This window comes from Pleurodeles waltl, chromosome 2_1 (genome assembly GCF_031143425.1).
Source record: "Pleurodeles waltl isolate 20211129_DDA chromosome 2_1, aPleWal1.hap1.20221129, whole genome shotgun sequence".
In the NCBI taxonomy this organism is placed as follows: domain Eukaryota; kingdom Metazoa; phylum Chordata; class Amphibia; order Caudata; family Salamandridae; genus Pleurodeles; species Pleurodeles waltl.
In genome coordinates, this window is record NC_090438.1 from 91530252 (window position 1) to 91818609 (window position 288358).

A 288358-nucleotide genomic window follows, 5' to 3' on the forward strand; every position below is an offset into this window, starting at 1 on the left:
GTCTTATTGTCCTTCGTTTGGGGGGGGGTGTAGGAAAGTACCATCTTGACTGGCATGTTACCTCCATATTTCACTGTATGTATGTTGTTTTAGTCCTTGTGTCACTGGGACCCTGCCAGGTAGGGCCCCAGTGCTCATAGTATGTGCCTTGTATGTGTTCCCTGTGTGGTGACTAACTGTCTCACTGAGGCTCTGCTAACCAGAACCTCAGTGGTTATGCTCTCTCTGCTTTCCAAATTTGTCACTACAGGCTAGTGACTACATTTACCAATTCACATTGGCATACTGGCACACCCATATAATTCCCTTGTATAGGGTACTGAGGTACCTAGGGTATTGGGGTTCCAGGAGATCCCTATGGGCTGCAGCATTTCTTTTGTCACCCATAGGGAGCTCTGACAATTCTTACACAGGCCTGCCACTGCAGCCTGCATGAAATAACGTCCACGTTATTTCACAGCCATTTACCCCTGCACATAAGTAACTAAGAAATTCACCTATATGTCTAACCTTCACCTGGTGAAGGTTGGGTGCAAAGTTACTTAGTGTGTGGGCACCCTGGCACTAGCCAAGGTGCCCCCACATCGTTCAGGGCAAATTCCCCGGACTTTGTGAGTGCGGGGACACCATTACACGTGTGCACTATACATAGGTTACTACCTATGTATAGCGTCACAATGGTAACTCCGAACATGGCCATGTAACATGTCTAAGATCATGGAATTGACAATTCAATGATCCCCGGGTCTCTAGCACAGAACCCGGGTACTGCCAAACTGCCTTTCCGGGGTCTCCACTGCAGCTGCTGCCAAACCCTCAGACAGGTTTCTGCCCTCCTGGGGTACAGGCAGCCCTGGCCCAGGAAGGCAGAACAAAGGATTTCCTCTGAGAGAGGGTGTTACACCCTCTCCCTTTGGAAATAGGTGTGAAGGGCTGGGGAGGAGTAGCCTCCCCCAGCCTCTGGAAATGCTTTGATGGGCACAGATGGTGCCCATCTCTGCATAAGCCAGTCTACACTGGTTCAGGGATCCCCCAGCCCTGCTCTGGCCTGAAACTGGACAAAGGAAAGGGGAGTGACCACTCCCCTGACCAGAACCTCCCAGGAGAGGTACCCAGAGCTCCTCCAGTGTGTCCCAGACCTCTGCCATCTTGGAAACAGAGGTGTTGGGGACACACTGGACTGCTCTGAGTGGCCAGTGCCAGCAGGTGACGTCAGAGGCTCCTTCTGATAGGCTCTTACCTCTCTTGGTAGCCAATCCTCCTAACTTGGTAGCCAAACCTCCTTTTCTGGCTATTTAGGGTCTCTGCTTTGGGGAATTCTTCAGATAACGAATGCAAGAGCTCACCAGAGTTCCTCTGCATCTCCCTCTTCACCTTCTACCAAAGGATCGACCACTGACTGCTCCAGGACGCCCGCAAAACTGCAACAAAGTAGCAAGACGACTACCAGCAACATTGTACCGCCTAATCCTGCCGGCTTTCTCTACTGTTTCCAGGTGGTGCATGCTCTGGGGGTAGCCTGCCTTCACCCTGCACCAGAAGCTCTGAAGAAATCTCCTGTGGGTTGACGGAATCTTCCCCCTGCTAACGCAGGCACCAAAAGACTGCATCACTGGTCCTCTGGGTCCCCTCTCATCCTGACGAGCGTGGTCCCTGGAACACAGCAACTCTGTCTAAGTGACTCCCACAGTCCAGTGACTCTTCAGTCCAAGTTTGGTGCAGGTAAGTCCTTGCCTCCCCACGCTAGACTGCAAAGCTGTGTACCATGTGATTTGCAGTTGCTCCGGCTCCTGTGCACTCTTCCAAGATTTCCTTCATGCACAGCCTAGCCTGGGTCCCCAGCACTCCGTCCTGTAGTGCCCAACCTTCTGAGTTGTCCTCCGACGTCGTGGGACCCGTTTTGTAACTTTGTGTGGACTCCGGTTCACTCTTCTTCTAAGTGCCTGTTGGGGTACTTCTGCAGATGTTGCTTGCTTCTGTGAGGGCTCTCTGAGTTGCTGAGCGCCCCCTCTGTCTCCTCCTCCAAAAAGCGACATCCTGGTCCTTCCTGGTCTTCAGCAGCACCCAAAAACCTGTACCGCAACCCTTGCAGCTAGCAAGGCTTGTTTGTGGTATTTCTGCATGGGAACACCTCTGCAAGCTTCATCGCAACATGGGACATCTGTCTTCCAAAGGAGAAGTTCCTAGTCCTTCTCTTTCTTGAGGAACTCCAAGCTTCTTCCATCTGGAAGCAGCTTCTTTGCACCTTCATCTGGGGTTTCCTGGGCTCCTGCCCCCCTGGGCACTGTTGCGACTATTGGACTTGGTCCCCTTGCCTTGCAGGTCCTCAGGTCCGGAAATCCGTTGTCAGTGCACTGCTGGTGTTTGTTCTTTCTGCATAATCCCCCTATCACGACTATTGTGCTCTCTGGGGGTAGTAGATGTACTTTACTCCTACTTTTCAGGGTCTTGGGGTGGGGTATTTTGGTAACCCTCACTGTTTTCTTACAGTCCCAGCGACCCTCTACAAGCTCACATAGGTCTGGGGTCCAATCGTGATTCGCATACCACTTTTGGAGTATATGGTTTGTGTTGCCCCTATACCTGTGCTTGCCTATTGCAACCTATTGTAATTCTACACTGTTTGCATTACTTTTCTGACTCTTACTTACCTATTTTTGGTTTGTGTACTTATAACTTGTGTATATTACTCACCTTCTTACTGAGGGTACTCACTGAGATACTTTTGGCATATTGTCATAAAAATAAAGTACCTTTATTTTGAGTAACTCTGTGTATTGTGTTTTCTTATGATATTGTGCATATGATATAAGTGGTATAGTAGGAGCTTTGCATGTCTCCTAGTTCAGCCTAAACTGCTTTGCCATAGCTACCTTCTATCAGCCTAAGCTGCTAGAAACACCTCTTCTACACTAATAATGGATAACTGGACCTGGCACAAGGTGTAAGTACCTTTGGTACCCACTACAAGCCAGGCCAGCCTCCTACAATTGAATTTTCTCCTGGCAGAACACTTGTTTATTTGTGACACGTTGAAGATGCGTCGCCAGCTGAAAAAATGTGTCTGTTCCGAGACGCAGCGAGACTTCGGTGCGAGGCCCTGCATCCTTTCTGAGAAGCTCGTCGATGAGGGCTTGCGATTGCGAAGTCCGACGTCGAGGATGCGTCGTACAGTTGGAGAGATGAGTGGGTTCTGAGGAGATGTGAGGCTGCGATGTGGAGTCCGGCATTGTTGTTAAGGCTGCCATCGATGAAGAATGCAAAGGCCTGAGCCAAGGATGCATCGTGCAGTGGCAGTTCTGATGAGTCAACAGGCTGTGATGCAATATAGATCTTTACAACAGAACCGATCCGCACTGCAGCAGTAATGATTGGTTCTTCTCAGGGTTGCACCACGCTGCAGTGGAGATGGGTCGGTTTCACAGATCCACAGGGGCTGGCAGTGCACATTAGGCCCAATTCCAAGGATACAGGACTGGGTTGGCACCAATAGGCAAGGTAGACTCACAAGTGGAAGAGTCCAGATGATGGGTTCAAGGTTGTTGGCGCCTTCTGTCCCTGAGACTCTATTCAGGAGGCCAGGTACTATCCCTTGGGGTGACTTTGGGGTCCAGAATTCAAAAGATGCAAGTCCAGGCAAGAGGGCAGTAGATCAGTACAGCAGGGCAGCAGCCTTTCAGACCAGCAGTCCAGTAGAGTGGCAGTCCTTTCAGCAGCACATCAGTCCTTCTTCCTGGCAGTGTATCCACAGGTCCAGAATGGTACTGAAGATGTGGTGTCTGAGGTCCAATATTTACACCTGGTGCCTTTATTCTGGAAGACAGGAGAACCTTCTAGACGATTCCCTTTGTAACCCCCAAGAATCCTGCCTTCCTTGTCCTTGCTCCACACTAACTACAGGGGGTATACAGTCCTTTGTGTGGAGACAGACACAGCTTATTCAAGTGTAAGTAGGCTGTGCCCAACTCGACCCTCCCATCCTGTCAGTGATGGCCCATCCAGGCACATCTAGGCTCTCTATTGTGTGTGGCTGTCTAGGAGCAACACAAAGCCCAGCTGTCAGCTACACCCAGTCATGTACCCCAGAGACAGGTTACAGGCACTAAATGGCTATGGCAAGAGAATGCCAACTTTCTAAAAATAGCATTTTAAAAATTACATGTCCCCCTTTTTAAATATATTGCACCCTTCCCTATATGCTGTACAGGGCCTACCCTAGGGGTCACATTATTAAAAAGGAAGGCTTAGAAAGTTTAAAACTGTACATGCAGGCTGCAATGGCAAACCTGAGACATGTTTAAAGTGGTACTTAAGTGGGTGGAACAATCAGTGCTCCAGGCCCACTAGTAACAATCAATTTACAGGCCCTGTGTACATGTAGTACCACTTTACTAGGGACTTAAATATGCCAATTGGGGGTAAGCCAGTGTTACCATGTTTTGAGGAATGAGCATAATGCACTTCAGTACTGGTCAGCAGTAGTAAAGTGCTCAGAGTCCTAGGCCCAGCAGAGGCGAGATAAGCAAAAATGGAAGCGGATGGCAAAAACGTTAGGGGACGCCCACCCTAAAGGCTGACAGGCCGAACAGGAGACATATGTAGATTGCACAAAAGTCAAAACTTTACTTAAAATATGAATGAAAAACTCAAGAGTAAATATCCCGTGTCAGTGTCATTCCAATTTCCACAAGCACATTCTTCTTTGATTAGGGCCCTGCGAGGTGACACAAAAATGTCATATTCCTGCTGGGACATTCCTAGAAACTTATGTTAGTGGCAAGCATTATAGAATATTTTAGTTTCAGCCTTGGATTCAAATAGTCAACAGAGCAGAAGTTCCACACTGTAGCGTAACCACTGTGGCATACCCCCCCCCCCCCCCCACCCCCACGCAAGGAAGGGAATGAGCCCCCGGCATCTGTTTGAATTATAGAATACAGAAATAATCAGGGTTCAATTGGCCCCTCAGGCCTTGTGCCCCGGTGCCACTGCACCTGCTGCACCAGTTCTAGCTACACCCCTGCCCACATTCCAAAACAACAGATTTCCGAGACCTGCCAAACACCGCACATTAGACAGAATGAGCCCCGGTGCCACAGCACCTGCTGCACCAGTTCTAGCTACACCCCTGTCCACATTCCGACAGATTCCGAGAAAAGCCAAACACCGCGCATTAGACAAAATGAGGACCGACGTTTTGTTCAGTTAGGGGCGCTTCGTCAGACCCCGATGCATAAAAAGCGGCGCGGATGCGGGCGCTCGCCAAAGGAGGCGGCTCATCAGACGTACTGTACATGATGAATAGCCGCGGAGTGAGTCACGCGCTCCGCAGGGGGGCACGTAATGGTGTGATCATTACCAGCACAAACTCACAGCCAAGCAGAAACGTCAAGGGCACAGCGGGGGGCGGGGACACGAGCGCCTAAAAAAAAATACTTCAGGAATACTGCCGGAGGAACATCAAATGCCTGCCGCCGAAGTGCTCGCTGGGCGTTAGTCAAGAATTATGCGGTAATGACATGCAAAAGGCAACCGCGATATCCGACCGTAAAAAACTGCAAAGGTGGCATATTTGTATGACGAAAAGTGTTCGTAATTACCACTATGTCTCCAGAGACAGAATGTTGTGCTGATAATGAGCAATGAAGACGGACTAACAAGGAGGAACATAGAAAACAAATTACCTTTCTGTGGGGAGAAAATGTGCAGAAAAAAGTATACATTTCAGTGACAACCATCAATGGCCCTACCCAGGCAAAATGGGTCCTCGATTGCTGCATATTTTTGAAACCTGCCTGTCTTCAAATGCTAAACAGCAGATTTACAATTCATTTGGCAAAGCATCTTTACAGTGATTAGAAACGGCGGAGGTGCAGGCATAAGGAGCTATGTAAACCCATTATTATTAGTATTAATTTTCTCTTTATGGTTTAATTGCAATGGTCGTTGCTCTGGTAATTTAACAGAGTTTCCTTATGGTCTCTTCGAAGCACTTAAAGGTTGCGGCCTCAGCCCTGCCGCCTTCAGGCCTGTATTGTCATATGTCGGGTAAAAATCTAGGAAGGATTATGTGGAATCCAGAAGTTTCTCTCAATTTGTCTTTTCATTTGCTGGAGGGTTAGGATGAGAGTATCGCAGCAGTGTATCTTTAGGATTTTAGGTCCCCTGGCAAGAAATATTTTGGGGGCCTTAATTTTGGAACAACTATGAATTTTATTACCAATTGTAGGGTATTCAAGCCTTAAATTGCCTAACAATATTGAAATATATGTTAAAGGCTAAGGCACAAAAATACACAGAAGAGAGCTAGAGAGAGATTTAGCGTTGCCGGGAGAGGGGCGGCTTTTTTTGGCCATCTTAGTGTTTATCCATATCTATTTATTGTGAGTTTTGTGAACAAATAAAGCAATATCTCGTATTTTTACACATTTATTTAACCAATAAATGTGCACACATATTTTGATGCTTGTGAGGTTTTAGCACATTACACAACAAAAAGTAGTAAAGCAATGAATACACCCACATAAAGAATTTAGGGCCATATTTATACTTTTTGACGCAAAAGTGCGCCGGCGCAGTTTTGCGTCAAAAATATTACCGCCGGCTAGCGCCATTTTGGTGCGCCGTGTGGGCGTCAAATTTATACTTTGACGCACGGCGGCGCAAACCACAGGTGGGAGTCATTATTTTTGACGCACAGCGTCAAGTCGTAAAGCAAAACGACGTTAACGCGGCGGAAATGACTGTGGGTCGATTTACGACCCCGCAAACCGGATATGCACCGTTTCTCAATCAATCAATCAATGCATTTATAGAGCGCGCTACTCACCCGAGAGGGTCTCAAGGCGCTGTGGGGGAGGGGGGGTTACTGCTGCTCGAAAAGCCTTGTCTTGAGGCGCTTCCTGAAGGTGAGATGGTCCTGGGTAGTTCTTAGGTGTGCGGGGAGGGAGTTCCATGCTTTGGCTGCCAGGTAGGTGAAGGATTTTCCTCCTGCGGTGGTTCTGCGGATACGTGGGACGGTGGTGAGGGCGAGGCTGGCTGAGCGAAGCTGACGGGTGGGCATGTAGAACGAGAGGCGGCTGTTGAGGTATTCGGGGCCCATGTTGTGGAGAGCTTTGTGTGCGTGGGTGAGGAGCCTGAAGGTGATCCTCTTGTTGACGGGGAGCCACTGCAGGTGTTTCAGGTGGGCGGATATGTGGCTGTGGCGGGGGATGTCGAGGATGAGGCGTGCAGAGGCGTTCTGTATGCGTTGAAGAAGTTTCTGTAGTTTTGCAGTGGTCCCTGCGTATAGGGTGTTTCCGTAGTCCAGACGGCTTGTGACGAGGGCATGGGTAACTGTCTTTCTCGTTTCGGCGGGGATCCATCGGAAGATTTTGCGTGTGGCCAGCGGTGTGGGTGGGGGTGTTCACCAGTTGCTTGAGTCCGAGGTTGGCGAGATTGTCGAGCAGGGTGGCGGTGTTGTTGTCGTTGTTTTTCTCTAGGTGGAAGTTCAGGTCCCCGAGGAGGATGACGCAATAGCGTCAAAAAACCCCGCGAACACTGCTATTTCACCAGAGGAGAACCAAAATGGATCCCAGATGCCACTACAGACCCCATGAAGATGACAACAGACCAGGAACCAGCCAGGAGGACCCACACAAGAACCAGGACACTTATAAGAAGAAAAGAAAGTGTCGCTTCAGTGCAGAGGAGCAGGAAATTCTGGTTAAAGCGGTGACGGAACATCAGCACCAACTGTTTGTCACATCAAAGTTGCCAATCAGTAGGAGAGAGGCTATATGGCAACAAATTGTTGACAAGATTAACAGTGTGGCTGAAGTACGCAGAACAGTCATCGATTGCAAGAAACGCTAGCATGACTGCAAGTGCAGGACCAAGGAAAAGATGGCCAGGAACAGGAAGGCAGCACTGCAGACTGGAGGTGGGAGTCCAGCACATCAGGAGGCCCTCGACCACATGGAGGAGATGGTTGCAGCCATCATCCCTGAGGAGATCGTCACAGGGATCCAAGGACAGGACAGCGCAGACTACCAGGAGACAACGCACATGCAGGGTAAGTTGCATGGGGAATTAAAATGCACTAATGTCAACTACAACCGGGGGGGTATACCGACTACAAAATGCATGGAAGTCATCATATACATGGAGTGGCATGGGTAAAGGGGGATGGCATGGGGGCGTGGCCTGCACAAACAGAAGCTGGGGCACACCATTACACTACACCAACAACAGTCCCATGGGGACATGCTGCCATGCCAACGATGGAGCAAAGGGAAATCCACGTCAGGAGGGAAGGCCACAACGTCAAACTGACATCCCGGCACACGTCAGCCACCATACCCCCTACATTAACTAGGGCCCTATTAACAACCTCTAGCCATACCAACAACTGGAATGTAACTGTGACAACAGTTGCCACTACCACTTCCGCTCTGTGTGCAGCTCAAGTAGCCAATGGCAGTAACCTCCCCATGTATCATACACACCTAAATTAGGGGGATGAGGATGACAACATCAACAATCTCCTGAAACAAGACAAAGGCCCCACTACTATCAAATGTCAATGCCCATTGTTGTTGCAAACATCAGCCAATGTAAACAACAATAGGAGCTACACAGCACTAAGGACATACCCATGCTGCATATGTCAGGGTCCATCCTGTGCCTGGGTCACAATGTAACATCCCAAATGTCACACTGCTCAGACAACAGCATTGGGGGGGGGCACATGTAACTGGTCACTGAAATACACCTGCACAGTCAGAGGAGGAAATAGGACACTGCTACGACAATCAGGGCAATCCAATGTACCACACATTCCCCAACATCAGCAGTACACATTACCAATGCCAACATCCATATTGTGTCATAACATTGCTATGCATAGGATATGCCACATGTCAAATACATTTAAGTGGATGTGAAAGATCAGAGATTGGGGCTGGTCCAGATCGTTAAGTGTGCTGCCAGTGCCATCAGAGCACCCACAGCCAGTGAAAGGTCTCACCATGAGAATGGATGTAGACGGAGGCTTGAGTAGGACAAGAAGGTGGCAATTCTCTAATTGGCCAAAACCAACACCTAGAAGAGATGATGCCGACAAGTCTAATAACTCAATCACATACATGTGACATGCAGGTGGGCCATAGGCCTGGGAGAATGCCAATCTGAAGGACTGGAGCTATGAACACGAAACAAGATCACAATGTGAATTTATCACAAGGCAGGCATGTCACATCACTCATGCCACAACACAGACACACTAATTGTACCCTGTTTCATTGCAGAGGAAGATGGATCTCCTGTGGATATGCCTGTCCCAGATTACCCTGATGACATAGATGACGAGCCGATAAACATTCCCCAGGAGACTATCCAAAACGTCCTTAAAACCCTCCAGACCCCACCTTCAGTCACAAGGAGGAGCACAGAACAAGCAGCCATCACAGAGGACCCACCCACCACCCCAATTGTAAGACCTGCCAGCTCCAATACTGCTGAGGACTCAGACGACACTGGCACCAGCTTTGAGAGAACTGTAGTTGGAGTACAGCGGGAGCTGGCCAAGGAGGTGCAGGTGGGGATGCAAACTATGGTAGCCAGCCTTGAGGGGGTGCGTTCGTGCATGATGTCATCTGCAGATCAGGCAGCAGCTATGCAAGCCCTAACATTTATCTTGCAGGAACAGCAAAAAACCCAGAAGAAAATCAGCACAGCTGTAATACAGTTGACCCAACACCTACAACAGCAATCCTGTCAACGCGTGCACAAATGCAACATTGAACCCCTCAGGGCCGACCTGGCTGCCTACCATCGTGATGTGGCTGCTATTCTCAAAAACCAGCAGATCCTCTTTGCTGCAGTACTGCCCTTAAGACCTTCACAGGGAGCAGCGACCGGGATGTCTGACTCCACGTCTTCTTACATTGAAGTGTGTTTTGCCCCTTCACAACCATAACCAACAAGGACAGAGGAGGCAACACACACATCAGAAGAAGAAGACATGGAACAGATCACATTCACACGGAAAAGTACCCGGAAGCACTAGTCCCTGACACATGGCCAACTATTACCAAGGTCCTGCGCTTTGTAACATGCCAGTCTTGCAACAACTCTACCTAATGACTGTTCTGCTTACCACTGTATATATTGTCAGCCTGCCCAGTGATTGTCTCTCTCCTACTCATTGGCAAATCCTGTCCCTCTGCACTGTCTGAAACAGTAGAGATGAAGGTGTGCAGAAATGATTAGCCAGACCATGATATGGTGATTATTATAGGTGTTTATTTAAATTAGTTCATTAAAGTGGTGATGGTGATTATATTTAAAAGAAATTGTTGACGATTTTGCCGCCTGCGTATACCAGCGGCCGTGTTCTGTAGTTCCCCCTCATGTTGCAGGCCAGCATCCTCCTCTTCCTCCTCTTCAGGCATGTGTGGATCTGGTTCCAGGAGGGGAATGTTCCTTTTGATGCAAATGTTGTGCAATATTGCACGTTAGGATGATCCTACAGACCATCTCCGGGGAATATAGGAGGCTACCACCAGTGATGTCGAGGCACCGGAACCTTGACTTGAGGATGCCGAAGGTCCTCTCGACTATGGTGCGTGTCCTCCTATGTGCGCCGTTGTAGGCACGCTCTGCTGCAGTACTCGGGTTGCCAATAGGTGTCATTATCCATGGCTGGATGCCATACCCCTGATCAGCTGCAAGAGAAAATGAATGGGATCATGTTGATGTAGCTGGCCCTATTGAAATGACCTTTCATGGCAGTAGTTGTCTTGTGTTGTCTGTGACTCTTTTGTGTTATAATGTCGCATCCTAGGCTTGTAGGATGTACCATCTGCATTGTGTTGTTTCCTTGGCTGAATGAGTGTTTGTCTGCTGACCGTTTGTCAGCAGTATGTTTTGGGATTTGCAGTACAGTGTGCCCTCCCTAGCATTGTGACTTGTGATACAGGTGTCCCTGTGTCTTCACTGGGGGTGAGATGATAGTGCCATACACAGGTTAAAATTGACAGTGTTGTTAACACGTTCATATCAATGTACCCTGGACATCCCATACCTTTAGACTTATGCAATGGATTAATGTAAATATAATTGGGACACTTACAATTTGCAAGGTGACATTTAGGCAACCCACTCCACACGTTGTGATCATTGACGTCTTAACATTAGACTGTACACTAATTTCAGATGTGTGACAGGTTCACTGCAGACCTATGAAACATGGCTAGCGATGTCACAACCTCAGTGTGTTCCTGTTCACATGTTGCTGTTGTGGTGTATGTGTTGTGTGTCCTAGAGGGTTGCTGTGCAGTGTATATATAAGTAGTTTTTTGTACTTACCAACAAGTAGTCCATTGCCATACCGTCCATCCTGGAAGTGTTCATTGATGGTGCAGTGACGGAAGATAAAGGAGTCATGGACACTCCCAGGATCGATGTTGGTGATCAATCCCTGGTGATCGACAATGGCCTGCACATTGATGGAATGTGTGTGTTTCCTGTTGCGGTAGAGGTGTTTGTAGGAGGCTGGACTGGCTTGTAGTGAGTACCAAGGGGTACTTACACCTTGCACCAGGCCCAGTTATCCCTTATTAGTGTATAGGGTGTCTAGCAGCTTAGGCTGATAGATAATGGTAGCTTAGCAGAGCAGCTTAGGCTGAACTAGGAGACGAGTGAAGCTCCTACAGTACCACTAGTGTCATATGCACAATATCATAAGAAAACACAATACACAGATATATTAAAAATAAAGGTACTTTATTTTTATGACAATATGCCAAAAGTATCTCAGTGAGTACCCTCAGTATGAGGATAGCAAATATACACAAGATATATGTACACAATACCAAAATATGCAGTAATAGTATTAGAAAACAGTGCAAACAATGTATAGTTACAATAGGATGCAATGGGGACACATAGGGATAGGGGCAACACAAATCATATACTCCAAAAGTGGAATGCGAACCACGAATGGACCCCAAACCTATGTGACCTTGTAGAGGATCGCTGGGACTATTAGAAAATAGTAAGGGTTAGAAAAATAGCCCACCCCAAGACCCTGAAAAGTGAGTGCAAAGTGCACTAAAGTTCCCCAAAGGACATAGAAGTCGTGATAGGGGAATTCTGCAGGAAAGACACAAACCAGCAATGCAACAACAATGGATTTCCAGTCGAGGGTACCTGTGGAACAAGGGGACCAAGTCCAAAAGTCACAAGCAAGTCGGAGATGGGCAGATGCCCAGGAAACGCCAGCTGTGGGTGCAAAGAAGCTGCTACTGGACAGTAGAAGCTGAAGGTTCTGCAGGAACGACAAAGGCTAGAGACTTCCCCATTTGGAAGATGGATCCCCCACGCCATGGAGAGTTGTGCAGAAGTGTTTTCCTGAAGAAAGACCGCCAACAAGCCTTGCTAGCTGCAAACCGCGCGGTTAGGGTTTTTGGATGCTGCTGTGGCCCAGGAGGGACCAGGATGTCGCCAAGTGCGTCTGGGGACAGAGGGGGCATCGAGCAAGACAAGGAGCCCTCTCAGAAGCAGGCAGCACCCGCAGAAGTGCCGGAACAGGCACTACGAAGTGGAGAGAAACGGTGCTCACCTTAAGTCGCACAAAGGAGTCCCACGTCGCCGGAGGACAACTTAGGAGGTCGTGCAATGCAGGTTAGAGTGCCGTGGACCCAGGCTGGACTGTGCACAAAGGATTTCCGCCGGAAGTGCACGGAGGCCGGAGTAGCTGCAAAAGTCGCGGTTCCCAGCAATGCAGTCTGGCGTGGGGAGGCAAGGACTTACCTCCACCAAACTTGGACTGAAGAGTCACTGGACTGTGGGAGTCACTTGGACAGAGTTGCTGGATTCAAGGGACCTCGCTCGTTGTGCTGAGAGGAGACCCAAGGGACCGGTAATGCAGCTTTTTGGTGCCTGCGGTTGCAGGGGGATGATTCCGTCGACCCACAGGAGATTTCTTCGGAGCTTCTAGTGCAGAGAGGAGGCAGACTACCCCCACAGCATGCACCACCAGGAAAACAGTCGAGAAGGCGGCAGGATCAGCGTTACAGAGTTGCAGTAGTCGTCTTTGCTACTTTGTTGTAGTTTTGCAGGCTTCCAGCGCGGTCAGCAGTCGATTCCTTGGCAGAAGGTGAAGAGAGAGATGCAGAGGAACTCGGATGAGCTCTTGCATTCGTTATCTAAGGAATCCCCAAAGACAGAGACCCTAAATAGCCAGAAAAGAGGGTTTGGCTACTTAGGAGAGAGGATAGGCTAGCAACACCTGAAGGAGCCTATCAGAAGGAGTCTCTGACGTCACCTGCTGGCACTGGCCACTCAGAGCAGTCCAGTGTGCCAGCAACACCTCTGTTTCCAAGATGGCAGAGGTCTGGAGCACACTGGAGGAGCTCTGGGCACCTCCCAGGGGAGGTGCAGGTCAGGGGAGTGGTCACTCCCCTTTCCTTTGTCCAGTTGCGTGCCAGAGCAGGGCTAAGGGGTCCCTGAACCGGTGTAGACTGGCTCATGCAGAAATGGGCACCATGTGTGCCCATGAAAGCATTTCCAGAGGCTGGGGGAGGCTACTCCTCCCCTGCCTTCACACCATTTTCCAAAGGGAGAGGGTGTAACACCCTCTCTCAGAGGAAGTCCTTTGTTCTGCCATCCTGGGCCAAGCCTGGCTGGACCCCAGGAGGGCAGAAACCTGTCTGAGGGGTTGGCAGCAGCTGCAGTGAAACCCCGGGAAAGGCAGTTTGGCAGTATCCAGGTCTGAGCTACAGACCTGTGGGATCATGGGATTGTGCCAACTATGCCAGGATGGCATAGAGGGGGCAATTCCATGATCATAGACATGTTACATGGCCATATTCGGAGTTACCATTGTGAAGCTACATATAGGTAGTGACCTATATGTAGTGCACGCATGTAATGGTGTCCCCGCACTCACAAAGTCCGGGGAATTGGCCCTGAACAATGTGGGGGCACCTTGGCTAGTGCCAGGGTGCCCACACACTAAGTAACTTAGCACCCAACCTTTACCAGGTAAAGGTTAGACATATAGGTGACTTATAAGTTACTTAAGTGCAGTGTAAAATGGCTGTGAAATAACGTGGACGTTATTTCACTCAGGCTGCAGTGGCAGGCCTGTGTAAGAATTGTCAGAGCTCCCTATGGATGGCAAAAGAAATGCTGCAGCCCATAGGGATCTCCTGGAACCCCAATACCCTGGGTACCTCAGTACCATATACTAGGGAATTATAAGGGTGTTCCAGTATGCCAATGTAAATTTGTAAAATTGGTCACTAGCCTGTTAGGGACAATTTGAAAGAAATGAGAGAGCATAACCACTGAGGTTCTGATTAGCAGTGCCTCAGTGAGACAGTTAGTCATAACACAGGTAACACATTCAGGCACTACTTATGAGCACTGGGGCCCTGGCTGGCAGGGTCCCAGTGACACACACAACTAAAACAACATATATACAGTGAAAAATGGGGGTAACATGCCAGGAAAGATGGTACTTTCCTACACAACCCCCCCCCCAAACGAAGGACAATAAGACTAGCCATGACCTGATGAGTCTTCATTGTCTAAGTGGAAATATCTGGAGAGTCCATCTGCATTGGAGTGGCTACTCCCAGGTCTATGTTCCACTGTATAGTCCATTCCCTGTAGGGATATGAACCACCTCAACAATTTAGGATGTTCACCTTTCATTTGTTTTAGCCAAAGTAGAGGTTTGTGGTCTGTCTGAACAATGAAGTGAGTGCCAAACAGGTATGGCCTCAACTTCTTCAGTGCCCAGACCACAGCAAAGGCCTCCCTCTCTATGGCAGACCAACGCTTTTCTCTAGGGGTCAACCTCCTACTAATAAAAGCAACAGGTTGATCCTGGCCCTGAGAATTAAGTTGTGATAGGACTGCCCCTACTCCTAATTCAGATGCATCAGTTTGGACATAGAATTTTTTAGAGTAACAAGGGCTTTTCAGGACAGGTGCAGAGCACATAGCCTGCTTCAGCTCCTCAAAAGCTTTCTGACAGCTAGCTCTCCATAATACCTGTTTAGGCATTTTCTTGGATGTGAGGTCATTAAGAGGGGCTGCAATGGAGCCATAGTTCTTAATGAACCTCCTGTGATACCCAGTGAGGCCTAAAAAGGCTCTCACCTGGGTCTGAGTAGTAGGGGGAACCCAATCTATAATAGTTTGGATTTTCCCCTGAAGTGGTGCAATCTGTTCCCCACCAACAAGGTGTCCCAGATAAACCACCTTCCCCTGCCCTATCTGGCACTTTGAAGCCTTGATAGTGAGGCCTGCCTTTTTCAGGGCCTCCAAAACTTTCCATAGGTGGACCAGGTGATCATCCCAGCTGGAGCTAAAGACAGCTATATCGTCCAAATATGCTGCAATAAAAGCTTCCAGCCCTTGCAGGACTGTGTTCACCAACCTTTGAAAAGTGGCAGGTGCATTTTTCAATCCAAAAGGCATTACTGTGAATTGGTAATGGCCTCCAATGGTAGAAAATGCTGTTTTTGCTTTTGCATCTTCTGATAATTTGATCTGCCAATACCCTGCAGTTAAGTCAAAAGTGCTTAGATACTTGGCAGATGCCAGTGTATCTATGAGCCCATCTGCCCTGGGTATAGGGTGAGCATCAGTTTTGGTTACCTGGATGAGACCTCTGTAGTCAACACAAAACCGCATTTCCTTCTTTCCATCTTTGGAATGAGGTTTTGGTACAAGTACCACAGGAGAAGCCCATGGACTTTCAGAGTGCTCAACCACTCCCAGTTCTAACATTTTCTGCACCTCTTGCTTTATGCAGTCTCTGACATGGTCAGGCTGCCTATAGATTTTACTTTAGACAGGCAAGCTGTCTCCAGTATCTATAGTGTGCTCACACCAAGAAGTGGTACCTGGCACAGTAGAGAAGAGTTCAGAAAACTGACCCAGGAGATTTATGCAATGGTCTTTCTGCTCAGCAGTAAGACAATCAGCCAAAACTACACCTTCCACTAGAGCATCTTGTTCTGTGGAAGAGAAGAGATCAGGGAGAGGGTCACTCTCTTCTTCCTGTCCCTCATCAGTTGCCATGAGCAGGGTGAGATCAGCCCTGTCATAGTAGGGTTTCAGGCGATTGACATGGAGCACCCTAAGGGGACTCCTGGCAGTGCCTAAGTCAACTAAGTAGGTGACTTCACCCTTTTTCTCAACAATTGTGTGGGGTCCACTCCATTTATCTTGGAGTGCTCTTGGGGCCACAGGCTCCAAGACCCACACTTTCTGCCCTGGTTGGTACTGAACCAAAACAGCCTTCTGGTCATGCCATTGCTTCTGGAGCTCTTGGCTGGCCTGAAGGTTTTTACTGGCCTTTTTCATGTACTCAGCCATCCTTGATCTGAGGCCAAGTACATAATCCACTATATCTTGCTTTGGAGCTTTTAGAGGTTGTTCCCAACCCTCCTTGACAAGTGTTAGTGGACCCCTCACAGGGTGTCCAAAGAGGAGTTCAAAGGGGCTGAAGCCCACTCCTTTCTGGGGTACCTCCCTGTAGGCAAAAAGGAGGCATGGTAAAAGGATATCCCATCTCCTGCGGAGTTTTTCAGGGAGTCCCATAATCATGCCTTTGAGAGTTTTGTTAAATCTCTCCACCAGTCCATTTGTTTGTGGATGATAGGGTGTAGTGAACTTGTAAGTCACACCACAGTCCTTCCACATGGCCTTTAAGTAAGCAGACATGAAATTGCTTCCCCTGTCTGATACTACCTCTTTTGGGAAGCCCACCCTGGAAAATATTCCCAGGAGGGCCTTTGCCACTGCAGGTGCTGTAGTGGTCCTTAGAGGAATTGCTTCAGGATATCTTGTGGCATTGTCCACTACCACCAAGATAAACCTATTGCCTGAAGCAGTAGGAGGGTCAAGGGGGCCAACTATGTCAACCCCTACCCTTTCAAAGGGAACCCCAACCACAGGCAGTGGAATAAGGGGTGCCTTTGGGGTGCCACCTGTCTTGTCAATGGCTTGACAGGTTTCACAGGACTTGCAAAATTCTTTTGTGTCCTCTGACATTCTAGGCTAATGAAACAAGGGAACAAGTCTGTCCCAAGTTTTCATTTGTCCCAAATGTCCAGCTAGGGGAATGTCGTGGGCTAGAGTTAGGAGGAACTTTCTGTACTCCTGAGGAATCACTAACCTCCTGGCAGTTCCAGGTTTAGGATCCCTTGCTTCAGTGTACACGAGGTTGTCCTCCCAGTAAACTCTGTGAGAGTCACTGACATCCCCATTAGATTGTTTGACAGCTTGCTGTCTTAGACCCTCTAGTGTGGGACAGGTTTGCTGTGCCACACTCAGCTCCTCCCTGGCAGGCCCCCCTTCACCCAAAAGCTCAGCAGTGTCTGCTTCCAGCTCCTCTGGTGTAGGTTCTGCACAGGGTGGACATTCTTCTTCCTCAGAAGTAGAATCCACTGTAGAGGGAGGGATAGTAGGTAGTGCTTTACTTCAACTAGCCCTAGCTTTAGGGAGCACTTGGTCCATTGTTCCAGGATCCAAGTCACCCTGTCCTTTTTGCTTTTTGGCCTGAGCCCTTGTCAAAGCAAAAATATGCCCTGGAATGCCCAGCATTGCTGCATGGGCCTCCAACTCCACATCTGACCAAGCTGATGTCTCCAAATCATTTCCTAGTAGACAGTCTACAGGTAAATCTGAGGCTACTACAACTTTCTTTGGACCAGTAACCCCCCCCCCTCCCCCCAGTTGAGATTTATAACAGCCATGGGGTGGCTAAGTGTGTTGTTGTGAGCATCGGTTACTTGGTACTGGTGACCAAGTAGGTGTTGTTCAGGGTGGACCAGTTTCTCTATTACCATAGTAACACTGGCACCAGTGTCCCTGTAGGCCTGAACCTCAACACCATTTATTAGGGGTAGCTGCTTGTACTTATCCATGTTAAGGGGACAAGCAACTAAGGTGGCTAAATCAATAGCCCCCTCAGAGACTAACACAGCCTCTGTGGTCTCCCTAACAAGACCAACCCCAACTAAGTTACCAAAAGTGAGCCCAGCTACTCCCTTGGATTGGCTATTAGTATGTTTGCTCCCACCACCACTGCTATTACTAGGGGCACTAGGTGTAGCAGTAGGGGTTGTAGTGGTAGGAGGCTTGGTGCTTTTCTTTGGACAACTGGGATCTGTTGTCCAATGGCCTTTTATTTTACATAAATAGCACCATGGTTTCTTTTCTTTGTTTTGATTAGAAGAGGATTTGGGCCCACCACCCCCACCAGAGTGTTTTTGTGGGCCTGATGAAGACTCATTTTTAGATTTGTCCCCACCCTTGTCAGAAGACTTACCATCCTTCTTCTTGTTGCCATCTTTGTCACCCCCTGTATGAACTTTTCTGTTCACCCTTGTTCTGACCCATTTGTCTGCCTTCTTTCCCAATTCTTGGGGAGAGGTCAGATCAGAGTCCACCAGGTACTGGTGCAACAAATCAGACACACAATTATTAAGAATATGCTCTCTCGGGATCAAGTTATACAGGCTGTCATAATCAGTAACTTTACTGCCATGTAACCACCCCTCCAAGGCCTTCACTGAATGGTCAATGAAATCAACCCAGTCTTGTGAAGACTCCTTTTTGGTCTCTCTGAACTTTATCCTGTACTGTTCAGTGGTTAAGCCATAACCATCCAGGAGTGCATTCTTAAGAATTCTGAAATCATTGGCTTCACTTTCTTTCACAGTAAGGAGCCTAACCCTACCTTTTCCACTAAATGATAGCCATAGGATAGCAGCCCACTGCCTTTGAGGGACATCCTGTACAACACAGGCCCTCTCAAGTGCAGAAAACCACTTGTTAATGTCATCCCCCTCCTTATAAGGGGGAACTATCTTGTGCAGATTCCTAGAATCATGCTCTTTTGCAGGATGACTATTGGGAATATTGCTGCTGCCACCATGGGTTTCTAAACCCAATTCCTGTCTCTCCTTCTCTACTTCTAAGGACTGTCTATGCAAATCCAGCTGTTGCTTCTTGAGCTTCAGTCTGGTTTGTTCCACTCTCAATCTATTGAGCTCCCTTTCTAACAATCTGTCATCAGGGTGGGTGGGTGGGACATGCCTTGAAACAGAAGTATGGTGAGAATGGACAGAAGGAGACCTATCCCTTACAGAAGGCACCCTAACAGCTTGGTTAACAGAAACATCACTTCTACTGTGGTGACAAGGAATACTCTTGCTATGATGTGAGACAACACTATCTCTATGGTGTGACTCTACATCAGTACCAACTATGCTAGGCTGTCTAGTAATGGGCAGGCTAGGAGGTTTCCTTCCTGAATCTTTTTCTAGGGGAGTCCCTGGATCAGATTGGGAACCATTAGCTACTTTTTCAACAGATGGGGCCCTTCTGGCCTTATCTTGTTCTTTAAGCATGTTAAGCAATAATTCCAAAGAAGGATTCTTCCCTACACTCAAACCTCTCTCTATGCAGAGACTCCTTGCTCCTTTCCAGCTAAGGTGATCATATGCAAGTTTGGACAGATCAACAGTTTGGCGTGTACCAGACATTTTAGAAAGAGTTTAAGTGACAGAAAAAGAGAGAAAACGTTTTTTCAGAACTTTTAGAAAGACAGGAAAAAAACTTTTAAAACTTTTTAAGAACTTTTTGAAAGTTTAGAAGTACTTTTCAGCACTTTAGAAAAGAAGTGAGAAAAGAAATGCAAAACCTTTTGGTTAGGTGTACATTCACTGAACTTGTTTTGTATATTTTTCTCTTATGAAAAGTACAATGACAAAAGTGGTAAGTAGTCTCAAAGCACTTATCCCACCGCCGCACAACCAATGTAGGAGGCTGGACTGGCTTGTAGTGAGTACCAAGGGGTACTTACACCTTGCACCAGGCCCAGTTATCCCTTATTAGTGTATAGGGTGTCTAGCAGCTTAGGCTGATAGATAATGGTAGCTTAGCAGAGCAGCTTAGGCTGAACTAGGAGACGAGTGAAGCTCCTACAGTACCACTAGTGTCATATGCTCAATATCATAAGAAAACACAATACACAGATATACTAAAAATAAAGGTACTTTATTTTTATGACAATATGCCAAAAGTATCTCAGTGAGTACCCTCAGTATGAGGATAGCAAATATACACAAGATATATGTACACAATACCAAAATATGCAGTAATAGTATTAGAAAACAGTGCAAACAATGTATAGTTACAATAGGATGCAATGGGGACACATAGGGATAGGGGCAACACAAACCATATACTCCAAAAGTGGAATGCGAACCACGAATGGACCCCAAACCTATGTGACCTTGTAGAGGGTCGTTGGGACTATTAGAAAATAGTAAGGGTTAGAACAATAGCCCACCCCAAGACCCTGAAAAGTGAGTGCAAAGTGCACTAAAGTTCCCCAAAGGACATAGAAGTCGTGATAGGGGAATTCTGCAGGAAAGACACAAACCAGCAATGCAACAACGATGGATTTCCAGTCGAGGGTACCTGTGGAACAAGGGGACCAAGTCCAAAAGTCACAAGCAAGTCGGAGATGGGCAGATGCCCAGGAAATGCCAGCTGTGGGTGCAAAGAAGCTGCTACTGGACAGTAGAAGCTGAAGGTTCTGCAGGAACGACAAGGGCTAGATGGATCCCCCACGCCGTGGAGAGTCGTGCAGAAGTGTTTTCCTGAAGAAAGACCGCCAACAAGCCTTGCTAGCTGCAAATCGTGCGGTTAGGGTTTTTGGATGCTGCTGTGGCCCAGGAGGGACCAGGATGTCGCCAATTGCGTCTGGGGACATGGGGGGGGGGGCAAGACAAGAGCCCTCTCAGAAGCAGGCAGCACCCGCAGAAGTGCCGGAACAGGCACTACGAAGTGGAGAGAAACGGTGCTCACCCGAAGTCGCACAAAGGAGTCCCACGTCGCCGGAGGACAACTTAGGAGGTCGTGCAATGCAGGTTAGAGTGCCGTGGACCCAGGCTGGACTGTGCACAAAGGATTTCCGACGGAAGTGCACAGAGGTCGGAGTAGCTGCAAAAGTCGCGGTTCCCACCAATGCAGTCTGGCGTGGGGAGGCAAGGACTTACCTCCACCAAACTTGGACTGAAGAGTCACTGGACTGTGGGAGTCACTTGGACAGAGTTGCTGGATTCAAGGGACCTCGCTCGTCGTGCTGAGATGAGACCCAGGGTACCGGTGATGCAGTTCTTTGATGCCTGCGGTTGCAGGGGGACGATTCCGTCGACACACGGGAGGTTTCTTCGGAGCTTCTAGTGCAGAGAGGAGGCAGACTACCCCCACAGCATGCACCACCAGGAAAACAGTCGAGAAGGCGGCAGGATCAGCGTTACAGAGTTGCAGTAGTGGTCTTTGCTACTTTGTTGCAGTTTTGCAGGCTTCCAGCGCGGTCAGCAGTCGATTCCTTGGCAGAAGGTGAAGAGAGAGATGCAGAGGAACTCGGATGAGCTCTTGCATTCGTTATCTAAGGAATCCCCAGGACAGAGACCCTAAATAGCCAGAAAAGAGGGTTTGGCTACTTAGGAGAGAGGATAGGCTAGCAACACCTGAAGGAGCCTATCAGAAGGAGTCTCTGACGTCACCTGCTGGCACTGGCCACTCAGAGCAGTCCAGTGTGCCAGCAGCACCTCTGTTTCCAAGATGGCAGAGGTCTGGAGCACACTGGAGAAGCTCTGGGCACCTCCCAGGGGAGGTGCAGGTCAGGGGAGTGGTCACTCCCCTTTCCTTTGTCTAGTTTCACGCCAGAGCAGGGCTAAGGGGTCCCTGAACCGGTGTAGACTGGCTTATGCAGAAATGGGCACCATGTGTGCCCATGAAAGCATTTCCAGAGGCTGGGGGAGGCTACTCCTCCCCTGCCTTCACACCATTTTCCAAAGGGAGAGGGTGTAACACCCTCTCTCAGAGGAAGTCCTTTGTTCTGCCATCCTGGGCCAAGCCTGGCTGGACCCCAGGAGGGCAGAAACCTGTCTGAGGGGTTGGCCGCAGCTGCAGTGAAACCCCGGGAAAGGCAGTTTGGCAGTACCCAGGTCTGAGCTACAGACCTGTGGGATCATGGGATTGTGCCAACTATGCCAGGATGGCATAGAGGGGGCAATTCCATGATCATAGACATGTTACATGGCCATATTCGGAGTTACCATTGTGAAGCTACATATAGGTAGTGACCTATATGTAGTGCACGCGTGTAATGGTGTCCCCGCACTCACAAAGTCCGGGGAATTGGCCCTGAACAATGTGGGGGCACCTTGGCTAGTGCCAGGGTGCCCACACACTAAGTAACTTAGCACCCAACCTTTACCAGGTAAAGGTTAGACATATAGGTGACTTACAAGTTACTTAAGTGCAGTGTAAAATGGCTGTGAAATAACGTGGACGTTATTTCACTCAGGCTGCAGTGGCAGGCCTGTGTAAGAATTGTCAGAGCTCCCTATGGGTGGGAAAAGAAATGCTGCAGCCCATAGGGATCTCCTGGAACCCCAATACCCTGGTGTAGGAGGCTGGACTGGCTTGTAGTGAGTACCAAGGGGTACTTGCACCTTGCACCAGGCCCAGTTATCCCTTATTAGTGTATAGGGTGTCTAGCAGCTTAGGCTGATAGATAATGGTAGCTTAGCAGAGCAGCTTAGGCTGAACTAGGAGACGTGTGAAGCTACTACAGTACCACTTAGTGTCATATGCACAATATCATAAGAAAACACAATACACAGTTATACTAAAAATAAAGGTACTTTATTTTTATGACAATATGCCAAAGTATCTTAGAGTGTACCCTCAGTGAGAGGATAGGAAATATACACAAGATATATATACACAATAGCAAAAATATGCAGTATAGTCTTAGAAAACAGTGCAAACAATGTATAGTTACAATAGGATGCAATGGGAAAACATAGGGATAGGGGCAACACAAACCATATACTCCAAAAGTGGAATGCGAACCACGAATGGACCCCAAACCTATGTGACCTTGTAGAGGGTCGCTGGGACTATTAGAAAATAGTGAGAGTTAGAAAAATAACCCTCCCCAAGACCCTGAAAAGTGAGTGCAAAGTGCACTAAAGTTCCCCTAAGGACAAAAGAGTCGTGTTAGAGGAATAATGCAGGAAAGACACAAACCAGCAATGCAACAACTGTGGATTTCCAATCTAGGGTACCTGTGGAACAAGGGGACCAAGTCCAAAAGTCACAAGCAAGTCGGAGATGGGCAGATGCCCAGGAAATGCCAGCTGCGGGTGCAAAGAAGCTTCGACTGGACAGAAGAAGCTGAGGTTTCTGCAGGAACGAAAAGGGCTAGAGACTTCCCCTTTGGTGGACGGATCCCTCTCGCCTTGGAAAGTCGTGCAGAAGTGTTTTCCCGCCGGAAGAACGCCAACAAGCCTTGCTAGACGCAAATCGTGCGTTTGGCGTTTTTGGACGCTGCCGGGGCCAAGGAGGGACCAGGAGGTCGCAAATTGGACCTGAAGAGAAAAGGGACGTTGAGCAAGACAAAGAGCTCTCACTGAAGCAGGTAGCACCCGGAGAAGTGCCAGAAACAGGCACTACGAGGATGCGTGAAATGGTGCTCGCCGAAGTTGCACAAAGGAGTCCCACGTCGCCGGAGACCAACTTAGAAAGTCGTGCAATGCAGGTTAGAGTGCCGTGGACCCAGGCTTGGCTGTGCACAAAGGATTTCCGCCGGAAGTGCACAGGGGCCGGAGTAGCTGCAAAGTCGCGGTTCCCAGCAATGCAGCCCAGCGAGGTGAGGCAAGGACTTACCTCCACCAAACTTGGGCTGAAGAGTCACTGGACTGTGGGGGTCACTTGGACAGAGTCGCTGGATTCGAGGGACCTCGCTCGTCGTGCTGAGAGGAGACCCAAGGGACCGGTGATGCAGCTTTTTGGTGCCTGCGGTTGCAGGGGGAAGATTCCGTCGACCCACAGGAGATTTCTTCGGAGCTTCTGGTGCAGAGAGGAGGCAGGCTACCCCCACAGCATGCACAAGCAGGAAAACAGTCGAGAAGGCGGCAGGATCAGCGTTACAGAGTTGCAGTAGTCGTCTTTGCTACTATGTTGCAGGTTTGCAGGCTTCCAGCGCGGTCAGCGGTCGATTCCTTATCAGAAGGTGAAGAGAGAGATGCAGAGGAACTCGGCTGAGCTCATGCATTCGTTATCTAAAGTTTCCCCAGAGACAGAGAGCCTAAATAGCCAGAAAAGAGGGTTTGGCTACCTAGGAGAGAGGATAGGCTACTAACACCTGAAGGAGCCTATCAGCAGGAGTCTCTGACGTCACCTGGTGGCACTGGCCACTCAGAGCAGTCCAGTGTGCCAGCAGCACCTCTGTTTCCAAGATGGCAGAGGTCTGGAGCACACTGGAGGAGCTCTGGACACCTCCCAGGGGAGGTGCAGGTCAGGGGAGTGGTCACTCCCCTTTCCTTTGTCCAGTTTCGCGCCAGAGCAGGGGCTAAGGGGTCCCTGAACCGGTGTAGACTGGCTTATGCAGAATTGGGCACCTCTGTGCCCAACACAGCATTTCCAGAGGCTGGGGGAGGCTACTCCTCCCCTGCCTTCACACCATTTTCCAAAGGGAGAGGGTGTCACACCCTCTCTCAGAGGAAGTTCTTTGTTCTGCCATCCTGGGCCAGGCCTGGCTGGACCCCAGGAGGGCAGATGCCTGTCTGAGGGGTTGGCAGCAGCAGCAGCTGCAGTGAAACCCCAGGAAGGGCAGTTTGGCAGTACCAGGGTCTGTGCTACAGACCACTGGGATCATGGGATTGTGCCAACTATGCCAGGATGGCATAGAGGGGGCAATTCCATGATCATAGACATGTTACATGGCCATATTCGGAGTTACCATGGTGAAGCTACATATAGGTAGTGACCTATATGTAGTGCACGCGTGTAATGGTGTCCCCGCACTCACAAAGTTCAGTGAATTGGCTCTGAACAATGTGGGGGCACCTTGGCTAGTGCCAGGGTGCCCACACACTAAGTAACTTTGCACCTAACCTTTACCAGGTAAAGGTTAGACATATAGGTGGCTTATAAGTTACTTAAGTGCAGTGTAAAATGGCTGTGAAATAACGTGGACGTTATTTCACTCAGGCTGCAGTGGCAGGCCTGTGTAAGAATTGTCAGAGCTCCCTATGGGTGGCAAAAGAAATGCTGCAGCCCATAGGGATCTCCTGGAACCCCAATACCCTGGGTACCTCAGTACCATATACTAGGGAATTATAAGGGTGTTCCAGTAAGCCAATGTAAATTGGTAAAATTGGTCACTAGCCTGTTAGTGACAATTTTAAATAAATGAGAGAGCATAACCACTGAGGTTCTGGTTAGCAGAGCCTCAGTGAGACAGTTAGGCACCACACAGGGAACACATACATGCACACCTATGAGCACTGGGGCCCTGTGTGACAGGGTCCCAGTGACACATACATATAGGCCACAACCTTATGAGCACTGGGGTCCTGACCAGCAGGGTCCCAGTGACACATAACAAACATACTGAAAACATAGTGTTTTCACCATGAGCACTGGGGCCTAGCCATCAGGATCCCAGTGAGACAGTGAAAACAGTGACAAACATCCTGACATACACTCACAAACAGGCCAAAAGTGGGGGTAACAAGGCTAGAAAGAGGCTACCTTCTCACACAACCCCCCCCCCAAACGAAGGACAATAAGGCTAACCTTGGCCAGTTGAGACTTTATTGTCTAAGTGGTGATAAGTAGAGAGTAGCTCTGCAATAGACTGGTTACTCCCTTTATCATCCACTATATGGTTACTTCCCTGTGGGGATGTAAACCACCCTGTTTGAAGTTTTTTAGCTAAGCAACAATGTGAAGATGTATTTTCAGAGTTTCTATCAGTAAGTTTTAGTTTAGAGCAGTGGGAATTGTCCACTGAACCTATTTGTAGTGATGGAAATGCCAGACAGGGATGCTGTCTCAGAAAAGCCATAGCTGGGCAAAAACTTTGTCCATCTGGCTGGAAGAGAGAACAGGGATGCTGTTTCTCTTGAGTTGGAGCAGGGCAGGGATGCTGTCCTATGAGCTCCACACTAGGGCAGGGATGCTGTCCTAAGTGTTGTGAGGTAGTGCAGGGTTTCTGCACTAAAGTTTCTCTGGGAGGGTTGGAGGGATGCTCCATGTTAACTAAAATGGTGCTGTTTTTCTCACCAATGTTAGTCATCCCACAGAGAGGTACTTCCACCTCAGGGAGTTCAGCTTTGGCAGCTGATGATTCCCTTGGAACAGGTGCCACCCCAGGAGAGGTTTCTCCCACCACAGGAATAGTATCCTGAATGGTAGGGTGGTTAGGGGATACTGTGATACCCTTTTTACCTGTTGATGGAGAGGGATCCTGAGTTTTCAGGCCTTCTCTCCTTTGCTTTTTCATTTCACTTGAAATGAGAGGGAACAATTCCTCAGGGATGCCCAGCATGGCTGCATGGGCATAAAACTCTACATCAGCCCAACCTGAGGCCTCTAGGTCATTACCTAAGAGACAGTCTACAGGTAAGCTAGGTGATACCACCACCTGCTTAGGGCCAGTAACTCCACCCCAACTAAACTGAATTATAGCTAAGGGAAGAAACTTAGTGGAGTTATGGACATCAATAATCTTATACTGTTGTCCAATGATGTGTTGTTCAGGAGGCACTAGGTTTTCAGTCACCAAAGTGAAACTGGCACCTGTGTCCCTGTAGGCCAAGGCCTCAACACCATTTATTGAAACTGTCTGCCTGTACTTATCCATTGTAAGGGGACAAGCAGCCAGTGTGGCAAGGCCAATGCCACTAGGTGTGACAGAAACTGTCTTGGGACTGATGACATCAGTTTCCACTATGGACCCATAAGTGAACCCAACTACACCCTTTGCTTGACTGTTGCCAGCAGTCCCACCACTAGTACCACTACTGCTAGGGGCACTAGAGCTTGATGTATTAGTGGTGGTAGGCTCAGGGGGTTTACCTGGACAGGACTTATCCCCTGGCCTATGGCCTCTGTTTTTACACACAAAGCACCAAGGCTTTTTAATGTGTGCAGGTTGGGAAGAAGAGGAAGAATTTGTTTTATCCCCACCCTCTGAAGAGTGTTTAAGATTTGAAGTGGGATCTTTGGTTTTACCCTTATCCCCATGCTTATCTTGAGATTTTTCACCATCTTTCTTCTTATTGCCATCTTTGTCACCCCCTGTATGAACTTTTCTGTTCACCCTTGTTCTGACCCATTTGTCTGCCTTCTTTCCCAATTCTTGGGGAGAGGTCAGATCAGAGTCTACCAGGTACTGGTGCAACAAATCAGACACACAATTATTAAGTATATGCTCTCTCAGGATTGTGTTATACAGGCTTTCATAATCAGTAACTTTACTGCCATGTAACCACCCCTCCAAGGCCTTCACTGAATGGTCAATGAAATCAACCCAGTCTTGTGAAGACTCCTTTTTGGTCTCTCTGAACTTTATCCTGTATTGTTCAGTGGTTAAGCCATAACCATCCAGGAGTGCATTCTTAAGAACTGTAAAATTATTGGCATCATTTTCTTTCACAGTAAGGAGCCTATCCCTACCTTTTCCACTAAATGATAGCCATAGGATAGCAGCCCACTGCCTTTGAGGGACATCCTGTACAACACAGGCCCTCTCAAGTGCAGCAAACCACTTGTTAATGTCATCCCCCTCCCTATAAGGGGGAACTATCTTGTGCAGATTCCTGGAATCATGCTCTTTTGCAGGATGACTATGGGGAATACTGCTGCTGCCACCATGGGTATCTAAACCCAACTTCTGTCTTTCCTTCTCTAATTCAAAAGACTGTCTATCCAAATCCAGCTGTTGCTTTTTAAGCTTCAGTCTGGTTTGTTCCACCCTCAACTTATTGAGTTCCCTCTCTAACATTCTGTCATCAGGGTTGGTGGGAGGGACATTTCTAGAAACAGAGCTATGATGGGAATGAACAGAAGGAGACCTGTCCCTTACAGAAGCCACCCTAACAGCTTGGTTTACAGAAACATTACTACCAGTATGGTGAGAATAAATGCTTTTGCTATGATGTGAGACAACACTATTTATTTGGTGTGGCTCATCATCATTACCATCTATGCTAGATTGTCTAGTAATGGGCAGGCTAGGAAGTTTCTTTCCTGAATCTTTTCCTGGGGGAGTTCCTGAATCAGATTGGGAACTATTAGGTACTTTTTCAACAGATGGGGCACCTATGGCCTTATCCTGTTCTCTAAGCATGTTAAGTAACAGTTCCAAGGAAGGATTCTTCCCTACACTCAAACCTCTCTCTATACAGAGACTCCTTGCTCTTTTCCAGCTAAGGTTGTCATATGCAAGTTTGGACAGATCAACACTTTGGCCTGTGCCAGACATTTTTTAGAGAGAGTTAAAGTGATAGAAAAAGAGAAAAAAGTTTTCAGACTTTTTGGAAAGACAGAAAAAAACTTTTTAAACTTTTAAGAACTTTTTGAAAGTTTAGAAGTACTTTTCAGCACTTAGAAAAGAGTGAAAAGAGGAAATGCAAAACTTTTTGGCTATGTGTATATACACTGACCTTGTTTTGTATATTTTTCTCTTATGAAAAGTACAATGACAAGAGTGGTAAGTAGTCTCAAGCACTTATCCCACCACTGCACAACCAATGTAGGAGGCTGGACTGGCTTGTAGTGAGTACCAAGGGGTACTTGCACCTTGCACCAGGCCCAGTTATCCCTTATTAGTGTATAGGGTGTCTAGCAGCTTAGGCTGATAGATAATGGTAGCTTAGCAGAGCAGCTTAGGCTGAACTAGGAGACGTGTGAAGCTACTACAGTACCACTTAGTGTCATATGCACAATATCATAAGAAAACACAATACACAGTTATACTAAAAATAAAGGTACTTTATTTTTTATGACAATATGCCAAAGTATCTTAGAGTGTACCCTCAGTGAGAGGATAGGAAATATACACAAGATATATATACACAATAGCAAAAATATGCAGTATAGTCTTAGAAAACAGTGCAAACAATGTATAGTTACAATAGGATGCAATGGGGAAACATAGGGATAGGGGCAACACAAACCATATACTCCAAAAGTGGAATGCGAACCACGAATGGACCCCAAACCTATGTGACCTTGTAGAGGGTCGCTGGGACTATTAGAAAATAGTGAGAGTTAGAAAAATAACCCTCCCCAAGACCCTGAAAAGTGAGTGCAAAGTGCACTAAAGTTCCCCTAAGGACAAAAGAGTCGTGTTAGAGGAATAATGCAGGAAAGACACAAACCAGCAATGCAACAACTGTGGATTTCCAATCTAGGGTACCTGTGGAACAAGGGGACCAAGTCCAAAAGTCACAAGCAAGTCGGAGATGGGCAGATGCCCAGGAAATGCCAGCTGCGGGTGCAAAGAAGCTTCGACTGGACAGAAGAAGCTGAGGTTTCTGCAGGACCGAAAAGGGCTAGAGACTTCCCCTTTGGTGGACGGATCCCTCTCGCCTTGGAGAGTCGTGCAAAAGTGTTTTCCCGCCGGAAGGACGCCAACAAGCCTTGCTAGACGCAAATCGTGCGTTTGGCGTTTTTGGACGCTGCCGGGGCCCAGGAGGGACCAGGAGGTCGCAAATTGGACCTGAAGAGAGAGGGGACGTCGAGCAAGACAAAGAGCCCTCACTGAAGCAGGTAGCACCCGGAGAAGTGCCAGAAACAGGCACTACAAGGATGCGTGAAACGGTGCTCACCGAAGTTGCACAAAGGAGTCCCACGTCGCCGGAGACCAACTTAGAAAGTCGTGCAATGCAGGTTAGAGTGCCGTGGACCCAGGCTTGGCTGTGCACAAAGGATTTCCGCCGGAAGTGCACAGGGGCCGGAGTAGCTGCAAAGTCGCGGTTCCCAGCATTGCAGCCCAGCGAGGTGAGGCAAGGACTTACCTCCACCAAACTTGGGCTGAAGAGTCACTGGACTGTGGGGGTCACTTGGACAGAGTCGCTGGATTCGAGGGACCTCGCTCGTCGTGCTGAGAGGAGACCCAAGGGACCGGTGATGCAGCTTTTTGGTGCCTGCGGTTGCAGGGGGAAGATTCCGTCGACCCACGGGAGATTTCTTCGGAGCTTCTGGTGCAGAGAGGAGGCAGGCTACCCCCACAGCATGCACAAGCAGGAAAACAGTCGAGAAGGCGGCAGGATCAGCGTTACAGAGTTGCAGTAGTCGTCTTTGCTACTATGTTGCAGGTTTGCAGGCTTCCAGCGCGGTCAGCGGTCGATTCCTTATCAGAAGGTGAAGAGAGAGATGCAGAGGAACTCGGCTGAGCTCATGCATTCGTTATCTAAAGTTTCCCCAGAGACAGAGACCCTAAATAGCCAGAAAAGAGGGTTTGGCTACCTAGGAGAGAGGATAGGCTACTAACACCTGAAGGAGCCTATCAGCAGGAGTCTCTGACGTCACCTGGTGGCACTGGCCACTCAGAGCAGTCCAGTGTGCCAGCAGCACCTCTGTTTCCAAGATGGCAGAGGTCTGGAGCACACTGGAGGAGCTCTGGACACCTCCCAGGGGAGGTGCAGGTCAGGGGAGTGGTCACTCCCCTTTCCTTTGTCCAGTTTCGCGCCAGAGCAGGGGCTAAGGGGTCCCTGAACCGGTGTAGACTGGCTTATGCAGAATTGGGCACCTCTGTGCCCAACAAAGCATTTCCTCCCCTGCCTTCACACCATTTTCCAAAGGGAGAGGGTGTCACACCCTCTCTCAGAGGAAGTTCTTTGTTCTGCCATCCTGGGCCAGGCCTGGCTGGACCCCAGAAGGGCAGATGCCTGTCTGAGGGGTTGGCAGCAGCAGCAGCTGCAGTGAAACCCCAGGAAGGGCAGTTTGGCAGTACCAGGGTCTGTGCTACAGACCACTGGGATCATGGGATTGTGCCAACTATGCCAGGATGGCATAGAGGGGGCAATTCCATGATCATAGACATGTTACATGGCCATATTCGGAGTTACCATGGTGAAGCTACATATAGGTAGTGACCTATATGTAGTGCACGCGTGTAATGGTGTCCCCGCACTCACAAAGTTCAGTGAATTGGCTCTGAACAATGTGGGGGCACCTTGGCTAGTGCCAGGGTGCCCACACACTAAGTAACTTTGCACCTAACCTTTACCAGGTAAAGGTTAGACATATAGGTGACTTATAAGTTACTTAAGTGCAGTGTAAAATGGCTGTGAAATAACGTGGACGTTATTTCACTCAGGCTGCAGTGGCAGGCCTGTGTAAGAATTGTCAGAGCTCCCTATGGGTGGCAAAAGAAATGCTGCAGCCCATAGGGATCTCCTGGAACCCCAATACCCTGGGTACCTCAGTACCATATACTAGGGAATTATAAGGGTGTTCCAGTAAGCCAATGTAAATTGGTAAAATTGGTCACTAGCCTGTTAGTGACAATTTGAAAGAAATGAGAGAGCATAACCACTGAGGTTCTGATTAGCAGAGCCTCAGTGAGACAGTTAGTCATAACACAGGTAACACATTCAGGCACTACTTATGAGCACTGGGGCCCTGGCTGGCAGGGTCCCAGTGACACATACAACTAAAACAACATATATACAGTGAAAAATGGGGGTAACATGCCAGGCAAGATGGTACTTTCCTACAGTGTTCAGTTGCAGCAGGTGGCACAAGGCATACATGTGTGCAGTCGATTGCACCAAGGACGTGTGGGAAGCCACTAATGAGGTAGAACCCCTGTTTTGTTTCCTGCTGCTTCTGCAGTGTGTTTGGGAAGCAGATGTGGTGGGTGTAAGTCCAATGATGGCATCCAGTACTTTGGGCAAAAAGGCAGAGAATGATGGTTGTGGTATTCCGGCAACCAGGGCACCAGTTGTTTGAAAAGAGCCACTTACCAGCATGTGATGTACGGCAAGCAGCTTGGTTTCTGTTGGGATGGTGCGGGGTGTCAGCAAAGTGGGTGCCAACTGCGGTTCAATTTTTTGCAGCAGCTGCTGAATGGCCTGCCAGTTCAACCTGTACCTCTGGATGATGTTGTGTTCCCTGAGGCCATGGAGGGTTGTTCTGGGGCAGAATATCCTCTCCTGCCTTCTGCGCTGCCTTTGGGGTCCCTGCTGGTGTTGTTGTAGCTGCTGTGGTTGCTGCTGGGCTCTGCGTCTGCGTGCACGCTGGATAAGAATCACCTCCATGTCTCCCTTTTGCTGCTCTGCTGTTGCTTCTGTGTGTTCTGATTAAATACAGGTGTGTTTGCCCCATTTTAACGCCTGCCCTGACACAAGCGTTAAATTTTGACGCAAATCGGGCTGTGTGTAATTTTCTGGCTCTGCCTCACGGCCGTGCGTCATTTTTGCCCAAAAGCATAAATACGACGCCCGGCCGTTTAAGTCATTTTTTGGACGGGAACGCCTACCTTGCATATGATTAACGCAAGGCGAGTTGCCGCATCCAAAAAATTACGTGCACAACGGAATTTTGTCGTCCGCGGGCTCGGGCGTCAAAGTTTAAATACGGGGCAAAGTTTGCGCTGAATATGCGTCAAAATGTTTGACGCACATTCGGCACAGACGGAGTATAAATATGCCCCTTAGCATCATAGCACACATACGTTTTGAGATATGCAGTGATTTAAGCAAATCTCATTCATCTTTCTCCCCCTCCCCTCAACTGTAGTGGCCCAAAATTAATTAATCGCAGCATGGCGGTTCACTCAAAAGAAGACCATTTTTGTATTTTCTAGTTTTTAAAAATAAATACTTGCAGTAAACGCTGTTTCCTGTATAAATCAGTAAAATCAGGGAGCCTTATTCTTTAGGTAAGAAGTTGTGGAAGTGAGGCAGAATGTCTTTCATGGTAATCTCAAAGGCATTCCTATCAGGGCGCGATCACATGGCCAGACTTCTGGAGGTTCAGCCCTAGTCTGGCCACTTGGTTCAGAAACAGTCGGAAGTACCCTGATGCTTCTTCAGAGGTCTCTTAAATTATTTTCAGAACACATTAACAGGCTTTGAAATTACCCAGTACATTGTAGCTAGTGCAGATAGATCATGATTGTAAGCTACTCATATACAAACAATTCACCAACATGACCAAAGGCCAGCAAATCTGCCACCTGAAGCCAACTAGCTCTGCCTCCGAGCTTCCCCAAAGCCTGAACCACAGCACTTTACCTTTGTGTGTGTCAAAGGTGGCACACACACAATACACCCTAAGAGACATATCATCATACATAATACACCCAGCGGCTCCATTTGTTTTCCTTGCGTGAACCAGTAGTGGAATTGGAAAAAAATACTCTAGGAAGACGTAAATTGGGGGTCAAGGTATGCCAGAGAAAAGGCATTGGAGTTACAAGAGGCGGAGCTTGAAAATCAGAGTTTGATAGTCCATGTATACATTTTTTTTTTTTAAATGGCAGCAAAGCCATATGTGACAGTAAGGCCCTCATTACAACCCTGGCGGTTGGTGTTAAAGCGGTGTTAATACTGCCAACAGGCCGGTGGTAAAAAAAATGGGATTTTGACCCTGGCGGTAGCCGTCATCAAAGACGGCCACTTTAACACACCGACCGCCAGGGTGGTAACAGCCGCTGGGATGGAGACTTCGGTCTCCAGACCAGCAGCCGTCATAATCCCACCCTCGGGATTACGACCGCCATGGTTTTCGTGCCAAACTTACCGCCACGAAAACCATGGCGGTAGGCACTATCAGTGCCAAGGATTACCTTCCCTGGCACTGATAGGGGTCTCTCCCGCCCCCCTCACCCTCCCCAGAGTCCTCTCCCACCCTCCTCTTCCCTCTCCCTCTCCTGCCCCCCGCACATATACACACCCACACGCGCACCCATATACACACATGCACACATGCATACCCACCACCACCCACGCATGCACACATACATACCCACACACCCAACACACACCAACATACCTTGTCGCACACATGCATTTACAACACACAACATACACTCACATTCAGTCATTCACGCACGCATTCCATTGCAACTCAGACCCGCATGCACGCATTCCAAAACATACACACGCACCCCCCACATACACACAACAACCCTCAGCCCCCTCTCCTGTCAGAGAACCCGACGTACCTGCTTGCAGGGTGTCCTTCAGCTGGAGACGGTCAGCGGAGCTGCTGTTGGCAGCAGCGGCCCCCAGCAAAACACCACCAGGCTGTATCATTGCTCATGATACAGTCGGCGCTGTTTTGCTGGCGTGGCGGTGCTGCTGTCAGCAGCACCACCTTACCGCCGTCCGCCACCATGATCGTCGATAGTATTCCGCCAGCATTCTGTGATGTTAACATATGACATTCAGTCAATTAATCAGCATGGTTATTTCGCATTCATGGAGTTCATATTCTTTTATGGGCTTCTGTTAAGAAATGAGCCTTGTTTCTCACTACCTCTGAGGTTCGATAGGCTGGGGAACATTTTGGTCAGTGATTCTTGCATATTGAAATGTGCCATATACACCTCATTGGAAATGCTTGCGTTGGGTTAGTATGTTTCTGTCTACTTTGTCTTCTATTGTTTGTGAATTGAAGTTTATGTTATGGTTGTGGTATGCTGAATTCTTTGTGCAGAAAGACAGGTTGGAAAGTTGAAATAATCACCCAGTTGGCTGTTTTTGGGAGTACTGTGTGAACATTTACTTTCTACTAGATATGGAAACTAGTTAGCAGTTGTTGTAAAAGTGTGTAGTACTCATCTGCATTTGTTGTATAGATATGTGCTGGTTGTGCATGTCTTAGTGTTGCTGATGTGGGGAAGAGCAATACCCCATTTCAAGAGATGCAAGTGTAGTAAACATGTGTGTATTGTTGCAAACTGGGGAAAGTGCAGTATCCTCCCACTAGAGGTTCTAGGGGGGGAGTACTCTATGGTATGCAAGGCTGGGGAAGTATAGTACCCTATTCTGGGGAATTGCTTGGGGGATAGCCGTGGTGTGCTAAGTCTTAGTACCCCATGATGTTGTGCATGATAGCCACAAGTTTTGCTTCATTGTTGTGGGTAATAGCTACACAATTAGTCTGAGACGTCATTTTCTACGAATGAAAGATTTGCTGTGTGTGTTGTACAGGAGGCAGAGTACATTTGTTTTGGATCAGACATCCTTGGAGCGTTGGGTTCCACTTTGTGGTGAGTGTGTGGTACAGTGTGTTGGCCATTAGGGGTTTTGTGCATGTTGCTTGTGGAAAATGGTGAAAATGTGAGGGTTGCTGTGTGTGTATTACCAACATAGTTTAGTAATGTGAGGTGGATGTCAGGGAACATTATGCATGGGTGTAGCTGAGATGACGGGCTTTGTGTCAGAATTTGGTCAAAGAAATTTTGAGTTAAGACATTGTATGGTTAAACTTTCTGTTTTTGTTTAGTATGCGTCTTGAATGTGTAGACTTAATGATGACGGGAAACTCCTTGTGGATGGATTTTGTGGGTTCTGTGCCCTGGCTGTTGCATGACTGAGCGTCCGTGACATCAAGTCCTTTGTCCATAAATGTTGTGTGGTGTATTGTGAGTGTTCAGACGTGGTGATAGGAGGATAGTTCAATGGTAGTCACAACCTAGTTGTTGTCTTGTTTCTTTGTTTGCCATGAGTTATTGCGAGCCTCATGGTTTGACCCGTTGCAGAGTTTCTGCGACTGCTATTTGCTGCCTTTGTGTGTCTGCATGGGTATTCAAGAGTTTAACAGGTTGTTGTTGGGTGAATGTGCTAGCTAGACGTGCTGGTGTTTGAGTGTACTTTATATGCAAGGGAATAGATGTTCTTTGCTTTGTTGATTGTAAAATAGAGATGTGTAGTATCCTATGTGCCCCATTGATGGGCTATGTCTGAGCTGCGAATAAAGTACAGCACATCAAGTGATTAGATAAAACAGTAATTAGTGGTACCACTCAGATTAACCATATGAGGAATGCCAGGCAAGCACATCTTTCTAAAACATGGACTTCAACCATTGTGTTGAGACCCGTCCCTCTTCTAGTCTGAACTTTGATGTTCTTCTTACACCTTAGAAGATAATACTCATGACATGTCCAACAGGTAGGATTTAAAAGTAGGCATGGGCAAATTTTTCATTTCTGAAAATGTGGATGCAACAAAGTGATGACCCACTTTTTTTTTAATTCACACGATTTTGCTAATTTGTGGTCTGCCGTGATGGTCTGAATTGTTCTATGGTTCGTGTGAGGTTGGAGTAAGTGAAAAGCCACAAAGTTGTGCAAAACTAGGGAATTCTACAAAACCAGCCAAGAATAAATTCACAAGAAAATGGTAAATCAGTTTTGTGCACGAAGATTGCCCGAGGCGGATTTTGCATGATTTGCATTTCACCAGAATGTTTTGCCCACCATTAGTTAGGAGGAGACAATGACCCTTATACAGACTTGCAAAAGCAGGGCCTTGACATGGCTAGCAGTGGATTCCAGTTTAAGGAAATTGATAGATTTTCATCAACACTACAGTCCACAATTTGGTTACACAAGCTCGACTTATAGAGGAGGCAACTGCAAAGCAGGGCAACTGCAAGTTTATTCATATTAATCATATTGACCATTATACAGAGTATACATTCAGTTGTGTTACCTTGTGGTGATTAACGTTGGTTGTTAACTACCCAAATAAAAGGTACTCAATTCACAATTCCATTTAATTGCATTTTATTAGTCACTGGTAAACATACCATATTCTTAAAATAAAGCACAATACAATGTGAAAGGTATGAAGCAGGCCTAGAAACACAGAATCAAACTGCAATTAATCTATTTATACACAATATAAAAATGTTGTAATTTACCAACAAATTTAATTCCTAGAACCAAGCACACATAGTTGTACAGTGCTATTAATAGTTCTAACCATATTGCTATTAAAATAAACATTCAGTGGGAACCTCCATTCCCTTTCAAAAATATTATAAAAACTGAGGTTGTGAATTAGTATAACTAATACCTAATTCGCTTCCATGGTCGTTTGCATGAGCTTTATCAAGATCATCAAAATTGAACATGCTTGTGAGACGTTCTTAGTTACTGCAAAATCGTCCCAGTTTAAATAATACTGCTTTAATGGGTTTTCCACCAAGGGTATGGAAGAGTTCAGGTTAGTCACTGTGATTTCATCATACATCAGTTTAACTGAAGTCTGTTAACTAATGATGCTTTTTTAAGTGAGAAAAATACTTCAAAATAGTAACACTATCTTGCCTATGTATATATGTATAAATGTGGTATTTCTATAGCACAAAACTACCCGAAGGCAGTGGAGCACTGTAGAAGGTCAAATATAAGTATAAAGCCAGCGAGTGATAGGAGAGGCAGCTGCTTTGCGATGGTTAATACACTGTGCTGTAATGTTCTTTAAAGCGATGCGACTTCAACTTTTTCCTAAATTGTAGCAGAATTGAGAAGTTCCTGATGGGTACAGGGATGTTGTTCCAGATCCTAGCTGCATAGATGTTTTTTCCTTTTTTAGATTTCCTAGTGTGCAGTCTGATGGGGTCTGGACTGCGGGTGTGCTGAGAACCACCAGGGATGGTGAATTTGTCTGCAAGATAAGCAGCTGGTTTTGAAGATGGTGAGCGTCAGCAAGGGGAGCCAATAGAGTTCCATCAGTGTATGGGTAAATAGATTATATTCCTATAGGGTTGGCTGAATGTTGCGGCATACAGGAAGCCCCTAAGAGGTGCAGGTGTGGAGAAGCGAGGCCATGGAGCAGGCCATTACCAACATCCAAATGTGAAAAGTACACGGACATAAACAGCAGTTCTAAAGTCATTTTCTGGAAGAAATGTTTTCCCTTTCTTTAAAAGAGAGAGCTGGTGGATTACCCCTCTAGTCCTCAGTGCTACCATAAGCACCAAAGTCCTCGCAAAGCATTCCAAAGTTATAATAAACCTGGACCTCACGCTCTTTCACTGCCGACTTCACAGTGGTGGACATTAAACAAATTGCAATCCGGGAAATAACCATACGTGATTCTATTTGAGAGAGCATAGAGAAAAATGATAATGAGGAGGTAGAGTGGAGCGTAATTTGGGATACAGCCAAGGCAGTTGTATAGGGTGACCTTATCTCCCATACAGCCCGCTTCATCCGAATGTCAGCTCGGAATAATTAACTACATGTGGAAAATTAAATACTGGTCCTTGAACTCCATAATAAACAAAGCGGGTCCCAGGAGCTTCCGGTAGCACGAGGCAAACTCAAGTAACTCCTAATGAAGGAAACAGCAATGAAATGCTATACATAAGCCAGAAATATTATGAAAAAGGAAACAAGGTGAACAGGCTACTAGCCTACAAAACATGCAAACGTAAAACGTCAAACCAGAAGTGCAATGTCAACAATCAGAGACGAGGAAGGCCTTACAAGCACTATGACACCAGACCTACTAAACACATTTCATCAATACTACTCAGCTTTATACTCCGACCAACCATTAGATGAAATGGCACAAGACAACTATTTAGAGTCTCTAGTCTTCCCCAGTATAGGCAAACGTGATTTCGCAATCATAGACTTCCAACTGGGCTGAATAGATCCCAGCTTCACACAAAGAGTGAAAGGAACATACTCAAAGAAGGGGCCCCTCCTTACAATGGATAAGAAATAGGGAAGTTCCGTCATAGGGACATGACGGCAATCGAACATCTATTTCACGATAAACCCCAAAAAAGAGCATCTCTTATATGTACTATAATAAACCTAATACAATCCGACCAAACCCCAACTTGCACATCTGCTTGGAGTTGAATCCTGTCTGGGAGATTTCAGAGGACACATGGGAGAATATATGGACCTAAAAACCTTTCATGGTGGTACCTCACCGCCACCCGTCCAAAAAGCAATACATGGCAGCTCTTATCTTTGCTGGAGGTGATGTAGGGAGAGAGGAGATTTCCTGCACATGTGGTGGTCTTGCTCAAAAGTTCTAACCTTTTGGCAAGAGGCACTTCAAAAGGTGGAGAAAGCTACGGGGCGAAACTCCCAGCTGACCCTTTTGTCATCTTGTTGGATGCAATTCCACATATCCACTGACAACCCTGAAAGGGAAACTTATAACTCACCTCTTGTTAGCACCCAGCTGGGTGCTGGCCCAATTCAGGAAACAAGCCATTGACCCCTCCTCCCCCCGCTCCATGTATGGTGGTCAAAAGTAGGGTCTATTGAACCAAATGAAAAATTACAGCATTAGTGCACGACACACCCCACAAATTTGGAAAAACATGGGAACCTTTCTGAGCCTTTCTCAAAACAGGGAGGCAATACAGAAGGGGTCCAAAGAGCAGAACAGGAGGGAAGAAGAAAGGGAAGGACACCTAAACAGGGCCAGCTTGAACTGTTTACTCAATAGATGTATGCACCAATCATTCACAACTCATTGCTATCCTTGGAGCAGCATCACTCATGGGCCATGCTTCGCTCAAGTGATGCACTTTGTAGTGCTTACCTTGTATCTTAGCAGATCAGCATGAAGTAAAAAACGAACTCATCAGGATCATTCTCTCTGAGCTGGCGTATATTCCAAAACAGTAGCAGTTGGGTCCAAGCCAAATGGCCCTTCAAATTCAAAGATGTGCTTACATATGTGAGGGGATACAATTAGACTATGTTGATTGGTAAGTAGGTCATTCGCGCTGTGAAGGAGTTTTGCAGAAGGAACGACTCTATTCAAGAAGCAGGCTACCATGCTTGAAGTGATTTGATGTAGGGGAGGATGACACGGAGAGCCTTCTTTCTCTATCGCAAAGGGTGTGAATCCAAGGTCAGACGCTGGCGTACAATGGCTATTGCAAGAAGCTTGGTGAGAAACACAAGGGGACCTGCAAAGAATGGGAGATAGCACACTTTGACCATATTGAGACACTAAAGTGATGGGTTACATACACACATGGCATTTCAACAATGGGTGCTGCAATTGCTGTTCATGCTGTAACATTACGGTCTTGTAGAACATGGAAGTGTCATTTACAATACAACAAAATAGGAGATTCTAAAAAGGTCATTTGGAGTTACAGCTGCCTACTGTAAGGATAGTGATTTCTTACTGAATATTATTGGAACAAACATCCTTGGAAATACCACTCTGCATCTTGGATTTTACTTCTTAACACTGGTGACGAGTAATAACCTGCTGGGAACAGGACTAAACCACCAACCACGTTTTGAACCCATTGCTAGAGACCTCTTGAAGCAGATAATCTCCTTGCTTTCTACAGTATCTGCAATAGCTCCATGTTTTCAATAAGCAAGTTATGAAGCACATTGCTTTATTTTGAGAAGTTTATTATTGCGCTTACCGTCAAATAGTGGCGTCTCCAGAACATGTTTTTAGTTGTGATCGTGCCTTGAAGAGCACATGGATCTTGCAGATTCGCTTGCGCCTTTGAGGAGAGTGCGAACCTTATCAGAAGTGTCTTTCAGGATCATGCTGCTACCACTGCGTGAGCAATCAGCTCATACTTCACATGATTCACATGGTCAGCGCTATTGTCATGTCACCAGGGGCGGGTCCTCTGTTGGAGCGGAGGAGCGTTGCCCCCCACGAGCAGCAGAAGCTGCAAAACCATTAACACATGAAAGGATAATAAACCATGTTTCGTTTGTTAAATAAACAGGGCCACGGGGGTAACGTGCAGTGAGACGAGTGTACTGTGCACTTTCTTCAGTGAGCATGTATGTTTGGCCGGCTGTTTCAGGCCGGCCAAACACACGTGCGCAGTAGGCTCTCTCTAGCCCAGCAACACAGTTGCCAGGCTGAGACAGCCTGCACAGGCTCCCAGTCTGCCTGGGAGCGCCCTGGCTGGGCACTCCAAGCCAATCCTGACGCTGCTCTGAGCAGCGTCAGGATTGGCCGCAGGGCAGGCTTGGAGTCTGTGACTGCCTGTGCTGCTCTGAGCAGCATCAGGATTGGTGGCGGGGCAGGCTTGGAGTCTGTGCCTGCCTGCAGTGACGGGAGCAAGAGGAGCGGTGCACCAGCCCCCGCCCCTTCTGACCAAAGCGAACCACTACTGCATGCTGCATGCAACATCTGATGTCACACGCAACATCTTATGTCACACGCAACATATTTTGTGCTAACACACAACATAACAGCACCTTGCTTTGGGGCTATCATCTTTGGGTGTGCATTGCAAAACATGACCTTGGCAATCGGTTGTTGATTATCCAGCATGTGCTTTCACTTTAACCTTGAGGTACTTTTCCATTTATCTACAATGATACATGTTTGATGCCTTCCCCTTACTATATTTTTGAACATAAGGAAAATATAAACTAATTCATGTCAAATTAGCTTACCCTGTACAAAGGAGGCAGTGGAAGTTATCTTTCACAGTGCAGTATCTTTCATGTAGAGGTGATATGCCTTTCTGGAGCTTTTGATAACAATTAGACCATTATTTACTTCCAGGAAGTTTGAAGATACCTTACTCCATCCCTAAATACTAGGTTCATCATGGTAAGTGATAATATACGTCAACCTTTCTCTTTCCTCCATATAAAGAAGATCCTATTTCACCTTGGAAACAAAGGAGGAAATTATTTGACTCTTGGTATTTAGCCACTGGGAGTGAAAAAAATGTCCATTTGTTAGGATACAAGCTGTATTTTTACACAGTTAAGAGGGTAGGGACATTTATGAAACTTTGGATGAAATGTCCAGTGGAAATGCAGAAGGTGAACCTTTTATTGCATCTGAGATATATGTCGGAATGTTAGAATAACATTTTTGTTTATTAGAACTCAAAGTAGATTTGATTAGGTAGGTACTTTAATTGTATCCCAAAAACTATCAGCAAGAACATGGGAGTTTGGTGATCTCACACATTCCTTAATCAAGGATCAATTGGTTAGGTGTACCAACAACCAAAAGGTTCAAGAAGAGTTATTGGCTAAAACCCTTGAGTTAAAGGAAGCAGGACCTATCGTTGAATGTATGGAGAATAACACATTTTGGGTAAACGAAATTAGAGATACAAGGAGCAATTTAAAATTGGAAGCTAAAGAGTAAGTATGTGAAGTTGCTTTTGAATGTACTTGTTGTTATGTGAAATTATAGCAAGACTTCAACTGATGTTAAGGATATTATGGATAACAAAAGGAAGTGTGTTATGTGCTGTAGTGAATGTAACAAAATTTCTGTTGACAGTAAGGATACAAAGGAAAACAAGGACAGAAGTATCAGATGTGGCAGTGAGCGACACTACTCAAACTTCTTGGATGTTTTGCAAGAAATTCCACTAGCAAACAAGTAGCAAAAAGGATCACTATGCAAGAGTTTGCAGGGGTGATAAAGTTCAAAGTGTTGGGGTTACTGAAGGTGAAAAAAAGTTGTTCTGTGTAAGCAGAAGTATGTCAAAGTTGACAATCATCCTATTTCCAAGCCTGAATGTGAAATTCTTGTGGATGGTAAACAAAAACCACTATTGGTGGATTGTGGTTCACCCTATACTATGAGTGGGCATAGAAGTTGGGACAAACAGTTTGGTGAAGACAATATGGCATTACTTCCTCCAGATATCAATGCTGTGGGATATGGAGGAGCTAAAAAAGAGGTGCTTAAATACACTATTCTGAAAATCAAATTTAGAGATTGAGAGACAGTAGGTAAGGCTTATGTTGCCAAACGAGGTGATAACTGATTAGCTTGCCAACAACAAGGCGATATGGGAATTATTGGTTCTGGGAAGCAGATTTTCTAGTTGACATACTGAATTGGATGAAACCATGATGCAAGAATTCTCTGATGTGTTTTAGAAAGAGTTGGGATTATTGAAGGCTTTGAGCATAAGGTTATTTTGAAGAAGAATGCCACACCATATATACACAAAATAAGGAAGGTTCCCATTCTGATTTAAGGTCCTGTCAAGGAAGAATTACAGAGAATGTTTATATTTGGAGTGATAGGGGAGACTGAGGTGGTCATTGCAACCCTGGCAGACGGTGTTAAAGCGGCGGTAAGACCGCCAACAGGCCGGCGGTAAAAAAATTGGAATTACGACCGTGGCGGAAACCGCCAACAAAGACAGCCACTTTAACACACCGACCGCCACGGCAGTACAGACAAACAGCTTGGCGGTCACCGCCAACAGACAGGCGGAAGACAATGTACCGCCCACAGTATCACAACCTACCAATCCTCCACCTTTTCCGGGGCGGATTCCCCGTGGACAAAAACACGGCGGAAACAGGACTTCGAAGGGAAAACGCTCACCTCTACATACCCCACGAGGAATCCGGACGCCATGGAACCCGAACTGCACATCCTGCCAGCCCTCATCTTCTTGCTCCTCTACTAGGAGCACAAACGCCGGCAGCGAAGAAAACGGTGAGTACTGCACCTATGACACAGGGGAGGGGGTGGGAACACAGGGACACACACAGGCAAACACCTCTGTCCTGCTAAGGACAGAGGTAGTGGATGGGAATATCCACTGGTTCTGGAGGGGGCTCTGTGCCCAGAGTGCTTCATCCTGCTCATGACGGACTCAGTAGCATCAGTGCCCTTGGCACTCATGGGCCAGCGGTGCCTGTAGCAGCGGTGCCCTGTTCAGCGGTGCTTGTAGCGGTGGTGCCCTGTTCAGCGGTGCTTGTAGCGGTGGTGCCCTGTTCAGTGGTGCATGAAGCGGCGGTGCCCTGTTCCGCGTACTTGTAGCGGCTGTGCCCTGTTCAGCGGTGCTTGTAGCGGCGGTGCCCTGTTCAGAGGTGCACGAGGCGGCGGTGCCCTGTTCAGCGGGGCTTGTGCTGGCGGTCCTCTCTGTCCCAGCGGGGCTTGTGCTGCTGGTCCTCTCTAGCCCAGCGGGACTTGTGCTGGCGGTCCTCTCTAGCCCAGCGGGGCTTGTGCTGGCGGTGGCCACCTAGGCAGCAGGGCAGGTGCTGGCGGTGGCCTCCTGGGCAACGGGGATGATGGCAGTGGCCTCCTGGACAGCAGGGATGATGGCGGTGGCCTCCGCCGTACTGTTCTTCCCAGACTTTCCGGGTTTCTTGTGGCCCTTCCCCACCTTGGAAGGTGTTGCAGCTGACTCCACACTCCCACCAGGACCCCTGGGAGCGGCTTTGGTGGCTGGAGTCTTTCCCCTCTCCCGCCAGGCACTGGCCAACTTTTGATGCTTGACAGGTGGTGGACTGTCCGTGCTGTGGCTCCGTGCCACACTGGCTGCCCTGGTGGCCGGTGCACTCCAGATTCCGGTGACTACAGGCACCACTGGTCCCGGAGATGTTGTGGCTGAGGTGCTAGGTTGGGACCTGGAGAGTCGGGCCCTAGGACACAGACGGGGTGGAGGAGGTGTGGGAAAGAGGTCAAGGTTGGACAGGAAAAGTTTTTGGGAGACACTGGGATGGGTAGCTGGAGGGGGTTTGGAAGTGGAGGAAGAGGTTGTGGTTGTAGGAGGTACTCGTTTGGTGACTTTGGGTAAAGGTGCATGCGCTGGAGGCTGTTGTGAGGTGGATGGCTGTTGGGTGGGTGTGTGCCTGCGTTTGTGTATCTTGGGAGGTGGCGTCACAGGCACACTGGGAGAGGACACAGGGGACGTGTGAATGGTAGTGGGGGTGGTGACTGCACGTGAGCGTGGGTGTGCTGGTGATGGCAGTAGTGGCTGTAGATGTAGTGCATGAAGGTGTGAGTGTAGATGAGACTGGGAGGGAGGAGGGAGACGAGGAGGAGGGGGACACAGTGGAGGCAGTGGATGTTGGTGTGTCTTCATGTGTCTGATGCTTGCGTGAGTGCCTGTGGAATGTGTGGTGCTTATGTTTGCCTGAGCTTCCCTTGTGTGCTGACGTGTGTGCATGCTGGTCTGAAGGTGTGCTTGGGATAGGCTGGGGTACAGGGGATTGGGTCTGGGTGGAGGAAGTTGGAGGGGGAAGGCTAGAGACAGGGACAATGGCTGCCATCAGTGCTGAGGCCAGAGTCTGAAAAGCTCGCTGAAGGGCCGCCTGACCAGAATGAATGACCTCCGGGAATGCATTTGTTTGTTGCAACTACCTTTCGGCACCCTGGATGTCATTCAAAATGGTAGACTGCCCAACAGTGAGGGACCTGAGGAGGTCAATGGCCTCCTCATTGAGGGCAGCAGGGGTGACTGGGGCAGGGGCTGAGGTGCCTGGGGCGAAGGTGATGCCCACCCTCCTGGGTGAGCGGGCACGGGGCAAAGGCTGAGGGGCTGCTGGGAGGGCGGTGCTGGTAGGGGGGGGTGGCAGCTGTACCTGTAGATGCGGGGGGCACAGATGTTGCCACCACCACAAGGGAGCTCCCATCAGAGGACGAGTCCGTGTCGCTGGTCTCAGCTCCTGTCCCTGCCGTGGAGCTCCCCTCGTCCTCTGTCCCACTGGTGAAGTCAGACTCCGTAGTGTCGCCCTCCAGGGCCATGTGGGATGCAGCTCCCTCGTGCTCCGGTGCCACTGCTCCTCCTCCTGATAATGCTAATGCACACAAGAACAGGGAGACCACAAAAAGGGGACGACGACAGAAGAAAGACATGTTCATTGCATGCATTACCGCTACCGTTGGCGGACACGACAGACACAGAAGCCCCCTGCACTACGCCGCGCTCTTGGGCTCCACTGTTCAATCCCTGGGAAATGTCCTACTAGGCTATGGACGACATCTGCACACAGGGATGACACAGGGGCATGACTAGGTGTACTTGCCACTCTACAGAGGTGGGGTGGGGTGCCACATGGGCTGCCTTACGGAGGGACCTTGCCGACTAAACTCGCCCTGGCCTAGGGAAACCCACAGCCCACCTCCCCCACCCAGACACCTCCACTGCGCGCAAAATCAAAAGGATGAGAGTGTACTCACCCCCTTGTTGCTGCTGTGATGCCCTCAAGCGCCCATCCAACTCCGGGTACGCCACCGCCAGGATTCTGAACATCAGGGGGGGTCATGGTGCGACGGGCACCCCTCCCACATTGGGAGGCCATCCCCAGCTGAGCCTCCGCCGTCTTCTTGCTCCAGCCGCGAATGTCCTCCCATCTTTTCCGGCAGTGGGTGCTCCATCTGTGGTAGACCCCGAGGGTTTGGACGTCCTTGGCGATGGCACGCCAAATATCTTTTTTCTGGTGGGCGCTGACCTACATGAATTGTACATGGGAAAAAGAAAAGTTATTACCAACTGCACCGTCACAGTCATTGGCCCCATCCCTACCCTTGCCATGTGGCACATGCACTCACCGTCGTTTCATGCACGCCGCAATCTCCCCCCCCTTCTTACATCCACCCCACTCCACACAGGCATAGCCCATACAGCATGCTCCCAGTGTACTTACCTGTTTGTCTGGAGGACCGTAGAGTAGCGTGTACTGGGGGAGGACCCCGTCCACGAGTTTCTTCAACTCCTCCGATGTGAAGGCAGGGGCCCTTTCCCCAGACACTCGAGCCATTGTCTCTTCCAGACCAAGGTCACAGCAGCACTTGCAGTGTAGGTATCGAGTGATTGAACAGATAGAAAATGGCGGTCACGTCCGCGGCGGTGCATACTGTCACCGCCGGCGTACATCGTCATTGGCTCCTGGGACCCATAGGGTCCAATGTTAACCAATGCAGCATTTCGAGCACCTACCGCGACGGTGTACAATGCCAGCGCAGTTACCTCACATCCCATTGTCCCACTTTAGAGGTCAGGCAGCCGCCATTTCAGGGACCCATGGCTTCATTTTTAAGTGTGTCACACATACCTAGGCCTAGACTCAACACACATACAGCCCACTTTTCGGATTAGGATTTGTGTTCTGTGTAAGCTGTGGGTACATACCACTGAGTTGTTTGACTCTGTGCTCGCTGTTGTCCTTCATAGGCACCGTCCGCTGGGACATGTGAGGAGATGGCAGCATCCTCCGGTGTAAAGACCGCTGGTGGACCTGTCGACACTGGAGGAAAGACATGTGATCATCACATACAGGCTTGACCGTGCCACAATGCAGGAACTGTGTCCCCAGCTGGAGCCAGACCTGATGTCAGCTATCCGCCATCCCACAGGAATCCCCCCTCAAGTGCAGGTGCTGTCAGTGCTCCATTTCCTTGCAAGTGGGTCATTTCAAACAACAGTGGCCATAGCATCAGGGATGTCCCAGCCTATGTTTTCAAACGTGTTGTCCACAGTGTTGTCTGCCATTCTGAAACACATGCGGAGCTACATCGTTTTCCCTCAGGTGGAGGATTTGCCTACAGTGAAAGGTGATTTCTATGCCCTGGGACATATCCCCAACATCATAGGTGCCATTGATGGGACCCATGTGGCTTTGGTCCCCCCCGCAGGAGTGAACAGGTGTACAGAAACCGGAAGAGTTATCATTCCATGAATGTGCAGATGGTGTGTTTGGCAGACCAGTACATCTCCCATGTGAATGCCAAGTTCCCTGGCTCAGTGCATTACGCCTACATCCTGCGGAATAGCAGCATCCCTTTTGTGATGGGTCAACTCCAGAGGCACCGTGTGTGGCTATTAGGTGAGCACCTGGAAGCAAGACAGTGGGAATGGTTGTCTGGGTCTGGGGTTATCCCTACAGGTTAGTGTGTGTCTAACAGTTGTCCCTCGCCATTTGCAGGTGACTCTGGTTACCCCAACCTGTCATGGCTACTGACCCCAGTGAGGAATCCCAGGACAAGGGCAGAGGAACGCTACAATGAGGCCCATGGGCGAACACAGCGGATAATCGAGCGGACCTTCGGCCTCCTGAAGGCCAGGTTCTAGTGCCTCCATATGACAGGTGGATCCCTATTCTACTCACCAAAGAAGGTGTGCCAGATCACCGTGGCCTGCTGTGTGCTTCACAACTTGGCTTTGCGACGACAGGTGCCTTTTCTGCAGGAGGATGGTCCAGATGGCGGTGTTGTTGCAGCTGTGGAGCCTGTGGACAGTGAAGATGAGGAAGCAGAAGAAGAGGACATGGACAACAGGGACTCTGTGATCCTGCAATATTTCCAGTGAGACACAGGTAAGAATACAAACCTGCCTACTACATATAGTTTAACACTACTACCTCTCTACTGTCTGTCTTTTTCACCCAGTGTATGGTCACTGAGACTGACTCCAGATTGTTTTGTGCTTCAAGGGTGTTTATTTAAGTGTAAAATATTGGGGGGGGGTTGCAAAATGGTGAGGGGTGATGGTGGAGGAATGTCCATGGCAGAGTCCAGTCTATTAGTCTCACAGGTGCATTGCCCAAATGGGCATAGGAAGTGGAGCTGGGGCAGTTTAAGGATGGAAAGGGTGCCAAAGTGGGACAGAAGGATGACATTCAGGGTGGTCTCATTTCTTGGCGGGGGTCTTGCCATCGTTCTCTGTCTTTGTCCTGGATCTCAGGGACCGTTTGCGGGGTGGTTCTCCCTCTGCAGGGAGTGGGGTGCTGGTGTGGTGGTCCTGTGGTGGTGCCTCCTGTCCACTAGCGCCGGAGGAGGTGGTGGGCAGTTCATCTTCCATGCTAGTGTCAGTGGCCCCTTGTTGTGCTACAGTGTCCCTCCTGGTGTTGAGTACTTCCTTCAGCACCCCTACGATGGTGCCCAGGGTGGAATTGATGGATCTGAGTTCCTCCCTGAAGCCCAAATACTGTTTCTCCTGCAGGAGCTGGGTCTCCTGAAACTTGGCCAGTATCGTTGCCATCGTCTCCTGGGAGTGGTGGTAGGCTCCCATGATGGAGGAGAGGGCCTCGTGGATAGTGGGCTCCCTTGGCCTGTCCTCCCCCTGTCACACAGCAGCCCTCCCAGTTCCCCTGTGTTCCTGGGCCTCCGTCCCCTGGACCGTGTGCCCACTGCCACTGCCCCCAGGTCCCTGTTGTTGTTGGGGTGGTGGGTTAGCCTGGGTTCCCTGTAGTGGTGGACACACTGCTGATTGACGTGTCCTGGGTATAGAGTTATGGGCACGCTGGGTGGGTGCTGTGCTGGTGTTTCCAGAGGGGGGAAGCTCTGTGGTGGCCTGTGACTGTGTCAGGGGAACCGACTGTCCCGAGGTCCCCGATGGGCCGGGCTGGTCATCTAGATCCAGTTGGACAGAGCTGCTGTCATCACTGTGGACCTCTTCTGTTGGTGGTGTGGACATGTGTGGACCCTCCTGTCCCGTGACGTTGGGTAGGGGTCCTGCAGGGGTATAAAAGGATGTTTATTACATCTGTGTGTGTCATGGTGTGCAATGGGTGGGTGACCGTGTACCCCAGTGCTTGCAATCCTGTGTGGGACCTTGTATGATGATGGTTTAGGGGGGTGTATGGGCATGCAGAGGGCATGCTTTGGTGATGGGTGTTCATGCTTTGGTGTTGCATGCAGGGCTTGGTGTTGGGATGTGTGGTTTGTGATAGTGGGACATCTGTGAGGAGTTGGAGTGATGGGGGTGAGGGTGGGGGTATGTGATGGCATGCAGGTAGGGTGGGGGATGTAATAGTTAAGATTTGACTTACCAGAGTCCATTCCGCCATCTACTCCTGAAAGGCCGTCAGGATGCAGAATCGCCAAGACCTGCTCCTCCCATGTTGTTAGTTGTGGGGGAGGAGGTGGGGGTCCGCCGCCAGTCCGCTGAACCACAAGGTGGTGTCTTGAGACCACAGAACGCACCTTCCCCCATAGGTCGTTCCACCTCTTCCTGATGTCATCCCGATTTCTTGGGTGCTGTGCCACTGCGTTGACCCTGTCCACTATTCTTCGCATAGCTCCATCTTCCTTGCAATGGAGGTGTGCTGCACCTGTGATCCAAATAGCTGTGGCTCTACCCGGACGATTTCCTCCACCATGACCCTGAGCTCCTCCTCCGAGAACCTGGGGTGTCTTTGCCGTGCCATGGGGTGGTGTGGGTGATGTGTGGAGTGGTGTGTGTGGTGATAGGTGTGCTGATATGTAGTGGGGTGTTGTGTGAGGTGCGTGGAAGTTATGTGGGCGATGGTGTTGTGTTGCCTGTGGATGCTAGTATTGTTGATGGTGGTGTCTCTCTCTGTAATTCTTTCTCAATTGTTGTCGTAGGGGTTTGTGAGTGATGTGGGTGTGTGTTTTATATTGTATTGGGTGTGAGGGAGTGGTGTGTGTATGTGTATTAGGTGTGTGTATTTCGATTTGTCCAAGTGGCTGTGTTTTGTATGTGTGTGTGTATTTTGAGCGCAGCGGTGTGTACCGCCAATGGAATACCGCGGTTGAAAGACCGCCGCGTGGATTCGTGGGTCGTGATAGTGTGGGCGTATTTCTGTTGGCGTGACGGTGGAGGTTTTGTTTTCGCCAGTTTATCACTGACCTTTGGTGTGGCGGACTTGTGTGGGTGTCTGAATTTTGGCGGATTCCGTGCTGTGGGTCATAATAGCTGTGGTGGATTTCCGCACCGCGGCGGTGTGTTGGCAGTCTTCTGCACGGCGGTAAGCGGCTTTTATCACCAATGTTGTAATGAGGGCCTGAGTCTTTAAGTGGTTTGTTCCAGTGGTTTTGGCTTCCAAGGATGGTAACACAAAAATAAGGATGTGTGTACATTTACGTGATCTGAATAGACATATTTGGGTAGACCACCATCCCTTACCTAATATTGCAGAGACCCCTTCCATGTTTAAACTAGTTTAACCTTTTAATGTGATAGATTTGTCTTCAGCATACCTTTCCATGTTGATCAAGGTATCTCACCTCATTCATCACAACTTTGGGTGCTTAAAGATTTATGCAGATGCCTTTTGGATGGCTTCCACAGTTGCATGTTTCCAAAGAGTAATGAAAAGACTGATGGAGAGCATCCCAAAAGTACTCTATTTCCAAGATGACATTTGGATTTGACAACATTTCAAAGTGGAACATGATGCACTTTTGAGACTACTTTTGAGATTAGAAGGATGCTGGGTTTTCATTAAAAAGGAAAACATGTGAGGCTGGTGTAACATCTTTCGCATATAAAACTCAAAATGGAGTTGGCTAAGAGCATTATGGTGGCATGGTACCAAAAATCGTGAATAGGGATGATCTTTCTTGGGGCTTACTAAATTGTGTCTCAAATTCATACAGAGATTTGCATTTCAGCCTTTGAGATTATTATTGAAGAAAGGTGTGAAGTTTGATTGGTCAGAAAATTGTGCCCAAGCTTTTCATTCAACCAAAAGGAGTAGTCATGCTTTCTAACACTGGAGCATTTTCATACGTGCAAGAGCACTATAGTGGCCACTGATGCTAGTCTTTATGGTTTGGGAGCAATGCTCTCACAAGTGGTGGATGGAGAGAAGAAGGTAGTTGCATTTGCCGCACGCTTACTCAAGGGAGCTGCTTAGTGAGTGTGAAGCTTTAACGATTGCTTGCTCCATTCATCATTTCAAGTTCTTCCTGTAGGGAATACCTTTCACTGCGGTCTGTGGTCATCGTCATTTGGCATAGATTTTCTCATGCAGAGATAGTGGATGTTTAACTCCCTGATACGTCAATGGTCAAAGGGATTTTCTGAATTTAATTTTGTGGTGGAATAATAAACTGGGAATAGGTAAGAATGCTGCGGACTGTCTTTCCCGCTTTAGTTTGAATGATGCTGTTGATTACCATCTTGCCAAAACACAATATATTGGTGTTAAAGAGGTAGATTCAGTGGGTTGGACTAAGGAGAATGCTATCAATAAGAATGAGTGGAACTGTGTAAAAGACTGATGTGAAATTAAGACTGGTAAGTAGTTATGTGGTGAAAGGTTGGCCAGACATTCATGATGTTCCTGTTTCTGTAAAGGGTTATTGTAATGTGCGCAATTGACTGTATATAGTGGACAGTGATCTTCTAAGATGAGAAAGAATAGAACCACAATTGAACTTGACTGATCCGGTGCATGAGGGACATCTAGGTAGACATTTAACAAAGGCATGGTTAGGCGAAAGGTATTGGTGGCTTGGACTAGATCCTCATGTTGAAAATTGCTGGCAATGTTCTAATAGTGACATAAATAAGGAGGCAAGGTCTTTAGCTCTTGTGGAGGTGCCATCTGAACCGTGGACCAAATTAGGTTGAGACATTTTGGGTCCCTTTGAATGTCTTCCTCAAAGTGAGGGATATGTTTTGTTTTTAGTAGACTACACTTTTAAATGGATAGTAACAAAGTGTGTACATACAGTGAATACAATAACAATAATCATATTTCTGAAAGATAAATATGCATTTGAAGGTATGTCAAAGTCAATTATTACTGATGATGTCCAGTTTGTTTATCTGGAAATGGGTGAATGTTTAAAGGATTTGAAGGATTTGTCAACTGTGCATTTGAAAACTGTGCTGTATTCACCTCCAGCCAATGGATTTGCTGAAAGAATGAACAGCATGGTGAAAGATTATGTTAAAAGATCTTTGGAATATACAATTCCTCTCAAAGATGAGTTATGTGAGACTTGATGGGCTCATCATAATGCTCCCAATAGTGTGAGATTAAAGTATTCTTTCTTAACCTTGAAAGAGAGGTTATCATATTCTAAGCTCAATCCTGCCTGGTTGAAGATTTGACGTAAAATGTTAAAATCAAAGTTATTGGATGAACATATGGTCTCTTCTAGGAGGAAGAAATACCAAGAAAAGTATAAAGTTTGGATTGATCAAAAGCATTCTGGGACACAAGTTTCCTGGAAGATGGGTGAGATATTACTTGAGAAGAAACCTGGACTGATTAAGAGAGTCAATTCTAAATTTATGGGCCCATTTGTAATAAGCCAAGTGAAAAAACATGTGCTTTACCTAGATTCTGGCTATATCTTGAGCATGTCCACATTAGTAAAAACCAGTTCAGTTAAAAATGGTATTGAAGTTCAAAAGAATTCTGTAACTGGTGAAGATAATATGTAAGCATTCAGGAAGAGAATTAAGCAGAGGCCTAGATGGTGCCAGATTTTCTAATCAATTCTTTTTTTTTCAACTTTTCGCTGCCATATCTCAGTGTGAAATTGTTGGTATCCTTGGTATTACTTTCCCCTACTTTCTCCTTATACATTCATGTTATGTAGTTTCACATTAATTTGCACTTTTTTGTTTTTGTTTATTTTCAGCTTCTATTATTAGGGGGAAAGATATGTTGCAATTGCTGTTCATGCTGTGAGATCATGTTGTTGTAGAACTTAGAAGTGGTATTTAGAATATAACTAAATATGATATTCTAAATAAGTCAGCCGGAGGTACAGCTGCTTATGGCATGGTTGGTGGTTCATTACTGGACTTTATTGCAATAAACATCCTTGGAAACACCACTCTGCATCTTAGATTAAACTTCTTAACACAATGGGAAAATAATCTATTCACTGAGGGTCCAAATGAGTGGTCTTGTGGAGATTCATTAGGCTTATGGGTTCGGGATGGTCAGTCCTCACCTCTTCTTTACAAGAGGTCCTTACCTGCAGCTCAGCCTCCAAGGTTGGAGGGATGGGACTAATGCCTTCTCTCATTGGTTGACCTTAGATCAGCCAATGAGGGAAGGCAGCAGTCCTAAGCCTTGTAGGTCCCAAGAGGGTAAAGATTGCTACCTTCCCTCACTGGCTGACCTCCCGACTTTGTCACAGAGTGGGATGGGGTCAGTGAGACTGCTGATCCCACTCCACTCTGTGATGAGGTGTCACTGATTGACACTCACCTGGCTTAAAACTGAAGTGCCCAGGATAGAGGCAATGAGTGACACTACCACTTGTCATCAAGGGAGAGGGTCTTTAAGACCTTTGCTGAGCTGAGGAGGTCATGCCCACAGGAGCTGTGACCTCTCCAGCCCGCCAAAGTTCAGCTCAGACAGCCAAGAACATGCGCAAACAGCTCATTTCTAGCTCCTGGTAGCCTTACAGGAAAATGAAGAGTGTCTGTCAGGCAGACCTTTGCTCAGTCTGACAGACAGTCTTCCTGAGGGGCAAAAACGAGGGGGCGCTGCCCCTCAGCCCCAAAGGTCAGGCCGCAGCTGGATGTCATCAAAGCCAGCAAAAGGGTCTCTGCAGGACAAAAGGTGATGCAAAAGCAATGAAACCTGTATTGTGGGATCTTTGTACATTCTCTTTTGCAGATTAATATCGGAGTTTGTTCCATCGATCAAGCTGAGTAACATAGCATCAGGTGGTATATAAAGACATATCTGTGTCCTTTCGCTGCTTCCATTATGGCATTTTAGATCACCCTGCCAGCTCATGGAAACCTATTTCATGTCCACTGTAGTACAGTGTACCTGTCCAATAGCCATGATCTTTTCAGATCCAAATACCACCCCCAAGGCAGAGGCTAAAGTGTCAGTGTCAGTAATAATATAGGCAACTGTTATGAGCTGATGTTGCTATAATGCATCCTCTCCATAGATCTCCGATTCCTGCTGCTCAGTGTGTGTGTGTGTGTGTGTGTGTGTGTGTGTGTGTGGTGGGGCATTTACCTGTCACCTAAGAGGCTTAAAAGTCACACATATGGAGACTGAAAAAACAAAGAGAAGAGAGGTTGAAGTCTTATGGAGAGAAGAGAAACTCCCTGAAAGCCGGACCCGTGTCTTTTACACCAAGCATCCTACCATCAACAGAAGAGTAAGGGTGTTTGACCGAAGTACGCAGATTGAGCATGACTGATGTGACCGGTGTAATCCATGCCAATGTTGTGTGAGTTGGCTTGTACAACGTTTCATTTGCTTTATCAAAACTTGCTGTGGGGAGTGAACTGGCAGCATGTAAAGAGATGCCGGTGGGTGAGATTGGTGACCCTTGTGGAGACGAGGCAGATGATGTGAGCACGAGACAGGTGTGCCACAGTATTATTTATTTTTAATGAGGCTAGCGCAACACGCTGTCAACTAAGGCATTAGCAAGCCTCTGAGGGGCGGGGGAGTGCATGTCCTCTTACCCTTATAGTGCAAGTGTCTAATGCGGCATTTGAATTGGCCAATAGACTGCAATTCACTGCTCCTGACAATATGAGAGCGGCGTCTGTTGGCGGTTTTCGCGGAAGCTGCAAGGCTGGCATGCGTTGTTCTTAGAATTTCACGCATGTGCTAGTGCGGCAATAGCGAGCACCCCTGCGGCTGTCCAACATTACAAGCGCATAAGATGCACTAATTGCAGGTGACTCATGGATGTAACTGCCACTGCTGTGTCAACAGGAAGCGGGAAGCAAGGGAACAGGAAATGGAGTACAACGTGCATCGAAACCTGAATAAAGGAATAAAGGGCCATATGTACGAACACTTTTTCACATAGACACAAAATGGGTAAAAACCTTTGCTACATCTGGCCCAAAGATTTTAACGTGCAGAGTGGCCGTCAGATCCCATTTTACCGCAAGTGCAAGTAGAATTAAAGGCCTAAACACGCGGTTCATGTTATCCATTGTTTGAAATACCATGAAGTGGTTACTGTGCATGGGGGCAACATGCAGTCACTACCTAGTTAAATGGACTGAAGAGCATCTTTGAACAGTACCGGTGATCACTTGAGAAACCAGTGAGGTACTGGAGAGAGACTGTGATTTTATTGCACTGGCATTGTGTTATGTGAGTTTGGGTGAGATGTAACTCACCAGTGAGGAGGATTTAGAACTCGCTGCCAGTGAATAAGCTTTAATGCTATGCCAAATTGTTTTTATTTCAATGCAATGTGGCGATTTTACACAATGCCATTCACATTTTGTGAAATGCCATTCTAAGGCTGTTGTTTGTATAGTTCTGGGAGGAGGTATATTTGCTTATTTGAGCTATGCGGTGTGTTTACATGTTGCATAGTGTGTAGTTTTGAGGGTGTGCAGGTTTTTGGATGAGTGTGGGGTGAACGAAACCCATTGTTAATTTCACAAGATGCCCTGTGTGTTGGGATGAGTGAGGGTTGAAAAAGACCTATTTTGAGGGTTGAAAGACACCCATGGTTAATTTCACAAGATGCCCTGTGTGTTGGGATGAGTGAGGGTTGAAAGAGACCTATTGTGAGGGTTAAAAGACACCATTGTTAATTTTCACAAGATACCCTGTGTGTTGGGATGAGTGAGGGTTGAAAGAGACCCATTGAGAGGGTTGAAAGACACCCATTGTTAATTTCACAAGATGCCCTGTGTGATGGGATGAATGAGGGCTAAAAGAGATCCATTGTGAGGGTTTTAAGACACCCATTGTTAATTTCGCAAGATGCCCTGTGTCTGGGGATGAGTGAGGGCTGAAAGAGACCAATTGTGAGGGTTGAAAGACACTCATTGTTAATTTTCAAAAGATGCCCTTGTGTGTTGGGATGAGTGCAGGCTGAAAGAGATCCATTGAGAGGGTTGAAAGACACCCATTGTTAATTTCACAAGATGCCCTGTGTCTTGGGATGAGTGAGGGCTGAAAGAGACCAATTGTGAGGGTTGAAAGACACTCATTGTTAATTTTCAAAAGATGCCCTTGTGTGTTGGGATGAGTGCAGGCTGAAAGAGATCCATTGAGAGGGTTGAAAGACACCCATTGTTAATTTCACAAGATGCTCTGTGTGTTGGGATGAGTGAGGGTTGAAAGAGACCCATTGCAAAGGTTGAAAGCCACCCATTGTTATTTTCACAAGATGACCTGTGTGTTGGGATGAGTGTGGAGTGAAGTGGTTATGTATCCCTGTTCTTGTTAAGTTTAAGCGGAAGAGGGTATACCGTTTAGCCTGCATGGGATATGCAGTTTAGGATGGGTGTTGCGTGTGTTGCACCCTGATGTTGCTACAGTCCTTCCTAAGGGATTAGGGAGAGGTTTTGGGGGCATGTGTGTTGAACTCTAATGTTACATTGGTCCTGCATGCAATATGCAGTATAACATGGGTGTTGTGTGTTGCACCCTGATGTAGTATGAGTCCTTCCTACCGGGTTAAGGATTAGTGGGTGCAGTACAGGGTGCATGTCCCTGGTCCTCCAATGCATTTATCTGTCCTGTTAATTAAGGAATGTAATGGCATTTTTCTTGCTTAATGATTTATATGTTTGAATATTTACAGAATACATTGATTGTTGTAATTTCCATCTTACAGCCTGTTGTATTTTCGTTTATTTCTCTGAGGTGAGGGAATGTGTTATGACCTGATGTTGCTTAAATGCATCCTCTCCATAGATCTCAGTTCCCTGCTGCTCAGCCAGTGTGTCTGCTGATGAGAGTGTCAGGTGGAGAGAGTGGGCTGAGCAGTAAGGCTGCTGCTCCTGGTGGGGAATATACCTATTTACCTGTAACCTGTGGCCTACAAGATTTGTTAACCAATCTAAATATTTAACCTACATGACAGGCTACCTGACTTCCTGCTTACAAGAGAGACATCTTTATTTACACCAGAAGCCATCTGGTTAAGATTTCACCTAAAGTGGATTGTAGCTCAATCCATAGTGGCTTTGCTGTCCTGTGAGTACCTATTCCCTGTAATGACATAAAATGACACATTTTATATTAAAACAGATTACTTCTGAATAAATCTCCTTCAGTCGGCATCCGGAAATATACATAATCTTCCTCAGGACCTGTTAACACGTACAATAATGCCACCAGTAATGGTGCAGGGCTACCAACTGAGCTGGCAAATTGATTTTGTGAGTTTGTCATTGGCAAAGCAGTAATCATCAGGTGAGGAGTTTGAAACCCGGAAGGCCGACTCAGCCTTCCAACCTTCAGAGGTCAGTAAATGAACATTATACAGCACTTACAAATAACAGAAATTTTATATTAAGTACTGCATATGAAACAAGTTGTTATGGTTTTACACTTGCATGTAAGGATGTTTTGATAAAAGATATATATTGCTACTAACAGATTTTGCAGCATTATCATTTTAAGAATTATTACACCTGTACATATTACAGAAAAACTGTAGATGCATTGCAAGCAACTTTTACCCATGTACCTATGGTGACTTTTCACTAGGTCTCAACCTCACAATAATAGATATGGCTCCTCTTGGGAGACTCATTGCCCCTGAAATCCTTTCTCAGTGCTTCATCAGGATATAGGCCCTCATTATAACACTGGCGGTAAAAACCGCCTACCCCCACGGCGACGGCAGCTAAAAGACCCTTGCCGCGGCTACCAGCCGTCTGCCGAATTATGACCGTAGCTGGAATCCCGCCAGAAGGGTGGCGGAATTCCGGCTGCGGCTCTGGCTGCGGCTCTGGCTGCGGATGGCGTTAAGGTGGCGCTGCCATCTCCTGCCAGAGGACCCCCTGAAATCAGGTAAGTCGGGTGCTTCGACAGGGGAGGAGGGTGTTGTGTGTGTGTGTGTGTGTGGGGTGTGTGTGAATGATTGTGTGTGCGTGAATGTGGGTGTGTGTTGCGTGTTGTATGTGCGTGCATGTATGGATGTGTGAGTGCGTGTATGTTGTGTTGTGTGAATGCGTGTGTGCTTGTATGTATTTCATTGAGTGTGGATGTGAATGTGAATGGATGTATGCCTTCATGGGTGAATGTGGGTATGAATGTATATGAGTGTGTATGATGGTGCGTGAAGATGCGTGTATGTTGGGGGGATGGGTCTGGAGTGGGAGAGGAGGTGGGGGGGAACAAGGGGGAAACCAGGGGAGAGGGCGGGGAAGACCCCTGTCAGTGACAGGGAAGGAATTCCCTGTCACTGATAGTGCCTACCGCCATGGTTTTCGTGGCAGTTAGGAGGACACGAAAACCATGGCAGTAGGCGGGGTCATAATCCTGCAGGCGGCCTAGTGACGGCCACCTGGACGGAGAATGAAGTCTCCAGTCCGGCAGCTGTTACCACTGTGGCGGATGGAGTGGTACATTGGCGGTTTGGCTTGAGCCAAACTGCCAATGTCACATTATGGGGAAAAGTACCGCCAGCCTGTTGGCAGTACTTTTCTCCATTTTACCGCCGTCCGCCGGGGTCATAATGACCCCCATAGTCTTTCTTAATTACTTTAAGGGCTGACAATGCGCATTATATATATCTGCAATGGTTCAGCTCCAAAGAGCCAGTGGAAAACATCTGCAAAAAGCTTGCATAGCATTACTCCTATGGCTTAGAGCAAATTTCAGTCTTTTTAGAGATTCAGAAAGAATTCCAAGTCCAATCCTTGCACACTGCAAGAAGGATAGATTTTCAAAACTACTTTTAGGTAAAAATGGACTTATGCAGAGCTTCTACCTGGTGGAAAGGTCTGCACACAGAAATATATCCCACTGATCTGGTACACATTTTCTTGCTGTTGTTTTTGTCGATAAAATGTTTCCTCATGTGATGTAACCTCTTCATTTGTACCACCCCATTTGCACCCTAGCTGCAAGGGGTGGAGGAAAGCCCACACATACGTGTTTGCAAGTCTGTCTCTCGAGAGCCACTCAAAAATATATTCACAAACTTACCATCAATCCTAACCTTGGGACTGCGAAACTTCAATCACATTGATGACATTTCCAGATTGACACCGGTGTATTAGTAAACGTGCCCAGGGCTCTAATGTAAACAAGGCAAATTGACCGATAAGACCCTGCCTAGAGAGTGAAAAGCATATATTTGGGGTCCATGGGCCTCTCTGCGCCCTGGGCCATGGTCCAAGGTTTGGAAATGTACTTTCTCTACCCTATATTTCAATGCCTGAACTTAGGTGTGCGAAAATGCTTGTCAATTGAGCCACCAGTAAAAAACATATCACGAATAACATAAACAAAACATACAATGATCTCACAATACAGAGTACATATCAAATGCTGATACAAGCAGATCATTCTATAACTGTTTATTACAGAATTACCCTTAGCAGATCAAAACAATTGTATAAACTGCAATTTTCATAACTACGTCTTGCTTAACTATGGCTGCTGCTTATGCTTTGAATAAAAGTTTGCAGGAGTTTCTTTTTCAGCTGTGCAGTTTTTACAGTCTTTTTACTCGCCTTTTAGGTACAGGAAAGAACTAACTTCTTATTTTCAAAAGGGTTGTTAAAAAGTAAGTCATAGCTGTATAAGCAATTCTTCTCCCTCTGAGCATTATACCCTGACTATGGGAAGTGGAAAGGTATCCATATGGTGCCCAATTAAAAGACAAAAATTCTGAAACCACAGGGTTTGCTTCTCTTGTGAACAATTTAGAAACCAGGGGGTGGCATATCCGTCAGCGACTCTTATCCCAGCAATGCGCAAGGCTTCATTGGTGAGGCAGGTGTGCAATTTGATCTGACTCTAGTTGTCTACCTGCCAAACATCTGCAGCACAACACTTATTTCGGCCCCAGAACAGTGGGGCATCTCTAGAGAAGGTCAGATTTAAGCGTTTGCTTCAAATCTCATGGTAGAAGATGCACCACGCCATGCGAGAGAGGCGCCTTGTTTTGGACCCGATATCTTCTAGGTAGGCATCCCATAGGCTAGCGAGTGCCCTCCGCTCCCTCTAGACTCTGAGGGATTTAATGAGGGGGAAAAAAACCTTCTTGAGAAAGAGCCACAAAGCAACAGAGGAAGAAGGTGAAACTGACAGATGATCAGAAGAAAGAGCTCTGGGAAGGAAACCAAGGATGTGATGACTAGTTAACAATGGCGGACGGAAATAGAACAGACCAATTCTCTCGCTGACAGATACAAAACTGGCAACATCGAAAAGCGGAAAAATCAAAAGTATCTTCGACGAATTTCATTGGACCTTACCTTTTCTGCCAGGAACTACTGTCAGAGTGTTGACTTTGCCAAGGTTTTGTACCAGGAGTTGTAAAAGGGAGCTGGGCGTAGGAACTGCAATTTTCTGCTATTTATTGGCCCTGTATTAAAATTAGCATTTCCCTGTGCATGCTTTAAACTGGTGCATGCCATTTGATACTGTATCAATTAGGTATCCAAGAGCAACGGCACAGTTTCTTAAGTTCTGTGGTCCACGGACCTGCAATCTTCTTTAGCCAGTAAATACAGTGCACCCAGGATGGGGCATTTGCACCCATTCCAAAAGGAGAAAATCAGCAATGACATATAATAATTTTAAACTGCACCGCTTTCATTGTGTATCTCATCTTTCTTGCACATTTCCCCTGAATACTCTTGTCACATTTTAGATGGAGGAATTTGTGTGAGAGTACAGTCATTACCACAAACCTTGGAATTCGATCCCCTTTTTAGGTCACACCTAGATAGCGCCTGCACTCTCTTTGAGACATATTGTTTACTGTTAGTGGGCTTGAGTGCTGCCCATTGCTTACCATTGGTTGGCTTTAAAGCCACTTACAATTGCTTGCTTCCTGCTGTTCAGCTCTGTTTTTGGCACTTTCCTTTTCTTGTATGTGAGCCTCCCCTAGAGCTTGGCCCAAGTACTTGTGTCCTTACATCGCTCATGATTTTCGGAGCTATTTTTAGCGTTGAGCGCACAAGTGCTCTGGCCCCAGTTGTAATCTCTCTGTGAGCTTTTAAGCACACTCATGTCATGACCATCTGTTTCGTTGGTTCGTGGGCTTTAAAATTTGCTTGATTTCCTTTGTGAAAGGCATGCATACGTCATGCCTTTTCCAGTGTTTAGCCCTCCCCGACAGCACCGGTAAACTACTGAAAACATACGAGACTCCGTGTTTTCCGCATGGCTTCTGGACTACTTTTTCTTTTTATTTCCTACGCAGCGCAATCTCGCTGGGCAGTAGTTGAATGTTTTGCATGACATCAACCCTGTTACATAGATGATTGCATAACTGCCGATACGTTTGACTGCAAGCGAACTTCTGTTTCCTTTTGTGTGCTCCTTCACGCTTATGCTCATGCTGTGGCGCTTTAAATCCGCTTGCTTATGAAAAACTGGATTACTTTTCATTTTCAATTTATGTGACAAGAAAAGTCCGGTTAGGACATTACAACGCTAATGGCTGTAAGTTGAACAAATGCGAGCCCCATTGCATTGCAGGTGCTTGTTTTCTTTTTGTTGACCCACTCTAAAGAGAGCATGTTTTGTAGCTGGCTCTGCTGTCTGCTCCCTCCGACCATCTGTGTTTGCTTCTTCCCTCTGTGTTACCCCTCTCTCCCATTGCCCTTCTGGCCTCCCACACAGCACAATATCTGACTCTCAGAGGGTAGATGCCTTTGTCCCGTCCTGCTTCTGAAAAGCCTCTGACTTTTGTTTTTGTTCCCATTTTAGATAACGCACCCTCAACCTGAAGGTATTGGAGCAATTTACACAAGGACACATTTATTTTGTTTAGGCACTGGAAGATTAATTGATTTGTCCAGAATATTGAGCTGGCGTTGAGACTCAAACCTGGTTCCCCAGCTGCAAAGTTGGCATCTTTTTTGGAGCTGCTTTATTTAGCTTTAGCAGGTCGCATGGTGCACTGAAGATGCTGTACATTCTAATCTCACTGTTATCTTTTGGCTAACGATTTGAAGTGCCATAGGCAGTCGCGGCTCATGGGTGTTAAAGTGGGCGGGGAGGCGCGTGGGTGGAGAGGTAGTGGGCTGGCGTGGGAAGGAAATATCAATAAAAATGTTAAAAAATAAAATAAACTTACCTGAACGCCGTGCTCCACCGCCGCTCCTCTGCCTCCTCAGCATGCTGCAGGCACAGGCTCCCAGCCTGCCCTGCAGCCAATCCTGACGCTGTTCAGAGCAGCATCAGGATTGGCCGGGAGCACCCAGCCAGGGTATTCCCAGGCAGACTGAGAGCTTGTGCAGGCTCTCTCCAACCCAGCAGCTGTGTTGCTGGGCTGGAGAGAGCCTACTGCGCATGTGTGTTTGGCTGGCCGGAGACGGCCGGCCACATGCACATGCGCTGTTCACTCCCTCTCACACTTGTCAACCCCGTGGCCCCGCCCCTTTACAACGAAACAATAATAAACACTGTTTATTATAGTTTACTTGTAATGGTTTTGCAGCTGCTGGCAGGGGGGCGACGCTCTTCTCTGCCCTAACGGAGGAGCCGCCCCTGGCTCTAGGCGACATGTGGCACTTTATAACATTCCTTATAAATAAATAGGCTCTTATATATGTGTTAACATGGATGGAGAAAATGCAAGCTTTTATATACTTATTTGATGCCTGCTCTTGTTTTTTCTAACATCATTACTGGCATTTATTCTAAATAATCAAAAAGCCTTTCTTTGAATAAAGCATTTCCTTAATTTCTTTTTGTATTCTCTGGGTAGCGTTGCCCGTTTGTTTGCAGCTTCACTGCAGCAAGGGTGGCCCGATTGCCTGCTCCTATAAGTGGCAGAGGAATGCCTGGAATATGGAGCCATACTCAGTGGTGCTGTCCTTGTTTGCCTACAACAACAAGTTTGGCAATTTCTGTTTACAAGTACCCTTGCAAATTGGATGCAGACTTTTTATATGACAGACATGTTATCATAATGGCTGAATGATTGCTAGGTAGTCTTTTTAAACAAATATGGTTCATGACTGTAACACAAATATATTGTTTCAGGAATGGTCCGTTAGGCACGCTCACACTTATCATTAATTAATCTGCCCTCCTGTTCACTACCCCCACCCAATTGCCAAAGCCAATAGCTCTCATCCATAGGCGAGACCTATTGGCTTGGCCAATGCTTGCTATGTTAGCGGTAATCTGCATTTCACACCCTAATGGAATTCAGGGCATTAGTCTGCCCACCACCTTTGGGGGGGTAGTAAGGGGGTCATTGGTGTTGGGGGAGGACTCAGGGGAGGAGGGCGGGGGAGACCCCAATCAGTGCCAGGGAACGAATTCCCAGGCACTGATAGTGCCCACCGTCATGGATTTCGTGGCAGTACAAAACCCCACCAAATCCATGGCGGTATGCGGGGTCCTGATACCGCCGGCGGACTAGTGACGGCCGCCGGGCTGGAGACCGAAGTCTCCAGCCCAGCGGTCCTTACTACGCTGGCGGTCGGTGTGTGAAAGTGGCAGTTTTGCATGGCAGTAACCGCCATGGTCAAAATCCCATTTTTTTTCCGCCGGCCTGTTGGCGGTATTACCGCTGCTTTCACACCGACCACCAGGGTTGTAATGAGGGCCTCAGTCTTTATTCACTCACACACGGGGAGGTTTTAGGCATGGCAAAGGTTTATTTTGCTAGGTCGAAATGGCAGTGTAAATCCTCACACACAGGTTCTGCAATAGCAGACCTGGGGCATGTGTAAGGGGCTACTTGAATGGGTGGCACGATCAGCGCTGCTGGCCTACTAGTGGCATTTAATTTACAGGCCATGGGTACACATAGTACCATTTGATTAGGGACTTGCAAGTAAATGAAGGGGCATATTTATACTCCATTTGCGTCGAATTTGCGTCATTTTTTTACACCAATGCGGCGCAAAACGAACTCCATATTTATATTTTGGCGTTAGACACGTCTAACGTCAAAATATTGGAGTTTGCACCATTTTTTAGATGCGTGAACCTACCTTGCGTCAATGAGATGCAAGGTAGGCGTTCCCATCTAAAAAATGGTGCTAACTCCATAGCCCCATATTTATCCCCCGTGCTAAAATGACGCATGGGTGGGAGGAGGGGCTAAATAATGGTGCACAGCTTGCTTTGCACCATTATTTACCGCCTGGGTCAGACCAGGCGTTACGGGACCTGTGGACCCATTTCCATGGTTAACGACCATGGAATGGGTCCACAGGTGCCCTCCTCAAGCCCCAGGAACACCCCCACCCACACCAGAGGAAGACGAGAGGATGAGGGACCACATCCCAGGTAAGTAGGGCAAGTATAGGTAAGTATTTTATTTTATTTTAATTAAAGTGCCATTGGGGGCCCAACTTGGGGCCCCTTGCATGGCACAAGGTGCAATGGGCATGCCCAGGGGACACTGGTCCCCTGTGCTGGCCATTCAGGTGGTGGGCATGACTTCTGTCTTTTCTAAGACCGGAGTCATGTGGGATGGATGGGTTTGCATCAGAAAATGATGCTAGGCTGGTTAGAGGCATTTTTATTTCCTCTAACCAGCCTAACGTCATTTTTTGGTGCAAAACCCCCTTCTCCCATACCGCCACCACCACCTGGCTAACATCATCTTTTTTTACGCTAGTCCACCCTTTGCACCGGCTTGCACCATTCCATAAATATGGTGCCCAGCTGGCGCTCAGGAATGGCACAAGCCGGTGCTAAACCATTTTTGATGCAAAACTGCATTAGTGCAGTTTTGCATCAAAATGTATAAATATACCCCTAAATGTGCCAATTGGAGGTACGTCAGTTTCACCAAATTTAAAAGAGAGAGCACACACACTTTAGCACTGGTTAGTAGTGGCAAAGTGCACAGAACCCTCAGACCAACAAAAATGAGATCAGCAAAAATGGAGGAGTAAGTTAAAAAGTTTGGGGGAAGACAACCCTACGGCTGACAGGTGTAACACATGACTTCTCAACAAATAAATGTGTCTGGTGAACCCATTTTATCTCTCTCTTGTAGTGCAGATTCCTTGGATGCCAGATGTACCGTAACCTTCCTCTTGAATTCATAAGTACTACTCAACACAGATCTCTTCCTCACCCACTAAGTGAAGGCTGACGCCAACAATGTGTTTCATCACAGAAATCTCTCTTTTTTACTGGTCTTCAAAAGACTTTAATTCACTCTTGCAGTATTTTTATCAAGCTTGGATCAAAATGATTACATTCATGAATTTTAAATGGTCCAGTATTTTGTATACAAATCAGGGACTGTATATCATTTTTACTCAAACTCACAAATTTGCGATTATTTTTCCTATTTTTCTAAATCATAATTTCTGTGAGATTACAAAATGCTTCTTAAAAGTGAAACCAGACTACTTTACATATATTAGGGAATGGTTGGGGTGCCAGTGCAATCTTGAGCAGGTTCAGTAGATTTTTGCAGAAGCAGAAGACATCTCTTGAGAATACACACATATCATAACTATGGGCTTGCCCAGGAAGGGCCATAATTGCTCAGTAAATATGTGCTTAAAACCAGCACTTAAGACCATGGGCCAGATTTAGTGTTTAGCAGAGGGATTACTCCATCACAAAGGTAAGGATTTCCCGTCCGCCGGAATATAAATCCCACTGGATATAAAGGGGTTTATATTTCGGCGGACAGAATATCCGTCACCGTTGTGACAGAGTAGCTCATCCGCCAAGATCTAAATCAGGCACCATGTGTACGTTTTGCCCTATCACATGGAAAATGTTTGGTGAATTGGACACTGTAAACAAAGACGCAGGTAGCTATTATTCAAACCTTAAGTTCCCCTCCTTGTTGAATTTACAGATGTTTAGGCATGAGATATGACTTGCCTGAAGGTACCCTCATTAACGTTTGATGTGGTCACTATGCTTTAAGAGTGGAAATAAGTTTGTATAAGGATATCTTGTGATTGTGGCTTTGAACAGTTAAAACACAGCAATGATCATCCATTCTAGACCCTAAGGGGCATATTTATGAACCCCTTGCACCTCCATTGCATCACTTTTAGTGATGCAACAGTGGCACATTCCTTGCAACCATATTGATGAGGCCAAACAAAGCTACTTTGCGTGGCTTTGAATGGCCTCATAAATATGGAGTAAGGCAAGGGAGGCATTCCATGGGTGTTGCGGTGGGGGTTCTTTGCAAAACCCATGTATTTTGACGCATCCCCAGATTTACCAACCCTGGTAGACCTGTAGATATGCCAAAAGCTTATGCCTCCCCAGGGGAGGCACAGCAAGGAGAAATATATTTATTTCTCCTTGTTTTGTCGTCTTTCTATGTGTGTTGTATTCGTCAGCACACAAAAACGAGGAAAAGGCTCCATGGATTGTTTTTGTGCAGGAAGGTGCCCCTTACTGCACAAAACCAATCCTGCGTGCAACACAGACACCCTTGCACCATGGTGCAACAGTGCCTGCAATGGCACTGGGCAGCCCAATGTGGGCCAGCGCAGGAGGAAAGGACAGGAATGCGCTGCATTCCATAAATACTGGGCATTCCTGCCCCTTCCAAGCAACGCAGTGCAGCGCAGCATGTGACTTTGTTGTAAATCTGGCCCTAAGATTTCACCAGATCCAGCAGAGATGAAAAAACCTGGAGCAGGGACACAGAAGACCAGATGAACTGAAGTCTTCCTACTAGAGTTTGATTACCCACTTTCTAATTAAACCTGGTACTAATGTGGTTGTCCAAATGTTTTGCTTTCCTCTGATTTCCTACATTCTGAAAAGTTCTTAGGTGGCTTGGTAGCTATAACACTCAAGAGGACTCAGAAACTACAGCAAATATTTCAGAGAGTGAAGATGCATGGCTTTGCCTTCTTCCATGCACTCTGGCTGTGCACAGCATGAATAAGAAACTGTGAGATGCCCACTAGATCACTGCATCGAGGGACTGATATTTCTGCGACCAACGTAAGCAAACCTAGAGCCCTGACAGTGGCTATTCTTTACTCACTGTGTCATATTCACCCTTGGGCAGAAAAGCCACTACAGCCAAGGAACTACACTGGATTTTTAATGCAATAGAGCTCTCCCTGCTAAATTAAAGGTTAAAGCATCACTACAGGTAAACATCCTTAATCCATAGAGTCATGTAAGCACACATGGCACATCAAGGTCCCATACTCAATTCTTACTAAAATACCATCTTTTTCATTTTTCTACTATTGTTTCAGTGTGAAACTGTTAGGGTTATGGTGACTTTAAACTATCATAACGTCAGGTAATGCACGAGAAAGTCAACTGTCTTGCTGTTAGGTGTTACTGAGCTGCTAAAAGGCCTGAGCAATCTGACTTGTGGAGTTCATCTGGTTTCTGTAGGTAAGGAATCCTTAGCTCACCTTTGGTAGCATGGCCCAAACAACAAGGCTTTCCTCACTGAAATTGAACATGCTTTTGTGCAAGAGCTAATAGAACAACAATCAGGTTAAGATATAAAGAAATGAAAGATCAAACCAAAGTTCTTTGAAAAGATCAAAATTGTATGAAAGAGGTCAAATCCCACACTAGGGAAAACAGGCACATTTGAGCTCCGTTTGTTTTTTAAAAATTGTTTTTATTAAATCCCAAATGTAGGCCCATAATCAAAAGTATATTTTTTGGGGAGCATGGCCCTCAGCTATGACCACACATTAAAAGTGTGCTCTATTGGTGCAGTCTTTTCCAAATGCTGGTTGTCCTACTGAATATTGACCCCCACACTATCGAAGTATAAGAAAGTATAAGAATATCGAGAAAAGAGTATTGAAAGGTAAATGCATGTATAGATTTACTATTCCTAACTCCAGATCTACATACCTTGAAAACATATATAGCATGTAGGTACATTTATGTAGAGTAAGGCATAGAAAATATATACTTACTTACCTGTCAATATTTTGGATGCAATATTCTATCCTCAATATACTGTGCTATCGCTAGTCCGGTTTTGATATTCTGGTGCACACCATGTGATTCTGTGTGAAGGAATACGTGGATTTTTTAAAGGTACATATTAAAGCATGCTCAATCAACTTTCCACAATCCAAATTTAAATGCTTTAATTTAGATAGGATTTAAGTAAAAGGGTGTAAAACTGTTCAAGCTGTGTGCCATGCAAAACTTATCAAGTTATTTAAAAAAACATAAGCTGACATCAGCTCAGAGCCATCCCTACCACATCTCTTGCCTCAGGTGGTGGATGTCCTGCCTTCATACTCACATTTGTTTTGCTGCAGGATGTCCTACATGGGACATTCTACATCAGGAAATCATCACATCAGGTAGGCATGAAAGGATAAAACTTACCTCATGTAAATTTAGAAAACTTCCTATGCTTCGTAAAGTGTGGAGTTTCCTAATTCCAACCAACTTCGTAAGTGAAGTTTAAATGTAACTCACCACTAATGTATTATAACTTTATAGAGAATTTGGACCATAGCCTTCAAGAATATTTTGGGAAATTAGTGGCCAACTATGCGTTGTAAACATTTTAAGGCTGTAGCAGTGGTGAAAACTAGATGTCCTAATTATGGCTTCCACAATATGTGATCGAAAGGGATGGATACTCAGCAAGGTAATCTAGATATTAAACCTTTTTTGAAAGATAAATATTCTGTTATAGCAGCCCTCCGTGAAATGGCAGTCTATCTTGGATCATTGTAGATTGACAGTATTGCTGGTTGGCATTTTTGCAGATCTCTGTAGCAATCAGATTAACCTAATAAAACATCATGCTCCTGCAAACAAAATATAATATCTCTAAAGTAATAGGTGTCTCACTAGGCTATATTTCCTAGCAGGCCAGTGTAGGCTGAGCAATGACAATCAAATGTAAGTTATACCTGACCTGTTTTGACTCTGCCCCAGTATAATAAGCTAATCAAAGCACTATGCCATATTGGAATCTGGGGTTCATGATTGCAAATTGCTTCTGAATGGCTGGTAAATTTAGGGAGTGACAACCACATATGTATACTCAATAGGAAAGGTCATGAAAGTTGCGGGCTTAAGAACAACACGACTGCCCAAATTGACAGATATGAACATTATGAAGCTGCATTCCATACAAGTAGCAAATCACAACACAATTAATTCTAATATAGAAATCATGGATTCAGTCAATTATGATATCAACAATATTGAACTATTAGATCCAAGTATAATTCATTCAACTGTAGCACAATCTGCTCAAGAAGTAGGTAGAAAACATGACGTTAAAACAATTTGTGTGCATCCACTTTCTGGTTGCTGAAAATTCAGCTTTTGTTTGAGCAGATTTCTGTCCCTGAGGCTGTTGTGTGTACAGGATCTGCCTCAAACTGAATTGTAGTGGAAGATGTGAGAGGATATTAGAGTTTCCATAGTTTTCTCCCCACACAAACACCCAGCACTCAGAGCCCAAGTTTAGTGTGCTGAAATCGCCCAAAGTGGACAAGGGCTGCCCCGGGAACCTTCACCTCACTGGCCGGGGTCATTCCCACCCATTAGTTGTGCCAGGCATAAATGTGGCATCTTCAGGCACCCACTTCAGAACACTCCAGAGACTGAAGTAGCTGAGAAGTGGACTGAACATGCAGTTCGCAACCTGACAGCATCCCTAAAGGACAGAACCTACTCTCTATGTTGTACCTAGAACAAAGAAATGGACTCCAAGGGTCATAAGAGTGACCTCCTGTTCAAACTACAGGGATACAACAAGCTCAGAGAGGCCCTTTCTATGGCTTTTTCTGCAGCTGCCCAGCTGATCAGTGGCAACTAGACCTTGACTAGACTGGAGGCCCAGGGGGGCTTTAGAAGTGTACTGCTGTGGATTGTGACTGACAGGACTAAAGTCATAAGTTAAAATCTTTGACAAGGTTGAACCTGGTTAGTGTATCTGAACCAGGCTCCTTCGCAGTCAGCTTCAAATTGTGCCTAGGTCCTGCTCTACCATGACCATTGACGATCAGTGGCACTTTGTGCTGCTTGCCGCTATTCCTACTTACAACTTGAGAAATTCATGTCTCCAGTTCCCCTTAATGGACTTTTGTAATTTTAGTGTCATCCTGTTATTGAACTTTTACTCTGTTTCTAATTTGCTTTGGGATTTTTATTGTTATTCCTTTCAACGTTATTACTGTTTTGATACTTCATATATACTTACACCTTGCCTCTCAGTTAAGCCTGTCTGCTCTGCGCCATTGCTACCAGGGGGGTTGAGTTCAAGTTTATTTAGAGACGATAGCGGCACACCTTGACAAAGACTGTGATCATTGCTTGAGCTGGGTACTCACTTCCCTCCACTAATAACCGCATCTTTGGCAATGCTGATGAAGTGAAATGTAAACTTGTGGCGAGAATGTGTTGGTATGATGATGTGAATGACCTCACAAGTTGTAGCTGTAGATGTAGCGGCACATATTTGATGCAGATATTCAAGTGGGTATAAGTTGTACAACTACACATTTCTGTGTGTGGAATCACAGAGGGTCTGTGCTTAATAGAGAAGTGAATTTGAATACGCTTTCCGGTTCTGCATCTGTTTTGTGAGGTTTGCTGTTACACTAATACTTGTTATTGAGGTAATATGCCTCTTCTATACGAGATTCTACATCATGATCTAATGTGGTAACAAAAAGTGTACATTCTGATAACTATATAACCTCAGAATGGTAAATTTATGACTAGATTCTCACTATGTACTAAAGGTGTCTGGCCTCCTACACACATCGAAAGGTGTATATTTATTAACTTTTTTATTTTTATGATCATTTGGCGGCCATATGTATGAAAAAATGGCCTTGCGAATCGCAAATAGCGATTTTTAAGAAATCGCTATTTCAGAGTCGCAATTGGCCCTGTAACAAAATTGTGATTCGGAATTAGCGATTTCTTAAAAATTGCTATTTGTGGTTTGCGAGGCACATTTACCGAATCTCAATTTGCATTTTCGCAAATTGCGATTTTTTTGCGATTTGGTAAAAAATCGCAAATTGCGAGAAGTTTCGAGAAAGCACACCTGGAGGAGCCTGATAACATCACAAGCAGGAAGTGAGTCATCCCAGGCAGGTTCAGGTGCCACACCCAAACCAGCATCCTGAGAGAGAGCAGCCCAGCCACACAAAGCAGCACTCTGAAGGAGCCAGCACACCTGAGCCAGGATGGACACCTCAGCCCAAGGACAGGAGAAGGGAGAAAGAAAGCGCAAGCTCAAATTCAGAGAGCAAGTGCTTGAGGTGCTGACAGAGGAGGTGGTCAGGAGCCATGACCGTCTTTTTGGCAAAATCTCACTCCAGGTGCCTGAGAGTGAAAAAAGGAGACTATGGGCAGATATCCAATCAAAAATCTGCCCAATTGGAGTGGCACAGCGCTCCGTAGAAGAAATTAAGAAGAGGTGGTATGACTTGCGGTCCCGTGCAAAGGAGAGGGTGGCAAGGAGACTGCAGGAGGCCAGAGGCACAGGAGGCGGTCCACCCACAGAGGCACCATCCACCCTATTAGAGGACCTAGTTGAGTCCGCACTCCTCCCTGAAGCTGTGACAGGGGTCGCAGAGATAGACACCTCCGGCACACCAAGTACCAGCCAAGGTAAGTGCAATATTGATTTGTAACCCCATATGTGTATGCACAAAATCCCCTTAGGAATTAGCAAGTAATGTTAAACATTGTGAGAAGTAGTCCAGTCCACATCTTAGAAGGAGCACAACAATGCATTATGGGAGTGGCAGTCCACAACCCAGAGCTAAAAGTAGCACATACAATGTATTTAAGTAGAGCAACACACAGAGGAACACAACACACACAACACAGTGTAGAGAAGTACCTGTACCTTTATTACCATTGTGTGACCGTATTTGTAACAAACATAACTTACATGCTGCATATTGTTGTTGCAGGTGGGCCAGGCCCAGCAGCCACAGCATCAGCACGCGTAGGCGAGACTGACACCCATCCGGCCTCTGATTCCAACACCAGTGGGTCTCTTACCATTGCGCATGTCCGACCCAGGCCCAGGGCACTGCCAGAGCTCAGCCAAGACTCACATGAGCAGCAGGAAGGGCCAATTTCCCCATCACCAACAGGCAGGCGCAGCCAGATGCAGGAGGTCAGGTGTCAGCAGACCACAGCACCCCGCAGGATGGCGACAAATTCCGGGGCACAGCAGCATGAGGCAGGTGAGGGTCCCTCCTTCTTTGGTGGGCTGGAAGCTGCTATGTTGCAGCAGCAGTGCCTACAAAACAAGAGGATCCTGGGATTGCAAACAAATTTGCGCCAACAAAACAGCAACATGGTGGGCCTACATCGCCAGCTTGAGTCCCTCAATTCTAACATAGAACTGCTGCATGAGGGACAGGTGCAGGCATCACAGGACACCAGAGAGCTCACAAGTGCTGTCCGTGAACTATGCCAGGAGCTGCGCCATGAGAGGGTGAGCCACCGCAGACAGGAGCGCAGATTTATGAACATGTTTGGCGGCTTCTGTCGTTCTGTGAACAGGGTGGCAAATGCAATGTCACTGATTGCCCGTCGTGCAGTGGCTGCACAAGTGGAGGCAGCACACAGCAGCAGGGATGTTGCGAACGGACTGGTACAGATCACCAATGTGATCAACAACTTAATGGGACAGAGGTCTGCCACACCGAGTGAGCTTGCACTGGGGGACACTGAGGACGGTTCCAGCCTCAGCAGTGTAGCTGTACCAGCATTGGACACCAGACGGCGCAGTGCCAGGCACAGCACTGCCACTGAGGCGGACAATAGAGGTACCAGTGAGGTAACTGGGCAACCGAGTGGTGTGCGTGGCCGCAAAAAATGACTGTAGCTGCCAGTGGACTTATGTTTTCACTATGACAAAATAGTGCATAACTCAGGTCCTTCATTGTTTCCAGTTTATCCCTTAACCTTTTTTTTTGCAATTCCTCAAACGAATATTACCTGACTTAAGGTAATAAATTTATTTCACTACAGGTACAGTTGTCAGAGGATTTGTGTCATTCATACTTACGTCTGAAATGGTTGTGTGTGATGTCAGCACGCCTTTGCCTTCCCTCTGCTGCACTGGTCCTGTCTGCTGGCTGTAGGGGTGGAATGGGATCATCATCAGATCCAGTATCACATATTTCTACAGGTATGCCCCTGGTGGTAGCTATATTGTGCAAGATAGCACAAGTAGCCACTATTCTACATGTCGTCTCTGGACTGTACTGTAGTGCCCCTCCACTTTTGTGGAGGCACCGGAAGCGACTCTTCAGCAGTCCAAATGTGCGCTCCACCACATTGCGGGTTGCCCTGGGTGCTGCATTGTGTGTCCGTTCAGCAGGTGTTGCAGGATTGAGGTAGGGCGTCATCATGTAGGTGCGCACTGCGTAGGCACTGTCTCCTGGAAGGGACAGAGGGTATGATAAGAAGTGGGCCATCGACATCAGCATGCCATCAATGCGCCATTGTATAGAGGGACAATACCTAGTAGATATCCTTCACCAAACTCCCCAGCTAGCAGTCTTGTGTGTATGCCGCTATGGCAAAAGATGTACGAATCATCCCTGGGTACCTGGCCACGAGATCAGTTATGATGTAGGAGGCATTGCATATCACCTGTATATTCATTGAATGTTGGTATTTCCGGTTGCGGTACACATACTCTGTGGCGGATGGTGGACAGATTGCCACATGTGTCCCATCTATGGCACCTAGGACGTGGTGGAACTGTGCTATCTGGTAAAATTCAATTTTTGTCTGCTGCATTTCCTGTGGGGTGTGGGGGAATCTGATGTACTGGTGTAGTTTCAGCATGGCATTGATAAATGCATTGAAAAATCTGGAGAGGGTACTCTGTGAGACTCCTCCAGCTGCTGCCATGACCCTTTGATAGCTCCCTGAGGCGAGTAGGTGGATGGAGCATAATACCTGCACATGGGTGGGTATGCTGTGAGTCAGTGTTCTGCGCTGCAGTATGGGTTGTAGCTCAGCTATCAGATCAAGTATCATGGCTGAGTTCAACCTATACCTCTCATATATTTCCTCCTCTGTCAGGTTAAAAAGTGTAATGCGAACTCTGAAAATGCGCTCCTGTCTCCTCCTCCATCTCCTCAAACCTGCCAAGATCCTCATCCTCCTCGCCATGACGTAGAGTGCAACCATTGTGGAAAAGAGTCTGAGGCATTCTGGGCCTCTTTATATAGGTTGCACCTGGGTACCACCTGGTTTCACTTAGTGGTATTTGGATGTGCAAAATGCCATTCTGCAAAAAAAATTGCAATTTGCGATTTTTTGATGCATATCTTTGCGACTTGGATTTTACGACTCGCAATTTGCACCTCGCAATTTCCTACTGGAAATACTGAATCGTAAAATGCAACTCGCAAAACCAGGTAGCAGCGAAAAAACCCGCAATTTTTGCGATTTCTTATTTTTGGTCTGCGAATGCCTTTCATGCATCGCAGACCACTTTTTTGCACTTGCAAACGGCCGAATTTTGCGATTCGCACCGTTTGTGAGTGCAAAAAAGTTTCATACATCTGGCCCTTGGTTTCTTACAGATCATTAAACAATGGCCCATGTAACAAATAAATAGATATAAGGCCTCATACCCAGTCTCCTTGTGGACCAATTCAGACACAACCAGAAGTTTGCTCTCCAATCAGGATTCGAAGTATTGTGAGATTGACTGCACATCTAATATTTCCTCCTTCACATTGTACCCAGAAAAGTCTAGTGAAATGTGAACTGGAAAAACTGCTTGAAAATCGCAAAACTCTTCGTTATATGTGGACCAGGTGGGATTTAAACTTCTGTCATGAGCACTCTGCTCCAGATCTGGTACCACCTTTTCCTGACTTGGATTCCACAGGGATATATGGTTGCGTTTCCTGAGATGTCTACCTTATTTGCAAACTTGAAGCAAGTAGAAGGAAGAGTCTGCCTGTTAGAAGGTGTTATCAGGCCTGGGAACCTGATCTGAGGAGTCTAAGTGATAAGAAGAGCCTGTGCACGGACATAGCCTTTATAGATGCTAAACAGGTCTTCCTTTTTAGTGGCGATAGCTCTGAAAAACCTGCAAGTTGTACTAACCTTAATTGAGCCACCATAACAGGTGCCTGCACCTTTCGGAGGTTTCTAATCACCATCGCCTATAGCTACATGTCTTCAAGCTGCCTGGTGCCAGCGCATTGCCCAGCAAAACCTTGCAGTTCAGTTTTGTGGTTTGAAACTGCCTTGCCACCCTGGAGCAGAACAGGAAGCTCAGCTACATTTAATCAACTTTGTTTTAAATTCACACTAATTTGCTCAACTTCTTTTGAGTCTGTCATTCAGCTGCTTTGAGCCAGAGATGTTACATTTGAATTCATGTTTTTGAGCCAGCTCACTATGAACTCAGAATCTGCTTCAGTGGGTGAGAGGGTCTGGGTTCATCTTCTGATTTGAATTCTAATTGTACTTCAAAAGGAGCATGATTAGCATAGGGATGAAAATTATTCTGTCATCTAATTTAAAGGTTCAACAATATAAAACGATGTTTATACTATACTTTACTCCGGCCAAGTTGTATATCTGGGGCAAAAGGATGGAAGATAAGTGTCCTAGACGTGGGGAGGGGCCAGCGGATACAACACATATGTTTTATAGTTGTGAGAAACTGCAGCCGGAAGTTTTTTGGGGAAATATCTGTATAACACCCATACATGATGATGTTTGGCTATGACCACCGCCACAAGGGAGACCTGAGCCAAGTTTATTTTATATTTATTTCTTTGACTCTGGCCCGCCTTCTTATTGCAACTGTATGGAAGAGTGCTGATCCCTCCACATATTAAACAATGGTTTGGGCATTTAGGCCCTCAGTACAGCCCTGGTGGTCGGTGTTAAAGCAGTGGTAATACCGCCAACAGGCCGGCGGTAAAAAAAATGGAATCATGACCACGGCGGAAATCGCCAACACAGACAGCCACTTTAACACTCAGACCGCCACGGCGATAGCAAACACCGCGGCGGTCATCGCCAACAGACAGGCGGAAGACAATGTACCACCCACCCTATCACCACCCTCCAATCCTCCAGCTTTTCCGGGGCGGTACCAACGCCATCAAAAGCACGGCAGAAACAAGACACAGAAGGGGAACCACTCACCTTTCGACACTCAATGAAGAACCAGGACGCCATGGAGCCCGAACTACAGTTCCTGCCAATGCTGGTGTATCTGCTAATACACCAGGAATATCAAAGAAGGCGGTGGTGATGACCCTGTGAGTACTGCACCTAGCACACCGGGGGGGGAGGAAAAAGAGAGTGACACACACACGCAACATGCAACACCCCCACCCACAACACCATACACACAAACACATGCATCAACAGTACATTTACACCCCATAACCCTCTGGAAGAGCGTAAGGACAAAAGGAATTGAGTGCAAATAGTGATATTTAGAAATATGCAGATAAAGTTAACGATTGTAAACAACATTATATACAAATATTTACAATATGTACAGAAGGCCATACCCTGTCCTTTTTGCACAGAGAGCACTGCAGGGGCATCAGGTCGAAAACACACAGGCACCTCAGGGGGAAGGAGAGGGGAGGGGCACCTCAGCCAGAAGATGGTACTACGCCACTACTCCTCGAGGGGGAAACATGCCCACAGCGATGTTCTGGGGAGTGCAAAAGCCACAGTCTCTCAAGTCTCTCAAGTGGGTGGTTTGCCCACTGCTTGGTCCTGGGGAGTGCAAAGAAACAGTCTCTCAAGTGTCTCAAGTGGGTGGTTTGCCCACTGCTTGGTCCTGGGGAGTGCAAAGCCACAGTCTCTCAAGTGGGTGACATGTTCCACTGGTTCTGGAGGGGGCTTAGTGCCCAGTGTGCCTCATCCTGCCAAGGAAAGTGATAGTGGATGCATATCACCACTGGTTCTGGAGGGGGCCTTGTGCCCAGTCTGCTTCATCCTGCCAAGGAAAGTGATAGTGGATGCATATCTCCACTGGTTCTGGAGAGGGCCTTGTGCCCAGTCTGCTTCATCCTGCCAAGGAAAGTGATAGTGGATGCATATCTCCACTGGTTCTGGAGGGGGCCTTGTGCCCAGTAATGCTGCACCTGGGGTGTGGCAGTTCCCATTCCCTCACCTGGGTGTCTGAGGCATGAGATGTGCAGGGAGCAGGTAGCATGATACTCCATGGAGGCAGAGCCACACTCCATCCTGTGGCGACTTAGGCTGCAAACTGTTGGTAGTGCCGGTGCTGGTAGTGGTGCTTCAAGTGGTGGGTGGAGGGTCCAGGCCGCCTCTTGCATCCCCGGACGGCTGCCCACTGGGGATGCTGCTGATGACTGATGTAGTGGCACTGGCTGGGCATGTGGCTGTGCAGATGGCGGGGCAGGTGGCAGTGCTTGCGGCGGTGTCTCCGGCAGAGATGCTCCTGGTGCAGGCCGTGGTGCAGGTGCTGGTAGTAGTGGAGGGAGACACCAGGCCGTCTCCTGCAGCCTCAGACGGCTGCCCACTGGGGATGATGCTGCTGACTGTTGTTGTGGCAGCGGCGGTGCAGGTGGTGGTGCAGGGGGCGGTGCATGTGGCAGGGCTGATGGCGGTGAAGGTGGCAGTGCCTGTGGTGGTGCCTTCCGTGGTACAGGTTGCTGGGCTGTCAGTACTTATGGTGGCCACCAGTCCCTCACCTGGAGGGTCAGAGGCCTGAAGTGCATTGCCTTGGGTTTTCTTGCCCTTCCCCACCTTGCCAGTTGCTGCTGGGACCTTGGCACTGGCAGATTTTCAGCACCAGGACAATGCGCGCTCTACGGGCGTCTAGAATGCAAAAACCAAACACTCTCAAGATAATGTAATCTATGCATTGTAATGATATGTTATTGTTAAACCTCTTGCATTGCAGAATTCAATCCAAAAGATAAATTTTTAAGGTGCTTATAAATACTGTACATTTGCAATGTATTGCTGCAGGTTTTCACAGTGAGTCAGGGTGTGGTCCCTTTCCAGGGCCTTCTAGAAGCTTTCCCTGCAGCATGCTTGGGTGTGGCTGTGGGCTGGGAGTCAGCCCAGCTCCACGTGCTCACTATTCAGAGGTCCTGGTGCAGAGCACCAACAACTTCCTGAGCTCCTGTTCCAGTGGCCTACCTTGACCTCCCAGGCCTCTGTGCTTCATTCTTCAGTGGTGATTCCTAGTCAGGGCGGTAAGGCGGAGGTTGGCCTGGGCCCCCGACTCCATATTCGTTGACGCTCTAATTCTTGGGCCTAATTTTGGATGTTAATAACATTTTGCTCCTGCAAGTGTAACTGTGCATTTAAAACTTTTCATGGCATTTGTATGCACACATTTGAATCGGCAAGATGCGCAATTCTTTTCTTGAGATTAATTTGTGTTATTCATTGTGCGCTACCACTCCTTGACAGTTTCATGGTAGCATTCGAATCGGCAAATACGCGCGATTCCCTCATGGTGTGTAATTCTTGATATTCACTGTACGCTACCATTTTCTTGGCAGTTCCATGGTGACATCCGAATCGGCAACATGCGCGATTCAACTCTTTTGTGAAATTCTTGGTATTCATTGTGCGCTACCATTTCCGAGGCATTAAATGGTGGCATTCGAATCGGCAAGAAGCGCAATTCTTTTCTTGTGTGCCTTTCATGTTATTCATTGTGCGCTACCATTTCCACTGCATTAAATGGTGGCATTCGAATGGGCAAGAAGCGCGATTCTTTTCTTGTGTGCCTTTCATGTTATTAATTTGTGCGCTACCATTTCTTGTCAGTTTCATGGTGGCATTCGAATCGGCAACAGACGCAATTCCTTCCTTGAGTGTGAATATTGATATTCATTGTACACTATCATTTCCGAGGCCATTTAATGGTGGCATTCGAATCGGCAAGACGCACAATTCTTTTTATTGAGAGCTTTTCATGTTATTCATTGTCCGCTACCATTTCTTGGCAGTTTCATGGTGGCATTCGAATCGGCAACACGCGCGATTCCTTCCTTGAGTGTGAATTTTGATATTCATTGTACGCTATAATTTTCGAGGCATTTTAAAGGTGGCATTCGAATCGGCAAGTCGCGCGATTCTTTCCTTGTGTATAAAAGATGTCAATTACTGTGCGCTACCATTCTAAGACTTTTCCTTTGTAGTATTTTTGAGTTGACAAGTTGTGTGATTTATTTCCTTGAATATACATTGTGTAATTTCATGGTGCACAATACTTTATGGTGTTTAGTACACATATAAAAACCTGCAATGCGCGCAAGTTATTTTTCCCATGCTAAAGAAAGTACTTGAATCTGAAAGTTCTATTAAACCTTTTCTTGTCTCCTTCCCAGGTATTTGGTCATCAAAAATCCTAGTCAGTTCTAGAATTATTCTAGGGTTGTTTCATGTTTTCAGAAATGACAAAGCTAAGAGTTATAGCATTGTACTAATTTCATGAGATGTAATTTTGATGTTGTGTTTTAACCTCTTGCTTCCTACAGGTCTCCTTCCCAGCTGTTCCCTTCCTAATCCCCTTTTCCCCGCTTGGACTCTCTTAGACTCTTTGATAAATCTAATCAGAGTATTGGAGCTGTCTAGTGGTGGAAGTGTTGGGAACGTGCATAGACCCAGAGGATCTGATGACTCTGACAGAATAGTGAGCCTACAAATTATTATCCTCCTGGTTTGTGTATGTTCTCAGCATGGCCACACTGGACGAGCTAGTCAAGGCTATCACCCAGCTCCAGTCAGAAGTGGTATCATCAAAAGATTTGACAAATAGCCTAGCTGAGAGAGTGAGTCAGTTACAGGATAAGGTAGAGAAGAAAGAACAAAGCCCCACAGGTGGGTCTTGGCCAGGTACTTCTTCTCAGACTTCTGGAGGTAATCCGACTAACATCTCCCTCAATATTCCTTCAGCTATTCCTTTAGCTCCCCCAGAACGTTTCTCAGGTGATCCCTTGAAAGCGCAATCTTTCCTAGTTCAAGTGGAATTACACTTCACCTGCAGACCACATACTTTTCCCGATGCCCAGTCCAAAGTGGCTTTCTTGTTGTCATATCTGTCTGGGGATGCAGCTACTTGGGCTATTCCACTTGTGCGCAAAGATAGTCCCCTGTTGTACAACTGGAGAAATTCTGTTCGTGAATTTGAGCGAGTTTTTGATCGTACCACTGTAACACTGTCAGCAGATCGTGAACTATTAGACTTACGTCAGGGGAATCAGGACTTAGTGTCATATTTAGCCAACTTTAATCGGCTTGTCGCTGAGATATCCTGGCCAGAGTAAAAACAAGTGGCCTTGTTTTACAAGGGACTCAAATAAGAGTTAAAAGATATCTTGGCGCAAATCGACCTGCAACCCACAGACTGTCAAGAATTAATAAACCTTGTCTTGAGGCTTGACCATCGTTTAACTGAGCGAAGAGGAACGCGTAAAAAGACGGAAAAATATTCTTGGCGTGTTCACGATAACAGAGACTCAAGAAATCTGAAAGAAAGAACGCCTGAACTGATGGAGATTGGAACCATCAGGAGACCTTTGACCAAAAAATGGACAATGTCTCTATTGTGGGCGAAAAGGTCATTTTGTCAAAGACTGTTCGATCAAACCAAAGAACAAACTAGGTCCTGTTCAGAAGGTTGCAGCCAATGCATCAGTCGAGTCGGAAAACTAAAACACCCAAGATGCAGAGAAGGGTTGCTCTTGGGTGTCACCGTGGACCCTTCACAATCCAGACATCTCAAATTGTGAATAAGAGTTCAGGTCAAGAAAAAGACCTACTTCAAGAAGGCTCTAGTCGAATTGGTTTGTGCATGGGGGATCCCATGTATTGAAAAGAAGACCCCAGAAATCATTCAGGCAGTTGATGGAAAACTCTTAACTGGAGGTCCAGTAACTCTTCAGACTGTCCCCTTGATAATAATTTGTGAAGGTAAAAATCAAAGAAAGAAACATAACGAGAAACTTATCCTTGACGTGATCCATGCTCCCCAGTATGGGATCATTCTTGGCTTGCCATGGTTAACTCATCATAATCCAGATTAATTGGGCAGAACGAAAAATCGTGTTCTCATCAGTGCTATGTAAAGAACAATGGGGGTCATTCCTACCCTGGCGGTCCGAGACGCCAAGAGTCTACCACATTGCCTGCAGTTCAACCCTCCAGAGCTATCATTGCTCCTGACAAGGTCCTATGTATCATAAAAACAGAAGGTTTCTTTGAAGACATCCGCAATTCGTTCACTGTTGAAAAATGGCAGACATGGGCCCAAGCAGATCAAAAAAGGTCGATCAAACAAGGTTTACCCTTTCATGACGCCCGTTTGTTCGTGCCAACTACCAAACTTCGCAAGATAGTGTTTCATTGGTTGCACGTTATACCTACGGCAGGTCACCCAGGTATTCCTAAAACTCTTGAATTAATCCAACGCTATTTTTGGTGGCCTACCTTAACAAAGGATGTAAAAATGATGGTAAACAACTGTGAAGTCTGTGCTTGCACAAAAACAAGTCATTCAAAACCGAAAGGGTTGTTACACCCACTCCCAACCCCAAGTCGTCCGTGGGAGCACATCTCTTTAGACTTTGTTACAGGTCTGCCAGTGGTTCAACAACATTCAGCCATTCTGGTGGTAGTAGATAGTCTCACAAAATATGGACATTTCATTGCCTGTAAGAAATTACCTACCTCTAGTGAACTGGCAACTATCTTATTGAATAGAGTAGTTCGTTATCATGGACTGCCAAAAGTGATCCTCTCCGATCGGGAGTCGCAATTTGCCTCCAACTTCTGGAAGAAATGGTGTAAAACACTCCAAGTGACATCTACTCTATCTACGAGTCACCATCCTCAAACAGATGGTCAAACAGAGAGACTAAATCAGACTTTGAAGCAATACCTACGTGCCTACGCTGAAAAAGCACTCCGTTCTTGGACATCAATGCTCTGGTTAGCTGAGTTAGCCTACAACAACTCTTTCCACACTTCTACTGGCGTTACACCTTTATTTGGGTTGTTTGGCTATCATCCTCACACTTTGCCCATCACAATTCCTCAAGAAAGCTCTCTCACTCCAGCTGTGTCAGAAACAATTCAACATTTGCATCAAACTCAGAAATCGATTCAACAGCATTTAGAAAAAGCCAAACAAAAATGCAAAAAGCATTATGACAAGAAACATTGTGAGGGACCGCAGTATCAACCGGGTGACAAAGTGTGGCTTTCCACAAAAAATATAGACTTTAAAAGGAAACACATGTTCAACCCTAAATTTATAGGTCTTTACACTGTTCTTCAGCAAATCAATCCTGTGACCTATAAACTACAATTACCAAAATCATTACGGATTCATCCAGTGTTCCATACTTCCCTCTTAAAAAAGGCTGTCCAAAAAATCCGCCCCCATCCAGCTCCTGTTCTAGTACATGGGGAAGAAGAATACGAAGTCAAGAAAGTGTTGGACTCGGAACTGAGAGGGTGTAACCTATGGTACTTAGGCCCATATTTATACTTTTTGATGCAAAACTGCGCCGGCGCAGTTCTGCGTCAAAAATATTACCGCCTTTTGGTGCGCCGTGCGGGCGTCATATTTATACTTTGACGCGCGGCGGCGCAAACAACAGGTGGGAGTCATTATTTTTGACGCACACCGCGGCGTCAAGTCGTAAAGGAAAACGACATTAACGCGGCGGAAATGAATGACTGTGGGTCGATTTACGACACCGCAAACCGGATATGCGCCATATTTTTTTGACGCAATAGCGTCAAAAAAACCAGCGAACACAGCCATTTCACCAGAGGAGAGCCAAAATGGATCCCAGATGCAACTACAGACCCCAGGAAGATGACAGCAGACCAGGAACCAGCCAGGATGTCCCACACAAGAACCAGGACACTGTTAAGAAGAAAAGAAAGTGTTGCTTTAGTGCAGAGGAGCAGGAAATTCTGGTTAAGGAGGTGACAGAACACCAGCACCAACTGTTTGTCACATCAAAGTTGCCAATCAGTAGGAGAGAGGCTATATGGCAACAAATTGTCGACAAGATTAACAGTGTGGCTGAAGTACGCAGAACAGTCATTGAGTGCAAGAAACGCTGGCATGACTGCAAGCGCAGGACCAAGGAAAAGATGGCCAGGAACAGGAAGGCAGCACTGCAGACTAGAGGGGGGAGTCCAGCACACCAGGAGGCCCTGGACCACATGGAGGAGATGGTCGCAGCCACCATCCCTGAGGAGATCGTCACAGGGATTCAAGGACAGGACAGCGCAGACTACCAGGAGACAACACACATACAGGGTAAGTCGCATGGGGAATTAAAATGCACTAATGTCAACTGTGAGCAAGGGGGGATACTGACCACTAAATGCATGGAAGTCATCTAATACATGGAGTAGCATGGGTAAAGGGGCACAGCAGGGGGGCATGACCCGTTCTGAGAAGACCTGGGGCACACCATTTGACAACACCAACAACAGTCCCACGGGGCTTGCTGTCATGCCAACGATGGAGCAAAGGGAAAGCACACGTCAGCCAACATACCCCCTACATTAACTAGGGCCCTATTAACAACCTCTAGCCATACTGACAACTGGAATGTAACTGCGACAACAGGTGCCACTCCCACCTCTGCTCTGTGTGAAGCTCAAGTAGCCAATGGCAGTAACCTCCCCATGGATCATACACACCTAAATTAGGAGGTGAGGATGACAACTGCAACAATCCCCAGAAACAAGACAAAGGCCCCAGTACTCTCAAATGTCAATGCCCATAGTTGTCGCAAACATCAGCCAATGTAAACATCAATAGGAGCTACACAGCACTAAGGACACACCCATGCTGCATATGTCAGGGTCCATCCTGTGCCTGGGTAACAATGCAACATCCCAAATGTCACACTGCTCATACAACAGCATTGAGGGGGGGACACATAGAACTGGTCACTGAAATACACCTGCACAGTCAGAGGAGGAAATAGGACACTGATACGATTATCAGGGCAATCCAATGTAACACACATTCCCCAACATCAGCAGGACACATTACCAATGTCAACATCCATATCAGACCATAACATTGCCATGCATAGGATATGCCACATGTCAATTACATTTAAGTGGATGTGAAAGGTCAGAGATTGGGGCAGGTCAAGATTGTTAAGTGTGCTGCCAGGGCCATCAGAACACCCACAGCCAGTGAAAGGTCTCACCATGAGAATGGATGTACACAGAGGGTCGAGTAGGAAAAGAAGGTGGCAATTCACTATTTGGCATAAACGAACACCTAGAGGCAATGAGGCTGACAAGTCTGATAACTCAATAACATACATGTGACACACAGGTGGGCCATAGGCCTGGAAGAATGCCCATCTGAAGGACTGGAGAACTGAACACAAAACAAGATCACAAAGTGAATTCATCAAAAGGCAGGCATGTCGCATCAAAATTGCCACAACACAGACACACTAATTGTACCCTGTTTCATTGCAGAGGAAGATGGATCTCCTGCCGATATGCCTGTCCCAGATTTCCCTGATGACATGGATGACGAGCCGATAAACATTCCCCTGGAGACTATCCAAAACGTCCTTGACACCCTCCATACCCGACCTTCAGTCACAAGGAGGAGCACAGAACAAGCAGCCATCGCAGAGGATCCACCCACCACCCCAATTGTAAGACCTGCCAGCTCCAATACAGCTGAGGACTCAGACGACACTGGCACCAGCTTTGAGAGAACTGTAGTTGGAGTACAGCGGGAGCTGGCCAAGGAGATGCGGGTGGGGATGAAAACTATGGCAGCCAGCCTTGAGGGGATGCGTTCGTGCATGATGTCATCTGCAGATCAGGCAGCAGCTATGCAAGCCCTAACATCCATACTGCAAGGACTACAAGAAACTGTCAAGGAATTCACCACTGCAGTAAGGGAGTTGCCACAACACCTCGCACCCCAAACCTTCCACTGCATGCATAAATACAATCATGACTCCCTCAGGGCCGACCTGGCTGCCTACCATCGTGATGTGGCTGCTATTCTCAAGAACCAGCAGACCCTCCTTGCTGCAGTACTGCCCTTAAGACCTTCACAGGGAGCAGCGAACTTCGCACTTGTATAGCGCACTACTCACTTGTTAGGGTCTCAAGGCGCTGTACACATACCACTGTGGAACCCCTCCTGGCTTTTCCCTGTGAGGTGCCCACTCCTGGGCAACCTCCAAGGTGAAGCCAGGCATCCCAGCGCTGTTGGGGCCGTTGTGGGGATTAAGCAAGCTATTGCCCAGAGTTACAGAGTGGGACCCATGAATTAGATTAGGCACCGATGCGAGAATTATCAGGTCTGAGGAAATTGAGTCCAAGACCCGCCGAGGTGGGAATTGAACCCTGGTCCCGGGCCAGATTTCTGTATCAGGGTCTGCCGCTCTAACCATTGAGCCACACTTCTCCACTCGGCCGGGATGTCTGACTCCACGTCTTCTAACACTGAGGTGTGTGTTGCCCCTTCACAACAAAAAAACAACAAGGACAAAGCAGGCAACACACACATCAGAAGAAGAAGACATGGAACAGATCACATTCACAAGGAAAATGACCCAGAAGCACTAGTCCCTGCCACATGGCCCACATTTACCAAGGTCCTGCGCATTGTAACTTGCCAGTCTTGCAACAACTTTACTCGAGCACTGTTCTGCAAACCACTGTACATCTTGTCACCCAGCCCAGTGATTGTCTCTCTCCTACTCATTACTAAATCCTGTCCCTCTGGACTGTCTGAAACATCAACCCCAGCATGTCAAAAGCATTTCCATAACCCCTTGTGTTGGATCCCAATTTAAAATGTCACTATAATGGACTCACAATCATGGACAATGTACAGATAGCACTACAGCACGTTTCAATAAATAGCACTTACACAACAAATCTGTCTCTGGGTAATGTGACATATCAACTGTGAAGTAGATAACTGAAATGTGCCTACTGTCAAATTACGTAGCTTGTCAATACAACTGTCCTGATAATATGTAGTCAGAGAAATCTGCACAGTGCCCATGATTGCATCATACTCTGCCCTTCCTGAGGGACAAATCGGATGAAGTGAGAAACCATACACCACCATGCTGTGTTGGACAGAAGAATGCTTCCTCAGGGGATAACTAAGTCATCAAATAGTGGACGCAAAATGTTGTAAACATGCAAAAATAACACAATAAACATGCCACACTAATCTAAGTAAACACTAAAAAAACTGCACAAATGAAGCTGTCTGAGTTAACATACAAATAGGTAATCATGCCGAACTGTGTCACAAATGATGTATGAGGGTCATGAAGACAAGAATACAAGATTGCCAATGAGAACTCATCTTAGAAGGGTGTGCATGATCATCACACTGCAGTCAGACCTAAAGCTGTTTCCCCAATATCAAGTCTGGAAGCACTGTTAGTGACTTTGAAAACACACTTATCAACAGAAACACATTGGGATCCATATTAACTGTGATTGGTGGTTGCAACGAAGGGTCAACACTTTGCAAGGTAGCTCTGGGCTAGCTGCCAATCGTACAGCTCAGTTGGGATTTGTTTGTAGCATAGGACACAGATGTTATAGTACCAAATTGATGTACACTGAATCCAAACCCATGATCAAGTACCATTCAACACATACTATTAAGGGGTAACCAAATATTTATTAAATGCTAATCACAGATGATGAAACTGAGGGAAAAATCTTACCTACCCTAATCTACCCTGACTACTCATTACCCACAACTGTCCCTAACTAACCTAAGCTACACTTACTTATCACATGTAACAAAACGTTCTAAACATCTACCCCCCACCCCCCTTATGAGACGGGACACATGGAGGACAACACATACTAACCTAAACACATACTATACTATCCTATACAAATATATATATATAGATATATATATTTATTTTTTTTAACACACAAGAACCCCAACATAGCCCCCCACCCACCCACACACTTAATAAGTAAAAATATAAAGAATGAGGAACCTCACCCCCGCCCACTAACACTAACTAAACTAACAGCCTATACTAACCTAACACTAAGCCCCCTAAGCCCACTAACTATAAGAACAAGGAAAGAGGAGGGAGGGGAGGGAATCATGTCCATCAAAAAAGTGTCTAGAGGTTGGCCCTCCGGAGGATCCTCTTAATGGACTTAACCCGCCGGTTAATGTGCCGCACGTCCCGGCTCAGGTGGCTCAACTTGCGCAGCACTTTGTCCATCTTATGTTCCATTCGGTTGAAGGCTGCAGGGTCAACAGATGGAGCAGTGGCAGTCTGGGTACCAGTGGAGGAGGTCTGTGTGAGTGTGGTGCCAGGCCTAGTGGGCTGTCCTGCACCAGTGGCAATGCTGGGGCCAGGAAGTCCAGCAGATGTTGGACCAACAGTGGCAGCTGTGGGTGGGGCCACCTGGCTCGTATTGGTGGTTGTGCTGGTGGTGGCTGTGGTGGGCAAAGTAGGCCCACCCTGTGGGAAGGCTCTCCATGCCCCGGAGGCCCGTTCATGGCGATATCGCCGACCCATCCTCCGGAACCCCGACTCCACCAGCAGGATGTGCTGATATTGCATGGCCCGGCGCTGAAATTCACGGACCTGGTCTGGAGTCATGTTAGCAGCTGTGAAGACAAATGCAGATATTCTACATTAGTAACTTCATTGTGTGAAATGGCACATCACGTTAATCAGACATTACATCTACTGTACTTGTAACAGCTCATATCACAATACAGAGCATTGAATGTCCCTGAGGAAGTATATGGCAGGCCAGACTACAAAGGTCACATCACACAAAGCACATCCATAACCTACAAGATGGGTAATAACTGGCTTTGACTTGCAATCTGAGTTCTGCCAGTTATCATCTAAGAATCATGCTGCATATCCTCCGCCAAGACCTGGGCTACAAATGTCAGTGTACGGAAAGCAAAACTAAAGCCACATGGTCTGCAAGTTGTAACTGGACTTGCCAGTATAGTACCAAGTGCCAAACCTGAGTGTGTATACTAGTATGCAACCAAACCGTCACTTATTCACATGTATGTGTAACATACTCGTAGCATCAGTACTAGGTACCCCATTCACAAACCCATGGCCGTGTTTGAGGGGGGCGGTGGATACACAACTATAAATTGCCAACAACATGTACACCGAGGAGTGTATAGGAAACTCCACACATGTTTGTCTCTACAGACACACCACAGGTAAGGTCTATCTACAATTAGGAGTCAGCAAACCCTAGAGCACTCATAGGGTCAGACATGTCAGGAAATGCAGAACTTGATACACAACATATACTTCCAGTGAAGCCTGACTTACATCAGACACAGAGTTGCTAGAACACCCATGATCATGAATTTAATGCACACCTAGGCCATTGCACTCAGGTTCCACAGACTTGTTGCACTACATGTGGAAGTACATGCTGCTAAGAAGTTCTACCTACTGTTTCAAAATAATGTAGGTAAATAGGGAAGCAGATGTCTATTGGAAAGCTATTTGCTGTACCAATCTTAGAGAATGTGGGTCTGACAGGCTGACTAAATTGGGGCTGACTTCCATTGCGACTCTTGGTGATACAAGTGTCATATACATGACTAACCCCTGTACTCACAGTGGAGCCTACAGGGATGTCCTACAATCCCTACATGATACCATTGGATACGCATTGGCAAACTCAAAACATGTGAGAACTGCATTCCCACTCATGGAACAAGAGAAAAGCTTGCCCAACGCATCACACCTTGCTATGCGTCCAACTCACACGAGTCCATAACCAGCAAACACAACACATAACAGACATATCAACACTTACTGGAGTGGTCGGGGTCCTCAAATGTCGCCTCCTCTCCCACAGTGTAGGGTGCTGGTCCACCTGTAATGTATGGAAGGAAGAAATGTGCTCAAAATCTGTGCACAGTGCAACAATTTCATAAACATTTACAATGTGTAGGCTGAATAAGGAAAGGCAGCCATTCAGACATGATGGTACTGCATCTGATATATCACGGCCAACTTGTACATAGCATAGGTCTCCTGTGACAGTTACACACATATCTGCACACATACAATCGCCCTAACTATCATGTGGTTGCAAACATGCCCCATAATTGGTGAGCACAAAAAAATATGGAGTGTAATCGTCTCATCATGTGCATCCAAGAGAGACATCCAAAGCCTGGTTACTTGAGGACTGCATTACCAGTCAAACATGCCTTGTGGCCATGACACATTTATTGCACATAGGCCCAATGTACAGAGGGAGGGGCAGGGACTTTTGTAAGCCATCCTGTTGTTACAGTATAGTCAATTGATGTGGCCCAGCCATGGTGATTTGCACCAACCATGGAGATGTGAGGCCATGTGCATACACTTGGACTGCCATCCATATTTGGATTGTGGCTCAACTAATTCCAACAAACATCTTAAGATGTTACCTGAGGGCACCTTACACCTTTTTTACAATGTTTTCAAATCAAGAACTGACATGTATTCAAAAAGATCAAGGAACACAATAATCCCACACATTCATAGTACTTCTGTGAACGCTTTCCTTCCACACTCACCAGACTCACATGAGACATATGTCTGAGCCACTTTGCTATTATCAATTGACGCAAAGGCAGCACTCATTTTCAGCATCATGTAGTGATTCTAAAGTCAGTCTAGCAATTGCGTCAACATAGTTGGCCTAAATGTTGGTACATCTGTACTTCTCTGTCAATAGTACCCTATATAGACATGATTGGCTCATATTTTGTTAGCTGTTCTGACAAAAAGGCCGCACCAATTTCCTTCATGGAAAAGTAACCTGTAAGTTTGCTGTGCACGTGCTACCTGACACCTAGCAATTGTGATCCTTGCCATAGTGCATCAATGATCCCCTTATATTTCCACAGCATTGCACACAGTCAGCAAGTTAGCTGGCAGACATTGTACTAATCCCCTGATGTCACAACAGAGCATTTAATCGTGCACATTAACATGATTTGTACTCACCAACAGTGCCACCAATCATGATTCCCAGGTGGTCCAAGAGATCCTGCTCCCTGGTGATGAGGTCAGCCCACCGGTGCTTCAGCTGGTGGTCACTCCTCTGGCTGGCATACACACGCTGCAGGTGATGCAGCACCTTTCCCCACCGGATTCTGCGCGCCTCTGTCAGATACCCCTGTATCACCCTGCCCCCTGCCTGGATCATGAGCGGCAAGAAATGCGTCACAAGCCAGATGAAGCCCCCCAACTCCTCTTCCCCCATCCTGCCAAGACGTGGCCTACCAGACATACTTATAAGTGAAATGGAATAGGGGTAAAAGAAATAGAAAGGGGAAAAGGGGGAAAGTAGGGGTACAAAGACAGCAAAAAAAGTAAACCTAAACACTAAAAGTAAACAAACTAACACTACCCACAACAGACTCCCACAAAGAAGAAAAACACAAGATAAATGGACAAATGTAGACAAAACACAGTAGTACAGTATACACCAACAATGTTTATTTCACAAATTGGCAATATAGATAGCACACAGGACAAAAACAGCACAAAATCTCAGGACAACACTCTCTACACAGCCACACAGTCTAGAAGGATCATAGACTGCAAAGTGAAAGTGAAAGTACACCCACTGTACATAATCTGTAAACAGGATATCCTATTACATCACTTCCTGTATGAAAAGTCCCGCCTTTTTCGCGTTATGCGTCATTTTTTGTTGCACAAAACTGTATTTGCGTCATTTTTTTTTAACGCACAGACGTGAATATTAACCCGCATCCACATAATGATACATGGACTGTACAAATATCTGGATGCAGGCTAAATTTCACTCCTGTGCGCCAAAAAAAATGACGCAAATACAGTTTTGGTTGTCAAAAAATGACGCACAACGCTAGGGACGTCAAAATTACAGTGCATTAACTGGTTTGGAGGCATTTTTACTTGTTTTTTGGTTATTTTACATTTGGGACACATCAGAGATTGGCTAATTGAAGACAGTATGGTGTTGATGGTGTATGTTCACATGTGTGACATCATACTGCAGCGGAACATGATCCACTACTCCCTTCACAGTATTCTTACAGTTGGCTGATGCAATAGATGGTCATAAGTGTGGCCTACATATATGTGTTGCACAAATTGGGCATGTTTGGCATAAGGAGAGGATAGCAATGTGACGCACATATGTACAATACCTAAATGCCTTTGGCTCAAATTGTGTGCTTTGACAACTAATGTGTTGGTTGACCAAGTGCGTGTGTATCACATGAAGCATAATTGTACATATGGTTGTATGAATGTGACGTCCATGTGTCCAATCCTTAGATGCAAGTCATATTGGAAATGAGCGAGGGCATGTGTTAGTCATACATGTAACAACACCCGTAAAGTGTACTTCCAAGTTTTAGGGTCACGTAGACACCACATGTGACATAGCATGCACCAGATGGATGGCAGACGCTTGTTCATGTCAATGGTCCACATTTTCTACATCCTATGTACTAGAGTATTGGTAAGAGCTTCCTAGGCACTACTTGGAGAATCCCACAGTGAGTCATACACATGCATTGAGGAAGTGGGTACCATGTTGTTTGCACAGACAGACAAGGGTGAATCTCACATGTATGATGACATCACAGTTGAGGCCATAGAAGTGAGTCCCAACTATCAAGTGGCTGTGGTGGACCAGCATACAAGACAGCACGTGTCCACTTATTTCCAGTGATCAATTGCACATAGGTGTCTTGTTCATGTGTGTGGTCCAATGATGATCCTGTATATTTTTTGGGGTGTAATTTGTCACAGTTCGGTCCAGGACTCATCATGAGTCAGTGGCAGCTATTCCTGTATCTACTGAGTATCCTTGGTTGATCAATGTGAGTAAAGTAGATGTGGACATGTGAACCAACATGTGGATGGTCCCATCCTGTCACTAAAGACGTGTAATGAGACAGTCAACAGGGCAACCTTGGTGTGCTGAGTGAGATAATGTCTCATGGGTCATGTTCCGGCAGGTGTCATTACAACATTTGTACACAGGTTGGCCTCTGCACTTCCCACTGCATCTGGGAACATCATAGCCTCTGTGCTGATTATTCTCGCAGCTATTCACCACACACGGCCCATCACTATGTTGCGCGCACTGTGATTCTGTGTGTGAACTGTCATGGTCCTGACATTTGTGTATTATTCTTGGACATTATCAGAGGTTGCTGGTTGTGCTGAAAGCCCGATAACCAATCCCTGCCTACGTCCCTGGGACACTGTCACACTTTGTCATTCATGCATAAATGCAACCCAGACAAGAGATGGGCCATGAATTTTGCTTTTCCAAGAGGATGTAACTCAAATGGTACAGTTAATAGGCAGATAATGCTATATAATGTATTTGGGTATGCATGGAAGAAGCCCATGCCCAAAGCCCCTGATGAATGAGAGGTTTGCTAACGCAAGTGTGGTACATATGTAGACACAGGGATACTTTAGTGTGACGCACAGACAGTTGCCAGTCAGGCTGACAGAATGCAAGGTGATTTAGGATCCAGTTACTTGACAAGTTACGTAATCAGTGGTCTGACTGAGACTGTTTGGAGGACAAACTAGACAGTTGACATGTCAAACTGTGTACGTACTGTGTTTTTGAAGGTGACAAATGAACCCAACGGCTGTGTTACACGGCTTAATTAGTATCAATGCTTGATGGTGTATTTGACATAATGGCAACTCCTATGCTGTTCCAGGCATCATGAGGGGCATTGCTTTTTGAAATGGGTGGTGTGCATGGAGGTGATCACAGGTGTGGGCTGCATCTGTTTCTCACCAGTCCTGTAGGTGAGACTTGCATTCTAAGGGCCAACAGACATTTTCACAAGGGGAAGCAATCTACATGTGCTAACAGGGCTTTGAAACTAGAAGACAGTGTATAAATTGACCTGACGTCCTTGCAGTCAGATGTTCTATGACAATGGCATACCATAGGAAAGGGTGTAGCACACTGGTTTGCTAATGTTGGTCTGTGTGTGTAGAGGAGGTAATATCAGGGTACACATCTTAGTATTCCAGGGACCTCTTCCGACAGGTGGGTTGTGACCAGGTGCATGGGTGTGTCAGGAGTTAGGAAATGGGCTGACATGTACATGGAATGTCATGTGCGCAATGCTTGTCATATGTGTGGCACTTGTGCTGACTATGTTCTGCTTCTAGGGAACTCTAGTCACAGATAGTCCTTGCAAAGGGTCTGGTCAGGCATTCCTGTTACTGATGCCAAAGCACATTGACTGCCTCATGTATGAGGCTTGTTTTCCCCTTATTGAGTGATGGTGTCTTAGTTGTGTGCCATATGCTGCGTTGGACCTTGATTTCAACATGTATGTGTGAAATAGTTGTGGTCCTCTGCTATTAGCCTTCAAAGGGGATATGTACATGATATATGTCATTAAAAGTGTGTGTGTATGTGACCATTGTATGTTAGGCATCACATTAGCTCTGGGATGTTCCGTGTCCTACTCAGTATCTCAGCAATGCTCCATGAGACAACACTCTTATTCTGATATGTAAAGATGAAGGTGTGCAAAAAGAAATAGCTAGACCATGATATGGTGATTAGAATAGGTGATTATTTAAATTTGTTAACTAAAGTGGTGAAGGTGATCATATTCAAAAGAAATTATTTACGATCTGTTGCCGACTGCGTATACCAGCGGTCGAGTTCTGTAGTTCCCCCTCCTGTTGCAGGCCAGCATCCTCCTCTTCCTCCTCTTCAGGCATGTGTGGCTCTGGTTCCAGGAGGGGAATGTTTATATTTTGATACAAATGTTGTGCAATATTGCACATGTGAGGATGATCCTACAGACCATCTCCGGGGAATATAGGAGGCTACCACCAATGATGTCGAGGCAGCGGAACCTTGACTTGAGGATGCCAAAGGTCCGCTCGACAATGCTGCGTGTCCTCCTATGGGCGTCGTTGTAGGCACGCTCTGCAGCAGTATTTGGATTGCCAAATGGTGTCATAATCCATGGCTGGATGCCATACCCCTGAACAGCTGCAAGAGAAAATGATTCGGATCATGTTGATGTAGCTGGCACTATTGAAAAGACCTTTCATGGCAGTAGTTGTCTTGTGTTGTCTGTGACACTTTTGTGTACTAATGTGGCATCCTATGCTTGTAGGATGTACCATCTGCATTGTGTTGTTTCCTTGGCTGAACGAGTGTTTGTCTGCTAACCGTTTGTCAGCAGTATGTTTTGGGATTTGCAGTACAGTGTGCCCTCCCTAGCATTGTGACTTGTCATACAGGTGTCCGTGTGTCTTCACTGGGGGTGAGATGATAGTTCCATGCACAGTTAAAATTGACAGTGTTGTTGACACGTTCATATAAATGTACCCTGGACATCCCATACCTTTAGACTTATGCAATGGATTAATGTAAAGGTCATTGGGACACTTACAATTTGCAAGGTGACATTTAGGCAACCACACTCATTGACGTCTTAACATTAGGCTGTACAGTAATTTCCGATGTGTGACAGGTTCAATGGTGACTTAAGAAACATGGCTAGCGATGCCACGACCTCAGTGTGTTCCTGTTCACATGTTGCTGTTGTGGTGTATGTGTTGTGTGTCCTAGACGGTTGCTGTGCAGTGTGTATATAAGTAGGTTTTTGTACTTACCAACAAGTAGTCCATTGCCATACCGTCCATCCTGGAAGTGTTCATTGATGGTGCAGTGACGGAAGATGTATGAGTCATGTACACTCCCAGGATATTTAGCCACAATGTTGGTGATCAATCCCTGGTGATCGACTATGGCCTGCACGTTGATGGAATGTGTGTGCTTCCTGTTGCGGTAGAGGTGTTCAGTTGCAGCAGGTGGCACAAGGCGTACATGTGTGCAGTCGATTGCACCAAGGACGTGTGGGAAGCCACTGATGAGGTAGAACCCCTGGTTTGTTTCCTGCTGCTTCTGCAGTGTGTTAGGGAAGCAGATGTGGCGGGGTGTCAGTCGAATGATGGCATCCAGTACTTTGGGCAAAAGACGGAGAATGATGGTTGTGATATTCCGCCAACCAGGGCACCAGTTGTTTGGAAAGAGCCACTTGCCAGCATATGAAGTACGGCAAGCAGCTTTGTTTCTGTTGGGATGGTGCGGGGTGTCACCAAAGTAGGGACCAACTGCTGTTCAATGTTTCGCAGCAACTGCTGAATGGCCTGCCAGTTCAACCAGTACCTCTGGATGATGTCATGTTCCCTGAGGCCCTGAAGGGTGGTTCTTGGGCGGAATATCCTCTCCTGCCTTCTGCGCTGCCTTTGGGGTCACTGCTGGTGTTGTTGTAGCTGCTGTTGTTGCTGCTGGGCTCTGCGTCTGTGTGCACGCTGGATTAGTATCACCTCCATGGCTCCCTGTTGCTGCTCTGCTGCTCTGCTGTTTGTTCTGTGTGTTCTGATTAAATACAGGTGTGTTTGCCCCATTTTAACGCCTGCCCTGACCCAGGCGTTAATTTTTTACGCAAATCGGCGCAGACGGAGTATAAATATGCCCCTTAATCTCATGGAAAGGTTATGGCCCTGAAAATAATTCATGGGTTTCCGCATCTGATGTTCATGCTCCAGTACTTGTGAGACGCTTTCATAGTCTCAATTCAGACAAGCCAGCCCCTAGAGCGCGCCTGGGAGAGGGGAGTACTGTCAACACCAGGACAATGCGTGCTCTACGGGCATCTAGAATACAAAAACCAAATACTCTCAAGATAATGTAATCTATGCATTGTAATGATATGTTATTGTTTAACCTTTTGCATTGCATAATTCAATCCAAAAGATTCATTTTTAAGGTGCTTATAAATACTGTACATTTGCAATGTATTGCTGCAGGTTTTCAGAGTGAGTCAGGGTGTGGTTCCTTTCCAGGGCCTTCTAGAAGCTTCCCTGCAGCATGCTTGGGTGTGGCTGTGGGCTGGGCCAAAACTCTATAAAAGGGAGTCAGCCCAGCTCCACGTGCTCACTATTCAGAGGTCCCGGTGCAGAGCGGCAGCAACTTCCTGAGCTACTGTTCCGGTGGCCTACCTTGACCTCCAAGGCCTCTGTGCTTCATTCTTCAGTGGTGATTCCTAGTCAGGGCGGTAAGGCGGAGGTTGGGCTGGGCCCCCGACTCCGTATTCGTTGACGCTCTAATTCTTGGGCCTAATTTTGGATGTTAATAACATTTTGCTCCTGCAAGTGTAACTGTGCATTTAAAACTTTTCATGGCATTTGTATGCACGCATTTGAATTGGCAAGACGTGCGATTCTTTTCTTAAGATTAATTTGTGTTATTCATTGTGCGCTACCATTCCTTGACAGTTTCATGGTAGCATTCGAATTGGAAACGCGCGATTCCCTCATGGTGTGTAATTCTTGATATTCACTGTACGCTACCATTTTCTTGGCAGTTCCATGGTGACATCTGAATCGGCAACATGCGCGATTCTTTTCTTGTGTGCCTTTCATGTTATTCATTGTGCGCTACCATTTCGGAGGCATTAAATGGTGGCATTCGAATCGACAAGAAGCGCAATTCTTTTCTTGTGTGCCTTTCATGTTATTCATTTGTGCGCTACCATTTCTTGGCAGTTTCATGGTGGCATTTGAATCGGCACCACGCGCGATTCCTTCCTTGAGTGTCAATTTTTATATTCATTCTACGCTATCATTTCCGAGGCATTTTAATGGTGGCATTCAAATCGGTAAGTCGCACGATTCTCTCCTTGTGTATAAAAGATGTCAATTTCTGTGCGCTACCATTCTAAGACTTTTCCTTGGTAGCATTTTTTAGTTGAGAAGTTGTGTGATTTATTTCCTTGAATATACATTGTGTAATTTCTTGGTGCACAATACTTTATGGTGTTTAGTACACATATAAAAACCTGCAATGTGCGCAAGTTATTTTTCCCATGCTAAAGAAAGTACTTGAATCTGAAAGTTCTATTCAACCTTTTCTTGTCTCCTTCCCAGGTATTTGGTCATCAAAAATCCTAGTCAGTTCTAGAATTATTCTAGGGTTGTTTAATGTTTTCAGAAATGACAAAGCTAAGAGTTATAGCATGGCACTAATTTCATGAGATGTAATTTTGATGTTGTGTTTTAACCTCTTGCTTCCTACAGGTCTCCTTCCCAGCTGTTCCCTTCCTAATCCCCTTTTCCCCGCTTGGACTCTCTTAGACTCTGTGATAAATCTAATCAGAGTATTGGAGCTGTCTAGTGGTGGAAGTGTTGGGAACGTGCACAGACCCCGAGGATCTGGTGACTCTGACAGAATAGTGAGCCCACAAACTATTATCCTCCTGGTTTGTGTATGTTCTCAGCATTGCCACACTGGACGAGCTAGTCAAGGCTATCACCCAGCTCCAGTCAGAAGTGGTATCATCAAAAGATTTGACAAATAGCCTAGCTGAGAGAGTGAGTCAGTTACAGGATAAGGTAGAGAAGAAAGAACAAAGCCCCACAGGTGTGCCTTGGCCAGGTACTTCTTCTCAGACTTCTGGAGGTAATCCGACTAACATCTCTATCAATGTTCCTTCAGCTATTCCTTTAGCTCCCCCAAAACGTTTCTCAGGTGATCCCTTGAAAGCGCAATCTTTCCTAGTTCAAGTGGAATTACACTTCACCTGCAGACCACATACTTTTCCCGATGCCCAGTCCAAAGTGGCTTTCTTGTTGTCATATCTGTCTGGAGATGCAGCTACTTGGGCTATTCCTCTTGTGCTCAAAGATGGTCCCCTGTTGTACAACTGGAGAAATTTTGTTCGTGAATTTGAGCGAGTTTCTGATCGTAGAACTGTAACACTGTCAGCAGATCGTGAACTATTAGACTTACGTCAGGGGAATCAGGACTTAGGGGGTGATTCTGATTCTGGCGGGCGGCGGAGGCCGCCCGCCAGAATTCCGCCCCCATTATACCGCTCCGCGGTCAGAAGACCGCGGAGGGTATTATGAGTTTTTCCCTGGGCTGGCGGGCGGTCTCCAAAAGACCGCCCGCCAGCCCAGGGAAAAACTCCCTTCCCACGAGGATGCCGGCTCGTAATCGAGCCGGCGGAGTGGGAAGGTGCGACGGGTGCAGTGGCACCCGTCGCGTATTTCAGTGTCTGCAAGGCAGACACTGAAATACTTTGCGGGGCCCTCTTACGGGGGCCCCGCGACCCCCCCTACCGCCATCCTGTTCATGGCGGCTTTCCTGCCATGAACAGGATGGCGGTAGGGGGGGTCAGAATCCTCATGGCGGCGGAGCGCGCTCCGCCGCCATGAAGGATTCCCCCGAGCAGCGGTAAGTCGACTTGCCGCTTCTGACCGCGGCTGAACCGCCGCGGTCAGAATGCTCGTGGGAGCACCGCCAGCCTGTTGGCGGTGCTCCCGTGGTCGGCGGCCCTGGCGGCCACCGGCCGCCAGGGTCAGAATGACCCCCTTAGTGTCATATTTAGCCAACTTTAATCGGCTGGTCGCTGAGACATCCTGGCCAGAGGAAAAACAAGCGGCCTTGTTTTACAAGGGACTCAAAGAAGAGTTAAAAGATATCTTGGCGCAAATCGACCCGCAACCCACAGACTGTCAAGAATTAATAAACCTTGTCTTGAGGCTTGACCATCGTTTAACTGAGTGAAGAGGAACGCGTAAAAAGACGGAAAAATATTCTTGGCGTGTTCACGATAACAGAGACTCAAGAAATCTGAAAGAAAGAACGCCTGAACCGATGGAGATTGGAACCATCAGGAGACCTTTGACCAAAGATGAAAAGGACCTACGCAGAAAAAATGGACAATGCCTCTATGGTGGGCGAAAAGGTCATTTCGTCAAAGACTGTTCGATCAAACCAAAGAACAAACTAGGTCCAGTTCAGAAGGTTGCAGCCAATGCATCAGTCGAGTCGGAAAACTAAAACACCCAAGATGCAGAGAAGGGTTGCTCTTGGGTGTCACCGTTGACCCTTCACAATCCAGACATCTCAAATTGGGAATAAGAGTTCAGGTCAAGAAAAAGACCTACTTCAAGAAGGCTCTAGTCGACTCTGGGGCTACCGGAAACTTTGTTGACGCCCAATTGCTTCGTGCATGGGGATCCCATGTATTGAAAAGAAGACCCCAGAAATCAGTCAGGCAGTTGGTGGAAAACTCTTAACTGGAGGTCCAGTAACTCTTCAGACTGTCCCCTTGATAATAATTTGTGAAGGTAAAAATCAAAGAAAGAAACATAAAGAGAAACTTATCCTTGACGTGATCCATGCTCCCCAGTATGGGATCATTCTTGGCTTGCCATGGTTAACTCATCACAATCCAGAGATTAATTGGGCAGAACGAAAGATCGTGTTCTCATCAGTGCTATGTAAAGAACAATGTCTCCAAAGGACCCAAGAATCGGAAGTTTGCAATTCTTACATAGCTACCGCCGCAGAAAAAGAAGTCCAGTTGCCCAAACAGTATTCATCTTATGAAGATGTATTTGATGAGAAGGAGAAGGAAGCAGAAAACTTACCTCCCCATAGATCTTATGACTGTCAAATCGATTTTGTCCCAGGTGCGATACTTCCCAACTGTATTGTGTATGCCCTGTCAGAACATGAAAATCAACATTTACGAAAATATTTGGATCAATTCTTAGAGAATGGTTTCATCCGCCTCTCTAAGTCTCCCACAGCTTCTCCTTTGTTTTTTGTTCCAAAAGCGAATGGAGAGCTTCGAACTTGTATCGACTATAGGGGTTTAAACAAAATCACCATCAAGAACAAATATCCTTTGCCTCTAATTCCGGTCTTACTGGAACAAGTAAAGAAAGCAAAAATCTACACGAAGCTTGATCTTCGAGGCGCTTACCATTTGGTCAGAATGAGAGAGGGTGACGAATGGAAAACGGCATTCAAAACTAGATATGGCCTTTTTGAGTACACCGTCATGCCTTTTGGTCTGTGCAATGCGCCAGCAGCATTTACATTTTTCTTAAATGATGTTCTTAGAGAGTACCTCGATATCTTTGCCATAGTCTACATTGATGACATTTTGATCTACTCAGATGATGAAAACGAACATGTTCAACATGTCAAGAAAATTTTGGCAGCCCTTCGTAAACACCATTTATATTGCAAGCTAACCAAGTGTGATTTTCATGTTACCACAGTTGAGTTTCTAAGGGTCATCCTTACCCCTCAAGGTATGGTGATGGCAGAAAAGAAAGTAAAAGCCATAGCAGATTGGCCCATCCCAAAGACTGTTCGTGATGTACAGTGTTTTCTGGGCTTTGCAAATTTTTACCAGAGGTTCATCAACCATTTTTCCCAGACTGTAGCTCCAATTACTAAGCTATTAAGAAAGAAAGAGAAATTTGTATGGTCCCCAGAAGCCGATCAAGCCTTTTTAACTTTGAAAGGAGCTTTTTCCACTGCCCCAGTTTTGACTCATCCAGACGCGGATCGACCTTTCATAGTGGAAGCTGATGCTTCAGATGTGGCGATAGGAGCCATTTTGTCACAACAAAACAAAGACACTGGTCAGCTTCATCCTGTAGCTTATATGTCCCGGAAGTTGAACGAAGCTGAACGGAACTATGTCATTGCTGAAAAAGAGCTTCTGGCGATTTGTGACGCCTTTAAAGAATGGAGACATCATTTGTTGGGAGCCAAATATACTGGTAAAGATAATCGCAAAGCTGACGCCTTGTCCCAGCAAGAGTCTACCACCTTGCCTGCAGTTCAACCCTCCAGAGCTATCATTGCTCCTGACAAGGTCCTATGTATCATAAAAACAGGAGATTTCTTTGAAGACATCCGCAATTTGTTCACTATTGAAAAATGGCAGACATGGGCCCAAGCAGATCAAAAAAGGTCGATCAAACAAGATTTACCCTTTCATGACGCCCGTTTGTTCGTGTCAACTACCAAACTTCGCAAGATAGTGTTTCATTAGTTGCACGTTATACCTACTGCAGGTCACCCAGGTATTCCTAAAACTCTTGAATTAATCCAACGCTATTTTTGGTGGCCTACCTTAACAAAGGATGTAAAAATTATGGTAAACAACTGTGAAGTCTGTGCTCGCACAAAAACAAGTCATTCAAAACCGAAAGGGTTGTTACACCCACTCCCAACCCCAAGTCGTCCGTGGGAGCACATCTCTTTAGACTTTATTACAGGTCTGCCAGTGGTTCAACAACATTCAGTCATTCTGGTGGTAGTAGATAGTCTCACAAAATATGGACATTTCATTGCCTGTAAGAAATTACCTACCTCTAGTGAACTGGCAACTATCTTACTAAATAGAGTAGTTCGTTATCATGGACTGCCAAATGTGATCCTCTCCGATCGGGGGTCGCAATTTGCCTCCAACCTCTGGAAGACATGGTGTAAAACACTCCAAGTGACATCTACTCTATCTATGAGTCACCATCCTCAAACAGATGGTCAAACGGAGAGACTAAATCAGACTTTGAAGCAATACCTACGTGCCTACGCTGAAAAAGCACCCCATTCTTGGACATCAATGCTCTGGTTAGCTGAGTTAGCCTACAACAACTCTTTCCACACTTCTACTGGCGTTACACCTTTCTTTGGGTTGTTTGGCTATCATCCTCACACTTTGCCCATCACAATTCCTCAAGAAAGCTCTCTCACTCCAGCTGTGTCAGAAACAATTCAACATTTGCATCAAACTCAGAAATCGATTCAACAGCATTTAGAAAAAGCCAAACAAAAATACAAAAAGCATTATGACAAGAAACATTGTGAGGGACCGCAGTATGAACCAGGTGACAAAGTGTGGCTTTCCACAAAAAATATAGACTTTAAAAGGAAACACATGTTCAACCCTAAATTTATAGGTCCTTTCACTGTTCTTCAGCAAATCAATCCTGTGACCTATAAACTACAATTGCCAAAATCATTACGGATTCATCCAGTGTTCCATACTTCCCTCTTAAAAAAGGCTGTCCAAAAAATCTGCCCCCATCCAGCTCCTGTTCTAGTACATGGGGAAGAAGAATACGTAGTCAAGAAAGTGAAAAGGCGTAACCTATGGTACTTAAGCTCATGGAAAGGTTATGGCCCTGAAAATAATTCATGGGTTTCCGCATCTGATGTTCATGCTCCAGTACTTGTGAGACGCTTTCATAGTCTCAATCCAGACAAGCCAGCCCCTAGAGCGCGCCTGGGAGAGGGGAGTACTGTCAACACCAGGACAATGCGCACTCTACGGGCGTCTAGAATGCAAAAACCAAACACTCTCAAGATAATGTAATCTATGCATTGTAATGATATATTATTGTTTAACCTTTTGCATTGCAGAATTCAATCCAAAAGATTCATTTTTAAGGTGCTTATAAATACTGTACATTTGCAATGTATTGCTGCAGGTTTTCAGAGAGAGTCAGGGTGTGGTCCCTTTCCAGGGCCTTCCAGAAGCTTTCCCTGCAGCATGCTTGGGTGTGGCTGTGGGCTGGGCCAAAACTCTACAAAAAGGAGTCAGCCCAGCTCCACGTGCTCACTATTCAGAGGTCCCGGTGCAGAGCAGCAGCAACTTCCTGATCTCCTGTTCTGGTGGCCTACCTTGACCTCCCAGGCCTCTGTGCTTCATTCTTCAGTGGTGATTCCTAGTCAGGGCGGTAAGGCGGAGGTTGGGCTGGGCCCCCGACTCCGTATTCGTTGATGCTCTAATTCTTGGGCCTAATTTTGGATGTTAATAACATTTTGCTCCTGCAAGTGTAACTGTGCATTTAAAACTTTTCATGGCATTTGTATGCACGCATTTGAATCGGCAAGACGTGCAATTCTTTACTTGAGATTAATTTGTGTTATTCATTGTGCGCTACCATTCCTTGACAGTTTCATGGTAGCATTTGAATCGGCAAAGCGTGCGATTCCCTCATGGTGTGTAATTCTTGATATTCACTGTACCCTACCATTTTCTTGGCAGTTCCATGGTGACATCCGAATCGGCAACATGCGTGATTCAACTCTTGTGTGAAATTCTTGGTATTCATTGTGCGCTACCATTTCCGAGGCATTAAATGTTGGCATTCGAATCGGCAAGAAGCGCAATTCTTTTCTTGTGTGCCTTTCATGTTATTCATTGTGCGCTACCATTTCCGAGGCATTAAATGGTGGCATTCGAATCGGCAAGAAGCACGATTCTTTTCTTGTGTGCCTTTCATGTTATTCATTGTGCGCTACCATTTCCGAGGCATTAAATGGTAGCATTCGAATCGGCAAGAAGCGCAATTCTTTTCTTGTGTGCCTTTCATTTTATTCATTTGTGCGCTACCATTTCTTGGCAGTTTCATGGTGGCATTCGAATCGGCAACACATGCGATTCCTTCCTTGAGTGTGAATTTTGATATTCATTGTACGCTATCATTTCCGAGGCATTTTAATGGTGGCATTCGAATCGGCAAGACGCGCGATTTTTTTTCTTGAGAGCTTTTCATGTTATTCATTGTGCGCTACCATTTCTTGGCAGTTTCATGGTGGCATTCGAATCGGCAACACGCGCGATTCCTTCCTTGAGTGTGAATTTTGATATTCATTGTACGCTATCATTTCCGAGGCATTTTAAAGGTGGCATTCGAATTGGCAAGTCGCGCAATTCTTTCCTTGTGTATAAAAGATGTCCATTACTGTGCGTTACCATTCTAAGACTTTTCCTTGGTAGCATTTTTGAGTTGACAAGTTGTGTGATTTATTTCCTTGAATATACATTGTGTAATTTCATGGTGCACAATACTTTATGGTGTTTAGTACACATATAAAAACCTGCAATGTGCGCAAGTTATTTTTCCCATGCTAAAGAAAGTACTTGAATCTGAAAGTTCTATTTAACCTTTTCTTGTCTCCTTCCCAGGTATTTGGTCATCAAAAATCCTAGTCAGTTCTAGAATTATTCTAGGGTTGTTTCATGTTTTCAGAAATGACAAAGCTAAGAGTTATAGCATGGTACTAATTTCATGAGATGTAATTTTGATGTTGTGTTTTAACCTCTTGCTTCCTACAGGTCTCCTTCCCAGCTGTTCCCTTCCTAATCCCCTTTTCCACGCTTGGACTCTCTTAGACTCTGTGATAAATCTAATCAGAGTATTGGAGCTGTCTAGTGGTGGAAGTGTTGGGAACGTGCACAGACCCCGAGGATCTGGTGACTCTGACACAGATGCAGTTTTGGAGGAGGTCTTGCTGGGTCGGTCGTGCTTTTTGGCCGTGCCGCTTGCTGGCACCCTCTTCACCTTGGCAGGTGGCGGAATGGGTTGGTCCTTCGCAGGGGTCCCTGGCACACTGGCAGCCCTGACGGGTGCGCCCTTTGATCCCCTGGGACTTGCAGGCACCACCGTCTTTCTGCTGAGTTTGGGTGAAGGTGCATGGGCTGGATGTTGTGAGGTGGATGGCTGTTGGGTGGGTGCTTGCTTTTGTGTACTTTGGGAGGACGGGTCACAGACACACTGGAAATGGACACAGGGGACGTGTGCATGGTTGTGGGGGTGGTGACTGCTCGTGAGGTCTGTGTTGTGATGGGCGTGGTGGTGATGGAGGTAGTGGATGAGGATGTAGTGCATGCAGGTGTGATTGGAGACGAGACTGGGAGGGAGGTGGACGAAGAGGAGGAGGGGGACATGGTGGAGGCAGTGGATGTTGGTGTGTCTGCATGGGCATGGTGCTTGTGTGAATGCCTGTGAGATGAGGTGTGGTGCTTATGTTTGCCTGAGCCACTTTTGTGTGTTGATTTGGGTGAATGCTGGTCTGAAGGTGTGCTTGGGATAGGCTGAGGTTGAGGGGATTGGGACTGGGTAGAGGAAGTTGGAGGGGGAGGCTAGACACAGGGACAATGGCTGCCATCAGTGCTGAGGGCAGAGCCTGAAATGCTCTCTGTTGGGCTGCCACGCCAGAGTGAATGCCCTCCAGGTATGCATTTATTTGTTGCAAATGCCTCTCGACACCCTGGATGGCATTCAGAATGGTTGACAGCCCAACTGTGAGGGATCTCAGGAGATCAATAGCCTCCTCACTGAGGGCAGCCGGGCTGACTGGGGCAGGGCCTGAGGTGCCTGGGGCGAAGGAGATGCCAACCCTCCTGGGTGAGCGGGCGCGGGAAACACGCTTCGGGGCTGCTGGGAAGGCGGTGCTGGTAGGGGGGTTGGCGGCTGTACCTGTTGTTGGGGTGGGCACAGAGGTGTCTGCCACCGCCAGGGAGCTTCCATCAGAGGAGGAGTCGCTATCACTGGTCTCCCCTCCTGTCACTGTCTTGGTGCTCTCCTCTCCCTCCGTCCCACTGGTGCCTTCACCCTCAGTGGATTCGCCCTCAAGGGCCATGTGGGATGCAGCTCCCTCCATCGCCAGTGCCTCTGCTCCTCCGCCAGATGATGCTAATGCACACAAGGACAGGGCAACAAAACAAAAAGGGGGGGGAGACAGAGGATGCACTTGGTCAATGCCAGCAACAACACTACAGTTGGCGTACAGAACACACAGGGAGCTGCCCTATGCACTAGGCCACGCCCAACCAGTCACTAAGGTAGTCACAAGCCCATGGGGTACAATGGCTAACGCCAGCATCTACACACCTGACACCCACAGGACCCTGCCCAGTAGTATATGCCCACTTACACCATCTGGTTTGGAGTGCTTCTAAGCCTGCACACAAGGGATCTACCCTGCCATTATCACCCTGGCCTAGGGTCACCCACAGCCCACATACCCCACCCAGCTACCTCCTAAAGCTCGCAAAGTCAGGAATCAGAATCTGTACTCACCTCCTTGTGGCTGCTGTGATGCCCTCAAGCGCCCATCTAACTCCAGATAGGCCACCGCCAGGATGCGGAACATCAGGGGGGTCAGGGTGCGACAGGCACCCCTTCCACGTTAGGAGGCCAGCCCCAGCTGGGCCTGCGCCGTTTTCTTCGTTCAGCGGTGCAGCTCCTCCCATCGCTTGCGGCAATGGGTGCTCCGCCTGTGATAGACCCCCAGGGCTGCACCTCCTTGGCGATGGCACGACAAATACCCTTTTTCTGGTGGGCGATGACCTAGAGGGAAAAGACAGGAGGAGAGGAAATTACTCACCCGTCCAGACCGGCATACTCATTGACCCCCAGTTCCCACCCATGCCCTGACGCACATACACTGACCACCTCTCATGCAGCACTCAGGCCAGGATGCCTCAACACCCCCCAACATGTGGCTTACGTCCACACCACTCCAAACATGTATTGCCCACACATCATGCTCTCAGTGTACTCACCTGTTTGTCTGGAGGACCGTAGAGTAACGTGTACTGAGGTAGGACCCCGTCCACCAGTTTCTCCAACTCATCAGCATTGAAGGCCGGGGCCCTTTCCCCAGACACTGTAGCCATTGTTGCTTCCAGACTTGCAGTGTATGTCCTCTCCTGTTGACGGTCAGGTAGCAAGTGAGTGAGTAGTTAGAAAATGGTGGTCATGTCCGCGGCGGTGCGTACCGTCACCGCCAGCGCACATCGCCATTGGCTCCCGTAACCCATAGGGCCCAATGATAACCAATGCAAAGTTGTGGGGCGGTCATCGACCGCCTACCGCGACAGCGCACAACGCCAGCGCAATTACCTCATTTCCACTTGTCCTTCCTCACAGGTCTGGCAGCCGCCATTTCAGGGGGGGACATGGCATGGCACCTAACTGCATCACAGCAGACATTGGCCCATAAACTGACTCTCGACTTCACATACTGCTTCTGTGACCTAACTTCAGCAACAGTTGTGCATTCTATGTGGAAATATGACCTTCTGTTCACCGTTCTCCTCCATAGGCTACAACCGCTGAGGCAGATGATGAGATGGCGGCATCCTCCGGTGTACAGACCCCTGGTGGACCTGTCAACAATGGAGAACAGACACATTATCATCACATACAGACTTGATTGTGCCACAATTCAAGAGCTGTGTGCCCAATTGGAGCCAGACCTGATGTCAGCTATCCGCCAGCCCACAGGAATACCCCCTCTAGTGCAGGTTCTGTCAGTGCTTCATTTCCTGGCAAGTGGTTCATTTTAAACTACAGTGGCCATGGCATCAGGAATGTCTCAGCCAATGTTCTCCAACGTGTTGACCAGAGTGTTGTCTGCCCTGCTGAATCACATGTGCAGCTACATCGTATTCCCCCAGGTGGAGGAATTGGCCACAGTGAAAGCTGACTTCTATGCCCTGGGACATATCCCCAACATCATTGGTGCCATTGATGTTACACATGTGGCATTTGTTACCCCCCACCCCCGGAGAAATGAACAGGTTTACAGGAATAGAAAAAGCTATCACTCAATGAATGTGCAGATGGTGTGTTTGGCAGACCAGTACATCTCCCATGTGAATGCCAAAAATTCTGGCTCTGTGCATGACGCCTATATCTTGAGGAATAGCAGCATCCCTTATGTGATGGGCCAACGCCAGAGGCATCGGGTGTGGCTAATAGGTGAGCCCAAGGTCCCCACCCAGTATAAGTAGGTGTCTGGGTATGGGGTTGTCCCTAAGGGTTAGTGTGTGTCTAACAGTTGCCCCTCGATATTTGCAGGTGACTTTGGTTACCCCAACCTCTCATGGCTACTGACCCCAGTGAGGAATGCCAGGACAAGGGCAGAGGAACATTACAATGGGGCACATGGGTGTACAAGGAGGATTATTGAGAGAACCTTCGGCCTCCTGAAGGCCAGGTTCCAGTGCCTCCATCTGACAGGTGGATCCCTGTACTACTCACCCAAGAAGGTGTGCCAGATCATCGTGGCATGCTGTATGTTGCACAACCTGGCCTTGAGGCGTCAGGTGCCTTTTCTGCAGGAGGATGAGCCTGGAGATGGTCTTGCGGCAGCTGTGGAGCCTGTGGACAGTGAGGAAGAGGAAGCAGATGAAGAAGATGTGGACACTAGAACAAACATTATACAGCATTACTTCCAGTGACACACAGGTATGAGACTGTAACTCAACTTTACTTTTCAGTATTGTACATGGAAGCCTCTTACCCTCTGTCTGTGGACACTGACTGTACCCTTTGGATTCTCTATTCTCAAATCTGTGTGCCCCATTCTGGCTCCTGCTATACGTACTGCTGCCCACCAAAGGTCATCCTGTAGTACATTTCACTGTACATATACATTGCAATGCTTTGATAATGTTGTACTAATACATTAATCGATTCATGACACTGACTCCAATATGGTATTTGTTTCAAGGGTGTTTATTTTTGTGCCAATAAGTATGGGGGTATGTGCAAGGGGCTAGGGTGATAGTGGAGGAATGTCCAGTTAGAGTCCAGTCTATTGGTATCACAGGTGCATTGTCCAAGGGGACATAGGAAGTGGAGCAATGTCAGTTCAAGATGGACAGGGTGACATGGTGGGACAGAAGGGTGACAATCAGGAGGGTCTTATTTCCTGGCGGGGGTCTTGGCAATGTTCTCTGTCTTCTGCCTGGATCGCAGGGACCGTTTGAGGGGTGGTTCTCCTTCTGCAGGGGGTGGGGTGCTGGTGGCCTGTTGGTCCTGTGGTGGGGCCTCCTGTCCACTAGCGCCAGCGGAGGTGGAAGGCTGTTCCTCGGTTTGGCTAGTGTCAGGCACCCGTTGTTGTGCCACTGCCTCCCTCATGGTCTTGCCCATGTCAGCCAGCACCCCTGCAATGGTGACCAGGATGGTGTATATTTTTGTTAGGTCCTCCCTGATCCTCAGGTACTGTCCCTCCTGCAGCCGCTGGTTCTCCTGTAACTTGGCCAGTACCTGGCCCATGGTCTCCTGGGAATGGTGGTACGCTCCCATGATGTTTGAGAGTCCCTCGTGGAGGGTCGGTTCCCTGGGCCTGTCCTCCCCTTGTCGCACAGCAATCCTCCCAGCTTCCCTGTTGTCCTGTGCCTCTGTCCCCTGAACGGTGTGCCCACTGCCACTGACCCCAGGTCCCTGATCGTCCTGTGTTTGTGGGGTTACCTGGGGTCTCTCTAGCGTTGGACACACTGCTGATGGACGTGTCCTGGGGACAGTGGCATGGGCCTGCTGGGTGGGTGCTGTGGTGGTGTTTCCTGAGGGGGGAGGCTCAGTGGTGGTTTGGGACTGTGGTAGGGTAATCGACTCTCCGGAGGTCCCAGATGGGCCAGGTTGGTCATCCTGATCCAGGCGTGCAGAGCTGCTGTCGTCACTGTGGGCCTCTTTTTGGTGGGGGCTGGATGTGGCTGGCACCTCCTCTCCAGTGACGTAGGGTAGGGGGCCTGTTGGGAGAAAAATACATTGTCAATGTATCTGCGTGTGCCATCTTGTGCATGGCTGTGTTTCCCTCTATGAATGTGAGTTCCCTGTCGTCTTGGACTTGTGTGAGTGGTGATTTTGTGGGCTGGGTGAGTCTTTCTATTGGGCATGCTGGAGTGATGGGTGTCCATGCAGGTCTGTGATGGGTCTCCATGCATTGGGGGTGCATGCAGTGCTTGGTATTGGGATGGGTGGATTGTGGTAATGGGGTATATGTGAGTTGGTGGAGTGATGGGGCTGGGTGTAGGAGTTTGTGATGGCATGCAGGTTGGGTGGGGGATATAATAGTAAAGATTTGACCTCCCAGAGTCCAGTCCTCCTGCTACTCCTGCGAGGCCCTCAGGATGCATTATTGCCAAGACTTGCGCCTCCCATGTTGTTAGTTGTGGGGGAGGAGGTGGGGGTCCACCGCCAGTTCTCTGTACTGCTATTTGGTGTCTTGATACCACGGAACGCACCTTCCCCCGTAGGTCGTTCCACCTCTTCCTGGTGTCATCCTTTGTTCTTGGATGCTGTCCCACGGCGTTGACCCTGTCCATGATTCTCTGCCATAGCTCCATCTTCCTTGCAATGAATGTATGCTGCACCTGTGATCCGAATAGCTGTGGCTCTACCTGGATGATTTCCTCCACCATGACCCTTAGCTCCTCCTCTGAGAATCTGTGGTGTCTTTGGGGTGCCATGGATGTGGTGTGAGTGATATGTGTGAGGATGTGTGGGGTGAGGTGTGGGGTGCTGTGTTGTGGTATGTGCTGTGAGTTGCGTGGATGGTGTAGGGGTGCTGGTGTTCTGTGGCTCAGATTGAGTGGGTGCTCCTAGCTTGTGTCTCTCTTTGTTCGCAATTCTTTTTTTGGTCGTAAAGAGTTGTGGGTAATGTGGGTGTGTGTTTTATATTGGATTGGGTGAGTGGGTGTGGTGTGTCTATGTGTGTGTATTTGGAATTGTCCAATGTGGTGTAGTTTTGTAAGTGTGTGTGTATTTTGAGCGTGGCGGTGTGTACCGCCAATGGTTTACTGCGGTTGAAAGACCGCTGCGGTGATTCATGGGTCATGATACTGTGGGCGTATTCCTGTTGGTGTAACAGTGTGGGTTTTGCTATCGCCAGTTTATCACTGACCTTTGGTCTGGCGGACTTGTGTGGGTGTCTGTATAGTGGTGGATTTCTATGTATGGGTCATAATACCCGTGGCGGATTACCGCCGCAGTCACGGTATGTTGGCGGCCGTCTGCACGGCGGTAAGCGGCTTTTACCACCAGGGTTGTAATGAGGGCCTTAATCTTGAGATATCATTATATAACTGTAAGGGAAGAAGCGCTAGGACACGAGGTAAAAGGGTCTGGTCAGCTGGCTGTCCAATCAACCTGGATATGATAACTGGCTAGCTGCTGAATGACTCATCGTAGTGCTGTGTTTAGATGCTGGCAGAATGCAGCACACAGAAGTAGCAAACTGTCATTATTTAATAATTGTTTATATGCAGGAAGGGACACCTTCCTGCACACAAACAATCATTGATGGGGTTTTCCTTTTTCCAGGATGCAGCACACATAGAAAAAGCAAAAACAAGGAGAAATAAAAGTATTTCTTGTTGCACAACTCTAACGCCACCCATAGGGTGGCATTAGTATTTGGCGCTGCCTCAGGTTTACGATTTCTCCTAAATCTGGGGCAGCATCAAAATGCAATGGGTGTTGCGGTGGAATGGCCACAGCAACAGCAGTTACACACCTCTTTCAAGGTAAGTGATGCTTGTAAGGGGCTGTATTTACAAGGCGGCGTTCAGCCACAAAAAGCTAAGATAGACGCTCTGGTGGCGCAAGGGTCTTGTAAATGAGGCCCTTCATCTCCCGTGTCTACCAAACATTAATGTGTCCTTGTGTAATGTAACTGGTGCTCACGTAAAGCGCACCAATACCTTCGGGTCAAGTTATAAAATTGCAACAACAAAAAAAAGCTTCAAAACGCGAAAGATTGAAACACAGAACCGTTTTGCAAGGAAGGGCACAAGAGCAGGTGGTTTCAGCGAGATCAAACCTAAAAAATTCACAAACCACATGAAAGTCCAAGGTAACAGGAATGTCTTCGATCAGGTTGGCGTGCTCGCCCCTAGCAGGCGGAAGCTGGCCTCCACCAGGCTTGGCATGCATAATTTACCCCTGGCATCTGCTGCTGCAGCTGGGTCCTTGGCCCAGATGAGCAGCAAGTGCGCTCTGCAGATAACAAGCATTCAGAAAAGCTAATTCTTTCTCTCTTCTATTGGCCTTAACATCAGGCGATGCAATGCTAAGCACAGGTGCCTTTGAAATGGCCACTTTTGAAGAGGCGCTATACTTTGCAAGAAGATTGCTATGGCCATTGAAAAGCACACCAACACCGATGACATTCAATCAACTCACACCACTTCTTAGATCACGACACGGATTGCTTCCCTTTGAAAACAACAAAAACAGTATGAAGTTCGACAATATTTCCATTAAGTGTATGTTTTTAGTTCTGACTTGTTTTCCACACCTTTTGAAACAATATATATAGTCCTGGTTTCCAATCTGATTTTCTTGCCCATGCAGTTTGTAGCCTCTGCTTAGTGATTCTGCTCCTGAATCGAGAAGGATTTGATATTATTAAAAATTGAATCATAAATTGATTGAAGGTTTTTTTCTCTGCTTTAAATTCATAATATCGCACAACTCCCATAAGGATTCCTCCGAGGACAGGAGAACAATGTATAGGATGCAATGTTGGTTTCTTGTTCCTTATGCAGTATTTATGATCAATCACCAATTAGCATGCACTCCTTCTCCTGGCAGGAATTTCTATAGAAATGTTCTGTTCCTGAAGGATCATCCAGTATTAATGAGATAGTCTGTTTACCCATCACTTCAGATGACACATTTATTTTTGCTCTTTTTAACATCACCTTCACTTCAGATGACACATTTATATGTGTTCTTTTTAACATCACCAGCTTTTTTATTTGTATGCACCTGGTTTGCAATGGTCCATGTCTTGTTCATGTCTGTGAAAATTAAAGCCAGCAACCAGTACTCACACCCATAAATAAATTATGTTTTCCAGACACTGGCATAATAATGATATTTCATTGCTTATTCTCATCTAAAGTGACCTTGTGCACTCATTTTAAATACTATAAATATATTAATCTAATACAATTTAACTCCATAAAAATAATAATAAGAACATTGGTTAATATAATCACTCCAATATGACTTTATCTTAGCAGTATCTTAATCAATCTTTTTAACGGTGAAGAATTTATTGATATAAGATATAATATAAGAGACCTATTATAACACCAAACAAATATATAAAACACAGAGTCAATTGTATAAATAAGCATATACTTTATCACCACCGCAGTAGGTCTCATATTACAGTTATAAGTCACCACATTTGCTCATAGTATTATTTAAAATTACCAAACCAATAACAGAGTTTGATATTACTACATGCCAAAATCATAGATAATACATTTTGGAAATGTGGTATCTGGAGCTCTCTAAAACTAAGAAGTAACATTTTCTTTCTTTGTATTTAAAAACACTGCAAAATATGAATATGTGACACAAGGTCAGGAAGCACTGTGTGCAGCACTGACAGAGAGCCCCTGTTTGGGATTTTTTTGGGAGATCAAAGTACTGTGGCCCATATTTATGAGGAATTGGCATAGGGCAGCACTGCAAGTCTTCTTGCTTCGCTGCCCTACGCCAATGTGAATGGACAGGAATGCACCATATTTTTTAAATACAGTGCATTCTTGCCTTGTATACAGGATTGCTTTTGTACAGGAAGGACCACCTTCCTGCACAAAACAGCCAAGAGAGACGTTTTCCTCTTTTCAATGTGCTGCGGAATGCAGCACACATTGAAAGAGGGAAAAACAGGGAGAAATTAAAATATTTCTCCTTGTTAAGCCTGCTCTGGGGAGGTGTACGGTTTTGAGGCTGCCACAGGTTTACGTGATTAAGTATGTCAAAATCCATGGGTGTTACATGGGAAAACCCACCACAATGCCCATAGAACACATCCCTGGCACAGAGGACTGCAAAGCAGCAACTTGTGCTGCTTTGTCTTGATCCATATGTGTGAGGCCATGCAAAGTGGCCTTGCGTGCCCTCAGATATGGTTGAGAGGTTTGCACCGTCAGAGCATCAAAAAAACGTGACTCTCCGGCGGCACAAACCTCTCATAACTATGCCCCTATATTACCACTTTATAAATGACGGCACTTGGCCGTTTCTCATCTTCAGCATCCATAGCCTTATGTTTTTTGCTTGTATATCTAGGATTCAACTTTGTGACTTGTAGATCATAGAGTATTTCCCTTGCTAACAATATATGTTTTGGGGAGCATGGCCCTCGGACCAACAACTGGTGGGTCATGGTGGATATGCTCTTTAAAGTTAGTTTCAGATGTTTGTAATATTCAGAAAAAGTATTAGCAAAGGCAATAATGCGCTCCATTGAGACATATCAGCTTTGCCAATACTCTATACAGTATCTGGGATGCTGTATAGAGTGGCTAATGCTAAACAAAGAGCCTTTAATGCGGCCATCTGCATCATTTTGTGGACGCATGAGCCACACATGCTTAAAAAATGCCATAGGTACTTTTGAAGTTTTTTAGTTACTAATCTGAGTTGGATAGGTAACTAAAAATAAAATGCTTATAAACATTTTTATTGATGTGTTCGGTGGGGAATTGGAAGCAACACACAGAGTAGGGGGAAAGGAGAAGCAACATGTGGAAGGGTCTGTGTGAATGGTTGAGCAACACAAGGGAGGGTAGGAGTGGCACCAATGGAATATGGGAGGGGACACAAAACCAACAGGGGGGATTGGAAAGGATGCAAAAGCAATAGCAGGCGAGGGGGAGTGCAGGAGCAAGAGCAGTGCGGGCTTAGGTGAAAGGAATCTGAGGGAAGCAATGGGGAGGAGTACACAGGCAAGCAAAAGAGGGAGGGGGGAGGGAGAAGCAGTCAGGCAACAAAGAGCAATAAGAAGTGCAGGGGGAGAGACGCACATGATGGAGATGGCTGAAAAACACATGCACTCTAATGGAGCGCTTCACACAAATGAAAAATGTAGTGCTTGAAAAGCAGGCAGTAAAATCAGTGATGCCAGCTAATCAAAGATATTGTAAAGAGGCAATCCTCCGTGGAAGGGGCAAACACAAGACTGACAAGCTGGGACACAAATAAGAACCATGCAAAGGAGAGTGACAAGGAGAGCCAACCAATTGTAACCAATGGGCTGGCTCCAATGCCCTCTATATTCTTGATAAGCCACAATGTGCCACGAACACACAGATAGAGCATGCACTGCCTAGTAGGTTCAACCTAACAATGAGTAGGAAAAGATGCATCTTTAAGACCAATGAATTTTGAAGGAATTTATAAGGGTTATGGAGGATTCTCCCTCAAGGAATTTCTGGGAAATATGTGTCGTTTGGTTGATTTTAAACCACTTTAACACAGTAACATTCTTGAAAACCGAATAGAATTTAAATACAATTTACAGGAATATTATTTTTTTTTAAACAGAAGGCACTCTAGTTGAGAGCGGAGAGGTACAGGATGCTTCATCTTCAAAGCAGTGCAGGATTTATTGAGATTCACGTGATGCTTAATTCTTCCGGAGTTAATGAGATTGATACGATGCCAAGTTCTTTACAACCAGGAGGAAAATGGTTCTTGACATCTAAAAAATAAATCAGAACCAGGTAATCTAACAGAGGTCACAAAAAGTGGCTACACATTGCACAGAAACCTTTTTGCCACCAGTGTCTGATTTTGGAATATGACCCATGAGTCATTAGGTTGCATGAAAAAATCTCTTGCCGTGGAGGGGATCACAGGATGTACCTATTAAGTATCAGACAGATCTCTCTATGCGATACCTGGAAGATTCAGATTCAATAACGTTTTTCGGGTGCAATAGCTTTCATAAAACTACACACTCCAAAAATAAAACACAACAATAAAAGTTCACTTGTGTGCTTTAAAATAGAGTAACAGTCTCAATAACAAAAAGGTACATTGCGGATCTTAGAAAGGGGCCAACATTTTAGCTTACTTCATGGTCAATCAATTGTTGCAAAAAGTTAAATGCTGGCCTGGATTATCTACATTTCCACAGTTTCATCAAAGGGATTTTAAATTGTTTAGTGTGCTTTTTTATAAAATTTACAGAAAAAAGCGAAATGAAACATAGTTTTCGAAGATCTACCATCGCGTACACAGGGGATAGTACCACGATTTTTCTGATAAGCCAATGGGAAGCACAGAAAATACCTGACTGCATCTGCCCTAAAGCGAAATAACAAAAATCGCTCCCAATGCCCTCGTGAACTAAAAAGATAATTGAACGAGTTGTGCTCAAACTCAGGTAAATTGCAATGGTGGGCTTAGACTTTTCCACAGTAAGCCCCAGAGATCGGGGTTGGTTAAGTAGAAGCGGTTGTACATACTTTCTTTTTGGAACATATTTTATTAGTTTTCATTTCAGAATTCCAACACTGCCAACATGGCCCATATAGCAAAGGAACTGTACAAAGAAAAATATAGTGAACAAATGAGAAGAAAAGCAGGGGAAACACAAAATGAGAAAGAATTCCCCGCCCAATCTGCACCACCCCACTGACCCCAGGGAAACACAGAAAAACAAAACTAGTCCGGCTACAGCATAAAAATGGGTTAGCACGCATGCCCCTATGTGTCCCCTCCTCTTCCCTGGAATGTCCTAATTTCTTAATCCATTAATTGGTGTATCTGATGAACTTGTGCCAGTTCTATTACTCTGTTATCCCCCCATCTCTGCCATATTTTGGGGGCAGCCCCTTACTTTATATACCGCTATCTCCAGCTCCATGCAGAAGTCCATGCCCTTTTTCCAAGCTATCAGTGATGGGGGGAGCTACTGCCTTCTGTTCTCTGGCAATTGCTCATTTGGCAAGTGTCAGTCCCAAGCAAAGGAGAAACAATTTATATCTATTCCCACCTACATTATCCATAAAATGGAGGAGGGCCAGTCTTGAGTTTCATGGGATCTGCCAGGACAGGACCTCACTTAAACATGTGAACACCTCCAGCCAAAATGTATTCAGTGCTGGACACCACCATACTATATGGAGGAAAGTGTCATCTTCTGCATCACAGCGGAAACAGGTCGGGGAGTTAATCACTCCCATATGCCAGAGTTGATGGCGTGTAAGTTAAACCATGTGTATGTACTTGAATTGAATCAAACGAAGTTTGGCTACAATGGCCACTTTCTGTGGGGATCCCAGAATCTCTGCCTAGTCCTCGTTTTCCAGTTCCCCCACATCGGCTTTCCAGGCCGCAGGAAGGGAGCTAAACTTGTCTGGTTGATTAGAGTGGAGCAGCTGGTAGATTTTTGTGATTTTGTGGTCCATTAGTCTGCCTCACCACTTCACTGGTTGAAGCGGTGACCGCCATTATCTAAGGATAGTTTTTGTCGCTAGGGAAAATTCATGTTTCGTCCTACATTGTACAAGTATGTTGTCAGTGGGGTAGAATCCATTGTCCATTTGTCAACCGCATGCGCCGGGCCACTCTGTGTATCACACCACCAGCCATTTATAATCAAGAGATGAGCCACTAGAAAGTAGAATTTGAAATCTGCTACTAGAATGCCTCCACAGTAGGTGGACTGGAAACATTTGCTGAGGGCTACGCAAGGGGTTCCCCAATCCCATAAGAAGGCACTGAGGATGGCGTTAAACCTACACAGCCATTGACCTGGAACTGCATATGGGAATTTCTGTAGCTGCTAAAGGAATCTGGGGAGGGAGACAATTTGAAGATCGCAGACCACCCTAGCAGGGACTGCTGTTGCACCGACTAGATCTTTATATCGTCCTTAAGGCAAGCAAGTACTGCCTTGATATGGGCACTAATGCCACCGCTGCATCCAGGGACAGACAAACACCGAAATATTTGAACCCATTAGTGGCATGTGGCAGTCACAGTGCCCATCCTAGATTGTGGAGCCCATGGCCCAATGCATAAGATTTTGATATTCTAATATTTAGGCATGAGGTTTCTCCAACTAGGTGCATAATCTGCAGCAGCCGGGACCTGTCATGTCCGGTGACGTCAGAAGGAAGAGAACATTGTCGGCATAAAATACAATTCTATCCAACAATCCATCCCCCATTCAAAACCCCAGACCTGCACATCTATCCTCACCCACACCACCAGTGGCTCCATGATGAGAGCAAACAGCAGGGGTGTTAGACCTTAATTGAAGTCATCCCCCAACTTTTTGACTGCCTTCCTCCATTTTTCTGACCCTGTTTGTGCTGGTTTTAGGACTCTGCGCACTTTAGCACTGCTGACCAGTGCTAAAGTGCATGTCCTCTCTCCCCTTAACATGGTAACTTTGGTTCCTCCCCTATTTGAATATTTAGTTTACCTGTAGGTCTCTAGTAAAATGCACTACATGTGCCCAGGCCTGTAAATTAAATGCTAATAGTAGGCCTGCAGCACTGATTGTGCCACCCACATAAGTAGCCCCCTAACCGTATCTCAAGCCTGCCACTGCAAGGCCTGTGTGTGCAATTTTACTTCCACTTCGACTTGCCATGTACAACTACTTGCCAAGCCTTAAACTCCCCTTTTTCTACATATATGTCACCACTAAAGTGGGCCCTAGGTAGCTCATAGGACAGGGTACTATGAAAGCAAAAGGCAGGGCATGTACTTATGTCTTTTACATGTCCTGGTAGTAAGAAAACTCACAAATTCGTTTTCCACTACTGTGAGGCCTGCTCCTCTCATAGGCCAGCGTTAGAATTGTCCTTATATATTCTTTTAAGTGGTAGATTCTGATCTGAAAGGAGTAGCCCTGTCATGTTTAGTAGGGCCAGAATGGTAATGGAAAATCATACTTATTGGTGAAGTTAGATTTAAAATTACTATATTAGAAATGCAACTTTTACAAAGTGGGCATTTCTGTGCACTTACAGCCATCCGTGCCTTACAGCTTGTCTCCAATCCATGTCTGGTCTGTGCTAGTTGACAGGTCCCCTTGTGCATTCCACCCAGACAGTTGTAAACACAGGACACTCAGTCACATCTGCATTCATCTGCATACTGAATGAGTCTCCCTGAGTAGAAAGGGTGGAGGGGCTTTTCACTTATATTTCAAAGGCCAGTGGCCAAATCTAGGTAATTGAATCCTAATTTGAAAACTACAACTCTTATCCGTCACAAAGTCACAAAGGATACGCTGGTCGCAATACTCGTGAGACAACATATTGGGACAGAGCTAAATAGCTGTGTTAAATTGGGAAAGAATAACGGATAAGAGTTGTAGTTTTCAAATTAGGATTCAATTACCGAGATTTGGAAATTTAAGGAGGTCCTGAAGAAGTCCTGGGGCACTCCCTGGATGAAACACGTGTTGATAAGCAAGTGAAATCCTAAGAATTTTTTTGAGATTTGTCAGTATGGAATTCTATTGAATTAGAAGTGGAATCTGAAAACGTTTTGGAATTATTGGATCTGTGAATATATTGTGAAAACAGGAATACATTTTTCTATTGGAGTATGCAGATGCAGACATTATTTGGATCTTAACAATTCATTGGAAATAAATGTTCTTTTAAACTGGGAATGGACATAATTTGGTCTTTACTCTGATTTGCACTATGTAATCACGTTTATTCTTTGATATTAATGTGTGCCATTACTTGATGATATTTTTGGATAACTTTTTGGAGTTGTCATGTGGGGTCTATTGAGGGTGTAACCCTAGTTTTGGACACCGTTTTTTATGATATTGAAAGTGTATTTTGTGAGTTTAAGCACCATTGTACTCTTTCATGTTTCACCCTCTCTTTGTTTTGCTGTTATTGTGTTGTGACTTACCCTAACTAGGATTGTGGTCCCTACTTGGACAGGGTGCATACTTCTGCTAACTAGAGACCTCAATTTCTAACAACGGAGAACGGGGGCAATACTGCAGTGTCCCCCGCTGTATAGGGAAAGAATCTGACTGGGCCTGCCACCCTCACTGATGCCGTCAAGTCAGTGTACAACAGTCGGAAATAAACAGTGAGCCAAAATGTAGGTGCTGGAAATGGGTAAATAGGTACTCCCAGCTCAGGAGTCGAAAGCTTTGTCAATGGCAGCTAGAAAGAGCATCACTGACTTATCCAGTCTATTGGCCATCAAAATCACATTGAAGACTCTATGGATATTATAAAGGGTCACCCAATGGGTCATAAAACCAGACTGGTCTGGGTGAACCAGATCCAGTTTATGCGTAATTAGTCTATTCACTAATGCCTTAGCCAATATCTTTACCTCCAGGATCAATATGGAAATAGGGCGGTATGAAGTGAGGTCATCTGCCGGGATACCAAGTTTGTGTAAGACTACAATCTCCATGTGGCGCCAATCCAGAAGCATGACTGCCACATCGAAGGTGGACATAACCACTCCCAGGAGATGACCTTAAAGCATCGGCAACCAGGCTTTAAAAAATTTGCAGGGAAACACTTTTGGTCCAGGTGCTTCGCCCAAATTCATGCCTGCTATGGCCAGCATGAATTTAGGCAATTTAAGTTCCTCTTTTGTAAGTTTCAGATCTAGCAACATGCGGGCCGTAGTAGAAAAAGTCAGGAGCAGGAGAGCCCTCACTAATTACTCAATTTGGCTTCTGGACACCAGTTAACTCCTGGGATAGACTCCCTTGAGATGAGAAGGAAAACTATGTACTAGCTCTTCTAGTTCTGTAAGTAGGGCGCCCAACTCATCCATTATCAAAGAAAGGGGAGTTCTCCTGGGGATACGCTGGCATAATATGTGGAGTATTTGACTTGACTTGTCCCCCCCACTGATAAATACGACTCTGAGATTCCTGCCATGCTAGCCGTGCCTCGTCCCTCAGGGTCTGGTGGTATTGCTGTTGTAAGAGGCCAAGCTGCTGACATACATGTTACCTGTCATTTGGCGGACCCGTAGGTTCAGTTCTGAGATTTCGGACTACAGGTCTTTTATATGTAGCAATTTGCGCCATCGCTCACCCTTACAGTAATTAATGTCTGCCCCATCGGAGTATGGGCTTGAGGGCCTCCCACAACATCAGGGGAGATGTGACTGAGCCTGTATTATGTGCAAAATATCCGCCTAAAGAACCTACCATGTATTTGCCATAATTGGGGCATTGGAGGTGCCAGGCTGACAAATGCAAATGAAATGCCTGGTGCTGAGGACCCGCCGCTGGCCTAGGGCCAATGGGGAGTGATCCAATAAGCTCCTGCGAAGAACTGTAATATCTATCACTCAGTGTAAATAATAATTAGGGACTAGGAAATAGTCCAGGCGAGAATATGAACTGTGAGCTCTTGAGAAAAAAGTATAGCCCCAGGGAGTAGGGTGGTGAGCCATCCACAGATCTGTAAGACCCAAGGCAGAACTAAAGGAAGAGAGGGGCGTCGGCCCCACCACCGATGCCCTGTGTGCACCATCTATCTATTTCTGGAGCTAAAACACTAGTTCAGTCCCCACCCAACACTACGAGTCCTCCAGGCAACTCACTCCAGAGCCTTGTCAGTAATTCAATAAAATAATGCCTAAGGGGGCTGGGGTTTATATCCTTAGCAGTGTAAGAGGTTCCCCTTATAGTGACCCTGCTACTGCAATGTATCTACCATACCTGTCTGCCCATGTCTTAATGTGTTGATAGGGAACTGACTGTTTGATCAGGACACTTGTACCTCTGGAACCCGTGCAAACCCTGAATGGGAAATAAATAAAAATAAAACAAATTGAGCTGAAAAAACAGCCATTTCTGTCCACGTTTTGTCCTGTAAGCAATATACAGTTACATCTGCTGGACTCTTCTGGTTGCGGGGATATATAGAGCTTGTAGGTTCATCAAGAACCCTATGTACCCAGAGCCAATAAATGAGCTGCACCTTGCAAAGGGTTTTCATTGTATACCGGGTATACAGCAATTCATTTGGTGAAATATAAATAGTGAAAAATAGGTATCAAGGAAACCTTTGTATTTCCAAAATGGGCACTAGAAGGTGTTGAGAAGCAGTGGTTGTTTGCAAATCTCTGAACTCGGGGTTCCCATAGTAGCATGTGAATTACAGGGCATTTCTCAAATACACTTCTTTCTTACACACTGCATTACATTTGGAAGGAAAAAATGTAGAGAAAGACAAGGGGGAATAACATTTGTTCATCTATTCTGTGTGCCCTCAAGTCTCCCGATACAAATGGTACCTCTCTTGTGTGGGTGGGCCTAGTGCCCGCGACAGGAAACGCCCCCAAAAAAATAAACATGGACACATCACATTTTTACATTGAAATCTGACATGTTGTTTTGAAAGTGCAGAGCTGTTGATTTTGGCCTCTAGCTCAGCCGGCACTCAGGGAAACCTACCAAACCTGGGCATTTCGGAAAACTAGACACCTAGGGGAACCTAGGATAAGGTAACTTGTAACGCTCTCTCCAGGTTTTGTTACCCAGAATCCTTTGCAAACCTCAAAATTTGGCAAAAAAATACCTTTTTCCTCACATTTCACTGCTGCAAAGTTCTGGAATCTGAGGGAAGGCACAAACTTCCTTCTACCCAGAATTCCCCCAAGTCTCCCGATAAAAAGGGTGCTTCACTTGTGTGGGAAGGCCTAGTGCCTGCAACAGGAAATGCCCCATGACACTACTTGGACACATCAAATTTATCAATCACTAAACTATCTGTTTTTGCGGGTGGGGGCACCTGTGTTTTTGGTCCTGGGCTTAGCAGCCATCTAGGGAAACCTGCCAAACCCATACATTTCTGAAAACTAGACACCCGAGGGAGTCCATGGAGGTGTGACTTGCGTGGATCCCCCAGTATTTTCTTACCAAGAATCCTCAGCAAACCACAAATTTAGCTAAAAAAACACATTATCCCCACATTTCTGTGTGGGATCACTGCACCAACGTTCCCCTCAGTCTCCTGATAAAAATGATACTTCACTTGTGTAAGTGGGCCAAGTGCCTGTGGCAGGGAAGAACCAAAAACATATCGAAATTGAGGTGGAACCAAAGCGGGTCCAAAAGGGCAGTTTGACAAAAAACGTTTTAAGGCTGACAAGTGGGGCAGGATTTTTATGGGTATAGATGCGACGATGCTGGGTGGTAGGAATTTCGTGGATTCATGCAGATTCCAGAAGGTTCCATCACAATAATGTGGGGAAAATGTGTGATTGCAAGCAAAGTTGGAGGTTTGCAGGGTATTGTGGGTCAGAAAATGGTGCGGGGTGCATGTGAAGCACACCACCCTGGACTCACCCATATGTTGCGGCAGCAGAGCGAAACTCGCCGCCCACCCCTAGTTTTTACCTGAAGGCCCCACCAAACCCACTACGCGTAACATTATGATTCATTAAGTTGTCTTTGCATTAAAACATTTGTGTTTACAGAGCCAATGTGTGGTCCTGTTACATAATTGTTTCGGACTGATTGATTCTTAAGGGGGAACACCAGCCAACACCAACACATTTGGGCAAGCTACTGGAGGTAAGTTCAGTATTGCATTATTAGGGGAATAGTCAGTCTTTGAGTTGTCTCTACACATTGGCCCACCTGGATCGTACTTTTCTCTTAAACTACGAGTTGAATTACCTTTAATGGTAGCAGAAAATGTGCCAGCAACTGGCTCAGCAGATAAATGTACATGAGAGCTAGCTGGAGCATCAGCATTCTGTACAGGTGTTTCTGGAGTAACATAATTTCCTGGGCATTCTAGGTGGTCCTCAATGGGATGTAGCTGGTCTTGTAACATAGCAAAACATTTTTCACACTGTTCCTGAGAACATGGCATGCTCAGATTTGATTGATCGCCAGCCTTTACTGGGTGTGTCTGTGGCTGAATCCAGGGCAAAAGCTGACTATTTTGCTTCTGCTTAGCAGTTGATCCTTTAGCTGCATATTTTCTCCATTTGCCAGATGGTTCTTGCAGTAACTGAGTAATCATAGGACTTAGCGAGCCAAAATAATTATTGGGATTGCCTGCAGGTGTATCACTGTGATGCGTATGAAGTTGTTTCATCCCCCCCTCTCCCATTGCCACTAAGTCACTGTTGTCCATGTTAATTCAGCCTCTTGCTTCATCTAGTAATGGCTGATGGTCCAGGGATAATCTACGTTCAATTAGCGCAATTTCATTTGAAACATCCCCACAGCTCTCTCAAGTCTATGGTAGGTATTGAGCATGGTTGTAGAAAATCCATTCCACTCTTGTAATGCATAAAATGAAGATGTCTTAAATGTTAATCAGCACAGTACCCCTTCTTCCAAGTCTTTTCCAGTATTAATGACCTAACCCCATTGTTACTACATTCTACATTCCACTACAGAATTCTATATAATAAATGTTCTACAACACTAGCATTTCTAAATGACCTAATCCTAAAGCATATTAGCATATATCATATTTCCCTCCTTTCAAACAAGCAATTAAAATAATAAACAAAAGAAACTGTACAATATGCACAAGGTCTCCTAGAATTGCTAAAACTATACAATATTATGCAAAATCTCCTAGTGTGCCTGGCAAACATCTTGTACGAGCACCAGATTTCACCTGTGACACTATGGAGTAATTTTCTTTTGTCATATCACAATCTTTACTTTTTGCCTTTGTAACTTCTTCCTCAAAAGGTTATTCTCTAATGTGGTCTCATTTTGATTGATATTCTCTCTAAAACTTCCAAATGATGGCAGAACCCTCACATCACACTCAGTTCGTACTTTCACCGCTGAATTTGCACATCTATCATTAGGAGATAACTCACATCCTGCATTGCACTTCAACCTCCTCACAGTCCAAACTTTCCCATCTTGTGTGACCACACTCGTTATATACTTTGATTACTTTCATGGCTCTGCCAAACTTGGATTTTCCTTTCCTCACAAAACCCTGGCTTGCATATTCTAACCCAATCTCCCAAAAATTGAGGGTTCTTTCACTTTTTATTTAATATCATATGCTTCCTCAAACCTTTCCTGCTTTATCCTCACTTTTTTCTTAACCTCCTCAATACATACCTTCTTCCAATCTTTTCCCTGCTTCTTCTTGAACCACCACAGACACAATTTGGACAAAGGATGTCTTCCTTTTAACACCTTGAAAGGACTAACGTCTGCAGTGCTCTGGGGGGTGATACGGTAATACCATAATTTTTCTCTCAGCTTTTCTTTCCACTGTCCTCCAAACCCACATGCCCAGCTAATGCTTTCTTTAAGAACACAGTTGAATCTCTCAACTTGCCCATTTCCTTGTGGTTCATAAAGCGGAGTGGTGACATGTCTAATATCGCTATATTTTTAAAAACCCTGCATTTCTTTTCCCACCAATTGAACACCATTGTCAGATATCAATACTTCAGGATTCCATTCTCTGGCAAACACTTCCTTGAAAAATTAAATAATCATACCAGAGGTAACTTGAGAAACCAACTTCACTTCAGGCCACTAAGAGTGTTAATCTATCAGAACTAAAGCATAACGAGCCTCAGCAGGCAGTGAGTAATAAGGACAGAAATATCAAATCCTAATTTCTGCAGGGCGAATCCGTCCAAGGCACTGGCAGAAGAGGAGCTGGCATTGTCTTCAACATCCTTTCAGCATTAACACACACTCCACACTCTCTCACTACTCTGTATGCCATTTTATTGAGTCCTGGCCACCAAAAACATGTGCGTATTAACCTTTTCATAGAAGACATACCAGGATGACCCTCATGGTGGAATACCATTAGTACCATGGTGGAATACACTTTCCCTTTTTAAACATAAGTTAATTTTCTACCTCTAATTCATACATTACTTTGTGAAATTATGCTATTTCTGCTGATATCCTTTTTCTGTTAGGCCATCCACACCTCAGATATTTTCTAACCTCTTGCAGAACCAAATCTTCTTCATCACATTTCATCCATTTTACCTCTTCTATAACTCTAATTTCACTAGTCACATACTCAGATACAACAGACACAACATCTATTCCTAACTCATTACGATGTGCATCAACCTCTTTGCTCCTTCTTGAGGAAGCCGCGATAAACAATCCGCCACTGCATTACTCTTCCCTGGCACATATTCAACCAGAAAACAATACTCCTGCAGCCTAGATACTAACCTTGCAATACGAGCAGTAGCATTCCATCCACCACCTGGAGAGAGAATCCCCACCAACAGCTTGTGATCAGTCTGAAGAATAAAACGTGATGCTCATATGTAATTCCGAAAGTGTTCAATAGCCCAAATACATGCTAACAGTTCCTTTTCTATAACAGCATACCTTCTTTCAGCATCTGTTAATGTACGAGAAGCAAATGTAACATTACATGTCTCTCTACCACACTCCTGAGATAACACTCGTCCTATGCCATACATGCTGTCACTATACATTGTACTCTCACACTAAAAGGCTTAAGAGTAGGGGCTTCAACAATTTGTTTCTTGATCATTTCAAAAGCATTCTTCTGTTTTTCTGTCCACACATATTCAACCCCTTTCTGCATAAGCTCTCTCAGTGATTCCATTTTAGTGGCGAAATTTGCAATGAATTTGCTTTAATACTCACAAAGACTTACAAATGACATTAATTTTGTCTGATTGTCAGGAGCAGGAGCATTAACAATAGCATCAACTAATGATCATTTTGGTATTACTCCTTCTCCTGTTACAGCGTGTCCCAATTATTCCACTGAGTTAAAGAAAATTTTACACTTCTTTTCTTTTAAAGTCAAACCACTCCTCTTTAACGCTTCACAGACATTTTTAACATGCTCCTTGTGTTCCTTTTCATTCTTTGAACATATCAATACATCATCTTGAAAACATTTTACATATTTATCCATGTCTTTAAATATTTGGAACATTGCTCTTTGAAATACCGATGCTGCAGAGGCTAACCCAAAAGGCATTCTTTTAAACTGGAACAACCCCTTTGGCGTGATAAATGCTGTAGGATGTCTAGGGTCTTCTGTAAGCTCAATTTGGCCGTAAGCTGACCTCTGATCCAAGGTGGAAAAAATGTTTGCACCTTCCAACATGTTGATAACTTCATTTATGTTGGGCAAAGAATGGCAGTTCACAATGATATTTGCATTCACAGTTTGTAGGTCCACACACAACCTCAAAGATTTGACCGCTTTCCGGGCCAAAACTATCAGAGATACCCATTCAGATGACTCAATTTCCCATATAACGTCTTCATTAATAATTTCCAATAAAACATGTTTCAATTTTTCTCTCACACTAATAGGTACATTCCTAAGTTTCTGCACTGCTGGTTTGGCATTCACCTTAACCTTAATCTTGTGGCTGTACTTTTCCCAGGTTATCAGTGAAAACCTCAGGGCTTGCGTGCACAGTTTACTACCACCTTGATTTAGCATTTCAAACTACTTGCCAAGGCCTTGTCTCCCCTTTTGTTATATCCATGTCACCTCTAAGGTAGGCCCTAGATAGCCCTATGGGCAGTGTGCTGTGTACGTAAAAGGTAGGACATGTACCTTTAGGTTTTATGTGTCCTAATAGTGAAATTTTTCACTACTGTGAGGACTGCTCCTCTCACAGGTCTGCATTAGGAATTCCCTCATATACTTTTTAATGGTAATTCCTGATCTGAATTGAGGAGCACTGCCATTTTTGATATGGTTGGAATGGTAGTGAAAAATCCTGCTTACTGGTGTAGTTGGATTTTTCATTACTATTTTAAAAATGCCACTTTTAGAAAGTGGGCATTTCTCTGTGCTTATAACTCTATGTGTTTGCTGCCTGACTCCAATCCATGTCTAGGCTGAGTGGGAGCTACATTTGGTGCATACTTTCCAGATTTCCACAACACAGGAAGGGCTGGGTGTGACAGAGGATACATCTTGCATGTCAATAGGTTATGTCCTGCCCTCACACAAAGGGCTGATTTAACCCCTACTGATGTCTGGAGCCAGGGCTGGGTTGAAAAGGGGTTTATTGTATACTTAAAAGTGTTCCTTTGAAGTCACCCCTAGATCAAAGACATTTTGGAGTATAAGTACAGAGGTTCTGACCCCATGTTTTCAGAGCACTTTTGGATCTGGAACTGAAACTCTGTCAGAAGGACTGCTGAGCTGCTTGAAGGGTTCATCTAGACTGCTCTTCTGCTGTTGCGCTGCTGCCTGCTAATTGCTGGGTAGCCTTAAGGTCACACTGGATTTTGATTGTTGCTCTGCTGCCAGGTGCTCCCTGACTCTGGTCTTACTAGACACTGCTGTGCTGCCAGGAGAAACTGCCCTCCCTGCTATCTGCTTTGCTGTGTTGGCCTGCTGTGTGGTGATTGCTGGGTGGCAGGAGGGACTACTACTTTTGCACCTTGTCTGGATGAGCTGGCCTGCCGCCCTACTTTGCATCCCCCAGTGTTCTCCCAGGATTGGGCATGGGACTCTGAGTCCAGCCAAACCAGCATACGGTCAGTGCTTTGTTCTTCACTTAAAAACTAGCACATGTGAGTGCAGTCTACTGCCCCTGGTGTCATGAGGAACTGTTCCCTGTACCTTTCAGTATATCACGTGTAATGTGCTTCATCTGTCCCTGATGATAGCGCACGGTGAGCACTAGTCGTGGGCCCACTCTGAAGGAAGGGAGCTTGAAACAGTGTTTTTCTTTTCCCAAGACTTGTGCCACTGAGGCAGAGCGTGTACAAGCCAATGATCTGTGTCTCGGCTGGGCACATTGCCCAGACAATGTGGATTTCATTGGGCCTACACCAATGACAGCAACAACCGCCCCAAGAAGGGGCCACAGCATGCAAAGAATGGTTGACGCCTCTATTCTCTCCCCAGGTGCTGCGGACTATTGTGTGTCACTCCCCAGATCGACCCAAGGGGTCTAACGCCACTCTGCCTGCTAGTGGGATAAGTCCCTAGCAAGGCGGGGTCCCTGCGGCAAGGTGCTGTAGTCAGGCTGCTTCACCGCACAATAGTGGGCGGGAGCGTTGAAGCCTATAAAAGTGAAGAACCAAGGGAGGTCTCCACATTCTGGCCTACAGTGCATCAGAATTGCTGTAGTTCTATGGGGGAAATCCTCAACAAGAGGTCCCCATCCAAACCTTGCTTGGTAATTTATGTGTGTTTCCTAACAAAACGATTGCCTTTCATGCCATTATGTCCTAATTTGTATTGTTTTAGCTACTGTTTCTGTCAAATGAGTACTACTTCAGTGTTGACATAATATGCATAGAATTTATGACTGATGCCATTTTTGGTCTTATATATACAATAGAGAAAACTATTTTTATATAATCCTGTGTGGAGTCTCTTTTGTGGTATATTTATTGTGTCATTGGTGTGAGTGTGTTGGGCAAACGATTTACACATTGCCTGTGGTGTTAAGCCTGCTTGCTCTGCGTCATGCTACCAGAGGTTGAACACAGGTTATCTTTGGTGTGTAACTTACTTGCCTTCACAAGACTGGTGGGTTCTGCCTGGCTTAGGTGCATAAGCTAGCCAACCAGAAATCACATTTCTAGCTCCCACCATAAGTAATTAAGTCACTGTCTTGTTAGGTCCTATTAAAGATTTCAGTACTTTAAACCTGAGCTCAACCCCTAGTACCTATGGCACAGGGCAGACAGGCTTCTTGTTTGTAATATTCCTTTATTATTTGAACCTGTAAAGGTAAGAAATAAACCAAACTAATGGCAAACTCCAGGCATAGCACAGGGCAACACATACAGTTGAGGACAGTGTAACTTTGCAGAAGTGACATTTTGAACCCCTCACCTCAGCAGTTACAGCAGGGGTTGGTCTCTTTATAGGCCTCTTCTGGCTGCAACTCAGCATACAAGATGTCATAAGACTATAGAAGAATACATGGTCAATAGAAGAGCAAGTGGGAGCAAGGAACAACAAAAGATGGGTAAATAGAAAAGGGGAAAGAAGGAAGGAATACTGAACAGAAGGCAGGCAGGGTGAATTGAACGATGGAGGGATAACAAGGTGGATAAATAAGTCGGTGGATGATTGTGTGGGAAGATGACTAAATGGATGATAGAATGAGTGAATGGATAGCTGGATAGACAGGAAAAGGGATGGCCCAGTGTATGGATGGGTGGATGGATGGGTGGGTGGATGGATGAGCGAATGGATGGCAAAGTGGATGGGTGACTGAAAGGATGGCAGAGTGGATGGAAGGATGATGGATGGATGGCAGAGTGAATAGATGGATAGATGGCAGAATAGATGGATGGATGGGTCAGTGGATGGCAGAGTGGAGATTTTCTAGGGAGGGGGTCAGCTCACTTGCTTTGTGCCATCAGAGCTTTCACTTCAAAGTGGGGGTACCCTAATTTTCTGGCAACACCTTTGCTTTGCAGACCCAGGTACAGAGAGGCGAGTGACAAGTCTACCTCTAACCAGGTCTGGGAGATTCTGGGATCCAATTCTCCATGATGGCTGCTCAAGGGCCATAGCCCTTGTACACAGTGCTAGGGCACCATCCTCGCCTTTGAGCACCGGGGAATTCTCCAAATTGTCTCCTAGATATTGCTACTAACCCAATAATTTCAAAAACCTTTTACCTTTGTACCTGGTACATTGTTTCTTCTGCACTCATGCACTGTCCATGTTTTGAGCCCAACAGTAGATCCTGGAAATCACCTTACTACCCTATAACAGGACTTTATCCCCAAAAGCACCAACTGTGAGGTGAGTCCTATGGCCTTCCTACTGTTCTTGAAATTAATTGCCCTACCTTGACCCAGAACCGTTGGATCAGTGTGGGTATTCCCAAGTGTGTATCATGGAGCCAGGCAGCTGTAGACCCCATAATGGTTTTTCATTATTTATTATCCCTATTCTCCGCAGCCGCATGTGAATGAAGTAAGCCCTGTGCTATACCTTCAGTTGTATGAGTCGGAATCCTGCTCTAATCTTGACCTCCCTAAAGCACCTGCAAGTCTCTTCCAAGTTCCCGTCCCCCAGTGTGCCTAACTCCACCTGAGATTCTACTGGCCCGTGGCTGTTGAGAGTCAGTGTTCTATTTGTTTGGGAAATAGCATACTTGTGGAGCAGCGCCACCACTATTCCCCGGCTGGCCCCATAAAAAGCTTGTGCACAAGTGACCTGGTAATGCTAAAACCTCTGAACCTGCCCAACTCATGTGTTCCGCCCTCTCTATTGCCTCATGCTATAGACTTAGAACTGTCTGTCACCCACATGCTTGAGGCGCCTGTTGCCCATCCATAATCAACATATTAACCTGTCAAATTCTTAGTTATCTTGTGTTATACAGTTTCTACTTTGGTAATAGGACTGCATGTTTAGGACGGCAGCACTGTTGAGTGTGGGAGACTGAGTGAACCCCACACCGTTAGTAGCTGTCGGCCTAACTCCTCGCTAGCTCACACAAACCTCCAAACTTGTCTGGTAAAAAGTGATTTTGGCACCCTGAACATGAAACTCCGACTCCCTAGGGAAGTCGTGGAAACAGATCGTACCCTTTTTGCTCAGTTACTCACGCATGCCAAGGCGAGACACCAGATACTAAATAGGTTTTCAATGCACTTATTGATGCAATTATAATCTGATATAAAAGCATGTGCTGCGATACTTAGGCAGATGAAGCAAAGCAAAGTAACTAACATTATGATCATGGTGAAGAAGATGTACAACCTCTCCATATTGTGTGTAGGTCTCGATGTTTTAGATGTTCTAGAGATTCCTACCTAACCCTTTGACTACATCTGAGAGAATAGTGGTTTTAACCCTCTGCCGGGTCCAATCTAAGGAATCAGTCTCAGCCCCATACATGGATAAAATATCTGGTAGCAGACTGTCGTGTAGATGGCAGTCCTCTGAGGGAGCTGGAAGTTCAACACCAGCAAAACTGTCTATCACGAAGTACACATGTCAGTCTGGTAATGACCAGAACGTCCTTGTAACAGGGTCGCAGGGTCCCTGTTCCGGGATGGTGCCCCAAGGCCTGCGGTCCAGTGCCCCAGGGGCACAGCCAACAGCATAAGGACATCCAGGTTACATCAATAAAAAGAAAGGACGGACTAAAGAGAAGAAGGGCGTTCGAGGAGGAAGAGAAGGAAGACTGGCGCCGAGAAGATGAGAGAGGAGTCCCGCAGGAAGCACCCCAAAACGGACAACCACCTAGGGAGACCGGAGCGGATAGCGGAGGCAACGAGGAAACGGAGGCACCTCGACGGGAGGACACACCGTCGGAAGTGAGGATATCCCGCTCCAACGCCGACCACGTCCCCAGAGGGATGTGGCTTTCGCAGGTATGTGCCTACATAACCAACCCCGGGTTGTTACTTGGTGGGAGAGGGGAGCGCAGATGGTGCGAGGCATTGAAGGAGAGACAGGACAACTGGACGGTCCGCCTCTCAGTTTTTCTTATTTTTTGTGCTTTATTTATGTTTTTTTTTATTTTCTCTCGAGTAACCTTCACTGCGGTTTCTTGGTTGGGGAGAATCCTGTGAAGATAATAGGATTCCAACCATAGAGAAAAGCCATTCCTTTTGTTTTGTTAAAAAAACGGCGAGCACAAAACCACAGGGCTTAACGACCGGGGAGCACTTGCTGAGTTGCCTGTTTTCCCACCACACCGCACCTACCCCTCTAAACATATCATAAATATGAAACGAGGAGTAAAAATACTTACCATTTTCTTTTTGGTTTTCCTTTTTTGTTGGGGTTGATGGACATGGCTCTTCCACCCCGATTCCACCACCCTTGGGAGGGACGATCCTAAAAGAGAGAAAAGAAGAGAAGAAACGTGTTAAGACAAGGAAAAGAAAGAAGAAAAGAAAGGATCAGAGGTGAAAAAGGAACAAGAAAAGAAGAGGGAGAAATAGAGACCCTGATAGAAATAAGGAAACTCGAGTAGTACTCAATAATAACTTTTGGAACTATAAACCTGAAAACAGCTCAAAACAATAATAAAAATATCAGTTCTGAACTATATCCTGACTCCGATCAGATTATTAATGTCTCCAACCCACTGGGACATCCCACGTCCTCTACTGTCCTCTACCCTTCTTGGATCAGTGTGTTGTTAATATAATAACCCAGGCCTGATGTTCTGATGTAATGCTGTGCCTCAGAGATAGACAACGACTCCTGGATGGGCAACACATCAGCATATCATATCCTGCATGTAACAGCCTTGGACAAATACTACAGATTAAATGTAGTGCAAAGGCTGATTAAATGAACAGAATGAAGCAGCTGATAAAATGTGTAAGCGCCAGCACTAAGAAGCAGTCTTGCTAATCATGAGTAAAAATGTATAGAAAATATGAATAAAACACAAACTGTAAAACCAAGCTAAACAGGGGTACTAAAGGGACCTCATGACACCTTCCCTTTGCCAGTAATGTATGGCAGATTCTAAAGACTACTAAGAGAATACAATACAGTAAGAGTAGGGGCAGGCGTGGCCAACTGCCTAGGAAAATGTCTGCTTACTGAAGCGGCTCCAGCCTTCTGACACCCTAATCCCCCCTATCATCCCTACATCCATCCGATCATCCAGTGCTGAAGGCTGCTGCCTGGGAGGATACCACATGATCAAAATTTGGTGGACTGGGGGGCCAGTGGAGACAAATGACAAATGGAGCCTGCTCGGCAAGGCAAGGCTGTGGCCTGGTGCAGGTAGTAGGCGGGGCATGAGAGGAACAACTGTTGGAGGAGCCCAGACGTGAGAGGCTGCAGGCTGAGATGGTGTCTCCCCTCACTCCCCGTGAGGCCGGTGAGTGCTGCTGTAGCTGCCCTGGTGGTGTGGTGTGAAGCACTTCTCCTGCCCAATGTTGGAGCACAATGTTTGAAGGCCCGAGGCAACCTGGAGTCCTGCAACGATTGAGGGTTGGAATACAGCGTTGAAAGCCTGAAGCAGCCTGGAGTGCTCCGACACTTGAGCTGACAGCAGTGATGGCGACACACTGTCTTTGATCTATGTGAGACTCTGAGTGTACTTACCTGCTATTGCTCCCGAGGTGCTCCCTGGGGCCACAGATGGATGACAGTGACATGGGCCTGCGGGGGTGGAGAGGCCACTGACTTATCCCAATCTACAGCCAGCATTTTGAGGGCTTATCACGTTATTGATGGACGGAAAATGCAGCCTGGGCACTGAACACTTCCTCTGCTCTGGACTACAAGCCTGATAGCAGCATTGTGACAAACTTTGAGTACTGGGGAAGTGTGACTGTTACGGCGAGGGCCGGCCACAAGACTGCGGTGTCCCATTCTTGGACCACGGCGGTGTCCGTAGTTCGTTTCTCAGCCCGTTGGACCCACCTCAGTCCTTCTTGGGAGCCTGCAATGGCGTTGCGGATATGTTCCGTGACGCATATTTGGGTAGCTGAGTACCCGCGGTGAGATGAGTTCACTGCCACGGTGTTTAAATTACGTGTCTGGGATTCCTGGGGCTAATTCTTGTACATTCCCTTAGTCCTGATACCAGGACCCATGTTCTGTTCACTTCTTGTTCCCCTGTTCCTTTGCACAGTTCCCAGAATGCTCATGTTTGGTTTAGTCTTTCCTAATCCAATATGGCGTTTTTTTCTGTTTCCCTTCACTATTACTTCCCTATGCAAGATGGTGCTTTTTCTCTTTCCTGTTTGTCCCTTCATGCTTTATGGTATATAGGGGGGCTGGTTTCTTTTTTTTCATTGTGTTGCAACATTCCTTGCTTGTTGGTGTATTCTGGTTCCTGTTGGTGGTTCCTGTTGGTGGTTCCTGTTGGCAGTTCCTGTTGGTAGTTCCTGTTGCCAGCTCTTGCTTGGTTTTCTTGCCCTGCATCTTTCCTGTTGTCTCTGGTTCCCAGTATTCTCCCTGGAACCTTCCTTCCATCTTCTGGAGTTCCTATTAACCAGAGGTTTTTTCCCTTTGGGGTTTTTCCTCTGTGAGACTCCTTCTGGAAGGCACAGTATGTCTTGGCATTCTCATTGTCAGCAGCACCGTGGCTACCAGAAAGGGTTGCTTCTATCTCGGACAGACTAGGACATACAAGAATCGAAGCCGAACTCCTGTTCAATCCAACAAGAATGGTAACAGAGAGTAAGACCGTGACACGTGACTGTTGCAGCCTGGGGTGCCCTGTGTGTGAGTGGGCACTGGAAGCCCTGGTGTGCTCAGTGGAAAAGGTACACTATTCTGGATGCTGAACTTTGAGTCGCATGACAGGGGCCAAGCTCCATATCACCACAGTGCCATAGAGCAGTGCGACTGCCCTGGGGACCCATGGCATGCTGCCCCTGTCCTCCACTACCTACATGATTATTGGGTAAAGAACCCCACCATGGACTGTGTGCAGCCTCGGACAACACACAGTGAATCGTACATCATAGCCTGGCACAAATCCTCTCCGAGTGAAGACAAATTGAGAGGCCCTGTCGAACAGCTGATAATTATTACAGTAACATAGCGCTGACCCAGGGCCCAGCTTACTAATTCGAGGGTCAACGGAGCTGGGGGAATGAGTCATGGAGAAGCTGACATGCCCCAGGTGGCAAAATCCTAGTGGGGGTCCCCCAGCAGGAAAAGGTGGCAGGAATTGCTGGGTTGACCTCCACCACCCCACACCCTCTCCCCTGCATCAAGATGATCAGAGGAAATGCAGCCAAGAGTGAACACCAAACTAAATTGGAAAAATACACATTTACTAAGGACACACCAATGGCTATGAGGCCCCCTGAGGCACCAACCTCAACTGACTCCGGTTTCCTTGACAGCGAATCTCTCACTCTCGTTGACATCATGGCTGCTGTACATGGAGTGAGGACGTCACTGGAAGCCAAAATTGATTAAGTCTCAGTGGAGGTCATGCTCCTGACAGCAGACTACCAAAAGATGGGAACTCAGAGGACGGAGGCAGAAGAGTCCATCGCTGCCCTTAAGACAGATACAGTGGCCCTGAAAACTCAAGTCAAGGAACTTCGAGCAACCAGTAAATTCATGAAGGATCAACTGGAGGATTACAAGGGACGTTCGAGATGCAACAATATACGTATAATCGGAGTCCCCGACAGGACAGAGGGACCTGTGGTTGATCTCTTTGTGGAAGATGTCATACTAAAACTCCAACCTCATGCCATGTCCAAATACTTTTCAATGGAGCTCGCCCATCGTGTCCTGCATGCCCCCCCAAAACTAGGAGCACCACCTCACCCAATCATTGCTCTCATCTTTAATTATTGTGATCGGGATGCCATATCGCAAACAGCCCAACATGCCCCACCGCTCAACTGTGAAAATGCAAATATCAACTTCTTTCGAGATTTCATGAACAAGGTCCAGAAAATGAGCCGTAGTTTCTTAGAGATCAAGAAAGCACTCAGAGATCTAGAAACCAAATATTCTATGACTTTCCCGGTGAGGCTCTGTGTGGTGGCAGAGGGGAAAACTTGGCATTTCAAAACCCCAAAGGAAACATGGGACTGGTACGATGGCTGGGGGACAACTACCGGATCCAGGCGGCTCTCACAACCCAGGCAACAAAGACAGGACAGCACCGCTCTGACACAGCTTGGAGAAGATGACACCTGATCACAATAGCAGGACTCACCACACAAGTAAAGTACTGACATAATGAACCTCAAGCACACAAGACCATGGAAGAACAAGAACCACTGCCAATGAGCGGGCATGGATCCATGGCATTCTGTTGAACCCTGCTGTTGCCCTGGGTCGCCATTTTATAAGATTGCTCAGAGGATATATATACGAGGATGAATTGCTGCAGTAAATGTTTTCCTTATTAAGTGGGGGAGGGAGTGTTTGGAGGGATACTTGGTGTGTGCTTCCACCTCCTCCTTTGTAATGTTGTTCTGGGGCGACAGGCACTCTGCACAATTAAGGGGGGTGGGCAGTTCAGAGTCCACGATGTATGGAGTCAGGGACAGTGGATTTGTTTTTCTTGGTTTTACTGTTTAGTAAGTTTGTGGCAGGATCTTATTCACATAACACACACTCTTTAATGCAGACTCGGACCTTGGGAGGTTTACTTTCGTTCTGGCATGGACTCCTATTCTGAAACTGAGCTAAGGTTTTTATTATCCCTTGCCATGTCATTCATGACCCCGGAGGTGACCACCTCAAGTATTAAAATCCTATCCGGGAATGTCAATGGTTTGGTGGACCAGATAAATAGGGGGGGTGGTACTTCAATATCTTAGGTGGCGTTCTCTGGACATTGTTCTCCTACAGGAGGCATACCTTCAGGGCAACACATACCATGAGCTAGATAGATGGGGACATAAGACAGTAGTCCACACCAGTTATACTACCTGTTCCACAGGGTTGGGCATCCTAATAAGCAAATAATTTCCATTCACCATGCAAGAAAAGTGGCTAAATACATACAGGGGGTATGCCGCACTCTCTGGGTTCTGGAATGGGAGAACATTTAACACTGTATTGGTGAATGTCCCTCTTAGGTTGCATACAGACATGTTCTGTGATCTAAGTGCCTTTCTTCTCCACATCCCTGACAGTGCCCTATTCATTGGTGGGGATTTTAACAGCGCTCTTAGCAATGATATTGACCGTTGGCCCCCTAGACAGACTGTTGCATCATAGCAAGGCCTCGCAGACTTTCTGATTAATTTCACCAGGCACACTCATAACCCGACCTTACAGCAGTACACATTTCACTCAGGTGGCCATGTCAGCTTATCATGGATAGACTACCTTTTCACCCTGTCACGCCAAGCACCACACTCAATTCAACATCTTGCCAGAGGCAAATCAGACCACTCACCACTATGGGCAATTTATGCTCTTGTACCCTGGGAAAACCACTGCAGTATTGTGCCCAATCCTTGGTACATTAAAGTGCCCCACATACGGGAGGGTATTTGTCAAGTTAAGGAGATTATTTCAGGGAGCATTAAGGCTCAATGAAATCTGCACAGACTCTATGGGAGGATTATAACGCTGTTATTAAAGGCCAAGGAGTTTCTTTTATCGCAGGGCATAGAAAGGACAAAATGGAGTAGTTGGAGTGGCTGGAGCATGACATAGCTGGCCTAGAGGCCCAACCCATAGCCTCCAAGTAAGAGGCTGTACAGCACACTTTGACCATCAAGCAGAAGGAATATAGAGACATCTCGTCAGAAGCAGCTAGGGCGAGTCACTACGCCACTCAACTGCACCTTTATGAGGTGGGAGATAGGGCTGGAAAACTCCTGGCCTGGTTAGACAAGAAAGAAAGGGCGAATCGTTGGGTGCTAAAAAATATAAAAAGCGAGGGGAACAGAGTGAGTAACCGTCAGGAGATAGGGGCCGCCTTTTCACCTACATGTCCCGGCTCTTGCTGGTATGGCGGAGGAGTCCCACAGGGTATTGGAGACTATACATCTTCTGAGTCTCTCGTCCACTAGTCGGACACTTCTGGAGCAGGAACTCACTGAAAAAGAAGTGATCCTGGCAATACGTGCCTTTAACTCGGACAAGGTGGTGGGCCCCAATGGATTGCCCTCATTGAGTTACACAAGGTTACAGCCTTTAAAATTGCCCCACACTTATTACAAATGTTTAAAGAGAGCTGAGACATGGGCAGTTAGTAAATATCATAGTCATTCATAAAGAATGGAAGTCTGCGCCTCATACAGACCCATCTTGTTGCTTAGTGTGGAGGTTAAAATTCTAGCTAAACTGCTCGCTTTCTGCTTAGTCCAGGTTATCACATCATTAATTCACCAAGGCCAGTTGGATTTTATGCCAGGATGAAATACGACTGTTAATCTAAGATGCCTGCATGGTGTTCTGGGACGTGCCGCGAGGCTCCCTGAAGATGCCCTTGTGCAATCCCTAGATGCGCACACAGCATTTGATAAGGTCAAATGACCATTTATGTTTGCAGTTCTGACCAAGTTTGGATTTGGCCTGTGCTTTCTAGTGTAGCTCTGTCTCCTTTACACAGACCCGTTGGCTCAAGTGATGGTGAACAGAGGGTACGTTTACAGTTTCGGCTTTGGTGGGGTACTAGACAAGGCTGCCCGCTCTCCCCTCTAATATTTACACTGGTCCTGGAGTCGCTGGTGGCCTAGATCAGGCAAGTCCTCCTAGCACGTGGCTAGCGATGGATGGCAGAACTGGAAGATAGAATTTCCCTTTATGCTCATGATATCTTGCTCTATATATCAGACACGACTCGTACTCTTGATAGACTAATGCACAAACTTAACCAGTTCTGTCACTACTCTGGCTACACCATCAACTGTGACAAGTCACTTATCTACATTCTTCATGGAATAGAGCCGCAATTGACTTGGGGATCTACGTCTCGTGTCACGACAGATGGGTTTTGATACTTGAAAACTTATGTTACCTTTTACCCAGGAATATTTTCCAGCTCTAACCTGGAACCTCCGCTGACAGGGCTGTGGCAAGATGTATAGCACGGGAAGACTCTTCCCTTGTCACTCCTCGGCAAGGCTGTGCTGTTCAAGATGATGGCACTGCCTCGCTTTCAATATGCACTTCACAATACTCCCTACCTGGACTCTGCTGCTTATTTTCAGACAATAGTAAGTGTAACCCACACTCTCCTCTGGAATAATCACCCTGCATGTATTGCCTTTAAAAATATTACCAGAGGCTGGTATACAAAAATACTATTGGGCAGCACAACTCACTGTTATTAATCATTGGGTCAACCTTCCTCCAGATGAGCCAGCGTATCAAATGGATAGGCACAATGCTCGCTCAGAAGGATATGTTAGCAACCTGCCCCCTCCTGAGTCCAAAAGCAGTTACTATTAGCCTTTGGCACACATCACTTGCTGCTATAGGCTAGTGAGACCCAATCACCCAGGCCAGCCTGGTTTGAGACACTGTACTGCTGGGCACACTGAGGAGACAAGCGGGTTTTCACAAGTGGAAACTAATTGACCTCTCAAAGGTAGGAGATCTGTGGTCCCAGGGGAAATGCCCTTACCAAGCTCCGGGTGCAATGGGAGAGGGATCTTGAGAGTATGGAAGATGACAAATGGCCTGAGGTCCTAGCCTTCCCCAGGGAAGTAGCAATCAGATCAGTTTCCGTCTAGTCCAACTAAAAATCCTGCCTGGAGTCATTATGCATGCACTACTATAGCCAGGATGGGCAGAGTGCTCTCTACACTTATCACAGGGGATGTGGGCAGGAGGGAACATTCTTCCGATGATTTGAAGTTGCAAGGTTATTCAGAATTAGAGAACAGTAATGTCCTGCATAAATGGGATATGCAGTGGTGCTAGGGGACACCTCCTCCAAACTGTGGGCCTGATTGAGAGTTTGCCTGAGGGGGCTACTCCATAACAAACGTGACGGATATCCCGTCTGCTATATTATAATCCTATTATAGCCTATGGAGTTTGTAATATGGCAGACGGGATATCTGTACTGCTTGTGACGGAGTAACCTGTACGCCAAACTCCAAATCAGGCCCTGTGTCTTTTAAATATTTGGGACCCCACAGATCTGGGCCACATAGAAAGCATTTGGGTGACACTGGGATTAGTGGTGGGAGGATCAGGTGTTTTGGCTTCAAGTATGGGAACATGTCATGGATTGGTGCGTGTTGACAGAGAAGGTTGCCTACGAGGGTGGAGCTTGCCAAACAAAGGTGGCCTAATTAAGTTCACAATTTAAAACACACCCAAATTAAAAGTCATCTGAGGTTTGCATAAGGTCATCAAAAACATCAGTCGAGATGGAGTCCAGGAGGGACCCTGCTTCCGTATACGATATCGCCACCAAATCCTCATCCAAAAGGTCAAAGGAACATACATGATGAGGAAGCAGTGTCCCGTGCCACGCCCAAAGAAAGGACTCTTAGAGCCATAGCATCCTTGTCTATGTTAAGGGGCTCATAGAAGGCATCATGGAGCAACTGTAGTCTCATAGGACAAGTCTGGGAAAGGACCCTCCTGTCATCAGTAGTTTCATGTCCGTAGATATGTGTCTTGTTGCTTAAGAAAACACATGTCCTTTGAATTCTTAAAAGGGCACTGTAAGCAATGGAAAACAGGCTGCACACAGCAAAATCTGGTGTAAAGGAGAAGGACCAGTCTTTGTTCAATTTTCCGACACTGATACTCCAAAGAACTACATCATGTGATCAAGACACAGTTGCGCTGGTGGTAGCTCCGTCGCTCTTTACCTTTGAGATGGGGCATCCATTGTAGAGCAAAAATTACAACAGCACGATACAACAAATGAATGCCAGTACAAGCGGTATGCCCCCCAAAACACTCGAAAAAAGCGAGTGTATGGACGATGGTATTACTCCAAAAACAGTCTGCAATGTACTTACAAATCCAGACCCTATTGCTTTAAAAAAGTGTACATCCCTGCGGTGTTGGATGCATTCAAACTGTGACTCATAAGTTCACAGACGTGCCTTGGAAAGTTGATATTTAAGAGGGATTGTATCCCTACTGATGACCATGCCACTTGTAGGTCATAGGTTCAACGAACAGATATAAGAGCCACATGTTTTTGAAACATTAGTGCTTTCAGCATGCTCAGCTTGTTGAAGTTGACATTGGAAGTGAGAATGTGAAGCCACAAATCTGCTACTTTTATCTCATGTGTGGGAGGGAGCAGAACCTTTCCAAAACAGGTCACTATTTGAGAAACAGAAATCACATATGGGACACTTGCTCTCATCCCACAACAGCCTTAATCATTCAGTATCAAGCAACTTCCATTTAAAAGTAACTGAAACACTGGGTAAATCAACAGTGCGGGAATACCCTTGAAGTAGAAGACTAAATTAGCCATTGAGCATTACATATGATGTCAATACCACCTTCTTACAAATCATTGACGTTTCACAGTCGCTCCCATGAAGAAAAACTTCATTTTTTCCACTTATTCACTTGTAAATGAAAAACAAGTCCCACACCTCATGAATACAACTCTCCTATAAATCTTCAAACCTGCCTATTGGAAACATTTGCAGACATGAAGTAAATTGAAAAGTAAATATTAGCAGGGATATCACCCCATGTACTAACCACACTGATGATGGTGTTTCAGCCACTGTAAAAGGCAACTTTTCTAACTTCTCTATGTTAAGTCTAGAGTAACTGGCTTCTTTCTTTGTCATTATCTGTTGTTTTCCTGCGAGGTTAAATGGTGCAAATAACTCTTCCAAGTTTACGTGCTTCTGGGCACGCGGTTCGCTTTGAGAACCTGCAAATTTCAACTCCACTGCAAAATGGACCTAAGCTGACTCTGCCCATGTTGTAATTATGACATGTCATTTTGTATAATGTCTATTGCAGATGAAACAATATTGTTGAATGTGTAAATTCAAGTGAATAATGTGTTCATACCATTATCAACAACGGCTAATGCTTTCTCTAAATTTGCCCGACCTATTTGCCTTAAACGAGCAGCAGCTTCCATTTGTGAAAGCTACCATATTTCGTTGTATATTGTATGCAAGTATCTTTTGGAGAGTTATTTCCTGGATCCTACCCAGAAATCTTGCAGATCTGCATCCTCAGACAGGAGGGAGAGGTGTTCCTTAACAGCTGTCAAACTGAAGTTTTGCATCCATTGGTGACTATACCTGTATGTTGTGTGGTGACATAACAAGGGTCTAATCTACTTGCTTTAAAACCTTGAGTAGAGTTCACAAAATGTACATGGTAGCCATTTGTGTCCACTGTCCACAATAACCACCCGTTGGGACCTGAAAGTGTAGAATTTAATGTCCGTTCTTAACCATCCCATTGAGCTGTCTGTTCTGTAAAGTTCATAACATTTTGCCAATTTACTAATTTTGCTAACGAGGGAATACTGGACATGTTCATTTCTTTGACTTTTGCTAAACCCAGGCAAGTTGTTCGTTGAAATGTTTCGTTCAGGAAGATCATTTGTAATGGTATAAAACATGATTCCCTAGACTGATTTCAAATCAATTGTTTTATTCCAATATTTGTAGCCCTTTATAGCTAATTCGGAAACAAATGAATTTGAATATGTCAACTTAGTATTGGTGACCAAAGTCTTTCTAGCTTTTGTTGCTGGCAATTTGAAATAATATGACTCAGGATCATTAGCATCAGGCCCATAAAAAAATACACAAATGTATCTACATATGTTTTGGAACTCCCCACTGGTGGAATTGAAAAATGTTCCAATTGTGTGTAATTCAAATGGGGTACTAGCTCTGTGTAGGTAATGGAGTTCGTAATAATGGTAACAGAACAGTTTGCCATAGTTTACAGAATTCACATACATATCTTCACTTTCAAATACAGTATAATATTCAACCTCAGATATCATAGAATCCACTGTTTTTAGATCCCATTCATCAGGCACAATACCAGATATAATGATATCATTCATGGAAACTTTAATACATATGGAACTTGAATCATTTCAGTAGGGCAAACTATATCATATGGAATGTTATACCAAACAATCCATTCAAGAACTGGAACAGCAGAAATGTTCACTAGGGACAACTCTTTTCACACTTTGTGGGAAGACAAATAAGGCTTTAAAGCCTCATCTACCAGTTCAAATGCAGAAGTTCAGGAAGGTAATGACCATGTATAAGTAAGAAGAAGACAATGACAAATCCAATCAACAGGAAAAATGCAAGCAATGTTAATGTAATCCACAGGTAAGACCATGGACGGATCAAATAAGTGTGTTTAAGCCAGTTGAAAACAAACTTATGCCATGTACAGAAGTGTTTGTTGAATTTGAAGAAAAGTTGCATATGTTGATGGAGTAACCAGAAGCAGTCTGCACAAAAACTGGAGCTGGTGTAGGTGAAAGAGAACTAATAGACACTTCTAATGTTGATTCATCATAAACAACTCAGTTGATTTGTGATGTAGTGGAGGACTGTAGATTTATGTCTGGGACATTTCTTGAGCATGTAGCGATAACTAGAATCAACACAAGTGCATTCTTCGTCCTCCCCTACCTAGGGGGAAAATGTCAGTGTTGTTTAATGCTTGAAGAGGTGTCTACTGTATAGCTGTGAAAGGGGATATGGAACTACCAAGGAATCCTCTAGGTCTACTGTGCAGGATCGACCACATGATGAAACTTTATTTCGTAAATAGAGGCAAAACGTTTGTCTTTGGAACCAGCAAGCGGTGGTAGAATCATAGTTCTGGCACCCTGTATCTCAAGAACAGGTACGGTGCTGGGTAAGATGGGGCAAACTCCTTTTTCACAGCAATCTTCGCCTGAACCAGAACCCCCAACTTTTGGAATCCAGCCTGTAGACATTGGTGAAACCCTCATTCCCAAAGTGGTGGCGTGTGTAGTGGAATGTTCATCTCAGACCTGTTGTAATTGCTGTGAGACAGTGAGACATTCACTTATATCAAAAGAGGTTTTTGCCGCCACTGCGCCAAGACCGTCAAGATCTAGGACACACATTGGAATGCCAAACAGTACTTCATATGGGGTACTGCCTCCCAAAGATCTTCTAGGCAGAATAGTTAATGCTCTCCATATCAGATATAGGTGATTGATCCAACTACGACCTGGACCTAATACTCTAGCTGTTTTGCTTTGAGTCACGTTTTTTTCTTTCCACTATAGAATTTCCCCCAGGATGATAGGGGGAAGAATAATGCACCTCTACACCCAATGTTCCCATGGTGTCCCTGTAAGCCCTAGAGGCAAAAGCAGGGCCCTGGTCTGAATGGAATGCAGCAACTTCATATGTTCTGATAAAGACTGGCAAATCTTTCATAACAGTGAGAGCGTCAGTCGATCTCTGTGGTCACATCCAAAGGATTGTGGAATCAGAGTCTACTAGTAGAATGTATTTGTATGCACCATCAGAATGTAAAGGACCTCAATGGTCCAGGTACACACACTGCATAGGCTTGTTGGACACCAAATGGTGTGTCTGCAGTGGGCGTTTAATGGTGGAACCTTTGATTTATTGGCAAATGTCACAACTAAGTACACACTATTTGATCTGTTTGTATAGACCATGCCACCAATAGCGTGTTTGAAATAGTGAAATCGTAGCTGACACACCAGCATTTGCAGACGTAAAACCCTGTTGAGGTGCTCTGATTAATTTTAGCCTACAATCTTGGTGAGGGATCACACGATCACCCACTCCTGGAATTGTTTAATAAGGAATATGTTGGGTATGCTTTAGGCAAAGGCATGCCATCAGCTGAAGTGTTTACAACAGCCAGAATTTCATCATCTATGCTCTTGTGAGAATGAGCTATTGCAGCCATAGTTTCATTAAAACTGCAGATTTGACTGTTTCATCAGCCAAGGAATTCCGTACAATATGTATCCCAACACGTTGATGGCTCAGTGTATGTATTACATGAGCCTGTGGTAGTCTGTCTATGAATACTGCCAGCTTCCCCCACAGAATTTTATGCTTGATGGTGTTTCTTTTGGAGTGTCTGAATCTGTTAAGATGGCAATAGCGTAAGTTTTCATTGAAAGATAGGACACAATAGTACGAATCACACATGATCAGTGTGGGGAATTCAGGATTCGTATTTTCCAGTGCTAGAATCAATGCTTTCAGTTTAGCAAGTTGTGTGGTACAATCCCCAAGGGACTGTGTAAAGGTTTGTTGAGGGTGACATTTTCCATCCCTCATCACTCAATAAACAGCTGTGCAAGACGTGGAGTATTGATGTTTCATACCTACAGCAGGTTGACCTGTACCATCAGTGTAAATCAGTGGTTCCCAACCTTTTAACTTCTGTGGACCCCCACTTTACCCTTACTGGAACCTGGGGACCCCCATTGAATCATTGTAGGAATTCGGGGACTCCCAACTGAGTCATTACTGAAAGCTGAGGACCTAATCTGTTAATAATTTTTTATTTTCCAAGCAGTCGTAGACCCCCTGAAGAGGCTTCGCGGAACCCTAGGGATCCCCGGACCACAGGTTGGGAACCACTGGTGTAAATAAAGCATTTGTACTGATCTAGAGGCATGACGTTAGTATGCATGTACCGTAGCTCAGCAAGCACCTAGGAAAACCTAGCCAACATGTAAATTTTTCAAAACTAAACACCTACGGGTTTGCAGGGAGGGCTGACTTGCATAGCTTTCATCATGTTTTTCTACCCAGAATCCCTTGCAAACCTCAGACTTTGAATTAAAAAACCCATTTCCTCATATTTCTATGATGGAAACTTCAACCCACCAGGCATTCCCCCAGGCCTCCCAATAAAAATGGTACCTCACTTGTGTGGGTAGGCCAACTGCAGGTGACAGCCCAAAATGCAACATAGACACAGCACATTTTTCCACCGAAAACTGAACCTTTTTTCAAAAGCATTTAGATTGAGATTTTGGACCTTAGCTCAGCTGGCCCCTTGGGCAACCTGACCAACCTGTACATTTTTGAAAACTAGACTCCTAGGGGCATGTACAGTGGGTTGACTAGCATGACTTTCATCACATTTTACAGAGAATCCCGTGCAGACCTCATATTTTAACTAAAAAAACACATTTTCCTCACATTTCTGTGTTGTAAAATACAGGAATATGCAGTCATCCACAAACTTTCTCCCACCCTGCATTCCCCAATTTGTCCCAATAAAAAGGTGTGTCTGGGCCTAGAGCCTGTGACAGGAATGGATCACACAAGGGTCAATGGTAAGCATGAGGGCTAGTGTCGACCATGGGGTGATCCATTCGTGACGCGAGCACTAGGCACAGGCACACAAGTGGGGTCGTGTTTTTATCAGGACAAGTGGGGAAACACTAGGTGGTAGGAATTTTGTAGTTCCCTGCACATTCTTGCAGTTTACAGGATAGAAATGAAAGGAAAAATTGTGTTTTTATTTGATATTTCACACTTGCAGGGTATTCTAGGTAAGAGAACTTTGGGAAATCCACACAAACCACACCTCCATGGACTACCCCAGGTGTCTAGTTTTCAGAAATGTTTGAATTCAGTAGGGTTCCCTACACGGCAGCCAAGCTCAGGCCAAAAATGCAGGTGCCCGCCTTACAAAACTAAGTTGTTTTGTGATATATAATTTCTATGTCTCCACAATATGTTTTGGGCCCTTCCCTGTCGTGGCCACATACCCATCCACACAAGTGAGAGAAAGTTTTTTTCAGGATACTTAGGGAAAGGCTGGGCGGTAGGAATTATGTGGCTGCCTGCAGATTCCAGGACTTTCCTCACTGAAATGCAAGGAAAATGTGTTTTTAAAGCAAAGTTTGTGATTAACAGGGGATTCTGGGTGAAGCAAAACTAGTGAGAGACACGCAAGTCATGCACCCTTGGACTCCCCTGGTACTAGTATGGTAAAGTTAATCCGCCACTCACACTGGTTGGTTTTAGCACCTCCAGAAATTCTGGTTTCAAAGCATAAATACTTATCAAAGTATCTAAATATTGAAATGAAGCTTTCTGAAGGTGAGCCATAAAGCCTCTTCATGGCACCAACTGCTTTATGGTAGGCCTGGGCAGAATTCACGGAGTTCTGCTCTGCGGAATTTCCGCAAAGTTGATAAAAGACAGTGGAATTCCGTGGAGGTGGTGTTCCACGAGCCGCGGAGTGGCACCCTCTCCTCAATGTGCTCGATTTTGGAAGTGCTGGGCAGAGTCGGGCCTGGTTCAGGAGAGGGCCGTAGGCAGTGAAAGCTGCCATTTCAGGCCTCTTGTGCACCGGTCTGTCTTGTGTGCACTGCACACGGGACCGGCCGGTGCACAAGAGGACTGAAATGGCAGCTTTCTTTCTCTGCCTACAGCCCTGCGCTGAATTCAGGTCAGGGCCGTAGGCAGGGAAAGCTGCCATTTCAGGCCTCTTGTGCACCGGCCTGCCCAGTGTGCACTGCACATGCGGCAGACTGATGCACAAGAGGCCTGGGCAGGCTGGAGGGCAAGAGGCCTGAAACAGCAGCTTTCACTGTTCAGGCCAAGTCAAAGCTGCCGTTTCAGGCCTCTTGTGAACAAGTGTGTACATAAGAAAAATGAGGACTTACCTGGTCCTCCCATGGGGTCGTAGTCATTGCTAGTGGCCTGGCTCTCTTCCTCCCTCTGCCCCATGCTCCCGGGCCTGGGCCCAGAATGCTGGCAGAGGAAGGCTTGGAGTATCGGAGCTGGTGCCGGCAGCAGCTTCATGCTGCTGCCTCAACGTCGGTAGAACCGAGAGTGCACACTGCAGCCCAGTTATGGGCTACACAGCGCAAGTGCAGACTGTCTGCGCTTGCATTGTGTGGCCCATAATAGGGCTGCAGTGCACATGTGGTGAGCTCTGCTACGCTGGCAGGGCTAGCAGAGTTTTGGGACAAACTCTGCACTCCAAGCAGAGAGCTGAGTGCCAAAAATTCAGTTAGCTCTAACAGTGGAGCGGAGCTCGCCGCCCACCCGTACATTATCGTCCATTCACATGCCATTCACGCACAGCACACAACACTTTCATGCCGCCGGCCATGGCCCAAATCCAACCAGTCATTGCACTCACATCAACTTACCGCCACCAGACAAGGGCCCATCATGCTCATATGCCACAGGACGGAATAAGATTGACTACATTTTACCACCTGTCAAGCAACTGCCTCCTTTTTCCTGAACATTACCACACATATCTAACCTTTACTAATGGCTTTCATGACAGCCAAATGAGGCACTGGAAGACATGTCTTTCTCACTCTGCTAAATCAAACTCCTTCCAGTTTGTGGATGCAAGCTGGGGTGTCCAAAGATGCATTGCGAGGCCTATTCCTCGAACCTAGTGAGCATATCTACCTTTGAAATGAAAGCAGACATGCTGGGGAATTTTCACAAAGTTCCCTAAAGAGTTCCCAGTGAGCACGGGACCCACGTCTGGACATACCCTTCCCACTTAGGGCAACTTTAGCAACACAAAAGGATGATGGGCGGAGTGCTGGACAAAGCAAACACTCACCCCCCCGGTCACAGATCTGGGTTTAATCCATCGTTCTTTTGCTCACCATGTCACCCCAATTTGGACCCAGCCATATGCAAATCAGTCTTGACCCAGTCCCTTGCTCCCCATGCCACTGGAGTCAAGCTACCCTGGCTGATGAAGGGTGATACCCTGAAACAGGTCCTAGAATGCTTGTTTCTAGTCCAGGGAGGACCTGGCTTGGCAGTTCAGGCTGGACTGTTCCCATGGGGAACAGGGTCAAGACTGATTTGCATATGGCTGAGTCCAAACTGGAATGGCATGGGTAACAAAGAAAAAATGATGGATTTAGGCTCATATCTCTGTACTGGGGATGAATGTTTGACACTGTTCAGCATTCCGTCCATCACTTGTTCTTTTTTGCATTTGTTGCCCCAAGTGGGAAGGGTATGCCCAGACCTGGGTCCCTTGCTCCCCATGCCACTGGAGTCAAGCTAGTGTGACTGATGAAGGGTGATACCCTGAAGCTGGTCCTAGGATGCTTGTTTCCAGTCCAGAGAGGACCTGGCTTGGCAGTTTGAGCTGGACTGTCCCCATGGGGTCAGGGTCAAGACTGATTTGCATATAGCTGGGTCCAAACTGGAATGGCATGGGCAGCAAAAAAATGATGGATTTAGGCCCAGATCTCTGTACTGGGGGTAAATGTTTGACATTGTTCAGCATTCCTTCCATCATTTGTTATTTTTGCATTTGTCGCCCCAAGTGGGCAGGGTATGCCCAGACGTGGGTCCCGTGTTCCCCAGGCCACTGGAGTCAAGCTAGCCTGGCTGTAGAAGGGTGATACCTTGAAGCTGGTCCTAGGATGCTTACTTCCACTCCAGGGAGGACCTGGCTTGGCAGTTTGGGCTGGACTGTTCCCATGAGGAATAGCGTGAAGACTGATTTGCATATGGCTGGGTCCAAACTGAAATGGCATGGGTAGCACACTTTACATCAACAACATGGTAGACCCTTTTTGGGTGTTTTAGGAATGTGATCAGAAGAGTGTCGCTTCTGCAGCCTTGCCACATCCTCAAGAACATACGAAGTGGAGGCTGATGCTTCTGTAGCAGCAGGGAGGCTTTCAACAATCACAGACAACTGAAAGTCGGGAAAAGACATGAGTTTTACTGTGGTTGTCTGATGATAAACAACATATGCATTGTATGTTGCCACCTGGATCAGGTGGGTAAACAGTTTCTTGTACCAAGTGCAGATTTTACGACTTGCATTGTATGATAGAACAACCTGGTCGTTCTTGTCCACTCCGCCCATGTACTTATTGTAGTCAAGTATACAGGTGGGCTTGTGGACTTCAGCTATCTGACCCCAAACCATGATGGGGGAAGTGCCCTCATCATGAATTGAATTGAGCACATACACATCAAGCCTATCTGAGAACTTGACTGCGAGCAGTTCATTGGAAAACAATGCAGTACTCTGGGATTTCTGGAGCTTTTTCCAAACAAGCTCCTGTGGGAATCCTTTGTGGTGACAATGAACTGTACCGCAGGCCGCAGTACCAACTTTGTAGAGCTCACTGAACAGCTTTACTCCTGTACAGAAATTGTCCACATAAAGGTTATGACATTTGTGAAGGAGTGGCTAGACAATCTTTTGGTTGACCCATAGCATGGGATGGCAACCTACAGGGTTTAGCATGGAGTCCTTCCCTATATACACTCTCAAGCTGTACACTCAGGCAGTACAGTTCTCACACAGCATGTACAGCTTGATGCCATAGGGAGCTCTTTTGCTCACAATGTGCTGCCTGAACAGCAGCCGCTCTTTCTACGGCATCAAGGACTCATCGACTGCTATATTCTTTCCAGGAATATTTATCTCTGGAAACTTGGCAGACAAATGTTCGACAATGGCTGAGTTTTGATCAACCTGTCATGGTCTGGATGGTCCAGGGGCAATGCAGCAGAATTGTCATTGAAATGCAGCATGCGCTGCAAAAGCCAAAAATTATCTCTGCTCATGTACGGTGCGAAGATGGGGTTACCCAAACCGTGTGAGTTGTCCAGTAGGACTACAAGGTGGGTTTGTGCACTAGCCCCATTAGGAGAGAAAGGCCCAAAACTATCTTCACCTTTTCCAGCGAAGTGGGAGTCCACTGGCGTGCCCTAGAACAGGGCCCTAGAGTGCCTCCATGCTCCCTCAGAAATTGTTCGGCACGCAAATTTGTTTGATGCACAATTTGCTGAAGGAAGTCGACATCCAGAAATAGATGGACATAGTCAATTGGCAAAAAGTTGCCCGGATCGACTTTACATCCAGCATCACCAGAAAAAGGTGGAATTTGGGGATGAACTAAATTGAGGGTCTGCCAAGAGAGCACTCTGTCTGTGTTTGCCGCTGCACGTGCCTGCTCTCTGGGTTGGGCTAACCTGCTGTTGTTGTGCTGCACAGACTCTGCTTGCAAAGGGACATCACAACTGTCCTCATCATCCCCCTCAGAATCACTGGAAGAGGAGTCATCGGATCATTCCCAGATTCTCCTCCACTGTCTTCTCCCTCAGATGCTGTTTCAGTACCTGCTGTCTTAGTCTCTGATCCTGCCGCAGAGCTGTCCTCCATAACCTGAGTTAGGGCTTGAGCAGCAGTCATCCAACACGACACCATCTCTGATACTGGCTGAACTGTCCCTCTAAAACACTAGCCTACGTGGAAGGCAGATATGTTGTTCACAAAATTGCTGGCGGGGGTGTGTGTGTGTGTGATGTTTGTAATACTAAACGTCGGTCACCTTACCTTTGCTTCTTCCAGCAATCAGAATGTTCTCTAAAGGCACTGAAAAAAACAAAAAAGACACACTATTACTTCACCTTGCCACATACCCATCATCACATCCTTTAGCACTGGTGGCTCCCAGAGTGACAAACATTTTTGGCGCTCCCGCCCCATTACCTTCTCCTTGCATTCCCTTACTACCACCCAGCAAAAGGGCCCCTCATCTCTCCATCGCACCTCTCTTACATAGCTTTGGTTTGTTTTAAAGCACTGGTAACTGCTGCCCTTACTAATCAATTCAGCAATCCACATAAAATACAGACCTTTTCTTTGCAGCACACATGTTAACCCTCTGTGCAATTTTATGGCAAAACTACCACAAAACGCTGATCTCACTCCCTAGCTGGAACGCAATCACAAGAGGTATTGTGACGTTTTCATTGCTGCACAAAAGCTGTGTGTGTGTGTGTGGGTGTAAATCTTCAAGGTATTTTGGCTTGGACCATATTCCAGAACATGAAAGAGGTGGTGACAGGATTAGGAAATTAAGGCAACTAGAATCCAGGTATATTATTAAATTAAGAACTAAGATACCGTTTGGGATGAACAATGATGAGGAACTTTTTGTACATCTTTGATTATTTTGAATATTAAGGATGAGAGCAATGTTGTTTCAATGAATATTCAAATAATGACATTGAAAAGTAATCATATAAAAAATAATTCACAGCTATAGAAATTGGCCATAATCTAATTAAATGAAAGTACTTACTAATTAAGTTTGAAATAATTGTGTAAAAATTATTTACCATATTCGAGTGGATTGATGATTTATATTTAGAGTATTCTTATATTAATGAGATGTTCCTTTCTTGTAAATTTTTTTGATAAATTAAGGGTTAAATGTATTGAAGTATAAATACTGTTATATTTTGGTTAATGTAGTTATTATGAATAGGCATAAAAATAATAGTTTTGTGTTTTGGTTTTAAAAGAAACAGTGCACTGCAATATCCATAATGCAGTGTAAAAGCTCACTAATTGTGAACGTATAAATAGTAACAGAAAGAAAGGACTTTCAAACCGAGAAGAAGACTGTTAAGTCAAAACGCGTCGTTCTTTTTGTTTACTGCACTAATAAATCAAGAATATTTTCCTTAATTGAGTGCGCGGCCAGAAGTATTTGTTTAACATATTAATTGAAAGCTCTGCCAGATTTCACGCATCGCACCAACTGATGAGCATGTCGCGGTGTGTGGCCGCATTGTTATGAAGATAAATGTTTTCAGCGACGGCACCCAGCATCCAAGAGTTTGTGCTGTGAGAAATAAATGCGGTTCCAGAATTAGCATCGCGGAAACGGCATCGGAGGACGACGCTTAAGTGAAAGCTGTGTTCAGGGTAAGTCTGCATAAAACTGTGAAAGAAATAAACAGCGACTGTTACTTCTATCGATGTTGAAGTGGCCAGTCTGGGGGAAAGAACATGTATCTCCCAGAGTTTGTGGCTGTTAAGGACATTTGAAACTCGTAAGAATCCAGTTATAAATAGTTTTTTTAAATTGGACAGTGCAAGAAAACAAAAAAAAGGAAAAAAAATATCAAATACTCACTTGATTATGGAAGCCAGAAAAAATAAACGTTCAATGTTGGCCATGAAATTATTTGGTGAAGGTGATCAAAATATCTCGTCTGAAATCACGCCATCACAACAACAAAAAGACTCATAATTGAAATATAAATTTTTTCAGCTAGAGAAACAATATAAAAGAGAAATTAGCAAAAGTTGGAAGGTACTTACCTTGGAAAAATACATTGAAGTTAAGAGAATTCCCAGGGGGTTACGGATTTTCACTATTCCAACATATTCGGATATGAAACCAGAGTTATTTCAAGAGTGGGAAGAGAATAACATGCAATGTTCTTTAAACATGATGAGAATATTAATTAAATACGCAAAATTGGACTTGGATGAGACACATAAGAAAATTAAAGATCTGGAGGAACAAATAGCTAAGAATGAAGATAAAAATGAGCAAGAATCATTAAGAAAAAGTATGGAAAATAAATTGGACAAATATGAAGACATAATACAGGAACGTAAGAAGAGCAAATTCATAAGAGATGAGAAGGACTACAAATATGGAAGAATTTTAACATTTGCGAAAAGATTTGAAAGTTTGAAGTATGATGCTAAATGGAATAGTGCAAAACAAAATTTGAATAACACCAATACTTTCAGTGAATCTGATGTAGACTTAAGTGCAGGAGAGGGATCTTTGGAACATGTTGATATTCCAGTGAAAAATACTTTTTTAGAGGAGATGAAAGTGTTGTATCTGGACCAACGGCTAATGAGAGGAAGAGGAAGAAACAAAGGCCGTGGTTTTGGGAAAAACACGGATTCAATAGGAAAAGGAAAAGAAAGACAAGAAGAGCAAAAAGAAAAAGTAATAGAAAGGAGACAATATCCTCTCGGGAGTCAGAAAAAATAACAGAGGAACTTGATTTAGTAATAAACCTATCAGACTATGAATTAACACCAGCTGAACAACGTATGTTGAATAAGGGCTTATCGTTTTGTCCTGAGACTCATTTTAATTATGTGGAAACTCGTATTGATGTTTACAAATTTATTCGCAAATTAAAATTGATCAAATTCCATCCATGCAGTCGCAGGAGGGAAAGTGGAATAAAGATGATTCAATAATCAATGAATCAGGAAATTTGGACTTACAAATTGATCAAATATCTGATTTAAAAACTATGTTCGACTTATATCATAATTTATCAAATGAAGACTATACAGAAATGGAAGTGCTTCAGGAACTGAATGTGGATACTAACAAACACAAATTTAGTCATTTTAAAGAAAGATCTAAATTTTGCCCGGTTCTATCACCTGGTAATAAAATTGATACAGTTTCAGAACTTGTATTAGGAGACATAGATGAATTACAAAAGATAAGACATCATGGATCACAAGAGAATTTAACAAAAAGTGAACGGTTGGCATTAAAAAATCTGATGAATAATAATAACATCATAATAAAGCCGGCGGATAAGGGTGGAAATATTGTGATTTTAAATACACAAAGTTATATTATGGAAAGATATAGGCAGCTAAAGAATGAGTCGAGTTTTAAAAAACTTAGCCATAATCCTATAAATCTGATGATCCACCACCTGCATTCTAAATTGGATGATTGGCACCAACAACAGTTGCTTAATCTTGATGCATATAAGTATCTAAAGAAGGAAAATCCAACTTTACCTACAATTTATTTCTTACCTAAAATTCACAAATCTTTAACCAATCAACCAGGAAAACCAATTGTTTCTGCATGTGATTCACTCTATAAAAGAGTATCCGATTATGTAGACTTTTATTTGGCACCCATTGTAATGACATTGAGTTCATATATAAAGGACTCAGGAGATTTACAAAACATTTTGACGAATGTAAATTGGAGTGATGAATACTTGTTGGTTACTATTGATGTAGTCTCTTTGTATACATCTATTAATCATGATATGGGTTTGAAGGCATGTGAATACTTTTTAAGGCAAAGAAACATTGCTGAATTGGACCATTCAAAAATGTTATTGTCCATGATAGATATGTGTCTTAAAAACAATATCTTTATATTTAATCATGAGATCTATCAACAAATATGTGGGACAGCAATGGGTATGTCCCTTTCTCTGAATTATGCCAACCTAGTAATGGGCTGGTGGGAGAGAGAAATAGCATGGGGAAAAACAAATGACACATATTTGGACACAATTGCCCTATGGGTACGTTTTATTGATGATTTGTTCATCATTTGGCATGGTTCGCAGGAGGAATTTAGCCCCATAAGTGCGGGCGTCGGCCCTGGTGCGGGTCACGACCAGTGGCCGACACCGGGGGGGGGGGGGGTTAAAAATCCTCCGATGCAATGCACCGGAGGTTTTTTTATTTTTTCTTCCTGTTGGAGACGTGGAACAACTTCCGCATCTCCCCCCAACCCCTTACCGCCCCTTTGTGACAGCGCGCCGCGAGGCGCGTTGACGTCACATTTCTCCCCACCGGAGCAGAAGCAGAGCAGGTAAGCGTCCTCTTCTACTCCGGTGGGGAAAAAAGGCCAAAACGACCTCCCCAGATGCCAGGGAGGCATTGATGGAAAGAGGAGACTCTCCCCTTTCCATCAATGCCTCCCTGGCACAGTTTCCTGGCCATGGATTACAGCGCGGCTGCAATCCATGGCCAGGAAACGCCCCTAGACACAAGGGATCCTCTTTGGGGGGGTCGGCCCACTTGTAAAAGGGCCGCCTCACCCCGTGGGGGCACTATTTTATAAAAATAATAGTTTTGGGCGGCGATCGCGCCCCCCAGATAAAAAAAAATTAAAAACAAAATGGCGGGTTCGGTCCTCCAAACACGGGCCGACCCCTGGGGGATCAAAAAAGAAACTAGTTTTCCCTGGGGGGGCCCGACCGCCCCCCCAGGGAAAAATAGATTATATTAAAAAAAAAAAAAATGTTGGGGGTCAGCCTTTAGGGTGACCCTCTATGGGTCCATTTTTTTTTTATACAGGAGTGCTTTGCCAAGGGAAAGCACACATGTATAAAAAAAAAAGTTCTGTAGAGAGTTAGTCTCTTGCTTTCTCTCTCTCTCTCTCTCTATATATATATATATATATGTATATGTATATGTATATATATATATATATATATAAACATATATATATATTTTTTTTTATTTGTGTGTTGTTTTCCGGGAGCCACAATTGGCCCCCCCAGGGAAACCACACATATACATAAAAGTTATATTATACATGTTTTATTGCAAGTATAAAAAATGAAAGAAAAGAGGGACTCATTTACTGTGATCAAGACTCCTTGAGAGTCGAAACGCGTAGGTGGCTGTTGCTTGCAATAAAACATGTCAATTTGAACCTCGTGGAGTGCGGTGAGATTCTTGTTCACAAAATATATATATATGCATGCATGTATGTCTTTTCTCTAGTGGCAGTTGCCATAAAGTAGCGCAGATGGTTTATTGTCCTGCTGCAAAGGGTATACACATTTATATGTATTTAGCTGAGTGGATTAGTAAAGGCAAGCGTTACCTGCGCTTTAAAACAAATGTTATGCGAGGGGGACTATGGAGATATGAGCAGCACTTTTGCTGGGTGGTACTGAGGGAATTAGAAGAGGAGGTAATGGGAGGCAGAGCACCAAAAATGACTGTCGCACTAGGTGCCACCAGCGCTGAAGGCTGTGATGATGGGTATGTGTTAAGTTGAAGTAATACATTCTTTTATGTTTTTTTCAGTGTTTTCAGAGAATCTGCCGAACTGGAGAAGAAGTGAAGGTAAGGTGACGACATTTCCTATTGTACACATCATACCCACGAGCAATTTTGTGACTATCTGCCTTCTACGTAGGCTAGTAATTTAGAGGTACAGTTTAGCCAGTAGCAAAGATGGTGTCTCATTGGATGACTGCTGATCAAGCCCTAACTCGGGTTCTGGAGGACAGTTCTGATGTAGGCTCAGAGACTGAGACAGCAGATACTGAGACAGCATCTGAGGGAGAGGACAATGGGGCAGAATCTGGGAGTGATTTTTCAGTCGGTGGAGTCCCATCTGACGACACCTCTTCCAGTGAGTCTGAAGGAGACAATGACGACAGCCGTGCTGTCCCTTCGCAAGCACATTCTGTGCAGCGGGACAACATTGGGTTAGTCGAACCCAGAGAGCAGGTGCTTGCGGCCACAAGCACAGATAGAGTGCTCTCTTGGCAGCCCCCCTGTTTAGTTCAGCCCCAAATTCCACCTTTAACTGGTGATGCTGGATGTAAAGTCGATACAGCTAACTTTTTGCCAGTCGATTACATCCATCTATTTTTGGATGTTGACTTCCTTCAGAAAATTGTGCAGCAAACAAATTTACGTGCAGACCAATTTCTGAGGGAGCGTGGAGGCACTCTAGGGCCCCGTTCTAGGGCACGCAAGTGGACTCCCACTTCGCTGGCGGAGTTGAAGATATTTTTGGGCCTTATGCTCAAAATGGGGTTAGTGCAGAAACCCACCTTGCAGTCCTACTGGACGACTCACACGGTTTGGGTAACCCCCATCTTCGCACCATACATGAGCAGAGATTGTTTTTTGCTACTGCAGGGCATGCTGCATTTCAATGACAATTCTGCTGCATTGCCCCTGGACCATCCAGACCATGACAGGTTGTTCAAAATTCGGCCTGTCGTGGAACATTTGTCTGCCAGGTTTCCAGAGATCTATACTCCTGGAAAGAATATAGCAGTCGATGAGTCCTTGATACTGTACAAAGGACGGCTGCTTTTCAGACAGTACATTGTGAGCAAAAGAGCTTGCTATGGCATAAAGCTGTACATGCTGTGTGAGAGCTCTTCTGGCTATGTGTACAGCTTGAGAGTGAATACTGGGAAGGATTCTACCCTAAACCCTGTAGGTTGCCCTACCGCGTTAGGGGTACAGGTAAGATTGTATGGGAACTTGTCCAGCCACTTCTTTACAAAGGTTATAACCTTTATGTGGACAATTTCTATACAGGAGTAGAGCTGTTCAGTGAGATCTACAAAGCTGGCACTGTGGCCTGTGGTACAGTTCGTTGTAACCGCAAAGGATTCCCGCAGGAGCTTGTTTGCCGCCCTCTACGAACTCCACCCGCCCCAGCCGACTGACCTCCTGGACCAGCATCAGCGACGACGAGACCCGCAAGACCATGAACTCCATCCACTCTGGATCACCATCAGACCCCTGCCCTCACCACATCTTTAACAAAGCAGACACACCTACGGAGAGTCATCAACATCTCCTTTGAGACTGCAAGATTCCCGGAAAGCTGGAAACACGCCGAAATCAACGCCCTTCTCAAGAAACCAAAAGCAGATCCCACCGACTTAAAAAACTTCCGGCCCATCTCCCTGCTCCCTTTCCCGGCAAAAGTAATAGAGAAAATTGTCAACACCCAGCTCACTCGGTACCTCGAAGACAGCAACATCCTCGACCCCTCCCAGTCCGGCTTCAGGCGTAACCATAGCACCGAAACCGCCCTCCTCGCAGCCACAGACGACATCAGGAGCCACCTCGACAACGGAGAAACATCAGCTCTAATCCTCCTAGACATCTCGCTGCCTTTGACACTGTCTGTCACCACACCCTGAAAGTCCGCCTCCGTGAAGCAGGAATCCAAGACCAGGCCCTCGAATGGATCGCATCCTTCCTCGCCGGCAGAACCCAAAGAGTCCGCCTCCCCCGTACCAATCCAAGGCCTTCAACATCATCTGCGGCATACCCCAGGGCTCAGCCCGACACTGTTCAATATCTACATGGCCCCCTCGCACAGGTGGCCCATCAGCACAACCTCAGCATCATCTCCTACGCCGACAAAACCCAACTCATCCTCTCCCTCACCAACGACCCTCGCACTGCCAAAACCAACCTTCACGAGGGACTGAAAGCCATCGCCGACTGGATGAGAGACAACAGGCTAAAACTGAACTCAGACAAAACAGAGGTCCTCATCCTTGGGCCCACCCCCTCCGCCTGGGACGACTCGTGGTGGCCGACATCGCTGGGTCCCCTACCGACACCCACCGACAGCGCACAGAACCTCGGCTTCACCCTCTACTCATCCCTCTCCATGTCAAAACAGGTCAACACTGTCTCCTCCTCCTGCTACAACACCCTCTGTATGCTCCGCAGAGTCTACAAATGGATCCCAACAGAAACAAGAAAAACAGTAATCCAGGCCTTCGTCAGCAGCAGACTCGACTACGGCAACGCCCTCTACGCCAGCATCCCATCAAAACACCTACAACGCCTACAACGCATCCAGAACGCCTCCGCCTGACTCATCCTCAACATCCCTCGCCACAGCCACATCACCCCCCACCTCAGAGACCTCCACTGGCTCCCCGTCGAAAAGAGGATCACCTTCAAGCTCCTCACCCTCGCACACAAGGCACTCCACAACACCGGACCAACATACCTGAACAGCAGACTCAGCTTCTACACCCCTACCCGGCAACTCCGCTCCGCCAACCTCGCCCTCGCCACCATCCCCTGCATCCAACGCAAATCTTCCGGTGGCAGATCATTCTCGTACCTCCCCGCCAAGACTTGGAACACCCTCCCGGCTGACCTAAGACAGACCCAGGACCTGCTGTCCTTCAGAAGACTCCTCAAGACCTGGCTCTTCGAGCAGTAGCAGTACCCCTCCCCCCCACAGCGCCTTGAAACCCTCACGGGTACGTAGCACGCTTTACAAATAATTGATTGATTAATTTGCAAGAAGCTCCAGAAATCAGAGAGTACTGCATTGCTTTCTAACGAACTGCTCGCAGTCAAGTTCTTGGATAGGCGTGATGTATATGAGCTCACTACAATTCATGATGAGAGCACTTCTCCCATCACGGTTTGGGGTCAGAGGGCCGAAGTCCACAAGCCCATCTGTATACTTGATTACAATAAGTACATGGGCGGAGTGGACAAGAACGACCATGTTCTTCAACCATACAATGCGTGTCGTAAAACTCGCACTTGGTACAAGAAACTGTTTACCCACCAGATTCAGATGGCAACATATAATGCGTATGTTGTTTACAGTCAGACAACCACAGGAAGACTCATGACTTTCCTTGACTTCCAGTTTTCTGTAATTGAAAGTCTCACTGCTGTTACAGAAGCAGCAGCAGCCTCCACCTCATATGTTCTTGAGGATGTGGCAAGGCTGCAGGAGTGACACTTTGCTGATCGCATTCCTAAAACACCTAATAAGGATCGTCCATGTCGTCGCTGTAAAGTGTGCTCGAAGCATGGAAAGCGGCAGGAGAGTCGGTATTACTGTCCCCAGTGTCCATCACAACCAGGCCTCTGTAGCCCTACTTGCTTCAAATACTAAAGCAAAGTTCTGGGAAATCGACTGAGGTTGAGCTGCCGTTGGGTAATCCTTTCAGTGGCAGTGCATGGATACCGAACGTTCATGGGCCACTGCTTCGTTAGGCAAGGAGCCACAGAATTTTACTTCTTCTACTTCATCATGGACTTCCTTTTGGACTGCTTGAGAGCTAAATCCACCATCAGAACATGGTCGGTGTTATGCTCAATTAACATGCATTATATTCCCCCTACTGCATATACTAGTGGACAGAACATATGCCACATTGTCACAGAGTACCCTTTCTTCACCAGCATGTCTACCTTACTTTCAACTGTAGATATGCTCTCTCAGTTCGAGGAATCACTTTGTACGGCATTCTTGGAAACCCCCAACTTGCATCCACAAACTAGTATAGGTTCACTTGGCAATTATAAAGGATTAGCCAGGACTCTGATGAGAACATAGACATGAATGGGTAATGAAAGCTTATGGTAGGTGTGCATTCAGAGGGTTATTGCACAGGTAGAAGGCAGATAGTAAAGGTAGTACAGATGTACATCATCTACACCTATGGATTCAAACCCATTGGTGCCATCCCAGCACTGAAGAAGAATGACTTGTATAGGTCAGTGTTTGACCTGCTTTTCATGTTCATCCTCCATCAGAACTTAGTAGATGTTCAGTTTGCTGTATAAGTGCATTACAGTCACATCACTGCACATAGGGCCTGATTCTAACTTTGGAGGACGGTGTTAAACCGTCCCAAAAGTGGCGGATATACCACCTACCGTATTACGAGTTCCATAGGATATAATGGACTCGTAATACGGTAGGTGGTATATCCGCCACTTTTGGGACGGTTTAACACCGTCCTCCAAAGTTAGAATCAGGCCCATAATGTTCTCATGGACTCCCCTGTGTGCCAAACACTACCCTTTTTCATAGCCTATGACCTTCTCTTTTGGGAACATCATGAGAAATCCCCAGCATGCCTCCCTTAGTTTCAAAGGTAGATATGCTCACTCAGTTCGAGGAATCGCTTTGTACAGCATACATCCACAAACTGGAAGGAGTTGGATTTAGAACAGAGAGTGCGTTAAAGGCGCATGAAAAACATGTCTTCCTGAGCCTCAGGTGGCTGTCACAGGAGTCATTAGTAAAGGTTTGTTACGCATGCATTTGGTGATGTTAAGGAAGAAGGAGGCAGTTAGCATATGACCTTCTCTTTAGGGAACATTATGAGAAATCCCCAGCATGTCTCCCATAGTTTCAAAGGTAGATATGCTCACTCAGTTCGAGAAATCGCTTTGTACGGCATACTCGGACACCCCCAACTTGCATCCACAAACTGGAAGGAGTTGGATTTAGCACAGAGTTTGTTAAAGGCGCATGAAAAACATGTCTTCCTGAGCCTCAGGTGGCTGTCACAGGAGTCATTAGTAAAGGTTCGATACACATGCATTTGGTAATGTTAAGGAAGAAGGAGGCAGTTACTTGACAGGTGGTAAAATGTAGTCAAACGTATTCCGTTCTGTGGCGTGTGAATGTGATGGGCCCTTCTCTGGCAGCGGTAAGTTAATGTGAGTGCAGTAATTGGTTGGATTGGGCCCGTGGCCGGCGATATGAAAGGGTTGTTTGTTGTGTGTGAATGGCGTGTGAATGCACCATAAAGAGGTTGGTGCCTGGATGCAGCTTTATGGCCCACCTTCAGAAGGCTTGGTTTCAATATTCAGATACTTTGATAAGTATTCATGCTTTGAAACCATAATTTCTGGAGGTGCTAAAACCAGCCAGTGTGAGTGATGGGTTAACTTTAACAAACTAGTAGCAGGGGAGTCCAAGGGTGCAGGACTTGCATGGCTCTCACCAGTTTTCCTTCACCCAGAATCCCCTTGAAATCACAAAATGTGCTTAAAAAAACCACAATTGCCTTGCATTCCAATGAGCAGAAGTCCAGGGATCTGCAGGGAGCCACGAGTTCCACTACGTCTCCAGCAAAAAACTGCCTCACTTTAGTGAGTGGGCAAGTGACCACAACAGGGAAGTACCCAAAACGGATTGTGGAGACATTAAAATTACCTACCACAAAACAGCCTTGTTTTTTAAGACAGTCACCTAAGTATTTGGTCCTGGGCTCGGCAGCCATATAGGGAAACCTACCAAACTCAGACATTTCTGAAAACTAGACACCCAAGGCAGCCCACGTAAATGTGGCGTGTTTGGATTTAACAACGTTTTCTTACCCAGAATACCCTGCAAAAGTGAAACGTTGATTAAAACCACTATTTTTCCTTTCTTTTTTATCACAGAAACTACAGGAATGTGCAGGGATCCTCAAAATTCCTACCACCCAGTGTTTCCCCACTTGTCCTGATAAAAACACAACCCTGCTTGTGTGGCTGCGCCTAGTGCCTGCTTCAGGAATGGATCACTCCAGGGTTAACAGTAGCCCTCATGCAAGGACTACCATTGACCCTTGTGTGATCCATTCCTGTCGCGGGCACTAGGCCTACCCACACAAGTGAGGTACCATTTTTATCAGGACACTTGGGGGAATGCTGGATGGAAGGAAATTTGTGGCTTCTCTCAGATTCCAGAACTCTCTGTCACCGAAATGTGAGAAAAATGTTTTTTTTAGCCAAATTTTGAGGTTTGCAAAGGATTCTGGGTAACAGAACCTGGTGAGAGCCCCACAATTCACCTCATCTTGGATTCCCCTGGGTATCTAGTTTTAAAAAATGCACTGGTTTGGTAGGTTTCCCTAGGTGCTGGCTGAGCTAGAGGCCAAAATCCACAGGTAGGCACTTTGCAAAAAACACCTCTGTTTTCTTTGAGAAAATGTGATATGTCCACTTTGTGTTTTGGGGCATTTCCTGTTGTGGGCACTAGGCCTACCCACACAAGTGAGGTACCATTTTTATTGGGACACTTTGGGGAACGCTGGGTGGAAGGAAATTTGTGACTCCTCTCAGATTCCAGAACACTCTGTCACCGAAATGTGAGGAAAAAGTGTTTTTTTAGCCAAATTTTGAGGTTTGCAAAGGATTCTGGGTAACAAAACCTGGTGAGAGCCCCACAAGTCACCTCATCTTGGATTGCCCTAGGTCTCTAGTTTTAAAAAATGCACAGGTTTGGTAGGTTTACCTAGGTGCCGGCTGAGCAAGGGGCCAAAATCCACAGGTAGGCACTTTGCAAAAAACACCTCTGTTTTCAGTGGAAAAATGTGATGTGTCCACATTGTGTTTTGGGGCTTTTCCTGTCACTGGCACAAGGCCTACCCACACAAGTGAGGTATCATTTTTATTGGGAGACTTGAGGGAACGATGGGTGGAAGGAAATTTGTGTCTCCTCTCAGATTCGAGAACTGTCTGTCACCGAAATGTGAGGAAAAAGTGTTTTTTTAGCCACGTTTTGAGGTTTGCAAAGGATTCTGGGTAACAGAACCTGGTGAGAGCCCCACAAATCACCCCATCTTGGATTCCCTTAGGTCTCTAGTTTTCAAAAATGAACAGGTTATGTAGGTTTCCCTAGGTGCCGGCTGAGCTTGAGGCCAAAATCCACAGGTAGGCACTTTGCAAAAAACACCTCTGTTTTCTGTGGAAAAATGTGATGTGTCCACGTTGTGTTTTGGCGCTTTTCCTGTCGCGGGCAAAAGGCCTACCCACACAAGTGAGGTATCATTTTTATCAGGAGACTTGAGGGAACGATGGGTGGCAGGAAATCTGTGGTTCCTCTCAGCTCCAGAACTTTCTGTCACCGAAATGTGAGGAAAAAGTGTTTTTTTTGCCAAATTCTAAGGTTTGCAAAGGATTCTGGGTAACAGAACCTGGTGAGAGTCCCACAAGTCACCTCATCTTGGACTCCCCTAGGTCTCTAGTTTTCAAAAATGTATTGGCTTGGTATGTTTCCATAGGTGCCGGCTGAGCAAGAGGCCAAAATCCACAGGTAGGCACTTTGCAAACAACACCTCTGTTTTCTTTGAGAAAATGTGATGTGTCCACTTTGTGTTTTGGGGCATTTCCTGTCACGGGCACCTGGCCTACCCACACAAGTGAGGTACCATTTTTATCAGGACACTTGGGGGAACGCTGGGTGGAAGGAAATTTGTTGCTCCTCTCAGATTCCAGAACTGTCTGTCACCGAAATGTGAGGAAAAAGTGTTTTTTTAGCCACGTTTTGAGGTTTGCAAAGGATTCTGGGTAACAGAACCTGGTGAGAGCCCCACAAATCACCCCATCTTGGATTCCCTTAGGTCTCTAGTTTTCAAAAATGAACAGGTTACGTAGGTTTCCCTCGGTGCCGGCTGAGCTTGAGGCCAAAATCCACAGGTAGGCACTTTGCAAAAAACACCGCTGTTTTCTGTGGAAAAATGTGATGTTTCCACGTTGTGTTTTGGGGCTTTTCCTGTCGCGGGCAAAAGGCCTACCCACACAAGTGAGGTATCATTTTTATCAGGAGATTTGAGGGAACGATGGGTGGCAGGAAATCTGTGGTTCCTCTCAGATTCCAGAACTTTCTGTCACCGAAATGTGAGGAAAAAGTGTTTTTTTAGCCAAATTCTGAGGTTTGCAAAGGATTCTGGGTAACAGAACCTGGTGAGAGCCCCACAAGTCACCTCATCTTGGACTCCCCTAGGTCTCTAGTTTTCAAAAATGCATTGGTTTGGTAGGTTTCCATAGGTGCCGGCTGAGCAAGAGGCCAAAATCCACAGGTAGGCACTTTGCAAACAACACCTCTGTTTTCTTTGAGAAAATGTGATGTGTCTACTTTGTGTTTTGGGGCATTTCCTGTCGCGGGCACTAGGCCTACCCACACAAGTGAGGTACCATTTTTATCAGGACACTTGGGGGAACGCTGGGGGGAAGGAAATTTGTTGCTCCTCTCAGATTCCAGAACTCTCTGTCACCGAAATGTGAGGAAAACGTGTTTTTTTTGCCAAATTTTGAGGTTTGCAAAGGATTCTGGGTAACAGAACCTGGTGAGAGCCCCACAAGTCACCTCATCTTGGATTCACCTGGGTATCTAGTTTTAAAAAATGCACTGGTTTGGTAGGTTTCCCTAGGTGCCGGCTGAGCAAGAGGTCAAAATCCACAGGTAGGCACTTTGCAAAAAACACCTCTGTTTTCTTTGGGAAAATGTGATGTGTCCACGTTGTGTTTTGGGGCATTTCCTGTCACAGGCGCTAGGCCTACCCACACAAGTGAGGTACCATTATTATCAGGAGACTTGGGGGAACATAGAATAGCAAAACAAGTGTTATTGCCCCTTTTCTTTCTCTATTTCCAAATATAAGACAGTGCGTAAAAAAGACGTCTTTTTGAGAAATGCCCTGTAATTCACATGCTAGTACGGGCACCCCGGAATTCAGAGATCTGCAAATAACCACTGCTCCTCAACACTTTATCTTGTGCCCATTTTGGAAATACATAGGCTTTCTTGATACCTATTTTTCACTCTTTATATTTCAACAAATGAATTGCTGTATACCCAGTATAGAATGAAAACCCACTGCAGGGTGCATCTCATTTATTGGCTGTGGGTACCTAGGGTTCTTGATAAACCTACAAGCCCTATATATCCCCGCAACCAAAAGAGTCCAGCAGACATAACGGTATATTGCTTTAAAAAATCTGACATTGCAGGAAAAAGTTACAGAGTAAAACATAAAGAAAAATGTCTGTTGTTTTCAGCTCAATTTCAATATTTTTTTATTTCAACTGTTATTTTCTGTAGGAAAACCTTGTAGGATCTACACAAATGAACCTTTGCTAAATTCAGAATTTTGTTTATTTTTTTTTTAATATTTAGCTTTCTGGGATCCAGCATTGGTTTCACACCCATTTCTGTCACTAACTGGAAGGAGGCTGAAAGCACAAAAAATAGTAAAAATGGGATATGTCTCAGAAAAATGCCAAAATTGTGTTGAAAAATGTGGTTTTCTGATTCAAGTCTCCATTTTCCTGAAAGCTGGGAAGCTGGTGATTTTAGCACCACCAACCCTTTGTTGATGCCATTTTCAGGGAAAATACCACAAGCCTTCTTCGGCTGCCCTTTTTTCCAATATGTTTGAAAAAAACTAAATTTTGCTCTATTTTGGCTAATTTCTTGGTCTCCTCCAGGGGAAACCACAAACTCTGGGTACTCTTAGAATCCCTAGGATGCTGGAAAAAAAGGATGCAAATTTGGCATGGATAGCTTATGTGGACAAAAAGTTATGAAGGCCTAAGCACGAACTACCCCAAATAGCCAAAAAAGGGCTCAGCACTTTAGGGGGGGGGGACGGCCCAGCAGTTAAGAGGTTAGGACATATTTTTCAAATTTAAATAAAAATGATATAGGATTACAATTCACATATAATATGAGTAAAACTTCAATTGATTTTTTGGATAATACAATTTATGTTGAGAATGACAAATTAGAAACAACAATTTTTCGTAAGGAAACAGCAACAAATAGCATATTACATGGACAAAGTTTTCATCCCAAAGCTTTAATAAAGAGCATTCCATATGGTGAACTAGTAAGAATGCGGAGAAATTGTTCTGGTGGGAAGGAAGTACAATTAAAATATAAGGAAACTATAACAAGGTTCAGAAATAGAGGGTATAACCATAAAATGTTGATGAAGAATTTAGAAAGAATGGAAACCGTTAATCGGGATGAGCTGTTATTTTCTCAGCACTCCAAAAATGATAAGCTATTTGATGAAAACAGGATAAGGATGATAATGAATTACAGCAAGGAAAGCGGACTGATAAGAAATATATTATGTACACATTGGCATGTGATATGCAGGGATCCAGATTTAGGACCCAAGATAGGCTCAGGACCGATGATTACATATCGGAAGGCCCCGTCAGTTAAAGATTACATAGTGAAAAGCCATTTATCCTTAAAAAGTCAACAATCTTGGTTATTAGAACAACATCAAGGTTTTATTAAATGCAACAATTGCAAAGCTTGCAAGATTGGTAAGTCAATGAAATTGGTGAAAATGCCCAATGGAACTGATATGCATATTAAGCATAGAATAACCTGTAATACCAAATTCACTGTATATGTGATAGAATGCCATTGTGGCGCAAACTATGTGGGTAGTACAATCTGTATGCTGAGAAAGAGAATCTTAGAGCATATCAGGGCAATTAAACATAATGATTTTTCCTATGCTGTTACTAAACACTTAAAAATACATGGAAACAATGATTGGAAAACTTTAAGGTATTTTGGCTTGGACCATACTCCAGAACATGAAAGAGGTGTTGACAGGATTAGGAAATTAAGGCAACTGGAATCCAGGTATATTATTAAATTAAGAACCCTAAGATACCGTTTGGGATGAACAATGATGAGGAACTTTTTGTACATCTTTGATTATTTTGAATATTAAGGATGAGAGCAATGTTGTTTCAATGATTATTAAAATAATGACATTGAAAAGTAATCATATAAAAATTAATTCACAGCTATATAAATTGGCCATAATCTAATTAAATGAAAGTACTTACTAATTAAGTTTAAAATAATTGTGTAAAAATGACTTACCAATTTCGAGTGGATTGATGATTTATATTTAGAGTATTCTTATCATATTAATGAGATGTTCCTTTCTTGTAAAAAATGTTGATAAATTAAGGGTTAAATGTATTGAAGTATAAATACTGTTACATTTGGGTTAATGTAGTTTTTATGAATAGGCATAAAAAGAATAGTTTTGTGTTTTGGTTTTGAAAGAAACAGTGCACTGCAATAGCCATAATGCATTGTAAAAGCTCGATAATTTTGAACGTATAAATAGTAACAGAAAGAAAGGACTTTCAAACCGAGAAGAAGACTGTTGAGTCGAAACGCGTCGTTCTTTTTGTTTACTGCACTAATAAATCAAGAATGTTTTCCTTAACGGAGTGAGCTGCCAGGAATCTTTGTTTAACACACATATATATATATATATATATACACACACCGCAAATTACATTTAGGAAGAGCAAGTTTTTGTGAGATCATTTAAGCTACAATATGATTGCATCAAATGATTCTGCAAGTGGGAACAAGAGTTGAGGTTTTGTATGTTGCCTGAAGTGTAAAGCATGTAAAGCGTGTAAAGGACTCACAACGTTCCTCTCACATAATAATACAAAAGGAAAAGAAACTTCCACATCAAAAAGAAGAAGGTTGTGGGAATTTTGGCAAAATATTTGTCACTAGAGACAGTCCACCTGTTAAAAATATAATTCACAGTTGTCACATAAGGTGAGAGCAAGTATCAAAGAGGAAGATTCTGGCAGTAGTGGTAATTGAGCCCTCCAACAGTCCCTGGCTCAGCCTGATAGTGCTGGTACCCAATGCTGCCCCACCAGATGCCACCCAGAACGTAGGTTCTGTGTGGACTACCAGGGCCTCAATTCCATCACAAAAACTGACGCACACTGTAGGAGGCTGTCCTGGCTCATAGTGGGTACCTTGTGGTACTTACACCTTGTGCCAGGTCCAGTTATCTTAGGCTCATAGAGGTAGCTATAGCAGAGCAGCTTAGGCTGAACTAGGAGACATGCAAAGCTCCTACTACACCACTTATATCACTTAGCACTATACCATAAGAAAACACAATACTCAGAGTTACTAAAAATAAAGGTACTTTATTTTAGTGACAATATTCCAAAAGTATCTCAGATGATATACTCCCTTAGGAGGTAAGTAAAATACACAAAATATACACACACAAACCAAATTAGGTAAGTAAACAGTTAGAAAAGTAGTGCAAACAGTGCAGAACACAATAGAATGCAATAGGAGACAATAGGCCTAGGGGCAACACAAACCATATACTCCAAAAGTGAAATGCGAACCACAAATGGACCCCAGGCCTAGTGTAGTGTGTAGAGGGTCGCTGGGAGTGTAAGAAAACACTAAGGGTGTCCAAGATACCCCACCCCAAGACCCTGAAAACTATGAGTAAAGTTACCCTACTACCCCATAAAGACAGTTAAGTCGAGATAGGTGATTCTGCAAGGACAACAACTGACTGCAAAGTACTGAAGACGGATTCCTGGACCTGAGGACCTGTAAAGGATGGGGACCAAGTCCAAGAGTCACGCAAGTGTCCGAGGGGGGCAGGAGCCCACTAAACCCCGGATGAAGGTGCAAAAGGGTTTCCTCCGGGTGAAAGAAGCCAAAGATTCTGCAACAACGGAAGGTGCCAGGAACTTCTCTTTTGGTCAGAAGATGTCCCACGGCGTGCTGGAGGATGCAGAGTTGTTTCCACGCAGAAAGACCTCAAACAAGCCTTGCTAGCAGCAAGAGTCGCGGTTGAAGGTTTTGGGTGCTGCCAGGGCCCAGGAAGGACCAGGAGATCGCCCCTTGGAGGAGGAGACAGAAGGGGCGCTCAGCAACACAGAGCCCATGCAGAAGCAGGCAGCACCCGCAGAAGCACCTGAACAGGCATTCAGAAGATCTGAGCACGACGTTCGTCTCAGCACAACAAAAGAGGGTCCCACGAAGTCGGAGTCCAACTCAGTGAGTTGGGCAATGCAGGACAGAGTGCTGGGGACATGGGCTAAGCTGTGCACGAAGGAAGTCTTGCAAAAGTGCACAGAAGCCCGAGCAGCTGCAGTTCACGCGGTACACAGGATTACTGTCTGGCGTGGAGAGGCAAGGACTTACCTCCACCAAATTTGGACAGAAGGGCCACTGGACTGTCGGGGACACTTGGATCCAGCTCCTGTGTTCCAGGGACCACGCTCGTCAAGATGAGAGGGGACCCAGAGGACCAGTGATGAAGAAGTTTGGTGCCTGCGTTGGCAGGGGGAAGATTTCATCGACCCACAGGAGATTTCTTCTTGGCTTCCAGTGCAGGGTGAAGGCAGACAGCCCTCAGAGCATGCACCACCAGGAAACAGTCTAGAAAGCCGGCAGGATGAGGCGCTACAATGTTGCTGGCAATCTTCTTGCTACTTTGTTGCTGTTTTTGCAGGCGTCCTGGAGCAGTCAGCGGTCGATCCTTGGCAGAAGTCGAAGAGGGAAGTGCAGAGGAACTCTGGTGAGCTCTTGCATTCATTATCTGGTGAGATACCCACAGGAGAAACCCTAAATAGCCCACAGAGGAGGATTGGCTACAGAGAAAGGTAAGTACCTATCAGGAGGGGTCTCTGACGTTACCTGCTGGCACTGGCCACTCAGAGCTGTCCATTGTGCCCTCACACCTCTGCATCCAAGATGGCAGATGTCTGGGACATACTGGAGGAGCTCTGGGCACCTCCCTGGGAGGTGCTGGTCAGGAGAGTGGTCACTCCCCTTTCCTTTGTCCAGTTTCGCGCCAGAGCAGGGCTGGGGGGATCCCTGAACCGGTATAGACTGGCTTATGCAAGGAGGGCACCATCTGTGCCCTTCAAAGCATTCCCAGAGGCCAGGAGAGGCTACTCCTCTCAGGCCCTTCACATCTATTTCCAAAGGGAGAGGGTGTAACACCCTCTCTTAGAGGAAATCCTTTGTTCTGCCTTCCTGGGACTGGGCTGCCCAGGCCCCAGGGGGGCAGAAACCTGTCTGAGGGTTGGCAGCAGCAGTAGCTGCAGAGAAAACCCCGGAAAGTTAGTTTGGCAGTACCCAGGCTCTATGCTGGAGACCCTAGAATGCATGGAATTGTCACCCCCAATACCAGAATGGTATTGGGGGTGACAATTCCATGATCCTAGACATGTTACATGGCCATGTTCGGAGTTACCATGGTGACGCCACATATAGGTATTGACCTATATGTAGTGCACGTGTGTAATGTTGTCCCCACACTCACAAAGTCCGGGGAAATTGCCCTGAACAATGTGGGGGCACCTTGGCTAGTGTCAGGGTGCCCTCACACTAAGTAACTTTGCACCTAACCTTCACTAAGTGAGGGTTAGACATATAGGTGACTTATAAGTTACTTAAGTGCTGTGTAAAATGGCTGTGAAATTACATGGACGTTATTTCACTCAGGCTGCAGTGGCAGTCCTGTGTAAGAATTGTCTGAGCTCCCTATGAGTGGCAAAAGAAATGCTGCAGGCCATAGGGATCTCCTGGAACCCCAATACCCTGGGTACCTAGGTATCATATACTAGGGAATTATAAGGGTGTTCCAGTGTGCCAATCAGAATTGGTAAGATTAGTCACTAGCTTGTAGTGACAATTTTAAAAGCAGAGAGAGCATAAACACTGAGGTTCTGGTAAGCAGAGCCTCAGTGATACAGTTAGGCACCACACAGGGAACACATACAGGGCACACTTTATGAGCACTGGGGTCCTGGCTAGCAGGATCCCAGTGACACAGGCAAAAACAAACATATATACAGTAAAAATGGGTTTAACATGCCAGGCAAGATGGTACTTTCCTACACAACTGCCCCCAAACGAGGGTCAATAAGGCTAACCTTGCCCAGATGAGTCTTCATTGTCTAAGTGGAAATATCTAGAGAGTCCATCTGCATTGGAGTGGGTACTCCCAGGTCTATGTTCCACTGTATAGTCCATTCCCTGTAGGGATATGGAGCACCTGAACAATTTAGGGTTTTCACCTTTCATTTGTTTTAGCCAAAGTAGAGGTTTGTGGTCTGTCTGAACAATAAAGTGAGTACCAAACAGGTATGGTCTCAACTTTTTCAGTGCCCAGACCACAGCAAAGGCCTCCCTCTCTATGGCAGACCAACGCTTTTCTCTAGGAGTCAGCCTCCTGCTCATAAAAGCAACAAGCTGATCCTGGCCCTCACTATTAAGCTGTGATAGCACTGCCCCAACCCCCAATTCAGAAGCATCAGTCTGGACTATGAACTTTTTGGAGTAGCAAGGGCTTTTTAGGACAGGTGCAGAGCACACTGCCTGTTTGAGCTCATTAAAAGCTTTTTGACAGCTAGCTATCTACAGTAACTTTTTAGGCATCTTTTTACTAGTGAGGTCATTAAGAAGAGCTGCAATGGAGCCATCATTCTTAATAAACATCCTATAGTACCCTGTGAGGCCTAAAAAGGCTTTCAGCTGGGTTTGAGTTTTAGGGGGAGCCCATTCCATATTGGCCTGGATCTTCCCCTGCAGTGGTGCAATCTGTTCCCCACCCACCAGGTGGCCCTATCTGGCACTTTGAGGCCTTGATAGTGAGGCCTGCCTTTTGCCTCCAAATCTTTCCACAGGTGGACCAGGTGATCATCCCAGGTAGAGCTAAATACAGCTATATCATCCAGATATGCTGCACTAAAAGCTTCCAATCCTTTCAGGACTGTGTTCACCAACCTTTGAAAAGTGGCAGGTGCATTCTTCAGACCAAAGGGCATCACAGTGAACTGACAGTGCCCTCCAATGGTTGAGAATGCAGTTTTAGGTGTTGCATCTTCTGATAACTTAATCTGCCAATACCCTGCAGTTACGTCAAAAGTGCTCAGATACTTGGCAGAAGCCAGTGTATCAATCAGCTCATCTGCCCTGGGTATAGGGTGAGCATCTGTCTTGGATACTTGGTTGAGCCCTCTATAGTCAATACAAAACCTCATCTCTCTTTTACCATCCTTACTGTGAGGTTTTGGAACCAGCACCACTGGGCTAGCCCATGGGGTTTCTGAAGGCTCAATCACTCCTAAGTCTAACATTTTCTGAACCTCTTGTTTAATGCAGTCCCTGACATGGTCAGGCTGCCTATAAATCTTACTTTTGACAGGTAAACTGTCTCCAGTGTTGATTGTATGCTCACACCAAGTAGTGGTAGCTGGTATCAGTGAGAAGAGTTCAGAAAACTGACTTAAAAGATTTATACAGTTATCTTTCTGTTCAGCAGTAAGACAATCTGCAAGTACCACTCCCTTCACTAAGCCATCAGCTTCAGTGGTGGAGAAGAGATCAGGGAGAGGGCCACTCTCTTCTTCCTGTCCCTCATCAGTTGCCATGAGCAGGGTGAGATCAGCCCTGTCATAGTAGGGTTTTAGGCGGTTGACATGGAGTACCCTAAGGGGACTCTTGGCAGTGCCCAGGTCTACCAAGAAGGTAACCTCACCCTTTTTCTCAACAATTAGATGGGGCCCACTCCATTTGTCCTGGAGTGCTCTTGGGGCCACAGGCTCCAAAACCCACACATTCTGTCCTGGGTGGTACTGAGTCAGGACAGCCTTCTGGTCATGCCATTGCTTTTGCAGCTCCTGGCTGGCCTGAAGGTTTTTACTGGCCTTTTTCATGTACTCAGCCATTCTTGATCTTAGGCCAAGTACATAATCCACAATGTCTTGTTTAGTAGCTTTTAAAGGTTGTTCCCAACCCTCCTTAACAAGTGCAAGGGGACCTCTCACAGGGTGCCCAAAGAGGAGTTCAAAGGGGCTAAAGCCCACTCCTTTTTGGGGTACCTCCCTGTAAGCAAAAAGGAGGCAAGGTAACAGGACATCCCATCTCCTTCTGAGTTTTTTCAGGGAGTCCCATTATCATACCTTTGAGAGTTTTATTAAACCTCTCAACCAGACCATTTGTTTGTGGATGATAAGGAGTAGTGAACTTGTAAGTCACACACACTCCTTCCATATTGCTTTGAGGTATGCAGACATGAAGTTACTACCTCTGCCTGACACCACTTCCTTAGGGAAGCCCACTTTGGAAAAAATTCCCAGGAGGGCCTTTGCCACTGCAGGAGCTGTAGTGGTCCTTAAAGGGATGGTTTCAGGGTACCTAGTGGCATGGTCCATTACCACCAGGATACACCTATTGCCTGAAGCTGTTGGAGGGCAAAGGGGGGCAACTATGTCAACTTCTACCCTTTCAAAGGGCACCCCAACCACAGGAAGTGGAATTAAGGGGGCCTTTGGAGTGCCACCAGTCTTGCCACTGGCTTGGCAGGTCACACAAGAGTGACAAAACTCTTTAGTGTCCTCTGACATATGAGGCCAGTGAAACAGGGGAACAAGCCTGTCCCAAGTTTTACTTTGGCACAAATGCCCAGCCAAGGGAATGTCATGTGCCAAGGTAAGAAGAAACTCTCTGTATTGCAAGGGAATGACCAGTCTCCTGGCAGCTCCAGGTTTAGGGTCCCTTGACTCAGTATACAGGAGGTTGTCATCCCAATACACCTTATGGCTATCACTGACATCCTGATTCTGCTGCTTGACAGCTTGCTGTCTCAAACCCTCTAATGTGGGACAGGTCTGCTGTGCCACACTCAGCTCTTCCCTAGCAGGCCGCCCTGCACCCAAAAGCTCAACAGTGTCTTCTGCCAGCTAATCTGGTGTAGGTTCTGCACAGGGAGAGGATTCATCTTCTTCAAAAGGGGAATCTTCTGGTGAGGGAGGGACAGTGGGCAAGGATTTACCCTTCCTACCCCTAGCTTTTGGGAGCACTTGGTCCATTGTTCCAGGATCCATGTTTCCCTGTCCTTTTTGCTTTTTGGCCTGAGCCCTTGTCAAAGCAAAAATGTGCCCAGGAATGCCCAGCATTGCTGCATGAGCCTCTAACTCCACTTCAGCCCAAGCTAATGTCTCCAAATCATTGCCTAGTAAGCAATCTACAGGTAATTCAGTGGCTACCACAACTTTCTTTGGACCAGTAACCACCCCCCAGTTGAGATTCACAACAGCCATGGGGTGGCTAAGTGTGTTATTATGAGCATCAGTGACTTGGTACTGCTGACCAAGTAGGTGTTGATCAGGGTGAACCAGTTTCTCTATAACCATAGTTACACTGGCTCCTGTGTCCCTGTAGGCCTCAACTTCAACACTATTTATTAGGGGTAGTTGCTTGTACTTACTCATATTAAGGGGACAAGCAACCAAGGTGGCAAAGTCAATGCCACCATCAGAGACTAAAACAGCCTCTGTGGCCTCCCTAACAAGACCAACCCCAACTACACTGCCAATAGTGATCCCAGCGACACCCTTGGATTGGCTATTTGCAGTAGACTTCCCACCACCACTGCTATTACCAGGGGCACTAGAGGTTACAGTTGGGGTTGTGGTGGTGGCAGGTTTGGTGTTTTTCTTTGGACAAGTGGAATCACTTGCCCAATAGCCTTTTACATTACATAAATAACACCAAGGCTTTTTCTGATTGTTAGAAGAGGATTTGGACCCACCACCACCAGAGGATTTTAGTGGGCCTGATGAAGAATCAGAATGTTTTTTATCTTTGTCCCCACCCTTGTCAGAAGACTTACCATCCTTCTTCTTGCCATCCTTGTCACCCCTGTATGAACTTTTCTGTTCACTCTTGTTCTGACCCATTTGTCTGCATTCTTTCCCAATTCTTGGGGAGAGGTCAGATCTGAGTCTACCAAGTACTGGTGCAACAAATCAGACACACAATTGTTCAAAATATGCTCTCTCAGGATTAGATTATACAGGCGTTCATAGTCAGTCACTTTATGCCATGTAACCAACCCTCCAAGGCCTTCACTGAACAGTCTACAAAGTCTGTCCAGTCTTGAGAGGACTCTTTTCTGGTATCTCTGAACTTAATCCTGTATTGTTCAGTGGTTAAGCCAAATCCATCCAAGAGTGCATCCTTCAAAACTCTGTAGTTATTAGCATCACTTTCTCTGACAGTAAGGAGCCTATCCCTACCCTTACCAGTGAAAGATAGCCACAAAGTAGCAGCCCACTGCCTCTGAGGGACCAACTGTACCATACAGGCCCTCTCGAGTGCAGCAAACCACTTGTTAATGTCATCCCCCTCCTTGTAAGGGGGGACTATCTTATGCAGGTTTCTGGAATCTTGCTCTCTAACAGGATTGCTATCAAAAACACTGCTGCTGCCACCATGGGGAACTAACCCCAATCTCTGCCTTTCCCTTTCCACATCCAGAGATTCCCTGTCTAAGGCCAGCTGCTGCTGTTTAAGCTTCAGCCTGGCCTCTTCTAACTTCAGTTTTCTGAGTTCCCTTTCCATTAAGTTATCATCGGGGTGGGAGGCTTGGGAATTGTGAGATACAGAAGATATGTGGGAATTGGCAGAGAGAGACATGACCCTAACTGGCTGGACTCTAGTAACCTAGCCTTTAGGAGTGAAAGGTGCCCTACTAATGTGTGACCCCCTCCCACTACCAGTGTCACTAGATAGCCTGTTAGCTGACAGGTCCTTGGAAGAACCCTCCCCAGCAACCTCAGGGGGCTCCTCTGAGTCTGACTGGGTACCCCCCTCCTCTACCTCCTGATCCTGGGATGGGACAGACTGGTTCTGGAGAAGGCTGAGAAGATCTTTTTTAGGATTCTTTCCAATTGCTAAACCTCTTTCAATGCAGAGACCCCTCAAACTTTTAAAGTTTAGATTCCCATATGTTGCCTGGACAACTGTGGGAGTAAGCTCTACTGCAGACATGATAGAAAAGGTTTAGGACAGAGAGAGAGAAAAAATGTTGGGAACTTTTGAAAGAACAGAGAAATAAGTTTTCAAACTTTTTCAAACTTTTAAAAGTTTTCAGAAACGTTTCAGAAACTTTGTAGAACGTTTTAGAGAAGGAAAGCTAAACTGTTTAGGTCAGTGTGTATATTCTGAAGTATTTGGTATATGTTTTTCCAATGAAGAGCACCAATGACAAAGTGGTAAAGCAGTTACAAGTACTTATCCCACCGCTGCACCACCAATGTAGGAGGCTGGCCTGGCTTATAGTGGGTACCTTGTGGTACTTACACCTTGTGCCAGGTCCAGCTATCCCTTATTAGTAGATTAGAGGTGTTCTAGCAGCTTAGGCTGATAGAGGTAGCTATAGCAGAGAAGCTTAGGCTGAACTAGGAGACATGCAAAGCTATATACTATACCACTTATATCACTTAGCACTAAATCATAAGAAAACACAATAATCAGAGTTACCAAAAATAAAGGTACTTTATTTTAGTGACAATGGCCCTCATTACAACATTGGCGGTAAATGCCGCTTACCGCCGTGCAGAAGACCGCCAACACACCGCCGCGGCCGCGGAATTCCACCACAGCTATTATGACCCACAGCTCGGAATCCGCTAAAATCTAGACACCCACACAAGTTTGCCACACCAAAGGTCAGTGATAAACTGCTGATAACAAAACCTCCACCGTCACGCCAACAGGAATACACCCACACTATCACGACCCACGAATCCACGCAGCGGTCTTTCAACCGCAGTATTCCATTGGCGGTACACACCGCCGCGCTCAAAATACACACACATTTACAAAACACTACCACATTGGACAATTCCAAATACACACACCTGATACACATACACACACCACTCCCACACACCCAATACAATAGACGCCGCTGCTGAATCCGGTAACGTCGCCTGCACCTGACGCCGTGACCTTCGCTGGAACGCGACGCTCTTTGCAGGCCCGACGCCGCAGCAGCCCCGCTGAAGTCCGCGACTCCGTGGAAGTCGCCGCACCACGTCGTGACCGACGGTGCTCGAAGTGCACAGATTCAACGTTTCGCACAGACGCCGCGATTCCTGACTTCGCGCATCGGCTTGTTTTCACTCTTCACCAAAGGTACTGTATTTGGGGGTCTACACGACTCCGTGTCCAGCGCCGCTGGTGTCGGCTTGTTGGGAACAACTCCGTCATGATGCCGTGTTAACAGCTCATCGAAGCATTTTTGTTTCTAAGCGCTATTTTTGAGTTTAATCTTTAAAAATTCATAACGTGACTTGTGTATGCCGGATTTTTGTCATTTTGGTTTGTTTTGTTTAGATAAATATTTCCTATTTTTGTAAACTGGTGTTGTCATTTTGTAGTGTTCTCATTGAGTTACTGTGTGTGTTGGTACAAATACTTTACACCTAGCACTCTGAAGTTAAGCCTACTGCTCTGCCAAGCTACCAAGGGGGTAAGCAGGGGTTAGCTGAGGGTGATTCTCTTTTACCCTGACTAGAGTGAGGGTCCTTGCTTGAACAGGGGGTAACCTGACTGTCAACCAAAGACCCCATTTCTAACATTGGTGATCAGCGGTTGGGATTTGGACTTGTATTTGTACTTGACATACAGTAATTAAGTGTACACTACTGTTTTGAGTTCAGACCACTTTGTGACCACATACTACTTGTCTTGTGATTATGCTTTTTGTTCTCTGATGTCCTCCTGGAAGTATTGTTAATATTTTTGGACTTTGTTTTTTTTAGTTGTGAAGCCTTTTGCAGAATGGAAGTCAATTTCTGGCACTTATGTATAAAAAGTGGCAGCTTAAAGCATTCTGCATGGAAAGGGGACTGGCTGTGAACAAGAAATCCAGAAGGGAGGATCTTGAGTCAGCCCTGTTTCAGTATGAATTGAAACGTTGTCAGGCAACACCACCAAATGAGTCTGAGGAGGATAACTACTCTGAGGAGGAGGACTACTCTGAGGAGGAGGGCAGTGGCCCTGAGGAGGGAACAGAAAGAGATGATTGGCTCCTAGCTCGAATCCGGAGTCTGGAAGAAGTAGATACAGAGCTTGAGAGGGCTGAGGAGAAGAGAGCCTTAGTCCTGGAAAAAGAAAGGATTACAGCTCAAGAGCTGAGCTGCGAAGAGCTGAAGCTGGAGGCCATGAGGGCTGAGTCCAGTTCAGATGGTGGCAGCAGAAATCTGGTATCCAGTACTGCTGAAGAAGTGCACAGGCCCAGAGATGTGGTGCCCTACTTGAAGGAGAGAGTTAACACACGCCAGGAGGTTCAGCGGTATGAGGTAGCTCCAGTGATGCACAGGGTCCCTGAGGTGGATTGGGGAACTGGCATGGGGAGTCATATTTCTACTGGTGGGAGGGACACTCTACTGACTCTAGGTGAGAGTGACAGGGAGAGGGGTTCCCCCAAGGTAGAAGTCCTGGTTATGGAGTGTGAAGACATCCCAGAAGAGTGTGGGTTGAGTGTCAGGGACAGTCAGGTACTGTCTCACCAGTCTCAGGAGGGTGATGTGGGGTTCTTTTTCAAAGCAGAGTCACTGGATGGTTGGGTGAAGGGTACTTTGGTTAATTCATGTAAGGGGCTGAGTGATGTAATTGCTGGAGAGCATATGCCTAGTCCTTATTTTCCAGAGCTACGCCAACACCAGGTGGAGTGTGAGTTCTCTGACCCCAGGGAGCTTACAATGGAGGCAGACCTCTTGGTGAGTACCAGAGAGTCTGAAGAGGCATTTGGGGGGGCTCCTGAGAGGAGTGGTCTAGGTATTTCCCAACCAGGTGAGGTAGGGAAGGATTGTAGTGTCCCAGGTAGGTCCCAGTGTAGTCGGATGGGTGAGGGACCCCATGTCCAGTCTCTGAGGAGAGGGAATGGGGATGGGCTGAGGTCCAAGGTGCCCGAGATCCGGTCCCAGGTCCTGGAGGGTTCCATGAGGGAACACCAGGAGGGGAGCCTAGCCTGTACCATAGGGCCATCTGTTGAGGGAGATCCCACAGTGTCAGGAGAACTTGGGGGGGCGGCTGTAGCCAGCGTCCCACCAGTTCTGGTGTCTGGCAGTACCACTCCTAGTGAGGGGGTGCAGAAGTCCAGACAGAGGGTTGAGAGGGGGTTGCGGACCCCAGTGGAGAACCTGGAGGGTCAGGGGTCAGCTCTGAGAGCAGAGCCCCCCAGGAATGACCTTGGTGAGACCATTTCTGGGTTGGGGGGAATCCAGACTCTGTCAGATGGGCAGAGGTCAGGAGACCTGCGCCAGCCAGACTCTTGTGTGGCCCTTGGGGACAGTGTGTCCCTTGAGGGGGGTAAGTATGCCCCCCTGGAAGTCCTGGTGTTCCAGGCAGTGGTTCAACCGCAGGGTGGTGACTCTGGGTTGAATGATCAGGTTCAGGAGGTAAACTCTGACCTGGTGGGGGATAAGTGTGCTCCCAAGGAAGTCCTGGTGCGCCAGGCAGTGGTTCAACTGCAGGGTGGTGACCCTGGGTTGGATGACCAGGTTCAGAGGGTAAACTCTGACCTGGTGGGGGGTAGGTATGCCCCCCAGGAATTCCTGGGTTGCCAGGCAGTGGTCCAGTCTGTGGGTACAGACCCTGGACTGGAGGATCAGGTGCAGGGGATAAACCCTGACCTGAAGGGGGGGGCGGTTTGCCCAATCACCCCCCCTGGTGTGATTTCAAGGGGTACTCTCCCTGAGGGGTGGGTGCAAAACCCTGAGAGTAGGGGAAGGGGAGAGAAAGACTCACCCCTGACCCCAGAGCAATCTAAGGGTACAGACCCTGGATTGGAAGGCCAGGTTCAGTGTGTCCCCCCTGACCTGGAGGAAGGGGCTACTGCTAACAGTGCCCCTACCATGTTGTCTTCTGGGGGGGTCACTCCTAGTTGGGTGGTTCAGGACCCCAGAAGAGAGGGCAGGGGGAGGGAAGCCTCACCCCTGGCCCTGGTCCAACCTGAAGGTACAGACCCCAGGTTGGAGGATCAGTTGCAGGTTAACATCCCTGCACTGGTGGAAGAATTGTGCAGGACTGCTTCTACAAGCACCCTGAAATTTTTAACTCGGGGGTGCCGCTCCTGGAGGGAGGGTACAGAGCCCCAGAGGGGAGGACCAGGGTCAGGTTATCTTCTCTGACCTGGTGGAAGGTAGAGTGGTCAAAGGGTGTCAGGCACCTGGGGTTACCGCCCACACTCTCCACAGTCACAGTGGTTGGAGAGGCCTGAGGTCAGGCTCTCATCCCTGACAGTTGTCAGGGGTCACTGTGGCTTGCTGTCCTGGTGGACAGAGCTGCCCCTGGGGGGGGAACGAGAGTCACACCCCAGGGGTGGAGTGGGCCCTGGTGGTACTATCTGCCCATTGCAATACATCTGTGAGCAAAGTAAATTTAGGCGCTGCACAGAGGGATCCAACTGGAGTCAGGAAGGCGTAGAACTGGAACATGCCCCTGCTGTTGTGGGCCTGGGTCCTTGTTCTATCGCCCCAATCAGGGAAGTACATCAAGGTATTGATTGTTCTCCCCTGGCTTCAGGCTGGTAGGGGGTCGTGTTGGACTTTTGCTTATGCAGGGTAATCCTGAATCTTTTTGCCTCCTGCCTCCTATTTTTTTCTGACCTGTCGCTGTTGGCTTTTGAACTCTGAGCACTTTCCCACTGCTAACCAGTGCTAAAGTGCATATGCTCTCCATGTAAATTGTATGTAATTTGTTTATCCATGACTGGCCTATTTGATTTACTAGTAAGTCCCTAGTAAGGTGCACTAGAGGTGCCAGGGCCTGTAAATCAAATGCTACTAGTGGGCCTGCAGCACTGGTTGTGCCACCCACATAAGTAGCTCTGTAATCATGTCTCAGACCTGCCACTGCAGTGTCTGTGTGTGTATTTTTACACTGTAAATTCGACTTGGCAAGTGTACCCACTTGCCAGGCCTAAACCTTCCCTTTTCTTACATGTAAGGCACCCCTAAGGTAGGCCCTAGGTAGCCCCAAGGGCAGGGTGCAGTGTATGGATAAGGTAGGACATATAGTAATGTGACTTATATGTCCTGACAGTGAAATACTGCCATCTTCGTTTTCAAAGACCCCATTTCTAACACTGAGGGAAATAGCAATGTCCATTCTACTGTCAACATACCTATGTCACACAGCTCTAGTCCATGAGGAAACATAGTAGAGGTCGCACAGTGGGACCCACATCTGTGAAATCGAAAGGGAAAGTGACAAATCAGGGTCCATACACTGGGTGAAAGCGACAGACAGATGAGAGGTAGAACAAGTGTATCAGATGTAGGAGGCAGTGATGTATTCTTACCTGTGTCTCACTGGAAGTATTGATGAATCACTGTGTTTCTGTTGTCGATATCCTCTTCTTCTGCCTCCTCTTCTTCACTGTCCACAGACTCCACAGCTGCCACAACACCTCCTTCAGGACCATCCTCCTGCAGAAAAGGCACCTGTCGTCACAAAGCCAAGTTGTGCAGCATACAGCAGGCCACGATGATCTGGCACACCTTCTTTGGTGAGTAGAATAGGGAACCACCTGTCATATGGAGACACCTGAATCTTGCCTTCAGGAGGCCGAAGGTCCTCTCTATAACCCCCCTAGTTCGCCCATGTGCCTCATTGTACCGTTCCTCTGCCCTTGTCCTGGGATTCCTCACTGGGGTCAGTAGCCATGACAGGTTGGGGTAGCCAGAGTCACCTGCAAATGTCGAGGGACAACTGTTAGACACACACTAACCCTTAGGGACAACCCCAGACCCAGACAAATATTCACACTGTATAGGGTCCATGTCCTCACCTAATAGCCACACACTGTGCCTCTGGAGTTGCCCCATCACATAAGGGATGCTGCTATTCCTCAGAATGTAAGCGACATGCACTGAGCCAGGAAACTTGGCATTCACATGGGAGATGTATGGTCTGCCAAACACACCATCTGCACATTCATCGTATGGTAACACTTCCGGTTTCTGTACACCTGTTCACTCCTGCGGGGGGGACCAAGGCCACATGTGTCCCATCAATGGCACCTATGATGTTGGGGATATGTCCCAAAGCATAGAAGTCACCTTTCACTGTAGGCAAATCCTCCACCTGAGGGAAAACGATGTAGCTGCGCATGTGTTTCAGCAGGGCAGACAACACTCTGGACAACACGTTGGAGAACATAGGCTGGGACATCCCTGATGCTATGGCCACTGTCGTTTGAAAAGACCCACTTGTCAGGAAATGGAGTACTGACAGGACCTGCACTAGAGGGGGGATACCTGTGGGATGTCGAATAGCTGACATCAGGTCTGCCTCCAACTGGGCACATAGTTCATGGATTGTGGCACGGTCAAGTCTGTAGGTGACAATTACATCTCACTCTTCCATTGTCGACAGGTCCACCAGCGGTCTGTACACCGGAGGATGCCGCCATTTCCTCACCTGCCCCAGCGGACGTGCTCTATGGATGAGAACAGCGAGCAGAGGCTCAGCCAACACTGAGGTACGAAAACACAACTTTATTGCACACAATTGTCAATCCACTATGTGCCTGTCTTAGTGTGTATGCAAGGCCTAGATATGTGTGACGCATTTAAAATTATTGCCATGTGGCCCCCTGAAATGGCGGCTGCCTGACCTATAAGGTGGGACAATGGGATATGAGGTAACTGCGCTGGCGTTGTACACCGTCGCGGTAGGCGGTCGAAGACTGCGGCGCAATCCTGCATTGGTTAACATTGGACCCTATGGGTCCCAGGAGCGAATGACGATGTACGCCGGCGGTGACGGTACACACTGCCGCAGACGTGACCGCCATTTTATCTCTATTCACTCACTTGATATCTGATCTTCGACAGGAGAGGACCTTCACTGCAAGTGCTGCTGTGACCTCAGTCTGGAAGCGACAATGGCTACAGTGTCTGAGGAAAGGGCTCCTGCCTTCACTTCAGGGGAGTTGGACAAACTAGTTGATTGGGTCCTCCCCCAGTACACGCTACTCTACGGTCCTCCAGACAAACAGGTGAGTACACTGTGAGCATGCTGTATGGGCAATGCCTGTTTGGAGTGGTGTGGATGGGAGAATAGGGGGATGAGGCATGCATGAGCGGACGGTGAGTGTATGTGCGTCAGGGCAAGGGTGGGAACATCGACCAATGACAGTGACGGTCCGGACGGTTATATATTCTCCTTTTCCCCTGTACTATTCTTCTAGGTCAGCGCCCACCAGAAGAAGGATATTTGGTGTGCCATCGCCAAGGAAGTCCGGACCCTGGGGGTCCACCACAGACGGAGCACCCACTGCCGTAAAAGATGGGAGGACATTCTCCGCTGGAGCAAGAAGAAGGCGGAGGCCAATCGCACCATGACCCCCCTGATGTTCCGAATCCTGGCGGTGGCGTATCCGGAGTTGGATGGGCGCTTGAGGGCATCACAGGAGCTACAAGGGGGTGAGTACACTCTCATTCAGCTGATTCAGCGCGCATGGGAGGTGTCTGGGTGGGGGAGGTGGGCAGTGGGTTACACTAGGCCAGGGCGAGTTTTGCAGGCAAGGACCCTTTGTGAGGCAGGCTCAGTGGCACCCCATCAACACCAGTGGTAAGAGCCATCTACCCCTAGTCAGGCTCCTGTGACTTCCATGTGTGCAGCAATTGGGCATAGGCCTTATACCCCATGGTCCTGTGATTAATTAGGGAACTCTTGGCGTAGTGCAGATGGCTGCTGTGTCTGTAGTGTCCGCCAAAAGTAGCAGTATTGCATGCACTGAACATGTCTTTCTACTTTCTTTCCCCCCCGTTTGTGGTCTCCCTGTTCTTGTGTGCATTAGCATCATCACGTGGAGGAGCAGTGCCACCGGAGCAGGAGGGACCTGCATCCCACATGGCCCTGGAGGGCGAGACTACGGACTCCGAATTCACCAGTGGGACGGAGGGCGAGGGGAGCTCCACGGCGGGGACAGGAGCTGAGACCAGCGACACCTACTCCTCCTCTGATGGGAGCTCCCTTGCGGTGGCTGGCCCCTCTGTGCCCACCACATCTACAGGTACAGCGGCCACCCCCCCTACCAGCACCGCCCTCCCAGCAGCTCCTCAGCGTGTATCCCGTGGCCGCTCACCCAGGAGGGTGGGCATCTCCTTCGCCCCAGGCACCTCAGCTCCTGCCCCTGACCTCCTCAGATCCCTCACTCTTGGGCAGTCTACCATTCTGAATGCCATCCAGGGTGTAGAGAGGCAGTTGCAACAGACCAATGCATACCTGGAGGGCATTTATTCTGGTCAGGCAGCCCAACAGCGAGCTTTTCAGACTCTGGCCTCTGCACTGATGGCAGCCATTGTCCCTATGTCCAGCCTCCCCCCTCCAACTTCCTCCACCCAGACCTAATCCCCAGTACCTCAGCCTATCCCAAGCACACCATCAGACCAGCATGCACACACATCAACACACAAGGGTAGCTCTGGCAAACATAAGCACCACACATCCCACAGGCACTCACACAATCATCATACCCATGCAGGCATGCCAACATCCACTGCCTCCACTGTGTCCCCCTCCTCCATGTCTCCCTCCTCCCTCCCTGTCACGTCTCCACTCATACCTGCATGCACTACATCTTCAGCCACTACGTCCATCACCAGCACGCCCATCACCACACACCGCTCACGTGCACTCACCACCCCCACTACCATTCGCACATCCCCAGTGTTCTCTCCCAGTGTGTCTGTGAGCCCTCCTCTCAAACTACACAAACGCAGTCACACACCCACCCAACAGCCATCCACCTCATGACAGCCTCCAGCCCCTGCACCTTCACCCAAAGTCAGCAAATGTACACCTCCTACAACCACTACCTCTTCCTCCACTCCCAAACCCCCTCCATCTACCCATCCCAGTGTGTCTAAAAAACTTTTCCTGTCAAACCTTGACCTCTTCCCTACACCTCCCCCACCCCTTCCGGCCCCTAGTGCCCGCCTGTCCAGGTCCCAACCCAGTACCTCAGCCACCACATCACCGGGATCAGTGGTGCCAGCAGTAACCGGCTTCTGGAGTGTGCCAATCAGCAGGGCAGCCAGTGAGCCAAGAAGCCAGCACAAGGACATTCCCCTACCTCAAAAAGTAAAGAAGTTGGCCACAGCCCGGAGGGAGAAGGCCAAAACACCAGCCACCAAGGGCTCTCCCTCCCAGGACAGGTGTGAGTGGCAAGACAGCTGCACCACCATCCAAGGTGGGAAAGGGCCAGAGGAAAAAAGGGAAGTCGCTGCCAACCTGCACGGCGGACAAGACCGCCACCGCCACATGCACCGCCGACACGGGCACTGCCGCTCAGGACACCGCCGCCAGCAGCACGCTCACAGAGCCAGCCACCAGCACCGCCGCCCAGGACACCGCCGCCAGCAGCATGCTCACAGAGCCAGCCACCAGCACTGCCGCCCAGGACACCGCGGCCAGCAGCTCGCTCACTGAGCCAGCCACCAGCACCGCCGCCCAGGACACCACCGCCAGCAGCACGCTCACTAAGCCACCCACCAGCACCGCTGTCCAATGAGCGCCGCAAGCACCGCCGCCACTGAGGCTGCCGCCAGCACCGCCAGCGGCCACGCCACATCCTGTGCCAGAGGCACCACCGCAGACATGGCTGCCATCCCCAGTGGTCAGTCGTACAGGCTGGTGGTCAGTTCCAGGGGCCTGGACAGCTTCCATGTTGTCCCACCATCAGTGGAGAATGACATCCACTACCTCTGTCCTTGGCAGGATGAAGCACTCTGGGCACAAAGCCCCCTCCAGAACCAGTGGAGAATGACATCCACTACCTCTGTCCTTGGCAGGATGAAGCACTCTGGGCGCAAAGCCCCCTCCAGAACCAGTGGAAAATGACATCCACTTGAGAGACTGTGGCTTTGCACTCCCCAGGATGCAGCAGTGGGCAAACCACCCACTGGAGAGACTTGTGAGTCTGTGGCTTTGCACTCCCCAGGATAATGCAGTTGGCAAACCACCCACTTGAAACACTTGAGAGACTGTGGCTTTGCACTCCCAAGGATAAAGCAGTGGGCAAACCACCCACTGGAGAGACTTGTGAGACTGTGGTTTGCACTCCCCAGGATAATACAGTGGGCAAACCACCCACTTGAGACACTTGAGAGACTGTGGCTTTGCACTCCCCAGGATAATGCAGTGGGCAAACCACACACTTGAGACACTTGAGAGACTGTGGCTTTGCACTCTCCAGGATACCTCAATTGGAATGGAGCCCCCTCGTAGAGCTGGCGTCGTGCACTCATCCGGCTGAGGTGCCCCTCCTTCCCTTCCCCCTGAGGTGCCTGTTTTATTTTGATCTGATGCCCCAGCAGTGTTCTCTCCGTTTGGATCGGGTATCTTATGTGGGCCTCGCCTGTGCATTTTGTGCCCACTGGTCCACGGACTATGTAGGTAGAGTACATGGACTTGAAATCTTGGTGTACATATTTGTTAATAGTGTATATATATATTTTTGACTGATGGATTTTTACTCATTACAATCGTTCAAATCATTTCCTTTTGTCCTTGCATTCTTCCAGGGGGTTTTGTGGGGTGTAAATGTAATATTTCAACATGTATTTGTGTGTATGTTGTGTGTGAGGGTGGGGGTGTTTTGTGTTGAGTGTGTGTTTGTCACTCTCATTTCCCTCCCCCCTCCCCTGTGTCGTAGGTGCAGTACTCACCGTGGTCGTTGTCGCCGTCGGTCATGTTCCTGGTAGAGGAGTAGGAAGAGAATGGCAGGTAAGTTTGGAATTCCGTCTCCATGGCGTCCTGGTTCCTCGTGGGGTGTGTAGAGGTGAGCGTTTTCCCTTCCAAGTCCTGTTTCCGCCATGGTTTTGTTCGAGTTGAATCCACCCCGGAAAAGGTGGCGGATTGGCCTCTCATAATGGTGTGGGCGGTACATTGTCTTCTGCCTGTCTGTTGGCGTGACCGCCGTGCTGTTTGTTTGTACCAGTGTGGCGGTCGGAGTGTTAAGGTGGCTGTCTATGTTGGCGGTTTCCGCCACGGTCATAATTCAATTTTTTTACCGCCGGCCTGTTGGCGGTCTTACCGCCGCTTTAACACCGACCGCCAGGATTGTAATGGGGGCCAATATGCCAAAAGTATCTCAGAGGATATACTCCCTTAGGAGGTAAGTAAAATACACAAAATATACACACACAAAACAAATCAGGTAAGTAAACAGTTGGTAAAGTAGTGCAGAACACAATGGAATGCAATAGGAGACAATAGGCCTAGGGGCAACACAAACCATATACTCCAAAAGTGGAATGCGAACCACGAATGGACCCCAGGCCTAGTGTTGTGTGTAGAGGGTCGCTGGGAGTGTAAGAAAACACTAAGGGTGTCTAAGATACCCCACCCCAAGACCCTGAAAACTAGGAGTAAAGTTACCCTACTACCCCAGAAAGACAGTAAAGTCGAGACAGGGGATTCTGCAAGGACAACAACTGACTGCAAAGCACTGAAGACAGATTCCTGGACCTGAGGACCTGTAAAGAAAGGGGACCAAGTCCAAGAATCATGCAAGAGTCTAGGAGGGGCAGGAGCCCACTAAACCTCGGATGAAGGTGGAAAAGGGCTGCCTCCGGGTGGAAGAAGCCAAAGATTCTGCAACAACGGAAGGTGCCAGTAACTTCTCCTTTGGTCAGAAGATGTCCCACGGCGTGCTGGAGGATGCAGAGTTGTTTCCATGCAGAAAGACTGCAAACAAGCCTTGCTAGCTGCAGGAGTTGCGGTTAAAGGTTTAGGGTGCAGCCAGTGCCCAGGAAGGACCAGGAGGTCGCCCCTTGGAGGAGGGGACAGAGGGGATGCTCAGCAATACAGAGAGCCCACACAGAAGCAGGCAGCACCCGCAGAAGCACCTGAACAGGCGTTCAGAAGATCTGAGCACAACGGTCATCTCAGCACAACAAAAGAGAGTCCCACGAAGTCGGAGTCCAACTCAGCGGGTTGGGCAATGCAGGACAGAGTGTTGGGGGCCTGGGCTAGGCTGTGCATGAAGCAAGTCTTGCAAAACTGCACAGTAGCCCGATCAGCTGCAGTTCATGCAGTACACAGGATTACTGTCTGGCGTGGGGAGGCAAGGACTTACCTCCACCAAATCTGGACAGAAGGGCCACTGGACTGTCGGGGACACTTAGATCCAGCTCCTGTGTTCCAGGGACCATGCTCGTCAAGATGAGAGGGGACCCAGAGGACCGGTGATGCAGAATTTTGGTGCCTGCGTTGGCAGGGGGAAGATTCCGTCGACCCACAGGAGATTTCTTCTTGGCTTCCAGTGCAGGGTGAAGGCAGACCGCCCTCAGAGCATGCACCACCAGGAAACAGTTGAGAAAGCCGGCAGGATGAGGCGCTACAATGTTGCTGGTAGTCTTCTTGCTACTTTGTTGCGGTTTTGCAGACGTCCTGGAGCAGTCAGCGGTCGATCCTTGGCAGAAGTCGAAGAGGGAAGAGTAGAGAAACTCTGGTGAGCTCTTGCATTCGTTATCTAATGAGATACCCACAGGAGAGACCCTAAATAGCCCTCAGAGGAGGATTGGCTACAGAGAAAGGTAAGCACCTATCAGGCGGGGTCTCTGACGTCACCTGCTGGCACTGGCCACTCAGAGCTGTCCATTGTGCCCTCACACTTCTGCATCCAAGATGGCAGAGGTCTGGGACACACTGGAGGAGCTCTGGGCACCTCCCCTGGGAGGTGCTGTTCAGGGGAGTGGTCACTCCCCTTTCCTTTGTCCAGTTTCGCACCAGAGCAGGGCTGGGGGGATCCCTGAACCGGTGTAGACTGGCTTATGCAAGGAGGGCACCATCTGTGCCCTTCAAAGCATTTTCAGAGGCCAGGAGAGGCTACTCCTCTCAGGCCCTTCACACCTATTTCCAAAGGGAGAGGGTGTAACACCCTCGCTCAGAGGAAATCCTTTGTCCTGCCTTCTTGGGACTGGGCTGCCCAGGCCCCCGGGGGGGCAGAAACCTGTCTGAGGGTTGGCAGCAGCGGTAGCTGCAGAGAAAACCCCAGAAAGTTAGTTTGGCAGTACCCGGGCTCTATGCTGGAGACCCGGGGATGCATGGAATTGTCCCCCCAATACCAGAATGGTATTGGGGTGACAATTCCATGATCCTAGACATGTTACATGGCCATGTTCGGAGTTACCATGGTGACGCCACATATAGGTATTGTCCTATATGTAGTGCACGCGTGTACTGGTGTCCCCGCACTCACAAAGTCCGGGGAAATTGCCCTGAACAATGTGGGGGCACCTTGGCTAGTGCCAGGGTGCCCTCACACTAAGTAGCTTTGCACCTAACCTTCACTAAGTGAGGGTTAGACATATAGGTGACTTATAAGTTACTTAAGTGCAGTGTAAAATGGCTGTGAAATAACGTGGACGTTATTTCACTCAGGCTGCAGTGGCAGTCCTGTGTAAGAATTGTCTGAGCTCCCTATGGGTGGCAAAAGAAATGCTGCAGCCCATAGGGATCTCCTGGAACCCCAATACCTTGGGTAGCTGGGTACCATATACTAGGGAATTATATGGGTGTTCCAGTGTGTCAATCAGAATTGGTCAAATTAGTCACTTGCCTGCAGTGACAATTTTAAAAGCAGAGAGAGCATAAACACTGAGGTTCTGGTTAGCAGAGCCTCAGTGATACAGTTAGGCACCACACAGGGAACACATGCAGGGCACACTTTATGAGCACTGGGGTCCTGGCTAGCAGGATCCCAGTGACACAGGCAAAAACAAACATGTATACAGTAAAAATGGGGGTAACATGCCAGGCAAGATGGTATTTTCCTACACACACCCCATCCCCTGATCTGATGAGCTCACAGACAGGCTGAGAGCTGCCAAATTTCTCAGTACTTTTGATTTGACATCAGGGTACTGGCAAATTGCTCTGACTGAGGGAGCAAAGGAGAAGCTTGCATTCTCAACCCCAGAGGGCCACTTCCAGTTCTGGGTGATGCCCTTTGGTTTGAAGAATGCTCCTGCTACCTTTCAGAGGTTGGTCAACAGGGTCCTGGCTGGGAAGGAAGCATTCTGTGCCGCTTACCAGGACAACATAGCTGTCTATAGCTCGAGCTGGAAGGAACACCAGTACCACCTGCAGGAGGTGCTTTAGGCCCAATAGCAGGCGGGCCTGACTATCAAGGCCAGAAGGTGCCAGATCAGGCAGGGTTCTGTGGTTTATCTGGGCCATATGGTGGGTAGGGGCAAAGTGGAGGCCCTTAACAGAGTTGACTTCGAAAAAGCAGCCCAAACAGGTGATCTGGACAAAGGCCAGCCTAAAAGCCTTTGATACCTTCAAGGAAGCCATGTGTACGGCACTCGTACTCAAGGCTCCTAAATCCTAAGGAGTTAATAGTTCGAACAGACTCTTCAAAGCAAGGCATAGGGGCAGTTTTACCACAGTTAAATGGGGAGGATCTAGACCAACTGGCACCCTTCATTAGCTGGAGGCAACTTCCATGGGAACAGAGGTGGAGCACAATTGAAAGGGAGGGGTTTGCTGAGGTCTAGGCACTGAAGAAGCTAAGACTATTCCTGTGTGGGACTCACTTCCAGGTTCAGACAGACCACAGACCCCCTCAGATGGCTAATGCATATGAGGAGGGTAATCCCAAACTTTTGAGGTGGCCCATCTCCTTACAGGTTATGGATTTTTCAGTGGAAAACCATCCTGGGTCAGACCATACCAATGCTGATGGTCTATCCAGGTTCTTCCGCAATAGTGAAAAGAACTCCCCAGGGATTTGTAGCTCTTCCAAATTTCAGCTGGGGGGGCACAAGTTAGACCAGTCAGCCTTAGGGTGTCCTCCTCCCCAAATTTTTGCTTTTCTCTTCAATTTTTCTGACCTTGATTTTGCTGGTATCTTATCCCCAATTACCATATTTAATTTAATGCTGCTAGAGGGCCTGCAGCACTAATTGTACCACCCACTTAAGTAGCCCTTTAAACATGTCTCAGGCCTGTCGTGCAGTTTTAAACTGCCATTTTTACCTGGCAAAATAAACCTTTTGCCAGACCCAAACTTTCCTTTTTAATACATATAAGGTACCCCTAGTGTAGGCCCTAGACAGCCCAATAGGCAGGGTGCAATGTATGTAAAACATAGGACATGTATTTTTTAGTTTTACATGTCCTGGTAGTGAAAAACTCTTAAGTTCATTTTTCACTACTGCAAGTCCTATCCCTACCATAGGCTAACATTGGAGTTGCCTTATTATATATTATAAGTATAATTTCAAATTGGGAAAAGGTAACACCTTGAAGTTTGGTGTCTCTCAAATCACAATTTAAAATCCTAATTTATGGTGAAGTCCAATGTTAATTTGTAATTCTGAAAATGCCACTTTTAGAAAGTTTGAATTATCTTACTTTAACCACTCTGGTCACATGACTGGGTGCAGTTGGGCTTTGTATATTCCTCCTTGACACCCACAAGCAAAGGGAGCTTAGGTGTGACTTGATGGTCCATCTCAGGCAGGGTGGGAGAGAGGAGCTTGAAACAGCCTTACACCTCAACAGGTTGTGTCTTGTCCAAACACAAAGGGCCTAATGACCCTGTATTGTCAATCCAGCCAGCCTGGAGCTATGGCAGGAGATGTAGGGAATTCCTTGCACTTCAGAGCCACTGTCTAGAAGTTTCTCCCACCATCCAGAACCAGGGCACCAAGGTATAAATACTGGACCTCAGACACCACCACATCTGGAACTGTGGATACTCCACCAGGAACAATTACTGCTGTGCTACTGAAGAACTACCACTCTGCTAGAGTGCACTCTGCTGGACTCATGCTTTGCTGTGCTGACCTGCTGCCTGCTACCCTCTTGCCTGGGCAACAAGGATTGGACCTGCATCTCTTGAACCCAGAACCCAAAGTGACTCCAAGGGCTAGTTGGCTGACCTACTTATCTGAAGTCTCAGCAACATAACAGACTTTCAACACCCCTGTTTCCACACCTGGACTCTGCCATCTGTGAGTCTACCTGGCCAAGTAGTACCACCCCAGTCCTAGACTCTTGAATTGAATTGAATTGCACATTTAAAAACCGTAAACTGTCACTCCCTGGGGATCATCCTGGAGCTACAGCGGAAATCTGCAGAAGCTTGACCATGTGTAGTAGATACATTATAATTTCAGAGAATAACAGAGTGTGTCAGAAAGCCCAAAAACTCAAGTCTTGAGTTGCTTTCTAAAACTAGATTCTGAGTCAATTAACTTCAGTTGCAGAGGTAGGTTGTCCCAGGCCTTGGGCTCTAGGGCCAAGAAAGGTTTGCCTCCCCTAGTTTGTCGTTTGAAGGCTGCTGGTTTAAGCAGACATGCTGAGGATGACCTTGGGGTTCTGCTGGTGGTATGATGGGTGAATCTGGCAGTGAGGAATTTAGGTCCAGCAGCATTAAAGGCTATGTAAGTCATCATAATAATATTAAACAGTTTCCTCATATGGACTGGCAGCCAGTGCAAAGTTTTTAAGGCTGCTGAAGCAGAGGACATTCTTGGGAGTTTAAGGGCCAGTCTGGCTGCTGCATGCTGGACAATTTGCAATTTGCTCACAGTTTGTTTTGTGGATCCAGCACACAAACAGTTACAATAGTCCAGCCATGAAGCGATGAGTGCACATGCCACTGTCTTCCTGGCTGCTAAAGGCAACGGACCAAAATAATTCTTTAGGGCCTTTATCAAATTAAAACAGGTCCCCGCTACAGCAAAAGCCTGAGATGGAAAGGACAACTGAGAACCAAATTTTACTCCCAGATTCCTTACTACTTCTACTGTGGCTGGGGGAAAGGGGGTTAGGGGCGGGGGCTGATTCAGGCCACTATTAGGAAGGATTAAAAAAAATCCTTTCCCATCCGCATGGTCTCTGTTTTTCCTGTGCTGCATTTCAAATTATTATTTTGCATCCACTGGATAACTGCAGTCAGGCAGTTTTGGAAGTTCAACTTTGATCCCAGAGATGTCTTATTCAAATATAGTATCAACTGGGTATCATCAGCATAGGAAATAATATCAATACCAAATGACGCATTCAAGGAGATTAAAGGGGCCATGTAAATATTGAAGAGAACAGGACCCAGCGATTGCTCATGTGGGACCCCCGACGTTAGCCTTACTTCTGGCGAGACATACGGCCCTAATAACACCTTTGTCTACGATCTGAAGGAAAGGATCGCATACATGAAAGAGCCAATGTATTAACTCTGCACTCTTTAATTCTTTGAAGTAAAAGACTGTGAGAGATAGTATTGAATGCGCCAGATAGATCTAACAAGATCAGTCCGCATTCATGCCTGCTTCCAAAGCCAACTTCCAGTACAGCAGTCTCGGTGGAATGTTTTGGACATAATCTTGACTGCTGTGGGTGCTGTGATTCTGTGTTTTCCAAGAATACAGTTAGTTGGGTGTTGCTCATTGTGAGCAATAATGAAATTGGACCTAGGTTGGACAATAAGATGGGGTCCGCAAGGGGTTTCTTTTTTAAAGGTTTAACAGTCTCCAGTTTCCATACTGTTGCTGTGGCTATTGAGATGTTCATAATCTTATTTAAAATGGGTTTACTATGTCTACCACCTTATGGAGAAGCCAGGGAGGACAGGAGTTGTCTGGAGACCCTGATTTGCAGGAAAAAATAGCCTGGCGAGGTTGGTCTAAGGATATTTCCTGAAAGGCAAGTAAGGTTCTGTTATCTACCATTTCTGGCCAATCATCAATTGGGACATTTGAGGAGGGGGGGAAATCTTGCTGTATGGTCCTGATCTTCTCCTCAAAAAAAGAGGAGATCTGATTGCAGAGAGCTTGAGGGGGTGGGATCTGACTTTCCAGTGCCCTAGGCCTTAAGAAAGAATTGGCGATCCTAAAAATAGTTTTTGGGTCACCATATGCTTCCACAATTTGAGTGGCAAAATAAGCTTTTTTTGCTGTTTTTATCTGTTCATGATAAGCTTTTAGGGCAGCCTTAAATTTTTGCAAATCTTCTGCCATATAAGCTTTATGCCACTTCCTTTTCAGTTTTTACAACATAAATGTTGTTCTGCTAAGGTCTTATTAAACCAATCATAAGAGGAGGAGGAGGCTTTGGGGAATGTTTTTAGAACTTCCTGAGGCCAGAGTATTGGCTGAGCAGGTAAGTTACTTATTTAAAGATTCTCCATCACTAGCACAATGTAAGATGTGAATAGAGTTTGCTAACGTAGTAGGGAGTCTACTATCATTTAGCAGCTTTTCTTAAGAAGGGGTTGTGGGGAGATTTGAAACTGTGCTAAAATGGGGGAGTGACCTTGTTCACAGTAATTTTAAATGGTAATAACATGTGGTCAGACCAACTGTGTGAGATAGGGGCTTCTAATGATAAGTTGGGGTTATTAGAGCAAATACAGTCAAGTGTATGCCCTGCACTATGAGTGGGTTGAGTAACCAGCTGCTGTAGTCCTAGAATGCTTAACATGTCTAAAAAATTAGATGTTTCAGAATAATTTGTGCATTCTAAATCCATTCTTGGAAGTGGGCCTACCATGCTTTGCCAGTGGAACTGATGCATCCTGTCTGCTGAGCGACACATCCTTGAGCAGTACCGACCCATCTCCTTGGCTGTGCGGTGCATCCCTGGGCAGAACCGATGCATCGCCGCTGCTGCGTGGATTGGTCCCATCAAAAAAGACTCACACCGCCTCCTGAATCTTTGATCCCACACATTGCTCTCAGAACCTCGGTTGCGTGACACTTCTCAGAGCAGATCTTTGCATCTCTTGTTGACAGACGCTTCGACAACGATGCCAAACCTCTGCATCACAGCTTCACCTCTCTTCAGAATCAACGCATCACCTCGAATGAGCATCACATCCCTGACACCGGCCTTCATATCTCAGGCCCCATGGGCGAGATCCTTGATGTCGATGCAACAGGACCTCGCACCGCAGCCTCGCCACATCTTGGAAATGATGCATCACCTCAGCTGCAAGATGCATCTTCGATGCGTATCTATGCAACACTCCACAACCAGTATTTAAGGTACTTTGTCCAGTGGGCCTAAGTGTGTTCCTGAAGGTGGCCGATACCTCATTGTGGTTGGCGTGAACTTGAGACTTGAGACTTTGTCCCGGTCCGGAAAGACCAGATACTTTTTGGCGCTACTATGACATAAAACTGTGAAATTCAATATCTTTGATCCAACTAATTGGATTTTTGCTGTTCTCATCTTGTTTTATTTATTTTCCTAACTCTGCTGTGGGCTCATTTTGTGGTTTGCTCTCACTATGTTACGGTTTGAAATGTTTCACAAACACGTTACACACTGCCTCGAAATTAAGCCTGACTGCTCTGTGCCAAGCTATCATGGGTTGAGCACAGGTTAATTTGGGGTTTGCTTGTGTCTTATCCTAAAAAGGCTTCAGCTTGCTGCTTGACCACAGATCACACAAGTCAACCAACAACCCAATTTCTTACAGACTGTATCTCACAGACTTCTGTTTGTTGGGTCTATTTGTTTTAAGCTGTCCAGCTTAAGTTTATCCCTCCTGCGGCCAATATTCTAGCTATGGTATCTTTCTACCAGTGCTCAATTTCTGTAAACATGCCTTTAAATCCTATTCTTATCTTGTCACGTTTGCTATGCATTGAAAGACAGAGGTCAAATGTCAGGTTCTGTCTTCTGAGGGAGCTTGATGTTAGCTTTTCTTTCTCTGACTTCAAAGGGAGATGTGTTACGTGACAATCATGCTGGTTATGGGAGAGTGCTGGACTTAAGGCTTTACGGTGTTATTTTTTTTCCTAGTCCACAACCAAATATAAATGTTTGTAAATTAACTGTGCAGATATTTCAGAACTGAAAGTACAAAAAAACATATTGTTTGGTAATTTTTAAGTGTGATGGAAACAAATATTTTAATATGATTAAAAAAACAATACAATAGGTAATGACTGTTCCACACATTGTCACTAGCCGGACATCCTGTGTACTCATCTAGTCCTGGCTCTGTGGTTAAGAACAAGGGTTTCTGGCTTGATGATGAGGTCTCAATTAATTATCAAATTTTGAAGGTAGCCTCCACATGTCTTGGTGTCTTAAGGTGTCTTAGGAAAATACTGTGGTTACTGCCTTTTTCTTTTCAACAAACAGTAATTCAAGCCCTCATTCTTTCTAAATTGGACTATGGCAACATTACCACTATTCACCACTAAACTTTTCGCCACTAGACTCTAAACCACTCCAGTCTAGGCCACTCCACTCTACTCTGCACCAATCCAATCCACTCTACACCACTCCACTATATGCTACTATACTCTGCAACACTGCACTTTATGCCACTGCACTCTACACCACTGTACTCTGCACCACTCTACGCCACTGCACTCTACAACACTCTACTCAGCAACACTGCACTCCACCACTAAGTTCTAAATTACTCTACTCTGCGCCACTGCACGATACTCTGCACCACTCTACTGCACTATATGCCAATGTGCTCTACACCAATGTACCCAACCTCACTGCACTCTATGCCACTGTACTCTGCACCACTCTACACCACTGCACTGTACAACAATGCACTCTACACCACAAAACTGCATTCTACGACACACTAACCTGCAAGACTGAACTCTCTGCCACTGAAGTCTATGCCACTCTACTCTGCACCACAGCACTCCATGCCACTGCACTCTACACCACTCAACTCCATGCACTCTACACCACTCTACACCAATATTCTCTAGGCACTATACTCAATGCCTTTCCACTCTGCATCACTCCACTAACTCTAACCTACTCTACTCCACTGCACTCTATGCCACTTCACCCTGCTCCACTCCATTCAACACCACTTAATTTTACTCTGAAACAATCTACTCTGCGCCACTGCTCTCTATGCCACTTTACTCCACTGCACTCTACTCCATTCTGCGCCACTCCACTTTGCGCTGCACCACTCAACACTACGCCACTCTACTGTACTCTACACCACTCTAATCTACATCACTGCACTTTACATCGATGTACTCTACACCACTTTACTCAAAATCAATGCACTCTCTGCCACTGCACTCTACGCCAGTCTATTCTGTACTTTATGCCACTTCACTCTAGGCCACTCTACTTCACTCTACAACACACCGCTCTACGACACTACACTCCATGATACTCCACTCTGTGATGCTCTGCTCCATTAAACTCTACTCCACTCTATGCCACTCCACAAGACTCTACACCACTCTAAGCCACTCTATGACACTACTCCACTCTACGATGCTCTACACAACTCTCTCTATGCCACTCCATGACACTTTACTCCATTCTATTTTATGATAGACTACTCCACTCTATGCCATTTTAAAACACTCTACTCCACTATATGCCATTCCACTCTACTACACTACTCCACTCTATGACAATCTACTCTGCTCTACGCCACTCTACTCTACGCTACACCTTCTACGCCATGCCACTTCACTCTACGAAACTGTGTGCCACTCCACTCTATGATACTCTACAACACCCTACTCCGCTCTACATCTTTCCACTCTAAGACACTGTACTCCCTCGATCCCATTCCACAACACTACACCACTCCTTGGCACTCAACTCTATGCCACACTATGCCACTCCATAACAGCTTCACTCTACTTCACGAGACTCCACTTTATGACACTCCACTACATGCCACTCTCCTTTACACCACTCACTTTTAGCCACGCTGAACAGCAGCCAAGCTGGTGTGTAACGTGGCTAAAACATATTAATAAAGCCAATAGCTCTTCCAAGGTGAGACCTATTGGCTTTGCCAATGCCTGTTTTCCTTTTTCTGCTAGATTCCTGACCAAAACATCCATGGCTGCCATACGGGTGTGATCAATTTCCAGACTTGTTTCTTCAAAATATGCATAATTTCCAATAAATGTAAAGTTGCCCGATGTCATGATTGTGACTTTCAGTCAACCCTGATTTTGGACCATGGGGACTATGCTCATATGCTTTTGCAGGAAAAGGGTAAAACAAGTTCACACACAGCCCAATCCCATATTTTAAGCAGCAAAAAAAAGAAAACATCTCCAGAAGGAAAGCATAGGTTTCGCTTACTAGGCAGTGCATACATCTGGCGCCACCTAGTGGTCTCACTGTATGCTAGCTGCTTTATTATTAATTAACTTGGCTAGCATACTTTCTTTATTATATAGATCAGTGGTTCTCAACATTTTGACTCCTGTGGAACCCCACTTTATCATTACTGGAACCAGGGGACCCTCACTGTATCATTATTGTAATCCTTGGGCCCCACTGAGTCAATACTGGAAGCCGGGGACCCTGACCTAAACATTGTCGATGATTTGACCCACATAAGAATACACAAAAATACAGTAATAAGCATTCATCAAACACATACGCAAATGATAACACATTTTATTTAATTTGCAAATAAATATAAATAAAAAATAAAAAATATTAATAGGATGGTTGGAGCTTTTCTAAATTCATTTGAAGCTAAACATTGTCCATATCATATTCGGTCTGATGCACCTGAATTAATGAATTAATTAATCTAAGAATAATAATTACATTTTTATCCTCCATTTTCAAATCCCTTGACATTTACAGAACGTTTAAAAATGTTTAATTATACATTTAGCCACTTTATTTATATACACTTTATTAATCTGTTTGTATTATTTACATTTCTAAGCATGGGCGTAGGAAGTGCGGGGGATATGTCCCCTAAAGATTTTGGAGTGGAGGGGACACAGGGGACAAGGTGGGGGGGCGAGGGGAATAAAAAACAATCCGGGGAACCTTCACCGTTAGCAGAGACACTCCCTCTCCCGTCACCACAAGGACACATGGTAATTGTTTTAAAGTAGTTTCAGAGACTACCCTGCTGTGGGTCAGTGTCTCAGTGAAGCAGCCAGCAGGACTTAAAGAAAGGCAAATCAGCATCTGAAGAGACCCTCAGTTGATGCCCCAGTTCTTGAGATTTCCTCTTCGCTTCAAAACAAAATTTTGAAAAGGAGAGAGGCTATATAATGAAAACATGTGTGCACTGTTTTAATTTAAATTGTAACCCAATTGGCAAACCTTTGATGCTATATCAAGTGTTAAGAAGGACCATGTATGTCTTTTTTTTTTATTCCAGATTGTAGAAAAGGCAGTTTGATTATTGATCCTTGTGACTCTCTTCGCTACCTTCCCTTCTATCTAGTAGGCACATATTAAGTCCTGGTTTTATATTTTTCTTTCATGGTTTTGCAGCTCTGGTTTTACTTTTCTAGAGGCAAAACTACAAGTACCAGAATGCAAGCCACTAAAAGCTTGAGCCAGCTTGAGGCAGATGCCTCGCTGTGAATCAGCTCGATGTCCTCTTCGAACCTCGAGCCCAAAGTGAAATGAGCTTTCATATGCGATTGTATGACCTCATGGCTACAGCTGGCGACCATGTAACATGGGGATCTCTGTTTGAATATTGGCCTCAGCTCCGCATCTTGAGAAGCCTAGCAAATATTGCTGTGCTGAAAAAAAAAAAACGTGTTTTGCAGTCTGTCTAGGGTGAAGAACTTCCCTGTCCTTGGGCAAGGTTTGCACTTTTTAAAACTGTCCAAAATAAAAAATATTGAGCTTTCTGCGAGCTGTGCTTTAATCTCATCCTCAGAAAGAGATACACATCTAGCTCCTGAATTGGTCAGTGTAAAACTAGAAAATCTGGGATCAAACTCAGCTTCCATAAATTGTGTGACCCTAGGCAACTACTTTAGATCACCAAATCTTCTTTTTGTTAATTGTGCTTATTTGTTGATGCAAAACTGTAGTCCTATTTCTATGTTTGTCAAATATCCCAGTTTTTTATTTTCAAAATGTGGTCACTTTAACCTATTATGGCCCTGCTTTTGACTGTCTGATAGGCCATAGTAATGTGAGCGACTGTCATGAAGTTCACTCTAGCCTTAATCCCTCTGCCTTTTCATTTAGACTCCACAGCTTTGCCCAATCGTTGTGTGCTTGGTACCCCACAGATTCAAAGTGTCCTGTGCCACTGAGGACAAAAGAGGAGGAAGCTGTTTGCTGTCTACTCTTTACTGCCTGCAACCTGCCAAGGACAAGAACTAGGACCTCCACATATGACCCACCGGCTGGCAGAACCGGACTCTGTGTCATCTAGTGCCCACAGCTCTCCTCAGAAACAGCTCTACCAAGTTTCCTACATGCATGTGTTATAAGCTGCTTCAGCCTAGATATTTTCTTTGAAGTCTGGGACTTGTATTCTTGCTTCTTGAAATATAAGAGCAACACTACAAGTCACAGAATTCAAAGAAAAAAAGCCTGAATGGAGCAGTCATTAAGCATGCACCTGGGAAAGTTGGCAGCTATCCATCTCTAACCTGTTTGATGCTTTGAAGCCAAGTTTCATGATGAAAAAGAGGACAGTCAGTGTGCCGCCCAGCCAAATGCCTGCATCCTACCACTGCCAGGTAAGAGATTGCTAGAGTGTAACAATGCACACTCCCAATAACATGTAAAGTTTAAACAGACAGCAATGCAAACTCATTCTTCAGTGCATAAAAGCATGGAAACTGTGATTCTGACAACAACGGAGATGGAGGATTGAGATGTGGAAAAAATAACATCATAGAATTTAATCATTCAATGTATAGATAACTTGTGAATAGTTTTATTTATAGACCCAGCTGACTTTTTACCCCAGTGTCAAGGTTCTGTTGTTTTCTATTGTATGAAATATTTATTAAATATATTCTTATTTAAAAATTGATGAACCTCAGCCAAAAATACATTTTAAATCCTTGAATTAATCATGTTTAGCATCGACATAAATTCAACTTTTCTCTTTTCAAGGAGCGCACACCTAAGCCAGATACTTGTGTTCTGCACTACTCAATCACATGCCAGTAACACAGCCAGACGTTGAGTTGCTTCTGTTAGTTCATTTGCTGCCTGAAACACAACATGTTGCAGTGGCTGGTGATAGAATCTTCAAGGCTTCTGTGAGGCAGCTTTACTAATGTGTTACCTTTCACCAAATGTTTTTCCTGTTCTCCATTTTCTTACTTTCTCTGTTCAAAAATGTCATTGACTGCTTCTGTAATTCATGATGGGTCACTCGAGGGTGACTGCATTTCACATCAAACTGAGCAGAGCCGTTCTTGACAAGTAGTATCATACTGTGCTGAGCTAGTGTTTTGTAATGTGTGTGTGAACAGGCTTGTGACTTTTACTAATGCCTTGTTGAGCAGTGAGCCATGAGCAGGGCCACTGGAATAATGCAATTCTGTGCCTGCTGCATTCTCTTCATATTTATGCATTTGTGGCATTCGTAACAATCTGTTTTCTGCTGCACAACCTCCAGAGTTCAACAAAAAAATGTTTCCAGCTCAAACAAATTAAAAGCCACTAAAACTGCAGTCACACAAATCACTGCGCAGTGGAGTGTCATTTGCAAGGTGACATGTCAGCCTTTCAGTTGCTTATTCCTGTATTTGGTTGTTAAACTGGTATTAATGATGTGAAACCTTTATTAAGATGTGTAAGAATGTCAAGTTAATGAAGTAATACCATCACGAAATGTGCTGGATTATGCCTCATAATTGGCCTTTTATTGCTGCATAACTGCGTCAACCATAATATCAGTGGCTCTGAACGTGGGTGATAACTGCATCTAAAATATAATGCAGACACCTGGAGTGAGAATTAAATGCAAGGCAAACTAATATGTGGAAAATAGATTGTTCTGGTAGGAAAGCTTAGTTGTATAAAATAATGACTTCAGATATCTCTGTGTGTAACTGGTTGGTGCAATAGGGACCAGTGACTTGTGTGTGCATAAAGCTACGAGGTCCCAGCCTGGGAATGAAAGCACTGTGAATATGTAGGCCAGTTTAAAAAATATATTACACACAGTGTATAATAGGCTCTACACACTGCCACAAAATGTGCAAAAAGACTTGAGGGGTAATATACCAACACTTTTCACTAGGTTTGCATACAAAATAATGCAAACTCTGACAAAGTTTACTTTCCAGCACAAATTCTGATTTGCATTTGAAAATTGCCTATCGTAAGTAGGGCTACGTGCTACTTTGCGACAGGGGGGCATTCCATGGGTGGTAAATGGGCATTTCCATTCTACTACCCATGGTTTTTGATGCAAAATTGTATCTATTTAAAAAAAGTGGACAGGAATTTGTGCCAAAATTTCCACTTCCTCGAGGCAGCCATACAGTTTGAGAAAAGTTTTCTTTTCTCTCAACTTTTTAGAACTTTGCGTACATACTGCACTTTATACCATACACACAAAGTGGTAAAGGTGCTAAAGGGTACCCTTCCACTCCTATACCTCTGCCGAACATCACATAACCACACTTGGATTATTGCAGTATGCATAGTACAATAAAGCATACTTGCAAACTATGACTACACGCCTGCCTTTCTATTTCACTTCAGAACGTTGTAATTGTATATGTTTATCATCGCAGACCACAGGCACTTTGTATAGGAATGTCCGCAGGCCGCCTCCCCCCCAAATGTAGTGTTTCCTTTGCCCTTGTTTCTAAGCAGTCGAGGCATTGCAGCACCCAAGGGGTCCCACACCCTGGAGCACAGGTTGAGAACCACTGACCGAGATTAATTTGGTGGCAAAAGCACGAGTTCAGTGATAAAGTGTCCTTTCTGCCCCTCCCTTGTGACGCACCTGGTACTTTATACCAATCAGAAGACGGGCACTGGATACCAATAGAGCTACGTCATCTGTTCAGCTTTCTATTAATGAAGTACAAACCTCTACCTCCAGAGCGAATGGGGGGCGTATACCTTCAAAATGATAAATAAATACTGATGGAGCGTTCCTTCCTAATAACTTACCTGTATTTGGACGCTCTTGGGTCGATGAATCTTTTGACCAAGTGGGGCTCTCTTCACTCGAGATTAGTCAATTTAATCAAATCAATAACGAACATAAGCAATGCCCTGATCAACATAACACTTCACAATTAATCCAGAAAACATTTCGGCGAACCATGACCTTTCGGCCATGAATAACCACACCAGTTCATTCAAAGTTAATGAATTTATTTCCCTATATTAACAAAGCTAGCACGATATAAATGTGTCTCAACACCAAATGATATATGTAAATGAACATTAATAGCTGTCCATAACGGCGAAAAAAGATGCAATCTATGCAGCATTTGAATAACAATGCATTCGATAATAGCAACGCAAACCACTAAAACTATAATCTGTAATGGGCTAATTGCATACATTAGTCAGCATAACAAGGTCTCAAATTGCATCGTGCAACAAATGAATCCTCATCTAACCTCAAATTAGCATCTGCATGTGGGACTTCATGCAAAAAACAATTTAGCAACATTGATTTGGAAAACTCCTAACTAGGGCTCTTATCAAAAATCAGCAGTTGGTTACCTAAAAAGAAACACAATGCAATTGTACATTTTCCTTTCATATTTACCAAATTCAATCAGCATTCAAGGAAGTCTTCGTCTCACAGGTACCGGTTTCGATCAGCATGGGACGGGGCAAAGGGGGCAGGGTGGACGGGGCAATTGCCTCACAGCGGCAAGATAAAAGGACAAAACTACTACTTTATGCAAAGGGGCAGATCAAAGTTAAAGTCTCTAGAGCGAGAATTACTTAAAGTCTCTTTCTCTCGATTAGAGAAAGCATCAAAGTCTCATTCAAAATGGCGTCGAACATCAATTGGCATCGTAGAAGATGGCAAAATTACGAGGTCGGCAAGATGGGCCATAATGGCTGCAATGGGCAATAATGTCCTCAATGGGTGCAGTGGGTAATGGCCAATGGCTGCTTTCTTCTTGTGCACCAGGTTTAAATAAAAAAACAGTTCAAATCCAGTAGGGTCTTCCATTGGAGGGTTCATAGGTTGGCTTCAAATTGTCCAATCAAAAACAACAATTCACAAGCTTCTACCTAGGCATACATTATCCTTGGAGTCGGGAACGTAAGTTGCAACATATTTTACCAATTAACTCACTTTCAGAGCTTCCATTGTCTGCACCTGCAGATTGACCTTGGAGCAAAGAAGAAGATGCCAGGCTGGCACGAAACCTTAAAGATAAGCATGTGAACCGATCTCACTGGAAAAGTACAGCTTCAAGCAAGAATACACGTTTTATTAGCACATTAGAAAAACACGAGCATCTAAACCGTGAGACAAGGCAACTAGGCCGAAGCCTCCACTAAAGTTATGCTAAGTTAAAACATTTCAAACAAGCAAATCATGGCACACGTTTACGGTTATGTCATATTAGTACAATTCTAATACATCACGTTATATAAAGCACGCTTATAAATGTTGGCGAACTACTCTGAGGACACATTTGTCCCCGTACAATCTTTATTAGTTCGGTTAAAGTCACACTTGATTATTGCGGCACTACGTTTATGCGCTAATAAATGTAAAACCTTCGTTTCTGCGTCATCAATCCCTCCTCTGATGACTATTTGTCATCACACAAAACTATTCCCACAAAATTTATTCCATTAAAATTCTGTCAGTTCTCTTTGCCTTTTAGTTCCCCTTGTTCTTGCCTTGTATTCTTCTGCCATTCTTTTCATCATTTTCTCTTCCTTCCTTCTCTTAATTCTTGCCATGATCATTAGTATTCCCCTCTTTATTCCCCAAATCCCAAAGATGCAAATTAGTACTATTAGTATTCCCTGTATTATTTTTAGTAATATTCCATTCCAAATGCCACCAAGCCAATTTCCCACTGAAGCAACTCCCTTTCCAACCTTCTCCCAAACTCCTGGTTCTTTCAATTCCTTCAAGTCTGCACTCTCTTTTGTTAGATTTGCAAGCATTGTTTTAATCTTCACACTGTTGTCTGGTATATACGTGCAACAGTGACGCGCACCAAGCATTTTGCAAACGCCACCATCCTTTGCTAAAAGAATGTCTAGGGCAAGCCTGTTTTGAAGAGTCATAGCTCTTTCTGCTGCAAGTTCAGCATCCATCAGGATTATAGCACCTGAAAACTTTGTCAACATGTTATCCACTATAGTAGACAACTTTCTTATTTTGATGGAATTCAACACAACTCCCAATGAAGGAATCATGGCTCCAAATATATCTCCTACCACAGCAGCTGCAGTCTCTCTTTTCTGGATACGATGAGATCCAGACGTCTTTGGAATCACCGATAGGTCATCCAGTTGATAAACCTTTGGGAACACTATACCCAAATAACATCTCCCCCACCATCCCTTTGGAAGACGATAATAGGCATTATGCCCACAAATGTAATATACACCAGGTATGACAGGGTCAAGTCCGTTCAGCATGAATGTCCATTTGGCCTTAAAGATAAACGTATGTTTACATTCACTCGCTCCCACGAAAATGTTATCATAATAAGATTCACCACAATATATACAAAATTTCCCTACATGCCAAGCGTCTAAAGCTATTTTTCCTTGTGTTTTTATTGCGGCAAAAGCATAATTATCTACTGAAGTCCTCTTACTTAGCTCTTTTTCTAATTTCGCATTCATTTGTGCCCTTCTATCATCTGTGCGATCTAAAAAGCTTATTTCTACTGCAGAGAGCGAGCAGGTAAGGTTTTCCCTATGAGCGTGAGCTGTTTCAAAAGGTTGCATTGGCTCGAAAAATTCCCTCATTATTTTAGCATCCCAATCTTTAGCAATCTGGCTTATTTGCGTTATTATAGGAACATATGCAAAGGTAACATCATAATTTGAATAAAAATACTGTATGTTAGTTTGACCATAAAATCTAGAAGTTACTAAACTACATGTAATCCCATATGTAAGAGGCATGTGGTGATAAGTCACCCCTTCCGTTACCGATGTTGGTATCTGTGTACACACATAACAATCTTTCGCATCCATAGTCTCAACATATTCTGTTAGTAGGCGATAGAAAACATTATACGAAAGTTCCTTCTTATCATGCAAGTGTCTCTCATCTAAGTCTAGTCTTTTCAATGCGGTTAGTTCAGTGACAGTAACAGGAGCAGAAGTAGAAGCATCAATTTTCTCATTCTCACCCTTACCACGCGTTGCAAGCACTATTGCCATTATTATTAGTACACATGCAGTTATCAAGCCTATACACGCATATTTACAATATTTCACTCTACTGTTTTGTGTAGCGTACTTAGTCATGATCTGTATAGAATCAGAGAGCTAGAAGCACTTATAAAGAAACGATTTAGCAATTAGTTACAAAGCTGAACGAGCGCAATGTTCACACAGTTTTCTTCAGGAGCCCAGTCACTTATCGGTTAGCAGCATTTGTCTCAATTCGGCAATAACTCAGTCTTTTATCAGTTAGCAACGTTGTCTCAAATCGGGTTTAAGAGTCAATCAGGTTATCAAAGTCTTATCAAGTTAGCAAATGTCTCATCCTGTTTAGCAATGTCTCAGCTGGTTGTATCACGTTAGATTATAGCAAGCAATGTCATTTATCACCCTTTCAATCAATAGTGTCCATAAAACTTTTCTTTTCTATTGGTATCTCTTCTTCTTCGTTCTCGAGGCTAAGAGATACAAATTCGTCGGTCCAATCGTCATTGACTACATATGCCCATTCTGGACCGGAATATCTCCTGTTTGGTATCCTTTTCCTTTCCAATTTTGCATCTCTCTTCGATTCTGCCTCACTGGTACTTTCCTCTTTGGCCAAGTCTTTTTCTTCACTTGATGTTGGTACCACGACAGACACTTCCTTTCTTTTCTCTTTCACTCTTGGCCCTTCACTGTCGTTCAACGTTTCTCTAGTTCTTAGTTTTACTGGTGATATACTTGGTCTTCTCTTTGCACTGTGTCCACTTGATGGACCTGCGATCTCTTCTGAGGAAGTTTGAACAGTTTCGTTCTGTTCTGCCTTGTCCCCTCCTTCTGGGGAGTCAATCAGGTTTTCCTTTTCTTTTTCTGTACCGTCTGCTTCTGGGAAAGCCCTCCTCTGATCAGGCTCTCCTGCTTCTTCACCTCTTTCGAGCCCTTTGTCACCGTTACTTTCTTCAGGCTCTTTGTTACCTTCAGCTGCTTCAGGCTCTTTGTTACCTTCAGCTGCTTCAGGCTCTTTGTTACCTTCAGCTGCTTCGTCGCTGTCTGAGGTTTCTCCTTGGTCTTCCCCAAGTGAATCGGTTGTTTCGTCCTCAGAGAATATTTCTCTCTCTTCTATTTCTGCCTGTTCGCTTCTAGTTCTGTTTTGCTCTGTCTCAGCGCTCGGCACTTTGTTATCAGGTACTGGCAGTTTCAGCGCTTCAACTTCCTCATCTGTGGGACACAACACCTTCTTTGTATGACTGGCATGAATCCAGTTGGGAACTCCCGCACACTTCACAGCGGTAGTGGTCGTCAGGATCACTTGGAAAGGGCCTTTCCAACGGGGTTCCAGACACGACTTCCTCACGTGCTTCTTTATCACGACCCAGTCACCTGCTTTCAGTGTGTGTCCTGGACCTTGGATCGGTGACAAGGTGGTTGCTTCCACCTGGTGAGAGAAAGAGCGAACCACGTCAGCCAGACCTTTGCAGTAGTCTAACACCATATCATCTGTAATATTCAAAAGCGCGTTTGCGGGAACTGCAGGAAGTCTCATGGCCCTGCCCATGAGAATTTCGTGTGGGGACAATCCAGTCTTTCTGTCAGGGGTGTTTCTCATTGACATTAACACCAAAGGCAATGCGTCAGGCCATTTCAAATTTGTCGATGCACATATTTTCGCCATTCTTGATTTCAGTGTACCATTCATCTGTTCCACCAGTCCTGAGGCTTCAGGGCGATAGCTACAATGCAGTTTTTGCTCAATGTTCAGCGCTGCGCAAAGTAACTTTATCACCTCGTTATTGAAGTGACTTCCTCTATCTGATTCTAAAGAGATCGGGAATCCGAAACGTGGTATCAACTCCCTCAACAATAGTTTTGCAACTGTAAGGCTGTCATTTCTACGTGTGGGGTATGCTTCAATCCAGTGACTAAAAATGCACACAATCACCAACACATACTTCAGACCTCCATGCACAGGCATCTCAATAAAGTCCATCTGCATTCTGCTGAACGGGCCACCCGCCCTGCCAATGTGGCTCACGTTCACAACCGTTCCCTTCCCTGGGTTCATCTGCTGACAAATGACACAACGATGGCAAACTGCTTCTGCAACTTGACGGAATCTGGGGTTAAACCAATCAGTTTTGAACAATCTTATCATGGCATCTCTCCCTAGGTGAGCCTGCCCATGATAGAACCGCGCTAGCTGCGATAAGAGACTATTTGGTAAAACAAATTTTCCTTCATTTGAAACCCATAACTCATCTGGTCTCCTTGTACATTGTGACTTAATCCAGGAAACTCTTTCATCCTCCCTGACGCTATTCTGTAATGCTTTTAGTTCATCCATTGTATCCACGACCTTCAAGGCAAATGCTTCAGCTGGTTCGAGTTCTGGTTCACTTATCAAATTCCATTCATCCCTGAGCAATGTACAGTTCAAGGCACAAAATCTTGCGACTTGATCCGCATATGCATTTCCCAGGGAAACATAGTCCTGTCCTTTTGTATGAGCACTACACTTTACCACTGCAATTTCGGCTGGCATCTGAATGGCGTGTAACAATTCCCTTATTCTCTCCCCGTTTTTCACTGGGGACCCTGAAGAGGTCAGGAAACCTCTCTGTGACCATAGTTGCCCAAAGTCGTGCACAATTCCAAACCCGTACTGACTGTCAGTGTAAACGGTAACCTTCATCAATGTAGACAGTTGGCATGCTCTTGTAAGGGCTACAAGCTCTGCTACTTGTGCGGAATAGACTCCTTGAAGCCAGGATGCTTCCAAGACACCTGTTACAGTACATACAGCATATCCTGCTTTCAAAATTCCCAACCCATCTCTTAGACATGAACCATCAACAAAAATAATATGGTCATTTTCATCAAGCTTAGTATCCCTAATATCAGGTCGGGGTTTTGTGCAAAATTCAGTCACCTGAAGGCAGTCGTGCTCGACGTCTTCAGCGTTCTCAATTTCAGCATTTTCACCGGGAAGCAAGGTTGCTGGATTCAACGTAGTGCACCTTTTCAGCTGCACATTCGGTGAGCCCAGAATTATTGTTTCATACCTTGTGAGTCTTGCTCCAGTCATGTGTTGCGTTCGGGAGCGGGTAAAAAGTATCTCAACTGAGTCAGGGACCATGACTGTTAATGGGTGTCCCATCACTATTCCTTCACTCTGAGTGAGGCTGATACCAACTGCTGCTACGGCGCGCAAACACCCTGGCAGTGCTGCTGCGACCGGATCCAAAGTAGCTGAAAAATACGCTACTGGTCTGTTTATGCCACCATGGGCTTGGGTCAAGACAGACAAAGAACATGCATCACGTTCATGACAAAACAATGTGAAAGGCTTTGTGTAATCAGGCATACCTAAAGCTGGAGCCCTGCACATGCATTCTTTCAATTCAATAAAAGCATCCATCTCATCTCCTTTCAGCTCAATTTCATCCAAGGCATCCTTCTGGGTCAGTTTCAGTAAAGGCTTTGCTAGAGTTGAAAAGTTGGGAATCCACTGGCGACAGTAGCTCACCATCCCCAAAAACTTCCTCACCTCCCTCCTCGTCTTTGGTGGACTCATTTGAAGTACACTTGTTATTCTTTCCTTCATTATTCTCCGTGACCCTTTCTCTATTTGATGACCCAAGTATTTTACTTTCTTCTGACAGAACTGCAACTTTGAAGGAGACACCTTGTGTCCATTCCTTCCCAAATGGTTCAGTAGAGCAATGGTGTCGGCTGTGCAGCCACTTTCTGTCTTAGATGCAATCAGTAAGTCATCGATGTACTGTACTAGGGTTGACTCGAATGGCAATTCTAACGCTTCCAAGTCTTTCTTTAGAATCTGATTGAAAATTGACGGTGACTCCGAAAACCCTTGAGGAATTCGACACCAACTGTAAACTCTGTCTAAGAATTTGAAACAAAAGAGAAATTGGCTGTCCTCATGAAGAGGCACCGAAAAGAATGCTTGTGACAAGTCAATGACTGAGAACCACTCGGCCTCGCAAGGGACTTGAAACATTATCACAGCTGGATTCGGTACTACAGGGCAGCATTTAATTATGATGTCATTTATTTTCCTCAAGTCCTGCACGATTCGGACCTTTCCACTCGGCTTTATTAGTCCCATGATTGGTGAATTACATGGACTGCTTAACACTTCTTTCAGTACTCCCTGTTTTACAAACTCGTCAATGAGTTGGGCGACTTTCATGAGGGTGTCTTGTGCCATGTGGTATTGTGGGGTCTGGGGAAAGGTTACATTGGGTTTTACGGTCACTTTCACTGGTTCCACTCCTTTCACCAATCCCACCTCTTTTCCTGTCATATCCCACACTTCCTTTCCGACTGTTTCCCGTAATTCAGCTGGAATATCTTCTTCAGTTATCATCGGAAAAAGGTTAATCAGAGGATATTCTTCATCGACAGTTTCCATCTCATCCCCTTCTACACTGTCCTCTTCTTCCCCATCACTGCTCGTCTGAATTCTAATTCCATCGTTCGAACACATAATCGAACATCCCAATTTGCACAATAGGTCTCTCCCTAACAGTGCTATCGGGCTTGAGTCACATACCACAAAATTATGTGACCCTTGATAGTTACCAATTCTGACTTGTACTGGATCTGTGATTGGGTTCGTCAGGTGCCTGTTTGCTACTCCCACTACTTGAACTGTTCTACCTGAGAGTGGCAAATTTGGTACTTCAATGCTCCTAACAGTTGAACGTGTGGCTCCTGTGTCAACCAAGAATGAAACACGATGACCCATAACTCTTCCCTCCACATATGGACCCTTTTGATCAACTTCCAAGGATGCTGCAAGCACACAATTTCCCTCCTCATCTGAACTTTCACTCTCCCATACATTGTTTATTCCATTATCACTGTGTAATGGGAACTGTTGTACGGTGCCATTTGTATTCATCACCTGACCCGAGACCTGTGGAGGAACCATCACTTGCTGCTGACTCACTGGTGCCAAAGGTATTTGCATTTGCTGATTAGGTACCATGGGAAACTGCTGTTGCATTGGCTGCATTTGCGTCATCTGCATACGGGGCATCTGCATCTGCTGCGGCTGCATGGGCTGTAATCCCTGCAGCTGATTTATGGTCTGAAAATTTGGGTTTGGACCTCTCATTTTCGGTCCCCTCATTGTCTGGAATGCATTGACATCATTGTTTTGCTGACCAACACCTGCACCTTCCTGCATCACCATCGGGCACTCGCGTTTCCAATGCTCGACGATTCCGCACACGTGACACGGCATCACCCTTTTCATTGCCTGCACACCATTCGGAATTGCAACAGTGTTCAAATCCGGACCATTACTCCCAAAGCCTCCTCTGCCTCTGCCTCTCGCCTGTGGCTGAAACACCATATTTCCCTGCGGCTGCGGCTGCGGTATCTGCTGTTGGAACCCTTGCAGACCTGTCTGAGCTGCTTTAAGTTGCATCACCATCACTTTCTCTTTCAACCTTTTCTGTTTCACTTCAATTTCGTCGCTACAGTATTTCGCATAATTCAACACCTCATCAATAAGTTTCGACTGCCAACAAATCAAATGCGTCTTTATCATCTGACTTATCTCTGGTCTCAGCCCTTCCACGAATCTAAACACAAAATGAAGCATGTCCTTCGCCTCTATTGTTTCCGTGCCACTGTAGTTCTTGAACGCCTTCAACAACCTCTCATAGTAACCATGAATCGACTCTTTAGCCTCTTGGGCAGTTCGATCAATCTTCTGCCAATCCACATTTTTCGCGGCAACCTTCGTCTTCAAATGCTCAATCACCTTATAGTACAAGCTCATTACCATAGGTGATGGTGCACCCGTATCCCTGTCTCTCTCTGGTTCACTTGTCGGCCAACCTACAGCCCTTTTGCAGTCTTCCCACAAATCTGCCGGAACCACAATCTCAAAGAGGGTGTTCAGGTCTTCCCAAAGACATTTTGCAAGCTTCACAAACCTATCAGTCTGTTGATACCATTCAATCGGTTTCTCTCTCAGTTTGGGAAAATCATCCGTAAAAGACTGAATGTTGCTTCTGTGCCACGGTACATGTATTAATTTTCCCCCTGCTGTCTCCCTCATTGGTAACATGGTTATTGCATCACTACTCTGCGGTCTTTTCTCCTTATGCTCTGGGACACTATTTTTCTTCTTTTCCTTTTTCTTTGCCCATCTACTTTCCCATTTGTCTAAGCACCTCCACACTTGTGCACTCTGCAGCAATTCTCTAAGGTGCGTTTTCATGCCTGCTGACCTCATGTGTTCAAAGTCTGTGGTCCCGAAATCCAATCTATAGCTCCTGCTCAAGTGTTTTGTCTTGTCTATCTCAACCCCGTTTTTGTCAGCTATTTCTTGCAACCTTCTATGTACCTTGTTCACTTCTCTCGTAATCCTAGGACATAGATACCTCAGCTCTTCTTCCGAGTAGGACTCTAACCTATTCAAACCCATAGTCCCTTCCACCAATTCTTCTGCTTCCATGTTCAACCTGACCTTATTCAGATAGTCTTCTCCCTTCCCACTGGCTGAGCTTTGTGTGGAATTCAGACTGTTGAACCACTGTGTCAGCTGTTGCGCATTCAACCCCATCAGTGTAGCATTCACATCGACTGCCATTGATGGTTGCGGCAACTTTTCAGTGTTCGATGATAGCGGTATCATCAGTGGGGGACTCGACCTCACCACTGTTGACTGAGCACATATGGGACTAAACTCCATCAAGGACCCAGATCCAGTTGGCAGAGCCGCTATCGGAGTTGTCTCTGGAGTGTTTTCTATGCACCTCCTTTCCGTCCCACTCTGCACAATTGATCCTTGACCGCTCATACCTGAGTTAGGCTGAATGTACAAAGGTACCGGTGGACCTACAGTAATGGGTAGGGATATCGCATCTGGGTTCTGTCCATTCCCCAAGTTCTGAGGCATGTTCATTCCCACACTATGGGTCATCATTGCCGGCATGCCCGTCTGACTCCCCGTCATCTGAGCATGTGCGGTTCCCCCCTGCATCTGCTTTTGAGGCATCAAAAACTGGGTTGATTCAGCTTGTGCCAATGTTGGGTTGCGACCATTCTGTACTCCCATTACGGTTGGATCTAGAATCATTCCCGTACTGTTGTCACTGCTGTAGTACCTTGGGACCTGAGGCTGATAATTTTCTGCTGTTTTCAATATAGGCACATCTGGATATATTCTCCTAACCTGCGGTATCTGCGGGGTGAACAGTAAACTCGGGTCCTTAGATCCCGATGGCGTTTCTGAACTCGGAGTTTCATTATTCTGTACCGGTGCCGGAGGGGCAGAACTGGTACTTGGACCTTGTTCACTCTCTGCATAAGGTGGTGGACGGTCGTTCAGCAATTGCATGATGAACTCCTCATCCTCTGACTCGTCTTCTCTCCTTAACTTTTCCTCGTCCTCTCTATCTTTGGAACACCTCCTGTTTGTCTTACAGGTAGCTTTCTTGCCTGTCGCCTCTTCTTCCTTAGCAATTGCGGGAAACAATTTTATCCCCTGCAATATATCTGACCTCCACACCTTCTGTGCATTATCCCACCTAGCGTCCGCTAGTGTCTTTTCTACCTTTCTTATCCTGGTCTCGAACTTCTTTTGCTGTTGCTGTCTAGCCATTAGTTCCCAAATCGCTAGAGCCTCAAACTGTGCTGGCCTTGGAGGTACCTTCATGTCGTACATCGCGAATCTCAAATTCTCTAGGATCCTTATATTGAATGTCCCATGGATCGGGAACGCTACGCTCCCATGTCTCTCTGTCAGCTTGTGCCATTGCTTTAGCCAAAGGCACGGAGCTACCCCCCTTTCCTCCATTACAATGTAAGCTGGTGTACCTTCGGGTGGCGTCTCCTCTCCTACGCTCGCTTTAATGTAAGACTCCCCCTTCATCGCACTCTTTAATGCTTTAAAAAATTTCATTTTCTCGTCTTTTATTTCACAAAGTTTGTAATCAATAAGTGACTTTAATTCCCGGAATACTCTTCGCTTGCCTTTCCCCTTCCAATCGAGCCCCCACGGACTGCGTCCAATCCGTGCGCGGCCCTTCTTTGCAACCAACATATCCCAGCGCGGCTCCTAGTGACGTCACACTCACACACACTGCGGCTGACAAAGCCTCGCGGCTTGTCCTCCTTCACTCCGCTCCTCTCGTAACAACTTCTGGCATGTATCGCGAGCAACCAAATAATAATAAAACAGATCTGTCGGTTTACTACAGGAAGGGTAACACAATCGCTTCAGGACCTTAGGGATTTTTCACTAGCCTCGGCAGTTATTCCATCTTTCTCGGTCCCCACTTTCGCAAGCAAATCCTGACCCGCAGACTCTGCTCTCAACTTGTCAATGATCTATTCTAGTGCACTTAGAATTTGTCAAAGCCCGAAGTCGAAGTTTTCTTTCACTCCCTTAACACATGTACCGACTCGTTGACCACGCCCGGTCAACCTATTAAACCGACCAGACCACAACATAAAACAAGTGTCTCATACACTTTTCAACATACTCCGGAGTCTCTTGACCTCGCAGGGCCCGTCTCAACAACAACAACCACGTGGACCTTTTTCTGCACAAAGCGCCACATGCACATGAAGTTCGACGACTTCCCTACTCTCACACTCGGAGTCGCACCTCCGCTATTCTCTAAAATCCTCGCAACCTTTTCAAACAATCTGCGGCAATAAGCTGTGCAAGCGCAAAACCCTGACTTCACTCATACCGTCACTAGTACCGCCAACGCCGATTTCACACCTCCATTCTCTCCATTCGCAAGCTCCGAGATCCCGGGAAAGTCGCGGGGGACTTAGGGCATCATCATTCTCTCAATCTGTTTTACCCAAGAAAAATCTAATTCAACACCATATACCTCTCGAGTTGGGTCTCAAAGAGCGCAACCGTTACCTCTCGAGCGGGGTCCCAAAGGGCGAAACCGTTACCTCTCGAGTGGGGTCCCAAAGGGCGAAACCGTCCTCTGCTACCATCTACTGATAGAGCGTTCCTTCCTAATAAATTACCTGTATTTGGACGCTCTTGGGTCGATGAATCTTTTGACCAAGTGGGGCTCTCTTCACTCGAGATTAGTCAATTTAATCAAATCAATAATCAATAACGAACATAAGCAATGCCCTGATCAACATAACACTTCACAATTAATCCAGAAAACATTTCGGCGAACCATGACCTTTCGGCCATGAATAACCACACCAGTTCATTCAAAGTTAATGAATTTATTTCCCTATATTAACAAAGCTAGCACGATATAAATGTGTCTCAACACCAAATGATATATGTAAATGAACATTAATAGCTGTCCATAACGGCGAAAAAGATGCAATCTATGCAGCATTTGAATAACAATGCATTCGATAATAGCAACGCAAACCACTAAAACTATAATCTGTAATGGGCTAATTGCATACATTAGTCAGCATAACAAGGTCTCAAATTGCATTGTGCAACAAATGAATCCTCATCTAACCTCAAATTAGCATCTGCATGTGGGACTTCATGCAAAAAACAATTTAGCAACATTGATTTGGAAAACTCCTAACTAGGGCTCTTATCAAAAATCAGCAGTTGGTTACCTAAAAAGAAACACAATGCAATTGTACATTTTCCTTTCATATTTACCAAATTCAATCAGCATTCAAGGAAGTCTTCGTCTCACAGGTACCGGTTTCGATCAGCATGGGATGGGGCAAAGGGGGCAGGGTGGACGGGGCAATTGCCTCACAGCGGCAAGATAAAAGGACAAAACTACTACTTTATGCAAAGGGGCAGATCAAAGTTAAAGTCTCTAGAGCGAGAATTACTTAAAGTCTCTTTCTCTCGATTAGAGAAAGCATCAAAGTCTCATTCAAAATGGCGTCGAACATCAATTGGCATCGTAGAAGATTGCAAAATGACGAGGTCGGCAAGATGGGCCATAATGGCTGCAATGGGCAATAATGTCCTCAATGGGTGCAGTGGGTAATGGCCAATGGCTGCTTTCTTCTTGTGCACCAGGTTTAAATAAAAAAACAGTTCAAATCCAGTAGGGTCTTCCATTGGAGGGTTCATAGGTTGGCTTCAAATTGTCCAATCAAAAACAACAATTCACAAGCTTCTACCTAGGCATACATTATCCTTGGAGTCGGGAACGTAAGTTGCAACATATTTTACCAATTAACTCACTTTCAGAGCTTCCATTGTCTGCACCTGCAGATTGACCTTGGAGCAAAGAAGAAGATGCCAGGCTGGCACGAAACCTTAAAGATAAGCATGTGAACCGATCTCACTGGAAAAGTACAGCTTCAAGCAAGAATACACGTTTTATTAGCACATTAGAAAAACACGAGCATCTAAACCGTGAGACAAGGCAACTAGGCCGAAGCCTCCACTAAAGTTATGCTAAGTTAAAACATTTCAAACAAGCAAATCATGGCACACGTTTACGGTTATGTCAGATTAGTACAATTCTAATACATCACGTTATATAAAGCACGCTTATAAATGTTGGCGAACTACTCTGAGGGCACATTTGTCCCCGTACAATCTTTATTAGTTCGGTTAAAGTCACACTTGATTATTGCGGCACTACGTTTATGCGCTAATAAATGTAAAACCTTTGTTTCTGCGTCATCAATACCATGGGTAAAAAAACAAGATTAACTTCTCAGCCAAAGTTGTCTCATTTTTTACTGCATAGAGGGACACAAGCTTGTCTCGGCTAATTAGGAACCTGATAGCGCTTCACACATTGAGGGACGTTAATTACTTCTCCACGCACGTCCTCCCTCGAGGGAAAATCAATGATTTCCCCCACCCGAGCTTGTGTGCTAAGCACTATTTGCATTTCCCCACACAAGGCTGGCACTTGCTGTTGTTTGATAAATCCTGAGCTAAGGAAACACATCAGCCTCGTTGTCACACCTCCCGGCACCCGGGCGCGCTCCCCTCTCCTGGGCGCCATTCCTGGAAGCTGCGTTATTTCAGTCCCATCAGCCATTAACCCACATCCTTCCCTGATTCTGCATCGTAGCAAACGGCGCACTTCCAAAATGGATGCCGTCAGGGGACCCGCCGGGGAGAAGCCAGCCTGGATTCTTACTCACTCGAGGCCTAATTACGGCTTAATCGTAAAAGATTTTTATTGGGAAGACCTGGGCACATTCGCAAATACAAACACAGGATCGCCTCACCACACAAGGAACTTCTAAGACTCACATTCAGTCTCAGGGCGACATTTACTTTTGTTTATAAATGCTTCGAAATCATCAGTCCAATTTATTTTAAAGTGGTGGTCGCGGCCAGTCAACTGCTGCTTCTTTCTAATTTCCAAACTTGTTAATGCCGCCCCTCCTCCCTCCCCCAGTTGGAAAAAATAAATCAGGCCCCCCTCAGATTTTTTCATAACTATTCTATTAAGTTGACAATGTTTAAATAAATCGGGACTTATTCGAACATTGCAGTTAAGTTCTATTACCTTTTTACATATGTAATACACATTTTTCTGCTTAAAACAAAGCACTATTATCGGCATAATCCTTCTTTTGGCCAGACCCTGGTGACCCCCCATGATCACTTTGGGCCCCCACCCCCCCAGTTTGAAGACCCCTGGCATAGGAGAAGGTGGCATTCAGGGTGAAACTACACAACCTTACAACAACAGTATCAATGTTCTCAATTCTTAACTAAAATGTAAACAAACGTAAATACGCTTCGGGCACTAATGTCGAAAAGTAAAACAAATCCCAGTGCCCCGTCCTAGGCTGTGACAATGGGACATTAAATATGGCCTCCTTAACCCCAACGACTATGAATATTAGAAAAGAAGAGCATCGAATATAGTCAATTAATTGACATCATGAACTTCCTGGAGTTGGTCAACTCTACCTCCATGGAGACAACTGTAGCTCCCAAAGTATTGATCAAGGAATGGGCACTAAACTCAAGGCACCGGGCATTTGACTCACAGCATTCAGACACTTGACTCATAGCACGGGGCACTTGACTCACAGAATGAGGCACTTGACTCAAGGCACCGGGCAATTGACTTGCAGCACCGGGCGCTTGACTCACAGCACCAGGCGCTTGACTCATAGCACCAGAAACTGGACTCACAGCACCAGGCACTTGACTCACGGCCCCAGGCTCATGACTCCCAGCAATGGGCACGTGACTCCAGGCACCAGGCACTTGACTTGCAGCACCGGGTACTTGACTTATGGAACAGAGCCCTTGATCCATGGCCCTGGGCACTTGACTCACGGCACTGGGCAATTGACTCACAGCACCAGGCACTTAACTCACGGCACTGTTCACCCACTTCTCCTAATAACCGCAATCAATCCCATGGAGTGCACAGACAGCAATTTAGCAGGTTAGGATTGCACCAGAATGTGGAAACTGCCACAAGTGACAGAGAGAAATCGACACACGCCCTGAACAGTGACATGGAAAATCTCTGGCTCACCCCCAAAAGCAAGGGGTTCTTATACAAAATTCTTGCATATCAAAAATTTGAGAAAACTGCACTTTCATAGTGGCATGCCAAAAAATATAATCGAAAAGATGTGAGTGTGTAGCATCATCCTAAACCCTATAACACGAACCTATTTCAAAGGAAGCTTTGAGCAGCTTTGGCAGGACATCATCATAGGGAGTAAACAATATACACCAGTACAAGTGCTAACCCAGCAGTGGAACACCAGCGGAAAAGACTGAGTATTTTGCAACATTAGGAACACTTGAAAAATGAATTCACAACACATGTACTTCTCACAAAATACAGTATGATATAATTCATCTCTTGTTCTGCGGAGCCTGTGAAGATGCGCAGGGGGATGAGACGGGAGGGGAAGAGTAGGAGTGAAATGAACAGCATCCATATTAACTTAAAAGTGGGTGGTCAGCAAAATGTGGTCTAACTAAAATATATTGATAAACACAGTTCTACACATTATTTTGAACTCGTTTCAAGTGCATTCACATTAGTTTTGTATCACTAAGTTGGAGCCATTATTAAAACCATTATTCAGCAACATTTATTTTTCTACAAAAAAAGCAAATCCTAAAAACATCTCAAAGTGCCTCTCTGGCACAGAGTTGCACCTCAGGTGTTTGCTTCTTGGTCTGGAGAAATTAGCAGTACAGTCCCATTCCGTGGCCCTCCCCAATACATGATAGTAACGTCTATGTTCCATCAGTCAGTCCAGTGTTTCTGCACGCTCCATTATACCTGTTCACTCACCAACTTACCGCACTGCTAAAAACAGTGGAGCTGGTCACGACCTTCCCGGAGGGGATTACTCTGTCCCAAATGTGACGGATATCCCGTCCGCCGTGTTTCAAGTTCTATAGGATATAATGGAACTTGTAATACAGAGGGCGGCATACCCGTCACATTTGGGACAGAGTAATTTCGTCCGCCAAGGTCGTAACCAGGCCCAGTGTTTCCTCACTTAAACCCATCTGGCAGGGCCGGACTGGGAGCCCAAAGCAGCCCTGGCAATTTGTCCTGACTAGCCTCCGCACAGGGGTTGTGTTAAATTTTGTATTCTTTTAAAAACAGTAGTTGAGTGCAAGTGTGAAGCACTGGCTGACCCCGGGAGGCTGGAAACGAGAGTGAGTGGATTATGCTGGTTTGCTGCTTTTGATACTGGGAGCCAGGAGCACCTGCGGGGATTTGTTGGGGCGGCGCAGGGGGGAACAGTGGGAGGCAAATTAATAAAAGGTTTTTTTTTTAAATCACTTACCTGCTTGTCCGCCGCAGCGCTGCTCCTCTCCTGCATTGCAGGCACAGGCTCCCAGTCTGCCCTTCGGCCAAGCCTGACGCTGCTCAAAGCAGCATTAAGATCGTCTGGAAGCGCCCAGCCGGGGCGCTACCAGGAAGACTGGGAACCTGTACCTAGCCCAGCAACACAGTTGCTGGGCTGGAGAGAGCTTACTGCGCATGTATGTTTGGCCGGCCTGAGACGGCCAGCCAAACACACATGAGCACTGAGGGGAGTGCACAGAGCACTCCCCTGATCGTTGTCATCCCCAATGCCCCACCGCTTTAACAAACAAAACGATAATTAACATGGTTTATTATTGTCTCGTTTGTTAAAGGATTTTCAGCGGCTGCTGCTGGTGGGAGGAGGTGGCGCTCCTCCGCACTAACGGAAGAGCCGCGCCTGCTAGGAGCTGATATTGTAGCACCATTACAAAACCAGCTCCCAGTAACCAAACCTGCCCCCACCCTTACAGCCTCCAGGAGAAATGCCCAGTGCCTGGTACGGTCCCTCCAGCCATGTCCTCGGGGTTCCAACCACTGCATAACCCCATATCACCCCCTCTAGCCACCCAAGTTTCTTGAAGTTTGCAGCTTTCTTAAATTCCTGTGGTAGTGCCAACCTGTAAGCTTGCTACAGCTGTGGTGCCATGACTTCAAAGCATTCCTTCCCCAGACCTTTGACGGTGACATCATGGACTGTCATTCATATGTGTTACTAGGTAAAAAGCAAAATGATTCTCCGTTATCTGAAGACTAAAGGCTCAGGCATTGCAATTATACAAGGGAAACACTTGTCAAGGACCAAAGCGCTGAAATTTAAAATGAATTGAGAGGGCTCGGGCATGAGAATATCCATTCTGTCACCACTCTAACCATATGTGATAGCACTAACAACTTTTCCAAAAAATGTATAGTAGTCATTCCCATATAAAAGGCCCTACTAAATTAAATCCCTGGGAAATAGGTGACGTAGTAGGGTGGAGCATACGCTGCTAATGCGTACACCTAGTCACGTTCCTGTCAACATTGTCCAGACTGTTCATAGCATTTAGCACTTCTCCTGCAGTGGGAGGCTGAAGCTGGAATCTGCCCCCAGATTCTATGTTAGACAGGTCTGGACTACCTAACAGGTGTAATGAGAATGACTGATCGATGCTCCCGGACTTCATGAGAGACCACGACCTGATCAATACATGGCACCTCTTACATCCAGCGGATTACAGTTGTCTGTCTTACCCACATGGTAGCTCCTTGTGCCTAGATTACTTCTTGATTCAGGGGCCCTCATTATCAGATGTATCCCTCAGTGACATTCTGGAGGGTAACTGTGGTGAAGTTCCTTGTGCCCAGGAATCAGTCTGGACTCTGCAGTACAAACAGGTAGCTATATTATACATCAGGATAAGTTCAGGAAATGCCAGGCTCAGTTTCAGGTTACACATACACATGTAGAAGAAGCAGCAACAGGAGCATGGGACGTCCATGCTCATCCTATCTGCTCTACTGATGTAGCTGTCAGACTGACAGTCCAACTGCACAGCAAGGTAACAGATCATTCACATATATAACTGAGTTTTGACATGAGCTCCCCTCCCTCAAGCTGGCACATGCAGGCCACGAAATAAAGAACCTCCCAAAACAAGTGACTCTCATATTCTGACTTCTGTTGAGGAGAAATAGAGCTCCATGTCCTCAGCACAAAATCAATGGACAATAGGTAAAGCTACCTTTTGATGCACAACACAGTCATAGCTACAAACAAAACTTGAACCACATGTCATTGACCTGGATACAGCATATGACACAGACCCCACTCCCACCACTAGTCACTGGCTGGAAACCATTGAGCTCATGCTTAATTTATTTTTATTCATAAGATGGAACATTTAACTAAAGCACTGAATTGGAGGTGTTAAAATCGAGGAAAAGGCTGGTTGGTTGCTAATGCAGAGCTGTGCCAGAGGCATATAAGTTCATAGTGCCTCCTCCTCACACATCTTCTAGATATTTTGAGGCTTTCACCTCATAGTTTGAGAGGCTTTATTCCTCAGAAACAACTGACACACTTGGCTTAGAAGAAAAATTTGTACGATTTCTACCATCTCTTTCTTGACCGCTGAGGATAGAGACTCGCTTGATGGGGAAATCTCAGTGGAGGAAACGGCAGGAGCTATATCTGACTTCCCCACATGGAAATCTCAGGTGAGAACAGATTTCCAGGAGAATTTACAGGAGAGGTAAGTTATGCCTGAAACTGTTACTCTACACGGCATTCAAGAAAGCCAGAATCTTCCAGTCGCCTGGGCCATTTTGCCAATAAAGCCATCACATCATTCAAGGATCTTTTAGACGGCTCGAGCTACCGCCTATTTCTTTGATTAACATAGATGTCAAAATCCTAGTCAAGGCCCTGGAAACTGGTGCAAAATAATACCATCACTGGTACTCACATTACAAGTGGGATTCTTTCCTGTACATTCCTCGCAAAATACCTGAGGACCTTGGCACCCATTTTATGACAAATTGAAGACTCCATGGAGGAACCTTTGACCCTTTCCCTTGTTAGATAGAACCTTCGATCGAGTTGAATGAGGCAGGTTTTTTTTCAAATGTGTGACACTGTCTAAAAAGCTGCTTGACTCTGTCTCTTGTGGTCCTCAGGGAACCCTTATTGTGCAGTATCTTAGGGTCCAGTGACATTACCATGATGTGGTCTCTGGACTTTACAAAGTGATCATTAGTGAATTATTCCTCAAAATCCATGTAGACTTCCAAACTGGAGAGGGAAACTACCCCTTGTTGACAATAGTTCACTAAGCAGTGGTTGTTGCTGTTGCTGCATCACAACAGTTAAGCTAGCATTCTTGGCTTACCTTTTTTTATTTCAAGATATGACGCTGCTGCTGGTCACCCCAGAAACTAAAGAGAGTGTGGTGCTGGAGGTGCTCTTAAGGAGGCTGTAACTTGTTACACATGCTGTGGGAATGTCTGCCTGTATAATCATACTAGAATTCTGTTTCACAAACATTGTCTCATAACAGAGCACTGGACACTGCCCCATCCACACGCCTGACACTACTACATGACAAGACTGATGTTAGTAGAGTTAATACCCATAACCACCGGTGGACTGCAACATTCTGGCAACAGCCAAGCAGTGTAGCCCCCTACACAGAAGACAGCAAATTGTGCCCACTCACAACGAATGGTTGGCAGAGCTTTCACAGATATCCAACTGAAGAATGATCATATACAGAATTAACTAACAGTTTGGTGTTTTTTAATGTGTTTGGGGCTCCTACCTGGTGCATCAGAACTGTGACTGAAAGGATGGAAGTTATGTTTTTTCTCATACTTGGTAGGTGAGCGGTTACATTATCTTGCACCTGCACTATCACTACCTCACTATCCCCCCAATGACTATAACCTGGTAGGCCTGCAAAGCATCCCTCGCGTCTTGTCATTTTCACACCTGATGCCTATTGACTTGGTAGGCACATATACCTACCCCTTCTATGACATTTACTGACTTCATTTGATGTAGGGTAGTCTATCACTGGAGATGATGGCACAATTAGACCCATCCAACCTCCTCAAAATACCTTCGCACATGTAGCTTGTCAATGTTGATTTTGTAAGAAGGCTCAGAGTGACGACTCGCAGCCTACATACCTAGTTTCTCCTCCTCCTTACCCTCTCTCTGCTGTTGATGGGTTCTCATTTAGCAGTCCTCAAAGTCCTACAGACAGTGTTCTCAGATGACTGAACATGCTCCCACTAGTTGGAACTTACATCCCAATCAGCACCCATCCCTACTAATTGATTGAACGGTTGGTGTAGATTGATTGGATTATACAGTTTTGCTATATTGAGGTTGTTGTGTCCTGTCCACCTGGTTACAGATCACAATGCTTGTTTACAATGTATTCCTGATTATTCTGTCTATGTCATAAAAATATATTGCAAAAAATAAGTAATAAAAATACCTCAGTTTATGTCACTACTTCACTCTAGAGAAAAAGTATCTGCAAGGATCATGTGTCTGTGGTGTGGTGTTTCATCATTCAGTTATCAAAGCTTGCGGCTTTCAGTTGCAAATATTTTCAAAATTCAAGACTACATTACTTTCTATTAATTGAAATCTCTTCTGCTGATTCTGACAAGATCTAAGTGTTCTCCAAAATTGCTCTATTGTTTATGTTGGGAAGCCTAAATATTCATCTTCCTAATTTTATTTCTTCCCTGTATTCTGCTCATAGGTCTCCAAATGTATCAATTACGCAGCCTACCTTTTTTGTAAGACCGAGCCTATTCGAGAGCACATGCGCGGTCTGCTGCGAGGTATATTGTGGCTCACCAAGAACATAGAAGGGTCTCTTAACAATCTCTTTAATTGGCTGGCATGGATGCTTCTACTGCTGGCTTTTCAAGCACTACTTTTTTCTTTTGTGTGATGCACATTCCATTTGAGTGTGTGAACTCTGTGTTCCTCTCTGTTACCAAACTGCTTCTCCCCACCCTCCTACCTCTTGCACCACCTGTGTACTTCTCCCCATTGCTTTCCTCCACCAGTGCCCTCAATGTTGCTTTCACCCAACCCCACGTTGCTTTTGCACCTGCCCTTCCCACCTGTTGTTTTTCCATCCACGCCAGCATTCTCCCTTGTTGCTTTAAAGTCCACTCCTGTGTTGCTTTGGTCTTTGCCCCATCCTCTGCCGTGTTGCTTTGCCATTGCCCACCATGGTCCCCCATGAAACTTTGCCATTCTACCATCCCTCTCCTGTGTTGCCCTGCCCACTCACTTAAAAAAAACTCATTTGCACGTTTTACTTTCTTTCCAGTTGCCATTACATCATAACATACAACAATGACTTCCTAGGTGACTGGTTGTTTCTTCCTTATTGTGTGACTACAGGGATATGTCCCCCCTCTCTTCTTTTGTCACACAGATAATTCCAACAATAGGGTGAGATACTATGTGTGTGTGTATATATAGGTGTATTCTCACTGACCGACTATAACTTTGCAGAGGAGTGATCAACTGTAGTTTCCCACCAATTATTCCGTTCATTCTGAGCATGACTTGAACCACATAAGGAAGGTATGTGCTTCCTGAGTGAGCTTTACAGTGCATTTGTGCATGTCAGTGTGCTGTGCCGTGTAATGGCACTAACAAGTGCAATATGTCTTTTGTACAATATGACAATATCATCATATCCCCTTATCCTGTTCTTTCCTCCCATTACAGGAACTATAACTCAATGGACACATATTTCATATACATGTTATATGTTGTGTGTTATGTCCAGGCTGAAGAGGAAAAAGACCTATAGACTTCATTCTGTTAATCAAGTAGACACATATTCTGTTTTGTCTTGACAAAAGCCAAGGACCCGAGGCCACAGAAACATTGGCTGAAACATGTCGACACAAATGCGGGCATAAGGACATTATGTCCTATAAACACCCAACACAGTGTTTTTATCTACGCCAGGGACACCCACGATTAAAGGGATACCTGGGTGCCACTAGGTATTTTTAATTTAGGTTAAGACCCCGGCAGAAAAAATATAAAAAGTGCTCCCTAGAATATGGTTAAGCCTGTCCTGGGCTTTAGGAACCTGGATGTGACCGTATGATGAAGCATGACACTATTAGGTGTCTAAGGGGTTAATCTGAATTGGTACTTACAGGTTGTGAATTGCCCTTTTGTGTGAAGAATTATTTTTATTGAGGGAGACTGTATCCTATATCCCTAAAATGTTCTCTCCCCTTCCCATCTACAGATGGCCTAGTGGCATTAGTACCTGATGCGTCATATGTATCCTGCAGATATTCTGAGCTACAAAGTTATTGTGAAGTGAGAAAGGACAACATAGTACCCTTTGTCAATAAACGGACTGAAAAATTGTTCACAAAGCATGAATTGTTTATGAGGTGCTGTTATTGCAGTGGATGTGGTTATTTAAATTAACACATTACACCAGTGGATATGGTTGGAGCAACATTGCCTTGAGGAAGTCGTCATGTAGATGGAAACAATCACTTCTCCTGAAGTATTAATAGTGAAATAAAGAAATGCATTCTCCTAATATTCAGTCTTACTGCAGTCCTTCCCATGTGGTGTGATGCTGGTTTTGGCAAATGTGGAAAACGTAAAATCCCCCACGCTAATAAATCTCATACCACCGACCAGGTATTCTCTTTTGCAGCATCAGGGCCTTTGAACTCCTTTTCCTTAATACTTAGGCGGCCCAACTCTTTTGAAAATAGTTAAAAAAAATTGTGTTTGGAATCTGTGCTTAATTTAGGCCGGTGGTTGCAGGTGGGGCCCACCAGCGACTTATTTTTGGGTAGGGGCACTTATTTTTCCTCATCAGATTGAACAAGAGGCAGAAAGACACACAAAGAGGGGAAGTGGGAGGAGGAGAGAGAAGGGAGAACAGTGACAAATAAACAAATCAAGGATGAAAAAGACCCTGAGTGAGATAAAGGGGCAGGGAGTGTCTGGTGGTGGATGAAAGTGGCATGAGGTGGAATCAACACCGTTCAGCCTGGGTATGCTGCACTCCTGACCTTTCATAGCGCCTGCTATGAACCTTTGAGCCAAACTTTGGGCACCAGTGCCTCTTCTTTCACAAGTTAAGCACTGCTTGGAAAGCAGGTGTCTAAAGTTCCTTGTAGCACTTTTTATCATCGTGATGAGATTTGCTGATGTAGAATTTCATTTGATTGTTATGTTTTATTAAGAAGCACTCTGACAGCCTCTGGTAAGGTTTGCGGTTTAAACACATTTAAAATTAAAAATCCAGTGCTGCATCTAAAGTATTGAAGTCACGCCTAGATGGGGCCAGATATGCCTTCGCTACTATGTTTTTTTAATATTGCAGATGTTATTTCTTTGCTCTTTGTGATCCTTTCAGTAACCATTATGTTGTTTTTTCTGTTTTAATACACTGCTTTGTTTTATTTTACACTGTAAAATATTTTGATGCTTCCTTTAGTAGAAGCAAAATTTTTTGTCCAAAATAAAATGAATGAATGAGTCGGTGCCAGTCTTTCCACTAGGATACTTTATCGGTTACCATGACAGTGTAGACTTCATGCCCCTAGTAGGAGATCGATGGAAGGTCCCATAACATCTCACTCACGCGCGAGGATTGGCCATCAGAATTTAGGGGCGTATTTATGGTTGGGGTTGTGTCACTCTTGCACCAAGCAAGGTGGTGCATGTGTGATGTGGCTTGATAAATCCAGAGTAATGCAACGAAGCGCAAATCACTATGTTCCGTTACTCTGCAACAGCGAGGAGTTTCATAGGTGTTGTGTGGGTGTTCCCACACAACATCCATGGATTTTGCTGCATTGCCAGATTTACCAAAAGTGGTAGACCTGGGAATGATGGTGATGTATAACGAGGAGAAATATCTGTATTGCTCCTTGTTTTTTCGTCTTTCTATGTGTGCTGCATTCTGCAACAGACATAGAAAGAGGAAAATGCCTCAGGGGATTGTTTTTGTGCAGGAAGGTGCATTACTGCCCTGTCTTTGTCATGCAGCGCAGCGGAAAAGGTGACTTGCTGCGTGACTTTGACATAAACATGGCCCTTAGGTACTTTCTCCTGGCAGGGGCATTTTTCCTCCAAGTTCTTCTGGTCTACTGAGGACTGACTTTCCTCATATCTGATCTCATAGAAGCCTTGCCAGATGCAGGCTTCACCTTCATCCCAATGGACAGACTTTTTCCTCCATGATGCATTTCAGGTTTACATTCTAGGTAACATCATAAACATGCTTTCCTCAACTTCAGTCCAATCACAGGCTCTAGCACTCACTAATATGTCCACGAAAAGGCCCACTGGCAACTTTATCATGGTTTCAGGATTGGTAACAATTCCAAATGACTTTCTTTATTTTTGTGGGTTTTTTTTTTGGTAGAGGTTCGTATAAGGTGGGTTATAGTTAAAAGTAACTACCTTATGTTTCTGTTATTTTGTAGGAACATTTTTATCAGATCTTGGTTTGATCGTTCCTTAGTTGTTAACTGTATTGTTGTTTGTTTTGGGTTTAAAAAAATATATATTTATAAAGTTTAACAGAAGGTAAACAAAATACAGAGATAAGTCACAAGTGCATCATATGATTCTTCATGTTTGCAATGCAAGAGCTCACTAACGCATTGATTCATTTAAAGTGGTTATTTTCAAAACCTTTCGTGATGCTCCGGTGGCGCTAAGCACTGCTCCATATTTACAAGAAGGTGTATCACCACTTTTTGTGGCGTCACACCTCCTTGTAAATATGGGCCCTTCTGATGCAGTTTTCTGTGTCAGAGGGGCGGGCAATGGATGTTGCAGTGGGCCTTCCATCGCAACACCTATTGCTTTTTACACTGCCTCAGATTTACGAGTTGTCGTTGTAGGAGGCTGGCCTGGCTTGTAGTGGGTACCAGAGGTACTTACACCTTGTGCCAGGTTCAGTTATCCCTTATTAGTGTAGAAGAGGTGTTTCTAGCAGCTTAGGCTGATAGAAGGTAGCTATGGCAAAGCAGCTTAGACGGAACTAGGAGGCATGTAAAGCTCCTACTATACCACTGGTGTCATATGCACAATATCATAAGAAAACATAATATACAGATATACTAAAAATAAAGGTACTTTATTTTTATGACAATATGCCAAAAGTATCTCAGTGAGTACCCTCACAAGATATATGTACACAAACCAAAATTATGCAGGTTATAGCAAGAATAGTAATGCAAGCAGTGTAAAGTTACAGTAGATTGAAATAGGAGCACATAGGTATAGGGGCAACACAAACCATATGCTCCAAAAGTGGAATGCGAACCACGAATGGACCCCAAACCTATGTGAGCTTGTAGAGGGTCACTGGGACTGCAAGAAAACAGTGAGGGTTAGAAAAATAGCCCACCCCAAGACCCTGAAAGGTAGGTGTAAAGTGCACCTACAACTCCCAGAGAGCACAGAAGTCGTGATAGGGGGATTCTGCAAGGAGAACAAACACCAGCAATGCAACAACAGTGGGTTTCGGGCCTGAGTACCTGTAAGACAGGGGGACCAAGTCCAAGAGTCGCGACAGTGTCGAGAGTGGGCAGGAGCCCAGGAAATGCCAGCTGAGGGTGCAAGGAAGCTGCCACCGGTTGGAAGAACCTTGGTGTTCTGCAAGAACGAAGAGGACTAGGAACTTCTCCTTTGGAGGATGGATGTCCCACGTTGTGAAGAAGCTTGCAGAGGTGTTCCCCCGCAGAAAGACCGTAAACAAGCCTTGCTAGCTGCAAGGGTCACGGTTCGGGTTTTTGGATGCTGCTGTGGCCCAGGAGGGACCAGGATGTCGCCACTTGGATGAGGAGACAGAGGGGGCGCCTAGCAAGTCAGGGAGCCCTCACAGAAGCAGGCAGCACCTGCTGAAGTACCTGAACAGGCACTTAGAAGAAAAGTGAACTGGAGTCCACCGAAGTCACAAAAGGGAGTCCCATGACGCCGGAGGACAACTCAGAAGGTTGTGCACTGCAGGTTAGAGTGTCGGAGACCCAGGCTTGGCTGTGCACTAAGGAAATCCTGGAAGAGTGCACATGAGCCGGAGCAGCTGCAAATCACGCGGTTCCCAGCAATGCAGTCTAGCGTGGGAAGGCAAGGACTTACCCCCACCAAACTTGGACTGAAGAGTCACTGGACTGTGGGAGTCAATTGGACAGAGTTGCTGAGGTCCAGGGACCACGCTCATCATGCTGAGAGGGGACCCAGAGGACCGGTGATGCAGTCTTTTGGTGCCTGCGGTTGCAGGGGGAAGATTCCGTCGACCCACAGGAGATTTCTTCAGAGCTCCTGGTGCAGAAAGGAGGCAGGCTGCCCCAGAGCATACACCACCTGGAAACAGCCGAGAAAGCCGGCAGGATGAAGCGATACAAGGTTGCTAGTAGTCGTCTTGCTACTTTGTTGCGGTTTTGCAGGCGTCCTGAGCAGTCAGCGGTCGATCCTTTGGCAGAAGGTGAAGAGGGAGATGCAGAGGAACTCTGGTGAGCTCTTGCATTCGTTATCTGGTGAGATCCCCAAAGCAGAGACCCTAAATAGCCAGAAAAGGAGGTTTGGCTACCTAGGAAGGAGGATTGGCTACCAAGAGAGGTAAGAGCCTATCAGAAGGAGCCTCTGACGTCACCTGCTGGCACTGGCCACTCAGAGTAGTCCAGTGTGCCACAGACACCTCTGTTTCCAAGATGGCAGAGGTCTGGGACACACTGGAGGAGCTCTGGGCACCTCCCCTGCGAGGTCAGGGGAGTGGTCACTCCCCTTTCCTTTGTCCAGTTTCGCGCCAGAGCAGGGCTGGGGGATCCCTGAACCGGTGTAGACTGGCTTATGCAGAGATGGGCACCATCTGTGCCCATCAAAGCATTTCTAGAGGATGGGGGAGGCTACTCCTCCCCAGCTTTCACACCTATTTCCAAAGGGAGAGGGTGTTACACCCTCTCTCAGAAGAAGTACTTTGTTCTGCCTTCCTGGGCCAGGGCTGCCTGGACCCCAGGAGGGCAGAAACCTGTCTGAGGGGTTGGCAGCAGCAGCAGCTGCAGTGGAGACCCCGGAAAGGCAGTTTGGCAGTACCCGGGTTCTGTGCTAGAGACCCGGGGGATCATGGATGTTACATGGCCATGTTTGGAGTTACCATTGTGACGCTGTACATAGGTAGTAACCTATGTACAGTGCACACGTGTAATGGTGTCCCCGCACTCACAAAGTCCGGGGAATTTGCCCTGAACGATGTGGGGGCACCTTGGCTAGTGCCAGGGTGCCCACACACTAAGTAACTTTGCACCCAACCTTCACCAGGTGAAGGTTAGACATATGGGTGACTTATAAGTTACTTAAGTGCAGTGGTAAATGGCTGTGAAATAACGTGGACGTTATTTCACTCAGGCTGCACTGGCAGGCCTGTGTAAGAATTGTCAGAGCTCCCTATGGGTGGCAAAAGAAATGCTGCAGCCCATAGGGATCTCCTGGAACCCCAATACCCTGGGTACCTCAGTACCATATACTAGGGAATTATATGGGTGTACCAGTATGCCAATGTAAATTGGTAAATTTAGTCACCAGCCTGTTAGTGACAAATTTGGAAAGAAGAGAGAGCATAACCACTGAAGTTCTGGTTAGCAGAGCCTCAGTGAGACAGTTAGGCATCACACAGGGAACACATTCAGGGCACATACTTATGAGCACTGGGGCCCTGCCTGGTAGGGTCCCAGTGACACATAGACTAAAACAGCATGTGAAATATGGGGGTAACATGCCGGGCAAGATGGTACTTTCCTACAGTCGTAAACCTGAGGCAGCACAAAAACAAATGCTTTTATTCCTCCTTGTTTTTTGCTTTTTCTATGTGTGCTGCATTTTGCAGCACACATAGAAGTGTCAAATCGTCATTATAGATTGTTTATGTGCAGGAAGGAACACCTTCCTGCACATACACAGTCTATTCCCTCAACGCAGACACCCTTGCACTACAGTGCAAGGATGCCTGCGTTGGCGCTAGGCAGCTTAATTCAGCACCGGTGCAGGGGGAAATGCAGCGGTACACCATATTCCTCTAAATATGGTGCACCTCTGCGTTTCTAAAGTGGTGCAGCGAGGCGCTGCTATTTTTGGCACAGCACCCCGCTGCGCCACTTTAATTTAAATCTGGCCCTGAGTTTCTTGGGGGCATATTTAAGAGCCCCTAACGCCACCGGAGCATCACTTTTAGTGGCAGTCCGGTGGCGCTCTGCACTTTACCATATTTACAATGTGGCGTTAAGCCACTTTTTGAGGCTTAACACCACCTTGCAAATATGGCCCCTTCACACGCAGCACTTTGTGTGGAAGGGGCGTGCAATGGGTGTTTCTGTGGGCATGCCACAGCAACACCCATTGCATTTTGACACCGCCCCAGATATACAGTTTTCATAAACCTGAGGCAACGACAACATCTAACGCCACCCCAGGGGTGGCATTAGCATGGCGCAACGAGGAGAAATGCTTTAATTTCCCATCGTTTCTTGCTCTTTCTATGTGTGCTGCATTCTGCAGCACACATGGAAAGTGCTAATCGCCATTCGAGATTGTTTTTGTGCAGGAATGCACTATGATGCAAGGATTGCTGTGTTGGAGCATGGAAGCAAATTTAGAACCGGCGCAGGGGGAAACATCGGGGTGCGCCGTATTCTATTAAATTTGGCACATGACTGCATTGTGAAAATGACGGACCGCGATGCTGCCAAATTTGGCGCAGCGACGCACACTGTAATTTTCTCTTAAATCTGGCCCTTGGTTGTGCATTTATCGCTATTAACAGCTTTCTGAGAAGTTGTTCAATGGCTGGCAGCAACAATACTAACAATCACGTAAAAACTCAACAAATAGCCAGAAACACCACACTTTGAATTTGGGGATTCTGTTTTTGCCAAGTTCTGGTTTGTGAACTTAGATTCTTTAATTTTGTCGCAATTAATTCACCCGATGACTAGTTTCCCTCACAAATGTGTGTGCCTGTAGTTTCAAAATTGATTAGTTTTTGTCACTGATGGATACCTTTGCAATTACTTTCTATGGGGAAGGTGTTTCAGAAGCAGGCATGCTTCAGGAATCCCGTTAAATTAGATTTTTACACTGAAGCACCCTCTCTTTGCTGGACCTGACGATTATACAAGGCAGCAAGCGGTGCATCAGGTAATTGTTCTTCTGGACCACCAGGGTTTGCTCACATCTAGTTTCTCTCCACTATTACTCTTCAATGTTACTGCTTAGTTTCCAGCCATCTGCCACATGTTGCAATGCTATGTCCTGGTTGCATCTCTCCCTGCCTAGCTCAGAAAAGTTTCAGTGCCTTGTAGGCTTTTTTCCCAAGTTTTTATTTGAGCACATGCTATCAAAGGTGTCAATTCCCTCCTCTGTATAATCAATAAACCACATACATAACACTTGGTTCGATGGCATCTGTCGCTGTAGATACGCATGTTCTGCAATAGCTCGCCATCTGGTGTTGGGCCGGAGTGTTACAAGTTGTTTTTGTTCGAAGAAGTCTTTCGAGTCACGGGACCGAGTGACTCCTCCTTTTGTCTCCATTGCGCATGGGCGTCGACTCCATCTTCGATTGTTTTTTTTCCGCCATCGGGTTCGGACGTGTTCCTGTCGCTCCGAGTTTCGGAACGGAAAATTAGCTAATTTCGGAAGATTTTCGTCGGTATTGTTGCGTTCGGGATCGGCGTACTTAGATTTCACACCGCATCGAAGATCGAAGAGCTCCGGTGCCCTTCGGGGTAGTTTTTCGATCCTCCGTCGGGGCCTGGTCGGCCCGACCGCGTGCTGAAGAACGCCGATGGAACGGACCCCGTTTCGTTTCTGCCCCAAATGCCACAATAAATACCCCTACACAGACCAACACTTGGTCTGCAACCTGTGCCTGTCACCTGAGCACAGCGAAGACACCTGCGAGGCCTGTCGTGCGTTCCGGTCCCGAAAAACACTCCGAGACCGTCGAGCCAGAAGACTTCAAATGGCGTCCGCACCGACAGCCCAACGGGAGTTCGAGGAACAGGAAGAAGAAGGTACCTTCTCGTTCCAAGACTCAGACTCCGAAGGATTCGACGACACACAAACCGTGAGTAAGACGTCGAAAACCACACAAAGAAACATTTACAAGGCCCAGGGGACGCCACTGCCACCAGGCCATGGCTCCACCCATAAATTCGGTGACCGACCGTCGGCACCGAAAAAGGCCAAAACAGTGCCGAGATCGTCCGACTCCGGTCGAGACACCGGCACGCAGCCTTCTCGGGACCGAGAAAGTGCTGGAGACAAGCCTCGACACCGAGATGCCGGTGTGGACACGGCTCGACGCCGAGACAGCGGCACCGAAACAGATCGACGCCGAGAGGTTTCGGCCCCGAAAAGGAAAAAAGTCACCTCGGAGCCGAAAAAACACGCAGACAAAGTTTCGACGCCGAAACAAACTGCAAGCGACCCAGCTTCAGGCTCTTATACAGAAGAGCACTCGCTAACCTCCCAAATGCAAAAGCATAGGTTTGAGGAAGAGCTACAAGCAACTGATGTGGACCATACGCAAAAGCGTATCTTCATTCAGCAGGGGACAGGAAAAATAAGCACCCTTCCCCCCATTAGGAGAAAGAGAAGGTTGGAGTTCCAGACGGAGCAAGCACCACAACCAAAAGTGGTTAAAAGAATTACACCACCACCCTCTCCTCCGCCCGTGATTAACGTTTCACCAGCACAAACTCCATCTCACTCCCCAGCTCACACCACCATGAGCCAGGGTGACCAAGATCAGGACGCATGGGACCTATACGACGCCCCAGTGTCAGATAACAGCCCGGAGGCCTACCCTACAAAGCCATCTCCACCAGAAGACAGCACCGCGTACTCTCAGGTGGTGGCTAGAGCAGCACAATTTCATAACGTAAGCCTCCACTCAGAACAGGTCGAGGATGATTTCTTGTTCAACACACTCTCCTCCACCCACAGCTCCTACCAAAGCCTGCCTATGCTCCCTGGTATGCTCCGGCACGCAAAAGACATATTTAAGGAGCCGGTCAAAAGTAGGGCAATCACACCAAGGGTGGAAAAGAAGTATAAGCCGCCTCCTACGGACCCGGTTTTCATCACTACACAGCTGCCACCAGACTCTGTTGTTGTAGGAGCAGCTAGGAAAAGGGCCAACTCTCACACATCTGGAGATGCACCACCCCCAGATAAAGAAAGCCGCAAGTTTGATGCAGCTGGTAAAAGAGTCGCAGCACAAGCTGCAAACCAGTGGCGCATCGCGAACTCCCAGGCACTACTTGCGCGCTATGACAGAGCCCACTGGGACGAGATGCAACATCTCATTCAACATCTGCCCAAGGACTTCCAAAATAGGGCGAAACAAGTGGTTGAGGAGGGACAGACCATCTCCAACAACCAGATACGTTCCTCCATGGACGCTGCAGATACAGCTGCACGGACAATTAATACATCTGTAACTATCAGACGGCATGCATGGCTCCGAACGTCTGGATTTAAACCAGAGATTCAACAAGCAGTTCTCAATATGCCTTTTAATGAAAAAGAACTGTTCGGTCCAGAAGTGGACACAGCGATTGAGAAACTCAAAAAAGATACGGACACTGCCAAAGCCATGGGCGCACTCTACTCCCCGCAGAGCAGAGGGAATTACAGCACATTCCGTAAAACGCCCTTTCGAGGGGGGTTTCGGGGTCAAAGCACACAAGCCAGCACCTCACAAGCAACACCGTCCACTTACCAGGGACAGTATAGAGGAGGTTTTCGGGGACAATATAGAGGAGGGCAATTCCCTAGAAATAGAGGAAGATTTCAAAGCCCCAAAACCCCTACTACTAAACAATGACTCACATGTCACTCACCCCCTCCACACAACACCAGTGGGGGGAAGAATAGGTCATTATTACAAAGCATGGGAGGAAATCACTACAGACACTTGGGTTCTAGCAATTATCCAACATGGTTATTGCATAGAATTTCTACAATTCCCTCCAAACATACCACCAAAAGCACAAAATTTAACAACACACCATTCCAATCTCCTGGAGATAGAAGTGCAGGCACTATTGCAAAAGAATGCAATCGAATTAGTGCCAGACACACAAATAAACACAGGAGTTTACTCACTGTACTTTCTGATACCAAAGAAGGACGAAACGCTCAGACCAATCCTAGACCTCAGAGTAGTGAACACTTTCATCAAATCAGACCACTTCCACATGGTCACACTACAAGAAGTATTGCCATTGCTAAAACTACACGACTACATGGCAACTTTAGACCTCAAGGATGCTTATTTCCATATACCAATACACCCATCGCACAGGAAATACCTAAGGTTTGTATTCAAAGGAATACATTACCAATTCAAGGTACTGCCTTTCGGATTAACAACCGCACCAAGAGTCTTTACCAAATGTCTAGCGGTAGTCGCTGCACACATAAGAAGGCAGCAAATACATGTGTTCCCATATTTGGACGACTGGCTAATCAAGGCCCATTCGTTCATACAGTGCTCAAATCACACAAATCAGATCATACAAACCCTCTTCAAACTCGGGTTCACCGTCAATTTCACAAAATCCAAAATTCTGCCACGCAAGGTACAACAATACCTGGGAGCCATAATAGACACATCAAAGGGAGTAGCCACTCCAAGTCCACAAAGAATTCAAAATTTCAACACCATCATACAACGCATGTATCCAACACAAAAGATACAGGCAAAGATGGTATTACAACTCCTAGGCATGATGTCATCATGCATAGCCATTGTCCCAAACGCAAGACTGCACATGAGGCCCTTACAACAATGCCTAGCATCACAGTGGTCTCAAGCACAGGGTCACCTTCTAGATCTGGTGTTAATAGACCGCCAAACTTACCTCTCGCTTCTGTGGTGGAACAACATAAATTTAAACAAAGGGCGGCCTTTCCAAGACCCAGTGCCACAATACGTAATAACAACAGATGCTTCCATGACAGGGTGGGGAGCACACCTCGGTCAACACAGCATACAAGGACAATGGAACGTACATCAAACAAAACTGCATATCAATCACCTAGAACTTCTAGCAGTTTTTCAAGCACTAAAAGCTTTCCAACCAATAATAGTTCACAAATACATTCTCGTCAAAACAGACAACATGACAACAATGTATTATCTAAACAAGCAGGGAGGGACGCACTCCACGCAGTTAAGCCTGCTAGCACAAAAAATTTGGCATTGGGCAATTCACAACCAAATTCGCCTAATTGCACAGTTTATACCAGGGATACAAAATCAACTCGCAGACAATCTCTCTCGAGATCACCAACAGGTCCACGAATGGGAAATTCACCCCCAAATTCTGAACACTTATTTCAAATTCTGGGGAACACCTCAGATAGACTTGTTTGCAACAAGGGAGAACGCAAAATGCCAAAACTTCGCATCCAGGTACCCACACAAACAATCCCAAGGCAATGCCCTATGGATGAACTGGTCAGGGATATTTGCTTACGCTTTTCCTCCTCTCCCTCTCCTTCCTTACCTGGTAAACAAACTCAGTCAAAGCAAACTCAAACTCATATTGATAGCACCAACTTGGGCAAGGCAACCCTGGTACACAACGCTGCTAGACCTATCAGTGGTACCCTGCATCAAATTGCCCAACAGGCCAGATCTGTTGACACAGCACAACCAAAAGATCAGACACCCAGATCCAGCATCGCTGAATCTAGCAATCTGGCTCCTGAAATCCTAGAATTCGGGCACTTACAACTTACCCAAGAATGTATGGAAGTCATAAAACAAGCAAGAAGGCCATCCACCAGGCACTGCTATGCAAGTAAATGGAAGAGGTTTGTTTGCTACTGCCATATTAATCAAATACAACCATTACACACAACTCCAGAACATGTAGTGGGTTACTTGCTTCACTTACAAAAATCTAACCTAGCTTTCTCTTCCATTAAGATTCACCTTGCAGCAATATCTGCATACCTGCAGACTACCTATTCAACTTCCCTATATAAAATACCAGTCATTAAAGCATTCATGGAGGGCCTTAGGAGAATTATACCACCAAGAACACCACCTGTTCCTTCATGGAACCTAAATGTTGTCCTAACTAGACTTATGGGTCCACCTTTTGAACCCATGCACTCCTGCGACATACAGTTCCTAACCTGGAAGGTGGCATTTCTCATCGCCATTACTTCCCTGAGAAGAGTAAGCGAGATTCAGGCGTTTACTATACAAGAACCTTTTATACAACTACACAAAAATAAAGTCGTCCTAAGGACCAATCCTAAATTTTTGCCAAAGGTTATTTCACCGTTCCATCTAAATCAAACAGTGGAACTTCCAGTGTTCTTTCCACAGCCAGATACCGTAGCTGAAAGGGCACTACATACATTAGATGTCAAAAGAGCATTGATGTATTACATTGACAGAACAAAAAACATCAGAAAGACTAAACAACTCTTTATTGCATTTCAAAAACCTCACGCAGGAAACCCAATTTCAAAACAAGGTATAGCCAGATGGATAGTTAAATGCATCCAAATCTGCTACCTTAAAGCTAAACGACAGCTGCCCATTACACCAAGGGCACACTCAACCAGAAAGAAAGGTGCTACCATGGCCTTTCTAGGAAACATCCCAATGCAAGAAATATGTAAGGCAGCCACATGGTCTACGCCTCACACATTCACCAAGCACTACTGTGTAGACGTGTTATCCGCACAACAAGCCACAGTAGGTCAAGCCGTATTAAGGACATTATTTCAAACTACTTCCACTCCTACAGGCTGATCCACCGCTTTTGGGGAAATAACTGCTTACTAGTCTATGCAGAACATGCGTATCTACAGCGACAGATGCCATCGAACTGAAAATGTCACTTACCCAGTGTACATCTGTTCGTGGCATCAGTCGCAGTAGATTCGCATGTGCCCACCCGCCTCCCCGGGAGCCTGTAGCAGTTTGGAAGTTACCTTCAATTATTTATATATGTATCATCTCAACCTTAAATAGGTGCATACTTAGTCACTCCATTGCATGGGCACTATTACTACAATTCAACTCCTACCTCACCCTCTGCGGGGAAAAACAATCGAAGATGGAGTCGACGCCCATGCGCAATGGAGACAAAAGGAGGAGTCACTCGGTCCCGTGACTCGAAAGACTTCTTCGAACAAAAACAACTTGTAACACTCCGGCCCAACACCAGATGGCGAGCTATTGCAGAACATGCGAATCTACTGCGACTGATGCCACGAACAGATGTACACTGGGTAAGTGACATTTTCATTCTACTATCAGCCACTGACAACCGTAGCCTTTTAGGAGCGTGGCACTCCTCCATTCACCAGTGCGCTCTGGCTGTTAGTCCTCGACCAAGTCCTGATCCCCACCACAATATCCCGGTCCCCTCCTGAGATTGAAGTAGACTTGGCCAACCGCCATCTTGCTCAATATTTATTAACCTATGTGCATCAATTGTAAGCCTTAACCACACAGTCTAAACTGTCTCTCTCCAGAACTTTAGGCTCTAGCAATATTAGAACTTTTAAGAAGACACTCACTTCTTTGCATTAAGACTCCCTCCGATCAGGAAAAATACCGTCTGCAAACGCTCTTTTATGTGTCCCCTCTGACATCAGACGTGCTCCTTTCAGCATCTTCAAAGGAAGCTAAGGAAACACCTTTTCTGCTGCTCCCCAGCACCTGATGCCTCGTCCTCCATGTCCCCTCATCACTGTCGCTGAAGACATTTATACAATATTGTCCGTGTTTCACTGCTTTCGAGTTTTCACCTCATGTCTTTCCCAACTCCCCACATCTGTCCTTTCGCTATTTGCCACCCCGACCCCTCCGCTTCTCTCACCTCATTTGCATCTCTTTGTTTATCCTCTTTCTCAAGTGAATCCATCACCTCGGAGGAGAAGCCTGCCATCCTTCACTGCTCCACCTGCAGGAAATGATGTCTTTCAATCTTGTCTACAAGGAATGTCGTGTAAATGTTAAACTGGAAGGGTAATTAGTGCAGAAAATAACCCGTTTCCTTTTATTTTATTTTCTCACTCTGATTGTATCCTACCCTACCTCTGATGTCAATATATACTTTATATATATATATATATATATATATATATATATATATATATATATATATATATATATATATATATATATGTATATATATATATATATATATATATATAAAACGCTCTGGTACCATTTTTGGACACATTATTTTTACACGACCGGTTCTTCTTCCTTTTTGCTGTTTAAAAGGTCACTCTGTTTTACATCTTCCCAAATAATTTCCCTGTTCCTGTCTATGAGTGCCAAGGGGCCCTGAAGTCATCCCGACCACCACAGGGCACAACCCTCTTATGACACACAGCCAGGACAGCTACAATGTCTTCATCTTTCATCACAAGGCGGAATTGGTGGGAATCTAGTGTGCACTGCTAAAGAAAGGCAACAGCAGCATGAATGATGTCTTTGTGTAAATCAGTATCTGCTGATGAGGTCCACCAACACCCTGTGACCATGAAAAAAGTGAAAAACTCAGGAGTTGGACAGCGAAGACCCAAAAGTTGGCTCAAAAGGATCTCACTTTGAGATGCTGCACATGTTGGTTGAAGAGACACACAGGACGTTGAATGAGCACCGAGTCTCAGAGTTCCACCCAAACCATCCAAGAGTTTGGCAGAATGAACCAACCTCCTCTAGGCTAAAAGCTTGTCATCTCAAAGCATGGCAAGAACCCACTGGCAGTCCAGCTAAGAAAACAATGCATGCAAGTTGCAACAAAAGTGCAATAACCAAAAACCTTCTGCGGCCGATTTGCAAAAGAAGTGTGCACAAACAGTTTATAAAGGGTGCTTGAAATCCACTAAACTAGAGGGACACGGGTGTATATCCACCACACAGCCCTCTGTCTGAATGTGCTCGGTTTATACGTGGTCACCAGACAAGGAAGGGCCTGCATTTTAGAGCACGTATTAATTGAAGGTCGCTAATTGGGATTTGCCGATTTTTGCACCAAACGGGAGACAGACACCATGAATAGCAGCAGTGCTCGCTATGTGACCGGACTTCCCAAAAGAGGCTGAACTACAGGATGTAAATAAAACATTGTCTTGAGTGGAAGAGGGTGTGAAACCTATCTCTGTGTTGTGCAAAGCATGTGTGACCTCCACAGGGGAATAAAACAAGACCAGCGAGAGGGAGCTGGGGGAACCCCTGTAGGAATTTGATTGGTGGTGAGTCTATGCTAAATGCAGATCAGTACCTAGGAAATCAAAATTTAAACTAATATTCTAGCACTGTGTCCGTTGTGCACACTTTACCTCCAAATTAATAAAATGCAACCTGAGAATGACCCTGACTGCCCCAGATATAAAAAGAGCACAGGCACCCACATACATACCTGGTGGACTTGTGCTTTGATACAAAGGCCCAAATTTAAGAAAAGTGGCGCTGCACTTTTCTTGCGCCTCTTAGCGCCCCCTAACGCCACCATGTGTGTGCCGTATTAAACATACAGCGCACCATGGCGCATGTTAGGGACAATAGTGTCATCATTTTTTGACGCTATTCTAATACATTGTAGGATTAGTGCCAAAAATGTTGCCGCTAATCCTGAAAGGTACAAATGGGCCCATTAAGAATATCGGTGTGCCCCCTTTTAATGCCTGCTCTGTGCAGACGTTAAAAATAGCTGCTAAAAATGGTGCAGTAGAATCTTTTAGATTCCACTGCGCCATTTTTGTGGTCTCCATAACGGGGGAATGCCCCCCCTTGCATACATTATGCCTGGTGCAGGCATAATGTGGCGCAACAGGTTACAAAGAGGCGCAATGCATGCATTGTGCCACTTTGTAAATCTGGCGCAGTGAATTTGGCCTTGTTGAGCCATATTAGCGTCATAAAAAATGACGCTAATATGGTGGAAGGAGGCGCTAGGCCTTCTTAAATCTTGGCCAAAGTTTTTTGCGCAGCCTTGGAGTTGCAAGGTTGCTCCCTAACACCCTGTCCACAGATGCACCTGCAGGGTACGTGGATGCCCAAAAAAGTAGAAAAGCAGTCAACTAAACCAGTGTTCCCCAACCCCCGGGCCGCGGACCGGTGCCGGTCCGTGGATCAATCGGCACCGGGCCGCACGAGGAACTTCAACTTCATTTCACTGTGGCGGGCGGCCGAGGCGCAGAGCATTGCGCCCTCCCAAGCGGGCCACGGAATAATTATCCAACATTTACCGGTCTGCGGCGATAAAAAGGTTGGACAACACTGAACTAAACTATTGGAACTGGGGGTGAATAGCAGAACGAAGGACAGTAATGAGTTGGAAACAGTCACTCACCCTACTTTGAGGCAATGGCAACCAGATCTGGTGAAACAGGTAACGCAGAAGGTGGGTTGAGAAGAAGTAGAACACAAACCAAAAGACCGGGAGTCCATGTAATGGTAAGGCTTTGACTGATCCAGTTGCAATGCTTGTCCCATCATGACAGGGGAAATTTACTGTTGAATCCTATTGAAAAACCTGAAATAGCATTTTTATTTATTGCGTTTCGTCATCTCACAAGGGTTTGTGTTAAGCTAAAGCTTTAAGCAGTGTAAATGTAACATTGTGTTAGTGCTGCCCTTTGCAGCCACAAAGCCATCACCACCTAACTAGTGGGAACCTTTGTCTGCCACCCCCACATGCACCCTTGTGCTTCCCCAGTCAAACGCCTTCGCTCACAGCATAGGAGCTCCTACTTCAAGTTCTCCTTAGACACCACCAGATCTAACTTGAGTAGCACCCCCTTTCACAGGTGTATTAAATACAGCGTTCAAATGTGCATGCCAGCAGTTTAATGGCGCCAACGAGCTTAGGGTTACCCTACAGCAACATGACTATCCAACCAGTGTTACTTCTATTAATTTGCAGAACTGTAGCCAACATGAGTCTTCCATAAGGCACATGGTGAGTGTTCCTGGGTCCTGGGACTAACACAAAGAAGACTCTACCACACAGTCTCGGTTGATGAAAGTGAGACACTGGTTGTTAAGCTAAGACCTCCAGAACCGAAGGGCAGAGAGAGCGCATTGAAATGGGCAGGAGACCAACTATATACACGTTTCAGCAAAAGGGAGCGGCGCTGAGAACTGCTGTATATAACATATCCTGGCCACTAGAGGGAGCAAGTGCAAGCATCTCAAGAATCGGATGCTCCCAGAAATGCCTGGCAGCAGCATTCTGGATGGGCTGAAGACATTTAACAAGGAATTTGGTGGTGACTAAATACAGCCAAGTGCTATATTTTTAAACTAGAGCCGGATATGGCAGAAAGGGTTAAACTCCATCATTTTCCTAGGTTGCAATAATGGTAAAACCAAGTTGGGGTCGGGGATCTGATCTGCCTAATGTGAATCTTAATATTTGAGAACAGTTGAGTCTTGGACTGGGCAAGTTTCCTACTCGAAAGTCCAGAAACTGGGTATCAAAGGGTGGAGAGGGCACCGACTAGCAGCACCTCTATCTTTCCAAAGGTAAGTTTGATCGAAATTCAAGAAAGGTTGCATTCACATCCTTGGCTTGTCTGGCTTCAAGGCTCTGTTAAACACCCATAATGCATAATATTTTATGTAACTGTAAATGGGTACAACATTTTTAACACTATCTGTAATCATAATACCATATCTCCCAATCCTAAATTCGTTTGTAGCATTCCCTTGAAAACCATATATAACCATTTCCTATCAAGTTGCTCAGCAAATAAACAGACATTAGCAAAGTCAGTAGTTCTGAGTGTAATGTGCTAAGGCACGCAGCGTTAGCACACTGGCATGAAACACACACGAGGGAGCCAGCAGGAACAGGTAGAGGGGTGCACTTGTAATGCAGTAGCTGTTCATGCAGATCAATGCAAGCACTTGAGTGTAGGTGGAAGGATACGCCCCAGCAGCCAATAGTAATTGGTTAGAGATGAATAGTCCACTGGGCTGAGGCACGACGTGATAGACAACATTTCAAGCCAATAGGGAAAGAGGCTGATCAAAGGAAGCCAAGAGTGGAAAGGGGCAGACACAAAGCCAACCATGTGGACATGGTAAGCAACCGGTCTGTTTGACAGTTGAACTATCACAACCAGACCGAAGAAGCAAACAGACTGTCAAATATTCTTAAACACTGACTTGACTCTCTGATCCCACCTCAAAGACTGCACGGGTGTGGAAACCAAACAGTGCTTAATTTGTAAATTAAGAGGTGCCGTAATCAAAGCCCTTCTCTTAAACACGAGGCTGCTCTAATTAAATCTGCCAGCACTGAATACTGAGGCAGTGTAATCCTGAAGCCATCTCGAGCCTCTTCAATCCATTTACGACCACCCCTGCCCCTTCAGCTCATCCTGCAACTTTCTACTTTCTCCCTTTATGACGCTTTTTAGTTTTTCCTTCTTCCGTCTTTCCCATGTGTGTCTTTTGCTCGAGCAAATGCTTGAGGCATAAGAATAAGCCCCGGGCCTCACAAATAAGTGCCGGTGCTCAGCACCGGAAACAACAAGCACAAATTAAGCACTGAAACCAAAGTTATATTGTGTAACCCATTCTAAAACCGAGATAAGAAGGATGAAAGGTGTAGGATGACTATTTCCGCAGAAACTGTAGCATTTCTCCTTGAAATTCACAGGAAGGATAGAGCGGCTGCCACATTTGCCAAGAAAGGGTTCCTTGCAAATAGAAAAAGAGATTGATTTCAGCAAACACTCCCGGCCATACCTTTTAATACTCTAAAAGGACTTTCATATCTATCTCGGAGCTCTCCGGGAGCTGAGAGCTCACAGGCATGGGGCCAGGAATCCTGAACGTCTTCAATCACAAAATATAAAAACGTCTGCCTTTCAGCTGCTGGAGCAGCTACGGCCCTGCTTCCCGGAATATGACATGGTCTCTGATGCCAGGTGCCGGTGCCCTGCACACTCTGCTAGCAGATTCGTGCCAAGGTGGGTTTTTAATGACATCCCCCCTAAAAAGATGCAGAGCTAGGGCCGTAACACAGGCCCCTGCAGCGCCGGGGTCCCCCCCAGCTTTCAGTAGGGTCCCCTAAATCTTCTGTGAGTCCCATTCAGCCCACAGCATGTGAATATTTGTGAGATATCGGCTACTCGGGGACCCTATTCACATCCTGCAGGGGGGCATCAGGTTGTGTTAAACACCACTGTGCAGAGTCTGTTAGCATGCTCAAGTGCCTTCATGTCTGTCAGAGGGGATACCCTTAGAAAGGGGCATGTCTATATCAGCCCCCCTGCAGAATGTGAAGCAGGGCCCCTGAGTCTCCATCTCTCACCGATATTCATTGCTCTTGAGGTAGAATCGCCCCCCCCCCACGCACCTAAAATGTTGGGGGACCCCTCAAAAGAAGAGGGCAGAAAAGAGCACCACATTAAGAGATGACGTGTTAAGCCCCTGCTCTCCCATCCTCCCCTAACCAGGTGCTACCTAGGTCTGGCTAGAGGCAACTTTAGAAAGTAACAGAACTTATGTGATTTATATAGAGAGAGAGGCAAATGGGCCAGCCCTTCGCAGCTATTGGTTGTTGTGTCATCCCACATTTATCAGGCATTGGTTGCTTGTCACTGTCATTCATTGACGTTTACAGTTTAACCGTTGCACTGGCGTGTGCTAATGCCACTGGCACTCATGTTAGGCTATAAGAGCAACTCTTAAATCCATGAAAACCCCGGTACGCAACAATCTTAGGGCAACAATGCTTTACATTGGTATCATTTACAGAGCAATTTTTTCATATAGAAAGACTAAATAGTCTCACGTACTTTATGACGCATGGAAATTAAAACACGTCAAAGCACCTTTGATGAAAAGAGAGAGCAGTGGGTTGACAGTGTCGGGTAGCTATGCTGGCCGCCATGTTAGCAGAGAACTCTCTCCCCGACCCGCTGCCGGTTGTGGCCCAGCCATTTTAGCATGTGCGTATATTACTAGATCCACTTTGCTTTAAATGGATTTAGAGCATTTTCTCCTCTTGGCACCCTGTTAGAAATGGGGTGTCTGTCAGAGACACCAGATCCTCAGGGTCTGCGCACGTTCCCAACATGCCCACTACAAGACAGCTCCAATACTCGGATTAGAATGTCACAGAGTCTAAGAGAATCCAAGTGGGGAAAAGGGGATTAGGTAGGGAACAGCTGGGAAGGAGTCCTGTAGGAAGCAAAAGGTAAAAACACACAATATCAAAATTATATCATATTAATCTTCACTAGACTATGATTTCTAAGCATTGTCATATTGTAACCCTGGATAATTTAAGCATGGACTAATTGACTAGGCCTCAAGACGTCTGGTTACCTGTGAAGGAATCAAGGAGGATTAATACAACTTTTCAATGAATCTCTCAATGAAATGTTATACATGGACTAGAAACATAAGAACCTTCTAGAATTATGTTTTCTAAATCAAGCATAGTCTTTGGCATGAGGACAAGGAAATAATCTGAATGTTTTCTATAACAAAATAGGAGTTGTATTTTAGGGACTTATTATGCACATATAATGTAACATCTAGAATTCTAGCACTTAGCTTTTAAAATGCAGAAACATGAATTGCACACATTGCGGATTTCCACAAGAGTATATAAATGCCATGAAATGGTTGCGCACAATGAACATCATGAGTTAAGCACAAGAAATGAATCGCGCGTCTTGCCGATTCGAATGCTACCTTGTAAATGCCATAAAATGGTAGCGCACAATGAATTACATGAATTAAGCACAAGAAATGAATCGCGCATCTTGCCGATTCGATTGTTACCTTGTAAATTCCATAAAATGGTAGCGCACGATGAATAACATGAATTAAGCACAAGAAATTAATTGCGCGTCTTGCCGATTCGAATGCTACCTTGTAAATGTCATAAAATGGTAGCGCACAATGAATAACATGAGTTAAGCACAAGAAATGAATCGCGCGTCTTGCCGATTTGAATGCTACCTTGTAAATGCCATAAAATGGTAGCACACAATGAATAACATGAATTAAGCACAAGAAAAGAATCACACGTCTTGCCGATTCAAATGCTACCTTGTAAATGCCATAAAGTGGTAGTGCACAATGAATAACATGAGTTGAGCACAAGAAATGAATCGCGCGTCTTGCCGATTTGAATGCTACCTTGTAAATGCCATGAAATGGTACCGCACAATGAATAACATGAGTTAAGCACAAGAAATGAATCGCGCGTCTTGCCGATTTGAATGCTACCTTGTAAATGCCATAAAATGGTAGCACACAATGAATAACATGAATTAAGCACAAGAAAAGAATCACACGTCTTGCTGATTCAAATGCTACCTTGTAAATGCCATAAAGTGGTAGCGCACAATGAATAACATGAGTTGAGCACAAGAAATGAATCGCTCGTCTTGCCGATCCGAATTCTACCTTGTAAATGCCATTAAATGGTAGCGCACAATGAATATCAAGAGTTGCACACAAACAAAGAATCGCGCGTCTTGCTGATTCGAGTATCAGCATGTAAATGCCATGAAAAACCAAGCGCACATTCACACGCACAAGAGTAAAATTGTTTATCTTGCAAAATTAGGCCCAAGAACTGGAAAACCTTCGGGAACAGGATCGGGGGCCTAGCCCGACCTCCGTCTTACCGCCCTGATCAAGGATCACCAACAAAGTGAAAAGGGCGAGGCCTGGAAGATCAAAGTAGGCCTCTGGAACAGGAGCTCAGGAAGTTGCTGCTGCTCTGCACCGGGACCTCTGAATAGTGAGTACGCGGAGCTGGGTAGGCTCCCTTGTATAGAGTCTTGGCCCAGCCCACAACCACACCCAGGCATGCTGCAGGGAAAGCTTCTAGAAGGCCCTGGAAAGGGACCACACCCTGACACACTCTGAAAGCCTGCAGCAGTACATTGCAAATGAACAGTATTTATAAGCACCTTGTATATAAGTCTTCAGGATTAAACTCTGCAATGCAAAATGTTAAACAACAGCACATCAGCATAATGGATGAATTACGTTATCTTGGAAGTGCTGGATTTTTGCATTCCAGTCGCCCGTAGAGCACGCTCTGCCCTGATGTTGACAGTGTCTAGTTGGCAGAGGTATACACCCTTGTCTAAGTAGGGACCACAATCCTAGTCAAGGTAAGTTACAATACAATACAAATTATCCTGTGCCCACCCTTTGGTAGTTTGGCACTGAGCAGTCAGGCTTAACTTAGAAGGCAATGTGTAAAGTATTTGTACAAGAAATCATACAGTAACACAGTGACAACACTACATAAAGACACCACACAGGTAAACAAAAAATAGATAATATACATCTGAATAAAATAAGGTAAAAATGACAAAGATCCAATAAGTACAAGTTGAAATATCACTTCTAAAAGATTTAAAAGAGTCTCAATTCTTAGAAATAAACAGTTGTTTCTTTGTTACACACAATACCTGGGATGCGTCAAAAATAAGGACGCATGGAGCCCGCAGAGGAGGAGATGTGTGGAAAAATAAGGTGTTGTATCTGATTTTTCAGCGTGGCACAGACAATGCATTGTTTCCACGCTACAAGGGTTTGCGTCATTTTTCGGCACACAATTTTGGTTCCTCACCGTGATGTGGGGATATTTTGATGCCCAGTGACGATGTGTTGAAGATCCTTGATGCACTGGGAGGAGCAGGCGCTGCATCGATCCGGTAGGCGATGCGTCTAAATTTCTGTTGCAAGGTGGGTGCTGCGTCGAATTTCCAGTCTGGAAGTCGGTGCTGTGTCGTTCCGGTCGACAACTTGTTTAACTTCTTTTTAATAGGAGACTGAGATTTGTCTTTTGGATAAATCCACATAGTAGCAGCATATATAAAAGAAAAAAACATTTTCATGGTGCCCCTCTCACTGAGTTAATGCTTGATTTAAAAGCTTCACACTTAGAGGGATTAGTTGATATCAGATTATAATATGGGATCTTTTATAATGTTTGAGTTACATTTTGTCAACCTCATGTCAGCCTCTATAAATATAAATCAAAAGGATCCAACTTTCCATGGCTCCTAAATTCAGGTGGATCAGAGTCCCAGAAACTACAGTAGACCATGAAAGATAGAGAAGGGCCAATTATGGCTTTGCCCCAATTGCAGAATACTTTAAAGACCTTGACCCAGATGGACTAGCATTTGATGCAGTGCAACGGCATCAAATGGAGAGAGCAGGAATGTGCCATATCTACTAAGAATTGGTCTCCCTCTGTGCCGGTGCACTGTGTACAGACTAGGGCCTACTCAGGCACCCTTGCACCATAGTGCAATGGTGTCTGCCTTACAGAGAAATGAAGGTTTGAAAATCAGCAACATCTGTTGCCATGGGACTCCCTCTTGTAATCAGAACTCCTTTTGGATCTTTATGTGGATGACTTGACTTCGCTATTCTCTCATCACCAATGTCAGGAATAATTTAGCACCTGACTTATCTGCTGGTAAATCAAAATCTGTTTTCAATCACCGACTCCTAGATTGCCAAGGAGAGTTTTTTCCATTTTGGTACTGTGGTATTTCCTCCTATTTGTGACCCGCTTAAAAGGGTGCGACAATTTTCATGTGTGTTATTGAGTGAAGGATTTTACCATGGCTACTGGCAAAACTGCCCGCCCTTTCCTCCAGTAATCAAGAAAGACACTTAACAGACCTTCACCACATCCAGTCCTCAACAGATTGCAGCACTAATGACTCCAGAGGACTGTTCATGCTATGGATCTATCTCGGGACCTAGCATTAGTGTTACAACAATTATGCACTGAGAATTCAGCATTAAACTGACCTTTTTTCTTACGTCATTAATCAATTTTTGTTCCTCAATCTGATGATATTCCGGTGCATTAGAACACTCTTGTAGAACAGCAAGAACATGGGGGTGTGATGTTATCCAGACTTCAGCAACATCAAGGGGCATACTTAAGAGCCCTTAGCGCCTCCTTGCGCCACATTAGCATAATTTGTTTTACGCTAATGTGGCCCAATGAGGCCAAAATCGCAGCACCAGATTTACAAAGTGGAGCAATGCATGCATTGCGCTACTTTGTAACCTCTTGCGTCACATTATGACTGCACCAGGCATAATGTATGCAAGAGGGGTGTTCCCCCATTAGGGGGGTTGAAAAAATGGTGCAAAGAAATCTAAAAGATTTCTTTGCATCATTTTTATCAGCATTTTTAACGTCTGCTCAGTCTGCTAACAGGGAGCAAACTATTGGTTACAATGCGCCCCTATGTACTGTTCAGGGTTAGCACCAACATTTTGGCAGTAACCCTGATTAGTACATCAATAGCGTCAGAAATTCTGACACTATTGCCCCCTACCCTGCGCCATGGTGCACCGTATTTTAAGTACGGCGCACACATGGTGGCGGTAGTGGGGCTCTAAGGGGCACAAGGTAGGTTATGCTGCACTAGGTGCAGTGCCACTTTTCTTAAATCTGCCTGCAAGTGTTTTGTGAATCTATGAACAGTGAATTAAAAAAGTATGGAGTAGAGTATCTTGGGTTTAGATTGAACACCTCCTGCCCTTTAAAGGATTCAAATAAGTGTTCAGCTATTTTAGAATGATATACACCTAGTAATGTCTAACACCTGTGCCAAAAAGACATCGAAGAATGTAGAAGGAGTTAAATTATCTTCTGAAAAAAAAGAAAGGGAGGGGTGTGCTGCTTAAGTATTTTGTGTCATTGATGAAAAACACCGATAATCATCTATTCCTCTTACCAAACATTCTGAGAACGGAAGAAGATACAGTTATTAATGCTTCAGTTTTGTTGGGTAGTGGGACCTGTGAAATAATAATTGATCAGGATTGTGCAACCAAGAATATTTTTTTTAAGGGAGTCAAGAAGACTTTTGAGGTTATTAGAACAGTTAATGGCTCTCCTTTGACTTCCAATCCGATATGGGAAGCCTCTTTGCCATTGAAGGTCACTTTTGGAGATCATATTGAAATTAAATGATTTGACGTTTTGGGTTCTCCCAATTCTGCTGTAATATTTGGCAATCCTTGGTTAAAAAGGCATAATGCATATATTTATAGGTCTAGTAGAACGTCTTTGCCATCACAGTTTTGTCATGATCATTGTTATGCTTGAGTGTAGGAGGCTGGCTCTCTATATAGTGAACAAAAATTATGTGCATTGTGCAGAGGGTCCGAGCAACCCCGCCTTAGTGGCCAGAGGTAAAACAGACCAACTAAGGCTCTATTTTTGTGGTAGTGTGGTCGAGCAATTAGAGATGTGCTAAGCATTTGCTGTACTCACAGTATCCATAAATGTGGACACACACTCAAAAGAATAATCTGAGACTAATTTACAAAAATACTTCAGATTTGTATATAATTTTTAAGACCGAGATCATCAAAATATGGTAAGTACTTTTTTAGTTATGATTTTTCAAAGTTTAGAAAATGTTCTGTTTCTGTGTGTAATTACGTACCATAGGACTCAATGGGAAAACTTTTACATTGCATAGAAAATCAGGCAATACTCTCAAGTGTCACTTTTTGTTTCTAGGTCGAGGTCATCGAGATGTCCTGTTGGCTAGCTGGAGAAGTGCAAGCGGTTCCCAGTTTTGACGGGAGCAGCAGCTGAAAGTCTTGGAGCTGGTACACGATGAAGAAGGGGACCACTTGGAAACTCACCTCACAGATGGACTTAAAGTTAATTCCTGTGGGTCCCCTTGGAGTGTAGAGGTGTCAAGGTGTTAGGAACTCCTAGAGCACAACTGGTTTGTGGATTCATGGGTCGGGGAGGCTGGGTGCAGCGCAGTTGGTTCAGCCAAGAGTTGAGCATCTTAGGGTCCTTGAAACCAGGAGCAGGTCACTTGAAGGGTAGATTTCAGGTCAGCAGGGCCACTCTGCGGGGGTGGCTCTTGGGTGTCGTGAAGTCTCTCAACTGGTGCTTGCTTCTGGGCTTTTTGGAGTCTGGAGTGGACTTTGCTTCTGGGTGTTCGATACTAGGGGTCTAGTACCCTAGGTATTGGTACGTCTCGGGCCCTGAATGTCATAGTGCCACCAAACTTGGCACAATGGTAGGTTTTGTTCTTTGGGTCCGTTAAGTGGATTGTAGTCAGGCTGCTGTGCCCAGTTCAAGGCCGCTCAGTGAACTGGACTTCACTGGTTTCTTGCCTGCGGTGTGCAGGGAGTGATGCCTTGACTCAGAGGGAGGTTCTTGGTGATTTTCAGACAGCTGGAGGTCTCTGGGGTTTCTTACAGTCCTTCAGTGTCCAGGCAACCCCTCAGTGGTGATTGAAGAGTCCCGGGTGCAGCAGGCAGGGTTTGGCTCATTTTTCTTCTTGCAGCAGGACTTCTGTTCTTGTGCCTCGGGTCTTCTTTGTTACTGCTCTTTTTGTGTCCATTGAATATGATCTGTTGGTTTATGGATGCCCACTAAATATTGTATTTAGGGGACGTTAGGGAGAGTACCTGATAGTGGCCAATGGGCCACCTACCTTAGGGCGGCTACATCCACTAAGTGGCCACTTCCTGGGGGAAGGGGTCACATCCTTAATCCTGATTGGCTATTTTCCTGCCATCTAAAATGGAGCAATATGAGATGGAGTGGTCACCTTGCCTGCCACACCTGAGGGGCAGTGCAGCCTGGGAATGGCCACTCTTATTAGCCTAGCTAGTTTTTGCACCAGTTTTCTGACCCAAAGTGAGGATGAAACCATTGGGCGGCCATCTGTGCTAGCAGCAGAGGCTTTAAAGCCTTTGAAGTTGACCCCTGGTGCAGAGTGCCTGCCTGGGGGAGGAGGGGGTAACACCTCCACCTAGGAAAGGCTGTGTGTTCTGGCTCCTGAGAGCAAAAGACTCTCACCACAGGAGTCCAGACTGGTGTTTGATGGTGGCAGGCTGGTTAGGACCAGTCAGCAACCGTGCCAGGACTGTTAGTTTTTTTTGGAGGCACCTCTAAGGTGCTCTCTGGGTACATTTTATGATAAATCCTACACTGGCACCAGTATGGGTTTATCATTCTGAGTTGTTTGATACCAAAAAACTCAGTGTTCAGAGAAGCCATCATCAATCAATCAATCAATAAGTTTTTGTAAAGTGTGGCTACTGACCCAGGAGGGTATCAAGGTGCTGGGGGTGGGGGGGAGGGGAAGGGGGGTGGAGCCTCATCTGAAGAGCCACATCTTGAGGTTCTTCCTGAAGATGGTGAGCAATGGGCTTTGTCTGAGGTATAGGGGCAGGTTGTTCCAGCTCTTTGCTGCGATGCAGGTGAAGGATCGTCTTCCGGTGGTGGTTTTTCGAATGCGAGGGATAGTGGCCAGAACCAGTCGAGCGGAGCGATCTGGTGGGGGTGTGGAAGGGGACATTGGGTTCAGGTAGGCTGGTCTGACGTGTATGCCTTTGTACGTGTGGGTGAGTATCTTGAAGGTGGTTCATTTTTCAATTGGGAGCCAGTGGAGGGTCCTCAGGTGCGGGGAGGTATGTTCTTGGCGTTGGAGGTTAAGGACAAGTCTGGTGGTCGCATTATGGATGAGTTGCAGCTTTTTGATGTGGTGCCGAAGTAGAGAGCATTACAGTAGTCAAGCTTGCTTGTGACTAAGGCATGGGTGACTGTCCTGTGGCAGTCTGCTGGGATCCATTTGAAAATTTTCCAGAGTTTGCGGAGGGTGTGCCAGCAGGAGGCGGTGACAGAGTTTACCTGTTGGGTCACAGATAGGGAGGAGTCGAGGACGATGCCTAGGTTGCAGGCGTGCTCAGTGAAGGTGGGGTGCTGAGAGATATGGGCCACCAGGAGTAATCCCATGCTGATTTGCTGTTTCTGAAAATGATGAGCTCTGTCTTGTCAGAGTTGAGCTTGAGGCAGCTGTCGCTCATCCAGGTGGCGATGGCTTCCATTCCCGAGTGGAAATTCCTTTTGGACGTGTCCGGGTCTTCGGTGAGGGAAATGATGAGTTGTGTGTCATCAATGTATGACATGATGTTCATTCCTTGGCTTCTGACAATGGCTGCGAGTTGGGTCATGTATATGTTAAAAAGAGTTGGACTCAGAGAGGATCCTTGGGGAACTCTGCAGCTGACTCCTGTGGGTTTAGATGTGTAGAGAGGGAGCCTGACCCTCTGAGTCCTTCTGGAGAGGAAAGAGTGGATCCATTTCAGGGCTGTTTCACTGATTCCTAAGTTGTGGAGTCTGGTGCATCGTGTTCTGTGGGAGACCGTGTCGAAGGCCGCTGTGAGGTCGAGGTGTATGAGTGCTGCAATGTGGCCACGGTCTAGAAGTGATCAGATGTGATTGGATGTCATCGGTGGCTGCAAGAATAGCTGTCTCCATGCTGTGGTTCATGCAGAACCTAGGACTGAGACCTGTCCAAAAGTTGTTGACCTCAATGAAATTTCATAGTTGTGTGTTGATGGCTTTCTCTAGTACTTTGGCTGGGTAGGGTAACAGCGAGATGGTCCAGAAGTTCTTTAGTTCTGATGGGTCGGCTGAGGGTTTCTTCAGGAGGGGGCGTACTCTGGTGTGTTTCCAGTCCTCGTGGAAGGTGCCAGTGTTAAGGGAGGCGATGGATGTGCTGGCTCTGACGTAGATGTGGTGCAGGAAAGGGTTCATGGGGGCTCCGGAGTGGGTGAAATTTATGATGCTTTCTGTTTCCTCCGTGGTGAACGTGGACCAACTGTGGATGGTCTGGGTGGGTTCTGGGGGTGGGTCGGTCATAGGTTCTGGTGCTGGCTTGGTTTTTCAGGAGGAAGCTATCGTAGATGTCTTGGATCTTGCGGTGGAAGAATGTAGCAAGTTTGTCACAGAGGTCTTGCGACGGGGATGCTGGTGGCATCGGGGGGCGGATTTGTGAACTTGTTGATGACTGAGAAAAGTTCCTTTGTGTTGTGTGTGGAGGAGTTGATGCGTTCCCGGAGTGCGTTCTCTTTTGCGTTCTTGATGTGTCGGTGGTGGATGGCGGTTGCGGCTCTGAAGGAGGCGATGTCTTCGCTGGTTTGGCTATTCTTCCATTTTTTCTCTAGGTGCCTGCGGGTGCGTTTGGATTCTTGGAGTTCGGTGGTGAACCAGTTGGCTTTCTTTAGTATACGCTTTGCCGATGTCAGACGGAGGGGGGCTCGAGTGTCGGCTCATTTGGTGATCCATGCTTTGAGATTGCACGCTACAGTGTTGCGGTCATTGGAGGGAGACAGGAGGGATTTGGCGAGAGCTGGGGTGAGTTGTTCGTTGGTTATTTCATTCCATTTCCTGTGGGGGGTCCTGGGGGCGTGGATGCAGCTACTGGGTGCGGTGATGGTGAAGCATCATGTAGCTTGGGAACTTGTAATGACCAGTGCCCAGCATATGTACTTGCTATGGCTTCATTGTACACTTACTAGTCCTTAAGGGTTTTGTAAAGACACAGTAGGGGCATATCTGCTCATGCAAACATATGCCCTCACATGCATTAAAGTGCACCCTGCCTTGGGGCTGCAAGGCCTGCCAGAGGGGTGACTTACCTATACTGAATGCAGTGTTCATGGCACTCCGGGGGAGCGCCATGTTAGGTTTGTACTTCTGGGGTACACCTTGTCATGGACTTTCAGTGGCAGTTTGTATGAGGCTGGTGTGGGGCCTCTCAGAGTGACACAATTGGTACTGCAGCACCTGGGGGCTCTCTTCAGCACCCATGCCCTAGGTACCTTGGGTACCATTTACTAGGAACATAAAAGGGTAGCTGAAGTGCCAAGACAGTACAGTTTTGGGGAAAGAGATCTGTCTCTAGGAGCCTGTTTAGCAGGGGCCCAGGGCACTTACAATTCAAAACCACATAATTTTCCAGGTAAAAAGTGGGGGGCTAACCATGCAAAATAGGCCATTTCTCACATTGAGGGAGTAATTGGTCATGTACTGTTGAGATGAGGGAGTCGGTTTTTAGTTTGATTGTGGCTATTTAGTCTGCAGCACCATTTCATTACTTTGACCTTTTCTCCAGTTTTTGCAAACTTGAGGTCTGCTCAATTCGACATCATAGGGAATGTGACTGAGCTATTCCAACCCAACTCCGCATTTGTTCCTACTGGACATATTATCCCATAAAAGAAAAGGAGAAGTAGATAATGGAGGCCTATTTACAGGAAATTTTGTAGAGTGGGTTATTTGTGCCATCTTCATTTTCAGTTCAGTTTTTGTACCTATTAAACATTAATATATCTATCCTTGCATTGGTTACAGAGGTATAAATCAAATTTAGACTTAAGGATCATTAAGATCTGTCTCTTATAAGGGTATTTTGGAGTCAATTCAATAGGCAAGAGTATTTTCTAAACTTGGTTTGTGAGGTACCTATCATCTTCTGCAAATAGAGGAAGGCAATGAATGGAAAAACACGTTTTGCACCATATTTGGGTATTTATAATTTCTTTGTAAACCTAGGAACAGTGAATTCAAAAGAATGATGTGGGGTATCTGGGAATTAGATTGAACACCTCTGGCCTTTTCAAGGATGCAAAGACGATTTCAGCTACTTTAGAATGGCTTTCACCTACTAATTGTAGGGAAAGCCTATGTTCCCTTGGATTTCCAATTTTAAAAAAAATCAGTTAATTAGGAATTATGTTTAAACCGCGGTTGAAATCGCCTGTGCTTTAAAAAAGTTGAAAAATGTGAGAAAATGTTTTTGCTTTCACAATCAAGCTGAAGAAGCTTTTAAAACTGTCAAGGGGACGTTTACTCAAGCACCAATTCTTTCGCATCCTTAGAGTTCTAAGATGTTTATTTTGGAAACAGATGCATCTTTAAGAGCAGCTTAGGCAATTTTATTACAAAGATAAGTAAATGATAGGCTCAAACACCCTCTCTCTTACTTATTTCATGTTTTGTAGATTCAAAACATCAGAAGAAGGGAAAAAGCTTTTAGTTTTAAAAATGGTTTCTACTGAGTGGTGACATCTTTTGAGGGGCGCCAGGGAACGTTTGGCATTCGGATGTGTCTTTGGAATTTGCTATATCTGTGAAATCTTCAATGCAGATGTAGTCTACAAGTTAGGTGGACTTTTTTCATTCCACAGTTTGACTTACACTTCAAATTCCAGGAATTGTTTGACTTACTTACACTTCTAATTCCAAGAATTTTGACTTGTGCCTTATCTCGTGTTCATCCTCAGACATTGCTTTCTGATGACCAGCCTATAATTCCTACTCATGGTGAGGTTTGAATTGTTCAGTCTTCCTAAGAGAAAATTAAGATGGGCTCAAGACCAAAGGGTCCTGATAAATGTGAAGATTGCTATCCTAATAGTCCACTATTTCAACAAAATATATTACATTTCAGCTAACAAGCCTTTTTTTCCCAGACTAAAGAATTACAGATGAGTGCAATAAGAGTGCGTAAAGATTCTGCTATTTCTGTGCATAGGGGAGTTAAGAATACATTGGCTCTAGTGTAACAATCTTTTTGGTAGCCAGCAGTCCATTCTGATATTTAAGACAATGTCTGCTGATGTGTAGTTATGTGCATATGTGCATACTCTATGTGTGAAAGTCTGCAAATGCTGTGTGAATGTGTGCACATATTAACCAAGAGCCTGAGCTATTTGCTTTGGCAAGGTTTGGCTTTTTTGGTTCTCCAGGTTTTAAGAAAGATTGCATCTTCTCATTTTTACTGAAAATGATCATGCATGTTCCTTCCTGTAGCATGCTCAGTGGTCATCAACAGCCCCATGATGATGCAGCCACCATTGTGTTTGCTCAGACTCAGTGACTTCTCCATCAATCACACAGCCTTCTGGAATTTGAGGAGCCTGCACTACCACCTTGGAGCTCCCTATCGGTCATACAATGGTGAATGCTGCTAAGGGGCCATCTCCTTGCCCCTTGCTGCAAACAGAGCCCAAAGAAAGAAGCCACTACAATCCCATGAGCAGAGCAAGTTGGGCCTACTGCCCAGCTGGCTCTTATTTCCTCATCCCAAACACAGCTGCTTCAGCTAATCTTCTGACCTCAGATATAGATAAACTCCCCTTCCACCACAGCTTCCTTTAACATTGTTGTCCAGTCCCCCATCCTTCACACTCTTAAGTCTTGAAGGGGACTCACTGACAACATCCTTCAAAGTTTCTCCTCATGCTTATTCTGCTGACACCCACATGGTCCCTATGACCTGCAGAGTTTCCTTGGTTTCATCCTATCCCCCGTTAGGTTCAACTTCTACATATAGCCCCTTGGGCCTCTGCTCATTGATAACAGAATCAATATGCAGCAATATGCAGATGGTACACAAATCTGTCTAAAACTCTGCTGCGCTCCAGACACCTAATACCTCAAACACTTCCTGCACCTCATCCAGAGCTGGTATCTTAGCCCCTAACTCAAGCTCAACCCCACTGAGACTGAATTCTTGTAATTTGTCAAGAACAACAAGCAATAACTAGACCAAACGTGGCTCCAGGACTTGGACACGGACACTTTAACCCAATGCCAAGACACTTGTATTTGCCTGCACACTAATCTCACCCATGAGCAAAAATAAAGACCCTGGTGCCAACTATCTCTCCTAAAGAAAGCAAAATTGTTTCTCTCTGAAAGTGACTTCAGAACTGCTGTTCAAGTCCTCGTACTCTTGCATCTGAATGGGAGGGACATCCTACTCTACGGTTTCCCAGATTCATTTGTGGTCTTGCTTTAGGATATCCTACATGCTTCAGCACATCTCACCCTGGGCCTGAAAAGTAAGACCACATCACCCACATATTGATGGAACACCAGTGTCTCCACTTGCTGGCCACTGCGGTCATCAAACCAGGTGCATTCATTACAAATCCATCACAACCAGCACCTTTTGCAGACAAGATCACAATCACTGGTGCCTCCTGGCACACTGAGAGCCAGGACAACAGTAGACAGAAATAAAAACAATGCAGAAAAAAAACAAAAATGAAGACAAGAACCCTCCTATATGCATCATGGATCTGGAACAACATTAATTTATCAACCAGGGCCACCCCAACCCTGCTCCAGTTTAGGACAGAGCTGACAATGCTTTTCTTTAAGGAATACTACATCACAATGCAATGAGTCCACATCTCTACAGTCACTTGCTGACTGTATCTTTGCACTTTTTAGTGCTGTGCTGTTTTTTAACTAGGTTTGCACTATGAAATAAACATATGCATACATGCTTACATACATAATTTTCTGATGTTTCATTGTGGGTCTTGTCCACACTGCCACTTCTAAGGGGCATCCTACATGCCACAGCTGCAGCATGTCTCATCCAGGGACTGAAGAGATATGATCACATCACCCACACCCTGACAGAACTCCTTTGGTTCCCCTTGTGGAGACACACCATCATCAAAAACCAACTGCTTCACTTACAAAGCCATAATAACCAGCACCCCTGCATATCTTTCATTTAAGCTCACCCCGTGGCAAAACGTGAAGCTGGGCCCCTAAGTGTAACATACCTCGCAGATATGCATTTGCCTTGGGCAGAATGGGATCACTACAAAGGTGTGGTAGGCCCTAAGGGGCTGGGGTCCTCCTGTGCCACAAGGGCTACAAGGGCCTGTGCACATCCCTGAGATCACCACCTCAGGTAGTTCTCAAACAAGACAGCAGGCCTTTTCCTTCTAAGCACCCAGGATCTGGAACAACATATCTCTAGCCATCTGTACCCTACAGATTTAGGAAACAGTTGAAGACTCGCCTCCTTGAAGAACATTATATCGCAATACTATATAAATACATACATACACTTTTTGTACAAAACGCAATCATTTCTAACACAGATATACTTGGCACTTTAAAAGCTTGTACACTGTTACCATCCTATCATGCAATTCATGGTCAGTTCAATAAAAGGTATTAAAAATGAAATTACTTTCACAGAGCTCACTGCAATCTGAGTAGGATAAAGGTCAGTTCTCATCTCCAGGGCAGACACATAAACAGTTTCAAATTGAATCTACTTGAGAGTTTTTGTCAGACGAGAAATGTGTATTGTAGAATATTCCCAAACCTAACAGCAATTTCAAAGGGTGTCTCAGGGGAGGCAGTATTCACACGTCCGAACCTTGCAGCAAGTGTCTGACGCTTACACTGCGCGTATTTCATGACCAGTAAGAACAATGTTCATATAATGTTTACACTGAGGGCCAAATTTACCGGGATTTGGTGTAGGGCAGGGCAGCAAGTCAACTTCCTTCACAAAAACCTCCCCAAGAGGGGTTTCCTCTTTCTATGTGTGCTGCAGAATGCAGCACACATAGAAAGAGTAAAACACAAGGAGAAATATAATTATTCCTCCTCGTTAAACCTTACCATGGGAAGCGTAAAGGTTTGGCGCTTCTCCAGGTTTACGTGATTTTGTAAATCTGGGGCAGTGTCAAAATCCATCCGTGTTGCGTGGTGCACAGGAAGGCAGTGCAGCGATTTGAGCGGCTTTGTGTGGCCTCATAGATATGGTTGAGAGGTTTGCGCCACCGGAACGTCACAAAAAGTGACGCTCCAGTCGCGCAAGTCTACCATAAATATGCTCCTCAGTTGTTACCAACACTACAGGCGATCATGCCACCCACAACATTGTTGAATGTACATTCCTCTGGCAATAAAATGCAAAATTCAACCAGAACAAACACACTGGAGAAATGCATTGGGACCAACTGCGGAAGAGCAAGGGGGGCAGGACAGTATCATGGAAACTGACACCACAAAGGCAACTCCTCCCCACTCCTGAGAAGCCGCCAGGGTCCTAGTGTGGTCTGGCTCAAGTCATACTGGCACCAATGATTCTCTAGCTGGTGTGTTACGTGCAACATACAGAAAAGCCCATGGAGGGGAATACAGAACGTGACAGGGCTCAACGAAGCAGAACTACTCAGGTAATACTGCATTTATGTGATTCTTACAGTCAGGGGCATAGTTTCAGGGGTGGGGAGTTGTGTTTGGGGTGTTACACCCCGCTAATAAATGTAGTTTCTGACAAAGAGTGGGATACAGGTGTTTTTAGTTAGTTACAGTGAAGTGTTAGTCGGATTTCACCAGGAATTTTTACATACACACAGACAAAAAAGCACATACACTCGCTCCCCTCTATTCAGAAAGTCCTCGAAAATGATGGTTATTTTACAAAATATTTTTCTCTCACTTAGTACTCCTACCAGTTCACCTTCATGTATCTTTCCACTCCTCCATAGACCTCTCTCAAGCACCCTGCTTGCCATATAATGTATTTTAACATTTTATGCCTGTGTGATTGTTGGGGAAATCTGAAACCCTACCCCCAACCATCTTACTGACCAAGCTACCCACCTGCTCACAGCACAGAGAGAGGGAATAAATCCACCCTGAATCACTTACTCCTTAAAGTCCTCAAATTAGACAAAAAACTCAAAAGAGAACATAATCCCAAAGTCAATTATTAGAAAGTATTTTCCATTCTATTAATGTTGTGGTACATATTGTGTTACTGCTCCCATAGGACGTTTTGGTATTTGTTTCACTGGCCTTTGAGACAGTCTCACCAGAATTTTGCCTTCCACAAAAAATATTCATAATATACACACGCAGAGGGTCTTTTGGCCAGCCGGCTTCGTCCACTGCCCTGTTAAACTGCCCTTCATATTTGCTTCTAATCCCCAGAGCAAGGGGCAATGGTTCTCGTCCCACTTGACATCTTAGCTCCCATCACTTTGTGTGACTGTACAGAATATGTTTTTATTCATATTTTATTTATATGTTTTTAGGGTCGAGCGCACAAGCGCTCCTTCCCTGTTGTAATCTCTCTTTGGGCTTTTAACCACTACAATGTCACGTCTGTCACTTTCTTTGGTTTGTGGGCTTGCCTTTTAAAATCCGCTTGATTTCATTAGTGAAAGGCATGCATACATCAAGTCTTTTCCAGTGTTTAGCCCTCCTCAAGCGTACCAGCCAACTACTGAAAACATACATGTTTTCAGCCTGATTTCTGCACTACTTTATCTTTTTATTTTCCACGCAGTGCGATCATGCTGGGTTTTATATAGCACGTTCGCACTTGGTTTTTTTGTTTTCAATTTCAGCGCGATTGCGCTGGGTATTACATAGCGCGATTGCGCTGGGTTTTACATAGCGCTGTCTCGTTTGTTTTTTCTTTCAATTTATGTGGCAAGAAAGTTAATAGCTCTAACTCAAGCAAAGGCGAGACCCGTTGCATTGCAAATGCTTGTTAATTTTGCTGCTTATGCATGCAATAAAAAAATAGCTCCTCATCAAGTTTCCAAGGCGAGACACACTGGCTTTGCTAAATCGTGTTCTATATAATGTAGGGCCACCTCGTGGAGATTATTTGAGACTTTGAAAGCTTGTGCACTGTGCAGACCTTGCATAAAATTCATCAACTGCGTAACACGGGGTATCAAAAATTAAATGGATTTCAGGGACATTGCTAAGACCTGAAAAGCTGCACATTGGCTTCCTTAGGTTTGTCCAGCAGGACTCAGCCCTGTATTATGGCTCTGCTGGGAGTCCCCAGTTACAAGTTATTTGGCCGTGCTTCTATCTGATATCGAGGGCAGGCACATGAACAATTTAAAATTGAACCCCGTGAGAGTTTTTGTTAGTAAGACAGAAATTGGTAGTTTCCTAAAAATAGTCCCAAATGTAACAGCAGTTGCAAGTATTTCTTAGCAGCACGCGCTCTTCTGAGCCCCTGACACTTCATCTATTGATTTATGCCATGTTGTGCAGGGCGGTCCTAGAACAGGCATTCAAATCTTATTCTTCACACATTTCATGTTCCATAAGAACAGTCTGGGTATGATTTTATACCCAGTTCGTATCTGCACTGTAGACAACCAGAGGCCTTTAATGAGCCCCAGAGTGCTGCTGGATTCACGTGTTTCATCGGATAACACGCAAAAACAAATCACACTTGAGAAATGCACTGTAACAACTGCTGAACACCCAGGAGAGCGAGCATTGTGCAGGTGAGAAATATGTGTTTTTGTGTTTTGCTGCAGCCCTGCGGCATTTGTTGCGTCTTCCTATGTATATAGAATCACCTCTGGTCTATGAGGAATGTGATTCTTTGATGGGTTTGTATGGCGCCTTATAATTCTATTACATCAAAAAATGGGACTATGAGAGTTTTAAAAGTGTGATTCATGAATGAGCCGTTCGATATTAAGGGCCAGATGTAGGAAGGTTTCCTTTTGCGAGTTGCAAATTGCGAGTCCCAGCGACTCGCAATTTGCAACTCGCATACGGAAATGCAGAAAGGTGTCTCAGACACCTTCTGCGACTCGCTATGGGGTCGCAAAGACCCACCTCATAAATATTTATGAGGTGGGTTGCAGTTTGCGACCCCATAGCGAGTCTATGCACTCACATGGATGGTGGCCTGCTGGAGACAGCGGACCACCATGGCCGTGACTGCTTTTAAATAAACCAGTTTTTTTTTTTCTCTTTGCAAATAGAAAAAATACCGAAACCTTTTTGTTTCGGGTTTTTTCAGAGTAGGCAGTGGTCCATAGGACCACTGCCTGCTCTGCAAAAATATTTTTGGGAGCATTCACAAAGGGGAAGGGGTCTCATGGGGACCCCTTCCCTTTTGCGAATGAGTTACCATCCACTTCAAGTGGATGGTAACTGCGAGTTGATTTGTGACCGCTTTCGCGGTCACAAATCAACTCTACATCGTGATGCGGTCGCAAATAGGAAGGGAACACCCCTTCCTATTTGCGAGTCGGAATCACATTTTGCGAGTCGGTACCGACTCGCAAAATGTGATTCTGCATTGCAGAAGGCCTTTTGCGCCTCGCAAACGGCGTTTTTCGCGGTTTGCGAGTCGCAAAAGGCTTACTACATCTGGCCCTAATTGTTATATGTGTCAAAAAATAAAGTGTAATATAATAATGCTTAGAGGCACGAGCCTTCCTGATTTGTCACCTCTGTTGACTGCGTCACACCAACTTTAAGGGCCAGATGTATCAAAGCTTTTTGCATTCGCAAACGGTGCGAATGCCCGTTTGCGAATGCAAAAAGCCCTTTCAGAATGTATCAAAGGCATTCTGAATGCAATTTTAAGGAATCACTAAATTAGCCATTCCTTAAAATTGCGACCCTGTTTATATACTCTCTAAATAAGAAATCGCAAATAAGGAATCCTTATTTGCGATTTCTAAAGCACATGTATGAAGCAATTCCTTAATGTGAATTGGGCATTAAGGAATCGCTATTACCACCAAGTTGAACTTGGTGGTAACCATGTGTAAATTTAAAAAATGCATTTTTAAAATTTACATGTAAAGCACACATGCCCTTTTGGCATGTGTGCACCTTACATGTTGTTAAAAAATGTTTTGGGGTGCAGCAGAGGGGGCCTTAGGCCCCCAGCAACCTGGACTTTGCATTTCCCAAAATTGCGAATTCCAGTTAGGAATTAGCAATTTGGGAAGTGCAAAGTATTCGCAAATATGGGCCTACAGGCCCGTAGGTGCGAATGGGGGCTGTATCGCAATTTGCGATTCGGTAATAGCATTTGCGATTTTGAAGAAATCGCTATTACCGAATCGCAAATATGATACATTGCATTTTGTGAATCAGAAATAGCGATTTCTTAAAAATCGCTATTTCCGAATCGCAAATGCCTTTTTTGTTACATCTGGCCCTAAATGTTTTTGCATAGTGTTACCTCTGTGGATAGTGAATAGTTACCTCCGTAAAATGATGCTCGTTTTCTTTAAAAGTGAGTTAGCAGCCGGATGAGCGATTTGGCGCAAAAGGACAACAAAGATAGCCACATGGAAGCCGACATGCAAAATGAGATCCAGCAGAGCAGCAGCTTCCACCCCTGATAAGCCGCCAATGCAGTGCTTAATTTGTGCTGTAGGTTTCCGGTGCGGAGCACCGACTCTTATTTTTGAGAGCCGGCACTTATTTTTCTGCCTCAAGCATTTACTGCGATCAAAAGGCACACATGGGAAAGACGGAGGAAGAAAAAAATGAAAAGGCGTCACATAGGGAGAAAGCTGAAAGCTGCAATAGTGAGCTGGAGGGGCAGGGAGTGGCTGTAACTGGATTGAAAAGGCCCGAGATGGCTTCAGGATTACATTCTATTGTTCGCACATTTAATTGCATCACACGTGTGTTTAAGGGGAGGGCTTTGGGCACCGGCACATTTTTATTTACAAATTGAGCACTGCGCCAGTGTCCCAGTCTGGGCTGGTCTGTCACTGCCATTGACTCAAGTCAGCAAAGTACAGAGGGCTCCCTCGGTGATGTGTTACCTGCAAAGTACAGACATGCAGATGGGGAAAAATACACAGGTTGAGTCAAACCACACAGGTTGGGTCATGGCTCCAAGAAGTTCAGCTTTCATCTACCAGCGAACAAGCAGTTATTTCGACTTGAAATGTGTGTGATAGTGGTGGCACAGAGACGGGTGTAATGGATTACTCGCTTTTCATATGAAAGCGAAACCCAGGTTAAGATACACAAATGTTGAATTAAAATACAAATTCAATAGAAATAGTACACTATTAGGACGAACCTTTATTCGCACTGATGTTAGCATCACAGTCTAGAAAATGAATACTCCAGAGCTGCTAAAAATGGAGTAAAAAAATAATTACCTGCGGAGACAGGTGTGATTCTCCCTGCCTCTTATTCACTGCACTGGGGGCATCATTGTTGGCAGGTGTTTGATCAACATGGAAGGAACAGAGTCAAATTTCAGAATAAAGAGCCGATCCAAAAGCTATAAAGTATGCAAGGTATTCAACATCTGGCAAGAAAAAGCAGCGGCTAGTTCCAGGGCTTCTTAGTTATACAATTATTTTGGGAAATTGTCAAAATCTGAGATATATTTGGCGCTTCAACAGCGACATAGTATGTTACAAAAAATGATATTGAATGTATGTGACCTCATGCAGTGATTACGCCTAGGCAGCTGAAACTCTTTTTAGATCTAAGGCTAGACAAGGCCTTTTGATTTTACAGAAATGATATGTATAATAGACTTGTAAACAGGGCTTTCAGCCAGCCATCTTCATCCGTTAATTTGCTATTGTCTCATTCACAATCTTCTTCCACCCACTACAGGATACAGAAATGCAATGCTTAATTTGTGCTTGTTGTTTCCGGTGCTGAGCAGCGGCCCTTATTTTTCAGGACCGGCGCTTATTTTTCAGCCTCACGTATTTGCTGCGAGCAAAAGACACATAGGAAAGACGGAGGAAGAGAAAAACGAAAAGGCGTCACGAAGGGAGAAAGCAGAAAGCTACAAGAGTGAGCTGAAGGGGCAGGGAGTGGCTGTAAATGGATCGAGAGGCCCGAGATGGCTTCAGGATTACGCTGCCTCAGTATGCTGTGCTCACACATTTAATTGCAGCAGCCTCGTGTTTAAGAGGAGGGCTTTGGGCACCGGAATATTTTTATTTACAAATTAAGCACTGCAGCAATGGGCACTAGTTAGACCAACTTCAACCATTGGCTCACTTGACTTCCTTCTGCTCCTTCACAAGGAACACACCCACACAACGGGTGTTCCTTCAGAGTCAGTGGCTACTATGGCAAAGTGTACTTTTTGAGATTAAAAAATGTTTTTAGCCAATTCATTTTTTTAGATTGACAAGAGACGCTTCTGTAAAAATAAAGTTTTGCAAAAACCAGGAGAAAACAAACAAGAATTGGAAAAGCCAAAAGGATTGCACCCACGGCCAGATCTACTGGCTTTGATAATTCTTACCTGGAGAGGTTGAGAAATTCCCAGAGAACCGACTACAAATAAACACAGCTGTCGATTTGGGTTTTGGACATCTATTGACCTGCTTTGGGACATTCAGCTCTCGGTTCCAGTTAAAAAGAGGTGTCGATAGTAACTCATGAATTCAACTGGTATTTAAATGGATTCAGAGTCGCCCTTTGTTTCCGTTGGGGATATATGACGCCCACTAGACTAAAGAAAATGCACCATAAGTGAATAGAGTATCAGTAAATATCTGCTCGGCAGGAAGGATCTGACATATGGCAATTTAAAATATATAGATGGTCTGTATTGGAGATGTGAGCAGATGGTACATCTGGCATGCTAGGTAGCACACATCATCAAAAACTTCCATTGGCTGTGAGACAATAGCCTTGTTATGGTCTCGGACCAGCACTGGTGACGATTATAAGTGGAAAGCTTCGGGTCCACTCCCTTTTAGTGTAACTCTGAAACTCCTTTTGAACAGGGTATGGGAAGAGAATATTGGGGACTAAATACCAATACATTTTTTTTTTTAATAGAACATTCTGCCCTGTGTGGCAGAATGTTCTAATAGCCTTAGAACCCGCCGTAGCGGGCTCTACCGGCTATTAAAGTCCCTCTCCCTTGTTAAATGCCCTCGCCTTCGGCTCGGGCATTTAACGCGGGGAGCGGGCCTTTAATAGCCGGTAGAGCCCGCTACGGCGGGTTCTAAGGCTATAATGGAAAATCTAAACCCGCCGGAAACTATTTTTGTAAACAATATTTACAACAATGTTTACCTGAGCTAGTATAACAAGCATACATGCATTCTGATGTCACCAAACACAGCCTCCCATGTAAGAAAGCCACAAAACACAGACTCCACTCAAAGAAGACCTCTGAGCATGAACAGGATTCAGTATGTTTATTTGTGAGACCAGTCTCGTCCGTATTTACTTTATTTCTATTTTATTTTAAGGTTTTAATATAGAGCTGCTGGGGCCCCAGAGAATGACAGAGTGCTTTACAACAAAGGGTCATAGGATAAGAGGTTGCACAACATCTGCAAAAGGAAGAGAAATATGATAGTGAAAACAATATTGCAATAAGTGAGAGCTATATATATTTGTGATTGGCATCAGTATAACCATAGGGCATTTTATATATATGCTTGCAGAAGTAATGTTTTCATCTCTTTCCCTGCAAGCATATTTCCATGCAGGGAAATGGATGAAAACTCCGCTTTCAGCAAGTGGGAGCTGTTTGATAGCTCCCGCTTGCTGAAAGCGGAGTTATGTTTGCTTTTGCTTGGTGGGAGCTATCAGCTCCCACCAAGCAAAAGCAAACAGCTACCTCCCAAGGGTGAGGACCTCAGGAGGTAGCAGGAGTTGGCCCTGGGGGCTAGCAGTCCGCATGGCCATCTAAGGCTCCATGAGGGGGGCTGCGCAGCCCCCCCTCCATCATTACATTTTAGCCACAGGGAGGTGGTGGTCCCCAGATGTCTGCGGCAGAAAGGTTTTGGGGTGCCAGGAGGTGGCTGTCCCTGGGGCAAAGTGGGCCATACGGCCCCACCATACCTTATAAACATTGCACCGGGGAAGTGGTGGTCCCCGGGGCTGCTGGGGGGCATTGCGGCCCCCTCCCATATATTTTAACAAAGATTAGCCCTGGAGCTGGGGCAGTCCTTGGGGCATGGGGGTATTCCGTGCATCCTGCATATTTTTACAAGTTTGCCCTGGGGAGGTGGTGGCCCCAGGATGCTGGGGGGCCCCTGACATAATTTATATGCAAAGCCCCGGGGAGGTGGAGATCTCTGGGGCTTCAGTAAGCCCGAGGAGGTGGTTACAGTGTGTCCTCTACTAAAATATTATGCCCCAGGGTCAAGGCCTACCCGGGTGCAAAAATAAAATCAAGCATGGGAGACCACACTTGCTTTTTTTTTTAAATCATGGCAAAAGCTAAGTCTCAAAATGGCTTCCAACACTTCCTGGGTGAAGTGTTGGAAGTCAATCAGATTCCTGTACAAGGTCAGGACGATATGCAAAGGCTTCGCACCTCTAGATATAACATTTTTGTCTTCCTTTAATTTCTCTAAGACCACTCAACAGATTTACACTAATAACAAAAAGCATAATCAGTGTTTATGCCAAATTTGGTGTAATTCCGTCAAGTGGTTCAGGTTGTGGTCGTGTTTAAAACTCCTATGGGAATTAACATGGGAAATGCACTTTTTGACCCTCCCTATTTTTTAGCCCCCGCTTGACGGATAACCCTGAAACTTCCGATGCACAACAAGATTCTTGGGCACACATTTGTTTTTGGGAAAAGTTTATGAAGATTTGTCAAAAGGTGCCTAAGTGTTAGGCAAGTTAAAAAACGCTTTTCTTATGGAAACTTTAGTTTTAATCTATGCGGTTCCCTCGGGAAACTTCCTGGTGAATTTTACACACATCATGCACAAAGCACCACATAGAATGAAATTTGCCATGTAACATTCGTAAATGTTTCTGTCAAGTGTCCAAGGACCCAGGCAGCGAGGTGATGTCTACAATTGCACCTCCCTCACGCATTCTCCCAGCTACATTTTCCGCCTGTCACTGGAAGTTGTAAGTGTGCTTTCATTGCAAAGCCTTTAATGACCATTGATCCTTCTCAGACACTGTTCAGACAGGGAGTGCCAAGCTATTGAAAGTAGGCCAATAGCCAGGGAAAGATCTTTTGAGGGGGCCTGCCCCCAGATTGTAACTATAACATAAATGGTGTCTCGGGGTGGACAGGGATGTGGCTCCCCCTAGAATAACTTTAAAAAACACAATATATTGAGATTTTGAAGCATACAATACATTTGCTTTTACTATTTAAAGTACTCTACCTTAACATCTATATGTGATAAGTAATTCGAAACGATGCCCTTAAAACCACAGTGAGACAGGAACAGTGAGAGCCTTTCATGAAATGGTGTTTTGGAACCACTTCTGGGCAGTGAAATTGAAAATTGAATAGAATATGAATGCAAGTATGCATGGGGTTGTGTATTGTCCATCAAGCCACCTTTGGGGAAATGTGTGGTGAATGCTGATCATTGATAATAACTGAATGGGTTTTAAAGGCAGTTCTAAACATATGTTCACACATGTGAGCACACAGACACAATGCATACAACAATGTGATCTAGCTGTAAGTTATCACAGCACTTACTGCATCTAGCTCACGCAGGAGAGACCTCAATGAAACAGTGAGCAGAACATAAAGACAAGGTAAGCATAGGTTATTGCTGGAGCATGGGCACAACTCTGCAAGTGAATGTGGCAATGCAACCACTTCCACTACTCAAAAGGAGCTAGAACTAGCCAGGCCGGTGTTCATCCATCATGCCACACCATTGGGCCAGTGGTCTGTGTGGGTGATTCTAAATGGGAAGCACCCATGCTATTTTTTGGGACCGCAGACTTAATTTTATGACAAGACCGGAGGCTCCTATTATGCGTTTCTTTTCTTACTTTTATTAAACAGCAGCAAGTGAAGAAAAAACTACAAATCCCATAGGTGAAGAGAAACAAACCATTGGGAAAAGATTTGTAGTCCATGTTAACAAGAACCAATAAACAGCACAGTATGCCATTATGACGTAACTTGACTGCGAACAGCCCTCTTTTCTTGCTGCTCGCAGCCAAGTTAAGTACTTTTTCTTAATACGCTTCATTTAGTTCTGTGTTTAATGACGTTTTATTGGTTATTTAATTGTGTTTGTTTTTCCAAACGAAGCACGCTTCGCGCGTCACTCAAGTTCTGTGTTTGTCAAACTGTATTGTCTAGCAGGCAAGTTGCTGCATACGTCTATTGGCCTCTTGGTTCCTCACAACTCTTTCCTTCACGCGCTGCCTTCGCGTGCGCTCCTCTCCATTACGGTTCCAACCGCTTCTGACGCGTCCGACCGGCATTTCCCGATCTGCGCGTCAGGAGCGAGGAGCCTTTCATGTGCCTCACCTTCTGTTTCCACGCTCCGGAGCACTTTGCCTTTAATATCGGTGTGCCGGAGAGCAGTAAGGTTTTCCCAGTCACGTCCAGGGGTGGGGTTTTCTTTCCCTGGCAGAAAGATTAACCCTTTCATTCCTGTTTGCCTTTAATCTGCCTCGTTTTTCATTAATTTTTTGGGGTTTTTCACTCAGGTCAACATGGAAACTAATGGTTCCTCTTCCATTCAGGTTGACCCTGAGGAAGTTTCTGCTATTAAGCAGGATATTAATGTATTTATTCAGAATTCTGTTCAACAGGCAGTGAACAGTTCCATAAATAAATTATCCAAAAACCTGGAATCGTCAGTTTTGAAAATGTTGAATCAAACCATGTCTGCCCAGTCTGCAGGGGAATGCAGACAGCGCCTTTCCCCCATTTCTCAGTCAAAAGGTATTAAAAAATTGGCGCTAAAGATTTGTGAGGTTCCCTCACCAATGGCAGAGGACGCGGTTCCTCAAAAGACTCAGGGGGTCATTCTAACCCTGGCGGTAAAAACCGCCAGGGCGAATGACCGCGGTAGCACCGCCAACAGGCTGGCGGTGCACCGCTGGGCATTCTGACCGCGGCGGTTCAGCCGCGGCCAGAAACGGAAAGTCGGCGGTGTACCGCCGACTTTCCGCTGCCCTTGAGAATCCTCCATGGCGGCGGAGCGCGCTCCGCCGCCATGGCGATTCTGACACCCCCTACCGCCATCCTGTTCCTGGCGGGTCTCCCGCCAGGAACAGGATGGCGGTAGGGGGTGCCGCGGGGCCCCCGTAAGAGGGCCCCAAAAAGAATTTCAGTGTCTGCATAGCAGACACTGAAATTCGCGACGGGTGCTACTGCACCCGTCGCACTCCAGCAACTCCGCCGGCTCCATTTGGAGCCGGCTTCATCGTTGCTGGGTCTTTCCCGCTGTGCTGGCGGGCGGCCTTTTGGCGGTCACCCGCCAGCACAGCGGGAAAGCCAGAATGGCCGCCGCGGTCTTGTGACCGCGGTGCGGTCATTTGGCGGTAACCGCATGGCGGGCGGCGACCGCCGCCCGCCGCGGTTAGAATCACCGCCTCAGTCTAAGGAGAATAAAAATCGAGAAAATTTGAATGTTTCTCAAAAACGTAAATCCAAAACCAAGCATATTGTGTCCCCCTTGGTGATTTTGTCCATACAGGACACTGACGATGATTTACCTGACGCAAGCTCAGATCTGGTCCCCTCTGACCAGGATGATTCCTGTGCTTCTTCTGCAGCAAAGAAATCCAAACACTCGTACAAACCCTCTAATTCTACACCCTTGCTAGACTGCGAGGGTTTACCGATGTTTGATCCCTCCTTTATTTTGCATCTCAATTCTACCGAATGGTTTCCAGCCGCTCATGTGGGTGATTACGTGTCCGCCAAGCTTTTCAGCCCCCTGGATAAACAAACAAGGGCCAAGCTCAAATCTGAGTGTCCACGCCCTTCTCTTGCTCACAAGTCTTCACTCACTCCTGCCATTGATCAGCCCATACTAACTTTCTTTACTAAGTTTGGCAAAGACCCTCGAAAAGGCATTGACAAAGCCTGAACCTCCTGTCAGGACAAGTTGATGGATGTAATCGGTCCACTCACCCGCATATTTGACATTGCTGAGGCTGCCAGGATCGATGGTTCCCTTATTGATCCTGAAGAGCTCTCTCTATGGGTTCGGAGATCGGTGTGTCTTCTCGGAAATGCCAACACTGCCATTTCTCAGGAGAGGCGTAAGGGTTTCCTACTCAAATTGGACTCAAAACTTGTCAACTTGGCAACGATCCAACCTCAAACCAAAACAGAGGGTCTACTGTTTGGTGACAGTTTTATCAAAGAACTTGGCAGATACCTAGCCACCTTTACCTCTTTAGATAGAGCTCAACAATCTTTAAAGAAGATGTTTAATCAGCGGGTTTTCGCCAGGGCCGGCAGAGGCAGGAGCTGCTTTGCCGGCCCCTCTTACTACTACAATCAAGGCTCCCGTGGCGCTTACAACTCAGCCTACCAGGATTTCAGACCACAGTTTTACCCACAAAGAGCCAGAGGCTTCCGATCCAGGGGTTACAGGAACTCCAGGAATACCAATCAATCAGGTAAATCAATCTTTTTTCCAGTTTCCCGTGGGCGGTCGTATTTGTCATTTTTTCCCAAATTGGTTATCAATCACCTCAGACCCATGGGTTCTAAACACAGTCCAAGGATATGCAATAGAGTTTTATTCAACTCCGATTCAGGCCCTGCTACCTCCTCCTCCACGTTTTTCTACAGACATGTCCGCTCTCATTTCTTCAGAGGTCCAGTCTCCTTTGCAAAAACAAGCCATTGCAATTACTCGTCTCGATCCTTCTGGCTTTACCAGCTCCATTTTCCTAGTCTAAAAGAAGAACAAGAAAATGCGTCCGGTTATCAATCTAAAATTCTTCAACCAGTTTGTGGTTTATCGCCATTTCAAGATGGAAACCATTCTCCATCTCAGGGATTCTCCTCTTCAGGACGACTGGATGGTTCCCCTGGACTTACAAGATGTGTATCTAGTTGTTCTAATTCATCCAGAACACAGGAAGTTTCTCCAATTCCAGTGGCTAGATCAAACATTTCATTTTACGTCGCTACCCTTCGGTCTATCATCGGCTCCTTGGTTTTTCATCAAGCTTTTGAAGCCAGTGGTGGCTCACCTCAGGGCTCAGGGAGTAAGACTTCTTATTTATCTGGACGACATTCTTCTGATGAGTCAATCTCCGCAATTGCTTCTAACTCATCTCAACCTGACCAGTTCACTTCTTTCGAACTTGGGTTTCATCATCAACAAAGAGAAGTCCCTTCTTTGCCCTACCCAAATTATAGAATTCTTAGGTTTCCAAATCAATTCGCTTTAGGCTACCCTGCTTCTTCCTTCTGCAAAGATAAAATCTATAAAATCAGAAATTCTTCAGATTTTACACCATCCTTACATTTCTCCAAGACCACTCGCCCGTGTAGTCGGTCTTCTTTCTTCCTCCATTCATGCCGTATTCCCAGGTCCCTTACATTATCGGGACCTTCAGCGTCTAAAGATTCAACATTTGTGCAAAGGCCTTTCATACGCAGACACCATTCCGCTAGATCACGATTCTCGCACAGAATTGCAATGGTGGATAGACCATTTAGATTCCTGGAACGGAAGAGCTATCTTTCCATCAGCCCCAGATCTTGTATTAGAATCAGATGCAAGTCTGACAGGTTGGGGAGCCCGTTGTGGGCCAATCTCGACTAGGGGTACATGGTCATTACAGGAGTCCAGATTGCATATCAATTGTTTAGAGATGCTTGCGGGCTCCTTTGCAATCAGAAGCCTCGCAAAGGACAGGGTTCGTTGCGCCATCCTTCTCAGAACGGACAACATTTCGGCAGTCCGTTATATAAATCATATCAGAGGCACCAGATCCAAACCTCTTGCAGAATTATCAAAGGGATTTTGGGAGTTCTGTCTTGCAAACCAAATTTCGGTTCATGCAGAGTATCTTCCAGGAACCCTCAACTCCATCGCCGATTGGCACTCTCGTCATCTCCACGATGCAAGCGATTGGAAACTCCATCCCGAGATCTTTCAAATTCTTCAGCACAAGTGGGGCCCCTTGTCGATCGATCTATTCGCATCTCACCTAAATTGCCAACTTCCTCTATTTTACAGTTGGCGTCCGGATCCTTTGGCGATGGCCTCAGATGCTTTTCTTCAAGATTGGTCCAAGTTCCTCTCTTACGCTTTTCCCCTTTTTGCCATGATCAGCAGGGTGCTAGCGCAGGTCCTACGTCAACATGCCACTCTACTCTTAATTACTCCTTTTTGGCAATCCCAGATTTGGTTTCCAACTCTTCTGGAACTTGCCATAGATTGTCCTTTCCTTATTTCTCCTTTTCCGGATCTTCTTTTAGACCCCCTTCAGCGTCCTCACAGTCTTGTCCTGGGCAAGATTCTTTATCTTTCAGCATGGAAAATTTAGTTGAAGTTCCTCCTTGCATGGCCGGATAATTCCTCTCTGACTTTGAAAATGTTATCTGCAAAACTCACCATGCTGTTATGTCTCATTTCTATTAAGCGTATTTCTGATGTTAAAGCGTTGGATATCTCTTCTAGGCAATTTACTCCTTCTGGTGTACTATTTTCTATATCTTGCAGAACTAAAACAAATCTACATTCTGTCTTTTATCCATATTTCCCGGACCAACCCAAATTATGTGTTGCACAATGTTTAAAAGTTTATGAACAGATGACAGCTCATTTAAGAACATCCTCAACTCCACAACTCCTTATTTCTTTCAGGTGTCCTTATCGTCCTGTGTCTGCGGCTACTTTAGCTCGCTGGGTTAAATGGACAATGTCTTTGGCCGGCATTGACACCTCCAGATTTGGAGCTCACTCTTCCAGAGGTGCTATGGCATCTAAAGACTTCTGGACGGGTTCCCGCCTTGAGGACATTCTTAGATCCGCTGATGGGTCTAATGATAATGTTTTCAGAATTTTTTACTGTAAACCGGTTGATAATATCTCTACCAATGTTGTTAATTAGCTTTGAACTCGCATAATAGGAGCCTCCGGTCTTGTCATAAAATGTAGATTTTCCTACTTTTAATGACGGAAAGTCTTAATTTTATTAAAGACACGGAGGCAAGTATTATCCCACCTCTATTATCAGTAACTGCTGTTTGTTTTCTGTTTTTTCCCATCCCTTCAGTGTCAACATCGGCTGTTCAACCTGCCTCCTAAGAAGTTAAATCAAGCTTCGGATGTTCCATCATCGTTTATTCGTCCTTCCTCACCTACACTCCTGGGTTTTACGGAACACCAGTGTGCTTCTCTTCATCTACAGTGTCCTGGACTAATGAACTTTTGTTCTGAATTACTATCCTTTATTATGGCAGTTCTCATTTTAGCTTCTATTTTTCCTTTATTTCGTTCTAATTGACTTTAACACGCAAGAAAAGAGGTCTGTTCGCAGTCAAGTTACGTCATAATGACATACTGTGCTGTTTATTGGTTCTTGTTAACATGGACTACAAATCTTTTCCGATTGGTTCGTTTCTCTTCACCTATGGGATTTGTAGTTTTTTCTTCACTTGCTGCTGTATAATAAAAGCAAGAAAAGAAACGCATAATACTCGCCTCCGTGTCTTTAATAAAATTAAGATTTTCCGTCATTAAAACTAGGAAAATCTACATTTTAATCATCAGGCTTTGATCCAGACCAAAAGAAAGGAAGAGTTACCCAAGGTGGAAAATAAATAAAGGGAAACAGTGACAAAAGGGCAGAGCGTGGATGAACAAGAACATACAAGAGTAAAACAAATGAGACAAGAAATGTAAGGTGGTGGAAGAAAGAGTCACAACGTTGAATCAAAATTAAGCAGCCTTTGCATTCTGGAGGGGCAGTCAGAAAATGCTTTGAAGGCCTCCCAAGAACTCCTTCGTCCCCTTGCACTCATATTCTTTACAGGAGCACGACTTTGACTCTAAATCACTAGCAGGGAGTGGCAGTGATAGTTATGTAGACTGACCCTCACTCCGCAGTGGTCTCTTTCTCTCTCTGTGGCTGACTGCAGAATACCTCTACAATGACTGGGCTGGTGGCAGGCAGTGCAATTCAAATCATGAAGAAGGCTCAAACAAAAAGAAAGAAGAGCCTGACATCTCCATCACAAATGCAGCAGGCCTGGCTTGGTTGAAACCCCTCTTTCTTTACTGTGACAGCAGAAAACATATGACCTCCGTGCAGTGCTGTAAACTGTAAAGGTGCATTCTGGGAATGTGTATTGCCTGAGGCAACGTTCTAGTTAATTTTGGCAGGGCAATGGAATGATTTTGTTTGGGTGATGATAGGCTGCTTTATTGTCTCAAGAATAAAACTTATGAAGAATCGCCGATTAACGCCAATTGCCAATGTTATACTGCCTCGTGCTAAGGGCTGCTAAAGAACAATGTTGTTAGTTGGGACAAAAGTTTGGGAAACACCTGGAACAACGACTCCGAAACCACGAAGTCGTGAAACACGAAAGCAAAACAACGCTTCAGTTTTTCACGATTTCCTGGTTTTGGTACCTTAACCACGCATGTCTGAACCACGTACATGTGTGGTTAAGGTACAGAAGAAGGGAGTCGGCGCGGTGAAGGAGGAGGTAAGTTGGGCTGGGACTGGGGCTGTTTTTTTTGGGATGTGTTGGGGTGGGGGGCTCGGGGTGATTAAGGTTTAGGGGGAGGGGTTTAGGTTTAAGGGGTGGGTTGGGGGGTTGGGGGGGTTTAGGTTTTAGGAGCAGGGGTGGGGGTGGGGACTCGGGGTATTTTTAGTTTTTGGGGTGGGTGGGGTGGGGGGCTGGGGGTGATTAGGGTTTGGGGGGAGTGGGGGACAGGGTTTAGGTTTAAGGGGTGGGTTGGGGAGTCTAGGTTTTAGGGGCGGGGTGGGGGCTCCGGGTATTTTTAGTTTTGGTGGTTTAGGTTTTAGGGGAGGGGGTTGGTGTTCTGGTAATTTTGGGGGTGGGGTAGTTGTGGGGAAGGGGGGATCACGATAATTTTTGGGGGTGGGGGGCTTGGGGGGAGGCATGCTGGAACCATGCATGCTGATCGCTAATGCCTTTACAAGGAATGCGTTTACAACGGTAAAATCGTTGTAAACGCATTCGTTGTAAAGGCATCAGTGGTTAGAACGAGGTCGTTGTTCTGACATATAACCCCATAGTTCTGTTTGTCCCTTTGCCCTTGGTCCAAGTGCTTATGGTCTAACAGTCCATCTCACATGCATAGTCTTTGTGTCAATGCATTAATGTCTCTTGTTAGAAATCGGGTCTTTGGTTGACAGTCAGGTTACCCCCTGTTCAAGCAAGGACCCTCACTCTAGTCAGGGTAAAAGAGAATCACCCTCAGCTAACCCCTGCTTACCCCCTTGGTAGCTTGGCAGAGCAGTAGGCTTAAGTTCAGAGTGCTAGGTGTAAAGTATTTGTACCAAAACACACACAGTAACTTAATGAAAACACTACAAAATGGCACAACACAGGTTTAGAAAAATAGGAAATATTTATCTAAACAAAACAAGACCAAAACGACAATAATCCACAATACACAAGTCAAGTTATCAATTAAAAATCAAAAAAGAGTCTTTAAGTAGTTTTAAACACACCCTAGTGCAGCTAGCGTGAAAATGTACCTGGTGCGCATCCAAAGTAACCCCGCCCGGATGCGTCGATGTCGCTCACGAGCGAGACCTTGCAGGAGAGCGATGTGTCGATTCGGTCCGCACACGGGTCCGGGCAGGCCTTGTGTTGTTTTTACACGCATGCGATGGTTCACGTCAGAATTTCTGCTGCACGATGATCCGAAAACCACGCAGCACGAGGTGCGATCTCCCAACCTGCGTCAGCGATGCTGCGCATTGTTTCTCCAGCCACGCGCGTCGATTCTCCGGTCGCCTTGCAGGCGAGCGTATATTTCAGCCGCTAGGCGGGCGGCGCGTCGAATTTCCCAGAGGTTGCGTCAAACTTTATCCCGCATGGCATCTGTGCGGCGATTTCCTCTTCTTGTTCTACCAGCTTTTCCTTTCAGGGCCCCAGGAACTGGATGGGCACCACAGGGCAGAGTAGGGGACTCTCCAGAGACTTCAGGTGCTGGCAGAGAGAAGTCTTTGCTGTCCCTGAGACTTTAAACAACAGGAGGCAGGCTCTAAATCAAGCCCTTGGAGATTTCTTTTCAAGATGGAAGGCACACAAAGTCCAGTCTTTGCCTTCTTACTCTGGCAGAAGCAGCAACTGCAGGATAGCTCCACAAAGCACAGTCACAGGCAGGGCAGCTGTTCTTCCTCAGCTCTTCAGCTCTTCTCCAGGCCGAGGTTCCTCTTGTTTTCAGAAGTGTTTCTAAAGTCTGTGGCTTTGGGTGACCTTCTTATACCCAATTTCTCCTTTGAAGTAGGCCTACTTCAAAGTAAAGTCTCTTTTGAATGTGAAATCCTGCCTCGCCCAGGCCAGGACTCAGACACTCACCAGGGGGTTGGAGACTGCATTGTGTGAGGACAGGCACAGCCCTTTCAGGTGTAAGTGACCACTCCTCCCCTCCCTCCTAGCACAGAGGGCTCATCAGGAAATGCAGACTACACCCCAGCTTCCTTTCTGTCACTGTCTAGTGTGAGGTGCAACCAGCCCAACTGTCAAACTGACCCAGACAGGGAATCCACAAACAGGCAGAGTCACAGAAATGGTATAAGCAAGAAAATGCACACTTTCTAAAAGTGGCATTTCCAAACACACAATCTTAAAATCAACTTTACTAAAAGATGTATTTTAAAATTGTGAGCTCAGAGACCCCAAACTCCACATGTGCATCCGCTCCCAAAGGGAATCTACACTTTAATCAGATTTAAAGGTAGCCCCCATGTTAACCTATGAGAGGGACAGGCCTTGCAACAGTAAAAAACGAATTTAGCAATATTTCACTGTCAGGACAAATAAAACACATTACTATATGTCCTACCTTAACCATACACTGCACCCTGCCCTTGGGGCTGCCTAGGGCCTACCTTAGGGGTGTCTGACATGTAAGAGAAGGGAAGGTTTAGGCCTGCAAAGTGGGTACACTTGCCAAGTCGAATTTACAGTTAAAACTGCACACACAGACACTGCAGTGGCAGGTCTGAGACATGATTACAGAGCTACTTATGTGGGTGGCACAACCAGTGCTGCAGGCCCACTAGTAGAATTTCTTAAGTCTTTTGTATCCCGCGGAAGTCTAGGTTACTTTCCCTGGTGCACTGACCTCTAATGCAAACACATTTATTACCATAAGGGTTAGAGGGTATTGGCCTCATTGGTCTACCTAGGACTGATCATAGCTTGATTTATTTTAAACTGCATATTACATCTGGCCCTCCATAACCCTCAATCGCTTCGACAGTCCTGTCAGGAGCACGAGAAAAACTGACCTCTGACGGCTGGAACAAAGTGCTCCATCCCTTCTGTCCCATCCTCACTGAAGACAACCACACACGCAGCTCTGATGCCTCAGAGAACTGGATATCACTCTTGCTGGATCAAGTGATACTACTAAAAGCATTCAAGTCTCACCTGGCTAAAACCTCAGCCCTTTTTTACACTAAAGAAATATAAACACAGAAAGAATGCAAAATACTCGCAAGTGTATTACAGAAAGGCTTTGAACCACAGTAGAAAGAAATCTACTCTCCGCACTTACATTCCTATGATAAAAATATTAGGAAATCAAAGGCAGAGTTCTATCAAAAACAGATTTTATCATCTAAAAATCCCACAAGGTAAGTTTTTAAACTCAACCACCCAGAACCAGTTCGAAAATCTCCTGAACTATCACAGTTTTTATGCAACAGTTTATCTTCCCTTTATCTTCCCTTTTCCACAGCAACATTCTTGACCTGGTGGAGAACATCCCACTGACTGTAGAGGCAGAGTCTGTTCCGGTTGAAGCCCTTCCTCTCCTCCCCACCTTATCTCTCCTCTCCCCCACCACCACCCCATGAGCCTCTCTGGGACACTTGTAATCCCATTGGGGATCATCAAAAAATGTTAACAAAATTATCTCTTCCTCTCTTATGGATGCCTGCACAGTGCAACAACTTCAGAAATCAGTTCTACCATCCTGCCATATCCTACACAAGACTGCAATTTTTACTCTCTGGTAAAGTACCAGACAAATGGAAGGCAACATTTGTTTAATTTCTTTTAAAGGATCCTTCTTCAGACCCTGAAATCTTAACCAAATATTGTCTGATGCTATTGTTCGATCTCACTTCTGCCTCTCTTTGTCAAAGTGACTGAGTTAGAGGTACATAACATCCCATTAGCCATCAGGAATCTTACAAGCTATTGCACAAAGGTTAATCAAGTTTTCACAAAGGACAGTCCATCTAAAGCCACAAAGGAAATCATTAACACTTTGGATGGGAATGGAGCAGTGGCCATGAATTTACTAGATCCATCTGCAGACTTGATACCATCTCCAACTCGATTTTACTCCAAGACTTCAGGCAGCCGGATCATGAGGAAAGCCCTGGCTTGGTTTACATTCTTTTTACAGGGTCAGACCCAATTGATGATGCAGGGCTACTACATTCTCATCTTAGCCTATTTTCCTGGATGGCCCCGTGCTGAGCCCCACATTCTAAATTGTACATGGCTCCTCGGGCTAATCTTATGGAATCTTTTGGAGTTTCCATCCATAATTAGCTGTTGATACACAGTTGATCCTCAACCTACAAGCAAACCCTGAAGAAACTTGATTTAAAGAATCCCCCATCAAGTGGGGGCTACGGGTTACTCACAAAGGTAACTTACACTTGTGAGTAATTTGTAGTGTCATTTACTCTTACATTTTGAGTACTTTTATTACTTTGGACTATTCACACACAAGATGCGAGTTACTCAAAAGTGTAGCCTTACATGTCTTCAACCCTCTGAAAAAGTGTAAGTTAAGTAAGTGTAAGCTCAGAAAAAAGATAGTAGTAAGTGCAGCAACACACATGGCCAACCGCTGGTACTGTACCCTCCCATAGACAATAATGAAGGCATGGACTTAAATTGAAACCCCAATAGAAAATAATGCTGAAGGAGATTCAATTATGTGAAATCATTAAAAATATAAATAGTTAGAATTAGTGTTAACAAAATATATTAACAAAGTAATATGTATTATTTAATTATAATGTATTTTAATAATCTTTTTGAATTTCTAAATTATTATAATATTTTTTATTAAAATATAATTAAATAACAATAAATTTGATACATCACTTCAATAAATATAAATATTAATGCATAATAAAGAATAATTTTTACTTTAGGTGGGAATTTATTTTTTAATTTAAACTTCAGAAAAATACATTTAATTTAATTTAATATATTTAACCAGATAAAAAATTTAATTCAAAATCAAGTTAAGCATACTATAGCATTTTTTTCTTGAGGTCTATATTTAAAACAAATATATAACAATAACCGCCTGCAATGTTTAGCATATTAATATTTTTACTTTTAATTAATTAGTAAAGATAGTTTTATGTTAAATAGTAATAATTTAAATGAATTGTTATATTTGTATTGGAATCTCTACACATAGGTTTGTGAATTGAAATTTGTAGAAAGTACTACAAAATGCAGGTTCAGAATAGGCCCCAATGTGTCTAGTAGTAGTGCAACAGAGGGAAGTCTATACCCTCAGCAAGTGTACTTTTAATTTGGTTTTGAAGGTTTGCAATGAGGGGACAGTTCTTAGATGAATAAGACATTCCAGATCTAAGATGCATTTCCTCAGAAGGTGCTCTTGATTGTGGACATTAGTTTCAAGTCACACCTTCTTTTGAGAAGTAGTTTAGATTTACTTCTTGAGTTCTATTTATATTAGACAGTTCCTGATTGTGAGTGAGGTGGGGAATTAAGGTGCATCACTTTGTGTTTGATACAATATGTTTATAAGTGGAGGGAGATTCAAGTGTTGTTAACCACTTTCGGGAGTTTAGAACAGGACAGGAGTCATTGTGTTAAATTGTCCATGGGTGATGATCCTGGCTAGAGTGGAGTAAGGCTTTGGAAGGGTTTATGCTGCACAGAAGCTCTCCTCTTAACAGAGCATTCCTGTCTTCCATGCCTTGCAGCAGCTTAGAAGGTTTGATTTTATGGAACAGCTTCAGTTGAAATCTAGCACAATTAGTGATTTCTTTGGTATGACAGTCAAGACTGAGGGAGCTGTCCAGTGAGACGCCTGTATATTTGGCTGATTTCATAATCATATGGAAGATGTTTAGGACCTGGTGGTTAATGATCCATTCAGGAGGGAGGACCATAATGGAGATAGGTGGTAATAAGAGAAATTCAATCTTTTGAGAGTTAAATTCAGAGTTCATCTGAGATATCCATGAGCCTTTGTTGAATAGACATTTGACTTGGGTGCTAATGTCATTTGCACTATTAATCCTAATGTAGAGATGCATAGTGTATCCTGTGAGGTGGTTCTTCTTCTGAGTACATCCTCTACCTCTCAGGGGTTCTGTTTCAGGGCCCAACCCCTTCTTGTCAGGTGGCTCCTGTTTAGCGACCAGCCTCTTGCTATGAGGTAGTTCCTGTAGTAACAGTAAATAAACAGCTCCACTGAATGTGCCAGAGTGTTGCAAGGCTTACTCAAGCTGTTAGAGTCTTCTATTCAGAGGGCATTCTCTCTGTAACATGTTACACCATGGGCAGGCATTGTGGCTTCCAGAAAGGTTTATCCATTCATCGGGCCCTCTAACAAAAAGCTGAAGGCTGGGTCCCATATTCAGCCCTTGACAAATGTAGGCATTAGGATATGGTGCCTCTCTTCTAAGTACACTACAGGTAATTACTAACTCCACTTTAGGCAATAAATACAGAAGACAAATAATATATTATGAGCAAGAACCTTTCTTGAGCCTATAGTGCATTGAACAAAGGTACATTTACCAATCTAAATATAGCTAACCAAACCTTCATCGCAATTCAGTACACTTCTTAGTACATGGAACAGCATCCAAGAGACTAATCCAGATGTGCTCTACTTTGACTAGGGGCCGCCTCCGCTCTAAGAGTGATTCATAAGGCAATGTACAAAGGCCTGTTATCTTCTATCTATAGGACAGGATGTATGCTGTTAGAATATGCTGGGCTACAGTGGCTCCATCTGCATATTGGGGGCCCAGATTTCGTCATCTTGGAGTTGAACACTTCTGAACTTTTCTGCAGAGTGATTCTCAATAGAATAATTTGCTAACTGACTCTTTGCTTTTAAAGAGCTTTAGTGTCCCCAGAACCAGTTCTCCACCATGTTTTCCCCCCTCTTAGCCAAATTGACACATAGCGTTGGAGGTGTGCAGTGACAAACCCCATATAAATACCACTAATTGTTATACCTCATCAACAGTGTTTAATTTGTAAAAGTGCTGGTGCTCTAAGTTCTGCTTGCGGCGAAGTCCAATTAAACATCAATGCGCCAAATGCTTAAAATGGTAGTCCTCTTAATGCCTCTTTAGTCCACTACCAGACAATCCCTGACCCCTTAACTCACTCTTGCAGGTTCCTGCATTCTCCCTTTATGACAGTTTTTCCATCTTTTTCTTACTCCATCTTTCAGATTTGTGTGTTTTTCCCTCTCTTGAGCTTGGGAAGTATGCAATGCGAGAAAATAAGTGTGGGTGCCCCCAAGGCAACCACTGGCTCAAATTAAGCATGGCTAATCAGGTTCTGTATTTCATTTCAAGTGCCTTACAGGTGATGGAGTTATCCCTTGAAACATGTACATGTTTACCAGTCACATATTATGGTAAATGTAATATTGTCCACACCATTTCTCTTTGGTTGCCAAAACATTGTATTTATTGTACAGTGAATTATGTAAAAAAAAAGCTGTGCATCTGACAAGAGATTCTCTGCATCAGTAGTATACAAGAAATTCCTCAAAAAGTATATTTTATTCTTGATATGAGTTTCCTGTTCTGACACTTAGAGGCTTGTGTCGGAATGTGCAAGTTTTAGGGTCCGATTTAGAGTTTGGCAGATGGGGTTTATATCCATGTTACATATTACAATTCCATTATGTCCTATGGAAATCATTATATGGCGGATAGGATATCCCTTACATTTGTGATGGAGTAACACCTTCCCCAAACTCTTAATCAGGCCCTTAGGGGCTCATTACATGTTTGATGGTCGGACAAGCCGACCGCCAAACCTGCGAGGATGTGGTGGCTGTCAATCCGGCTGCATCACCCTTGCCGTATTACGATGTTCTCACTGGGCTGACTGGCGGATGTTCCCGCCAGTCAGCCCGGCGGGAACAGTGATACAGTATTGGCCTCGGCTCCCTTAAGGGGCCAATACCGTAGCACATCGGCACCCTTGGAATGCGCACTGTCTGCAAAACAGACAGTGTGCATTCTGAGGGTGCTGGTCAGGGGGACCCACTGAGCATAGGCAGTGCAGGGGCCCCCCTGTAGCTTCCCGCACTTTGTTGCCACCAGCCTTTTCATGGCAGGGTCCCCGCCATGAAAAGGCTGGTGGAAACTGGACTCGTGATCCATGGCTGACCACAACTCCAACCTCCGTCAGCCCGTCAGGAACGGTGTTCATGGAGGGCATGGCGGTCTCCTGTCGGTCTGACCTCCAGGGACATAATATGGCAGTCGGACCACGTGGATTGCGGCAGCCCGACCTCCACTGCGGCATTGGCAGTCCTAGGACTGTTAATGTTGTAATCAGGCCTGTTAGAAATGGGGTCTTTGGTTGACAGTCAGGTTACCCCCTGCCCAAGCAAGGACCCTCACTCTAGTCAGGGTAAAAGAGAATCACCCTCAGCTAACACCTGCTTACCCACTTGGTAGCTTGGCACGAGCAGGAAGGATTAACTTCAGAGTGCTAGGTGTAAAGTATTTGTACCAACACACACAGTAACTTAATGAAAACACTACAAAATGACACAACACAGGTTTAGTAAAAAATGGGAAATATGTCTCTAAACAAAACAAGACCAAAACGACAAAAATCCACCATACACAAGTCAAGTTATCAGTTAAAATGCAAAAAGAGTCTTCATGTCCTTTTAAACACAACGCTAACGCTGTTAGCGTGAAAATTTACCTGGGTTGCGTCAAAATAACCCGCACAGGCGAGTGTGCGTGGAAAAAGGTAAGCAGTGCATCGATTTCTCACCCGCAAGTGAGGTCGTGCGTTGTTTCTCCTTCTCTGGTCCGATCGGTGTGCGTCATTTCTTCCCCCGCAGGAGAGAGATGCGTCGATCCGGACAAAACACCTCGGGTCCGGGCAGTCTTGCGTTGTTTTTCCGGGCCCAGAGATGTTGCGTTGTTGTAGCCTCCGTCAGCGATGCCGCACGTCGTTTCTCCAGCCGTGTGTGTCGATTTCCAGCTGCGCTGCAAAGCGCTGCATCGATTTCAGCCACGAAGCCGGCGGCGCGTCATTTTTCAGCCGCGCTCGGGAGGTTGCGTCAGAAATTTCACTGCACGGCAGTCTGTGCGTGGATTTCCAACCTTGGTCCACCAGCTTCACCTTCCAAGGCCCCAGGAACTGGATAGGGCACCACTTGGCAGGGCAGGAGTCTCGCAGAGAGTCCAGATGCTGCCAGAGAGAAGTCTTTGCTGTCACTGAGACTCCAAAAACAGGAGGCAAGCTCTAAATCAAGCCCTTGGAGAGTTCTTCACAAGATGGAAGGCACACAAAGTCCAGTCTTTGTCCTCTTGCACAGGCAGAAGCAGCAACTGCAGGATAGCGCCACAAAGAACAGTCACAGACAGGGCAACTCTTCTTCCTCAGCTCTTTAGCTCTTCTCCAGGAAGAGGTTCCTGTTGGTTTCCAGAAGTGTTCTAAAGTCTGTGGTTTTGGGTGCCCTTCTTATACCCATTTTGCCCTTTGAAGTAGGCTTACTTCTTGTTTGTGAAATTCTGCCTTGCCCAGGCCAGACCCCAGACACACACCAGGGGGTTGGAGACTGCATTGTGTGAGGGCAGGCACAGCCCTTTCAGGTGTGAATGACCACTCCTCCCCTTCCTCCTAGAACAGATGGCTCATCAGGATAAGCAGGCTACCCCCAGCTCCCTTTGTGACACTGTCCAGAGAGAGGTGCAACCATCCCAAGTGTCAAACTGACACAGACAGGGAATCCACAAACAGGCAGAGTCACAGAATGGTTTAAGCAAGAAATGACCACTTTCAAACACACAATCTTGAAATCAACTTTACTAAAATATGTATTTTTAAATTGTGAGCTCAGAGACAACAAACTACACATGTCTATCCGCTCCCAAAAGGAATCTACGCTTTAATCATATTTAAAGGCAGCCCCCACGCTAACCTATGAGAGGCATAGGCCTTGTGAAAAACGAATTTAGCAGTATTTCACTGTTAGGACATATATAACACATTAGCATATGTCCTACCTTAAACATACACTGCGTGGGGCTACCTAGGGCCTACCTTAGGGGTGTCTTATATGTAAGAAAAGGGAAGGTTTAGTCCTGGCAAGTGTGTAAATTTGCCAAGTCGAATTGGCAGGTTAACACTGCACGCACAGACACTGCAGTGGAAGGTCTGAGACATAATTACAGGGCTACTAATGTGGGTGGCACAACTAGTGCTGCTAGCCCACTAGTAGCATTTGATTTACAGGCCCTGGGCACCCCTAGTGCACTGTACTAGGGACTTACCAGCAAATCAAATATGCCAATCATGGAAATCCAATCAACAATACAATTTACACAGAGAGCATATGCACTTTTTGCACTGGTTAGCAGTGGTAAAGTGCTCAGAGTTCAAAAGCCTACAACAACAGGTCAGAAAAAATAGGAGGCAGGAGGCAAAAAGATTGGGGATGGCCCTCCATAAGGGAAACAGTCCAACAAGGCCCTTAGTCTTTAGAGCCATGAAGCTCCTGGAAGTGACCATCCGTTCCATAAATAAATGAATACATAAATAAACAAACAAATAAATAAATAAAATATCTGCCTGTTATTTTTTTAATAGGTAGTCCCTTTAGTTTTTATTGTACTATAATGACCCAATTTATGGTATTTCATGACTGTTCTAGCTTATGCAGTCTTTCAAAATTGTATTGTAGTCAGTACTTCAAGGCAAGCAACTTTTTGTACATGTCCTTAAATTAATGGATTGATGACCACACACATCACTTATTTTAAGAGAGAAAAAGTGGACATCTCTATAGGTCAAAGTCTCTAGCTGCTCACTGGAAAGGAGAAGTACTACTAACAGCAACAGCCTAGTAACATAATATTCAGCTGCAAGATCAGTGCCTCCTACCTGGTGGTTCTACAGACTGAGCCCCAGGAATTCTATCTGACATTAATTTCACTCAAAGTGGAATCCTGATCGTTCACCAGAATTGTTGTTGATCACCAGCTTCACCTCTCACCTCAACACTACTATATTAACCTAAAGATTGGTTCTGCTGATTTCACTTTACAGTACATTTTAGTGGCCTAGGACCCTTCTCATAATCTAGGAGGGTCTTAGGTAGGTTTCTAACTTGGAAACTCAACCCTGGGACTACTTCTACGAAGACTTGTAAAGTGACCCGATTTATTGCTCTCTTCAGCATTTTTATTACAGTCCCAAACCCTTCTATCAAACGCCTCAAGAGTTTATAGCCAGACTCAACATTCCATGATGACGTCACAGACGCTCTGCAGGTCCTGGCTGGCCATAGAAGGTTCCCATCACTGAAAGCACACACACTATTCACACAGGCACACCATAGGCCAAAGGATCGTAAAATCATGAGTCTGATTGGAGAGCACATTCAGCTTAAAGAAAATGAAGGCACGTTTCAGCTGCAGCCCATGTCAACCTCCACATCATTTAAAAGCCTGGCATGTAAACGCTACATGCTCTTGGCACTTTCTGTGGTCCTAAACAGATGGACAAACTCATAACTCTCTACTTGACTAATATCTCCAATTGCCTCTTACTTGGGTGACGTCATTGGGCATGGTGCTGACTCGTCAGACCCCCTCAGCCTAACATATATGTCTCCAAGCTAAATAGTGAAAGCAAAAACCCATCCAAATCGGACTTTTCTGTGTCATTGCTCAGTGCAGGGACAAAGAGTGAGAACAGATATAATTTGTTTGTGACTCGAAGACCCTATAATGCACACGAGGTAAGATTGTAAGCAATAGGAATACAAGAGAGAGAGAGAGAGTGTGTGTGTGTGTGTGTGTGTGTGCTCTCTAAACATACACACTGAATCCCTAAGCAGTACTGAGGATGTTATTGGCTGTACAGTATCTCACTGCGTTATTGATGCCTTTTGTGAGACTTACATGAATGTCAATAATACAGTGAAATAACAAGTGACACGAATGTATGTGGCGGAGACAAATTGAAACTGAATGGAAGCAAGGCTGAGATCTTAAGCTCTCTAAAACCCCTGGAATTGTATTTTTTATGCTGC

At 45.8% G+C, this 288358-nt stretch overlaps 1 protein-coding gene across 1 annotated transcript; it reads left to right on the forward strand.

The window, feature by feature from the left end:
• The first annotated feature begins 84654 nt into the window (after positions 1-84654).
• Positions 84655-201862, forward strand: LOC138259373 (uncharacterized). Its single transcript, XM_069207070.1, has 4 exons — positions 84655-84816; positions 131390-131734; positions 156393-156431; positions 200257-201862. Exons 1-4 carry the CDS (start codon positions 84655-84657, stop codon positions 200392-200394), a joined length of 684 nt encoding a protein of 227 aa, XP_069063171.1. The 3' UTR covers positions 200395-201862.
• Positions 201863-288358: the final 86496 nt, after the last annotated feature.

Excerpts from the sequence above, each read along its gene's own strand:
- LOC138259373 (XM_069207070.1), top strand. The coding sequence starts at position 84,655 with ATGCCTGTCCCAGATTTCCCTGATGACATGGATGACGAGCCGATAAAC. Across the intron at positions 131,735-156,392 it reads GAGGGATGTGGCTTTCGCAG|TGTTTTCAGAGAATCTGCCG; the intron begins GTATGTGCCTAC and ends TGTTTTTTTCAG. Across the intron at positions 156,432-200,256 it reads GAACTGGAGAAGAAGTGAAG|ACTCCACAGCTTTGCCCAAT; the intron begins GTAAGGTGACGA and ends CTTTTCATTTAG.